Below are 288,358 nucleotides of genomic sequence, written 5' to 3'. Positions count from 1 at the left end.
CCTAAACAGGTTTGGAATCTTATACAAATTCAGATTAGCATGAAAACCAGACAAAAAGAAGGGATGGGCTAAATATTTTAAGATTTTCATCACTAGACTCTTGCCTGATGCTCATTTGCTCCACCCTGATTACTTTTAAGCCAAGGGTATGAAACTACAATTATTTTTCAGATTTCTAAGAAAAAAAATTGTGTACCATCATTATTTTAATAAGTAAGAATCCTTGCTTTTTCTAGGGATGAGTAAATTCAGACAGAATGATAATAATGTGTATTTTCATTCTCTTGAAGCATATTTTAGACAGGAACTTATCTGCCAATTAAAAAAATCTCTGGACTTCTACTTCTCACCAAAATAAGGTCAGTCAGTCAGTTCAGTCACTTAGTTGTGTCTGACTCTTCGCGATCCCATAGACTGTAACACGTCACACTTCCCTGTCCATCATCAACTCCCAGAGCCTGCTCAAACTTATGTCCATTGAGTTGGTGATGCCATCCAACCAGCTCATCCTCTGTCAACCCTTTCTCTTCCCACCTTCAATCTTTCCCAGCACCAGGGTGTTTTCCAGTGAGTCAGTTCTTTGCATCAGGTAGCCAGAGTATTGGAGTTTCAGCTTCAACATCAGTCCTTCCAATGAATAGTCAGGACTGATTTCCTTTAGGATGGTCCAAGGAACTCTCAAGAGTCTCCTCCAACACCAAAGTTCAAAAGCATCAATTCTTCAGCTCTCAGCTTGCTTTATAGTCCAACTCTCACATCCATACATGACCACAGGAAAAACCATAGCTTTGACTAGACAGACCTTTGTTGGCAAAGTAATGTCTCTGCTTTTTAATATGCTAAGTTGATCATAGCTTTTCTTCCAAGGAGCAAGCGTCTTTTAATTTCATGGCTGCTTTCCCTATTACCTGAAACAACCAAAAAATATGCAAAATATGTGAGAAAAAATTTACAAGACACTACACATCAGGCAAAGAAGAACACTGATCTCAGAGAGATGGGGGGGGGGGAAATGAGACATATAACTCCTCTGCCATATTAATTTGGGAGACTTTTGAGGTTGCAGAGCAGAGAGAAGGAACCCATACAGAAACCGGTAAACTACTTAGTATAAGAAGACAGTGGAAATTCTGGGGAGAGTAAGGCAGCTAGAACACACAGGAAACAGTATTTTAGAAAAAAGAGAGTCAGGGAGAGAGATCTCTAGGTTGGAAAGGGTCCATCTTGAGTATCCAGTTGAGTGAAAGTGAAAAAGTAAAAGTGTTAGTCACTCAGTCATGTCTGATTCTTTGCAACGCCATGGACTGACTATAGCCCAACAGGCTCCTCTGTCCATAGGATTTCCTAGCCAAGAATACTGGAGTAGGTTGCCATTTCCTTCTCTAAGGGATTTTCCCAACCCAGGGATCAAACCCAGTTCTCCTGTGTTGCTTGTCTTAATGGTGGGGAATAATTAGCCATAGGATCTAGACTATGTATCTCTAGTTAACTAAAGATAACTGTTCTAGTCTCACCTAACCAGTCTTAAAACCAGAACAATCATTTTTTCATGTAATTTAACTTTATTTTGAAATAAAGATCAACACTTGTGACAATGCAAAAACATTCAGCGCTCAACAGAGTAAAATTTGCAATGGTTAGCATTCAATAAAAAAAATACTAGGTAATGATAAAGTTGTAAGATATGATCTATAACGAGGGTTGATTAATCAAAGACAGCCCAGAACTGATATAGAGGTTAGACAGCAGATAAGAATATTAAGTAGGCATTATAAATACACTGCATGGATTCAAAAAGTTAGAAATATGGAAGGTCTAAAAAATTAAAACTCCTGAGATGAAAACCGCAATGTATAAGTCAAAAAATATACTGGCTAAGATTAATAGTAGATTAGACCTTAGATAATGCAGAAGAAAAGATAAGTGTATTTGATAGCACAGGAATAGAACAATCAAAGATGAAACACAGAGAGATGAAAGCATCAATGAATTACAGGAAAAATTCAAATGGATCTTTGGAAGGAATGATGCTAAAGCTGAAACTCCAGTACTTTGGCCACCTGATGTGAAGAGTTGACTCATTGGAAAAGACTCTGATGCTTGGAGGGATTGGGGACAGGAGGAGAAGGGGACAACAGAGGATGAGATGGCTGGATGGCATCACTGACTCGATGGACATGAGTCTGAGTGAACTCCGGCAGTTGGTGATGGACAGGGAGGCCTGGCGTGCTGCAATTCATGGGGTCACAAAGAGTCGGGCATGACTGAGCAACTGAACTGAACTGAACTGAATATGCATGTGATTTTCACTCTGGAAGGAGAGAATGGAGGGAGGCAAAAAAAAAAAAATAGAAAACTAATGAACACAGATTATTTTTTTAATTTGAAAATATCTATAAGTACAAATATCCAAGTAGCTCAATAAACCTCAAGCACAATAAATATGCAGAAAATTGTAATGAAACACATCACAATTAAATCACTAAAAACCAATGTGAGAAGTAGAAAATCTTAAATTTAATGAGGAGATATTAGTACAAAAAATAAAAATAAGGGTGAAAACATATGTCCTATTGTAAACAATAGAAATGAGAAGACAGTGAAGCAACAGTTTTAAAAAATAATGCTGAATAACGAAGCTGCCACTCAGAACCAAAGGGAAATCAATGAAAATTTTTATGAAAAGAAAAATAAACTAAATAAAACCTACATTTAATTCTTTGAGAAAATCAATGAAATTAATAAACCTCTAGCCTGAGATATCAGGAAAACAGGAAGAGGATACAAATTAGCAATACCAGTAATGAGAAAGGTGACATCAGTACAGGTTCCACAGATATTAATGGATAGGAAGAGACTATGGACAACTTTATGTCAGTAACTACAACAAATTAAATGAAAGGGACAAATTCCTTGAAGGACACAAACTACTTTATTCAGCTCACTTAAAGCTAACTCCAGAAGAAATGGATAATCTAAACTATATCTACTAGAAAAACTGAAATTTAGTTGAAAAAAAAAAAAAAGCTCTACACAAAGAAACTGCAAGAGTACATGGCTTCCCTGGTGCATCCTACAAAACAATTGAAGAGAAGGCATTATGTTAAGTGAAATAGGTTAGACAGAGAAAAATAAATTGTATGTGGAATCTAAAAAAGTTTAGAATTTATGTATTCTTAATATGTTTCATTTGGAGTGAAGCTAGACATATCAGAAAACTCAGCTAAACAGCAAAATTGTGCTCTATTTTATCAGAACAATAACTGGAATTTTAAAGAAAAAGCTTTAGAACCAGATACAGCCAACATGACTCTTAACTATGTGACTTTAGGGAAGTAATTTCTTCACTCTGTTTCAGTTTTCCCTTCTGTAAAACATGGATTAAAATCAAGCCTAACAAGATTGTTAGATAAATTGAGGAAATCAGAATTGAAAAAGACACATGTACCCAATGTTCATTGCAGCACTGCTTACAATAGCTAGGACATGATAGCAACCTAGATGTCTATCAGCAGATGACTAGATAACGAAGTTGTGGTACATATGCACAATGGAATATTACTCAGATACAAAAAGGAATGCATTTGAGGCAGTTCTTTTTTTTAATTAAAAAGAAACTAAATCTGTTCTAAATAAGGTGGATGAAACTAGAGCCTACTATACAGAGTAAGTCAGAAAGAGAAAGACAAATATCACATTTTAATGCACATATATGGAATCTAGAAAGATGGTACCAACAATCCTACATGCAGGGCAGCAAAGGAAACGCAGACATAAAGAAGAGACTTTTGGACTCAGTGGGAGAAGGAGAGAGTGGGATGATTTGAGAAAATAGCATTGAAACATATACATTAACATACATAAAATAGATAGCCAGTTTGATGTATGATGCAGGGCACCCAAAGCCAGTGCCCTGTGACAATCTGGAGGGATGGGAAGGGGAGGGATGTGGGAGGGGGTTCCTGGAGGAAGGAGACACATGTATGTCTATGGCTGATTGATGTTGATGTATGGCAAAAACCATCACAATATTGTAAATTTATTATTTGCCAATTAAAAAAAAGATATATAATGAGTATTTAGCACAGGATATGAATAGAGTTTACACATTGGTTCTTGTTAGTATATTGATGTATGTATCCTGGATCCATCTAAAACTCTCCAAAATCTATGGATGTACTTTGGGTCTCTGAGGTCTCACAGGAGATGCCAAGAATCTATTAGTGGAAATTAGATGTAAAGCTTACTCTTCCTTCCATCTTTGATGATACGGCCACATCCACTTGAGATATGAGTTGTTATGTTGATGGAAGGGAAGCAAATGCTGGGAATGAGTGAAATGTTGAAAAGAGAGAAGAGGCCCTGTGGGACTACAAAAGTATTTGTCAGAATGTAACCTTTTCAGCCAAGACCACAGATACCTCCAGTTTCATGATGTTTGCATGCATGAGAATATCAGCCCTAACTCTTTTTTCCACTCAAAACTTCCAGAAAATTGGAGTAGTAAAAAGAGGTGGACTTGAAACCCTCAGATTAGGTGTAAATTACTTTCTTTGCTTTCTCATCTGATTTTTTAAAAAAATTTCTCCAACTAAAGGAAGAAGGCCAACAAAAAGATTTTTATTGTTATTATCATTACCACTATTACTATTACAGGTTAGTTATTGATTATCACTATGAGTTAGACATGATGCTAGACAGTTTTGTTATCCCATTTATCTTCACAAAAATTAATCCCATAGAGTTGTTAGTCTATTCCTCATTTATAGATGAGAAAGCTGAGGCTTGGAGATATGAACTAGTTTGTCCAAAGACATACAGCTAGTAAATATCATATATGGGCTATGATCTCAATTTTCTGAGCATAGAGTTCATGTGTTCCTGCTATGGAATGCCTTCAAGCATTCTGTCTCTGAGGTTAAGATGGTTTAAAAATCAAGTTCTGAGAATCATATCTTGATTTTGATATTACTTATGTAATGTCAAACAAATTGATTAAACTCAAGTTTTCTCAACTGTCCTATTTATTCTACTGTTTTGTTACAAGGGAAAAATGCAATTCAGTTCTGTAAATTACACTTTTAAGAATTTACATATTACCTATAGTGTTGCTTCCTTACCATCACGATTATGATTTTATAGCCCAGATTAGTTAGTGTTCAGGTAACTTCAGAACAATTATTTTAGTAATTAAAGTAAGCATCATGTTGAATTTAAGTTAGAACTTAAAAATAATCATAGATTTTTAATGTTGCCTTAATTACCTAAAGAGAGATTCCAGTTTGATCACAAAGATCATAGAAATGCATAGAACAAGGTTTAAGACAGTCAATGCGTATCTTATCAAGAAAAAACAGGCAATCAATTTATTACCATTTATCACGTACACTAGCCTCCATGGCAGTTTGAAACTTCTCAACAACAAATCTTAACACATTATTGATCAGAGACACGTATTAATGCATCTTTGGTTACCCAAATGTTATTGACCAGAAATGTTTCAATATTCGCTTACATAACAAATCACTAGCCACAGGCATTAGTTCCTGCAAAAATCCCCCAGTTGGTAATGTGTTAACAAATACATAAAAGATATATCTTATTGTGATAAGAAGACATATGATATGTGTATATTGTAACTTTCCTTAAGCACAAAGAATCAGATTTTTAGAGTTCAGGTCATGTGACATTGATCAGATTGAGGTATCTGTAGAGAAATAGTAGGAGATGAAGTTACAAATGGATTTTAAGAACAGGTTGCAAGAATCATTAGTGCAAGTCTAAAGAATGTGTAATTTGCAGTGTGACATTGGGAAACCAATAAATATATCTAACTAAAAAAGGTACATGTTAGAAATCTGCAGTTAGATATACCAGCAATACATCAGAAAATTTCAAATAGGGGAGGAGACTGAAGGCAAGAACAGTCCAAGTAGCTATTTAAAGCTTTGAATTTAGATAATGGTGGCAGAGAGGAAACCAAAAAGAAATTAATTAAAAATGACAAATCATAGTCAACTTTGTTTGGTGAGGGTTGAGTTTGCAAAGGAAAATTTGAATTTCATAATCTGAAAGAATAGGCACATCAAAAGTAGAAGTTCAGCATTTATCTGAAAGTAAAGTCAGTTTTGAAGGAAATGTTTAAGCATGGAGTATGTGAGGTCATTAAAAGATAACAAGAATAATTAGCTGAACAAAGCTAGATAAATACAGAGCTGGAACCCAGGAGAAACTTTAGGATTAGGCTAATAGATTTGAGAATCATTTACCAAAAGATATATTTTCAAAGAATGAAAGTTGAAAGTAAAGATAAGAGAATTGAGTTAAAAATAACTTGTATTTCTATATAAGAAAGATGAATAAGCACATAACATAGAAAAGCAAAGGCCAGAGAAGTAACCAAAGAATGCCATACATATATAGATGCATATTAAATATATGTGTGCTTGTATACATGTCCAGTCACATCCAACTCTTTGTGACCCTGTGAACTGTAGCTCACCAGGCTCCTCTGTCCATGGGACTCTCCAAGCAAGAATACTGGAGTGGGTTGCCATTTGCTTCACCAGGGAATCTTCTAGACCTTGGAATCTAACCTGTGTCTCCTGCTTTAGAGGCAGATTCTTTACTACTGGGCCACCTTGGAAGTTCCACATTAAATATATATTGTATATTAAATATATACAATTTGAATGTATATATTTATGACTATTATATATATGAAGACCTAGAAAAATAGACTAAAAATGCAAATGGAGAGGTGGATAAGAATTGTACTCTTTGTCTTCAGACAAATAATTGGAATCAGAACTCTAAACCAAAAGGACAAAGATTAGCAGAAAATGTAAAGAAGAATATTTTAAATTATTAAAATAATTGATCATGAGAAAGTGGAGAAATAAATATTTGTTAATGGTCCATCATGTCTGGGTTTTGTTTTGGACCTTGGGCTACAGAATAGAAAACAGAATATTCATTAAAGGATGTTTCTTTCAAGAATAATTCCATGGACAACAGAACCATCCTATAAGTGACTCAGAAGAGATATTAATGGAGAAATTCGCTCAAGATAGATGAGCCAAGTTTTCATTACAGTTGAGGAATTTCCAAAACCCAATTACCACAGTCCATAAATATTTCATCCAAGTTGTTGGGTGTAGTTAAAACAATGAACTGAAGCAGCATAGACATCACACCTTACTGGTAGATTTTGAGGCAGAGTGATACCATGACAATATGCATGAAATGTGCATTTGATGCAAAAGTTAGATCAGAGTTCAAAGTCAGTCTCCACTACTTACAACCAGTTTTCATTTAATTCTTATTAAAATAAGAGAATTATGATAGAAAGTAGCTATAATTGTTTTATGATTATGACATTGAATGACATAGTCATAATGTCATAATGACATTCTATGAAATGGAACATCGAAATCAAGCTAAACTTAAAGCTTGAAAACAATGAACCAAAAGCAGATCATGTTATATAGAGGAGGACAGCAACTTTGCCTAAATTAAGTCATAATCTTCACATACGAATGTTTCCTATATGTCTTTGAACTGAGAGAGATGACCCAATGATATTCAACACACACTTTGGAGGTTTACCATTAAAGCTTAAGTACATCCAAGTGATGTAATAGAACAATTTCTATTCTAGGAGATCAAAAACATGTCATAAATTAAACAAGGCACTGTTGTTGCTTATAAGGTCAAAATAAATACATAAAAATTGACTATATAGCACTGGAGACTTAGCTCAAGCTACAGTTGAAGGAGGTTATCAAAGTCTGCTTGTCAGGAACAATGAATATCATTAAGATTTTGCTTCGTATAGTGGTTCATTTCATAAAAAGAAAATTTATATTCCTAGAATTCCACCTGAGTATTCAAAACTGGGAAAATTAACGCCTCACATCAAAAAGAAAAGAAACAATTCAAACTGGCAACCACAAAGCTGATGATGAAAGGTTTGCTTTCAAATTTGATCTCTGCCTGTGTACTCTGGCCTCACAAACATTACAGTAGCACCTCCTGGGTAAAATAAAGAAATGTGATTTAGAGTCCACACATTCTTTTCCCACTTAGATGCACATTCAGTTGCTCCTTGGAGGATATTATATGACATCGAGTGTTCATTGCTGCAATATAAATGGGAGAAAAGTGAAAGAGGGGAAGAGCAAACTAAAGCAAGAAATTTTATGTGTTTAAAGTTCAGGTTTAGCACCTCAGTAATTATAGTTTTAGCTCTGAACACAAATCTTCAGTGGTCTTGCTGAAACACGGCTCAAGGATTACACATAATATTAATCTTAAACTTTTAAAACATGTGTGCACATACACACACACACACACACACACACACACACACACACACACATACAGCTGACTTACCATGAATTACTTGCATAAAGACCAGAGAAAGCATTGGTATTTGAAATGCATATAGACACTAAATTCTAGAGAGTTAAGCTATGGCTATGTAAAATGAGAAATTTGAGATTAACACATACACACTACTACATATAAAATACATAAACAATAAGGGCACTATAGCACAGGGAACTGTACTCAATATCTTGTAGTAACTTATAATGGAAAAGAATATAAAAAGGATATGTATAGGTATAACTGTTATGTTACTGTATACATTGGAAACTAACACAACATTGTATAATAAATTTAACTATACTTTAATGAAGAAAAATAATATCACTATGTATCCAAAAAGAGACATTTATTTGCTATACTACCTATTCTTTAAGGGTTCCCTGGTGGCTTAGACGGTAAAGTGTCTGCCTACAATGTGGGAGACCCGGGTTTGATCCCTGGGTCGGGAAGATCCTCTGGAGAAGGAAATGGCAACCCACTCCAGTCCTCTTGCCTGGAAAATCCTATGGATGGATGAGCCTGGTAGACTACAGTCTATGGGGTGGCAAAGAGTCAGACACGACTGAGCGACTTCACTTTCACTTTCTACCTATTCTTTAAATTTCTGGTGTCCATAGACTAGAGAGGCATTTAAATTTAGTTACATATCAAATCCATTGAAAAATCCATGGATATTACAAAACATTTCATTGCCAACAATAGGCATTTATATCTCCAACTACTTTGTGGATGAGGAATTAGTCTTTGCTTCCCATTAATGCAGCCAGTGAAAAGACACATATGTCTTCTCCACGTGCAAAGTTTAGGAACAGAGTTTCACAGATTGGTGTGCAAAGCTAATGCTATAGACAGTTGGAGATGAGCAACTCCCTTTATAAAAAGATCATATTTTTACTAATCAAGTCATATACCTTGCTGAAGACTTTTATGATTTAATATAATCTGTTTGGGCAACTTCTTATGTAGTTAAGGTAGGGTATCGTTGGAAAAAACCTTGATGCTGTGAAAGATTGAGGGCAGAAGGGGAAGGGGGCAACAGAGGATGCAATGGTTAGATAGCATCACATACTCAATGGACATGAGTAAACTCCGAGAGATAGTGGAGGACAAGGAAGCCTGGTGTGCTGCAGTCCATGGGGTTGCAAAGAGTCAGACACAACTTATGACTAAACAACAACAAATCTTTGGTTGTACCTGGTCTGCAAGATTTCTCCCCAAAATGCTGGAAATGTAAATAAGTATTATTAATTTACAATGGGACATAAATACATATAGGATTAAAATGTATGACAACCTGTATTTTTTTCTAGGGCTACCATAGAAAAGTACCACAGCTGGATGGCTTAAACAATAGAAATTTACCATCTCACAGTTCTGGAGGCTAGAAGTCCAAGGTTGAATGAACTGTTGGCAGAATTGATTCTGTCTGAGGGCAGTAGCTGCAGGCATCTCCTGGTTTGTGTCTTTACATTATTTTCAGTCTGTACATATTCCTGTGTCCAAATTCCCTCTTCCTATGTGGACACCAGTCATATTGGATTAGGGGTTCACCCTACTCCAGTATGATCTCATCTGAACTAATTACATCTACAACAGTTTTATTTCCAAATAAAATTACATTCTGAATCCCTGGGGTTTAAAACTTCAATTTATCAATTTTGAGGGGGATACAATTCAACTCGCAATACAACCATAAACATGAAGTTAAAGAGTACTGAAAACTATGCAACATTTCTTATGACCCTATTCTTCTAGGTCGACAACAGTCATAATTTATACGTTCCTAGATTTACACGTTGCCTGTGGAAATTATTAAATTCACAGAGAGATTTGTACTGTAAAAAGAACAAGAGCAAGAGAAATCCTCAAAGACAAAAACAAGCTATCAAGATTTGTTAGACTAGCTTTTATTTAATGGCTCCCAAAGGCGTGTTAACAATTACTCACGAAAAGCCTTTAGCAGCACTTGGAATATCTGTGAGATAACTAATGGATGCGTAAACCTGGTTTTGGCTCAAACCTGTTCCAGACATGTTCATCACTTTTCAGCTCTCTATAGCACTAGCTAACTTCATTGCTGCTGTAAGGTTTAGCAAATACTAGTAACTACTAGAGTCTCTTGACTTGGATTTTTCTCACTACCACTATCCAAAAGATGTTGCTATTATACTTTCCCTACCTCCAATTAAGGCAATATGTCTTGGAGAGGTTCAATAACTCAGTCACAGACACATAGCTTGTTTGGCGGTACTCAAAACTCCTGAAATGCTTCAGATATTAGATATTACAATATTTTAGACAAAACTAGGAATATATACATTCTTTTGTAGCTATCTCTTGATTGAACAAAGTATGCAATCCAATGCTTACTTTTCCAGATTGCAATAGTCCATAAACCATCTTTCCAAGCATAAGAGGCAAAAAAAAATAGGGCAAGTTAATTCCCCAAAAGTGGTAAATTTCATTTTCCCTTTCAAAGTAAATGACTAAACAACCCAAATCTACATAATTCATGTGAGTGATAAAATCAGATTACATAAACTGCAGCTTAAAAAAGCTAGAATATCGAAAGATAATTCTTTTGAATGCCGAGGCTGGGTTGGTAGCTATGGTAGAGATTGCTTGCTAGTGCTTGCCCATAGCCAGCTGTCCTCTCCCTCTTAACCATTTCCCACTTTCAGGTATTAGATGAGACACTGTTACAAGTTTTAATCAAAAAGCTGGGGAGTAGAAATGGTTATATCACATCTGGGCTAAGATACACAAAGCTCATGCTTAACTCTCTGGAGCTCACATGCCCTAGAAGCTATTTTCCCCATCAGTCTGGACCCTGCATTACCATTTGAAAAGTGGCGCTAGTCTAACATCTATAAAGGACTTTGTGCGTGTCAGGCCACTGAACATCTGGGGTGTTTTCTGTCATCACTGTATGCGTCTGCATAGTCACTTCAGTCCTATGGACTGTAGCCCACCAGGCTCCTTAGTTTATGGGATTTTCCAGGCAAGAATACTGGAATGGGTTGCCACTTCCTCCTTCAGAGGCTCCTCCCCAGCTAGGGATCGAACCCATGTCTCCTGCGTCTCCTGTATTACAGACAGATTCTTTACTACTGAGCCACCAGAGGCATAGCATAATTTATTCTACCCCGACTAAAACAGACACACCAGCGTTTCATTTTATTTGTCATTGTTAAGCTCCCTTAAGATTTGTCAGAAAATTTGAATAATTCCACCTGGACAGTCACAGAGGTACAACACATAGGTGACTTAGAGAAATCAGATTGGCAGCACAAAAAAGGAAAACAGAAAAGGCCTGCTTGCATGGTATGAAATCCATTCTTTACTTCACAACAGCCTTAAACGTATGGGACAGATGGAAGAACAAAGTGCCATCAGAAAGTTGCCAGCTTTGACATTCCTGGGACAAAAATGCTTCCAGAAGGGCATAACTCCACAAGCCTTCAAAATCTGGAGGATTAATTCACTTCATCACCCTCATCAAACGTTAGGAATCACACAACATTCACTAGGATAAAAACTGATGGAGAAAACAGGGACTATGCTGATGCTTTGGTGCAAAGGAGGCATTTTATTTTAACTTTAGAATTTTGCACAAAACCATGAAAAAGAAATTTTTTGAATTTAAGAAACTGATAGTTGACTGATTCAGTTGTTCTAAAACTATTTATATAATCATCTATAAAGACTATAAAATTTCAGATATTATGATCTTGGACAGAATACATTTGTTACAAGCTGAATATTTGCTGAAATATTTGAACTGAATTCTCAACTAACATGGCAGGGTCTGGAGTTTTGACTGCCTTTGACTCTTAGTTATTCTGCTTAATAAGACTAGGACTTTGGACAAGTAAAATGTTTTGCGTCTTATAAAATGAGAAGTATTTCCACATTATATTGGGGTAAGGTTTAAAGGAGGCTTCTATATGACTATCCATTTACCACAGGGTTGGATGCATAAAATGTAAACAATGCTTTATAATGAGTAGTATTAGTGTAAAGAATGAACATAAATAAAATTAAAATGTCTTACAAATGATTTGTAATCTGCAATTTGAGCAGAAGTAGATATACTGTACTGGTGAACAGTTTAGGCTTTAGGGTTTGTCTGCTGCTGCTGCTAAGTCGCTTCAGTTGTGTCCGACTCTGTGCGACCCCATAGACGGCAGCCCACCAGGCTCCGCTGTCCCTGGGATTCTCCAGGCAAGAACACTGGAGTGGGTTGGTTACTGGGCTCAAACCTCTGTAATACAACTTTTCATCATTGGATGAAAAATTGAGTAAACTTGGATAAATTACTAACTTGCTCAATACTTCAGTTTTTTCCTTTGTAATACAGACCAACGTGGAGGAATATGAGAAATAAATGTGAAAACCACGAAAGAGCCTTTTATCACCAAATTACTATTTCCAAAAGTTGGCCTTTGTCCATACATCATTGATATTTAAATTGTTTCTATTAAAACTAAGTACAAAAATGTTTATTTGATATTATGTTATGCTAAGTTGCTTCAATCATGTCCGACTCTTTGCGACCCCATGGACTATAGCCCACCATGATCCTCTGTCCGTGGGATTCTCCAAGCAAGAATACTGGAGTGGGTTGTCATTCCCTTCTTCAGGGGAAATTCCCAATCCAGGTCCCCTACATTACAAGCAGATTCTTTACCATCTGAGCCACTAGGGCAGCCCGATAGTATGTTATAGTTATTCCCGAAGATAACTAAGATATAACATTTGATAATACATAAAACCAGTACTCAAAATAGTTTATTTAAAAATATTATGAAAAATTACTATATGCTTTAATACTTACAGATTGATTATAAAAAGAAAGTTAATACTTTCTATATAATAGCTGCAATATTTTTATGACTCTTAATTAAATATAATGAAATCTTACAGTAAAAGCCTTATTGAATACATTAAATGAAATGAAATAACAGTTAAAAATTTTTTTTGCATTGTTCAGCATTTCAGAAGGTTACAGATTGGTGTTAAGACAATACACACAGCTGAAATAAATGATATTTTATTTGGGTAAGAATTTTTTTTTTTTTAAGAGTAGAGTTTGAACCACAGAGCAGGGGTGAATGCAACACATCTTGCCATGATTTTTCTCTTTGTTTAGGCCAGATGCCGTTAAAGTAGAGAAAGAAGCTAGAAATCCCATTTCTAGTTGGCTGCTAATCTTTTTGACTAGGGAAAGACTCTCCAAGTGCCCAGGTAAATGTGTACATGCCACCTGTGTCCCTGCTGCTTCCGTTTAAGAAGATGTTCATACAAAAGAAAGGCAAATGTTTATAAACATAGAGTTGTCTTTGTTCAAGACCTCACTTGAGCATCTCTACACAGCCGCAGGAAGGAAGAAAGAAGCATCAGCAAAATGCAAGGGTTCCTAAATAAGCTCTTGTTTGCTGTGACCCCCAGAGTGGCTCTCCTCTATGCATCTTAAATAAAACAGTAGTTTCTTAAATTGTAGAAACCAATAAAAAAAATTAATGGACTTCTTAAAAGCCATTTCATAGCTGATTTGTTTAATGATAATGGGCCAAGAATAAGTATGCACATGCTAAGATCAAGGCTGCCCTGGCCTCTCATACTCATTGTCAGGGGTCCTGAGTGTCAGCTGTTTTTCCCAGAAGTCCACCCCAAGGGGTAACTGAGAGTCAGAAGCTGTCGTTAAACTGGTCCTCAGCCCTGCAGAGGACATAAGTGTTGACCTTTTTTTATTGGAGTATAACTGTTTTACAATGCAGTGTTAGTTTCTGCTGCACAACAGCATCAATCAGCTATATATACATATATACCCTCCCTCTGGATCTTATTTCCCTTAACACCCCATCCCACACCTTTAGGTCATCACAGAGCACCGAGCTGACTTTCCTGTGCTATACAGCAGCTTCCCACTAGCTATCTATTTTATACAGGATAGTATATATATTGGGCCTCCCTGGTGGCTCAGTTGGTAAAGAATCCGCCCGCAATGCGGGAGGACCTGGGTTCAATCCCTGATTTGGGAAGATCACCTAGAGAAGGGAAAGGCTACCCACTCCAGTATTCTGGCCTGAAGAAGCTCATGAACTCTATTTTACATATGGTAATGTAACTGTTCAGTTCAGTTCAGTTCAGTCTCTCAGTCATGTCTGACTCTTTGCAACCCCATGAATCACAGCACACCAGGCCTCCCTGTCCATCACCAACTCTCGGAGTTCATTCAGACTGACGTCCATCGAATCAGTGATGCCATCCAGCCATCTCATCCTCCGTTGTCCCCTTCTCCTCCTGCCCCTAATCCCTCCCAGCATCAGTCTTTTCCAATGAGTCAACTCTTCGTATGAGGTGGCGAAAGTACTGGAGTTTCAGCTTTAGCATCATTCCTTCCAAAGAACACTCAGGACCAATCTCCTTTAGAATGGACTGGTTGGATCTCCTTGCAGTCCAAGGGACTCTCAAGAGTCTTCTCCAACACCACACTTCAAAAGCATCAATTCTCTGGCACTCAGCTTTCTTCACAGTCCAACTTTCACATCCATACATGACCACTGGAAAAACCATAGCCTTGACTAGACGGACCTTTGTTGGCAAAGTAATGTTTCTGCTTTTTAATATGCTATCTAGGTTGGTCATAACTTTTCTTCCAAGGAGTAAGCATCTTTTAATTGGTAGTGTATACATAAACCATAAAGAAAGTTGAATGCTGAAGAACTGATGCTTTTGAATTGTGGCGTTGGAAAAAACTCTTGAGAGCACCTTGGATTGCAAGGAGATCCAACCAGTCCATCCTAAAGAACATCAGTTCTGAATATTCACTGGAGGGACTGATGTTAAAGCTGAAATTCCAATACTTTGGCCACCTGATGTGAAGAAATGACTCATCTGAAAAGACCCTGATGCTGGGAAAGAATGGCAGGAGGGGAAGGGGATAACAGAGAATGACATGGTTGGATGCCATGACCAACTCCATAGACATGAGTTTGGGCAAGCTTCAGAAGTTGGTGATGGACAGGGAAGCCTGGAGTGCTGCAGTCCATGGGGTATCAAAGAGCTGGACACGATTTAAAGTGAAAAGTGAATGTGGAAGTTGCTCAGTTGTGTCTGACTCTTTGCAACCCCATGGACTGTAGAGTCCACAGAATTCTCCAAACCAGAATACTGGAGTGGGTAGCCTTTCCCTTCTCCAGGGGATCTTCCCCACCCAGGGATCGAACCCAGGTCTCCCACAGTGCAGGCAGATTCTTTACCAGCTGAGCCACAACACTATATATATGACAATGCCACTTTCCCAATTTGTCCCATCCTGTGTCCACAAGTCTGTTTTCTACTTTTGCATCTCTGTTCTTGTCCTGCAAATTGGTTCAGTTCAGTCGCTTAGTCATGTCCAACACTTTGCAACCCCATGAATCGCAGCACGCCAGGCCTCCCTGTCTATCACCAACTCCCGGAGTTCACTCAAACTCATGTCCATCAAGTCAGTGATGCCATCCAGCCATCTCATCCTCTGTCAGCCCCTTCTCCTCCTGCCGCCAATCACTCCCAGCATCAGAGTCTTTTCCAGTGAGTCAAATCTTCACATGAGGTGGCCAAAGTATTGGAGTTTCAGCTTCAGCATCAGTCCTTCCAATGAATACCCAGGGCTGATCTCCTTTAGGATGGATTGGTTGGATCTCCTTGCAGTCCAATGGACTCTCAAGAGTCTTCTCCAACACAACAGTTCAAAAGCATCAATTCTTCGGCGCTCAGCTTTCTTCACAATCCAGCTCTCACATCCATACATGACCACTGGAAAAACCATAGCCTTGACTAGACGGACCTTGGTTGACAAAGTAATATCTCTGCTTTTCAATATGCTATCTAGGTTGGTTAGAGTATGCCATTTTTCTAGATTCCTTATATATGTGCTACTATATGTTTGTTTTTCTCTTTCTTTCTTCACTTTGTTTGACAGACTCTAGGTTTATCCACATCACCTCACCACCTGCAGTCAAGAGCAGGTCCACCCTAGGGACTAGCTATGCAAACCCATCTTCCTTAGCCTCCTTAACTCCATCTCCAGGAGTTACTAAGTCATCTCATATCTACATTTTACCCTTCCTCGTTAACTGCCAACACCACCCAGATCAGCCTAGTCAGTGGTGTGGCACTAACCCCTTCAAACATTTAGGCCTTTTTAAAGTTCAGTTCCAGAGGTGGAGGGCAGCTCTCACTTTCTTCTCCTTTTCTTCTGGCCTTTTCTTCCCCTTTTTCTTTTCTCCCTTATGTTTTCTCATGATTTTATCTTGCAGCTCATTATCTTCAGTCTCTCCTGTGTGTATTTTTATAGGTTCCAGCTTTAATCTGTTGCTCCATCTAACATCTCATCCTCTCTTTTCCATGAATTCCTCTCCCACAATGATCTTGTCCTCTACACATTGACAGTGACCAACTCTCATGGGTCACTCCCCAGTTCTTACCAATTCTAATAACTACAGTTCCTTTATTATCTTAGTTGCATGGTTCCCATTCACTGACCACTGATTTCTACCTCTCTATCTCATTTTCTATAATACACGGACTCAAAAATACTTAGAATGCACTGGGATCTCCAATCCACTGATACTACTGCTTTTTCACTATCGTTTGTCTTCATTTGTTGTCTATTCTTTTTATTCAGCTTAAATCCTATAGCTTAACATAACCATCACTTTCTTATATCCTGAATATCCTCCCCTTTCTCTTATTTACTTAGAAAAGCCAAAAACCTCATTAAACCCAATTATCTGCCTATTCTCACTCTACATGCATAGTTAGAAGAAACTCTCCCAACTGTGCTGACTGTTCTCACTGTAATTTCTTGTCTGTGAACCTCAAGGGCACATTTATTGCTGCAGACGCTCTCACTCTACGTCCTGAATCAATTCATGCTGTCACATGCTACTTCAGTAGTCTGCTTTCTCTTCCTCTCCCTGGGAGGATTATATCATTTCTTTTGCTTCTCTCCTCTCAAAGTAATTATAAAAATTAATATTAAAGTGAGAAAGGGTATTAAGTATAGAAAAAAATACGAGTCATATCAGAAATAAGCAAAAAGATTAATATTTAAAGATACTATTTACAAAAGCAACAATAGTTCAGTACATCTAAGAACAAAATAAATTTAATCATAAATTATCACCAGAGATCTAAAGTATTAAAACTTATGAATAAAACCTAGCTAAATGGAAAGATATACAAATAAGTTGGATATTTGTATAAGTGTATATGCTTATACAAATATTCAACATGTAAAGGCATCAGTTCTCTTTAAATAAATCAGTGGACTTAATGCAATTTCAATTAAAGCATCTCACATAAGGCATATATTTGTGTGGTGAGTATAGATCCCTCGGAGAAGGGAATGGCAACCAACTCCAGTATTCTTCCCCGGAGAGTTCATGGGGTCGCAAAGAATCTGACGCACGGAGCAGCTAACACTTTCACTTTCACATCATGCAATTTAATAAGCCAGTACTTTTATGATAAGATAGAGTCAAATCACAGTGAAAGAAGAGAGTGACTTGTTCTTCTGGATAATAACATTTTTTTTTGTAAGTCTCTGGTATTTGTGAGTAAATACAATTGGTACCTCATTCTATGATCAAAAGACAAATGAAGAAGTTAGGACAGAATAGAAAGTTCAGATATAGGCAACCATATCTTTGCAAGTGTGATTTCTGGCTGAGTTTACATTACAGATCATCTGAAAAAGAATGGACACAATTAAATAGTGAGGTGAACATTTGTTATCCACATGCACAAAAATACACAAAATTTGATGCCAGCTAACCAATATTTGAAAATATAAATACTTGAAACTATTAAAATTAATAGAATTATTTTTATCATGAGAGGAAGATTTCTTATAAGATACAAAATTACAAACCCCAAGGGAACTTTTGATAAAATCAAAACTGCATTAAAATGTTTTGCTGCTGCTGCTGCTAAGCCACTTCAGTCGTGTCCAACTCTGGGCGACCCCATAGACAGCAGCCTATCAATCTCCCCCGTCCCTGGGATTCTCCAGGCAAGAACTCTGGAGTGGGTTGCCATTTCCTTCTCCAATGCATGAAAGTGAAAAGTGAAACTGAAGTCGCTCAGTCGAGTCCAACTCTTAGCGACCCCATGGACTGCAACCCACCAGGCTCCTCCGTCCATGGGATTTTCCAGGCAAGAATACTGGAGTGGGGTGCCATTGCCTTCTCCCATTAAAATGTTATCTTCCCTATTAAATAAATTGCATTGGAAATTAAAGGCATGCTGTAAGTAAGAGGCCATCTGTAGCACAGGAATTATTACTTACAATATTTAAAGAATACTCACAAAGCAATAAGAAATTTAAAAAATGTGAATCAAGTTTATTTCATAAAAGAAGCATAACTGGTCAGAAAAGCACATGAAAATATCCTCCTCTGCAATGATGTCTATCAAAGTGTAAATTGATTCTCAACCTCATTGGTATTTATCAAAATGTAAATTAAAACCAAGATGAAGTACCATTTTCCCCAAACGTTTGGCAATTTTTAAAAATCAGCATAGCATGAATGGGCGAAGACATGACATGAATAGAAATCATTGCATAGAAAACAGTGTAACAATGTTTGGTAAACAGAAAACATGAATCTCAATGACTCAGGAATTCTATTCCTACAGTTCCTGAGTGACTACAATATCACTGTTTTCCCCTCTTCTTTTCCTAAAAATGCTGAAGTTGTCAAATCTTCAGCAAAGGTGAATGCTTTGCTTAGTCTCTGCTGTCAAGTCAGCAATTCACACCTGCTGTGAGAGAAGTACACACTTCCTCACTCACCTGTGATGGTAAGTTAGAGCAACACTGTTCATTCAGATCCTCATGACAGCACTTTTATTACTAATCCAGTTTTGCACTCCTTTTCAATGGCTGGCCAAGTCAGTGACAGAATCTCCTGGAGCTGAGACATGCAGGCACTACTGAGTTGATTAAAGAGTTTATCTTTCTCCCTGTCTTTCTCCCTTCCTTCCTTCTTTGGCCCCTTCCTTCCCTTAAAAATGGAATTATATCCTACATAATGACCACTGGTTGATAGAGAAGTTTCAGCAGACAGCCCATAACAATACATGATTAGTCATGTAAGAGTGAGCATTGATATATCTGGGCAGGTACAGCAGATGTCCTTAGGCATGACATGCAGTCTCAGCAGTCACATGGAACTACTCAGCTATTAGGTCATTTCAACACACACTGTGTGTGTTAATCACTTAGCCCAATACTTCTCTCCATGAATGTCACCTGTACTCCCAATGATATGTTTTTTATATCAAGCAAGATATTTTAAAATATTTTAAGATTATGGTCCGATGAATATCTGTTTGTTACTATTCCAGCTGCACAAAGCCTGAGTGTTTTCCAAAGACTCAAATTCCCCAGTATGATTAGTTTTGATTAATCTAATGATTTTTGGCTTTTGTTCAGTCGCTCAGTCTTGTCCAACTCTTTGTGACCCCAGTATGCCAGGCTTCCATGTCCTTTACTAGCTCCTGGAGTTTGCTTGAATTCATGTCTATTGAGTCAGTGATGCCATCTAACCATCTCATTCTCTGTCACCCCCTTCTCTTCTTGCCCTAATCTTTCCCAACACCTGGGTCTTTTCCAGTGATTTAATAGGTTATTAATAATACCTACTCATAACACTTCTTAATAACATGTATGTTTGGGAATTGTTCTAGGACTGTTAATGTTTGGATGTGTTGTTGTTTTCAGTAAAGAAAAGCAACTCATATAGATAAACAAGTTTCTTCTAAGTGAGATACGTATATTTGCATACCTCTGCTCACAAGTATAAGGAAGGCAAGTTTTAGTTATGATTGTGCTGTTTGTGAGTAAATTGCTACAACTAAGTATATTCCAGACATATTAGAGATAGGCACCATAAAACATACATATGCACCTCAAAACCACATACACACACCACACACCAAAGGTATTATGCAGGATACATCTATATTCATTTTACAGTAAAGTTCACCGAACTTGAGAAATCTATGAACTATTGCCCTTTTACTCTACAGAGGGGCAGCAATGTTATCTCAAAGAAATTGTTCACTTTGTGCTAAGGATTAAAGGATTTATATCTTGGGAAATTAAAGAATTTGTACCAAGTGGCATTTTAAGCCCTGTTCTTACCATGTGACTACCCAGTAACTAGACTGAGAACCAAAGTGTAATAGAATATCAAATCTTCCACAGACTGAGGGGACTTCATTAATGATGACTCAGAATCAAATGTGTTTGGTGAGTATCTATTATATGAAAAACTTTCTCTGACAATGCTATTAAGCAGAAAGTAAGTTTCATATTTAGTTAGTGAGATCCAGCAAAACAGAGTAAATTGAAAAAAAGTGAATAGTAAGATGTAACTTTGCTCTAAAGAAGGGAGGGTCAGCATTTAAATGAGAGGATCAGAATAGAGTTTATAAAGGAGAAAGCATATGAGCTGGAATCCAAGGATGGCTAGATTTGACTCAGGAAAGAGGGAAAAGAACAAGTCAAAGTTCTAAATAAATGAACCCATGTAAGTAAAGACATGGTGCATTCCAGGCATTGAATTATTATTTTGTGAATGATGAATGAAAGTAGAGAGCATTGTTTGTAGTACAATTACAACTATATCAGTTAAGATATTAAAATGTCTTCAGGCAAAAATTCCAGAGTGTCTCAGCAGTGCTAGTGTCTTCTGGCATCTGGTTTTTCCCATGCTCTAATCCACTTCCTTCAGCTTATAGACTGTGGCTTCCCTTGTTGTTTTCATGGTCATAAGATGCTGGTGTAACTCCAGACATCAGGTTCTCGTTATACAACAAAGCAGAAAGGCAAGGGGTAGGGGAGTCATTGCTTATACAGCTTTTTTTATCATAGAGAAAATTTATCCTCAAAATGTTCCACAGCAAAGTTTCTCTATATTTAACTGGCCAGAGTTGGGTTGCCCAACCACCTCAGACTAACCACTGGCAGAAGGAAAAGGAATCCACCATGATTCACGCCCTGGCGCTGCGTAAGGTGATTCCTGAAGATAGCTGGGGTTCTTTTAGTAAGGAGGAAGGGCTATTTAGTAGGAAGCAACAATTCATGCTGTCGTGCGTACTTATGGAATATGGTAGAGAAAACATATGACATAAATCTAGAAAAGATTTGAATGGGAGAATGAAAAATAGTGGCCACCCATCTAAGAAGCTGATTTTTAACGTGGTTGCCAATTGGAAGACTTTTAAATTGAAAGTTCTGTTGGCTCTTTCTTTATTTTTTAGTTTAGTTTCCTTTGGGTTTGGTTTCATTCTGTTAGTAGAACAATTACTCTAGCAGGAGTGTGTAAACTAGATCAAAACTGAGAGTCTGGTAGTAAAAGAAACTTAGGAGATTGTCAAATTACCAGCAATGAGCAGTGGGTCATGGAAACAGAAAACTGATTCAAACGGTATTTCAGAAGTTTGGGTGAAGAATGTGGAGATTCACTGAGTAAGAGACTAAGTATGGCTTCCCAGATGGCACTAGTGGTAAACACGCCACCTGCCAATGCAGGAGACGTAAGAGGCACAGTTTCCATCCCTGGGTGGGAAATAATCCCCTGGAGAAGGGCATGGCACGCACTCCAGTATTCTTGCCTGGAGAATACCATGGACAGAGGAGCCTGGCGGGCTACTGTCCATAGCGTGGCAAAGAGTTGGGCATGACTAAAGCACCTTAGCACCCAATCAAAAAGTGACCGTAAGCCTTCAAGGTCAGGTTTTCAAGAACATAGTGCATCTATCAATACAACAGAGTAGTCAAGAAGATGATTCCAAGAGGTAAATGATGAGAGCACCTTTTAGTGAACTGAAATAAGTTTAATCATCCTTTGGCTAGTTATTTAACCAAAGTTTCCACCATATACAATACCCAGCAACATGACATTAGATGCTTGAATTATCAATTGAGAGTAATTAAGCAATCTAGTAACCAGGCAGTAAATACTACTAAGGAAAATCTAGAAAAAAAATCTCAAGTTCATATTTATCTCTTTTTGTTTTATATGATAGATAATTTATGTTATATTGGATATTACTTATTGCTTTATATTATATTTATATATTAAATTATTACTAAAATATATTATGGTTAAGGAGTATTACATATAAAATATTGGGTTTATTAACATGTACTCTGTACTTTATTAGATATAAATTATGAGTTGCCTTAAGGAAGAAAAATATAAAAGTGAAATATTTATAGCAGCCACATCTTAACAATGAATTTGATAGTGTCTAATTTTAGCATTGCATGTATAAACCTGTTTTGAAATAAATATGAGAAAGGAGTAAATTAAGTACACTTTTGAAAAAATCATTAGATATAAATCTGATGTTGATAAAATAGCAGTTTTATATTTAAAATATAAAGAAATATATCAATATGTCAAGTTTTTTCATCACTTTCCTTGTGTGAATGTTTCTGCTAAAAATGTTATCGTTGTTGTTGTTCAGTTGCTAAGTCATTTCCTACTCTTTCATGACCCCATGGAGTACTGTAGCCAACAAGGCTGCTCTATCCGTGGGATTTCCCAGGCAAGAATACTGGAGTGGGCTTCCATTTCCTTCTCCAGGGGATCTTTCTGACCCAGGGATCAAACCCACATCTCCTGCATTTGCAGGCAGGTTCTTTACCGCTGAGCCACCAAGGAAACCCCAAAATGTTACTGCTGCTGCTGCTGTGTCACCTCAGTGGTGTCCAACTCTGTATAACCCCATAGATGGCAGCCCACCAGGCTCCCCCGTCCCTGGGATTCTCCAGGAAAGAACACTGGAGTGGGTTGCCATTTCCTTCTCCAATGCATGAAAGTGAAAAATGAAAGTGAAGTCGATCAGTCGCGGCCAACTCTTAGCGACCCCCTGGACTGCAGCCCACCAGGCTCCTCTGTCCATGGGATTTTCCAGGCAAGAATACTGGAGTGGGTCACCAGTGCCTTCTCTGCAAAATGTTACTACATACCATCAAATACACACAAATAGAAATTATATTAAAAATCACATAGAGAAGAAATTGAGAGAATGACTAAAATATAGATTAGTAGAGGAGATCATTCAAAAATGTAATAAACAATTATTATGCTAACTACTTTACATTATAAAAGGTTCTATTTTACACGAGTTGGTATGGGTGGTATTATTTAATCCCCCCAAGACTGCAAAGCTAGGGAATAGAAGAATGACCCCACAGACCATTCGTTTTTGTCATTTTGTGTATATATGCTGCGTGCGCATGCGCTTTTCCAATTTGCTTCATTACAATACACTATACATGTGTAGATATAATGACACTTGATATTCATCTATTAGAATACCAGTGGCCAATTAAGAAAAGCTGTTACGATAGGTAAAATTGCTCAAATAGCAAAAGCCCACAGAAGTCATATCTCAACTGAATTTTAAACCATTCTTAGCCACACGGAGGCCCAACATACCCATAGTGTTTGCCTTTATACCTTGAGCTACCATGATCATTTCAGGGTAACTATATTTTCTATGTTTTGTTTACTAAGCTATGTCCTTACATAACTATAGCATATAGATCTTATCTAAACCCATGTGTTTATATTTTTACATTCATTCTATGGTTAGTAGCTACTCAAGATAATCATTAATCAATAAATTGCAAATTTAATAATGTAAAATGTTTTGATCTTGCATATTATTCATGTACACATGGCTTTTATTTGGAGTTATTTCTATTATGAAAATAATATATTCCCAACTCCCAGGAAAATAGCAATGCTCATTAAATTGAACTGAACCACACCATCTATGTATAATGCCTTCCAAACACTACACCCCTGGTGGACCTCAATATCACTTGTTTTCAAACTGCATATGAAAGAATTGATTTTGACATTAACCTCTCACCTAAAACAAGCACAAATTTTATAGTAATTAACATGCAATTAATTGTGAGCCAATAGTCTATCTTCTTAAATAAAAATCCAAAATTTTTTCCATGAAAACTTTCTTTTCCTTTTTCGTCTGCTCTGACACTACTGAGGAATATGAGAGGCACTCAGGGAGTTCCATAATTGTATTAATTGAGTTTGTCTATGGTAGATCCTAAAAGAGTGATCAAAAGAAAGTAGAAATAAAATAATGTGTTTGAAACATCTATGCCCCCTTTTTCAGTATTTTGATATCCACTGCCATCACTACCCTAGACTTGTATGCAGCTCCCCTCTATCCTTATTACCTTAAATTTGCTATCTTTATCATGTAAACAGGCAGCAAGAGAAAACAGTTCCATTTTTAGGGTGCTAATGTTACTTCAGAAAATCATTCCCCTTACATTGTCCATCTCTGAAATGATGGTAGTCAAAATAATTTGAGAGAGGTCCAGATTTTCATACACATATTTGCAATATTGATAAGAATATTCAACAATAACATCTGATGTTGAAATAATGCAGGTTATTTGGGTATAAAATGTATGACATTTTCTCATTATGTGTTCTGTGCTAAGTCACTTCAGTCAGGTCCAACTCTCTGCAATCCTATTCACTTTAGACCCCAAGGCTCCTCTGTCCAATGGGATTCTCCAGGTAAGAATACTGGAGTGGGTTGCAGTGCCTTTTTCCAGGAGATCTTCTTGACCCAGGGATTGAACACATGTCTCTTATGTCTCCTGCACTGGCAGGCATATTCTTTACCACTAGCGCCACCTGGGAAGCCCTTTCTCATTATGTATGACTGACCTTTAACAGGGCCATTATACAACCTTGCTCCTTTATAAGCACTAAAGCTAGCTCCTTTAACAAATGCACGTGGGACCAACTAATGTTCTTGCATCCTCTGTATTCTGACTCCATCCTCAAGGCATTATTGATCTCCATTATATTTTAATTAAAGCATTTCTCTCTCCAAATTGAGAGCCTTGTATGATTTTTTTGAGTGCCTGGGCTGTCTTTTTATTTTTGAGGAGGTGAGACTATCTGATTTCCAGTTCAGTTCGTAAGCCCACCTAACCCAATTCTGCTTGGTAGTGGTAACCAGGAAAAAACAATCTGAGGTGCTATTTCTCAACACTTTATTGCCAACTGTTTAGAATATTAGAGCCAAGCACATTTAGATTTGGGACTTACTGTTGTCATTAAAGGGTGAATAAGAATCCATGTCTAGAGAAGAAGGAATAGACACTTAATATCCATCCCTGGTAATAAAGAATCCTACAAATTTTCTATGTAACAGAAGTGAGTCATTTACCCCTCATGGTGTTAGAAGTAGTCCCTGTTAAATTAATCAAAAATGAATTATCATGAGGCAACAAATGCCCCTTAACTTGAGGAAATAATGTCAGAGATCAGTTTAGGAAAATGTGCATTTTGATTGTTACTGTAATAAACTCCATAAATAGCAAGCTGGAAATAGAGTACTCCAGGAAAGTTTATCATTACAGCACAGAAGAGTTATGTACTTGGAAAAGTACGAGTAGGCAAGTATTTCTATTGAGACTTAGCTTTTAGATCCTGTAAAATGTCTTTCTCTATTTAGCACACTTTTCCTCACGTTATCTAGATCCTGCTTACCTGGGAAGGGGCAAGGACTGTAAAAGCACTCAGTTCACTTTCTAAACTTTACTCTAAATCCCTCACTTAGTAACTTTATCCTACAGTAGCTGTATTAGCAATTTTCAAAAAGATGAAGGAATAAAAAGATGTTATTTTTGGTAGATTAATAATTATTATTATGTATGCTTATTGATATTATTTTTGTGTGGATCTATTTAAGAAGCATCTCACAAAAAGATAATCTTGTCATATATACCTTTTAAAATTATTCAAGCAAGATTCAATTAGGATCAAAATAGCATATGGAATGTAATAAAATTCAGGCATACTCCAAAGTATCATATAATTTACTAAAACAAACAGCAGAATAAATGAAATTAAGTGGGTATTTATACAGTATATTGATAAAACATATGAATAAAATGTATGTTCTTATCCAGATCATGTGTATATATCAATGAACATAATCTTCCTCCAAAATGTTCAGTAAACTTGCATTGTCATACAAGGTCAGTGATCTCATTGAAAATAACAGACAGAAGTGGTAATCTGCCGATAAATGTATAACAACCAGTTAGCTGGGGGAAGATACCTGCTCTGAGATATTGGATGATTCCTATGGTGTAAATACTTCCACAGTGGCCAATTTCCAGCTAGCAATGTGATGGCATAAAATGTAGGGTTGGGAAGAGATATACAGTAGTTCATTACATCATATTTTTAATATACAGATGCAATAACTTCAAGATAATAAGTTCAGTTCAGTCACTCAGTCATGTCCAACTCTTTGCAACCCCATGGACTGCAGCACACCAGGCTTCCCTGTCCATCATCAACTTCCACAGCTTGCTCAAACTCATGTCCACCAAGTCGGTAATACCATCCAACCATCTGATTCTCTGTTGTTCCCTTCTCCTCCCACCTTCAATCTTTCCCAGCATCAGGGTCTTTTCAAATGAGTCAGTTTTTGAAATCAGGTTGCCAAAATGTTGGAGTTTCTGCTTCAGCATTAGTCCTCCCAGTGAATAGTCAGGACTGATTTCCTTTAGGATAGACTGGTTGGATCTCCTTGCAGTCCAAGGGACTCTGAAGAGTCTTCTCCAACACCACAGTTCAAAAGCATCAATTCTTTGGCGCTCAGCTTTCTTTATAGTCCAACTCTCACATCCAAAATGACTACTGGAAAAACCATAGCTTTGACTAGACGGACCTTTGTCAGCAAGGTAATATCTCTGCTTTTTATTTTTATTTTTAATATAAATTTATTTATTTTAATTGGAGGCTAATCACTTTACAATATTGTATTGGTTTTGCCATACATCAACATGAATCTGCTTTTTAATATGCTGTCTAGGTTGGTAAAGATAATAGATAACAGTAACAACATATATTAAAAACTTAAGCAATTGATGTTGAGTAGTTATCACTTTTGTTTTCCACGTAATTTAATTGCAAGGTATATAGTGTACTATTTAATAATGTCTGTGTTTAACAATAAGCACACAGAAATTCTTAAAATTTTAATAACTGGTTTTTGCAAGCCTATAAAAGCCAGCTCCAGCATACTACTAAGTAGAGCATATGTTTTCATCTTTTTTTGAATTCCTATATTTATCACAAAAATAATAGCAAAAATTCAGAAAGAAAAGGTATAAGGCAATACTACAAAAAAAAAAAAAAAGAAAAAGAAAAGAAAAAAACAAAAAACAGCAGGCAATGAATTAGACCTTTAGGGAAATTTGGGAAGATGGAAAAATCATGAAATTGACTAATAATAAACCATATTAATGGGTTTCCCTATTGGCTCAGGTGATAAAGAATCAGCCTGCAATGTAGGAGACCAGGTTTCAGATCCTGGGTCAGTAAGACTCCCTGGAGAAGGGAATGGCTACCCACTCCAGTGTTCTTGCCTGGAAAATTCCATAAACAGAGGAGCCCAGTGGGCTATCGTCCATTTGGGGTGACAAAGTGTCGGACATGACTGAGCAACCAACACTTTCACTTTCACAAACCATATTAAAAACACAAGTGGCCAGAATGTGAATGGGAAAAAAAGGCAACTCAAACAGGTAAATCAAGGGATCTGCAATTCACAGAACAGAAGGGCAGCTCTGTCCAAGAGGGAAAACTCAGAGTTTTATCCCTGAGAAAAAGGATGTCTACCTTCTTTTCATACTTCCCAGGTGGCACAGCCGTAAAGAATCCGCCTGCCAATGCAGGAGATGCAAGAGATGTGTGTTTGATCCCTGCAATGGAACCATCCTCTGGAGGAGGAAATAGCAACCTGCTCCAGTATTCTTGCCTGGAAAATTCCATGGACAGAGGACCCTGGTGGGCTACAGTCCATGGGTTTGCAAAAGAGCTGGACACAGCTAAGCACTCTCGCATGCACACACTCTTCTCATACATGGCATCCATGTCAAAGACTCCGTCCAACTAAGGCAAGTCTGCAGTGTCCCCCCTGAAATGGAGAGGCCTGTGGAGGAAAACAGGAAATGGAACTGCTCATCTGCTCAGGAAACTAACTAAAGATACATTAATTGTTTTTCACAAATAGGAATGTAGACATTAAAGCTAATAACACGAAAGCAAAAAAAGTAAGAGAAGCAGAATAATTAATCTCAAACTGTGGGAAAAAAGAACGGAGGAAAAAAATAATTTTAAAAATTTAAATCAGTGCCATTTTATTTGAATTCATAGTATAAAAACAAACTGCCATGAAAGAGGAAGGTTAAAAACTTAAGGAGTTTTTGGAAAGTATAAACTGAAGAAAAATGATGAAAAGGACTATGGGGTGAAATAGGGTAAAAATGATTACAGAGTGAAATTTTTATCTGAAATGTATCTTAGGAAATATTCCAAAATTTTGAGCAAAATCACTTAAAAGGTGAGAGGCACGAAAAATGTACCCATAAAGTTTAATTTCCATCTGGTTCCAAGTTTTTTAAAAAGAGACAAAGAAAATGGAAGGATGAAAGTGATCAAAGGAATGAATGACTAAAATTTTCCTTTGGGGAATAAAAACAGTACAACTTTTCATATTACAAGTCCTCAACTTTTCTTAACATGAGAAAAGATAAATGGATAAAATCCAGACCTGCCCCTAACACACTTTCACACTTTCTTTTTTTTTTAATGCTAAGGGGAAATCCTAAAAGTTCCCAAGAGAAAGATTGATATTATATAAAAGAATCAAGAATCGAACAGACATCACCATCATTGGGTATAATAATAGAAGAATGCATCAAGTGGTGAGCGCAGGTTATGTATTGAATCTAAAACTCCATATGTATTTGCATATCTAATTATGTAGGAAAATAGGTACCTTTTTCAAACATGTAGACAAAAATAAGACCCCACCAATTAGACATTCTTTCTAGGGAAAAATTATATTTAATCAGATATATACCAATAAACACTAAAAGTAAATCCAAGACATTAGAAAAAAATAGAATCCAAGAAACAGTAGAATTAACTGGGGTAAATCAAGTTTGAGTGGGAAATGATTACTCTGACGTGCAGCTCACTGGAACCCCATAGAATAGGGGCTTCCCTGATAGCTCAGTTGGTAAAGAATTCGCCTGCAATGCAAGACAACCTGATATGATTCCTGGGTCAGGAAGATCCACTGGTGAAGGGATAGGCTACCCACTCCAGTATTCTTGGGCTTCCCTTGTGGTTCAGCTGGCAAAGAATCTGCCTGCAATGCAGGAGACCTAGGTTTGATCCCTGGTTTGGAAAGATCCCCTGGAGAAGGGAACAGCTACCCACTCTAGTAAACTGTGTTTCAGATGTTCAAAAGGTCAAGCAGAGACATAGAATAGGAGAGAGTGGGAAATAAAACAGAGAATTCCCAAATAAAAGTGGGAACAAAAAAGTATATAAAAGATTAAGTTATTTCAAGTTATGAGTGCAACCACTAGACCAGCAACAGGTTTCATAGAAAACAATTTTTCCATAGAATTAGGTGAGGATATGTTTTCAGGATGATCCAAGTGCATTTCAATTATTATTCCCTTTTATTTCTATTATTATCACATTAGCTTCACCTCAGATCATCAGGCATTAGATCCCGGATTTTGGAGAACCGTGCATTAAACTAATAATAATTGGGAGAATGAACATGGAAGGGATCACTATTATGGCTCCTACACTCTTCTTACTTTATAATGAAATTTAAGAAGAGGTTAAGTAAACAACACTTGTTATTTTGTTTTGATTTTCTTACAGCAAATAATTGCATTTTTACTGCTTAGTTGGCTTTCTTGATTTTGTTTACATAAATGCTTATGGCCATATATTAGTATATCAAATACCACTTTTTACAAACTGCACCAAGGCATTTTGATGCATTGCAGCCCACTCAGAAGGATTCTGTTGGATACTTCATGTTGATGAAAACAGTTATGCTCCACATTTTCCAGACACTGAGCAAACTTCAAGGTAAACAAAAGCTCAAGATAGTTCCAATATTAGATGGAGCTACCATATTGCTTCCCTGGTGGCTCAGAGGTTAAAGCGCCTGCCTCCAATGCGGGAGACCTGGGTTCAATCCCTGGGTCGGGAAGACCCCCTGGAGAAGGAAATGGTAACCCACTCCGGTATTCTTGCCTGGAGAATCCCAAGGACGGAGAAGCCTAGTAGGCCACAGTCCATGGGGTCACAAAGAGTCGGACACGACTGAGCGACTTCATCTTCACCATATTGCTACTGTCTTGCTGATGATGTCATATCTACATTCTTGTAATGACATCTTTGGAAAGCAACGTTCTGCAAGGTCACTGTGATTAAAAAATCAAGAATTCCAGGAAAATCAACATGCAATAGAAAACAAGGGTGTTACTGCTTAGTTGTATAGTGCCCAGAAACAACCCACCTTCTATTAGCAAGTAATTGTGTTTATTTAGTAATAATGCAAGGAGATCCAATCAGTCCATCCTAAAGGAGATCAGTCCTAGGTGTTCATTGGAAGGACTGATGTTAGAGCTGAAACTCCGATACTTTGGCCACCTGATGCGAAGAGCTGACTCATCGGAAAAGACCTTGATGCTGGGAAAGATTGAGGGCGGGAGGAGAAGGGGACGGCAGAGGATGAGATGGTTGGATGGCATCACTGACTCAATGGACATGAGGTTGGGTAAACTCTGGGAGTTGGTGATGGACAGGGAGGCCTAGCGTGCTGCTGTTCATGGGGTTGCAAAGAGTCGGACACGACTGAGTGACTGAACTGACGTCGCCTTCTCCTCCTGCCCCAATACCTCCCAGCATCAGAGTCTTTTCCAATGAGTCAACTCTTTGCACGAGGTGGCCAAAGTACTGGAGCTTCAGCTTCAGCATCATTCCTTCAAAAGAAATCCCAGGACTGATCTCCTTCAGAATGGACTGGTTGGATCTCCTTGCAGTCCAAGGGACTCTCAAGAGTCTTCTCCAACACCACAGCTCAAAAGCATCAATTCTTTGGCGCTCAGCCTTCTTCACAGTCCAACTCTCACACCCATACATGACCACAGGAAAAACCATAGCCTTGACTAGAGGGACCTTAGTCGGCAAAGTAATGTCTCTGCTTTTGAATATGCTATCTAGGTTGGTTGAAACTTTTCTTCCAAAGAGTAAGCGTCTTTTAATTTCATGGCTGCAGTCACCATCTGCAGTGATTTTGGAGCCCCCCAAAATAAAGTCTGATACTGTTTCCACTGTTTCCCCATTTATTTCCCATGAAGTGATGGGACCGGATGCCATGATCTTCGTTTTCTGAAAAGCCAACTTTTTCACTCTCCTCTTTCACTTTCATCAAGAGGCTTTTAGCTCCTCTTCACTTTCTGCCATAAGGGTGGTGTCATCTGCATATCTGAGGTTATTGATGTTTCTCCCGGCAATCTTGATTCCAGCTTGTGTTTCTTCCAGTCCAGTGTTTCTCATGATGTACTCTGCATAGAAGTTAAATAAGCAGGGTGACAATAGACAGCCTTGATGTACTCCTTTTCCAATTTGGAACCAGTCTGTTGTTCCATGTCCAGTTCTAACTGTTGCTTCCTGACTTGCATACAGATTTCTCAAGAGGCAGGTTAGGTGGTCTGGTATTCCCATCTCTTTCAGAATTTTCCGCAGTTTCTTGTGATCCACACAGTCAAAGGCTTTGACATAGTCAATAAAGCAGAAATAGATGTTTTTCTGGAATTCTCTTGCTTTTTCCATGATCCAGCAGATGTTGGCAATGTGATCTCTGGTTCCTCTGCCTTTTCTAAAACCAGCTTGAACATCAGGGAGTTCACGGTTCACGTATTCCTGAGGCCTGGCTTGGAGAGTTTTCAGGATTACTTTACTAGCATGTGAGATGAGTGCAATTGTGCGTTAGTTTGAGCATTCTTTGACATTGCCTTTCTTTGGAATTGAAATGAAAACTGACTTTTTCCAGTCCTATGGCCACTGCTGAGTTTTCCAAATTTGCTGGCATATTGAGTGAAGCACTTTCACAGCATCATCTTTCAGAATTTGAAACAGCTCAACTGGAATTCCATCACCTCCACTAGCTTTGTTCATAGTGATGCTTTCTAAGGCCCACTTGACTTCACATTCCAAGATGTCTCGCTCTTAATTAGTGATCACATCATCATGATTATCTTGGTCGTGAAGATCTTTTTTGTACAGTTCTTCCGTGTATTCTTGCAGACAGAATGTGGTCCACTGGAGAAGGGAATGGTAAGCCACTTCAGTATTCTTGCCTTGAGCACCCCATGAACAGTATGAAAAGGCAAAATGATAGGATAGCAAAAGAGGAACCCCCCAGGTCATTAGGTGCCCAATATGCTACTGGAGATCAGTGGAGAAATAACTCCAGAAAGAATGAAGGGAAGGAGCCAAAGCAAAAACAATACCCAGATGTGGATGTGACTGGCGACAGAAGCAAGATCCAATGCTGCAAAGAGCAATATTTCATAGGAACCTTGAATATCAGGTCCATGAATCAAGGCAAACTGGAAGTGGTCAAACAAGAGATGGCAAGGGTGAATGTCGACATTCTAGGAATCAGCGAACTAGAATGGACTGGAATGGGTGAATTTAACTCAGATGACCATTATATCTACTACTGCGGGCAGGAATCCCTTAGAAGACATGGAGTAGCCATCATGGTCAACAAAAGAGTCCGAAATGCAGTACTTGGATGCAATCTCAAAAATGACAGAATGATCTCTGTTCATCTCCAAGGCAAACCATTCAATATCACAGTTATCCAAGTCTATGCTCCAACCAGTAACGCTGAAGAAACAGAAGTTGAACAGTTTTATAAAGACCTACAAGATCTTTTAGAACTAACACCCCAAAAAGATGTCCTTTTCATTATAGGGCACTGTAATGCAAAAGTAGGAGGTCAAGAAACACCTGGAGTAACAGGCAAATTTGGCCTTGGAATGTGGAATGAAGCAGGGCAAAGACTAATAGAGTTTTGCCAAGAAAATGCACCCTCTTCCAACAACACAAGAGAAGACTGTACACATGGACATCACCAAATGGTCAACATCAAAATCAGATTGATTATATTCTTTGCAGCCAAAGATGGAGAAGCTCTCTACAGTAAACAAAAACAAGACCAGGAGCTGACTGTGGCTCAGATCATGAACTCCTTATTGCCAAATTCAGACTTAAATTGAAGAAAGTAGGGAAAACCGCTAGACCATTCAGGTATGACCTAAATCAAATCCCTTATGATTATACAGTGGAAGTGAGAAATAGATTTAAGAGTCTAGATCTGATAGATAGAGTGCCTGATGAACTATGGAATGAGGTTCGTGACATTGTACAGGAGACAGGGATCAAGACCATCCCCATGGAAAAGAAATGCAAAAAGCAAAATGGCTGTCTGGGAGGGCTTACAAATAGCTGTGAAAAGAAGAAAGCAAAAAGCAAAGGAGAAAAGGAAAGAGATAAGCATCTGAATGCAGAGTTCCAAAGAATAGCAAGAAGAGATAAGAAAGCCTTTTTCAGCGATCAGTGCAAAGAAATAGAGGAAAAGAACAGAATGGGAAAGACTAGAGATCTCTTCAAGAAAATTAGAGATACCAAGGGAACATTTCATGCAAAGATGGGCTCGATAAAGGACAGAAATGGTATGGACCTAACAGAAGCAGAAGATATTAAGAAGAGGTGTCAAAAATATACAGAAGAACTGTACCAAACAAAAAAAAACAAGAATGTATAAATTATAGAATGTTTGAATGCATTTTTATTTCAAACACTAAGATGTTAGGAGAGAAATACTTATTAACTTCTTTGGACTTTATAAATCTAACTCTTATTTACTTCTTTTGTTTTGGGGGCACAATGGGAAAAATTACTGAGATAACAAAGAACATCATGAACTGAGGGGATTTGGGTAAAACTTTTTGTGTTCTATTGTTCTATTTAGAATAGATACCAACAATGACCTTCTGATAACACAGGGCACTCTGCTCAGTGTTATGTGGCAGCTTGGATGGGAGAAGGTTTGCAGGAAAATAGACACATGAATATGTGTTCACCTGAAAGTATCACAGCATTGTTAATTGGCTATACCCCAATACGAAAGGAAAAGCTAAAAAAATTAGACTTTTTGCATTCAAACCTATGGTATTCATATCACTTCTGACATGTGTCCTCCTAGGGTAGAGTCCTCCAGCTTTGGCTCTAGTGTCTTCCGATCATTTTCTAAACTTACATTTAGGGGTGCTCAGGTGTGGTAATGGGCTGTCTCTTTACCTTCATTATGAGGGTTCCCTTTGGTTGAGTTAGATCACACACTTTCACTTATCTTTGTTCATTCTTTTATTTTTCTGGAGGGTATCTCCAGCAATTTCCTAGGACAGATCTTTTATTTATAATAGTTCCAACATCTGGATGTGTAACATTTTTATCTCTCTGATAATGTGTAAGCCAGTTGTCACCCTCCCATCCTCTTTTCCTCTTATATAAATGCTATGAAGCTACAAATATATTTTAGATACTACAATTATAATTATATTTTTCTCTCATTGTTCATTTTCTTCAGAAGTGGTTTTCAAGGAAAGAACATGGTAGAGACATCTTTCTTCAAGAGATATTTAACTTTTATATTGAATACATGAACTTCTGTAGCATTTAAAAATTTTTTAATGGTGTGTCTATATTGCATTTAAATTGAACAATTAGTTTTTATAAAAGAAAAACTTAAACTGATTATTGGCAACCAAACAAAATTTAAAATTCAAAATCTCATGAACACTAGAATTATACATAATTTTGACAAAGATAGTAGAAACTCCTGAATGTATGATATTTCTCATACCTCACCTTCAGAATCACCTTCAGTGACCAGTGCAAGAAATAGAGGAAAACAATAGAAAGGGAAAGAATAGAGATCTTTTCAAGAAAGTTAGATACCTAGGGAACATTTCATGCAAAGTTGGGCTCAATAAAGGACAGAAACGGTATGGACCTAACAGAAGCAGAAGATATTAAGAAGAGGTGGCAAGAATACACAGAAAACTATACAAAAAAGAGCTTCACAACCCAGATCATCATGATGGTGTGATCACTCACCTAGAGCCAGACATCTTGGAATGTGAAGTCAAGTGGGCCTTAGGAAGCATCACTACAAACAAAGCTAGTGGAGGTGATGGAATTCCAGTAGAGCTATTTCAAATCCTCAAAGATGTTGCTGTGAAAGTGCTGCACTCAAAATGCCAGCAAATTTGGAAAACTCAGCAGTGGCCACAGGACTGGAAAAGGTCAGTTTTCATTCCAATCCCTAAGAAAGGCAAAGTCAAAGAATGCTCAAACTACCGCACAACTGCACTCATCTCACACTCTAGTAAAGTAATGCTCAAAATTTTCCAAGCCAGGCTTTAACAACACCTGAATTGTGAACTTCCAGATGTTCAATCTGGTTTTAGAAAAGGCAGAGGAACCAGAGATCAAATTGCTAACATCTGCTGGATCATTGAAAAACCAAGAGAGTTCCAGAAAAACATCTATTTCTGCTTTATTGACTATGCCAAAGCCTTTGACTGAGTGGATCACAAGAAACTGTGGAAAATTCTGAAAGAGATGGGAATACCAGACCACCTAACCTGCCTCTTGAGAAACCTGTTTGCAGGTCAGGAAGCAACAGTTAGAATTGGACATGGAACAACAGACAGGTTCCAAAGAGGAAAAGGAGTGCATCGAGACTGTCTATTGTCACCCTGCTTATTTAACTTATATGCAGAGTACATCATGGGAAATGCTGGGCTAGATGAAGCACAAGCTGGAATCAAGATTGCCAGGAGAAATATCAATAACCTCAGATATGCAGATGACACCACCCTCATGGCAGAAAGCAAAGAGGAGCTAAAGAACCTCTTGATGAAAATGAAAGAGGAGTGAAAAAGTTGGCTTAAAGCTCAACTTTCAGAAAACTAACATCATGGCATCCGGCCATCACTTCATGGCAAATAGATGGGGAAACAGTGACAGACTTTATATTTTGGGTTCCAAAATCACTGCAGATGGTGACTGTAGCCATGAAATTAAAAGACACTTACTCCTTGGAAAGAACGTTGTGACCAACCTAGATAGCATATTATAAAACAGAGACATTACTTTGCCAACAAAGGTCCATCTCATCAAGGCTATGGTGTTTCCAGTGGTCATGTATGGATTTGAGAGTGGGACTATAAAGAAAGCTGAGCACACAAGAATTGATGCTTTTGAACTGGGGTGTTGGAGAAGACTCTTGAGAGTCCCTTGGACTGTAAGGAGATCCAACCATTTCCTAGAGAAAATCAGTCCTGAATATTCATTGGAAGGACTGATGTTGAAGCTAAAATTCCAATACTTTGGACACCTGTTGCAAAGAGCTGACTCATTTGAAAAGACCCTGATGCTGGGAAAGATTGAAGGCAGGAGGAGAAGGGGATGAAAGAGGATGAGATGGTTGGATGGCATCACTGACTCAATGGACATGAGTTTGAGTAAACTCTGGGAGTTGGTGATGGACAGGGAGGCCTGGCGTGCTGTGGTTCATGGGGTTGCAAAGAGCCAGACACGACTGAGCGACTGAACTGAACTGAACACTGTCAGAAAGTCTCCCCTACCTAGTCTCTCTGTCTTACTGTCTGCTTATCCACCTCTTCCTATCTCTCTCACACCACTCCCCACCCCCACCCCCAACAATCACACACACTCCTCTATCTATTGTCAATCAACTGATCTACCTTCAACACACCCCTTCATGCTCAACCAGGGAGAAGAGACTGAGAGCTTAACCTTGGTTACATTGTTAGTGGGGGTGTAACCATACTGCAGCCCTTTTAAAACACAAGCAGTTCCTGAAAAAGCTATACATAGAGTTCCTATGTGACCTAGAAACTCTAATCCTAGTTACATATGCAAGAAAATTGACAGTGTATGTCCACACAGAAACTTTTATATGAATATTTATAGAGGCACTGGGCTTCCCAGGTGGTGCTAGTGGTAAAGAATCTGGCTGCCAATGCAGGAAACATAAGAGATGGGGGTTCGATCCCTGGGTCGGGAAGATCCCCTGGAAATGGAAATGAAACCCCATTCCAGCATTCTTGCCAGGAAAAACCTATGGACCAGGAGCCTGGCAGGCTATAGTCCATGGGGTTGCAAATAGTCGAACATGACTGAAAGTTTGAGCACATGGAGGTGTTATTCATAATAAATAGCCAAAAATAGAAACAAGTTAACAGGCCATCATAATATGATGACTAGAAAAAAATGCAACATGATAGATATTTCATGCAATCTATATGTATATAATTGTATATTGGAATATTATTTAACAGTTAAAAAGAACAAATGCTACAACAAGGATTAACTTTCAAGCATTTTGTTATTTTAAGTAAGTTAGACCACAAAAAATCAGTGTATGATTGCACAGTGGATGTGAAATCTCCAGAATAGACAAATCCATTGAAACAGAAATGATACTAATGGTTGCCAGGGAATGGAGGAGAAAAGAATAGAGGATGATTATCAGTTGTGTTTGATATTTCCTTTGGAGGTGAATACTATGTTCTGGAATTCACTGATTGAGAAAGGAGTATGACAAGACTGTCTGCTGTCATCCTGTTTGTTTAACCTATATGCTGAGCACATCATGAGAAATGTGGGGCTGGACGAGTTACAAACTGGGGGAAACATCAATAACCTCAGATATGTAGATGATATCACTGTAATGACAAAAAAGCAAAGAGGAGCTAAAGAGCTTCTTGTTGAGGGTGAAGCAGGAGAGTGAAATAGCCAGCTTAAAACTAAATAGTAAAAAACTAAGATCATGGCATCCAGCCTCATTCATTTAAGTTCAGCTCAGTCACTCAGTTGTGTCTGTCTCTTTGCAACCCCATGGACTGCATCACACCAGGCTTCCTGTCCATCACTCACTCCCAGAGCTTGCTCAAACTCATGTCCATCAAGTTGGTGATGCTGTTCAACCACCTCATCCTCTGCTGTCCCCTTCTCCTCCTGCCTTCAATCTTTCCCAGCATCAGGGTCTTTTCTAATGAGTCAGTTCTTTGCAACAGGTGCCCAAAGTATTGGAGTTTAAGCTTCAACATCAGTCATTCCAATGAATATCCAAGGCTGATTTCTTTTAGAATTGACTGACTAGATCTCCTTGCAATCCAAGGGACTCTCAAGAGTCTTCTCCAATACCACAGTTCAAAAGCATCAGTTCTTGTGTGCTCAGCTTTCTTTATAGTCCAACTCTCACATCCATACATGCCTACTGGAAAAACCATAGCTTTGACTAGATGAACCTTTGTTGGCAAAGTAATGTCTCTGCTTTTTAATATGCTGTCTAGGTTGGCCATAGTTTTCTTCCAAGGAGCAAGCATCTTTTAATTTCATGGCTACAGTCACCATCTACAATGATTTTGGAGCCCCCCAAAAATAAAGTCTGCACTGTTTCCCCATCTACTTACCATGAAGTGATGGGACCGGATGCCATGATCTTAGTTTTCTGAATGTTGAGCTTTAAGCCAACTTTTTCACTCCCCTCTTTTACTTTCATCATGAGGCTCTTTAGTTCCTCTTTACTTTCTGCCATAAGGGTGGTGTCATCTGCATATCTGAGGTGATTGATATTTCTCCCAGCAATCTTGATTTCAGCATGTGCTTCACTCAACCTAGCATTTCCCATGATTTACTCTGCATATAGGTTAAATAAGCAGGATGAGAATATACAGCCTTGACGTACTCCTTTTCCTATTTGGGACCAGTCTGTTGTTCCATGCACAGTTCTAATTGTTGCTTCTTACCTGCATACAGATTTCTAATTACCTCACAGCAAATAGAAAGGGACAAAGTGCAAGTAGCTTGACACTCTGTGATGATCTGGAGGGGTGGGATGGGGCATACGAGGGTGGCGTAAGAGGGAGGTGATATATGTGTAATTATGGCTGATTTGCACTGTTGTATGGTAGAAAACAACACAACATTGTAAAGCAATTTTCCTCCAATTAAAAATAAATAAAGATAATTTTTTAATTAAAAAAAATTTTATTTTCTGAAGGAAGACATTTTGTCCAGATGTTTTTGTTTCACCCAAGAGTGCTTTAGCATGTGTATTCAATTTTCCTGGTATTATATCCTGCCACATTTTCCTCTATTTTTAGGCATAAACAAAAAGAATACATTCATCCTTTCCTTAAGTTAATATAATAAAATATTAGATTCTGTTATTTGGGACAAGACTGATATATGGGTGTAAAACTCTATATATTCTTAACAACCAGACTAGAACGGAGTAACTTTTTATGTCAAGAGACAGAAAGTAAACTTTTAGGTTTTGCAGGCATATCACTTGCACACATCTCAACTCTGACTCTGTAGTGTGAAAAAGAGCTATAGACTATACTTACCAGCATTATCACATTTGTGTTCTAATAAAATTTAATCTATGACAATAGATCATAGTGAATTTGATCCATAGATCATAGTTTACTGATCTCTGCACTTGACAAAATTATTTGGAGAAAAATGAATAATTTGAGAAATTTATAATGATAGAAATGATCACATTTATAAGAGAAAGTAGTAATTGGTTTATATACATAATGTTTATTGGTATGTTTGATGTAGCATATCTTCTATTTGATTTCTATAACTTATAGATCTGAGAATTATTACTTAAACTTGTAATCATTTAAACTATTAATTTATTAGATCATGCCTTTTCTTAGCCTGTTTAAAGAGTCAGATGGTTTTTTCTTTTAACTGTGTTTTATTCTAATTTTTTTTTATTGACTTCATTACAAGAAGTATTCTTATGAGGGGTCTGTCAGCAGTGATTGTGACTTCCATTGGATCTCTGTATTCATGTTTTAATGATCCTGTGTGTAATCTTAGAACAACAGAAAATTGCACACAATGCCCACTTCAATCACCAACACTTCATCAGAAAGAAAATGTGTGTATATGTTCCAGTGGTGCAGCCAGAACAAGTGGGGGAGAGAAAACCTCAGTGGTGTTCATTTCTTATTTTTCCCTTTAAAATTCTCTGAGTTGGTGATTGAAAACAAAAATTAGGATGACAAGATGCTTTAGGAAGTCAGCAGCCATCACGTGTTTTGAAGACATTGTCTGGTCTACCAAGGTAATGATAAATAATGACTCTTCTACCAGGGGAGCAATATCATATACAGTTTAATGATCTTTCTTTGCTTGCCCTTTGTATGTCCTCACACAATTTGAAAAATGAATTTTGGTTGAAAATACATTCTGTGGATTCAAACAAAGACAAAGTCAGAAGAAATATAAATGGACTCTTGGAAGTTGAATCCAGCTTTATGCCTTAGACATTTCCAATGATTTATTTGCCCCTGTTCTCTTAAAGCTTTTAGGTCAGCAATAGAATTTGACCTCATACCAAAGAACATGGCTTTATGAAGCAAGATTATTAATCCTCCATTTGAACTTCAGGGAAGATGTTTTCTTCAGGATACTTAACATTTCCTTGAAATAACACAACTAAGAATGAGAGATAGCATAATATTTTTAAGCTAAATGAATTTCTGAAATCAATATAAAATGCCTAAGTGTATTTGAAGTCTGCTGGAGAACCTTCATTTTTTTTCTCTTTATACTGACCTCTTGAAAAATTATTGTTCTTTAGAAAAAAATTATTTAATATAGAATCCAACATTGTGCTTAATATTAAGACTCTATAACATGAAAATTATTTACTCCTTGGAAGGAAAGTTATGACCAACCTAGACAGAATATTAAAAAGCAGAGACATTACTTTGCCAACAAAGGTCCATCTTGTCAAGGCTATGATTTTTCCAGTAGTCAAGTATGGATGTGAGAATTGGACTATAAAGAAAGCTGAGCACACAAGAATTGATGCTTTTGAACTGTGGTGTTGGAGAAGACTCTTGAGAGTCCCTTGGACTGCAAGGAGATCCAACCAGTCCATCCTAGATTAAATCAGTCCTGACTATTCATTGGAAGGACTAATGTTGAAGCTGAAACTCCAATACTTTGGCCACCAGATGCAAAGAGCTGACTCATTTGAAAAGACCCTGATGCTGGGAAAGATTGAAGGCGAAAGGAGAAGGGGATGACAGAGGATGAGATGGTTGGATGGCATCACTGATTCAGTGAAAATGGGTTTGGGTGGACTGCAGGAGTTGGTGATGGATAAGGAGGCCTGGAGTGCTGCAGTCCAGGGGGATGCAGAGTCCGACACAACTGAGCAACTGAACTGAACTGATAACATGAAAATTAGAATATATATGCATAGATACGCAATATCTCAAAAGGCATATTTTAGTAAACCCAAATTGAACTCAAATATTCAAGTTAAGCTATAATTTTAGAAGTTATGTGTCAGTATATTCAACCTTTGTGAAAATACAGCCTTCTATATTCATTATAAAGTAGCTTCAGTTTTCCTTATACTTAAAGGAATTCCCTGGTTGACTAAAATCTAAGATTTTGTGTCAGACACCTTATGTCTGACAGTATCTTCTTTAATTTGACCTGCCTGCAAAATTCTTGGAAAACCAAGCCAGAGTTTCATCAGAATCATTGTTGAAGTTAAATAAATTTTAAAGAAGTCTGCCTAGGTTTATGTTATATTTATTCTTGCCCTAAGCCATAGTTTTCTATCTCTTGCTTTTTCTGTTTTTGAGAAACAATACATAGAAAAATGAGTTGAGTTATTAAGACTATAAAATAAATACTCACTAGATAATCTTGGCAAATTTGGAAGAAGGAGCTAGAGGTGGGAGAAAGGGAATATAATTTAACTTTTTCAATCTGAATTACAAATTTTATTTATTATTAAAAAGAAATGATAAAAACACAGGAAAACATTTTGGACAGATTATTGCAAAACTAAATATAGGTGGCTTGTGTTTTTAATTACATTTTTGTAACCTTATTTTGCAATATAAGCTTCACTCATACTAATGGCCATGCAAGATTGTAAAAATCAATATTACAATTCTGTTTCTTCTTAAATTTCATAGATTCATTTTTTCTTCATTTTTCTTCTTTTATAAATAATAGACAAATCAACAGGTTGTTTCATTCAGTTTTTCCTCTTTTTTAGATGTATTTCCTTTATAAAATTCTCAGTAATTTGAGTTAGAAAAGTGAACTTTTTGAACTTTTTTTACTAAGTTGAATTATAAAATTATGATAACTTACATTATTACTAGTATAGATTTACTAGTCATACATTTGGCAAGTATTATGTTCTAATATTTCTTTCTTTTTATTTTTGCACATTCAGTTTAAAATCATTCATGATTTTGCTTAATAAACATTTTCTGAGCACCACTTTGTCAGATATTGCTCAAAATTCAAAGAAACCAGATATAGGCAGATACAAAAAATTATTGCTTTCATAGAGCAAATTTTGACTCTGGAATATTTACCAACATACATTTTGTTTTTGATTTGTTTCTAAGAAAATGCAAAATATTTGTTTAGGCCAGAAACTCTTATAAATGTTTCATTTAGATTAAATAGTTTATTCTCTAGAATACCTTTGTAAGATGTAGTGGATAGATGGAAGGATAGATCCCCATTTTTTTCAGAGAATTAGAAAGCAAAGCAATGGCCAATATTTCTAAGATCACACAGCCAGAAAATGGTGCCAACAAGACTGAGACCAGGAAGACTGACTCCAGAGATTTCTTATCTAATGATCATCTTCTATGTCCCCTTCATGATTATCAGCAGAGACAGATACTCTCAATATATTTTGTCAATTGTCTTTACATACACCCTCATCTTTATTCAGACATTGATACTTCTTTCTAAATGTCTTAGAGCAATGAATATAACATTTAAAGGAATTTGTTAACAGTACTAACTTAAGAATCACACAGACCAGAGTTTGAGCTCAGTGCACCTTAAATCTTTGACATCATGGGCAAAATGCTCAGTCTTTCTAGCACATTCTTTCCCTATCTATAGGTATAATGCTAGGTTTGCCTGAAGAGTTGCTGTGAGGGTCAAGTAGGATAAGAGATGTGTGCTTCTAGCTCAGTGTCTAGCATATAGGGACTGTACACCACATTTGGTTTCTTAGTATATTGGGTCAGCCAGAATGCTCTTTTGAGCTTTTCCATAAGATGCAAAAACCCCAAACAACCAATAAATATCAAATGACCTCAAATACTTGATAGTAAAAGTTTTACTATAGAAAGCATAAGGTGGGAATCTTTGGCATAACACAGATATTGTGCCATCAGAGAGTGTGGAACTTTGGCCAGTCAGAGCCTAGCAAAGGATTCAGGCACATCAGTGGCAAGTTTTGTAAATTTCAAAACTGCATCAACAGAGGGAAACCTTATGCCCCTAAAATCTAGGACGGCTTTCTGGGTCATTGCTGTCTAGTTCCTCGCTTCTGATTGGACCACATCTGTGATGAACAAGTCATGAATTCATAACCTTTGATTATGTGTTTCAAGGTGTGCTCCCTACTCTTCCTTTAATAAGGAGCTCTGTCCATCAACATGGGCATTTATAGAGCATTTATGCTGCTTTGTTGAATTTGATGACAGTATTTAGAATGATACTATTTGCAGTACACCTACATAGCATTAATGTAGGTGTGACTTTAAGTGCTTATGACATAGCAATTTATAAGAATTTGAATTTAGGTATTTGATGAGGAGGTAAGTTCAATGGCATCTCAATTATTTTAGTGGTCATTTGATGATGATTGCTTGAAGAATCAACTTTTCCAAGTCTTAGTTTCCTCAAATACAAACTCTATATTTTCTTCTCCAAAGTCTTTTATGTACACATCTTCTCCTTCCATAGAGTAACCTTGAAGAAGCTTTTTGAATCTTCTCCGCATGTGTAGACTGCCTATCTCCTCAGGCACATTAACAGAGATAAGTGAATTTAAACTTCTAAATCTTATGCCACACTGCTTTCCCCCCGCCTCCTTATCTACAAAAAATGTACAACTAAAAGAAATGATTGGTACTGTATAGCACACGGAGCTCTACTCAATGTTATGTGCCAACCTGGATGGGAGGGAAATTTAGGAGAGAATGGATACATGTATATGGTATGGCTGAGTCCATTCGCTGTCCATCTGAAATTATGACAACAATGTTAACTGGTTATACCCTAATACAAAACAAAAAGTTTTAAAAAAATGATTGGGGTATGACAAACTCATTTTCAATTCATAGAGTACTGTGGGTACATTAAATTCAGTAAAATAAGAGAAGGAAGTTTGGAAGAGAGAGTAATCCTCTCTCACTGTCACCAAATGAATCATCATTTTGGTCTTCTTGGTAGCAAGATGTACAGGTTATGATTTCCTGACTGGGAGAGCTCTAAGACCAACGTCCTCTACTTTTACCTCGCATAGAGTAGATACCCAGAGTGAATGAACTGAAGCTAGTGTTTATACCTGAGTTTTACGGAAACTAAATTAATTTGGCTGAAAGGTGGAAGAGAGTGAGAGAGGAGCTGATAAATGTACATGGTAACATAACACAGATATCCAGGATTCTGGGCAGTTTCATAGCCGACTACCTTCACTTGAAACTTCAGAGCTATAGCAGCATAAATAAAATGGATCCTCGTATTTTAAATCAACCGCTCCTTAATAACCATTAGTGTCTTGCACAGGTTTTCTTTTCAAGATAACTAACCTGGTTAAGTGTTGGTGGCCATATGAAATTATTTAACACATTTATTCCTGTTTTTTTTTTTTTCTTTTGATCATACTGCATGGCATGAGGGATGTTAATTTCCCCATCAGGGATGGATCCAGTGACCCCTGCATTGGAATCATGGAATCTTAACCACTGAACCACCAGGGAAGTCCCTATTCCTATTTTAATCTGAGAAAACTGTGTCACATAGGGAAGCCAAATCACTTTCCCAAGCTTACAGAATCAATCAATGACCAGTGGTAGCCCCCCCAAAATGTGGATCTTTTCCATCTGCTGCCTCTTTCTATTTCCCTGTCCCATTTTCTCCCTTCTCTCTCTGAAATTAAAATCAAGAATGCTCTTTACATAGACTTGCACTGATACTTAGCAATTAATGGCAATGATAAGACTTCCCAAATCCCCCCCTTTTTTTTTTTTTTGTAGTGAGAATGATACAAATAAAATCTAAATGAATGAACACCATTTCAAATGCCTGGGCGTTTTAAGAATGATCTCACACAAATGCAAAGACCTAGGGCGCTGTAATTGAGCTGAGAGAATGACTGGGTTGCAGCTGTGTTTAAAAACAGTTCAACAGGGAATCTCAGAAATTAAAGGAACTCTGTTGTTGCAACAGATGCTAAAATGGATTCTAAAAACCCTGAACACATTTTTTAAGGAATAGATTTTTAAATTGAATTATAGTTGACTTATGATATATTAGTTTCAAATATAAAACACAGCAATTCCATATTTTTACAGATTATACTCCATACTTTGTCACCCCGCTTGTTTAACTTAAATGCAGAGTACATCATGTGAAATGCCAGGCTGGCTGAAGCACAAGCTGGAACCAAGATTGCCAGAAGAAATATCAATAACCTCAGATATCCAGATGACACCACCCTTCTGGCAGAAAGCAGAGAGGAACTAAAGAGCCTCTTGATGAAAGTGAAAGAACAAAGTGAAAAAGCTGGCTTAAAACTCAGAATTCAAGAAACAGATCATGGCATCTGATCACATCCTTCATGGCAAATAGATGAGGAAACAATGGAAACAGTAACAGACTTTATTTTGGGGGACTCCAAAATCACTGTGGATGATGACTGCAGCCATGAAATTCAAAGACGCTTGCTCCTTGGAAGAAAAGCTATGGCAAACCTAGACAGCGTATTTAAAAGCAAAGACATTACTTTGCCAACAAAGGTCTGTCTAGTCAAGGCTCTGGTTTTTCCAGTAGTCATGTAGGGATGTGAGCACTGAACTATAAAGAAGGCCAAGCACAGAAGAATTGATGCTTTTGAACCATGGTGTTGGAGAAGACTCTTGAGAGTCCCTTGAACTACAAGGAAATCAAACTAGTCAATCCAAATGAAATTAGTCCTGAATATTCGTTGCAAAGACTGATGCTAAAGTTGAAGCTCCAATGCTTCGACCACCTGATGCAAAAAGCCAGCTCATTAGAAAATACCCTGATGGAGGGAAAGATCGAATGCAGGAAGAGAAGGGGATGACAGAAGATGAGATGGTTGATCGTATCACCGACTCAATGGAGATGAGTTTGCACAAACTCCAGGAGATGAGGATGGATAGGAAAGCCTGGCATGCTGTAGTCCATGGGGTTGCAAAGAGTCAGACACAAATGAGTGACTGAACAACAACAACAAAAATACTCTGTACATGGGCTTCCCTGATAAAGCTGATAAAGAATCTGTCTGCAATGCAGAAGACTCTGGTTCAATTCTGGGGTCAGGAACATCCCTTGGAGAAAGGATGCTGCCCACTCCACTTTTCATGGGCTTCCCAGGTGGCTCAGATGGTAAAGAATCCACCTGCAATACAGGAGACCTAGGTTCAATCCTTGGGTTGGGAAGATCCCCTGGAGGATGGCATGGCAACCCACTCCAGTATTCTTGCCTGGAGAATCCCCATGGACAAAGGAGCCTCGTGGGGTACAGTCCATGGGGTCACAAAGAGTCAGACCCGACTGAGGGACTAAGCACACACATACTTCATACAGAGTTATTATAAAATATTAACTATATTCCCTGTGATGTACATTATATCCTTCTAAATTTTATTTTATGTGAGAACAATAGTGACTGAAACAAACTCTGGTCCTTGATCCAGAAGAAAGTCCAAAACCAGATTCCATATCCTCCTAATTCAAGGAGGTTCTTAAAAGTCTGTTTTTAATAACGCCTATGATTTTTAGTTCATAACTTCAACTAAAGATTATTAAACAGTTATGCCCACTGGAAGCAACGGGACAAAATTTTGTTCGAAATGCTAATAAATCTTCACTGAACCTGTCTCTGACACCATGGAATCACAGTTTTGTTCATTTCTTGTGTTATCTTACTGTTTATTTCTCCTGAGTTTCTTGTCAAATAGCTCTGATTTCTTTTTGGTGTCTAGCCAAAAACCAATGAACAATTTTATCCTTTAAAAATAAATAAATAAAGAGCCCTCAAAGAGCTAAAAGTAAAAGCAAAGGAGATAACGATGCTTGCAGGTTCCATATATTGAGAACGTCCTCATCTGTCTCTGATGCATGGGAAACAAGTGCTGGTTTTTGGGTTAACATCTTCAGTTTCTGAACTATATAGATGCGCTTAAAAGAGGAGGTGGAGTGTGCAGGACAGGGAGGGAAAGAGAACAGACTCTCATTTCCAGGGGACGGAAGAAGAGGATAGGTGGCAAAATGTGTTTCATTCATTCTCCATCTTTCATTAGGGACCTAAACTGCCAGTCTGAGAACGTCATTGCATAGAGATCCTTTAAAAATACTTCATGCATTTTTCACAATATTATTTCCTTTTATCAGCCAGTCTAAACAAGGAGTATGAGTGTGTGTGTATACATACATGTACACGTGTACATATATGTATGCATACATATAGATATTAATACTGTTTATCAGTATGTAATGTAGATGTATCTGCTGCTGCTAAGTCACTTCAGTCGTGTCTGACTCTGTGCGACCCCATAGATGGCAGCCCACCAGGCTCCCCCGTCCCTGGGATTCTCCAGGCAAGAACACTGGAGTGGGTTGCCATTTTCTTCTCCAATGCAGGAAAGTGAAAAGCGAAAGTGAAGTCGCCCAGTCATGTCAACCCTCAGTGACCCCATGGACTGCTGCCTTTCAGGCTCCTCCATCCACTGAATTTTCCAGGCAAGAGTACTGGAGTGGATCTACATTTAAGTTTTTATGCACACACAGATATATACACATATTTTAAACATACTCATCTTGAGTACCATTCTGATTCAAACATGTGTAAAATCACAAAATAGTAAATACACAGTCCCTCTCTTTATGAAGTTTATAGTCTGGCGAAAGGCAATAAAGAAATACTGCTGCTGCTGCTAAGTCACTTCAGTCGTGTCTGACTCTGTGCTACCCCATAGATGGCAGCCCACCAGGCTCCCCTGTCCCTGGGATTCTCCAGGCAAGAACACTGGAGTGGGTTCCCATTTTCTTCTCCAATGCAGGAAAGTGAAAAGTGAAAGTGAAATTGCTCAGTCATGTCCGACTCTTAGCAACCCCATGGACTGCAGGCTACCAGGCTCCTCCATCCATGGGATTTTCCAGACAAGAGTACTGGAGTGGGGAAAGAAATACTAAAATTTTATTAATGCATCTAAAAGAAGAAAAACAAAGACGGTTCAATTCTACTTAGTATCCAGTTAATCTACCACATAAATATGATGAAATATGTAGAAATCTATTGATTCTTTATTAATAATGTTTAAGCTATTGATCTATTACTAAAATAATTCAGATTTTTCTTTTTACAGAAATAAGTGAAATATTAATTTAATTATCAAAGACAAATTAATAGGTAAACTAAAAGAAACATGGACATTAGTGAAATATGGATGGCAGTGGTATCTGCAATCTTATAGAGTCTAAAATATCAGAAGAAATGTCAATGTATGTGGCTGCATGAAATCTTTACAGATCAAAAAAAAAGTAAAAAACTAAGAAAGGTATCTGTAGTTAAATGATAGGCCAAATACACATGTTTTAAAGGATACAGAGCTCAGGCAAGTAAATTAGAAACCCCAAGTATTTGAAATGTCTAACTGACAGAGAAATAAAAGGGAAATTTTTTTCCAAAAAGTAAAAAACAGTGAATACATATTAAACAGATTCAAACTCACTAATACTCTAAAGTGTACTTTAAAATGTAATATTATATTTTACATAGCTATACATTATTTAACATGTATAAATAATAGCTTGTAATGGTTAATAATAGTTGACAATGTTATGAGATAATGTTAATGTTTTTATATACTCAGCAAATACTAATAAAGACTGCATTCATTGGATAAAAGTATCCATGTTAATTCACAAATAAATGAGGAAAATTAGGAATGTTGGTTTATTAGCGAATCATGTAACAAGTCTAAAAAATAGAACAATGGACTTCAGGGAATAATCCAGTATTGGCAGAAGGATGAATTAGATAATTTAATATGTATTTTCCATGTCTGATTCACATGGTTATGTAAGCAATAAACTTATTTCTCTTATGGTTAGGCCAAGAACATGCCAGATAAAAATATGGTTCTTCGAAATACTGGGAGAATTTAATTTGAGAAAAAATTATATAAGACACATTGTAATCTGTATTGCGGAATGAATAAAACTGCTTTTTGAAAAATTTTCCAAGTCTACTATTAGCAGAAATTACATTTACAAAGCAAAGGTATCCAATGACTAGTAGTGAAGTTTGAAGGACTGAGTAACACGATAAAAGTAGAATTCACAATTGGCTCTAAAAGGTAATCCCCTCAATTTCTGCGGTCCTCTTATCAAAGTAGGTGACTGCAAGAAACTGAAGTGTCTCTCTAAATCTGGAAAAAAGAAAAAAACAAAACACCCGGCGCTAAGAAGAGGCATGAGACCTGGTAAACATTGCTCACAAACTGGAAGGTGATTTGGAGTGGCAGCTTGTTGTTAGGATAACAGCGAGTCTTTTTTTTTTTTTTCCCCATGATTATCTTCCTCTTAATTTTGGATGTACGGAAGAATTTAACAAGGGAAACTTCATAACTTTCCACTACAGAGAAAGGAGGGAGAGAGCGGAGGGGTAGTGAGAAAAGTAGAAACATATTAAAGGCAACATCTTTTTCTTGTTCATCTCTCTGGAGGAAAATGTCTTTAAAACTGAGACTTTAGGAAAATCTTTCTTAAAATTATATCTATGAGGGAGGTGGAGTGACGGCATGGAACAGGGGTTGGGGGCGCGGCTGCTAAGAGAAGTTTAAAGTCTGTACAACCGTATTTCATCTGCTCCCTCAGGCCCTAGTCCCGTTCAAAATGTTAATTTGAGTAATATCTCCGATCCCTCTGTTCCTCTCTCTTTATAAGCACACTTCCTCTGCTAGAACCCACTGCATGCAATCCTCAGCAAGGCTGGCAAATAGTCTCCTGGAAAAGACTGGTCCTGCCGGCAAACATGGGCCATCGGCTGTGCTCCAGCCTCCCTGGAGGAGTTAGGGCAATTCTGTAGCGTTGGGATTTCATGAGGCAACAGTTCAAGGAAGGAACAACTAACAAGGCTATTAAGTACCCCCCCCCTTTTTTTTTAAATTTTGGTGAAAGGGAAAGGTTCACATCTGGCCAAAAAGTAATTCAAAACATGAAACTCTAATATTTGTCTTATTCCGTCTTCTATAGTGCCTGCTGCATGGTGACCTCAGAAGAAAAAGGCAACGGCTGATTCCAACTCTTTGTGATTTTTGCCATGTAAATATGTATTTGAGCATCAAAGGAATGTTGAACAATATATATTATTAAGATTTAATGCATAGAGGAATTTTAATTTTCTTTTCTAATCTGTATCTGCCTTTGCTCACCATCCCACTTCAGGGAACTTGGAGATTTTATTTTAACTCAACTTTATGCATTTGAACTGTGGTGTTGGAAAAGACTCTTGAGAGTCCCTTGGACTGCAAGGACATCCAACCAGTCCATCTTAAAGGAAATCAGTCCAGAATATTCACTAGAAGGGCTGATGCTGAAGCTGAAACTCTAATACTTTGGCCACCTGATGTGAAGAAGTGACTCTGGAAAAGACCCTGATGCTGCGAAAGATTGAAGGCAGGAGGAGAAGGGGACGACAGAGGATGAGATGGTTGGATGGCATCACTGACTCAACGGACTTGAGATTGAGTAAACTCCAAGAGTTGGTGACGGACAAGGAGGCCTGGTGTGCTGCAGTCCATGGGATTGCAGAGTTGGACACAACTGAGTGACTGAACTGACTGTCAACTTTAACATATTCCAGTTCTATTTTGTATAATCGTGGGACAAACTTGCCTTTAATACTTTCAAAAATTAATGTGCCATCAGTTCAGTTCAGTTCAGTTCAGTCGCTCAGTCGTGTCCGACTCATTCCAACCCCATGAATCGCAGCACACTAGGCCTCCCTGTCCATCAACAGCTCCCGGAGTTCACTCAGACTCACGTCCACTGAGTCAGTGATGCCATCCAGCCATCTCATCCTCTGTCGTCCCCTTTTTCTCCTGCCCCCAATCACTCCTAGCATCAGAGTCTTTTCCAATGAGTCAACTCTTCACATGAGGTGGCCAAAGTATAGGAGTTTCAGCTTTAGCATCATTCTCTCCAAAGAAATCCCAGGGTTGATCTCCCTCAGAATGGACTGGTTGGACCTCCTTGCAGTCCAAAGGACTCTCAAGAGACTTCTCCAACACCACAGTTCAAAAGCATCAATTCTTCAGTGCTCAGCCTTCTTCACAGTCCAACTCTCACATCCATACATGACCACAGGAAAAACCATAGCCTTCACTAGATGGAACTTAGTCTCAAAGTAATGTCTCTGCTTTTGAATATGCTATCTAGGTTGGTCATAACTTTTCTTCCAAGGAGTAAGCGTCTTTTAATTTCATGGCTGCAGTCACCATCTGCAGTGATTTGGGAGCCCAAAAAAATAAAGTCTGACATGTTTCCACTGTTTCCCCATCTATTTGCCATGAAGTGATGGGACCGGATGCCATGATCTTCATTTTCTGAATGTTGAGCTTTAAGCCAACTTTTTCACTCTCCTCTTTCACTTTCATCAAGAGGCTTTTTAGTTCCTCTTCACTTTCTGCCATAAGGGTGGTGTCCTCTGCATATCTGAGGTTATTGATATTTCTCCCGGCAATCTTGATTCCAGCCTGTGCTTCTTCCAGCCCAGTGTTTCTCATGATGTACTCTGCATAGATGTTAAATAAGCAGGGTGACAATATACAGCCTTGACGTACTCCTTTTCCTATTTGGAACCAGTCCGTTGTTCCATGTCCAGTTCTAACTGTTGCTTCCTGACCTGCATACAGATTTCTCAAGAGGTAGGTCAGGTGGTCTGGTATTCCCATTTCTTTCAGAATTTCCCACAGTTTATTGTGATCCACACGGTAAGTACTGGAGCTTAATCTTACTACTGGGAAAGGCCTCTCCCTTCAGAAAGGGAACCCTTCAGAAACCCTTCCTTGTGGACTTCTGTTCTTGGTAAGGACACAAAGAAGAATCTGAAGTCTTACCCTTGGCAAAGCAAGTTTATTGAAGAAAGAACAGAAACAATACCTCAAGGGAGAGGGGAGCCAGGCCAAGAAAGGTGCTGGTGAGGGAATGATGAGGTCATGGGTCTTCATGACAAGGCTTTTAGATAGTCATTTAGGTGGGTGTGGACTGACAGTTTTGAGACAGTTGTAAGTTACATAAAAACAGACTCTACTGCCCATGTGTTTCCCATAATTCAGTCTGTTATAATCAAATGTATGTATAGAATATTTATGAACACTTATTAGAACTGGACATGGAACAACAGACTGGATCCAAATAGGAAAAGGAGTACATTGAGGATGTATATTGTCACCCTGCTTATTTAACTTCCTTGCAGAGTACATCATGAGAAACACTGGACTGGAAGAAACACAAGCTGGAATCAAGAGTGCTGGGAGAAACATAAATAACCTCAGATATGCAGATGACACCACCCTTAAGGCAGAAAGTGAAGAACTAAAGAGCTTCTTGATGAAAGTGAAAGAGGAGAGTGAAAAAGTTGGCTTAAAGCTCAACATTCAGAAAACGAAGATCATGGCATCCGGTCCCATCACTTCATGGCAAATAGATGAGGAAACAGTGTCAGACTTTTATTTTGGGGGCTCCAAAATCACTGTAGATGGTGACTGTAGCCATGAAATTAAAAGACGCTTACTCCTTGGAAGAAAAGTTATGACCAACCTAGATAGCATATTCAAAAGCAGAGACATTACTTTGCCAACAAAGGTCCGTCTAGTCAAGGCTATGGTTTTTCCAGTGGTCATTTATGGATGTGAGAGTTGGATTGTGAAGAAAGCTGAGCGCCGAAGAATTGATGCTTTTGAACTGTCGTGTTGGAGAAGACTCTTGAGAGTCCTTTGGACTGCAAGAAGATCCAACCAGTCCATTCTGAAGATCAGCAGTGCAGGCATACTTAGTAATACTATAATGATTTCTAGAAAACCCATTCAGAAATGTACACTTTGAACCCATTACTCTGTTTGCCTTTAAGAGGTGTAGCTTGAGATAGAAGATTTAATCAAAGCAAACTTTAGACTTTGAATACAAGGTGTTAATTTTGTTCTTGCTTTTTGCTTTGTTCAGTGCTGAGAAAATATTCTCTCGTTGTGTTCATCTGATTAAAACTGACACAATAAAGCTATTCAAAGATTTTTGTTCATTTTGATGGCATATGCAACTCAGAACTTGGTAATAAACTGTACGTGTTAGTCCCAGCAAGCTATAACATAGAAAGACCCATTCATCATGAATAGGAACAGTTGACAAACCTTTGGGAGCTAGCCAGGTAACCGAACAGTGTCCAGGGATGTCCCAGCTTCAGCTTCATTTTGGATTTATTCAGTTCTAGGCTGAGATGGCAGAAAGCCAAGGGGAATTAAAGAGCCTCTTGAGGAAGGTGAAAGAGGAGAGTGAAAAAGCTGGCTTAAAACTCAACATTCAAAAAACTAAGATCATGGCATCCAGTCTCATCACTTCATGGCAAATGGATGGGGAAACAATGGAAACAGTGACAGACTTTATTTTCTTGGGCTCCAAAATCACTGTGGATGGTGACTGCAGCCATGAAATTAAAAGACACTTGCTTCTTGGAAGAAAAGCAATGACAAACCTAGACAGTGTATTAAAAAGTAGATACATGACTTTGCCTTCAAAGATCTGTATAGCCAAAGCTATGGTTTTCCCGATAGTCAAGTATGGATATGAGAGCTGGACAATAAAAAAGACTGAATGATAAGAACTGATTCTTTCAAACTGTGATGGTGGAGAAGACTCTTGAGAGCCCCTTGAACAACAAGGAGATCAAACAGATCCATCCTAAAGGATATCAACTCTGAATATTCATTGGAAGGACTGGTACTGAAGTTGAAACTCCAATACTTTGGCCACCTGACACAAAGAGCCAACTCATTGGAAAAGACTCTGATACTGGGAAAGATTGAAGGCAGGAGGAGAAGGGGATGACAGAGAATGAGATGGTTGGATGATATCATCGACTCAACAGACATGAGTTTGAGCAAACTCCAGGAGATTGTGAAAGACAAGGTGGCTTGGCAGGGTACAGTCCATGGGGTCACAAATAGTTAGAAACAACTGAGAGGCTGAACAACAAGGTTGAGATGGCATTCATTCAGATGAAGTGTACAATGATGGGAGTCCAGGTGTCAATGAAAACTTCAGAGTTAGTCAGGAAGGCGACCATCTCTTCATAGCCATTGCATGCTAAGTCACTTCAGTTGTGCCCAACTCTTTGTGACTCCATGGATTGTAGCCCATCAGGCTCCTCTGTTCATAGCATTCTCTAGGAAAAAATACTGGAGTGGGCTGCCATGCCTTCCTCCAGGGGATCTTCCCAACCCAGGGATTGAACCCACATCTCTGGCATCTACTGCATTTGCAGGTGGAGTTCTTTACCACTAGCACCACCTGGGAAGCCCATTGCAGAGACCCAAGTCAGGGAGGAAGAGGAGCCATGTCAATGCAGAGATTCAAAGATTCTGAAAATGATGGCAGGACAACTCTGTATGAACTATGGACTAGTAGGCTAAACTAGAGTTGAAGGCTGAAGCTTAGTCCTGAAATCTAGGACCCAGGCTTACAGAGAAATGAAAAGTTGAGATCCATAGCCATCTCGGGCAGCTGAGAATTATCCCCAGGTGATTTGAATACCAGTGTCATCAGAACAAGGTGATCTGAGGAGCAAATTCAGCAGTGTGGCTTTAGTACTGGGCCAGACCATCACATATCTAAGTGGGTCATTTATTTTTGCCTCTAGTAAGACAGTGATCAGGACTTGAGTGTACAGCTCAAGAATCCCATAGACAAATCCAAGAGGTACTGGAGAAATAAGCAGAGACCAGAGAATCATACCTGGTCATGTCTGTATTGTTTTTAATTAAGGAAACGGTACATGTATACCACTTTAGAAAAGAAAAAATAAAAAGCAGATTTTCATCCTTCTGCTGCTCTGTCCTACTTCAGATGGGTGGTAACCTCTCATTCATTTTTGGATTTAAATCATGTTATGGGCTTCACAGGTGGCACAGTGGTAAGGAATCTGCCTGCCAATGCAGGAGGCACAAGAGATGTGGTTTAATCCCTGGATTGGGAAGATCCCCTGGAGGAAGAAATGGCAACCTGCTATAGTTGTCTTGCCTGGAAAATTCCATGGACAGAAGAGCCTGACCAGCTACCAATCTATGGGGTTGCAAAGAGTTGCACATGACTGAACACACACACTTCAATGAACTTTCAGTGGTTACTATACCTAATTCTAAATCATTCAGCTTTGTCTTGATTTGTTGGCATATAAACCCTGGGACACATAAACATTTTTTTGCTATGAAAAATGAGGAATTTAACTCAAGATAATCTTATTCAACTGTATGAGCTCTGTTAAGTTTAAATTATTCTGATTACTTTTTATAAGTATGTTTAATAATCTTGAATTACTACCTTTTTAAAAAAAATTTAATTTTGAGCATATTTAATGAGGTGGCACTAGTAAAGTAAGCTCAAATTCTCCAAGCTAGGCTTCAACAATACGTGAACTGTGAACTTCCAGATGTTCAAGCTGGTTTAAGAAAAGGCAGAGGAACCAGAGATCAAATTGCCAACATCTGCTGGATCATGGAAAAAGCAAGAGAGTTCCAGAAAAACATCTATTTTTGCTTTATTGACTACGCCAAAGCCTTTGACTGTGTGGATCACAAGAAACTGTGGAAAATTCTGAAAGAGATGGGAATACCAGACCACCTGACCTACCTCTTGAGAAATCTGTATGCAGGTCAGGAAGCAACAGTTAGAACTGGACATGGAACAACAGACTGTTCCAAATAGGAAAAGAAGTACATCAAGGCTGTCTATTGTCGCCCTGCTTATTTCACTTCTATGCAGAGTACATCATGAGAAACACTGGGCTGGGAGAAGCACAAGCTGGAATCAAGATTGCCGGGAGAAATATCAATAACCTCAGATATGCAGATGACACCACCCTTACGGCAGAAAGTGAAGAGGAACTAAAAAGCTTCTTGACGAAAGTGAAAGAGGAGAGTGAAAAGTTGGCTTAAAGCTCAACATTCAGAAAATGAAGATCATGGCATCTGGTCCCAACACTTCATGGGAAATAGATGGGGAAACAGTGGAAACAGTGTCAGACTTTATTTTGGGGGGCTCCAAAATCACTGCAGATGGTGACTGCAGCCATGAAATTAAAAGACGCTTACTCCTTGGAAGAAAAGTTATGACCAACCTAGATAGCATATTCAAAAGCAGAGACATTACTTTGCCGACAAAGGTCTGTCTAGTGAAGGCTATGGTTTTCCAGTGGTCATGTATGGATGTGAGAGTTGGACTGTGAAGAAAGCTGAGCGCTGAAGAATTGATGCTTTTGAACTGTGGTGTTGGAGAAGACTCTTGAGAGTCCCTTGGACTGCAAGGAGATCCAACCAGTCCATTCTGAAGGAGATCAGCCCTGGTATTTCTTTGGAGGGAATGATGCTGAAGCTGAAACTCCAGTACTTTGGCCACCTCATGCGAAGAGTTGACTCATTGGAAAAGACTCTGATGCTGGGAGGGATTGGGGGCAGGAGGAGAAGGGGACGACCGAGGATGAGATGGCTGGATAGCATCACGGACTCAATGGACATGAGTCTGAGTGAACTCCGGGAGCTGGTGATGGACAGGGAGGCCTGGGTGCTGCGATTCATGGGGTCGCAAAGAGTGGGACACGACTGAGCGACTGAACTGAACTGAATGAGGTGGCGCCAGTGGTAAAGAGCCGCCTGCCCATGCAGGAGACCTAAGATGCTTGGGTTCGATCCCTGATTCGGGAAGATTGACTGGAGGAGGTCACAGCAATCCACTCCCGTATTCTTGCCTGGAGCATCTCAAGGACAGAGAGCCTGGAGGGTTACAGTCCATAGGGGCACAAAGAGTTAGACACGACTGAAGCAGCTTAGCACAATGAGTCTCTATAATTTAAAATATATTAAACAGTATTAGTAACTACATAACAAACAAACCTCAATTCAAAAAGCTTAACTTCTCACCCACATCACAGCTCCTCATACATTCTCTTATTGAAAGTTCCAGGCTGATGGAGTAGTTGGCACTTGCTAGTTGGCCTGACGGAAGAAAGGGAGCTTTGGGAGAGTTTCCAATCAGTAATTAAAAGCTCTAGCCCAGATCATTCTTGTCACTTTTGCTCAAAACTCACAGTGCCCAAATTATCAAAAGTTAGAATTCATCTTTTTAACCTCTTCTAAGATCTCATAAAAACACATACTTACCTTTGTTGGGAATTTTCATTTGATTTTTACAACAAAAACAAAATGAGATCAAAATGAGATAAAGGTGGGATAAAGAGAGAAAGCACTGAAATAAGAGCCAGCAGACTTGATGTCAAGATGTTTCCTGTGTCTACCATGATGTAGCCATTTAGAAAGCCATTTGACTTCTTTGGGCTGCATTTCCTACAATTATCTGATCACAAAGATCCCTTTTTAAGTCCGTCATAAGAAATTTTTCTACACTTTCTAGACCCTAAATAAACTCATGGAATCTGTCTTACACAGGTGATGGCACAAAGTTCCCTACCTCAGCTTTGCAATACATTCCCTTCTTTGCTTTTTCATAGGACTTCTGAGGTCTCACACATTCTGGCTGGAAGCACTGTACTTGGCAAAATGTAGCGAAAGGGGATTGTAAGACTGCACCCAAACTAATGATCACTTTAGCTTGATCACTGAAAGCTAAAGGACTCTGAACTAAACAACTACCTCCTTTGACTAGAGAATGAGATACCTTCTGGGGTGGTGAAATTGCCTTAGTACAGTTCTTGGCACATGGTAAGTACTAGTTAAATATCAGTTTCCTTATTTCTGGACCATATGTGTCTTTGGCTAGAGTCTAATTATATGCCTGCTGTTAGCCAGGGTGAAACAGAGGCACCCAAAGTTTCAAACTGAAATTGACTTAAGCCAAGGCAAGAACAGAGAAGTTCTCTGGCTCTGATCCTGATCCTATGACTCTGTTTTTCACTAAGAGGTAAGTAGGGCTTGGTTTGAGATGGACAGGGGAACATGGGGGTGCCTTTCTCTCTAGTTTCAGTTCCCGAAACAGAAAAAATAAACTGCTCCCTTTAAGCCTCAGCATCAGCTCTATTTCACAACCATTCTTGTTTCTAGTGTGGAAGCCTAATTTGGCTGCTATTGATAAGAATACAATTGCTGTGTAAAGTGGAGGGGGGGAAATGTATAGCATTTTAACCAATGCACAGATATGTGTATTTCACACACACACACACACACACATCTTCAGTGTCTTTGTCTGCTCGGCCTGCCTCTCCTCTCCCAATTTGGTTTTCCTAATCCAAAAGAAAAAGTCAACATTATAAGAAAAGTATAACACCCTAAATGACCTTTTAGATATATTTACACTATTGATGGCTCAGACAGTATGGTAAAGAATCTGCCTGCGATGCAAAAGACCTGAGTGATTTATTTACACAAATGCACAAAATCATTTTCTCCCAAAAACTACTTTAAAATCCTTTCACATAAATATAAAAGTGTTTAGTTCCTTTTTAAAAATATATTTGCATTTTTAAACTAGAATTTTTATATTTCTGTCCCATATAGAAAGATGTGGGAAATTTCTGAAGATTCAATCCCATCATGAGCACAATCCTGCAACTCTAGAGGCTCTTCATAAGTATAGATAAATACTAGTCTCATTCACAAGCAATACTACTGGAATTGTGAAAGACAACATGGTCTTTTGGGCATTTCCTGTTTGATACAAACTAAAAGTGAAATAAAATGTCACACTGTTAACACTGACCATGGTTCTATATAAAACATGATGCTTCCTTCTCTTTGGTCGAATGGAATACATTCAGGGAACAGAGCTGAATTATTTTTCCATTTGAAAGTATTAAGTGCATAGAAAAATCCATTCAATGAAAGGAGGTATTAAACACTGGTCTTCCTTGATGGTTCAGTGGGTAAAAAATTCACCTGCAATGCAGGAGGCTTCCTGCCAATGCAGGAGACATAGGTTCGATCCATAAATTAGGAGGATCCTCCGGTTAGGAAGATCCCCTGGAGGAGGAAATAGCAAACCTCTCCTGGATTCTTGCCTGCGGTATCTCATGGACAGAAGAGCCTGGCAGGCCACCATGGGGTCAAAATGAGTTGGACAAGACTAAATAGCTAAATACACATACATCTATAACGTTAGGCCTAATGGCTACAAATCTAAACAAATGTTGTCTCTGGCAAAGGTCCCATTTCCCGTATATTAGCAGCTCTCCTGTTACACAAACAAGATGGAACTGGCCTGGGCCCAACCTGGCTCAACTCTATAGGTGCCAGTCATGTATGAAAGGCAATGCTCAGGTGGCACAAAACTGTAGATATAGAATCTGACCTCTGCAGCTTCTTCTTTTTGTACTGTATTCTAATCTCTGGAATTCTTTTTGGATGAACTATAGTCGTTACTCTTTTGAAATATTCTTAGATGTTTTATTTCTCAAGAATATCATCTAACTTGGTTCCTGTTGCTATATGCTGCATTTAGTCACTCGGGTGTGTCTAACTCTTTGCAAACCCCATGGGCTGTAGCCCACCAGGGTCCTCTGTCCATGGGGATTCTCCAGACAAGAATACTGGAGTGGGTTGCCATGCCCTCCTCCAGGGGACTTTCCCAAACCAGGGATTGAGCCTGGGTCTCCCTTATTGCAGATGGGTGCTCTACCATCTGAGCTACCAGGGAAGCCCCAAAATACTGCAATGGGTAGCCTATCACTTCTCCAGGGAATCTTCCCAACCCAGAAACCAAACCAGGGTCTCCTGCATTGCAGGCAGATTCTTTACCTGCTGAGCTACCAGGGAAACCTACCTTTGTGATATAGTAAATCTCTCATATTAACCCTTATGTGCACAGACTTTATACCGAGGCAGTGCTAACTAGTGCTTAGAAGACATGCTCTAGAGTCTGGCTACAGGTTCAAATCCAGCCTTTAACACCTCCTGGCTAGGTCATCATAAACAAGTTAATTAACTCATCTGTGTCTTGCTTTCCTTATTTGTGAAACAGGAATACGAGTATACCATCTCAAAACTTTGTAGTAGATAACATTTGTAAAGTGTTTGAAGATTGTCTGGCATATAGTAAACACTTAATACAAGTTAATTATTTTTAATTTGCAGGTATGGGAGTGGCAGAAAGAAAAGGAGGGAGGAATTGATTTTCCCTCTTCGGTTTCTGCTTTGTTTTTCAAGTATCCTCTACTTCCTGTGCAGAGATAGTGCCTTTAGAAAACAGTCCAGTGCAGAGGACTTACAAATTCTTAGATTATTATGTTCTGAATGACTCAGATCTAATATACAATGACTTATTCCCAAATTCTCTGTCTTACAAATGTACTTCAGAGACCCAGCCACTCTACACGTGTTTACACAAAAGAGATGCATGTCTTTTCAAACAGGAGATCTTTGCTGTCCCTGATAAGATATCAAGGGCTTAATAAATTCTTTCCATGGGGGATATTGCATCACGTGGCTGGCCATTCAGAAATGCTACAGTTTACCTCTATATTTTTACCATCACTAAGATTTCCCCCAGTTCCTTATGCATCATTTTAAATAACATTTGGCAATATAACTTTGGCAAAGGAACTTGCTCAAATCTTTTTTTTTTTTCTTTTTCCAAAACTGAAATAACATCCAATTATTTTTCCATATGCTCACAGGCTCCATTATTTCTTATTTTTTACTATATAGAAATGGACCAAAATTATTATGATTAAAGTGAATGAAACCGAAAAAGAAATGAAGAAGATAAACTTAGATTTCTTGATTATATCCCAGAAGACACTAGCAGGTTGTAGAATTTCTCTTGAATTCTCTTGTTTTAAACTGAAACGAAGTATTCAGCAACTATACAATTAAAAAAACTGAAAATTCAAAATTCCTTTAATAGAATAAAAAGGAAATTTAAAAAGGCCTGAATAATATAATCTCCTTATAAGATGACAACATTGTTAAATGTGCACATTTTTTTCCTTTGAATATTTTAGCCAGACCATCTGAACAAGTTGAGATTCTCTACTTTTAGTTGCATTACTAACTAAGCTCCTTCCCCACATCCCTTGGGGATAGACCTATAGGTTTCTTGGCTTACAGACTCTTAGCTGTTAAATTTTTTTAAATTAAAAAATAAATTGGGGTACATGTGTCTCTTTCAATTCTGGTTTCCTCGGTGTGTACGCCCAACAGTGGGATTGCTGGATCATATGGCAGTTCTATTTCCAGTTTTTTAAGGAATCTCCACACTGTTCTCCATGTACTAGTTTGCATTCCCACCAACAGTGTAGGAGGGTTCCCTTTTCTCCACACCCTCTCCAGCATTTATTGCTTGCAGACTTTTGGATCACAGCCATTCTGACTGGTGTGAAATGGTATCTCATTGTGGTCTTGATTTGCATTTCTCTGATAATGAGTGATGTTGAGCATCTTTTCATGTGTTTGTTAGCCATCCGTATGTCTTCTTTGGAGAAATGTCTATTTAGCTCTTTGGCCCATTGTTTGATTAGGTCGTTTATTTTTCTGGAATTGAGCTGCATAAGTTGCTTGTATATTTTTGAGATTAGCTGTTTGTCAGTTGCTTCATTTGCTATTATTTTCTCCCATTCAGAAGGCTGTCTTTTCACCTTGCTTATAGTTTCCTTTGTTGTGCAGAAGCTTTTAATTTTAATTAGATCCCATTTGTTTATTTTTACTTTTATTTCCAGTATTCTGGGAGGTGGATCATAGAGGATCCTGCTGTGATTTATGTCAGAGAGGGTTTTGCCTATGTTCTCCTCTAGGAACTTTATAGTTTCTGGTCTTACATTTAGATCTTTAATCCATTTTGAGTTTATTTTTGTGTGTGGTGTTAGAAATTGATCTAGTTTCATTCTTTTACAAGTGGTTGACCAGTTTTTCCAGCACCACTTGTTAAAGAGATTGTCTTTACTCCATTGTATATTCTTGGCACATGTACCCCAGTGTTCATCGCAGCACTGTTTATAATAGCCAGGGCATGGAAGCAACCTAGATGTCCATCAGCAGATGAATGGATAAGAAAGTTGTGGTACATATACACAATGGAGTATTACTCAGCCATTAAAAAGAATACATTTGAATTAGTTCTAATGAGGTGGATGAAACTGGAGCCTATTATACAGAGTGAAGTAAGCCAGAAAGAAAAACACCAGTACAGTATACTAACACATATATATGGAATTTAGAAAGATGGTAATGATAACCCTGTATGCGAGACAGCAAAAGAGACACAGATGTATAGAACAGACTTTTGGACTCTGAGGGAGAGGGAGAGGGTGGGATGATTTGGGAGAATGGCACTGAAACATGTATACTATTATGTAAGAAACAAATTGCCAGTCTATGTTCGATACAGGATACAGGATGCTTGGGGCTGGTGCACGGGGATGATCCAGAGAGATGATATGGGGTGGGAGGTGGGAGGGGGGTTCAGGACTGGGAGCTCATGTACACCCATGGTGGATTCATGTCAATGTATGGCAAAACCAATACAGTATTGTAAAGTAAAATAAAGTAAAAATTAAAATTAAAAAAAATAAATAAATAGCTCCAATCAGGCGATAAATGAAAGAAATGTACCACTTCAGAGAAATGGAATAGGAAAATACTAGATAACCATGTAAATCAAATAATTCCCAAGAGGATCCCATTCTGAGATACTGGAGAAATCTAAAATTTTATCCTTGATGATAATTTCTAATTTTTTTGGCCACACTGTTCTGCCAGGGAATCCCAGTTTCCTGACCAAGGATGGCAACCATGGCCCCTGTGGTGCAATGCAGAATCAACCAATGGTCCATCAAGGAACTCCTTTTAATGATAATTTTTGACATTTCAGATTACATGATGTTAGCTTTTATGATTTTCCAAGGCATCATCAGGCTCAGACATAAACTCAGGTGGGAAATTTCATTTTCAGCCAAGCTTTTCTTGGTATCTTTGAACTCAACTTTTTTTTTTTTTTCCCCCTGGAGTTTTACTTAAAAAAAAAAAAAAATTGTGTGAAGTGTATGTGTGCTGAGTTGTGTCCATCTCTGCAACCACATGGACTGTAGCCCACCAGATTCCTCTGTCCATGGGATTTTCCAGGCAAGAATCCTGGAACAGTTTGCCATTTCCTACTTCAGGGGATCTTCCCCACCCAGGGATTGAACCTGCTTCTCCTATGTCTCCAGCATGGGCGAGTGGCTTCTTTTCACTGAGTCACCTGGGAAGTCACTACTACATATATAATAGATAACCAACAAGGACCTACTTATAGCATAGGGAACCATACTCAATATCTTGTAATAGCTGTAATGGAAATAATTTTAAAAGGATATACATATTCATGAAAAGTGAAAGTGTTAGTCTCTCAGTGGGGACCCCATGACTGTGGCCTGCCAGGCTCTTCTGTCCATTGAATTTTCCAGGCAAGAATTCTGTAGTGGATAGCCATCCCCTTCTCCCAGGGATCTTCTCCACACAGGGACTGAACCTGGCATTTCTGCATTGCAAGCAGATTCTTTACTATCTGAGCAACAGGGAAGCCCCATATGTGTGTGTGTGTGTGTGTGTGTGTGTGTGTGTGTGTGTGTATGTAAAAAGATAAAAATAAATAAAAAATCATTCTAAAACAAAAAGTTGTGCTGTGGGTGACCTGGGCTTGTTAAGCACTCTCTCCTGTAGATGAGTCCACACCTCATTCCCTGAACTCTGTCCTCTGTCACCTGCTTCACAACTCGCTCCTTCTCATCTGGTTCCTCCCGGCTCTTCCCACCCTTCTACCCTCTGAAGCCTATTTATCTTCCATGCCCGCTTTAAAGTCTTCTGTTTCCGTTGTAAGGGTGGCACCCTGCATTGGTTACTCCCTTTCCAAACTTGCATTATCTTATATTTTATGTTTTCTCTCTACACCCATTTGTTTGATCTATGTGGACAAATTCATCTCAACAACCCAGTCGTTAATGGGTAGAGGTCAGGAAAATGTTCATTCTTTTCTTTTCTCTCTTCTTCAGAACACGGGGTGGGGAGATGGGTGGTGTTTTTTGTAATTTTAAGAAAGCTGTGGTACATATATACAATGGAGTATTACTCAGCCATTAAAAAGAATACATTTGAATCAGTTCTGTTGAGATGGATGAAACTGGAGCCGATTATACAGAGTGAAGTAAGCCAGAAAGAAAAACACCAATACAGTATACTAACACATATATATGGAATTTAGAAAGATGGCAATGATGACCCTGTATGCAAGACAGGGAAAGAGACACAGATGTGTATAGCGGACTTTGGGACTCAGAGGGAGAGGGAGAGGGTGGGATGATTTGGGAGAATGGCATTGAAACATGTATACTATCATGTAAGAATCGAATCACCAGTCTATGTCTGATGCAGGATACAGCATGCTTGGGGCTGGTGCATGGTGATGACCCAGAGGGATGTTGTGGGGAGGGAGGTGGGAGGGGGATTCATGTTGGGATCGCATGTACACCCGTGGTGGATTCAGGTCAATGTATGTTGAAACCAATATAGTATTGTAAAGTAAAATAAAGTAAAAAAAAAAAAAAAAAAAAGACACTACAGGGAAAAAAAAAAACAAAAAAACGAACTCGCTTATCTGCTGCCAGATCATTGATCTTAAGGTTTGTTTGTTTGTTTTTTGGGAGTCGTACAGGAAGATGAAAAAGCCCCATCATCATAAAGCACACACTGAAGTACACACTTCTGGGTATGCAAAGAAGGATAAGGTGATGAGATCATGCGAGACTGTCTGTGTTTGGATTCTTTGCTCCTGAAGAAGGAACAGCTGTTAGCGCGGTGGAGCTCTTCTTTGAGAAAGTCAAGGTGACCTCAGCTTGAACATCCTGACAGTTTGGTGGATGAAGTGTGGATGGGGAGAGGTCTACTGTCTCTCCCCCTCCTCAGGTCCTTTCTCTCCCTCTCTTCACCATTCACTACTAATAGTTTAAATATAATACCTACTTTATTAATTTTCATTTTCTAAGTTGGTATAAAAAAATCAGCTATTTCTCAATTTAAACCAGAAAAGTTATACTGGGCATGTCTTCATAGGATTGGAGAACTTGACTCACTGCTTCAAGTAATATATTTGCTCTTGAAACTTTCATCTTACGTTACTCTTTCTCTTCTGTGTGCTTTTGTATTTCCTTTTTATCTGGATTTTAAAATCTGGGTTATGTTCATTTTGCTTTTGTTTTCTACAGAGTTTTGAAACATACGTTTGACCACATTTTAGATTTAAAACTTAACGATCAGTTGAGTTTTAAAGATCATAAAGATTTTAAGATCATATCAGAGGCATGATCTGCTATTTTAGTGTCCTCTTTACTTAAGACTAAAATTTAATCCACATTGAATGTGAAAGTGTTAGTTGCTCAGTCATGTCTGACTCTTCGTGACCCCATGGCCTGGCTTCTCTGTCCATGGCATTCTCCAGGCAAGAATACTGAAGTGGGTTGCCATGCCCTGCTCCAGGGAATCTTCTGGGCCCAGGGATCGAATCTGGATCTCCCACACTGCAGGCAGGTTCTTTACTCACTGAGCCATCCGGGAAGTCCCTAACCCACCTTTCCTCCTCACAATTTTCCCCATCTATTCGCTCATCTCCTTCTTGGTCTTTTTGAATATAGAGAGAGTGTGATTTAACCCTAGCCACTGAATTCCTGGTCTGATATCATATGCCATTGTAATTTTTGACATGTGTGCACTTTTGTAAGTGACTGGGAATCCGCGATCAAAACTAGGTAAAGGCCACATTTCATCATGTTGGGTTTTTGAGAGTTTTGTTTTAGCTTCTCAACACCCTTGTGTACTAGAACAGATATTTTACAGAAAAGTAACTAACCTGCATCTAACAGACGTCAAGAGGAATATGTCCAGCCATAAAATATCTAAAACTAAGAATCCCAGATCTTGACACTCTGAGATCTCTATTTTTTAAACTGTCAGATTTCTTTTCTTAATTTATCTTTTAATTGGCATTTAATTGCTGTACAATGTTGTGTTAGTTTCTGCTGTACGAAAATGTGGATCAGCTATATATGTATGTGAAAGTGTTAGTTGCTCAGTTGTGTCAGACTCTTTGTGATCCCCATGAGAGGAGCCTGTGGGGCTCCTTTGTCCATGGAATTCTCCAGGCAAGAACACTGGAGTGGGTAACCGTTCCTTCTCCAGGGGATCTTCCTGACCCAGGGATCAAACCCAGGTCTCCCACACAGCAGGCAGATCCTTTACTATTTGAGCCACCAGGGAAGCTCTCTTTCTCTCTCTCTACATATATACACACACACACACACACACACACACACACACACGCACACACACACATATATACATATATCCCCTCCCTTTTAAGCCTCCTTCCCACCCCAGCCATCCTACCCTTCTAGATCATCACAGAGCACCAAGCTGAGCTTCCTTTTCTATACAGCAGTTTCCTGCTAGCTATCTATTTTACACATGAATGGCACCCCACTCCAGTACTCTTGCCTGGAAAATCCCATGGACAGAGGAGCCTGGTGGGGTGCAGTCCATGGGGTCGCTGAGAGTTGGACACGACTGAGTGACTTCACTTTCACTTTTCACTTTCATGCATTGGAGAAGAAAATGGCAACCCACTCCAGTGTTCTTGCCTGGAGACTCCCAGGGACGGGGGAGCCTGGTGGGCTGCCGTCTCTGGGGTCGCACAGAGTGGGACAGGACTGAAGCGACTCGGCAGCAGCGATGTACATATGTCAGTGCTACTCTCTCAGTTTGTCCCATCTCTCCCTCTGCTCCTGTGTCCACGTCTGTGACGCTATCACTGCCCTGCAAATAGGTTCATCAGTGTTATTTTTCTGGATTCCATATATATGCATTAATATAGGATATTTGTTCTTCTCTTTCTGACTTACTTCACTCTATGTTACAGACTCTAGGTTCATCCACATCGCTTTAAATGACCCAGTTTCACTCCTTTTTATGACTGAATAAAATCCCATTGTATATGTGTACCACATTCTCTTTATCCATTCATCGGTCAATGGACATTTAGGTTGCCTCCTTGAGCTGGCTGTTGTACATAGTGCTGCAATGAAAGTTGAGGTTCATGAATCTTTTTGAATTAGGTTTTCTCAGGCTATATGCAGAGTTGTTGAATCATTGGATCATAGGATATTTTTAGTTTTAGTTTTTAAAGAAACCTCCATAAAATCATGTCAGATATCTGATTTCTCCAATCAGAAATACCACCATCAGAATCCTTTTCTTCCTTATAATCATCCCAGATGAACTTAATAGCCAGATGAACTTAATAGTTCATCCCAGATGAACTGGATAGGCTTCCCTAGCAACTCAGATGGTAAAGAATTTGCCTGCAATGCAAGAGACACATGTTCGATCCCTGGGTTGGAAAGATCCCCTGGAGAAGGGAATGGTTACCCACTCCAGTGATTAGGTATGGGTTGCTAGCTTCCATAGTCTCCAGTAACTTCTGGGCTTCCTCATCAAATGCCTATGCACAGCTCTAGAACTCATAATTTACTTTTGAGAGAGCTCAAGACTTCAATTTTCTTTTTCTTTTTCAGCAGTAAGACTTTTTCTTCAAGTAAATTTTTATTTTAGGAAAACAAAATATGTGCTTATTTTTGTTTAGTCCTGGCTTATTAGAAAAACTTCTTATGAAATATTCCATTTTATAAATGCACTATACCTAAATGACATTTTAAAACCATTTTCAACCTTTTTTATTGAGGTAACATTTACATAAGATAATAACATCCCTCTTAAACAGATGAGTTTTGACAAAGATCAAAACAGTCTCACCATCACAACCAGGATATTACTCCAAAACGTAGTCAAGCACACCTTTCCTTTGATTCCTGCTCTTCCTTCTGTGCCACTCTAGATTAGTTTTACCTGTTCTGAAATTTCATAGAAATAGAATAACATAGTAGTATGCAGTTTAATCCCTGGCATGTTTTTGAGATTCATCTGGTTCTATATACACCATAGATTTGACTGAGTAACATTCCTCTTCATGGACATACCACATTTGTATAACAATCCACCTATCGATAAACACGAAGTTGTTTCCATTTGGGGGAGATAATAAAATTGTTGAACATTTGTATGCAAGACTTTGTATCTACATACATTTAATTAGATTAATGTGCATTATTGGGTTCTATGGTAACTCCATGTTTAACTTTAAAAGAAACTTGCTGAATTTATTCCAAAAGGGTTATGCCATTGTACAATCCCACTGGCAATAAATAAATACAAGCTTTACTTGTTCCACTTGCTCAAAAAGTTATCTTGCACTTAGTGATTTTTTTTTATTATGCTAACCATTCTGGTGGGTATGTAATCGCATCTCATTATGTTTTGATTTTCATTTTCTGATGATTAATTATTTTGTGTAATTTTCATATATTTATTGTCCATTTACATATCTTCCTCTGTGAAGCATATATTCAATTTTTTGTCCATTTTTATTCGACCAGCTGAGGTCTAATTAATTTAAGAATTCTTTAGATAGAGTTCTCTAGACACAACTTCTTTGTCAAATACATGGATTGTACACATTTTTCACCATCTATAGCTTGCTTTTTTACTTTTTAAATGGAGTCATTTAAGGAGCATTAATGTTGAGTTTTCCTGAAATCTGAGTTACCAAATTTCCTCTAGAGTCAGTACTTTTTAAATTTTAAAACATTATCTACTTCAAGATTGTGAAGTTTTCTTCTACATTTTTTATTACTTTTATCATTACATAAAAGACATAATTTTCTGCCAGTGTTTCTTTTATTGTATTTTTAGATTTTTTTGCATTTCTTTCCAATTGGTAAAGTTAGTATTTAGCAAATATTTTTAATGCAGCAAACATTTATAAATTTCAGACTATACATTTGTCATTTACATCCAATTGTCACACAAACATTTTACATGTGCTTGAAGCAGTAGACTTAAAGTCAGCAGTGATACACATCATAAGTAGTTATACTCTGTGATAATTATTTGCTAGATAATTTATAACTAGAAGTATGACTGACAGCAATTTTAATTAACCCAAGGCTGAAGTCTCAGGCCAAGTGAGGTGTGTTTGTATTTCAAAGGCCTAAGAGGTAATTTCAAGCTTTCTCTTAGGCAAATTTTTGTTCTCTCAGAGTCAGAATTCTGAAAACAGTATTTTATGAAGTCATATTCCTTAACTGAAGGTGCATAAAGAATCTATTCTGGAGTTTCAAAAGAGTTCCATCATTTTCTTCTTTTTTTTTTTTTTTAATGAAGACTATCATTGCCAAAGAATGTTTAAAACAAATCTTTCTTTTTTTTTTAAGTCATAGGTTCATAGCTAAAATTTTTCTAATGAATTGAACCTGAATTTCCAATTTTACAGACAACTACAGAGATACTGGCCACATAAATGGAACACAACATTCACACGCCATAATAAGAATTGCCACAAATCCTCTGATATGTTGATTGATAGGGAGTCCCATCAAAACACTTCCCCAACACAGATGGTCCTCAACAGCAGACAAACTTCATAACCAATTGGCAGAATGCCCAAATAGCACTTTGTGCTCAAAACAGAACTTTCCCCGGGTGCACACTGGTGGGCATACTCAGTCGTGGAGTTCTTCAGCTCATCCAGATGCATGCTTCTGTTCCAACAAGAAAAGGTCTAAGTTGGCAGGTAGGGCGGAGCAAGGGACAAACAGGGAGGATCGCTGAAACAAATAGTTTTGGTAGCTGCTAGAAACATCTCCCCAAATTCCCCTTTCAGAGCCAGCTACCCAGGAGCAGTGGGCTCCTTGCAACCGTCTCAGCAAGTTGTCATGGCTGGAAGCACTACTCCGGAAAGCCCCAGGGAGCCAGATGGCATGCAAGTGCAGCAACCCCCACGGGAGGAGCCAAAAAACTGTTGTTATAAGCGAGGTCAGTTGTTTGCTGCTCAAAAGCCAAAAAAGGGGCAAGATGGACAGAAAGGCAAACAACCAGAGCAGGTGGGGTGGGGGGAGGGGAGGATACAGATTTCTCTCCAGAGGTCAGCTCCTTCTGGCAACAATCAGTGAGCTGCAGAGAGGGGGCTCCATGCAGGAGCAGCACTCTCAGCTTTGACTTTTTTCAAGTCATCTTGAAATTAGTCATGCAGTGTTCTGATCAGTGTCATCTTGATTAAGTACAGCTCTAGTCTTTAGAAACAAGACAAGGTCAGTTTGTTCCCATGTCTTTGAGGCCTATTTTCAAAATGTTGGCAGCTTATATCACAGCTACAGTCTGGTCATCATGTAGTCAACTTTTTCCACCCAGTGGGGTTTCAGTATCAACCAGACAGCACACAGGATATGGCTCAGAATATTATCTATAGCCCTTGAAGAATTAAAGTTCCTTGACTTTGCTGAATGACTAAACTACTATTATTTTGTCTTGTCTGTCTGTTTCCCTTTGCTTCTGCATTTTCTCACTTCTCTGATTGAACTAATTCTTTGACTAAAGCTTTTCTACAGACGAAAAAGCAGAAAGAGGACATGGGAGAAAAAGACCATAGGGTCTGACTCTGTTTCACTACTGGCTATGAGGTCTTATGTAGTTATGTCTTTCCTGTTCAAATACAATAAAATTGCATTCTTTTATTCTATTCAGACTTAATTGATCAATATAAAGTGTGTTCTACCCATGTGAAATTTCGCATACCTCATAAGTATGCACATGTAGGATTTCCCCTCCCTCAGTGGTTGGGAGGAAAATGGACGTCCATAATTTTTAGTCAAATTCCCATTTGTCTTGTAGTCCTGCCTTGCTGAGATAACATCATTTCCTGACCCAAGTGCCTGGATACAAGTACTCTCAATCAATCCAGTCTGTGAAGGCTATCATTTTCATTAAACATTGCTTCAGGAATTTCTCTAGCTTTTCAGCTCCACCAATATTGTTTACTTATTGACTTCCAAAGTAAGAGTTTGCAGTCTCCCTCTCTCCACATGGACTGCTTAGTACCCAGTTGTTTTCTGGAAATCTCTATCTGTGGTGAATTGCCTGAGGAAGATGAGGTAATATGAGGAACCAAATTCCAGCTGTATGGAAACAAGAAAAAATCAAGGCAGAAGGGCAGCTGCTCACACTTTAAGCCCCTGAGAATAAACAATGACTGAAAGGTATACACCTTTTCCCAAAAATTCTCAGGCATCTTATGTTGCATGAAGCAAAGCTCTAGTAAAATTTTCTCAATCCAATTCTAAGTGTATAGATGTTTGTGTAGGAGGCTCAACAATGCATGCTCTGGAAATGTCATTAACTATTGTTGTTTGGCGATAATTGAATATCTGTTTCATGCAATTTGGATTCTTCATAAGTATTTCAGTGAGAGTTTAAAAGAACCATCATTGGGGTTACGCATCACACATCATTTAAAATCAGAATTTCCTTAAGCTATTTCTTCTCAGTCTTAAAATTCAAAGATGCTTTTTCTTTTCTCTTATCTTTGTATATTTTTATTTAAATGTAAGAAGGCTGAGCACCAAAGAATTGATGCTTTTGAACTGTAGTGTTGGAGAAGACTCTTGAGAGTCCCTTGGACTGCAAGGAGATCCAACAAGTCCATTCTGAAGATTAGCCCTGGGATTTCTTTGGAAGGAATGATGCTGAAGCTGAAACTCCAGTACTTTGACCACCTCATGCGAAGAGTTGATTCATTGGAAAGGACTCTGATGCTGGGAGGGATTGGGGGCAGGAGGAGAAGAGGACGACAGAGGATGAGATGGCTGGATGGCATCACTGACTCGAACTCGGGGAGTTGGTGATGGACAGGGAGGCCTGGCGTGCTGCGATTCATGGGGTCACAAAGAGTCGGACATGACTGAGTGACTAAACTGAACTGAACTGAACATTTTAATATTTTTTATCTTATATTTATCTCACATTTCTTAATTCTTTCAGTTTGAATCTCATATCTAGTTTTCACACTTTATTTAGATAATTTTAATTTTATCAAAATCTCATTTTTTGGATTCTACTTCTAGCTTAGAATAATTCTTTCTCTTTTATCTACAATTAAATATTACTTTTCAAGCAAAATATCACTCTTCATTTTTGAAGGTCACTACAAGTTCTAATTTCAATTTTTTTTCAGTGTAAAGGGAATCCATATTTTCTTTATTCCTTTTTTTTTTCTTTTATAGATGAGAGAAGCATCTGGAAACACAACTAAAATGTGTCCAAATAATTTATGTAAATACTTCAAAGATATCTAGCTTTGTTCCCACATCTTCTTAAGTCACTAGGGTGCACATGGTGACTTCCTTCCAAAGAGTATAGTATGAATAGGGGAAAATAATCATTTTGAAGTAGAGAAATATGACAAAATACCTCAGCCAGGTGATGAAGGTTAATCTCAACAGTGATAACTCATGTTGCTTTGCACTCTTGAAATATGATGGAAATAGCACTTTACTTCTTCCTCCCAATTTTCCATACTCTCAGTCTCATGGTGGAAAAACATCAGACAAATGCCATTAGAAAGACATTCTACAAAATATATAACCAGTACTCCTCAAAATTCTCAGTATCATCCGTGACTGTGAAACTGTCACAGACAAGAGGAGTCTGAAGAGACATGATACTAAATGTAATGTCTCCTGGATGGGATCCTGGAACAGAAAAAGAAAATTAGGTGAAACTAGGGAAGTCTTAATTTTAGTTAATAATAACATGTTGATTTTGGTTCATCAATTACAACAAATGAACTACGCTAATATTAATAATAGAAGAAACTGGATGTGGAGTATATGAGAACTCATGTTTGCAACTTTTCTGTAAATCTAAAACAGTGCAAAGTAAAAAGCATTTAAATAAAAGTATGTAGCATCTATTAAGTGAATAGACAGGAGTCTCATGATATTAAAAATGTATCTGTACACAAAGTAGTCTCCAAAAAAAATAACTGTCAATTGTTTCAATTCAATGAAACAAATATTTAGACTGTGAAATGAAAATATCTCCTGCCATGTCAATAAACAAGAAATGTCACAGTCATCAGCAATTTCTGGCCTCCAAATGTAAATGAGGGCTCCCAAAACTGTGATCCAGCAGATGCTGCCCATTCCCCAAAGGTGATTGCTGAGGAGCTGGGGGGATATAAGAAGCAGAGATGTTATGGGGAGGGAAGTGGGAGGGGGGTTCATGTTTGGGAACGCATGTACACCCGTGGTGGATTCATGTCAATGTATGGCAAAACCAATACAGTATTGTAAAGTAAAATAAAGTAAAAATAAAAATTAAAAATATAAAAAAAAGAAGCAGACATCTGCCACTCCTTATGGTGAACTAAGAGACAGGGTTTGGCCCCAGATAGCTGAGATGCATATGAAAGGAATGAATTCAGTGAACCCAGAGGCTTGCATCTTTCCCTAAATAGAATGCTAAATTCCTTAAATTGATACCTGATCTTTCTTAGAGCTAACTGAGGTGTCTCCTGGGCTGCTGTCCTCATTTTTCCCCCAGTAAAACTTAACTCCCAACCCTCAACCTGCGCATCAAAAGACCTGTCTGAGTGAACATGACACATACAGAACTCTGCTGTCTATGGGGGTTTCATAGCTAATGATAAACTATAGGCCAGTACTCTACGGCATTCTGAATTCCACCAGACAATCTGACTATATTTACACTTGTTACAGGCACATTACTAAATCTTTCTTGGTCACAGAAGTGTCTAGGAAGAAACTGAAAACTAAACAAAAGCTTTTAAAATATTTATAATATATCAAGCAGGTGAGAAAGCTAATGCTATCTACCCAGTCCCAGTTAACACCCTTGTTGTAGCCAGGCATTCTGGGAAGCAAACTCATTCAAAAGGACAATACAGATAGTGGAGTGCAGTTTATTACACCGGCGGGCCCAAGGCAGAGTCTCCTCTTAGCCAAGGACCCCGACCAGCATTTGTGAAAATCTTTTATACCCCATGTGTACGTGTCTGAACCCACCACTCCAAATTCCTTGAGACTTACATAAACCAAAGAAAATACAATCCCAATAACCCCATCATTCACATGCTATGTGCTCATGTGCTCAAACAGTTAGCCAATAATCAATAAACCCAAGGTTACACTCCAATAGATACAGAAAAATTTATGGCCTGTCTGGAGGAAGGGGTTATTAGTGCATGTTTTCTCTTAGGCGATGAGTAACCTAGATACGATCTTCAAGGTTCCCCTGTCTGGAGGGGGTCTTATCCTTCTGTTGTTTTCATAGGCACTAAACACAGAGTTCAGAGTCCATTGGAAAGGTGGCTGAGGATGTTCACCATGAACAAGCCTAAGGTGGAGTCAGGCCCTATGAATTCCTTCTTCACCCTCATTGAAACTGTGAAGTTTGATTCCTAGTCAGGGTTACTTTCTCCTGACCTATTCAAGTGTTAGTCGCACAGTTATGTCTGATTCTTTGCGACCCCATGGACTCTAGCCTTCCAAACTTCTCTGTCTATAGGCTTCTCTAGGCAAGAATACTGGAGTAGGTAGCCATTCCCTTCTCCAGGGGATCTTCCCAACCCAGGGATTGAACCTGGGTCTCCTGCATTGCAAGCAGATTCTTTACCATTTGAGCCACCAGGAAAGATATGACTTATGACAATTATGCTATAAGGATGCATAAAGCATTATTCATGATGATTTCTGTAATCTACTTCTCTCAACCCTTTGCTTATATTAACCTCTCTCTATGTTTATATGTTTGTTTATATTTAACTTTATAATCAATGCTAGACATTACTCTTTAAGACATTTAAAAAGTTGCAAAAGTTTTATAAATATTGTCCATTTTTTTCTGCCTGAATGTTTACAATTACATTTTACAATTTTCAGTTTGACCATTTTTCCTAAGCATTCACTGATGGTGGTTAATGGTTGCCCAAGTTAGAGGCAAAAAGTTTAATCTGCTCTCTGTAGATAAAAAATTAAATCAAATTGATTTTGTGACAGTTTTTTAAGTTAGTATTTAATATTTGACTAACATTTAATATATTGATATTAAATTAATGCATTCAATAATTTGATATTAAATTAACACATAAACTGGGAACCATTCTCTTAATAAATAGCATTTTTTCTATTGTTTTTGTAACCCTACATTTATTGCCAAAATTAGATTAGTTTATTGGACTTTAACTTAAAATGAAACATAATGCATATTTAACACTTTTGCATAGTTTATATAACTTATGATCCTTTGGAACACCTTAAAAATAGTAGCTGCAGAAACTCAGCCTGGACGAGAAATACCAATTAGCAAAGAGCTGTGAGAAAAGTTTATGATAAATCAAGAAAATATTTTGATTTCCAATCTAGATGGTTACACTTACATAAAAAATATTTTTTCTAGCAAAGGACTGGTTTTGCATATGCCCAATTTTATTAATATGTGCTTATGTTAACTCTTATATATAAAACCAGTCCATTGCTAGAAAAAATATTTTTTATGTAAGCGTAACCATAAAAATTGGAAATTGGGATTTCCGAAGAGTAGAAATCAAAGTATTTTCTTGATTCATCATAAACTTTCCTCATAGTTGTTTACAAACTAGTTTTTCTCCTCCAGGATGACATGAAAAATACTTTTTCTAGCAATGGGCTGGTTTTGCATATAAGAATTAACATAAGCATGTGAAAGTGTTAGTCACTCAGTCGTGTCCAACTCTTTGCAACGCCATGGACTGCAGCCCACTTGTCTCCTCTGTTCATGGAATTCTTCAGGCAAGAATACTGGAGTCAGTAGCCATTCCCTTCTCCAGGGAATCTTCCTGACCCAGGGATTTAACCTAGGTCTCCTCCTTTGAAGACAGATTCTTTACTATTGTAGCCACATGTTCCGGGAAAGAAACTCACTCAGAAGGACAATGCAGATAGTGGAGTGCAGTTTATCACACCAGCAGACCCAAGGCAGAGTCTCCTCTTAGCCAAGGATCCCCAACCAGTTTTTCTGAAAACCATATATACCCTAAGTGTACCTGTCCAAACCCACCTCCCCAAATTCCCTGAAATTAGTCTGAACAAAGGAAAAGAAAGATACAATCAAAGTTTACCTGTGATTCATATGCCTTAAGCCCAGGTAGTTAACAGCGGACAATTATCAATGGGCCTGTGGTCATACCACAATGAGCATAATAGAATTTATGATTCTATTCGGTTACACAGATAATTAGGGTATTCTTTTAGGTGATGGAGAGTCGAGGTATGAGCCCTAGGGTTCTTCCATCCAGGGGTTCTGGTTTTCCAGTTGTTATGTCATTTCTATAGATATTGGGCATATAGCTCAAAGTCTACAGTCCAGCCCAAGATGGAGTCCTGCTTTCAAGATGGAGCCTGTCCTGTCTGTTTCCTCCTTCACTATCTGAGCCATGAGGGAAGCATATATTAATAAAAATGGGCAGCACATATGATACTGAGTAAGTGTAAATTATCTATGAGACCAGTTTAACAGAAACAGGTGTTGTAATTCCTTGTTTTCTTAGTGGGAGTTGGACCTCATGACTATCAGCAGGGTACAATTAACATCAGGCTTCTAGCTACTTGGGAACATAAGAAACACTTAATATCTGAAACATTTTCTGGTGCTGAGTTCTTTCAGTTGTAAACTTCATAGGTATCTGACTCTATAGGATGAACAGAGATGCCTTAACGATGACCATCCAAGCTTAAGACTGAGAAAGTGACTACAAGTAAAACTGGAACTCAGCTCCCTTAGAAGTTCACAAACCCGCATGTGTATTGAGATTTGTGCAGCATCTTTCAAAAATTTAATTAAGTAAAGAAATATTACAGTAAAAGTGGGAAAACAGGCTAATAGGCCCATTTTTTCCCACCTTAATCAGGTGCAGATGTTGATACTGTTATGGATACAAGTTCCTCTTGGAGATAACAGGAAGAAGTACAGTTGTCCCATGATATCCACAAGCATTGGTTTTAGGACACGTGCTGATGCCAAAATCCTTGGATGCACGAGTCCCTTATTTTAAAAGGTGTAGGATAGTGGCCCTCCATAGTGGAAGGTTCTGCATCTCTGGACTGGCTGAATTCACCAGCCATTGAGTCCCGCTCCTAGGGGCTAACCATCTCTATGCTTCTAAGCCACAGTCTTTTTACTTAATTATTTGCATTGATTTTTGTTTTCTTCTTTTGGAAAGACACTATACAAAAGCTGGACTTTCTGGTAGCTCCGATGGAAAAGAATCTGCCTGCAACATGGGAGACCCAGGTTCAATCCCTGGGTCAGGAAGTTCTCCTCGAGAAGGGATGGCTACCCTCTCCAGTATTCTTGCCTGGAGAATCCCATGGAGAGAGGAGCCTGGTGGGCTACAGTTCACTGGGTCATAAAGAGTCAGACAGGACTGAAGAACTAACACTTTCACTTTCACACAAAAGCAGGGCTTCCCAGGTGGCACTAGTGGTAAAGAACCTACCTGCCAATACAGGGGACATAAGAGACACAGGTTGGATCCCTGGGCCAAGAGGATCTCCTGAAGGGCATGGCAACCTACTCCAGTATTCTTGCCTAGAGAATCCCATGGACAGAGAAGCCTGGCAGGCTACAGTTCATAGGCTCACAAGCCTGAGTGACTTAGCACACACATATAGAGAAGCATTTTCCAAGAGGTCTTTGTGTGTTAAACTTCTGATCCTTCATATGATTCCAGAATGCTCTTGTCACACACTTGCATTTAAATGTTACAGTTTTCTATTTTGCTATCAAGAAAGCTGATGTATATTCAATTCTTGTTCTTTTGCAAGTCACCTGCTCTTTCCCTCAAGAAGCTTTTAGGCATTTTTTTTTCTTTGTCTTCATTGTGCTTGAATCTTAAGATGTGTTTGTTTCTCTTACCTAACTTAATTGGTGTGAAATATTTTCAGTAAACATAATCTCAATAAGTTATCCCTCCAGGTTTGCTACTTTGCAGAGTGATTTTAATGCTCCTCCTTTCCAGAGGAAGAGCTTATTTTTCCATCCTTAAATCTAGGCTTGACCATATGATTTATTTCATTAATATAATATTAGCAGACTTGATGCAAGCTAAGCCTAGAGCAGCGCATGCGCATTTGGTCTTGCCCTGTTCAGGCTGCTTTGGGAATCCAGAGACTGGAGTTCAGGATGTGAAGGAAGCTGAGATAGCCCACTGGGAAGACCATGTGGAAGACAACCCAGGGGTCTTGGTTTACTGCCTGACATCTGCCAAAAATGTCCGTGAGGGCTTCCTGGGCTGAGTCTCAGCCAATCTGATGGTCAAGTGTAGGTCCACCAGGGAGCCCAGGAGAGTCCTGCAGTAAAACCACCATGGTAAATGTTTTGAGTGTCTTGGCTATTTTTTGCAAACGTCATTCAAGTCCTATGGAAAATGATGCATTTTTTACTTTTCCAGAAATTCCCATTAGACTCGTTTATGCATATCTCTATGTGAACTAGTTCTTTGTAACATTTATCACTATCTATATCTTTAAAATATGTTCCTTTATTTTACTGTTAGATGCTCCTGTAGAATATAAAGTCCATTTTTCTTGCTAATGGCTACATCCTCTGAGCCAAAACAAGTCTCTGATAAAGTAGATTCTCAACAACTGTGTTGAATTAATATTAAATTTCAATAAATATAGTAAGTAAATGAGATACAGCTGCATCTGGACTCTTTATTACTACTTTGAGTTGATTTTTTTGTCTTTTTTTTTTTTTAAACAAGTTTCAGGTCAGCACTGAGTATACATTGGCATTTACAATTGTTTAGTTTTTTTTTTTAATTTCTATTGCCATTATGTGAGATAAATATTATTTTCTCCTTTTGTAGATGAGGAAAATATGGCTCATAGTTTTAGGCATGCCCTAATGTCACACAATTAAAAATTCATGCAGTATTTTGATAGGAGATCTGTCTGACTCCAGAGCTTTCTCTCAACAGATCATTTTACTTTTATGAAAGCTTGAATTTAGTGTACTACAAACTTCACTGTTTTATATATCAATTTCCCTCTATTTCCTGGCATAGGAAGAATCAGGAAAAAGTTTTAGGAGAGTACCAATTGTAAAAATAGTGAAATAAATCAGACGGAGAAAGAACAAATGCTGTATGATATCACTTATATGTGGAATCTAAAAACTATGACAAACTGCTGAATATGACAAAAAGGAAGCAGAATCACAAGCATAGAGAAGAAAATATTGGTTACCAATGGGGAGAGAGGAGGGGAAGGGGCAATATAGGAGTGAGGAAGCAAGAAGTATAAACCACTGCATGTAAGATAGGCTATAAGGATATATTGTACAGTATGGGGAATATAGTTTTTGGAAATAACTGTAAATGGAAGGTAACTTTTAAAATTACATACATTAAAATAAATAAAATAAATAAAATAAAATAGCATATATTTTTAAATGGCATTGTGAGACAAAGAAAAATTACAGAAATATTTTCTGTCATAAGATTCAAGAAATTAAGATATTTGTTCAGTGTACTTAATTATTTGCTGCTTTTTTATGTAAAATATATATTCTTTTTATAAATGTGCATAGAATAAAACAGTGTCTTCCTCCTGGAATAAAATAGACTGTGGTGTCTCTGGCAGTTAATAAGGGTAGCACAATATCGAGAATTGTATTCTGTTACTGTGTTCAATATTCACACACACACACACACACACAGCTAAAAATAAAATAACATTTAACTAAACTTATGCTAAATCTTGATGATTTTTAGCACATAAAATTCTGACATCTTTCTTATCTTTTACTTTTTCTCTCTGAAGCCTAGATAGTCATTTACCCTCTTCACCCAGTCAACCCCATTTAATGAAAGCTATAAATACTGAAACCGTGACAAAAAGTGTCCCTCATTTTATTAGTGTGCTGTGATGTGGATTTCGGCTTTATAAATTCTCCCCCAACTTTTTTCCTTCATGATGAAATAATATTGTAATTCCAATAAAAATATATGTCATTATTATCACAACTATTAGGGCTTTGCCAATGTAGAGGTAAACAGGTTCCTCCTGAACATTTTCTAAATGTGTCCAGCTGTGTTTCTCAGAATAAGACCAGACAATGGCTAGACGGATAGACACATCAAAGCAGCGTCTTATACACAAAGAAGACTCCCTCCCTTAGCAGCCCCTAACAGAGAGCCTGTGAGAATGAGATCATACTGGCAAATTCTGTTTGCCTTGCTTTTTTCTTTGTTTTCTTAACCGGGAAAGTGCTTGTCCATGAAATGGTTTGGCAAGGTCTACTATTCCAGAGGCTTTCTTAAACTAATAGTCCCAGTTTCAAGCCTCAAGAGAAAGGCAGTTTTTATTTGAATGTACAGTATTCTTTATTGTGAATTATCAAATTAATTTTTTCAAGATTTCTAATGTTTTATTTTAATCCCTATTGCTGTTAAGGCCCGAGTATGATACTCTCCGGCTTCTCTGGTAGCTCAGCTGGTAAAGAATCTGTCTGCAATGCGGAAGACCCCAATTTGATTCCTGGGTTGGGCAGACCCCCTGGAAAATGGATAGGCTACCCACTCCAGTGTTCTTGGGCTTTCCTGGTGGCTCAGATGGTAAAGAATTCACCTGCAATGCAGGAGACCTGGGTTTGATCCCTGGGATAGGAAGATCCCCTGGAAGAGGGCATGGCAACCCACTCCAGTATTCTTGCCTGGAGAATCTCATGGATAGAGGAGTCTGCCAGGCTACAACGCATGGGTTTGCAGAGTTGGACATAACTGAGTAAATAAACACAGCACAGCTCATGATGCTATCAAGGAGAAGGGAATGGCAATCCACTCCAGTATTCTTGCCTTGGAGAATTTCATGGCCTGAGGAGCCTGGTGGGCAACAGCCCAGGGGATCACAAAGAGTCAGACACAACTGAGAGACTAACACAACACACACACACACACACACACATACACACACACACACACACACGATACTATCACTGAAGAACCTATGGAGTTGGTTATTTTTCGTCAAAAATAAATGATTATTTGGGATATAATGGGTCCCTCAGTTCTCTGAAAGGCTCTTACACAGCCTGATTTCATTTGGGAACACCCTGGAGAGACGACTCAGCAGTGGATTTGTTTTCCTAAGCACATTACCTGTTAGGATCTGTCAAACATGCTTGTTCTCCATACAAGCCCATTTGGAATGTTCACTTCCAAAATAACTGGACTGAAATTAGGGAAAAATGTTCCCATCCCATTTCGTCCTTTTTTCCTGATCCGACTCTCCCCGCAAAGTGACTAGGCTCTATGCCTAAGAAAATAGTAACACACTCACAAGCTGTAAAGGGTAAAGAAAATTACCACTCAAAATGCAACTCACTTGCCAACCACAATTCACTACTTGAACAACCAGCTACTGATTCATCTAATTTTATTCTCACATTCAGAAGAACATTTTTCAAAAGTCTGAAGTTTCTTGAGCAGGTCCTTCATAAACTTGTACTTGCCATTGGCAAATGAACCACAGTTGTTAGCCTACAGGGCTTTGTACATATTGGTCTTTTTTTCTGAAATACTCACTTTAATTCCCATGGTTGATTTCGGTTAGGTCTTCAACTTTCAACTTAGGTGACTCTTCCTCAGAAAACTTTCTCAGTAACCCTTCACTCCAGTTATTCCTGGTAGATGCCACCTAGTTGTTCTCAGGTGGTTGTTACACTAATATTTAGTATTATACTTGCATTTTAGTTGTTAATTCATTAGTCTCCCATTGTGAGCTCCTTGAGGATAAATGCTGGGTTTTACCCATATGATCAACCCTTAATACAGTGTGTAACACATTTTAAGGTCAATATATTTTTGCTGCATGAGTAACTTAACACAAGAATTATTAACACACTAGTTAATTAAGGCAGAAATTATTTATTCCAGATGACATATTCATTTTTGGCAGATTTTCCAATGTTAATTCTCTACCATCTACCTGACAGCAATTTTCCTTATGGTAGCAGAGAATTAAACCCTCCTACATTTTCAGTCATCATAACCTCTTCAAGGAAAGCGTTAAAACAATGTGGAGTCTACCCAGAGCCAAAGAAATGACTTCAGGGATGTGCATGTGACCTAATCAGATCTACAGAGAGTTTGCAGCACTTTAAGAGAAGGGAAGAGCCTCCTTTTTTTTAAAACAAAACTTATTGAAAGGGATCATTATTGTTCTGATGCATATGGTCAAAGAAAAGTAAATGCAATCTAGGGAGATACTGGTGACCATTGTGTGACAAAAACAGGGGAACATACCCAAAAATGGAATGCAAAAGGAGGAAGTAGTCAGGAAGTGGCGAGATTAACCAGGTCCTGCTCACAATCCTTGAGCCTTGGAAAAGATGTCCCTATTTTACATTTCCCTGGGCAATTCAGTCAGGAAAGTTGAAACTACTTTCTAACTGTTTGAATCATTTTCTGTTCCTGCAACTTAAATAGCTCTTTTTACTTTAGTAGCTTGATTTTTTTTTTCCATTCAAATCTTCAATTCGATTCACTTCAATTCAGTCACTCAGTCCTGTCCAACTCTTTGAGACCCCATGAACCGCAACACGCCAGGCCTCCCTGTCCATCACCAACTCCCAGAGTCCATCCAAACCCACGTCCATTTTGAGTCGGTGATGCCATCCAACCATCCCATCCTCTGTCGTCCCCTTCTCATCCTGCATTCAATCTTTCCCAGCACCAGGGTCTTTTCAAATGAGTCAGTTCTTCACTTCAGGTGGCCAAAGTATTGGAGTTTCAGCTTCAACATCAGTCCTTCCAAGGAACACCCAGGACTGATCTCCTTTAGGATGGACTGGTTGGATCTCCTTGCAGTCCAAGGGACTCTCAAGGGTCTTTTTCAACACCACAGCTCAAAAGCATCAATTCTTCGGCACTCAGCTTTCTTTGTAGTCCAAATTTCACATCCATACATGACCACTGGAAAAACCATAGCCTTGACTAGATGGACCTTTGTGGACAAAGTAATGTCTCTGCTTCTTAATATGCTGTCTATGTTGGTCATAACTTTTCTTCCAAGGAGTAAGTGTCTTTTAATTTCATGGCTGCAATCACCATCTGCAGTGATTTTGGAGCCCCAAAAAATAAATTCAGCCACTGATTCCCCATCTATTTGCCATGAAGTGATGGGACCAGATGTCATGATCTTAGTTTTCTGAATGTTGAGCTTTAAGCCAACTTTTTCACTCTCCTCTTTCACTTTCATCAAAAGGCTTTTTAGTTCCTCTTCACTTTCTGCCATAAGGTGGTATCTTCTGCTTATGTGAGGTTATTGATATTTCTCCCAGAAATCTTGATTCCAGCTTATGCTTCTTCCAGTCCAGCATTTCTCATGATGTACTCTGCATAGAAGTTAAATAAGCAGGGTGACAATAGACAGCCTTGATGTACCCCTTTTCCTATTTGGAATCAGTCTTTTGTTCCATGTCCACTTCTAACTGTTGCTTCCTGACCTGCATACAGATTTCTCAAGAGGCAGGTCAGGTGGTCTGGTATCCCCATCTCTTTCAGAATTTTCTACAGTTTATTGTGATCCACACAGTTGAAGGCTTTGGCATGATCAATAAAGCAGAAATAGACGTTTTTCTGGAACTCTCCTGCTTTTTCAATGATCCAGCAGATGTTGGCAATTTGATCTCTGGTTCCTCTGCCTTTTCTAAAACCAGCTTGAATATCTGGAAGTTCACGGTTCACATATTGCTGAAGCCTGGCTTGGAGAATTTTGAGTATTACTTTACTAGAGTGTGAGATGAGTGCAATTGTGCAGTAGTTTGAGCATTCTTTGGCATTGCCTTTCCTTGGGATTGGAATGAAAACTGATCTTTTCCAGTCCTGTGGCCACTGCTGAGTTTTCCAAATTTGCTGGCATTTTGAGTGCAGCACTTTCACAGCATCATCTTTCAGGATTTGAAAGAGCTCAACTGGAATTCCATCACCTCCACTAGCTTTGTTTGTAGTGATGCTTCCTAAGGCCCACGTGACTTCACATTCCAGGATGTATGGCTCTACGTGAGTGATCACACCATCGTGATTATCTTGGTTGTGAAAATCTTTTTTGTACAGTTCTTCTGTGTATTCTTGCCACCTCCTCTGAATATCCTCTGCTTCTGTTAGGTCCCTAGCATTTCTGTCCTTTATTGAGCCCATCTTTGCATGACATATTCCCTTGGTATCTCTAATTTCTAATCGTTTGAATCATTTTCTGTTCCTGCAACTTAAATAGCTCTTTTTACTTAAGTAGCTTGATTTTTTTTCCATCCAAGTCTTACTTTAACTCAATCTCTCATTTGAAAAAACATCTCATCACCTGCTATGGTTCTCCCATAATAGTTTAACAGTAGCAGAGTGGAAACAATATGGGTTTTTAATTCAGATAAGCAGACATTTTGTTTAAGCTTCATCTTTTATTATCTCTGGATACTGGGCAAGTCATTTTACCATTCTAGGGCCCTTTTTCCTCAACTGTACCTATCTTCGAAGTTGATGGAGAATTTAATCAGATAAACATTTAGCATTTCTAACTTCATGACTGATTTCAAAGGTCATAAAATAATCTAAATCTTTTGGTTTTCCCCTTGTTAGTTATCCTCACTAACTTGAATGGCTTCATGGGAATTCTGACATCTTGTTCTGCCATCTCAAACTTATCAAGCATCAGCACCTTCCTCATTCTACATCTACCGGTTACCATATTGGAAAACCCTGAAGTTATCACTCTTTAGAACAGCCCATCCTTTTCTGTCTCCCTTTCTCTTATGCCAACATCTTTGCCTCTGCTGTCACTCACATCTTCACGCCACAATTTCGCCTTCTTTATAAATGCTAATTCATCAACTTTCCCAAGTCTGCATCCACATTTATTGTTCTTGATCACGTGTCTTTGTTTAGTTCCTCTTACACTTTTTGAGTACCTACCATATGCCAACTTTAGAGAGACATGTAGCTGACTAAGACTTGAGTTCCTGCCCTCAGGATCCTTACCATTTAGAAACGCAGATAGGTTCTAAATTATTTACATTTAATGGACAGTCAAAAATGGAAGAGAGAGATGGGAGGATATAGGTGCACCCTGAAAAAGAAATCGTATGGAAGCAGGCAATCAAAATAAGAGGCAGTTGTAATGAAAGCTTCCCAGGTAGCACAGAGGTAAAGAATCCACCTGTCAATGCAGGAGACTTGGAGACTCAAGTTTGATCCCTGGGTAGGGAAGATCTTCTGGAGAAGGAAATGGAAACCCACTCCAAGATTCTTCCCTGGAGAATTCCATGGACAGAGGACCCTGGTGGGCTACTATCCATGGGGTGATAAACAGTCATACATGACTGAGTGACTAAACACACACAAACACAGGTGAGAGGTGACAGTGTTTGATTCCAGGTGTTGCCAGTGGAGGAAGTGAGAAACTGACAGAATTAATAATCTACTTTGCACGCCCTATTGGAAATTCTGCCTCATTTTGTTTCTTATAGCTCTCTTGCCCCTCATCACCAAGTAGGAGGATTTACCACCAGGTGCTTTATTCCCAAAATAAAACAAGTAGTCAGACTGTTGGAGAAGGCAATGGCACCCCACTTTAGTACTCTTGCCTGGAAAATCCCATGGACGGAGGAGCCTAGTAGGCTGCAGTCCATGGGGTCACGAAGAGTCGAACATGACTGAGTGACTTCACTTTCACTTTTCACTTTCATGCATTGGAGAAGGAAATGGCAACCCACTCCAGTATTCTTGCCTGGAAAATCCCAGAGACAGAGGAGCCTCGTGGGCTGCCATCTATGAGGTCGCACAGAGTTGGACATGACTGAAGCGACTTAGCAGCAGCAGCAGTCAGACTATGTTATCATTTTCTTTATTCCAACAGACTATTTGCCTGAAATACCTCTCTATTTTGACCAAATAATGTTTGTGCAATTTTCCATAAATTGCAAGGCTGATTTATAAGGATAAAAATCAGAAAGATCAAAGTCATAGGTATATGAGCAAAGGTAGTGTTTGAATTGTCCATTTATTTGTAATAACTGCTAAATGTTGCTACAACAGTTCTTTCAAACTGCTTTTATCAAACATTGTCACTCACAGTAAAAATGCTTAATGAACAGATTTAGCTTAAAAGCATGAAAAATATGCTTTTATATAAAACCAAAATTTGATTGCTATCATATTTTTAAAACATCCTGGAAGTTATTTAGTTTTCCAAGTGGCAGAGCTATGTTTTATCCTATATACAATGAAACAACATACAGAGATCGTTAATATTAAATTTAGAGAGCATGTATTTTACCAATTACATTTGAAATACATGTTCTCCTAAAACATAGACAAATATTATTAGGTGATGGCCTTCTTAATTAGATGCTTGTACTTTACCAAAATTATTAACTTTACTCAGATCCCACTATGTATCAGGCAAGGCAGGTAGAGTTAAAATAATAGGGCCCTTCTTGAGTAATGCTTACAGATTAAAACATAAAATATATTCTGAATTTAATTAATTACATAGAATCCAATGCTTTATAGAGCCGATAAATGGGAAACAATTTGCTTGGTTTTTATGACTTCCTAACTCCCACACTGAGTTAACAATTGAGCAATTTATTTTTCCATTTGAATTTCTTAAGTCATGATATTTCAGATAGGAACAAACAAGTACTGAGTGGTGAATGAGGACAGAACAATAGATTAGCTCTATTATGTCCTTCCACTTCTGCAAGGTTTTAAGTACTTAATGAATCATAAATTATCTGAGCATTATAATTATCCATTGTAAGAAAGATTGACTTTGCAAACTCTGTCTCTTAAGATGTAACTTATAAAGTTTAAGATGTAACTTAGCAAAGTCAACATCATTCATTCATTCATTTGTTAAAAAGAATTTAACTGGAAAAGAAATTCTTAAAGGAAGTGAGATGGTAAGCCTCCTTCAGGGAGATGGTTTTAAGCAGATACAACAACTAAAGCAAAGCAGTGGGGCTGAATGAAGTTCCCCTGGAGTGTTTGTAGAGGCTAAGGAGAGTAGCATGGCTTACAGAAGAGTCAGCAATGAGGACTAGAAAATGGTAGGGCAGAGATGTACCTGGAGAGGGGCTTTTTTTTTTTTTTTTTTTTTTGACCATGGGGAAAGACTAGGTTTATTTTGGGTAAATTAGAGAAACACAAAAGAGTTTTGAGCAGAATTACATGATTTGACCCATGTTTTAAATGTTTAAAGGATCTCTCTAATTGTTGTGTTGAGAAATGACTGAAGGGAAATGATACTGAAATCCAGTGAAAACTTCACTGCCATGATCCACAGGGAAATGGTGGCAGCCATCGATGGTGTGAGAGTGGTCATTTTCTCAAAACATTTGGAATATGTTTGGAGAGCATTTGCTGGATATGTGGATGTAGGGACTAAAAGTAAACTGAAAGAAAGAAATGATTTCAGTCATTTATACCAGCATCTTCCCAGTTCTCAAGCCTTCAGCCGTGGACTAGGAGTTACACCGTCAGCTCCTCTGGTTCTCCAGGTCTTTGGACTTAAATTGAATTATACAACAGACTTTTCTGGCTTTCCAGATTACAGACAGCAGGTTATCGAACTGTTTGGCCTCCGTAATTGGATGAGCCAGTTCCTTTAACATGAGAGAGAGAGAGACAGTTAGAGATACAGAGATAGAAAGAGAGACAGAGAGAGGTTCTGTTTCTCTAGAGGACCCTGGCAAATACAGTACCAAAAACCAATAAGTTCATCTTCACTTCATGAGAGAAGAGAGTGCAGGTGAAGAAGGTGACCTCTCAAGAGCAATAATGTTAAGAGGTCAGTCTGATTAGGTATCATCCAAAGGAACTGCAAAAAAGTGATCAGGGAGATGGATGGGAAACCAGGAGAGTATGATGTCATCATCATTACCATCCCTTTCAACATCATTGTCATCATATTCAATATTAATTGTGTATCTTGATTATTCATGAATTAAATCAACTAAGTACCTTATAAGGGAGGTATTATTGTAGTCTACCTAGCTGTTAAATGACTTCTCCAAGGTCAACACAGAAAAAGAATAGAAATGTCAAAATCTGAACACAGGTCATTTGACTCCAGAGTGCTTCATTGCTATAAGTGGCAATCACACCAAGAGAAAAAGTTTACAGGACAATGAGAGCAATAGCAGAAGCATGTCTGTCAATACGTTTTCACTAGTATTTATAATATTACACACTTGTGCTCAGTGGGTAAAGCGTCTGCCTCCCATGCAGGAGACCCGAGTTTGATCACTTGGTCAGGAAGATCCCCTGGAGAAGGAAAAGGCAACCCACTCCAGTACTCTTGCCTGGAAAATCCCATGGACTGAGAAGCCTGGTAGGCTACAGTCCGTGGGGTCGCAAAGAGTCAGACACGACTGAGCGACTTCACTTCACTTCAATCAATCACTAAAAGAACTTACAAGTCATGGTAATCAATGGATGCTCTTTTCCAGTGGTATTTCATGTTCATGCACACACTCTAAGCTGAGAAGAGAAAATGCTCATATTCTTATTCCAACAAGTCTGAGTGCCGTATTAAAGAGGTGATGTTATGTGGCCTTGTTCAAAACATGCTGAGGTTTGAATACAGAAACCCAGATCAGACTATTGCCATTGCCCCAAGGCAATCACCAATGAGAGCTTTAGCAAGTAATCTGATCTCTTGGAATCTACCTTGCTGAATCTGTAGAAGAGAAGTTTTACCAGAAGTTTAGCTCTAAAATTCTGTCTATAATTTTTATCTTCTCTTAAAAAATGACTATGCATTTTAAGCACTGAAAAATTTTATGCTATGGATAAAATATTTTTGTTGGGCCTCATAATGAAACATTTGACTATATGATAGTTTCTTCGTGGTTCCATATCAGATCAGGTTGCATATAAGAAACCCCATATACAAAATGATATATAATTTCTAAACAAACATAGAAAGAGTATAATAGGTGTTTGCACTGTTCTCTGTGCTTAGTCTCTTAGTCATGTCTGACCCTCTGCACCTCCATGGACTGTAGCCCACCAGGCTCCTCTGTCCATGGGGATTCTCTAGGCAAGAATACTAGAGTGGGCTGCCATGCCCTTCTCCAGCAGATCTTCCCAACCAAGGGATCAAACCCAGGTCTCCCACATTGCAGGTAGATTGTTTACCATCTGAGCCACCAGGGAAGCCCGACAGGTGTTTGCAATACTTTATTAAAATATACATTTTTTTCTAAATAAGGAAAACATCAGTGAAGATTTTTAAACTTCATAATCTCCTCAAAGCATCAAATACTTTAATATTATCATCGCAATAAATGAATGTTACTATCATCACCATCTCCCTATCATTAATACCTCTGGAACAGAATAAGAAACTCATATTTGGGGTTAAAAAACTAATAGGCTATGTTCCCACTGTTTAATAATATCTAATTAGATTGCTTTTTTGTTTCTAATTATGTTTGTGAAAACTTACCAAATACAATTTAAAGAAGGTCAGCTCTGTGTAAAACATCATTCTGGACTTATCCAGTTATTCATTTCATTATTATCAAGCCACATGTTTAAGTGCAGTTTATTAAAAACAGATCTTCACTTGCCATGGATAATATGAACTTTTGTAATTTAACCCAGAAATAAAATTATAGAGGCAAACTTCCCAGTTTCTGTAATTGTTCTGGGGGTCTCTAAGGATTTATTCAGTAGCTGCAACTCAGACATTTTTTATTAACTTCATACTGTTAAAAGAATTATTTAATTTATCTAAAACTAACAATCATTCACAAAAGAATTTAAAAATTCATACAGTAGGCAAATCCCTCCTCTCAAATAACAAGCAATATTCAAGGATATAAGCTAGAATGATCCCAGACCTTCTGGGTTATCCCAGGGACAGTTCAGAAAAGTTCATTCTCAGTGAACTCTCTCTTTCAGGCTGGGGTCACCCAGTCCAGTTTTTGAATAGCTAGCATTATATTCTGCTCACAAATCCCTTTCCCTGAAAAACGTGAAAAAAGTTTTCTGAAGTTTAGTCCATTTGTTTGCCAATCCATTGTTCTATCATAAAACTCTCTAAGATTTATAGCACTGCACATAACAGTATCTTATTTGAGTAAATGATTCATGTGCTGCACAGAAAGCTTGTGGCAGGCTTGAACTGGGATGGAACACAAGGAAGGGGGTATAGGCAAGAGGCATTAAGATTGGCAAACCCAACCAGGAGCTTTGCCACGGTGTTTGCTCGAACATGGGTCCCCAGATCCAGGCCACAGACCCCTACTGTTCTGTGGCCTGTTAGAAATCAGGCCACACAGCAGAAGGAGAGTGACAGGTTAGTGATCGAATTTGTATTTGTATTTGAATGAATTTGTATTTAACACAGTTCCCCATCGCTCACATTTCTGCCTGAGCTCAGGAAAATAAGCTCAGGGCTCCCACTGATTCTGCATTATGGTGAAGCTGTATAATTATTTCATTATATATGACAATGTAATAATAATAGAAATAAAGTGCACTGTGAATGTAATATATTTTAATCATCCTGAAACCATCCTCCACTCCGATTCATGGAAAAAATTGTCTTCCATGAAACCGGTCCCTGATGCCAAAATGGCTCAGGGCCAAAGTGCTAGAATTAACACACTAGTACACTTCATGTGTATATATAGGAATTGACTAGAATTTAAGGACACATATTGAGAAATGGTGGCCTAGAGGTGATAGGGAAAATGCTTGGAATCAAGAATCAGAATTATATCACCTAGGAATATAAAAGATGTGTATTATACAATGAACCCATTATTACCTATTTTATTGAAGGGTGAGTGCTAAGATGATGCTCCAGAATCTCATAAAACCTCTTTCCAGCTTCAACTTTCTTTATTTTTATTAATTTAGCTTGAGTTCAGTTCAGTTCAGTCGCTCAGTCGTGTCCGACTCTTTGCAACCCCATGAATCGCAGCACGCCAGGCCTCCCCTGTCCATCACCATCTGCCGGAGTTCACTCAGACTCACGTCCATCGAGTCCGTGATGCCATCCAGCCATCTCATCCTCGGTCGTCCCCTTCTCCTCCTGCCCTCAATCCCTCCCAGCATCAGAGTCTTTTCCAATGAGTCAATTCTTCGCATGAGGTGGCCAAAGTACTGGAGTTTCAGCTTTAGCATCATTCCTTCCAAAGAAATCCCAAGGCTGATCTCCTACAGAATGGACTGGTTGGATCTCCTTGCAGTTCAAGGGACTCTCAAGAGTCTTCTCCAACACCACAGTTTAAAAGCATCAATTCTTTGGCACTCAGCCTTCTTCACAGTCCAACTCTCACATCCATACATGACCACAGGAAACACCATAGCCTTGACTAGACAGACCTTAGTCGGCAAAGTAATATCTCTGCTTTTGAATATACTATCTAGGTTGGTCATAACTGTCCTTCCAAGGAGTAAGCGTCTTTTAATTTCATGGCTGCAATCACCATCTGCAGTGATTTTGGAGCCCCAGAAAATAAAGTCTGACACTATTTCCACTGTTTCTCCATCTATTTGCCATGAAGTGATGGGACCAGATGCCATGATCTTCATTTTCTGAATGTTGAGCTTTAAGCCAGCCTTTTCACACTCCTCTTTCACTTTCATCAAGAATTTAGATTACAGGTTACAAAATGGAAAAATTTTCTGCTGTCCTTCCACCCAAGAGAAATATTGAGAAATAGTGAAATTTCAGAAGAACGCAACATATGAGGAAAGGAAGAAATAGCAGTACCACCTTAAATACTTAATACATGTTTGAAATAAGCCATCAAAGATAGTGAACATTCAAAAAGAGAAATGCCAAAAGCATGATCTACAAAAGAAAAAAAATAAGTTGAACTTCTAAAAAAAAAAAAGGAATAAATTAACAGAAGTGAATAATATTGCTTATAAATAAAGATGCTAGAAATAGCAGGTATTTGTTGATCTAAAACCAGTTTAGATAGTTATAATTTTCATTCACAATATGAAAATTGTGTTTCTGAAGTTTACCCACATAGAAAAAATTAAAAATTCTACAAACTCTTTCATAGTGTATTATTGATCTCATTCCAGATTTAACACCTAAGTTTAGGTCAAATGTAATTTTAATGACGAAGACAGTTCATTGGTTAATGATTAAACAACACCTTGAGCATCTTTTCATCATCATTGGGATTCAGCAAAGTAAATAAATATAATATAGTCTTGATAATTATATCCAGGATTTTATGGAATTGAGGAAGCAGATCATAAAAAGAAATCCACAAAGATTTCTTTGAGAGAAGGAAGGAAAGAAAGAAGGAGAGGAAAGAAAACTCTGAGACCTCTGGGGGAGTTTGTCAAGATCGAGAACCCCTGGAATTTTACACTGTAATGAACAAAAGTTTCTAAGTGTAACATATATTTGCCAGTACTTAAAACAGCTATAAATCAATGATAGTCAGAATTTAACCTAAAATTATGGAGAATATATTCTATTGGTAGAATTTTCTTATTAATTTGCATAATTAATAGACTACAAACCAGTTTACATTACAGAGTTCAAGTTCGCTTTATATCATGTTATCACTAAAGTGTTAATAGAAGAAAAAAGGAGAAAGAGGCAATAAGGACTAGAGAGAAATACTCTTGACAAATTACATTGCACTAAACTCTTAGATTCATTAAGCAGAAACTCAGCAGATCTTTTTAAAATGGTTTTAGTAACTGTTGGTGTAACTGGTCTTGCAATATTGTCTTCCTAAAACAAATTCTTCCCTGGTGGTAAAGAATTTGCCTGCAATGCGGAAAACCCAGTTTCAATATCTGGGTTAAGAAGATCCCCAGCAGAAAGAAATAGCTACCTACTCCAGTATTCTTGCCTGAAGAATCCCATGGTCAAAGGAGCCTGGTGGGCTAGTCCATGAGGTCACAAATAGTTGGACATGACTGAGCGGCAAACACATACACACACACAAAAAGCAAGTTGTTGTGTGTGTGTGTATGTATGTTCTTAGTTACTCAGTCATGTCCGACTCTGCAAACTCATGGACTGTAGCCCATCAGGCTCCTCTATCCAAGGGATTTTCCAGGCAAGAATACTGGAGTGGGTTGCCATTTCCTTCTCCAGATCTTTCCCACCCAGGAATCAAACCTGAGCCCCCTGCATTGCAAGTGGATTCCTTACCACTGAGCCACTGGGGAGTCCCAAACCAAGCCCTAGATTCCATTTATTCACTCTAATCTACCTGCTGAGGGCTTCCCTGGTGACTCAGCTGGTCAAGAATCTGCCTGCAATGCATGAGACCTGGGTTCAGTCCCTGAATTGGGAAGATCCCCTGGAGAATGGAATGGCTACTCCCTGCAGAATTCTGGCCTGGAGAATTCCATGGACAGTATAGTCGCAAAGAGTCAGACACAGCTTGCCGGGAGCCAGTGTGAGGAATCCCGCCCGTGACAAGGTCATGAGGAAGGAAGCTGACATACGCAAGGCGTGCTCAGACTTCAGGGGACCCCTCTGGAAATTCCTAAGCATGTACCCCAATAAAAATCTGCCAGCTTTTGTGCTCTGCTTTTCCACTCTCCTGACATTTTCTGGAAAAAGTCAATTCAGGGCTTTAGTCTTCTGCATTTGAAAGAGTGTTTCAATCCAAAAAACCCTCTGATGGCTTTCTAGCCTGCCTGCAGGACTCCTACAGCTGCGCATGTGATTGTTTGAGGCCTCCTGACCGCAGGAGGCACAGGAAGCTTAAAATATCCTAGGAATGTAGGAGCTTCCGAGGAGTCAAAATCTTTTTAGGACTGATTAAATGTTTCATTTGTTGAGTCAATATTTGCTGCCAAATTTTCACATCCTTTAGTTGTAGATATAGTTAGAAAAACAAGTAGTAGACCTTGTGTTAGCAACATTAGATCTTTGAGTTAAGTACCTTCTTTGTTATATCCCACTGCACCTTTGTTCTATAGAGATGTAACTTTAATGCTAATGCTTTAAGGAGATGTAGATTAAAGAAAAAACACTTCAGGGGAAACAAGATTAACATTCATTAAGGAAGAGAGCCAAAAAGTGTTAACAAGCCTCTTGGCCAGAAGATAATGTAAATCACCTGAGACCTTTTGTATACCAAATGATGTATAGAAAGAGCCTGAGCTGCGAACGCTACATAATCTTGTGTTACCCATTGATCTCTGTGTTTTATCAAAAGTATAAAAGGCCTTCTGAACAATAAAGGATGGGGCCAGGGGCCGGGGGCCAGCTTCTGGGGCCAGCTCCAGGGGCCAGCTTCTTGGACCAGCTTCTCTAACTAGTCTCCCGGCCTGGTTTCTTGGGGCTCTGGCTCCCCCGTGTCTCTCTCTCTCTCTCTTTCTTCTTCTCTCTCTTTTCCTCTCTCTGCTCTTTACTTTAACTTCAGGTTGAATCTCCACCTGGAGCGCGGAGGCTCGCCAGGTCTACTTACTTGCCCCGGCTGTTAAGACCCGCGAGAAAGGGAGCTTAAGGCTAGGCACCCTTAGATATTCAAGCGGGCGCCAGTGGCCCAACGTAGATGGTGCAAATTCCTTGTCTGGAATTTTATTGGCCTTCCGCATAAACCAAGCTATTCAGCCCTCTTCCTCCACTTAATCTTCTTACTACACTATAGTTTCTTAATCTAATCTTACATTAATAAATAAACAAGTCTTTCCACGCCAACGCCGTCCACCCTTTGAATTCCCTGGATCCACTGGGGCTGGACCCCGGCAACAGCTGAGTGCCTTTCACTTTCAATCTGCTTATTGAGAATATTTGGAAAAACTAAATTAAAAACATTTACCTTACATCATCCCAACTCATGGCTTAACACATGCACACACATTCAGATTTTTGTAAAGGAAGGAGAACAGCCGATTGTTTCATATTAAAGGAAAGAAATCTTAAAATCCTAGGCCTCAAGGTCAAGGCAGGTGAAATCAAAATATGGAATTACAAACGTAGGAGCAGATATATACTTGGTATGAACACTGGGGACTCTAGCAGCTGGAGTACCCATACCTATTGGTGCAATCACTGCTCATTTCAGCCCACTCAGAATGCGCAACCAGTGCTGCCAGCCACTTATTGTTTAGGTTTGTTTTAGTTTTCCTTAAGAAGCAAGACATTTGACTTTCTAAGGGAAATGTCTCATTTTTGAATATTGGAGCAATTTTATTAAAAATACTATAAGAGCCAAACAAAATACTCTATAGGCCAAGTTCAACCCAACTGGTGATAATGCGTGACTTCTACTCTAAATAATAGAATTGAGGTATTTTGTGTTTGTATGTAGATATAAATAGTTGAAATCATAAAAAAGTGATTTTGGGTATAAAATTTGGAGAAAAAAGTCAAAATTAGATCCATATTACCAGCCTAATATTTTTACTACAAAGCAGTATAAATGATGGTCAGAACTTTAAAAAATGCTTTCCATCACTGTATACATCTTAGCCAAGTTTTTAATTCTTTATCTAAAAGACCCTGTTTAACCCATTACATTTTTAAGGTATTTTATTTAGCACAATCAGGCTTTTAAGACACTAATCTGTGTGTACCCACCACCTAGATTCATAAAACCTTAGCCTTTGCCACATTCTCCTCACTTTTTTAAAGGAAACAAAACATTATAGATACAGTATGTATCCTTTGAATAATCCCCCAACAACTATTCTCCTTTACTTCCCAGAAATACAACTATTCTGAAGTTGGTATTTGTCAGTTTCTTTTTATTGCATAGGTCTACATCCATAGACAATACATAGTAGTGTTTGTATTGATTTAAACTTCACTATATTCGTCTTGAGAACTTCTGTGTTAAGTCAATAGTTTATTTTGAGTTATGCCTATATTATACATGTAATCTTTAATTTTTTCTAGTTCTAGCCTTTATAACTGATACTTTAACCATTTAGTTTTGAGATAATTTGGACCTACAGAAGAGTGAAAAATAGTAGAGAAATTTCATATACACATTTTTTAGTTTTTTTCCTAATGTAACGATAGTGCAATTACCAAACCAAGATGTCAAATGCTGGTAAAATATTGACTAAAGACTTTATTTGAATTTCATCTATTTTTCCCTTAATGTCATTTTCTGTTTCTGGATTCAATCCAGGATCTCATAACGCATTTAGTTGCTGTGTCTCTTAGTCTCCTCCAATCTGTGACAATTCCTCAATTGTTCTTTTTTTTTTTTTTTTTTCTCATGACCTTCACAATTGTAACTTTTGATCAACTATTTTGGAGAATGGGTTCGCCTTTTGGTTCATCCAATGTTTTCTCATAATGAGGTTGAGATTCTGTGTTTCCAGTGAGAAAGTTGCAGAAATATTATTCTTTTCAGTGTAACATACTTATTACTGAAGAGGTTGACCTTGGTCACTTGATTAAGAGAGTTCAGCTCAGTTCAGTCGCTCAGTCATGTCCGACTCTTTGCAACCCCATGAATCACAGCACGCCAGGCCTCCCTGTCCATCACCATCTCCTGGAGTTCACTCAGACTCACGTCCATCGAGTCAGTGATGCCATCCAGCCATCTCATCCTCTGTCGTCCCCTTCTCCTCCTGCCCCCAATCCCTCCCAGCATCAGAGTCTTTTCCAATGAGTCAATTCTTCGCATGAGGTGGCCAAAGTACTGGAGTTTCAGCTTTAGCATCATTCCCTCCAAAGAAATCCCAGGGCTGATCTCCTTTAGAATGGACTGGTTGGATCTCCTTGCAGTCCAAGAGACGCTCAAGAGTCTTCTCCAACACCACAGTTCAAAAGCATCAATTCTTCAGCGCTCTGCATTCTTCACAGTCCAACTCTCACATCCATACATGGCCACAGGAAAAACCATAGCCTTGACTAGACGGACCTTAGTCGGCAAAGTAATATCTCTGCTTTTGAATATGCTATCTAGTTTGGTCATAACTTTTCTTCCAAGGAGTAAGCGTCTTTTAATTTCATGGCTGCAATCACCATCTGCAGTGATTTTGGAGCCCCCAAAAATAAAGTCTGACACTATTTCCACTGTTTTCCCATCTATTTGCCATGAAGTGATGGGACCAGATGCCATGATCTTCGTTTTCTGAATGTTGAGCTTTAAGCCAACTTTTTCACTCTCCTCTTTCACTTTCATCAAGAGGCTTTTAGTTCCTCTTCACTTTCTGCCATAAGGGTGGTGTCATCTGCATATCTGAGGTGACTGATATTTCTCCCGGCAATCTTGATTCCAGCTTGTGCTTCTTCCAGCCCAGCGTTTCTCATGATGTACTCTGCATAGAAGTTAAATAAGCAGGGTGACAATATACAGCCTTGACGTACTCCTTTTCCTATTTGGAACCAGTCTGTTGTTCCATGTCCAGTTCTAACTCTTGCTTCCTCACCTGCATACAGATTTCTCAAGAGGCAGGTCAGGTGGTCTGGTATTCCCATCTCTTTCAGAATTTTCCACAGTTAAGAGAGTGCTTCTCTGTACATTTACAAAGTTAACTTTGTAAATGATACATACCTTGGAGGAGATAATTTGAGATAATGTTATTATTTTGTTTTTCTCAAAATTTTGTCCACTGATTTTTAAACCAAATCAGATCATGCCTATAACAATTATTATTGTAGTGTTTGCCAATGGCAATTTCGTATATCTCTCATTACTTCTATATTTATTAATTTAGATTCTTGCATGAGGAGTAATCTCTTTAGTCCCATTTATCTTCTTATTCACCTATTTATTCATACCAATATAAATTAATGGATATTTATTTTATTCCATGGGTTGTGAGTTATAACACACACTCTTACTTTTCATCTTCTTGCTCAAATTTCCATCCATGTCCATTTGGAGCCTTTTTCCAGTTGGTTTCTGTATCCTTTTAACATCCTCCTATCCTTTCACACGGAGAAGGCAATGGCAACCCACTCCAGTGTTCTTGCCTGGAAAATCCCAGGGATGGGGGAGTCTGGTGGGCTGCCATCTATGGGGTCGCACAGAGTCGGACATGACTGAAGCGGCTTAGCAGGAGCAGTAGCAGCAACCTTTTACAAGGATTCAGTTCAGTTCAGTTCAGTCATTCACTCAGTCGTGTCCAACTCTGTGCGACCCCATGAATTGCAGCACGCCAGGCCTCCCTGTCCATCACCAGCTCCCGGAGAGAGTTCACTCAGACTCATGTCCATCGAGTCCGTGATGCCATCCAGCCATCTCATGCTCTGTCGTCCCCTTCTTCTCCTGCCCCCAACCCCTCCCAGCATCAAAGTCTTTTCCAATGAGTCAACTCTTCGCATGAGGTGGCCAAAGTACTGGAGCTTCAGCTTTAGCACCATTCCTTCCAAAGAAGACCCAGGACTGATCTCCTTCAGAATGGACTGGTTGGATCTCCTTGCAGTCCAAGGGACTCTCAAGAATCTTCTCCAACACCACAGTTCAAAACCATCAATTCTTTGCCTTTACTTGTCATCAAAAATATTCCAGACCCATCTTATATTTCCCCTGCCTCAGTCTTGGAATCAACCACTTCTCCAAGGAACCCTTGCAGTTTGTGTTTCTTTAATCAGACTATAGTACGTTGTATGTATTAAATGTGGTCCAGATTTCTCATGGTCAGATAAAGCAATTTCAACAAAGAAAGATGGAAGACTAGGATAAAACGTGTTCAATTGGAATCAAAATTAGTATTATGTATTCACATATCTATGGGCTTCCCCAGTGGTTGGTTCAGTGGTAAAGAATCCATTTGCACTGCAGAAGACACAGGAGACATGGGTTCAATCCCTAGGTCAGGAAGATCCTCTGGAGAAGGAAATGGCAACCTGTTCCAGCATTCTTGCCTAGGAAATCCAATGGACAGCAGAGCCTGGTGGGTTACAGTCCACTGGGTCTCAAAGAGTCAGACAACTGAGCGACTAAGCATATGTATTAAATATGCATGTATTTATTTCTATTTATTAGTATTATTCATTTTAGTAGGCAATCTGTTTCAATAATTCAATTTTATTAATTAAGAAAACAAGGCTTAGAGAAAAAAAAATAGGTTCCCAATCTCACAGAAATAAGTAAAGGACTATAATTGAATTCCAAGTCTGCATAATCCAAATCTGGAATGTTCTGCTCCAGGGCTCATACAGGAGACAAAACAACAAAATATATATCTATATTGATTCATGAAAATACACACCTATCATTATTTCTATATCTATGTGTCTGTGTATCTACAGATATATGTATATGTATATACAATAATGCATGCATGTGCACAGAGTTGCTTCAGTCATGTCCGATTCTTTGTGACCCTATGAGCTGTAGCCTGCCAGAATCCTCTGTTCATGGGATTCTGTAGGCAAGAATAGTGGGGAGGGTGGTCATGCCCTCCTCCAAGAAAACTTCCTGACCCAAGGATTGAACCTGTGTCTCCTGTGCCTTCTGCATTGCAAGTGGATTCTTTACCATTATATATATACATTATATATATATACATACATACATACATTGTATATATATACATTATATATACATTATATACATACATACATACATATATACATATATATATATATATCTCAGTACATACTACTAACTCTGATTACAATCTAATACAAGTTTTATCCTAGTCTTACATTTTTACTGAAGTTGCTTTACCTGACCATGAGAAATCTGGATAACCTCATGTAAAATATATTATTTGTCCAAACCTGGCAAACATGTGAATTTATTTCAATATTGTTAACCTATAACCATGTGAGACATAAAGATGATAACTATAGTGTAGTATTTAAGCTTTATTTTGTCTTTGTCTTAAAATACACAGACAAATTTTTATTTTGCAAAGTTACTACTAATTTCACTCTTTCCTATTCCCCTCGGTGTGTTTATATTATTCATTTCAGACACAGTTGTTTGTATTCAGTATGAAGCTCCATCTGTACACAGGTTAATTTTTTTTAATTTAATTTTTTTTAATTGAAGGATAATTGCTTTACAGAATTCTTTTGTTTTCTGTTAAACCTCAACATGAATCAGTTCAGCTCAGTCACTCAGTCATGTCTGACTCTTTGCGACCCCATGAATCGCAGCACACCAGGCCTCCCTGCCCATCACCAACTCCCGGAGTCCACTCAGACCCATGTCCATTGATTCAGTGACGGCATCCAATCTCTGTCATGCCCTTCTCCACCTGCCCTCAATCTTTCCCAGCATCAGGGTCTTTTAAAATGAGTCAGCTCTTCACATCAGGTGGCCAAAGTATTGGAGTTTCAGCTTCAACATCAGTCCTTCCAATGAACACCCAGGACTGATCTCCTTTAGGATGGACTGGTTGGATCTCCTTGCAGTCCAAGGGACTCTCAAGAGTCTTCTCCAACACCAGGTTCAAAAGCATCAATTCTTCGGTGCTCAGCTTTCTTTATAGTCCAACTCTCACATCCATACATGACCACTGGAAAACCATAGCCTTCACTAGAGAGACCTTAGTTGGCAAAGTAATGTCTCTGCTTTTCAATATCCTGTCTAGGTTGGTCATAACTTTCCTTCCAAGGAGTAAGTGTCTTTTAATTTCATGGCTGCAATTACCATCTGCAGTGATTTTGGAGCCCGGAAAAATGAAGTCAGTCACTGTTTCCACTGTTTCCCTATCTATTTCCCATGAAGTGATGGGACCTCTAGATGCCATGATCTTCGTTTTCTGAATGTTGAGCTTTAAGCCAACTTTTTCACTCTCCTCTTTCACTTTCATCAAGAGGCTCTTTAGTTCTTCTTCACTTTCTGCCATAAGGTGGTGTCATCTGCATATCTGAGGTTATTGATATTTCTCCCAGAAATCTTGATTCCAGCTTGTGTTTCCTCCAGCCCAGTGTTGCTCATGAATCAGCTGTAGGTAAACATATATTCCTCACTTTTGAACCTCCCTCCACTCTCCCTCCCCATCCTACCCCTCTAGGTTGATACATAGCCCCTCTTTGGGTTTCCTGAGACGTACAAAAAATTCCCATTGGCTATCTATTTTACATATGGTAATGTAAGTTTCCATGTTACTCTCTTCATACACCTCACCCTCTCCTCCCCGTGTCCATAAGTCTATTCTCTATGTCTGTTTCTCCATTCAGTTCAGTTCAGTCACTCAGTCATGTCTGACTCTTTGAGACCCCATGGAGTGCAGCACACCAGGCTTCCATGTCCATCACCAACTCCCAGAGTTTACTCAAACTCATGTCCAACGAGTGGGTGATACATTCCAACCATCTCATCCTCTGTCGTCCCCTTCTCCTCCTTTCTTCAATCTTTCCCAGCATAAGGGTCTTTTCAAATGAGTCAGTTCTTCACATCAGGTGGCCAAAGTTTCGTAGTTTCAGCTTCAGCATCAGTCCTGCCAATGAATATTCAGGACTAATTTCCTCCAGGATGGACTGGTTGGATCTCCTTGCTGTCCAAGGGACTCTCAGGAGTCTTCTCCAACACCACAGTTCAAAAGCATCAATATTTTAGCACTCAGATTTCTTTATAGTCCAAATCTCACACCCATACATGACTGCTGGAAAATCCATGGCTTTGGCTAGATGGACCTTTTTTGGTAAAGTTATGTCTCTGCTTTTAATATGCTGTCTAGGTTGGACACAGCTTTTCTTCCAAGGAGCAAGCATGTTTTAATTTCATGGCTGCAGTCACCATCTCCAGTGATTTTAGAGCCCCCCAAAATAACGTCTCTCACTCTTTCCATTGTTTCTCCATCTATTTGCCATGAAGTGATGGGACTTGGATGCCATGATCTTTATTTTTTGAATGTTGAGTTTTAAGCCAGCTTTTTCACTCTCCTCTTCCATTTTCATCAAGAAGCTCTTTAGTTCTTCTTCACTTTCTTCTGTAAGTGTGGTGTCATCTGTGTATCTTAGGTTATTGATATAATTCCTGCCAATCTTGATTCCAGCTTGTGCTTCTTCCAGCCCAGCGTTTCTCATGATGTACTCTGCATAGAAGTTAAATAAACAGGGTGGCAATATACAGCCTTGACATACTCCTTTTTCTATTTGGAACCAGGCTGTCGTTCCATGTCCAGTTCTAACTGTTGCTTCCTGACCTGCATATAGGTTTCTTGAGAAGCAGGTCAGGTGGTCTGGTATTCCCATCTCTTTCAGAATTTTCCACAGTTTGTTGTGATCCACACAGCCAAAGGCTTTGGCATAGTCAATAAAGCAGAAATAGATGTTTTCTGGAACTCTCTTGCTTTTTGGATGATCCAACAGATATTGGCAATTTGATCTGTGATTCTTCTGCCTTTTCTAAATCCAGCTTGAACATCTGGAAGTTCACCTTCACGTACTGTTGAAGCCTGGCTTGGAGAATTTGTTTCTCCATTGTTACCCTGCAAGTAAATTCTTCAGTAACATTTTTCTACATTCTGCATATATGTGTTAGAATACAATATTTATCTTTCTCTTTCTTTTTTAATTTTTATCTTTATTTTACTTTACAATACTGTATTGGTTTTGCCATACATTACATAATAGGCTCTAGGTTTATCCAACTCATTCAGTTCAGTTCAGTCACTCAGTCGTGTCCAACTCTTTGTGACCCCATGAATTGCAGCACGCCAGGCCTCCGTGTCCATCACCAACTCCCGGAGTTCACCCAGACTCACATCCATTGAGTCCGTGATGCCATCCAGCCATCTCATCCTCGGTCGTCCCCTTCTCCTCCTGCCCCCAATCCCTCCCAGCATCAGTGTCTTTTCCAATGAGTCAACTCTTCGCATGAGGTGGCCAAAGTACTGGAGTTTCAGCTTTAGCATCATTCCTTCCAAAGAAATCCCAGGACTGATCTCCTTCAGAATGGACTGATTGGATCTCCTTGCAGTACAAGGGACTCTCAAGAGCCTTCTCCAACACCACAGTTCAAACGCATCAATTCTTCAGTGCTCAGCCTTCTTCACAGTCCAACTCTCATGTTCATACATGACTACTGGAAAAACCATAGCCTTGACTAGATGGATCTTAGTCGGCAAAGTAATGTCTCTGCTTTTGAATATACTATCTAGGTTGGTCATAACTTTCCTTCCAAGGAGTAAGCGTCTTTTAATTTCATGGCTGCAATCACCATCTGCAGTGATTTTGGAGCCCCCCAAAATAAAGTCTGACACTGTTTCTACTGTTTCCCCATCTATTTGCCATGAAGTGATGGGACCAGAGGCCATGATCTTCGTTTTCTGAATGTTGAGCTTTAAGCCAGCCTTTTCGCTCTCCTCTTTCACTTTCATCAAGAGGCTTTTAGCTCCTCTTCACTTTCTGCCATAAGGGTGGTGTCATCTGCATATCTGAGGTGATTGATATTTCTCCCGGCAATCTTGATTCCAGCTTGTGCTTCTTCCAGTCCAGCGTTTCTCATGATGTACTCTGCATAGTAGTTAAATAAGCAGGGTGACAAGATACAGCCTTGTCGTACTCCTTTTCCTATTTGGAACCAGGCTGTTGTTCCATGTCCAGCTCTAACTGTTGCTTCCTGACCTGCATACAGATTTCTCAAGAGGGAGGTCAGGTGATCTGGTATTCCCATCTCTTTCAGAACTTTCCACAGTTTATTGTGATCCACACTTTAGAACTGAGTAAAATGCTTTCATTTTAATAGCTGAGTAATATTCCACTCTGTATATATACCACTACTTCTTTATCCATTCATCTGTCGATGGACATCTAGGTTACTTCCATGTTCTGGTTATTGTAAACAGTGCTGCGATGAACAATGTGATACATGTGTCTTTTTAAAGTTTGGTTTCCTCAGGGTATATGCCTAGGAGTGGGATTTCTGAGTCATATGGTGGTTTTATTCCTAGTTTTTTAAGGAATCTCCGTCTCATCTTCCACAGTGGCTGTATCAATTTACATTCCCACCAACAATGCAAGAGTGTTTCCTTTTGTCCACACTCTCTGCAGCATTTATTGTTTGCAGATGTTTTCATAATGGCCATTCTGTCCAGTGTGAGGTGATATCTCATTGTAGTTTTGATAAGTATTTCTCTAATAATGAGCAATGTTGAGCATTTTCCTGTGTTTATTACCCATCTGTATGTCTTTGGAGAAATGTCTGTTTAGGTCTTTTTCCCACTTTTTGATCAGGTTGTTTGTTTTTCTGGTTTTGAGTTGTATGAGTTGCCTGTATATTTTGGAAATTAATCCTTTGTCAGGTGTTTCATTTGCTGTTATTTTATCCCATTCTGAGGGTTGTCTTCACATCTTGCTTATAGTTTTCCCTTGCTGTGCAAAAGATTTTAAGTTTAGTCAGGTTCCACTTTTTTTTATTTCCATTACTCTGGGAGGTGGGTGATAGAGGATCTTGCTTTGATTTATGTCATCAACTATTCTGCCTATGTTTTCCTCTAAGAGTTTTATATTTTCTGGTCTTAAATTTAGGTCTTTAATCCATTTGAGTTTATCTTCGTGTGTGGTGTTAAGAAGTGTTCTAATTTCATTTTTTTGCATGTAGCTGTCCAGTTTTATCAGCATCATTTATTGAAGAGGCTGTCTTTGCTTCATTGTATATTCTTGCCTCCTTTGTCTAAAATAAGGTCCACATAGGTGTTTCTGGGCTTTGTATCTTGTTCCACTGGTCTATATTTCTGCTTTTGTGCCAGTATCATACTGTCTTGATTACTGTAGCTTTGTAGTATAACCTGAAGTCAAGAAGGTTGATTCCTCCAGCTCCATTTTTCTTGCTCAAGACTGCTTTGGCTATTTGGAATCTTTTTTGTTTTCATATGAATTATGAAATATTTTGTTCTAGTTCTGTGAAAAATGACGTTGGTAATTTGATAGGAATCACATTGAATCTGTAGATTGTGTTTGGGAGTATAGTCATTTTTACAATATTGATTCTTCCTACCCAGGAACATGGAATACCTCTCCATCTGTTTATGTCATCTTTGATTTCTTTCATCAGTGTCTTATAATTTTCTCTGTACCTTTTCTTTTGTCTCTTTAGGTAAGTTTATTCCTATGTATTTAATTCTTTGTGCTGCAATGGTGAATGGGATTGATTCCTTAATTTCTCTTTCTGATTTTTCACTGTTAATATATAGAAATGCAAGTGATTTCTGTGTATTGATTTTGTATCCTGCAACTTTGCTAAATTCACTGATTAGATTTAGTAATATACTGACAGTATCTTTAAGGTTTTCTATGTACAGTATCATGTCATCTGCAAACAGTGATCCAGCGGATGTTGGCAATTTGATCTCTGGTTCCTCTGCCTTTTCTAAAACCAGCTTGAATATCTGGAAGTTCACGGTTCACGTATTGCTGAAGCCTGGCTTGGAGAATTGTGAGCATTACTTTACTAGCGTGTGAGATGAGTGCAATTGTGCAGTAGTTTGAGCATTCTTTGGCATTGCCTTTCTTTGCGATTAGAATGAAAACTGACCTTTTCCAGTCCTGTGGCCACTGCTGAATTTCCAAATTTGCTGGCATATTGAGTGCAGCACTTTCACAGCATCATCTTTCAGGATTTGAAACAGCTCCACTGGAATTCCATCACCTCCACTAGCTTTGTTCGTGGTGATGCTTTCTAAGGCCCACGTGACTTCACATTCCAGGACGTCTGGCTCTAGGTGAATGATCACACCACTGTGATTATCTTGGTCTTGAAGATCTTTTTTGTACAGTTCTTCTGTGTATTCTTGCCACCTTTTCTTAATATCTTCTGCTTCTGTTAGGTCCATACCATTTCTGTCCTTTATCAAGCCCAAGGCACTATCAAAAGACCAAGGAGTGAGTGGTTCCCCAATTGTTGGAATAATCCTCACACTCGTTAGTGTATGAAATCATCCACCTCATAGAAACTAACCACACCACATTCCATGGCTGCCGCACTGACCCTCTGTGATGGCCCATACTCTGCGTAGTGCACTTCTCTCTTAATCTGAATCAATCTACTTGCTATTCATTGCTGTGTCTTTCAGTGAATTATTTCTTCAATGAAACATCAAGAACCTGAGCTTCATTAGGTCCTGAAATCAGGCACCATGGATTTTGGCCAGGTTCAAGTCCCCAGGACATGACTGAATGACTAAGCACAGAGTCGCTGACATGTGGATTCAAATCTCAATCTTAGGTAAATGGTTTCAAACACAACTTTCAGAAATGGAAAGATGATGACCTGCCCAATACTTTGTAAACAGCAGCATAAATGGAGAGAGGACCTGAAGGACAGGAGGAAAAAGCAGTGGGAAAAATGTGTCAAGGAACCCCTTTCATAACTTTCTGGAAAGATTGCTAAATGCCTGACCTGTGCCCACAATGTTCGTTGGCCTGATCCTTGGCACAGAGGAAGTTAAGGACCGAAGAACTCTCACCTGCTTGGGCAACAGCTAATAGGCACAGAGGATCGTGGAGCCTTTGGGACACACTGGAGAGTGGCCCCTGTCAGAGTCCCTCAGTTGCACCCACTGACTGCTGCTTGCCTCTTCACAGGGGTTTCAAGGAAACAAGATATGAGATATTGTAAAGGAATTAAGATTTTGTTAGCCATTTTGTCTTTCCAGCGATAGGGGTGAGAACCTCTTACCTTAACCAGAGGTCTTCTGGAATCTGAGACTGAGCCGCATGAGCTTTCTGCCAAGTTTTTATTGCTGTCCCAGTTTCCAGCATGCTGGGCTTCTTGTCACTTCCACTGTGCTCGGTTTCCGTCACGTTTAGCTTCCACAGAGTGTGCTTTCAGCATTTTGGGCTTCTGTTGTGCTTGGCCTCTGCCTTGTGGGGGCCTAGCCGAGGTTGCTTCAGCCAGTTACATCCAAGTCACGGCACCAGATATGTCAGGGGAGTGTGTCATTTCCTCGGTTCTGTCTTGCCACAGCAAAGATTTGAAACGGTGGACCAGTGTTACAGTTCAGTTACAGCTCAAGAGTTTTATTTGGCAAGCAAAAGGAAAGCACACCTTTGAGGCATGAGGGTGAACCGACCCCAAAGGAGAGCCCTCAGTCCATCTTGGCTTCCTCTTTTACACATTTGTCCCCTCCCCCTCTTGAGCCTGCCCTATGCAAACTGGTCTATCCAGGAGGGCTGTTTGTTTCACCTGAGGTTCTCACTCTGGTCCTCAGATTTTCTTTTGTTCCATTTTCGCAGGCTTTTTCCTTTGTCTTTTAGCCACTGCAGTTTTGGATTCCTTTTTCCTAGTCTAAATACCTAATAAAGAGAACACTGATAGTAGAAAAGGTTGTTTGAAAATGTTCTTTTTTGGCCAAGAAGTACAAGAGAAGGGATAAAGTACACATTATGGAAGTTATTGACTAACAATGATACAGCTTTACTGTAAATCTTACTTTCTCTATATACATCTATTCATACACAAAGTCATCTTTCTTTGTAATTCTAATGCAAACTCAGTGAAGCATTTTATAACATCTGCTAAATACATTTCAACTGAAATGCTTCTAAACTCCTGATTTGGGGATTTCCTTCCTTTTTTAGCAAGATTCTTGCCTTGGATTTGCCACTATCCTGAAATTTTGCCATGTATATAAGCCATGGGGACAAGAAGTTCAAAGAAATAGTTTCTTGATCATATGTAAAAGAAAACTCTCATGTCATATGTTTCAATGTTTTGTGATCTGAAAATAACATTATTGTTATTATATGTATTAATCTATATATGTATATATAGATTAATTACACAGGGTACTACAAAAATTATTAAAAGCAACATATTCCTTTTTTGAGAGTTTAAAATTATATAGGGCATCTTCGTCTAAAAGTAGTTTGATATATACATTATTTTCATGTAAAATCCATTAAATTACTTTCTATTTTCAGTGTTATAATGACTTGACTTAACATTTTAATCATATTACATTACATAGCTAGAAGTTACTTATGTAGAGAAGAAAAAATATATTAATATATCAAAGGCATATAACTAAAATTCTATCGTCCTTATGTTTTTTCTTTTAAATTTTCCTAATTATGCTTCAAATATAAGGCAAATAGCTCAGTATTTAAAAAATAAATTTTAATAATAAATTTTATCTTTAAACATACTGCTCCTAAGTTACAGTAGAACCAACCTTAAGATAGCTTTATCTTCCATTTTCTCCTAATTAAATAGTGATAGGTTAAAAATGACATTGAGCAGTCAATTTGAAGCAATTTAACCTAATTCCTCACTTTTCAGATAAGTTTTTCATAAAGTTCCATTTCATTTGCACTGACATTATCAATCAAACTTTCCTCATCTATGTTTGAATTTTCCCAGTGTTATTATCATTAGTGCTATTCCCTCAGTATAAAATTGTAAGCTGAAATAATATCATTTGGGATGCATTACAGAAAATTAACACTGTTGTTTGCCATTGATGGGTCTCTGGGGAGTCTCAGCAAACAGCATTTCTGTCTCCACTTGTTTCCACTCAAGTTCTAAACCAGCAGGGAAATAAGAAAATCAAGTAAAGTGCCTGGGGGCAAAAACTTCACGAATCATTAAAATCATATTGGAGAATGAGACTTATTTCCAAGGACAAATGGATTTCCTAATCTGGAGCACCGGAATTAACCGAATTTACTCTCTTAATTATAGCAGCACTGGCAGAATTGTAGTAATGATGGTACAGAGAGGGTTGCCCTGGGGGACAATGTCTGGGCTCCAGAAAAAAAGGGGAAAGGAAAGGGCTGAATTACATATGCCCAGTTAACACTACCAAACTCAGCAATCAGCTTGTCCTTCCACCACATCTCTTTGTCCTTCAACTCCCCTATCCCAGGGAAAGGGAGTCTGAAGATGGAGGGAAGACAGAATTCTCTTGCTAATAGCTCTGCATCCAGCGAAAGGAAACATCAGGAGAAAAGAAATCACTGCTTGGAGAAACAGACATAGAGAATAGACTTATGGACATGGGGAGAGGGGAGGAGAGGGTGAGATGTATGGAAAGAGTAACCTGGGAGCTTACACTACCATATGCAGACTAGATAGCCAATGGAATTTGCTGTGTGGCTTAGGAAACTCAAACAGGGGCTCTGTATCAACTAGAGGGGTGGGATGGGGAGGGAGATGGGAGGGAGGTGCAAAAGGGAGGGGATATATGTATACCTATGGCTGATTCAGGCTGAGGTTTGACAGAAAACAGCAAAATTCTGTAAAGCAATTATCTTTTAAATTTTTTTTTTTTTAAGAACAACAACAACCAAAAAAAAAAAACTCTTAGGAGAAAACATGGACAGTAAAAAAAAAAAAAAGACAAAGAAAGAAATTACTATTTCAGCTTTCTTTGTGCAATGTATTTTTAAATATGAAAATTGAAATTATGAGCAGTCAAAGAAGTAAACAAACCACTAACCTATATCTGGTAGGCCACAAAAAACATGAGGAAATATTTGGAAAAGTTCAAGATGATAAGGCAGTTCAAAGTGCTACTAATTGTGGTGGAACAGTAAATAGAAGTATAAGCTAAGAAAAGTTGACTTTTTATAGACAGGGACAAGCCTGGCATATTTGATAAGTAAAACATCTCATTTTTAAAGAGCTCCCTCTTCTATACAACAAAATTATTTTCAGTAATAAATAAATGATAATATGAACTAAATAATATCAATGGGAAGAAAATAAATGCAGACTTCAAAACTTTATTTTTATTTAACTTTGTATATCTATATTTATCTATATCATATATATGTATACATCTTTTATATATACATAAATCATTCCAGTAATAAAAGTAAAATTTAAAATTATAGTAAAAAGGGATTTTTTAAATTAAAATTTTAAATATATAAATTAAAATTTTAAAAATTTAAATTAAATTAAAAATTAAAGTAACAAAGGACTTTTTAATTCATGTATTTTTGACAGAGTAGGAAAAAACGTATATCTATATATTGAGCTGTCATAGTAATGACTAGTAACAATATTGTGATAATCAGTGATGTCATGAATATGGATTTTCTTTACACGTTCAATAGGCAATATATAAGCAGATTTTTGTCCATCTACATTCATTCACAGACGATGGAAAAAGCTTTTTATTAATGTTTATTTAATTAACTGATGAATCACCAGACACATAAACAGCTTAGAAAAGTGTTAAAAACCAGCTGGGTAGAAATTACTGAAAACCCCATTTTACACCGAATTTCAGAATCTACAGTGTTACTGAAGGCCTTATTTCATCAGGATTGGTTCTAGCAGCTTTCAAATGCCTTTGTACTTGAACAAGTTTTGCTAAAATGTCTTCACCAGAAAAACTCATCATAAATCTTGATTACATCTTGTAAAAACTTCCAAATTTTCTTCTCCTGTAAAAATCAGAGGAAAAGATTCAATGATGACAAACACTGACATTATTTGGTCCACTTTTTTAGGAAAAAACATTCTACTTTTGGTAAAAACAATGACTACATTCAACTTAGATGTCTTTATTTCTTCTGGCAGTGTAAGATTATCTTTTGTCATTTATAAGAGTTTTCTTTAGTATTTGTGTCCTTTTACTCTGCAAATACCAATTTCCTTATAGTTTATTGTTGTATGGCTAATATTCTTCAAAGATTTTGTCCATCATCAATCATTGGGGAATAATCTTAGATTTTTGTATTTCACTCTTGAAAGTTAATTGTTGCTTGCAAATATTTTTGTGGTTACAGAGAATGACACAATTAAAATAACTGTAGTTCTGTTTGTATTTACAATCAGTGTGCTATCACTGTTTACTTAAAATGCTTAAATATAAGAACGTGTAGTACCACAGGATTAGAGGTACTGACAGGACCCAAAGGTAGTTCAGATGGTTCCAAATCATTACGAACTTACTCAAAACTACTTTAAGCTTGAGTGTTGGGAGCCTTCTTTACAATTTCTTCCCAAAGTAGATATGCTATTAAAAGATAAAAAATCAAAACGCGCTCATTTCAACCTTCTAAATCTGAAGTTTATTATATATTACATACATAGAAATGAAACATTAAGCACAACAATTGTTTAAAATAAGGGTTAACAAACTGTTTCTTTTAAGAGCCAGATAGTAAAACTTTTAGGCTCTTTTGCAGGCCAAAAGCAAAACTGAGAATAGTTTGTAGGTAATTTGCAGGGTTGGTCTTTGTAAACCCATGGACTGTAGCCCGCCAGGCTCCTCTGTCCATGGAATTTTCCAGGCAAGAATGCTGGAATGAGTTGTCATTTCCTTCTTCAGGGGATCTTCTCAACCCGGGGATCAAACCCAGGTCTTCAGCATCTCCTGCGCTGGCTGGCTGATTCTTTACCACTGAGCCACCTGGAAAGCCTGGGTACTTATATAAAAGGAGAAAAAAAAAAAATTCACAATTGTTGGTCAACCAACATAACACAATATCATATTTTATATATATATATATATATATATATATATAAAATGATATTATGTTATATTCTGGATATGGCCCATAGGGCATAGTTTGGCAATCCCTCCCTATTTAGAGCTTAGGCAAACAAAAAATTGGGAGTAATGAATACTTTAATCATTGACATTATTTAGGATGGCAGGACAATGTAGTGTTTAAAAATATAGAGTCAGTTTCATTATTTTTTTAAAATTTATCTATAGAAAATGCTTCCTAGGTGGTACTACTGGTAAAGAACTTACCTGCCAATGCAGGAGATAAAAGAGATGCAAGTTCAATCCCTGGGTCGGGAAGATTCCATGGAGAAGTCCATGGCAAGCACTCCAGTGTTCTTGCTTGGAGAATTCCACAGACAGAGACTGGTGGGTTAGTCCATACTATTTCAAAAAGCTGGACATGACTGAAGCTACTTAGCACACACAGAAAATGCAATCCCTGTATTGTGTGCAGTTAAATTACTCCTATTGGGCTACCACTGGATATCAGTAAAATGACAATGAAAATTGACTCTTTTTAAAGCATTTAAGCCAGTTTCCTCTCTTTCTTTCTGTCCCTTGGTAGGTCCTTGTTTTGTTTCAATTAACAGAGTACATAGTAAACTACTAACAAAAGATGCAAAGCACACTGAAAAAGTCAGAAAAACCACAGCTTAGCAAGTGATAAGTTTCATGGATTTTTCTGCCTCTTATTAACATTCACTGAAAAAAAAAATCCTTATGCTGTGCTTAAATTCAATAAACTCAGAATGTGGATGCATGTCACTCTGAATATTCCATATCACTATACAAAAAGAATGGAAGTCGAATATTCAGTAGTAGAGAATATTCAGTAGAGAGAGCCTAGTTTCAGAAGTAATCTCTTTAAATTGTTTTAATATAGGACTTACTATGTGCTAAATCTGTTAGCCAAGTAACAGTTCTCTGCCTATTGTTTGCTGGCAATAATATGAGTGTAAAGTGCCCATGAGTCTCCAATAGAAAAAAAAAAATGTATAAAACTATGTATAGGGGACTTCCCTAGCAGTCCAGTGGCTAAGACTCTGCCTTCCAGTGCAGGGGTGCAGGTTCCGTCCCTGGTCAGAAAGCTAAGATCCCATTGGCCAAAAACAAAAAACCAAACAAACAAAAAAACACAGAAGCAATATTATAATTAATTCAATAAAAGGCTTTAAAAAAAGATCCACGTCAAAAAAAACCTTTTGAAAAAATCTATGGATAATATTTACAACCTGCAGTGAGTGATGAGAGAAAACACATGTCTTTTAAGTCTTTTTCCCTCTGACATTCTAGGATATTGTCAAATAATGTCAACTGGCAAATTTCAAAAAAGTATTTGATTATGAGCCATTTTTATTGTAACAAAGAGACAATGAGAGGAAACTAAAAGTAGATTAAATAACAGAAGTCTGACAGGTGAAACCAAGGAAACTTATTGGTCTACTTGCCTTTTGAATATATAAAAAAGCAAAGATGGCAAACATGCGCTTTAGGCCAAAGTATATGAATTGATTTATTTTGTATATTAACATCTAATATTGAAAGAGCTATGAGTAGAGGGTGAATGGCCCAGGAAACCACCTTTGCCAAGTTTCTCCTCCAAGTTAGCCTATGAAAATTCCTAATTATCTATTGTTTAGGAAGTTTCCTCACTGTGACTCCAGAATAATTCAGACATTGTATGAATATGTTCGGTAGAGACCTTAACAAACAACTTCCTATATGAAACTCAGGTTTGATGTAGTAACAGAGAAAATGTGACAGTGTTTAGATACCTCATAGGAGAGTATTTGCAGGATATAGAATATATTAAAATTGTATAAAATTATAAAATAATATTAGAATATTTTATATTAATAAATGAAACGTCAAATTACTTATATGTTAACCAAAACCAGAGTTGAGTCTTAAGACACCTCAAAATGTTTCACAAGTAGAAAATCTTTATAATTAATCTGCTGCAGGTTTTACACAGGTGAGTCAAGTCATACAAAAACATAATTCCGTATGATTCTAAGGTTCTAGTATATTTTAAAAAATATAACAAAGATTAAGAATCTTAGGGAATTGATCTCTGGCCTTTTGTCAAAATTGGAAATAACCGTAAACCAGAGGTGTAAAGCAGGCCACCTGCATTCGCTTTCTTGTCTGGGACATAAAAAATAGGGAAACACAAGCACATACATCCACTTACACAACGTTTCTGGCTGCTTTTAAGCTACTGCAGCAAATTCTGAGTTTTTGTAACAGAGATTGTGCAGCCAAAAAATCTAAAATATTTACTTTCCTGGCCCTCTATGGGAAAAGTTTGTTAACCCTTGACCTATACTAATAAATTCAACTTTTGAAAAAAGGAATATATACTACAAGGACATAAAAAATGAAGTGGAATATGTTACTTTAGAATTAGTCATCATTGTACTATAAGTATAGGACATTCGTGACACACGTGTTAACTACCAACATGATATTTGTTTCCTAATGGGAAAAGGAAACTGGAGTCTCTGAATCCATGTGCAGGTTGGGTACTCCCTTTTTATATTCTTAGATTCAGACTATTCTGTTTTCTTCTAAGAATCAACTTTCCCGATCAAAAAAATAATTAGTATGTCAAATCCAAGTCTCCATTCAACATAGTCCCTTCCCGGTAAAAGCAGAGATGGCTACACCACTGTTTTATGGTTTTCCATTTTATAAGATGTTGGAAATTTCTTAAATCTGAAGTTCCCTCTGTGTGGTGAATCATAATAATAATATGCTCTGAATAATCTGTTTGCTGCAATATAGCAGTGTGGTAGCCAGGGTCTAAACTGTTCCAAAGAGTTGAGAAAATATAACTCAAGTCTCAGAGTACCCAGAGGGACAGACATGTTAGCTGCAGCTGTCTTCAAAACAATTGAGAGATAATAATTTTGGTTTTATAAGGTAAGTAAATATGACTAATAAACTTTAGTGTCTTGCAAAAATCCTACTTTACACTCACAAGCCCCCTCATGGGGCACTAAGAAGTGACACCTTGCCAAACTCGTTGGATATTAACAAACCTTACTCATAACACAATTTTGCTATTTAGAACTCTTCTGGATCACACCAGAAAGACATTTCCCTTGGTTGAGAATTCAAATGCAATTTGTTTTCGTCCATGTGTGGGACTGGATTCAACCCAGGAACTAAAGTGACTGGGTTAAGAGGCAGATTACTTGGCTAGCTTTACATTTCATAGCTAGAAAATGATAGCAAATAACTGGAAAGCAAGGAGTGACTAAAGTAATGCCAAATCGATCAATTCCTTAGTTGGTGCCAAAGTTCATTGGGTCTAATAAATCAAAAACAACAACAAGTAGACCCCAAGGGAGAATACGACCTACTTTATTGGGTGGGGGTGGAAGTCATATTAATTTTTACCTGGCACTGGAAAATAACATAAATGAATATTATCTTTAAAGAAGAACTAAGAGTGGGTAAATTGAATTTTCTTTATTTACCTGTGTTTACCCATTGCCCATCAATTTAAAGCAGTGATGGCACTGGGCTTCAATAACTACATGCCCTTCTAAACTTAAATTTAGACTATGTTATCTTTTATCTCAACTTCTTTTTCCTTCCTCTGTTATTTAGTTTCAAGAGAAGCTTCATGAAAGACAAGCTATGAAGGTTGACAGAGCTATTATAATATAATGTATTATATTATAATATATATATAATGTAATATAATATATAATATAATGTCTGACTTTTTGTGACCCAGCGGACTGTAGCCTGCCAGGCTCCCCAGTTCACGGGATTCTCCAGGCAAGAATATTGGAGTGGGTTGCTATTTCCTTCTCCGGGGGTTCTTCCCAACCCAAGGATCAAACCCAGGTCTCCTGCATTGCAGGCAGACTTTTTACTGAGTCATCTGTGTGAGCCATCAAGGAAGCCCAATATAATGTATACTTATAATTATCAGTGACATAAATTTTATATACGTATATTTTGTCTCTCCTGAATTTACACTAACTTATTGTAGTGCAGCCATCTTTCAGTGGGAGGTCTGTTTCAGAAACTGCCATAATACCAAAATCCATGTATACTCAAGTCCCATAATCTGAACCTGCAAATTCTGCATCCACAGATTCAACCAAGCATAATAGTATACGATCTGAGGTTTGTTGAACCTGTAGTTGCAGAATGCATATGTGAGATAGCTCTGGAAGACGAATAGGATTTTGTACATGAAGACACCCCATTATTATAATCCCATTGTATTAAATTAGCAAAAATAAGACACAATTTTCTTTCTTTTTTTAATTGAAGTATAATTGGTTTACCATGTTGTGTTAATTTTAGGTGTACAACTCAGTGATTCAGTTATACATGCATGCTCAGTTGCTCAGTCACTCAGTCATGTCTGACTCTTTGCAACTCCATGGACTACAGCCCACTAGACTCCTCTGTCTATGGGATTTTCCAGGCAAGAATATTGGAGTGGGTTGTCATTTTCTACTCCAGGGGATATTTCTGACCCAGGGATCAAATCTGAGTCTCTTGATTCTCCTACATGATGGATTCTTTACCACTGTGCCTCTTGCTGCTACTGCTACTGCTGCTAACTCACTTCAGTCGTGTCCAACTCTGTGTGACCCCATAGATGCCTCTTATAGGTTATTAAAAGTATTGAGTAGAGTTCTCTCAATTAAGGATTAAGTCCTTCTTGTCACTAATGTGTCTTCTGGCCTAAAGTAGTGAGGTGTACCGGAGAAGGTGATGGCACCCCACTCCAGTACTCTTGCCTGGAAAATCCCATGGACAGAGGAGCCTGGTAGGCTGCAGTCCATGGGGTCGCAAAGAGTTGGACACGACTGAACAACTTCAGTTTCGCTTTTCACTTTCATATATTGGAGAAGGAAATGGCAACCCACTCCAGTGTTCTTGCCTGGAGAATCCCAGGGATGGGGGAGCCTGGTGGGCTGCCGTCTATGGGGTCACATAGAGTCAGACACGACTGAAGCGACTTAGCAGCAGCAACAGCAGCAGTGAGATATGCATTCATCCACAACAACAGAAAAGATGGACAAAAGTTAAGGTAGCCACCTCTATCTGATGGAAATGAAAGGGCAGAGTGACAGAGAATAAGCCAGCACAATCTTTTACTTCCTTGCACTTATATCTCTCTTCTATCTCGTTTTCCGATTAACTTTTCATGCAGGAATATAGGCTGCTCAGCCTTTCAGTTGAGAAGATCATGGTATCTGGTCCCATCACTTCATGACAAATAGATGGGGAAACAATGGAAACAGTGACAGACTTTATTTTCTTGCCCTCCAAAATCACTGAGGATGGTAACTGCAGCCATGAAATTAAAAGATGCTTGCTCCTTGGAAGAAAAGCTATAACAAACTTGGAGTATTAAAAAGCAGAGACATTATTTGCTGACAAAGGTCCATATAGTCAAAGTGATGGTTTTTCCAGTGGTCATGTATGGATGTGAAAGTTGGACCATGAAGAAGGCTGAGCGCCAAAGAATTGGTGCCTTTGAACTGTGGTGCTGAGAAGACTCTTGAGAGTCCCTTGACTGCAAGGAGATCAAAATCCGTCAATCCTAGAGGAAATCAACCCTGAATATTCACTGGAAGGACTGATGCTGAAGCTGAAGCTCCAATACTTTGGCCACCTGATGCAAAGAGCTGACTCTTTGGAAAAAAATCCTAATGCTGGGAAAGAGAAGGCAGGAGGAGAAGGGGACGACAGAGGATGAAATGGTTGGATGGCATCACTGACTCGATGGACATGAGTTTGAGCAAGCTCCAGGAGATGGTGAAGGACCAGGAAGCCTGATGTGCTGCAGTCCATGGGGTTGCAAACAGTCAGACAGGACTGAGAGGCTGAACAACAACAACAACCTCCCAGGACTTCTAGGTGTTGACTGCGGCCTGAACCAGCAGTAGTAATTGATCTTTCTTCAACCAGCTTATGGTGTTTCAGTCCTAACTGGCATTTGAGTAGAACTGAAGAAACCGAACTCATTTTCTTAGCTCCACTAAGCAATTAATCTTTGTTTCTTTTTAGATAAAGGATGGGAGGAGGGGGTTATTAACTGCCCTCTCGGTTTCCTTCCAGTTCCAACTTTCTGGGACTGTCTGTTTCAGAAAAGGGATGGGAAAAAAGACACAACACTGTTATCATTCTGCAGATTAGCTGAATTTTCTCTCGCCCTCTTATTTTAGTTTCTAATAAAAATGGAAATTATTGACTCTACCATGCCATTTAGGAAAAGTTACATAAAGTTGAAGCTCCACCAATGCACAGGAAAATAATGGAACTGAATTAAAACTATCCAGCCTCTATTTTTAAATAGAATGTTCTTTATTTTCTCAATCCCTGATTATTATTTTTTCCAACTTCAAAAAAAGAATAGGCAACATGTAAGTTCTGCAAAATATACCCTCTGAATAAGACGTGAATTCCCAGACTGAGTAAAGTCTCATAATAACTGAAAACTTAATGAACTTTCCATAAAGCATATATATATTGATATATTGATATGATATATCAATGATATATATGATATATTGATAAAAAGAATAATCATTAAAAATTATGAAACTATCTGAACCATTGCCGTTATAATAACATATATTTTACCTGGCCACCATACAGTCTACAGGTGTTTCTTGATTTATTTCCTTCCATTAAGATATATGGCGTTAGTGGTAAACAACCCATCTGTCAATGCAGGTTAGATGTAAGAAACGTGGGTTCGATCTCTGGGTTGGGAAGATCCCCTGGAGGAGCATGGCAATTATTCTTGCCTAGAGAATCTCATGGACAGAGGAGCCTGGCAGGCTACAGTACATAGAGTCACACAGAGTCAGATATGATTGAAGCAGCTTAGCAGTCACATTAAAATATAAAAGTTACTAACTCAGTATTTTATTTTTATATACAAATATAAGAAAAGTTTTTCTAGAAATGTGTTTAAATTATTTTTATTGATTTACAAACTGTTATCCACCACGCATTTTAACACCATGTGTTTTAACCCAAGGGCAGATTTTCCTTATTTCTCATTAAGTACAGCTGCCTCTTTCTTTAAAATAGTCAACATAGGAGTGATGTCATTTTCAACGTTAGTTGTTTCTAGTCAAAGATGAAGTAGCAACTCTCCATAGATAAGATGCCAGTGTGAAAATCCCAGAACTTGAAGGTAATGCTAAAGCACATTTCTGGGTATCAGGGACCAAGAAGGACCCCATAGGAAGAGTAACAGAAGCGGCTACACTCTGATGGTGTCACCCCTTCTTCAAAATGGCACAGCTGCTGCACCAAGAGGGCTTTTTCAGGCTTAGAGTTTCTCCAGTGTATATATATGGAGAAATGAGACCCCCCCCACCGCCCCCCACCCCACACACACACAAGATGGACATCTAGCTTCCTCAGCATAGTGAGATGTTTTGTGGGAGTCCTACTCTGGATCTCATCTCAGAGGGATCACTGGGAGAATCTTCAGAATTCAGCTTATGGGAATCAGATACAGAGAAGGGAGCTGGGGTACAGATGGAGGCACTATTTGACCAGAAAAAGAACAAAAGAGGTGAGGTTAGCTGAAGGAAGGAACTAAACATGAACAGGTATAAACAGAGATCAGAAAAATAATGGAACATATTAATAAAGCCAAGAGTTGGTTCTTTGAAAAGATTTTTAAAAAATGATGAAACTTTACCTAGAAGAATCAAGAAAAAAAGTGAAAAAACTCAATAATATTACAAATTGAAAAAGTAGATATTAAAAATAATATCACACAATGCAAAGAATCATGTGAATACTATGAACATTTATACACCAACAAATTGTACATCTAGAAGAAATAAATCTATTCCTAGAAATATACATCCTGCTGCTGCTGCTGCTGCTATGTCGCTTCAGTTGTGTCCGACTCTGTGCGACTTCAGAGACGGCAGCCCACCAGGGCTGAGATTCTCCAGGCAAGAACACTGGAGTGGGTTGCCATTTCCTTCTCCAACGCATGAAAGTGAAAAGTGAAAGTGAAGTTGCTCAGTCGTGTCCGACTCTTCGAGACCCCATGGATGCAGCCCACCAGGCTCCTCCGTCCATGGGATTTTCCAGGCAAGAGTACTGGAGTGGGTTGCCATTGCCTTCTCCAAAAACCAAGACTAAATCATGAAAGGTAGAAGAGATGTCAACCAGAAATGGTCTTTTCATAATCATGATACAAAGCCATATAATAGAAAGAGCACTGAATCTGGAGTTAGTTTTTTTTGGTGGGGTGGGGGGAGAGGTAATTTTACTTTAAAATTACCTCCAAGAACTAGAAAAGTCAGTTATATTGTTTGAATTTTAGTCTTATAAAAGACAGAGATAATATTTCTTTTATGGGCTTGCTGTGAGCATTAAATGAAATTAAAGCAGTTTGAGAACAAATACCACAAAACAACATAATTTGAGTCTTATATCCCATTGATTACTTAAAAGTAGTTACCTATTTCCAAGAATATAAGCAAAAGGGCAATTCATCTAAATAAAGAAAATAATAATAATGAGGCTAACCCAAATTTCTTCATAGCAACATACAATGCCCAAAGACAAGTAGGAATGCTTATGCTATGAGTGAAAATATTACAAGCAGCCACTCTGGCTGTTAGTCATAAAAGCAATGAATAGATATAGGCATACATACCTTGAAGATATTGTGCATTTGGCCCCAGACCACCAAAAATGATGAATACTGCAGTAAAAATGAGTCAGACAAATAATCTGTTTCCCTAAGGCATGTGAAAGTTATGTTTACGCTGTACTGAAGCGCATCATGCGTGCAATAGAATTTTGTCTAAAAAATAGATGGTGTTCTGGTGTGTTAGTCAGTTGTGTCTGACTGTGTGCGACCCTGTGGATGGTAGCCCACCAGGCTCCTCTGTCCATGTGATTTCCCAGGCAAGAATACTGGAGTGGGTTGCCATGCCCTTCTCCAGAGGATCTTCCTGACCCGACTATCAATCCCAGGTCTCCTACATTGCAAGCGGATGCTTTACCATCTAATTTATTGATGTAAAATACTAACTATCCTCTGAGCCTTTAGGAAGTCATAATCTTTTTGCTGGTGGAGGGTCTTGCCTCAGTGTTGATGGCTGCTGACTGATCAGGGTGAGGATGACTGAGGCAGTTTCTTAAAATATCAAAGGCTAAGTAACTTGGAGAATTCAACACCTAAGAATGTGTAAATTTTTTTTTTTAAGTTCTATGAAGTAATCAAGGTAATTAAGAGTCAAGGTAAATAAATGTGAGGGAAAAGTCATCATTCAATGTCTGGATAAACCATTGATCAGTTTGAACATGTAACTGTGGGAGTTACAATTATAAAAAGAATGTAAATTTTCAATATCTTAACAATGTAAAGCTGCCAAGTAATAGAAATTTACAAATCAAGCTACGAGTGACATAAACTTATGGTAATTTATTTTATATCATAAGTTAATCAGTTCAGTAAGAAAATTAAATATGGTGTTTAAAAAACATAATGATATAAACCTGTCAATAGCTTTCATTGACTTTTTCTAACCCTACAAGTACATTTTAAAAAATAATACAAATTTTAGTGAAAATATATTTATGAAAAAGTTCAATATTTCCTTGACTTTTACTCTGTGGGTTTTTCCTTCTGTAAAACTAAATTTAAAATATTTAACTTTAAAATAGCAAGATTAAATATTTCATTTTTATGGATTTTTTATTAAAAAATATTTCTACCTTAAAATCTTTTCTTATAAAGGCTACAAGCTAATTCCTCACTTTTTCAGCTTCATTTCCATTTAGGAATGGAATTGTTGCATAGTTCTGGTTCATGGGTCACAAATAGAAACCTGCTGGAGATGAGATTTGCCTGGAAAAGTGTTTGCTTCTTTGATACTAAAGGAGATGCACACCTCTGGCCGCATTCCCTTTTGTTCATGCCTTGAATAGATGCCGGGGTGTAAAATAGCCATTTTACCACCACAAGGCAAAAAAAGCACATACTAATAATAGCACAGCAAAAAGATACAGTTTTTACTTCATCACTGAAGCACTGTACCATCTCTAACTTGTTATGTGGGGTGTATTTACTTAAACCACTACTGATTTAGCTTTCAGTAACTCGCAGTTGAAAACAATCTTAATCAAAACCCTATCCATACATACAAAAAATTTGCATGCACGCATAGGGAAAAATGTAGTATGGTGCACCACTAATTATATATCGTATCTGGGTAATGAAATTCTGAATGTACTTTTCCCTTTTTGTACTTTGATGAATTGCTTGGCCTTTTTTCAAAATGAGACTATATCAATTTTTAAAAATAATCACTCTTCTAGTGTTTGAATGCTTTTGAGATTTGACAAGGTTATTAATGCAGAACATATACAATATTGTATATATTTCTTAATATTTTAGGAAAAATGATTTAGGATACAATATTTTAAAACAGCTATTTTATAGTGGAGAAAACCCTTGGATAAGTTCAGATTGACAAAAAAAAAAATATTCCTCATGATTAATTTAATTAAGTGAGCAAAACCAAGATTTGTTAGTTCTAAATTTGTCATGCACAATGCTAACTTTCTTTTATATAATCACTGTTGCTCAGTAGCAATGATCATTTTCAGCAACAACCTTAAACTGGTAACACAGAAATATGTTTCATTGACTTTATAACTTTTAAAATTAAAATTATTAGTATTGTTGCACTGAAATATTATGTTAGCTTCAGGTGTAAAACATACTGACTCAAATGTTTATAGATTATACTCCCTTTGTATTTATTATAAAATAATAGCAATACTCCTTATACTGTACAATATATCTTTGTATTATGTATTTATACATAAGAGTTTGTACTCCTATATTCCCTACCCTTTTCTTGCCCCTCCCCTATACCCTCTCCCCACTGGTAACCACTAATTTGTTTCTGTATCTGTGAATCTATTACATTTCTGTGTTACTCACTAATTTGATTTTTTAGATCCTGCATATGAGTGACAACATACAGCATCTGGCTTTCTCTGACTTTAAACATATATATATATATATTTATATTTATATTTATATTTATAACATAACATATAAGTATATATAAACTTTCTCTGATATAAATATAATATTTTCCAGGTCCATCCATTTTGTTGCAAATGGCAAAATTTCATTCTTTCATTGTGTGTGTATTTATTACATCTCATGTGTCCATTCATCTATTGATAGACACTTCGATTGCTTCCGTGCATTGGCTATTGTAAATAATGCTGCTATGGCATTGGTGTGCATGTATTTTTTCGTCAATGTTTTCTTCCCATATACGTCCAGCCATGGAATTGCTGGTTCATATGATTGTGCTATTTTTAGTTTTTTGAGAAACCTCTCTGCGGTTTTCCACAGAGGCTCCACCAATTTACATTCCCACAACCAGTGTACAAAGTTCTCTTTTCTCCACGTTATCACCAACATTTATTATTGCGGTCATTTTGGTGATAGCCATTCTGACAGGTGTTAGGTGATATTTTATCGTTCTTTTGATTTGCATTTCTCTAATAATTAGTGATGTTGAGCATCGTTTCAGGTTTGTGTCTGCTATCTTTGCAAAACTGTCTACTCAGGTCTTCTGCGCATTTGTCCATTTTTAATTGGATTTTTTATATTGAGTTATATGAGGTTTTCATAGATTTTGAAAATCCCTTACACATCATGAAATTTACAAGTATTTTTTCCCCATTCATTCAGCATTCTTTTCATTTTGTCAATGGTTTCCTTGGCTGTGCAAAACCTTTTAAATTTAATCAAGTCATATAAATATATGATTATTATTATTTTAAGTTGCTAATTTGTTTTTTCTTTCTTTTTCTCTGTGCATGTATGGCGCAGCACACAAGATCTTAGCTCCAACAAAGGATCAAACCTGTGTTTCCTGAAGTGGAAGCACAGTGTCCTAACCACCGACTGCCAAGGAAGTCCCAGTTGCTGAGCTGTCAATTTCAAACACAGTTTAACCACTCTGCGTTCTTAATTTCCTCCCCTCATGATTGGGCTTCCCTGGTAGCTCAGCTGGCAAAGAATCTGCCAGCAACACAGGAGACCCCAGTTCAGTTCCTGTGTCAGGAAGATCCCCTGGAGAAGGGATAGGCTACCCACTCCAGGATTCTTGGGCTTCCCTTGTGGCTCAGCTGGTAAAGAATCCACCTGCAATGCAGGAGATCTGGGTTTGATCCCTGGGTTGGAAAGATCCTCTGGAGAAGGGAAAGTCTACCCACTCCAGTATTCTGGCCTGGAGAATTCCACATACTGTAGTCCATGGAGTCACAAACAGTCAGACAAGACTGAATGACTTTCACTTTCATTTTCCTCACAGTTACTATATTTGACATTATGATTTATTAATATCGATTTTTTGTGTGTATCCCTCAACTGCTTAACAGATAATTTCTCTACTTTTGTCTTTTAACCTTTCTACTAGCTTTTTATGTGGTTAATTTCTTGCCTTTACTATATGTTTGCCTTTACCAATGAGCTTTTTTCTTTCATAATTTACACGTTTCTAATTATGGCCTTTTCTTTTTCTCTTAAAGTCCCTTTAACATTTCTTATAAAACTGTTTTGGTGGTACTTACCTCTTTTAGCTTTTTGCTCCTCTGCAAAATGTTTGGTCTCCCCATCGAAGCTGAATGAGAACCTTGCCAAATATTTTTGGTTTTAGGTTTTTTCTTTTCATCAATCTGAATATATCATGCCTTTTTGGCCAGCAGAGTTTCTGCTGAAAAGTCAGCTGATAGGCTTTTGGGAGTTCCCTTATATGTAACTTGTTGCTGTTTTTAATATTCTCTTTAATATTTGGCATTTTAACTACAATTTGTCTTGGTGTGGTCCTCCATGGGTTGACCTTGTTTGAGACCTTGTGCTTCTTATGCTTATATGTGTGTTTCCTTTCCCAGCTTAGGAAAGTTTTCAGCTATGAGTCTTCAAATATGTTCTCTGTCTCTTTTGCTCTTTCTTCTCCATCTGGGACCCCTGTAATGAAAATGTCAGTATGCTCGATGTTGTCTCAGAGGTCTGTCAAACTGCCCTTTCTTTTTATTCTTTTTTCTGCTGAGTTTTCATGATTCCTGTTACTCTGTCTTTCAGCTCAGTGATCCATCTGTGCCAATGAATCTACTTTTAACTCGATCTAGTATATATTTCATTTCACTGCTGCTTTCTTCATCTCTGTTTGGTTAATGTTTTCTTTCTGTTGAAAACTTTTAACTTCTGGGGTAGGCTGGAGACACCAGTGCCAGATACAGAGAAAGGAGCTGTGACCAGCCTTTGAGAAGTTGCAGAGCCAGCCACTCTGGCTGGTGACTGTAGCCAGGACCGTGACCGATCAGCCAAGCCGCCCAGGTGGAGTGGGAAGGGTAATCCTGACTTCTCATTCTGTTTCCCCATCCTTTCTCTGAGTCTTATGATCATTTTTATCACGATTGCCTTGAACTCTTTCTCAGGTGGATTGCCTATTTTCACTTCACCAACTTTTCTGGGGTTTTATCTTGTCCCTTCATTATGAACATGTTTCTCTGTCCCTTCATTTTCTCTATCAAGCTGTTTTAATTTCTGTGTATCTAGTAAGTTGTTTTTGTTTCTTGACCTTGGGGAAATGGGTTTTTTTTGTAGGATTCCCCTTATGCGTCACAGTGGCACCATCCTCTCTGGTCACCAGAGTGATATGCTCCAGGGGTGCCCCCTTTTTGGACTGCATGAACTTTTCAACTGTGGCGGGTTGACTACTGTGTGCAGTGTGGTAGGCATGGCTGGCTCTTGCTCTGTTTGGTTGCCAGGCCCTGCCTTGCACAGAAGCTGCCTGTCACTGATTGGTGGGGTAACTAGTTTCAGGTCTTTGGGGAGCCCCAGGGCTTGTGCTGTCTCACTGATGGGTGGAATTGGAGCCCAGGAGATCTCAGGGCTTGTGTCTGCCCAGGAATGGGTGAAGACAGGTCCTAGGGTTAATGGCTGGCTCACTGGTGGGCAGAGCTGTGTGCTGGACTTCAAGTGTCCAAAGGCTGTGTTGGCCAACTGATGGGTTGGGGCCCTGCCAGTTCCAGAGCTGGTTCTGGCCTTCTGGTCAGTGGGCTGGATCCTGTCATAACAGGTTGTGGGTCTATAGTTGTCCTGGGACTGGTGCCTGCCCACTGGTGGGTAGACCTGGGTCCCTGAGTCTCTGGCTACAGGCCTCTAGGCTTCCGAGGTCTAGTTCCCACATACTGGCATGTGATGTCAGTTCTTGAGCCCTCTGGTTGGTAAGGCCATGTCCAGGGGCAACTGTGGGCTCAGTGGTTTTAATGCAGCCTGTCTGCTGGTGGGGAAAGCTATGTGTCCATGCAATTATTTCCTTGGCCTGAGGTGTCCAAGCAGTGGTGTCTGCAGGCTGGTGGGTGGGGGCAGGGCTGGGTCCCAAGGTTAATAAGCTAGAGGTAGGACTCCAAAGAAGCTCTCCCTAGTACCAGTGTCCTCATGGTAGATCAAGCCCCCTGAAGTACCTTCTGCCAGTGCCTATGTCCCTAGCATGAGCTCCAGTTGCCTCTTGCCTCTTTAGGAAACCCTCTAAGATCAGGAAGTATGGCTGACCCCAGCTCCCTTCAAATTAAGGCTTTTGCCCTAGGTCTGGGATCTTGTTGGATTTTATGTGAGTTCTTCAAGAGGAGTCTCTGCTAGCCACAGCCCTCTGGCTCCCCTAGAAATAAACTGTATTGGCTTTCAAAGCCAAATGTTGTGAGGAGGTCATCTTATCAGTACAGGACTCCCAGACTGGGGAGCCAAATGTCAGCTCAAACCCCTTTGCCTCTTAGGAGAAACTGTGCCTTTATAATTATTCTCCTATTTGGGAATTCTACCTAGAGCTATGGGTCTTGACTATACTGTGACTCCACCCATCCTACCTTTTGTTTCCTTCTTTATAGCTTTACTTGTGCATGCCAAGTCATTTCAGGCATGTTTGACTCTTTGCGCCTCCATGGACTGTAGCCTACCAGGCTCCTCTGTGCATGGGATTCTCTAGGCATGAATACAGGAGATGGTTGCCACATCCTCCTCCAGGGGATCTTCCCAACCCAAGGAATGAACCTGCATCTCTTATGGCTCCTGCATTGACAAGTGGGTTCTTTACCACGAGCGCCACCTGGAAAGCCCATCTTTACTTGCAAAACACCTGTTATGGTAGCTTCTGGTCTTTTTCTTCAGTAATTGTTCTGTAAATAGTTGCAATTTTGGTGTGCCCATGGCAGCAAGTGAACTCAAGGTCTTTCTATTCTGTGATCTTGGGAACTTCTCCGACTTTCATATCCTAAGCTGTGCTTTGTAATCTGCTCACAGATACAAATGCTTTTGCACTATTTATGTGAATAGATATACTAAAACAAATTAATGGTGTAAAACACTCTAAAGACTTGCTTTAACCGTCTTAAAAGAATATTAAAAGAATGTTAGAAATTTCCATCTATTTAATAACAATTGACTATAAATTATCTGTATTTATGATGGAACTGCATCTTTTAATCAATAATATGTTTTTAATGTAGCTCCTGTTAACATAAAGGCAACCATGTTTTTCTGTAATTCAATAAAGAATTTCTCCACATTAGTCTACATTTTCAAATTTAGCTTTATAATAAGTGGCACATTATATTAAGACCTGAGCACTTTTAGGATCATATAATTCAATCAACTATAAACACTTGAGTATTTAATGCTGATTTGGGGTTTGGTTATTGCTTTTGCCTCATAATTTAATTTATGATATTCTATTTCATGTTTAAAAAGATAATGTAGTTTTATTATAGATGAAACATATTAGTGAAGTAGAAATAGCTCAGGAAGGAAGTCAGAATACTTAACTTCACCTGCTTTGAGTGAATTTATATTCTATAAGCATCAGTTAACATATCTATAAATTAGACCAAAGATTTCTTCTCTCTTGCAAGGATTGAATGAAGTAAAGCAGATTGGTTTTATTAGTACTATTGCCCAATTGTAGTAAAGGTTCCAAACTAAAATCAAGATATTTTAGACTACTCAAAATATGTGGGATTTTAATTTTTCCTTAAAATGTCGTTCCATGAGATTCTTGATCTGGTTTTGTTATTTTTTCCCACTATTTCAAAGTTGCTTCACTGGATTCTCTCCTGAATTTGATAAGGAACAGATACAAGAGTCTGTCAATAGGATTATAGAACAGAATAAAAGATGGATAGCACACATCTGGTTTAGCAGTGACCTCAAAGAAGAGAGAGTTTGAAGTCCACACATTATTCTTGCTTTATTCTTTGGTAATCCTTTCTTGTTTGGGGGTTTGGAAAAACATATGTGCAGAAACTTAATCAATTAGGGGGAAATTTTTGAGGCAAAACAGCTACTATGTGTATATGGAAAGAAAAAGTGGCAGCATTTTTTCCCCAGAAAAATAGAAAAGATGAATCAGGCATTTTTCTCTTATTATTCCTACTCACAGATGAACCAACAAAATGACCTTTTTATCTACAAAAGTAATCAGAAGGTCAGAATCAGCATTTATAAACAAAATTTACATATATATATTATATATGTAATATATATAATATATATATAATATATATTATATGGCTAGATTGCTCATTGTAGTTCTGTGAAGATAAGTAACCTGCATTTTAGAGCAAATGTATGATTGCATCATATCTTTGGCTGAACTAAGCAAAGCACAAAAGAAACCAATTATACCCCATGTTGTTAAATTACTTTAAATTTCTGCTTTTAATCCTTGTTGGTTAGACTCCCAATTAACTGTTCAAATTGCGGTGCTATAACTCTGTCAGAGCTCCTGGGGTCATTAAATATCTGTATAATACCTTACTAGCTAAAGACCTCTGTTTTCCTCTTCAAATGGATGACGTGTATGTTGGGTTGCAGAGGGGCACTGGAGAAAACTGAAGAGAAAGCAGCCTCATCGCAGGTACTATCCTGGCATATTTGCCTCCATATATACACCTTCTGCCCTTTCACTATAGCATTTTCTGAAATGAATGTTGATGAGTGATTACCAAATGAAGCTGACTGAGCCTCTTTAATATCCAGAGATATTTAATATGGAAGGGTGAAGGTAGAAGGCAAACTCTAGCAGGTAGTTGGAAAGCTCTGAGAATAAAAGACCTAAGGAGGCCTTGAACTTCATCTGGGAACTGTACCCTGGGAGCTATCCAAGGTACTAACCAGCTATAGCTTAAGCGTTGTTCCAATCCTGATAGCTTTGTCCTTGGAAAGCAAGGTCGGGGAAAGGGAGGAGAGAGAAGGGAGAGCTGTTATTCTCCTTACTATAAACTTAAAGCCTGCTATTGTTCCAAGTCATGTGCACCTGGGAAAATTATTTAACTCCTTTTAAGTCTGGATTTCTGCACCTGGAAATGAGTATGATAACAACCTATCTCATAATACCATAAAATATTGTAAGAATTTAATTGTATAACAAATGTAAAGTGATGAACACAGTATCTAGCACAGAATAGGCACTTTATAAATGCTAACTCACTGTTATTCATCCAAAATGTAACAAGTTTATATTGAACCAACTCCTAGAAATACCAAATATTGCATTTTTTACATGATCCCCAGATTTAATGTCTATCTCTCTTACTAGAATTTTATACTCCATAGAGACAGAAAGCATGATTGTTTTTATCCATTTCTTGCACAGTACCTGTCCAAAATAGGCTCTCAGTACATATGTGCTGAAAATTAATAAGTGAAGTGAGAAAACAGTGCAGTAGCCACGAAGGAAAGAGAGCGGGCTGCATCACTAAAGCCATTTGTAAAAGGAGGAAATGAACACAGTAGGCCAGCTTTATCCCCCAAATGGCCCTGCATTGGTTTCTACCTATGAGAAGCCCTTATTAGGCATCCTGGAAGTTTAAAGAAATATTATAAATAACTGGGACAATTTTCACAGGAAAATCTTTTGGGAACTAAGGTATTTTTCAGCTTTGTCTTACAGCCATCTAATCCTACAATTTTCTCTAAATTTATGGACGCACCCCAGCACCACAAAGGCACCACAGTATAAAAACAAGCCACGTACACCCTCCTGATGTTGATAGTTTTCATCCTGACCTCCAACTGTAACCTATTTTAAATTTGGAATCCAAATCTCTTTCTGGATTTTCTTGTATTCAGACTGCAAAAACCATCTCCCAATAGCTTGTGCTTCCTCATACTCAGGACACATCCATCATGCTTCTCCAGCTCTAATATCTATTTCCTCTTTTTGAAGTAATTTTGTTTATTTGTTTATTTTTGGCTGTGCTGGATTGTCATTGCTCCGCGGGCTTTTCCGTAGTTGCTGCGAGCAGGGGCTACTCTCCAGATGTGGTGCGCGGGCTTCCCCCTGTGCTGGCTTCCCTTGTTGCGGAGCACAGGCTCTGGGGCAGGGGCTTCCGTCCCTCAGAAGCTGCAGCACAGGGCTCCGTGGCTGCAGTTCTCCGGCTCTAGAGCCCAGGCTCAGCGGTGGTGGTGCACAGGGCTTTGCTGCTCTGCGGCACATAGGATCCTCCTGGATCTGGGATGGAACTCACATCGCCTGCATTGGCAGGCAGACTCTGTCACTGAGCCGGGGAAACAATCATTACCAGGGAAACCTCACTATTTTCTTTTTAAGACTACAATTTTATTTTTTTTTCTCCTGGTATTCCCCATAGATTCAATCTGGATAACCATGACAAATAGCCAGTCCTCCCTGGAAAAGACCTCAACTCTGGAGCCAAAAACAAGTTAACTCTCCAACTCTCATTCAAAATGAAATCAATAGAACTTTGGAAAATGAGTGCCTGAAAGAAGTTCAGTGTATAGATAATTTGACTTATGATCATTCCATCCTCATCAAACACCAAAACAACAAAGAAAGTTTGATGTGAATGGAATTCTTAAAACCTACTTTTCTGTATTTCCTAAAAGCTATGTGGATTTTGTGTAATTATATCAATCTCATTGTGTTCAAAATACTGTACTTTAAGAACAATAAAACTCATATTGAAAATCTAGGTCTACTTTTTCCTAATTAAAATGGTTCTTATTCTGTAGAATGAACCCCTACGTGAAGCAACAAAAGGATAATTACTGAACAATTAAACACATTGAATAAAGAATAATCAATATATTTGAAATGATGGACAGGATGATCTGCTGGATTTGACTCTTAGCAGGTTTTTTATGATTATGAGAGATGTACAGGGTGCATAAATGTCTATTTTTTTCTCTTTAATTTTTATTTGTTCTTCTTTTAGGATGTCAGCCAAAAGAGGCAATAGTTCATTTATGATCATCAAAGGTGACAATTCTGCTTGAAAATAAATATATACACACTCATAATTGCAGGCTGTTGACTCTGAAATCCTTCAGAGACCATATTCTTTCTTAATAATGACTATAAAATCTGCATAGGAGGCTACAGAATTCTCTTCATACATGAAATTGTTGCATAAGTATATTGATTTTCATTTTAGTAGCAGGGAAATTTCCACTGCTAGAGAAAGAATTTAAGTTTTTAACTTAAGCTTTTGAAAGTTGATTGGATTGGTTGTAGGGGTCAGTAAGAAGGGAAGTGTGGGTGCTGTAAGGTGCCATTAAAGCCATTAAGGATAATTTCCAAAGTCTTCATTCAAACTAGAATGAGTCATATTATAAAGATCACCATTATGAAAAATCATATTCATGTTCTGTGAGTTGCCTCTGCTTTTTAATGCCCTTTTAAAGCGAAATATAAATTAATGCTTTACAGGTTTATTTGGAAAACTCTGTCCTACTTATTGCCTTCACTGGGCTTTTAGTAAAAGTACCTTTATGAGACTCCATGTAATTACAAATATACCACCCTTCTCAAAAAAGATTTAATTGGCTTCCAGAGTATTGGGAATTTGAATATTGAATCAATGGTATGAACTAGGAGATAAGATATATTCAAAATCATCTTAAAGAGATAGAAGGGTTTTCAGGTATAAAGAAAGATCTTATGATAATAGAACTAATGTGAGTAGGATATTTTTAAGAATGTATGCATCTCTCAAAATTTAAGGATCAGCATAAAACAGAAAAAAATATCAACAGTGAAACAAAATTTTTAGTGATTCCTCTTGCTATGTAAAGAAGTAGCAGCCAGTTAATTAAATTCAATATTTTGTACTGTAAAGATGTCCATATCTCTTATGGGAATGAATAGTTTATCACAGTTTAATTTCATTAGCTATTTAAATCAGACAACTCTCATTCCACTTTCATGGTGTCTGAAAAATACAACTTCCTGAATAGAGATTTCTGAACAGAGATGATAGGCAGAACCCTATGTGAGTATCTAAGTTCATACTATGTTTTAAATCACTGTGAGTTAAAAAGTAGGCAACCTAAGATTGGTGCAAAAGTAATTGCAGCTCTGGACTGTGAATTTTAAATCATTATAATCTAGACTCAAATACAGCCTTATTAATCAAAATAGAAACCATTACAATCAACATATTTTTGCCAACAAGAAATGTTTGTTTATTCCTGTAGCATAAAACTCCATGCTTCAGCATCCAACAAGTTCTTGGAAAGCATTTTCTGCCTCCTGCTGACTGTGGAAGCATTTTCCCTGCAAAAAGTTATTAAGATGCTTGAAGAAATGGTAGCCAGTTGGCTTGAGTCAGATGAATATGGTGGATGAAGCAAAAATTCATAGCCCAATTCATTCAACCTTTGAAGCAGTGGTTGTGAGATACGAGGTCAGCACTTTCCTGGAGAAGTGGACTCTTTCTGTTAACCAATGCTAGCTGTAAGCATTGTAGTTTTGGGGGCATCTCATTGATTTGCTGTGCATAATTCTCAAATGTAATGGTTTTGTCAGGATTCAGAAAGCTGTAGTGGATCAGACCAGCACCACCACCAAACAGTGACCATAATCTTTTTTTAGTAAAAGTTTGGCTTTGGGAAGTGCCTTGGAGCTTCTTCTTGGTCCAACCACTAAACTGGTCATCACCAGTTGCATAAAATCCACTTTTTGTCAAAGTCACAATCCAACAGAGAAATTGTTCATTGGCATTGCATAGAGTAAGAGAAGACAACACTTCAAAATGACAAAATTTTTGATTTTGGGTCAGCTCCATGAAGCACCCACTTATCAAGCTTTTTCACCTTTCCAATCTGCTTCAAATGCCTAGTGACTATAGAACAGTTAGAGTTGAGTTCTTTGGCAACTTCCCATGGAGTTATAAGAGGATCTGATTTGATGATCCTCTCAAATGGTCACTGTCAACTTCCAATGGCTGCCCACTACACTTTTCATCTTCAAGGCTCTCATCTCCTTTACAAAACTTCTTGAACCACCACTGCACTGTACATTTATTAGCGGTTCCTGGGCCAAGTGTGCTGTTGTTGCTGAGTTGTCTCCATTGCTTTATGACCCATTTTGAACTCAAATAAGAAAATCACTTGAATTGCCTTTTGTTTAACATCATTTCCCTAGCTTAAAATACATAGCAAGTAATAAGGTCATTAGCAAAAACCATGAATGTGCATTAAAATTATGTATAACATAACCACATTTATTTAAGAATGTATTCCAATATCAAATGGCAAAGTTCAACAGTGCAAAACCACAATTACCTTTGCACCAACCTAAATCAGTCTCTCTTGGTGCTTGTTATTAAGAAGCCCTTAAAGGTAGATTCACTTTTAAGTTTTGGGTCCCCAAGTCATTGATAGTTGATGCAAAAGCAAGGCATAACATTTCAGTTACCCTTGCCATGGCATAAAACAACTAAGCTTTTCTTAGATGACATCTAACCTCATAATTGCCACTTAAACTGGGCAACAAGTGACATATAAGTGCCTTTTGAAGTAAATCATGGCCATTTTCCCAGATGTGACCTTAAGGAATAGAGATATGACCCTTGTTACAAATTTTACTGCTCTTAAATAAACCACTCTTCATGGCATAGAAACAGTGGAAACAGTGAGGGACTTTATTTTCTTAGGCTCCAAAATCACTGCAGATGGTGACTGCAGACATGAAATTAAGAGATCCTTGCTCACTGGAAGAAAAGCTATGACAAACCTAGACAGCATATTCAAAAGCAGAGACATTGCTTTGCCCACAAAGGTCCATCTAGTCAAAGACATGGTTTTTTCAATAGTCATGTATGGATGTGAGAGTTGGACCATAAAGAAGACTGAGCGCCAAAGGAATGATGTTTTTGAACTGCAGTGTTGGAGAAGACTCTTGAGAGTCCCTCGGACTGCAAGGAGATCAAACCAGTCAATCCTAAAGGAAATACATCCTGAATATCTATTGGAAGGACTGATGCTGAAGCTGAAGCTCCAATACTTTGGCCACCTGATGCAAAGAAGTGACTCGTTAGAAAAGACCCTGATCTGGGGAAAGATTGAAGTCAGGGGGAAAAGGGGACAATAGAGGACGAGATGTTTGGATAGCATCGCTTACTCCATGGATATGAGTTTGAGCAAGTTCCAGGAAATGGTGAAGGACAGGGAAGCCTGGCGTGCTGCAGTCCATGGGGTCACAAAGAGTCGGACACGACTGAGCGACTGAAGAACAACAACATGGCACAGAACAAAAATCATGTCATGCTCGAGGATTCTGTAAGTCAGGAATTGGCAGAGCACAGTAGGGATGGCTTATTTACTTTTTCTGGAGCATCCATTAGGAAGTTCCAAATAGCAGGGAGTAACTTGCATACCTGAGCCCTGAAGTTATGTGGGGGCATTTTCACTGGCATGTTGGATACTTGGGCTGAAATGATTCAAAGACTGAGACAACTCTAACTGTTAATCAGAGCACGTACATGTGACTTCTTCTTGTGACTTGGAATATCCAGAGTAGGGGTTTCCAGAGGAAACATCCTATAAGAAAGCAACCAGAGAATGACCGTTCAAAGAGAATCAAATAAAGTAGTGTGGTCTTTTATTATCTAGCCTCAGAAATCAGTTTCACTGCCACTAAATTCTAATATTACAAACTTATTTATAACAAATCTCTAAATTTAATCCAGAATTGTATATTTACTTTTCTCCATAGCACATATTTATATGTTATTATTTGCTTATTATCTATCCCTGGCACTAATATATAAAGTTTCATGAAGGAACAATTTTTTATTGTTAATATATTTATTCATTGAGATATTCACAACACTTAGCACCATCCTAGCACATAAAAAGCACTATAATCCTTATTGAATGATTTAACAAACAAATAAATGTTCATACTTCCCTAGATAGATTAAAATAAGCAGGATCATTTATAAAGCACAGATACAGTGAATTTTCAAAGTTGGATGCTATAATACTGTGCTTGCAATCTGTGATTATCATAAAATCTTTCATGCTACACTATGATATATTGAATAAATGGATTGCATGGTCAAGTATGCTTGGGAAACACTTAACGCTAGTTAACTCCTGAAAAATCACTCCGCTCTTTAGCACATTAAAGTCTCAGAAATCTCATCATTAAAAAAAAAAAAAAGCTTACTTTAAAAAAGTTTTAAGTTTATTGTTAATTGGAGGGTAATTACTTTACAATATTGTATTGGTTTTTGCCATATATCAACATGAGTCAGCCATAGGCAAATGTATGCCCCCTTCTTCTTGGACCTTCTTTTCAACTCCCAGCCCAACCCACCCCTCTAGGTTGTCACAGAGCATCAGATTTGAACTCCCTGCATCATACAGCAAATTCCCACTGGCTGTCTAATTTTACATATGGTAACATATATGTTTCAATGCTTCTCTCTCAATTTGTCCCACTTTGTCCTTTCCCCCCCAACCCTGGGGTCATAAAATGGTACTGATGAACCTACCCTCAGGGGAGCAATGGCGATGTAGACATAGAGAACAGATTTGTGGATATGGACAGAAAAAGCTTAATTTTTCTCTACTTACTTACTCAACTTATTACATAACACTGTCGGAGAGGTAGTAGATTCCCATGGCTCTAGCTTTCCGCTGAACACATTTGACTCCAACCTCATCAGTAAAGAATCCGCCTGTAATGCAGGAGACCCCAGTCCAATTCCTGGGTCAGGAAGACCCGCTGGAGAAGGGATAGACTACCCACTCCAGTGGGCTTCCCTTGTGGCTCAGCTGGTAAAGAATCCACCTGCAACGTGAGAGACCTGGGTTCGATCCCTGGGTTGGGAAGATCCCCTGGAGAAGGGAATGGCTACCCACTCCAGTATTCTGGCCTGGAAAATTCCACGGACTGAATAGTCCTTGGGGTCACAAAGAGTCAGACATGACTGAGCGACTTTCACAGCACTGTTAGAGTTGACTTTTGGATACCCAGGATAGTATACCTAGGCGCCAGAAGATCTAAAGGTGAGGACCCACTCTCTGGAGATGTTGTGACATGGTGACAGAATTCAAGATAGTTGCCTAAGGTCACAAGGAGGCTTACTGGACTCTGAGAACCAAAGCCTAGGTCTCCTTCCTATTAGTGGAATCTTTCTTTTACAGCACAGTGGCCTTTACAGATGCATAGACACAACTCTGCCTTGTGTTTATCATGGACAGATGGTTATTCTCTTTTGAAAGCACTTTGAGAGATAGCATTTGTAATCTCCCTCAGTAGCCTGTCCCTTTATTTATCAAGTCAGACACAGATTGCAATAGGGTGGGATTCCATTCCAGAGGGAAAACATTTTCTTTGTCTGATTTAAAACCTTCCATTAAAAAATAATTTATAATAATTCACAAGTACAGTTTGCACTTGTGCCTTGGCCAATAGGGTGGTGGAGCTTGGAGTTGTGTCTCCAGCATGCACTCAGTCCTTGGCACCAGGCCCCAGTTTAATGACAGTCTGAGTCCTCACACTCACAGGCCCCGCCCAGCAAGGCTGCCAAGCATTTGTCATAGTCATGCACATCAGTCAGTCACAGGAACGGAATGTGAAATGGTCCAGAGTGCCGCAGACCCCGAGGCAGAGGGTTTTCCAGCTCCAAAATGCTGAACACTTAAAATACAACCTCTGTAGTGTTTACCAAATTAGTAAAATATGTATTTAAATATGCAGATCCTCTCTTCAATTCCTAAAAGATTTTCATCCTTCCATTCATTTAGAGATATAACTTCATTTATATGTTTGTGGGTGTATATATAAAACTTTCCTCTAAGGAGATATTTACCCATTTGTCACGTTATGATAATAAGCAGAATCTTAGGAGGCTGCAGGTAAAATATTAGGCAAGAAAGAGCATAGACTTTGCATTCCCACAGGTGTAGTTTAATATCAATATTGGCTTCATCAGTTGCTATGGAAAACCTTTAAAAGTTTACTCAACACAGCCAAGTTTCCCAAATTTGAAAAACAGGGACAGTAAGTACAGCTCCACTCTACTTTTATAAGAACTAAAGAAGAAAACATATCTGAAAATAACTGAGAAAATGCCTGGAACATTGTTGGCTTTTAATATATATTCTTTGCTGTTTCATATTAAATTAGAATGGTATTTTAAGTCTACTGGGGTACTTAATAGTTAAAGGAATCTCAGGATGATGGAAATGGGAAGTTTTTCTTCAATGGATATGCTATTTCAGTTTTGCAAAAAGTTCCAATCATCTGTTACACAATAATGTGAATATAGTTAATTATTGAACTATATACTCAAATACAGTTTAAATGGGAGAGGACATCAGCAAGATGGTAAAATATGAGGTCCTCTGCTCATACTCCCCCTCAGAAACAATAATTTGACAACCACCCATGGACAAAAGTGCCTTTGGGGGAGTTCTGGAATTCAGGTAGGAGAGTCTGAAGCACTGATGGGACCCAAGACAAAAAGGGCTGTTTCAAAAGGTAGGCCTATGCCCAGGCAGCAAGCTTGCTGACGCTGATCACAGATACAGTCCTAGAACAACCCTGTCCCCATGTGGAATTGACTACAGCTTCTTTTGGCCACCAAACTGCCACCAGCACCATCTGCCAAGAAAATCAGAAAGTCATGCCTGCTTTGGGCAACAGGTCCATTGGTCTTGGTTCTGGCTGTGGACCGTAAGGGTCCTATAAACCTGCTCCAAGTCCACTTAGCCACCAGTCCTTTCCATCCATGTCCCAAGGTAAGCACTTCAACTTCAGTTCTGTAGATTCTGAAATGTCCATCTAACTCAGTTCCAGCCTCTCTCAGCCATGCACCATAAACACTCATTCCCTTCCAAGACTCACCAAGCCCACAGACCATGGTCCAACGGTGGATCTTTAAGTGGTCCTGTAAACAAACTCCAACCCCTCACAGCTAAATTTAGGGCCAGTCTTAACCACACAGGGACCTGCTGGGAGTCATGCCTGACTATGCCTATGGAGGTAGAGTTGCCAACATCACCCCAACTGTAGATCCTGAAGCAGCCCTGTGACCCAGTCCCAGCCTCACTTGGCCATATTCCTGGGCAAGACATGCCCAACCAAAAACCTAGTCGAAGGCACACCTCTCTATGCCCCTAGAGACAGAATGCAAACATTTACCTGAGCCATAGACCATGAAGCAGCCTTGGGACTTGGTTCTCACCCCTCTCAACTGTAGTCAAAAGTCTGAGACCTGCCAGTGATCTATCAAGAGCCATCCTAGGGACACCGAAAGAGCCATACTCATCTGCACGCCTGGTAACAGACCCATCCACTGACCTCACTTTGGGCCCAGTAGCAGCCATGTGACCCAGCTCCAACTGTGATCCTGAAGAAAATATCATAATCCCAGATATCCAACCGAAGATATGTACATGCTGAAATCAATCTGTAAAAACTAGAATAGGTGTTTGCTTCCTTAAAAGCACAGACATCAGCACAAAGCTACATGGAACACCAAGAGTCAGGTAAACATGGCACCAATGAAAGAAACTGATAAAGCTCCAGTAACCAACCCCAAACAAGTGGAGGCTAATGCATTACCTAAAACAGAATCCAAAATGACAAGCTTAAAGAATCTCAACAAAACGAAAGAGAACACAGATAGAGAGCTAAATGAACCCAGGAAAACTTCAAGGACAGAAGAAGAAGTTTAATAAAAAATAAAAATTAAAAAAACGTAACAAAGAACCAAGCATGAATCCTGGAGGTGAAGAATGTAATACAAGACTGAAAAATTTATATAGAGAGTTCAACAGCAGCCTCAGTCAAGTAGAAGAAATGATTAGCTGATTCAAAGACAGTTCAGTTCAGTCATTCAGTCATGTCCAACTCTTTGTGACCCCATGGACTGCAACACACCAGGCTTCCCTGTCCATCATCTACTCCCAGAGCTTACTCCAACTCATGTCCATGGAGTCGGTGATGCCATCCAACCATCTCATCCTCCGTCACCCCCTTCTCCTCCTGCCTTCAATCTTTCCCAGTATCAGGGTCTTTTCCAATGAGTCAGTTTTTCGCATCAGGTGGCCAAAGTATTGTAGTTTCAGCTTCAGCATCAGTCCTTCCAATGAATATTCAGGACTGATTTCCTTTCGGATTGACTGGTTTGATCTCCTTGCAGTCCAAGGGACTCTCAAGAATCTTCTCCAACACCACAGGTCAAAAGAATCAATTCTTCTGCAGTCAGATTTCATTATTGTCCAGCTCTCACATCCATACGTGACTACTGAAAAAACCATAGCTTTCACTAGCTGGACCTTTATTGGCAAAGTAATGTCTCTGCTTTTTAATATGCTGTCTAGGTTGATTATAGCTTTTCTTCCAAGGAGCAAGTGTCTTTTGATTTCATGGCTGCAATCACCATCTGCAGTGATTTTGAAACCCCAGAAAATAAATTACTCACTGTTTCCATTCAAAAACAGGTCATTTGAAATTAGTCAGCTGGGAGAACAAAAAGAAAACAAAATAAGAAAGAGTGAAGAAAAAAAAAAATGGGACCTATGGGACTCCATCAAGCATTATGGGAGTCCAAGAAGAGAGAGAAAAAATAGCGACTGAAAACTTCCCCAATCATGGGAAGGATATAAGCATTAAGATACATGAAGCTCAAAGGACCCAACACAAGATCAATGCAAAGAAGATTACCCTTAGAAACATTATAACTTAATTCTTAAAATTCCAATAGAAAATTTTGAAAGCAGGAAGAGCAAAGAGCTTTATCACATAGAAAGTTATCAGTGTACTTCTCAGAATAAAGCTTGCAGTCCAGGAGGGAGTGACATGATATAGCCAAAGTGCTCAAAGGAAGAAAATAATATTATATCCAGTAGAGCTATACTCTCAAGAAACAAAAACAGGGTGTCTATCATCACTAGACATGCCTTATAAAAATTTTTAAAAGTTTTTCAAATTGAAATGGGAAGACATTAATAACATAAAAATATGAAAGTATAAAACTCCTAGTAAAGATAAATATATAGTCAAACAGAATATTCTAATACTATAATTGCAGTACATAAATCGCTTTTAACACTAGTATAAAAATTAAAAGATAAAAGCTTTTAGAATTACTATAGCTACAGTGATATGCTAATGGATAAACAATATACGAAGATGTAGAATAGGACATCAGTGGCATAAAATGTGGGGAAAGGAGTATAAGTGTAGAGTTTTTGCAAGCAATTGAAGTTAAGTTGCTATCAACTCACTATAGACTTATGAATTGTTTTAGGTAAACTTATGGCAACCATGGAGAAGGAAATGTCAACCCACTCTAGCATTCTTGCCTAGAGAATCCCAGGGATGGGGGAGCCTGGTAGGCTGCTGTCTATGGGGTCGCACAGAGTCAGACACAACTGAAGCGACTTAGCAGCAGCATGACAACCGTAAAAAAATGAAATCTCTACTAGGTACAAAAAGATAAAAGAGTGAGGAATCAAAATAGATTACTACAAAAAATAACAAATCACAAAGTAAGTAAACAAGATAGAAAAAAGAGACGAACTACAAAACAGAAAGAAAAAATTAGCAAAATGAGAAAGGTCCTTCACTAACATAAAATTAGTTTAAATGTAAATGAATTAAATTTTCCAATCAAAAAGCATAGAATGAATGAATAGATTAAAAAAACAAAATCCGATGCTGTGCTATCTCCAAAAGACTCACTTTAGATTTAAGGACATACATGGGTTGAAAGTGAAGGGATATAAAATGATATTCCATGTAATTAGCAAATGAAAGACAGTGAGGATGGCTAAACTTATATCAGATAAAACACTTTCTCTCAAAATCAGTAAAGAGAGAATGTTACTGTATAATTATAAAATATCAATTCAACAAGAGAATATAACCATTATAAATATATATGTACCCAACATTGGAAAATCTAAATATTTAAAACAAACATTCACAGAACTGAAGGGAGGAATTGACAACAATACTATAATGGTAGGGTACTTCAATACCCCACTTTCAACAATAGATAGATCATCCACAGAGAAAATCAATAAGGCAACAATGGACTTTAACAACACTATAAACTGAAAAACCCTAAAAGACAAATAGAGACATTCCATTCAACAGTAGCAGAATGCACATTGTTTTCAAGTGCACACACACAAAAATATCCATGATAAATCACATCTTGGGTTACAAAACAAGTCAACAAATAAGTCTTAAATTTAAGAAAATTTAAATCATATCAAATATATTTTCTCACCACAGTGGTATGAAATTAGAAATTAGTAATAGAAGATAAACTGGAAAATTCACAAATGTGAGGATATTAAACAACACATTACTAAATAACCAATGGGTCAAAGAAGGATGGAAAAGAAAAGAATATATCTTGCAATAAACAACAATGAAAAATAACATACGAAAACTTGTGGGATACAGCAAAGCAATTAAAAAAAAAAGTTTGTAGTGATACTTGCCTACATTAAGATTCCAAAATAAACTATATAACTTTACACTTTATAGAACTTGAATAAAAGGAACAAACTAAGCCCAAAATCAGCAGAGAAAGTGCTAAAGGCTTGAGCAAAAATAAATAAAATAAAATCTAGAGAGATAACAGGAAATATGAACAAAACTAAGAGTTGATATTTTTGAAAACATAAACAAAATTGACATAACTTTAGGCAGACCAAGCAAGGAAAAAAGAGAAGAGGCTAAAAAAACATTTTACAAATGAAAGATGAGACATACCCAATACTACAGAAACACAAAGGCTCATAAGAAACTGCTATCAATTATATATTGGCACATTGGATAATATTTAATAAATGGATAATTTTCTAGAAACATTAAACCTATCAAGACTGAATAATGAAGAAACAGAAGATCTGAACAGACCAGTAACAAGTAAGGAGACTTAAGTAGTAAAGAAATAACCTCAACAAAGAAAATCCTAGAACCAGATGGTTTCATGGGTAAATTTTAAATTCTACCAAATATTTAAAGAAGAATTATGCCAACTCTTCTCAAACTCTCAAAAGCTTGAAGAGAAAGAAGCACTTTCAAATTTATTTATGAGAGCAGCATCAGCCCTACACTAAAGCCAGACAAAAACCCAATCAGAAAAGAAAACCACAGTCCGAAAGAAATAGTAGCAAACTTAATTGAATAGCACATTAAAATAAACATACACCATCATCAAGTTAGATTTAAGGAGGGTTCAAAATACACAAATCATCATGAAATGATGTATTAAAAGAATTATGAACAAAACCACAGAATTATCTCAATAGATTGAGAAATAGCAATTGACAAAATTGAATACCCATTAGTTTAAAAAAAGAAAGGCTCAGCACATAAGTAAACGAAGCATCAAAGAAATGTACCTCAACATAATGAAGTCCATGTACTATAAGTCCACAGGTAACATCATACTCAGTGGTGAATAGCTCAAAGTTTTACCTCCAAGATCAGAAACAAAACAGGGATGCTTAATCTCAGTACATTTATTCAACATACTAATAGAAGTCCTGTCCAGAAAAATCATGCAAAGAAAAGAAAAAGAAAAGATATCTGAGTAGGAAAGGATAAAGTAAAATTGTTTCTGTATTGCAGATGACAAGATTTTATTTATAGAAAACCCTAAATAAGCCATTAAAAAAAAAAACTGTTAGAACTAATAAACAAATTCAATGGCAGAATACAAAATCTATGTACAAAATCAGTTGCATTTCTATACACTAGTAGCAAATTATCCGAAAACAAATTTAGGAAAAAATCCCATTTACAACAGCATCAGAAAGAAATAAAATACTCAGGAGTAAATTTAACCAAGGAAGTGAAAAATCCATACACTGAAAGACATAAAACTATAAAACACTGGTGTAAGAAATTGAAGAAGACATAAATAAATGACAATATATGCTATTTTCATTAATTTGAAGAATCAGCATTCTTAAATATTCATACTACCAATGTGATCAACATTTTCAATGCAATCTCTATCAAAATTCTAATGTCATTTTTCAGAAAATTAAAAAAAATTATAAATTCATGTGTATCCACAAAATTCCTTAATAGCCAAAGTAATCTTGAGAAAGGAGAACAAAGCTGGAGGTATCACATTCCTGATTTTGGACTATATTACAAAGTTATATTAAAAACAGTATTGCACTGGCCTAAAAACAGACACAGAGACCAGTAGAACAGAATAGAGAGCCTCAAAATAAACCCACACATGTATGGTAAACTAATATCTGACTAGAGTGTGGAGAATACACAATGGAGAAAGGATTGCCTCTTCAATAAACAGTCTTGGGGAAACACTATGTGAAAGAATGAAATTGGACCCTTTCTTACAGCATACACAAAAACTTACTCAAAATGAATTAAAGACAGTGTAAGACCTGAAACCATAAAACTTAGGTTTTGGTGGGACTACTCAAACTAAAAAGCTTCTTACAACAGAGGAAACAATCAATAAAAGTAAAAGGCACCTTATGAAACGAGACAATAGATATATCTGATAAGTGGTTAGTATCCAAAATGTACAAGGTACTCATAAACGTCAATAGCCAAAACCTAAATTACCCAATTCTAAAATGGGCAAAGGACCAGAACAGAAAGATTTTCCAAAGAAGACATATAAATGGTCAACAAGTATACGAAAAGGTGCTCAGTGTCATTAATGATTGGAAAAATGCAAATAAAAACCACAGTGAAACATTATTTCACATCAGTAAGGATAGTTGATAAAAAAAAGACAAGGTCACAAATTTTTACAAAGCTGTGAAGAAAAGGGAAATCTTTTGTATTGTCAGTGGGGATGTAGATCGGTACAGCCAGTATGGAAATCAGTATGAAAATCCCTCAAAAAAGTAGAACTATTACATGATTCAGCAATCCAACTTTTGGGTATGTATCCAAAAGAAATTAAATCATTATCTTGAAGATAGCTGCATTCATATGTTCATTGCAGCCTATATATATATATACATATATATACACACATACACACACACACACACACACACACACACACACACACACATATATATATGGGGCATCCCTGGTGGCTCAGTGGTAAAGAATCTGCCTGCCAGTGCAGGAGACGTGGATGTGATCCCCGAGTTTGATCCCTGGGTTGGGAAGATCCCCTAGAGAAGGAAATGGCAACCCACTCCAGTATGCTTGCCTGAGAAATCCATGGACAGAGGAGTCCGGCAGGCTACAGTCCACAGAGGTCACATGAGTTGGATATGATTTAGCGAATGAACAAGAATAATACACAACTATGTGTGTGTGTGTGTTTGTGCATGTGTGCATGCTCAGTCACTTCAGTTGCGTTCTACTCTTTGCAATCCTGTGGACTGTAGCCCACCAGGCTCCTCTTCCATGGGATTTTCCAGGCAAGCATACTGGAGTGGGTTGCTGTGACCTCCTCCAGGGGATCGTCCCGATCCAGGGATTGAACACACATCTGCTGCATCGCAGGCAGATTCTTCACCGCTGAGGCACTGGGGAAGCCCTGTGCGTATGTATATATGTATATAATTGGAATATTGTGGTTTAGTCGCTAAGTCAAATCCAACTCTTTTGCCACACCATGGACTGTAGCCAGCCCAGCTCATCTGTCAATGGGATTTTCCAAGCAAGAACACTGGAGTGGATTCCCATTTCCTTTTCTAGGGAATCTTCCCAACCCAGGGATCAAACCCATGTCTCCCATATTAGCAGGCAGATTCTTTACCACTGAGCCACCAGGGAAACCCTTATTCAGCCACAGAAAGAAGAAAAGCTTGCTATCTGTGATGACATAGATGAATCTGGAGGACATTATGCTAAGCCAGTCATAGAAAGACAAATGCTGTATGATCACACGTATATGGAATCTAAAGAATTTAAACTCATAGAACCAGGGTATTACACAGTGGTTGCCAGGCATTGGGAGGTGAAAGAAATAAGAATATTGGTCAAGGGGTACAGACTTTCATTTATACGATGAATAAGTTCTGGGGACCTAATTACACCTTGATAATTATAGTTTACAGTACTCTGTTGTACACTTGAAATTTATTAGAAGAGTAGATCTTATATGTTCTCACTCAAAAAAAAAGAAGAAAAAGAGAAATTGGAAGCTGTGTGACATAATAAATATGCCCAAACTTGGAAAACAACAGTTAACATAATTTTATGTTATATGTTTTTGTGCCACAATTTGTTAATTTAAAAAAGAGGAAAACATTAGAAAACTCCCAGTTGAGGTACATTCTACATAATACCTGACCATTACTCCTCGAAACTCTTAAGGTCATGAAAATCTGAGAAACTGTAACATCAAAAGGGAGCCTAAGAAGACATGAGAACTAGACGGAACATATCAGTAGCACCCAATCCAGGGTGGGGCATGGGGGTTACGCTAAATCTATGAGAATCTTAATAACCTATCAGTTCAGTTCAGTCGCTCAGTTGTATCCAACTCTTTGCAACCCCATGGACTGCAGCACGCCAGGCTTCCCTGTCCATCACCAACTCCCAGAGCCTGCTCGCTCATGTCCATTGAGCTGGTAATGCCATCCAACCATCCCATCCTCTGTCATCTCCTTCTTCTCCTGCCTTCACATCTTTCCCAGCATCAGGGCCTTTTCCAAGGAGTCAGTTCTTCACATCAGGTGGCCAAAGAATAAGCTATAGACATTAATTAATAATGAAGTGTCAATATCAGCTGATTAATTATGACAGGGGTACCATACTCATAAATATTAATAATAGAAAGGGTATGGAGGATATATGGGAACTCTCTGTGCTATCCTCCCAATTCTTCTGTAAATCTAAAACTGTCCTAAAACTAAAGTTTGTTTTTAGAGAAAGGTTTTAAAAGATTGGTGTTCCCCATCCTGAACCCCCCTCCCTCTTCCTTCCCTGTACCATCCCTCTGGTTCATCTAAGTGCAGTTGCGGCAGAATCATGTTGATATATGGTAAAACCAATACAATATTGTAAAGTAATTAACTTCCAATTAAAATAAATAAATTTATATTTTTAAAAAAATAAATAAATAAAAATAAAAGATTGGTGTTGATCCTTTTGTAAAGCAAGTGAAAGTCAAGTCACTCAGCTCTATCAGACTCTGCGACCCCATGGACTGTAGCCTGCCAGGCTCCTCCATCCATAGAATTTTCCAGGCAAGAGTACTGGAGGGGGGTGCCATTTCCTTCTTCAGGAGATCTTCCCAATGGAACCCAGGTCTCCCGCATTGCAGGCAGACGCTTTAGCCTCTGAGCCACCAGAGAAGCCCTTTGTAAAGCAAGGCAGCATTTTAATATGAATAAATACCTATGCATTTACTTGTTCTGAAATGTCAGATTTTAGCATGTTCATCTTTTAAAAAGGAGAACACCTTATATTATGTTAATATTTCTTCTCTATCATTTGTACATAAAATCTAAAAACTAAATAGACTGATTTATGAACTTTTAAACTACAAAAGGGCTGCCGTATTCTTTATCTCTTCATAAAGTTACAGCACTTATACTTCAGAGTTAATACTAGGGAAATCATAAATGTATAACTGAGGAAAGAAGCACATAATTAAGTGTCTATGTACTAAAACTTTGGGCAAAAGTAGGCCAATAGAATAGTAGGCCAGGTACAGCTAGGAAGGGATACATAGTGATATATACTTATGACAGAAAATCTTTAGGATGGGCTAATTGATAAAATTACAAACTTTAAAAAAACGTTAAAATGTTTTACTGCTCCATGACCTGTCAATTCCACCCTATAGTATCCACAGAAATGGGTACATATGCTTACCAAAAGTCATTACTAGAATATTCATAGCAACATTCTACATAACAGCACCAACAGAATATGCTACCCAAGGGTTCACCAACTGAAGCGTTAAAAGGAATTGTGATATGTTTATACAATGGAATATGGTATAGCCATGATAATATTAATAAATGATCTATGACTAAGAGCAATATTGAGGAATCTCACAAGCATAACACTGAGCCAAACAAACCAGACATGAAAGAATACATATTATATGATTCATTTCACATAAAGTAGAGCAACACAGATACCTTATTTATTATCTAGAGAGAAGGGGGAGTTAAGGAGACTTCTGGGTGCTTGCAAGAGTCTCTTCCTTGATATAGGCATGTTTGGTTTGTCAACGCTGATGAGTTGTACACTGAAAATGTGTAGTTTCCTGGTGATACTTCATATTCTAATTAAAAATTCCAAGGAATTCTCTGGTGGTCCACTGGTTAAGACTTTGCCTTCCAATCCTGGGGGTGCTGGTTTGATCTCTGGTTGGGGAGCTAAGATCCCACATACTTTGTGGCAAAAAAAAAACAAAAACAAAAACAAAAAAAAAACAGAAGCAATATGGTAAGAAATTCAATAAAAACTTTAAAAATGGTTCACATCAATAAAAAAATTTAATTTCAAAAATTTTACTTGAAATTAGTTTGGCCTTGAACCCCGTCTTTAAAAATTTGCATAATATCAAGCAAACTATACTGTATATGTCTCAGTACATCAGATGACAAAAGTTTCAGAGTTTAGCTTGTAAGGGTTCAAGATCCTGTAGAAGAAGATACCATATGCTTTAGATTATTTCCATAAACTCCTAAATCAAAAGATTAATTCAACCAATTAATTAGATCAATGAATGAGAAAGAAAACTGTGAAACTGGTCTGTTGACTGAGCTGAACATATTTGTTCCAGATCCCTCATCCCCTGAACACTCTTTGGAAGCACTGCCGCTGAAGCTGAAGCCCCAGTACTTGGCCATCTGATGAGAAAAGCTCGCTCATTGGAAAAGACCCTGATGCTGGAAAAGATTAAAAGCAGAAGGAGAAAAGGGCAACAGAGGATGAAATGGGTGGATGGAATCACTGATTCAATGGACATGAACTTGGGTAAACTCCAGGAGATGGTGAGAAACAGGGAAGTCTGGAGTGCTGCAGTCCATGGGGTCACTAAGAGTTAGATACAACTTGGCAACTGAGAGACAACAACACACTCCTCATGTGATCCCATTTCTGCTTATTCATCACTATTATCTAAGGATCCTCAAGATAGACTCCAGACTCCTTGGTCATCAAGCCAATGAGAATCACATTGAGAGACCATCTTCCAAGTAATCAGCAGGGTCTAGAGTTTAGCTGAAATCCCCATAACTGAATCCCTAAAATCCAACATTTGTTTGTGTTTCATCCATCTGTACAAATTCTTTATATTTGGGTTTTGCCACTCTTCCTAGTTTGTGTTCCAAATACCTCTGGTTACCAGCATCCTGAACCCTAGCCAGTTTGGCCAGAATCCTAAAAGCCTAGCCCACTCTCTCTGCTTTGGGAGTCAGGTCCTGTCCTAGTCCTATCGGATATTGGCTGTGGTTTATTTAAAACTATTTGAGTCCCCTTTGAACCCAAGAGAGTTCCACCAGCCTAATTATAAGAGTATCATTTGCTGCTAAGTATGCACTCACCAGGCAGTGTCTTTTATGCTGTATCTTTGCTTGCTGACCTCCCTTTTTGAACATCAGCCCTAAACCAGGCCATTTTTCAGAATGATTTATTCCCCTTTTCCTGATATGCCATCGTGTTCCAGGAGCCATAGGCAAAGGCCCTGCAAAATATGGTATCGTGAATAAAGCTCCTAGTCACTGCCTTCTTGGCTACAGAGTCAATCAAATAAAAATGTACCAGTTTACATTATTTTGATTCTTAGTAACCTAAAGGCATGGAAAATTCTCTAAATAAAAAGGCATTTAGGCCTGGCAAAGCCTGGAAAGGGCAGACAATGATTGCAGTTCTACATTTCAACTCATTTTCCATAAACATGTATAATCATTACAAGGTTAAAATTGAAGTTCACTTGTGCTTCAAACTATAGAAATCACTTTATATCAAATGTCAACCAAATCTGCAAGCTATTTTCATGTAAGAAAGAAAAACATACTTTGACATTTCACACCAAAAATATGCTTTCTGGGCACGTTTGAATCAAAATAAAATTATTCACCTTAACAATTCAATCTAAAAGTAAAGTAGGATAGTTACATAACCTAATTTGAAAAGACTATAAAATTTTAAAGCAAAATTTTAAATGGCAGAATTCCTAAAAGATATATCAAAGGGAGTACCTGGAATCACAATTACCTTTCAAATGACTTTATTACAATAAAGTCAAGTTTAACAATTTGACTAGACTATTTCCCTGGAATAATCATTTTTCACTGTTTTGTGGCTGCCCAGTTACTCAGATCTCCTTATACCGTGTGTTCACCAGCTCCTGTTGATCTGAAGTCTCTACTGCACCATGGTCTACGTGGCCTGACAATCTGAAAGGTGAGCAAATCCACTTATCATGAGATGATAAAAGACACTCATGACAGGTTAGGCAAGATAATAGTCCATAAAGAGGTTGATGCAGGAACAGATAAAGATTTACAAGTTGGGAAAGACTCCAGATAATTTCAAAATGAATACATGACCAATGATTAAGAGAACCAAGCTACTCCAAGGCTACTTCTGGGTATAAGTAGCTGTGCTGCTAGATTGCTTCAGTCGTGTCTGACTCTGTGCGACCCCATAGACGGCAGCCCACCAGGCTGCCCCGTCCCTGGGATTCTCCAGGCAAGAACACTGGAGTGGGTTGCCATTTCCTTCTCCAATGCATCAAAGTGAAAAGTGAAAGTGAAGTCGCTCAGTCGTGTCAGACTCTTAGCGACCGCATGGACTGCAGCCTACCAGGTTCCTCCATCCATGGGATTTTCCAGGCAAGAGTACTGGAGTGGGGTGCCATTGCCTTCTTCAATAAGTAACTGTAAGATTGAATATATAGTTGCATTTCTAAAACTTGGTAACTGAACATAGACAATAGATTTAGGCACAATGATGTGCTGTCAGCAAGTTTTATAATTATAGGATAACTTTGACAAGTTATTGTCCTAGTCAGGCTGCTATAAAGTGAAAAGTAAAGTAGTGTCAGTCACCCAGTTGTGTCTGACTCTTTGCAACTCCATGAACTGTAGCCCACCAGGCTTCTCTGTCCATGGGATTCTCCAGGCAAGAATACTGGAGTGAATAGCCATTCCCTTCACCAGGGAATCTTTCTGACCCACAGATCAAACCCGAGTCTCCTGCATTGCAGGCAGATTCTTTACTGTCTAAGCCGTCTGGGAAGCCCAGGATACCAAAGATGGCTTTAACAACAACTTTAAGTTTTCTTTTATTGAAGTATAGTTGATTTACAATGCTGTATTAGATTCAGATACAGAGCAAAGTGATCCAGTGATTTATATATCACTGAATATATACTGGGCTGGAGAAGCACAAGCTAGAATCAAGACTGCTGGGAGAAATATCAATAACCTCAGATATGCAGAGGACACCGCCCTTATGGCAGAAAGTGAAGAGGAACTAAAAAGCCTCTTGATGAAAGTGAAAGAGGAGAGTGGAAAAGTTGGCTTAAAGTTCAACATTCAGAAAACTAAGATTATGGCATCTGGTCCCATCACTTCATGGGAAATAGATAGGGAAACAGTGGAAATAGTGTCAGACTTTATTTTGGGGGGCTCCAAAATCACTGCAGATGGTGACTGCAGCCATGAAATTAAAAGACGCTTACTCCTTGGAAGAAAAGTTATGACCAACCTAGATAGCATATTCAAAAGCAGAGACATTACTTTGCCAACAAAGTTCTGTTTAGTCAATGCTGTGGTTTTTCCTGTGGTCATGTATGGATGTGAGAGTTGGACTGCGAAGAAAGCTGAGCGCAGAAGAATTGATGCTTTTGAACTGTGGTGTTGGAGAAGACTCTTGAGAGTCTCTTGGACTGCAAGGAGATCCAACCAGTCCATTCTAAAGGAGACCAGCCCTGGGATTTCTTTGGAAGGAATGCTAAAGCTGAAACTCCAATACTTTGGCCACCTTATGCGAAGAGTTGACTCATTGGAAAAGACTCTGATGCTGGGAGGGATTGGGGGCAGGAGGAAAAGAGGACGACTGTGGATGAGATGGCTGGATGGCATCACTGACTCGATGGACGTGAGTCTTAGTGAACTCCGGGAGTTGGTGACGGACAGGGAGGCCTGGTGTGCTGCAATTCATGGGGTCACAAAGAGTCGGATATGACTGAGCGACTGAACTGAACTGAACTGAATATATATATAATATCCTATATTTTGTTATAAATCATATGGGGAAAGAATCTACATATAAATAATGCATATCTATATATTCTATTTTTAAGATTCTTTTGTAATATAGGTTATTACAGAATATTGAGTGTAGTTCCCTAGACTATACAGCAGGTCCCTGCTGTTTATCTGTTTTATATATGTCCTGTGCTGTGCTTAGTTACTTCAGTTCTCTCCAGGTTCCTCTCTCCATGGGATTGTCCTAGCAAGAATACTGGAGTGAGTTGGCATGTCCTCCTCCAGGCAGCCTTCCTGACTCAGGGATCAAACCTGTGTCTGCTGCATTGCAGGTGGATTCTTCACCACTGAGCCCCCAGGAAAGCCCATATTTTATATAGAGTAGTTGGCACCCCACTCCAGCACTCTTGCCTGGAAAATCCCATGGATGGAGAAGCCTGGTGGGCTGCGGTCCATGGGGTCGCGAAGAGTCGGATACGACTGAGCGACTTCACTTTCGCCTTTTGCTTTCATGCATTGGAGAAGGAAATGGCAACCCACTCCAGTGTTCTTGCCTGGCGAATCCCAGAAACGGAGGAGCCTGGTGGGCTGCCCTCTATGGGGTCACACAAAGTCAGACACGACTGAAGTGACTTAGCAGCAGCAGTGTGTATATAGGAGAAGGCAATGGCACCCCACTCCAGTACTCGTGCCTGGCAAATATCATGGACAGTGGACCCCGGTAGGCTGCAGTCCATGGGGTCACACAGAGTCAGACACCACTGAAGCGACTTAGCAGCAGCAGCAGTGTGTACATATGTTCCTCCCAAATTCTAATGTATTCCTCCCCACCCTCATCTTTCCCCTTTGGTAACCATAAGTTTGTTTTCTATGCCTGTAAGTCTTAAACAGCAATGTTTATTTCTCACAGTTCTGGAGACTGGGAAATTCAACATCAAGGCACTGGTCTAAGGTCTGGTTGAGAGTTCTCTTCCTGGTTTGCAAATGACTGGCTTCTCATTGTGTCCTCACATGGCAGAGAGAGACAGAGAGACAAAGGATGCAAGTTCTCCCCTGTCCCTTTTCATGAGAGCACTAATTCCCTTCGTGAGGGCTCCTCTCTCGGGACCTAATTACCTACCAAAGGCCCCACCTCCTGTCATCCCGTGGGAATTAAATTTTTCAAAATATAAATTTTGAAGAGACACAAACACTCCATCCATAACAGATCTCTTTCCCAGAGCATAAAATTGGAGAAAAGAAAATTTCCCAGTGCAGCGAACATAATCTCTCTTGACAAAAATTTAGAGAAAACTGTATGACTCTGTCAAAATTGCAAATATTTACTGTGAGCACACGGGACAATATGTATCTTGACCATTCTGTTTAACAGAAAAACTTAATAAGAGGTTCTGCTCTAAACTCTTTTTGTCAAAATTTGCTACTAACCAATCTTAATGATGGTTTGGATTAATTTTAAAATATAAGACATAAATTTTCTTCATAATTTTTCTAAATTTTCATCTTACAAATGGACCCTAAACTGAGTTTATCAGGAGAAAGAGGAGAGGGTAAAAATTATTTCTCACCACCAGAAAAAAATTTATTTTCAGGTCTATGGACAAATACTGTTTCCCTTGCTTTCAGTTATCTCTAATTACCAGTTGTAAAATAGATCAAAGACAGGTCTCCATACAATCAGACAATCCCATGAGTTTCCAGCATGGCATTAAAAAGATATCTGGTGCTCTCTTTTCTTATTCCAAAGTTAAATTATCCCTTACATGGATAACCAAGAGAATATGGCATTCTGGAATTCAAGAAAAAAAAATATTCCAATACAAAGTGAATACAGGGAAATAAGGACATAGAGGTATCTTTTGATTTGGTGACATGGAAGTCATGAAACAACAATTCCAGAGGGGAATGCAGATGGAAACCAGACCATTGGAAAGTGAATGAGAAGTTGAGAAGTCGAGACTGGAAGTGTAAACAAAGTCTTGGAAGGTTGTGTTTTTTGTTATTGTTTTTTGCTTGTTGATCCTCCTAAAGCAAACCCTGAAATGTGGTGGAATCTGGAAGCAGACTTGCAATGAAATTAATTTTTTGCTTTTTTGATCATACAGAAAGATCCTGGATTATGTTTGTATTTCTGAATGCTTTAAGAACATCCAAAATGAGGGAGCAACTACTAAAGTAGGAGAGGAAAATAAATATAAGTTAAAACTGCCTGTGAAAGCAAAATTTGTAAGAGTTGGTGTAGGAGGGTATATACAACAGGAATCGAGTCAAGTATAGTACAAAATGGATAGTATGTGGAATCTACTGCCCCCGACGCACACACTGGTAAAAGAATCCCCCTGCTATATAATTTTAATTCTAAGATTCTTTTCCAACATTTGATCCAATTACCAAGTATCCTAAGAGCCAGTTCTTCCATTACTGGGACATTCCATTCCTACACCACCCTCCCTCCATGTCTTAAGCCCTGCATTTTATCTTCCTTTCCATTTCTAGCATCAAGATTGCAATCAAATTCTTGTTCTAGAGCCATCTACCAATTGCCAGCCCTTTGTCTGCTTAAATAAATGTCAAATCTCTTTGATTCACTTTAAACTTCTGACTCATGGTGATCATTTCCTGTTTGTCCTTTACCTCTCGAAGGATATCCCACATTCAAATTTTTCTCGGCCCCAAAGTCTTCATGACTCCCTGCACAGAATCACTGGCCTCTGATGCTGCTCCTGTGTTGCTGTCCATGTTGGGTACGTAATCTTCCTAAAGGTCACAGTTGATTCTGTCCTGAGATTTCTTTACCAGATGATTGTGGCAAGCAGTTTAAATGCAAGAATTGAGAAGGTCTTATATTCTAACTAAACTATAGAGGCTCAGGGACAGTGGTGGGCTTCCCAAGTCACTAAGTGGGTAAAGAATCCACCTTGCAATGCAGGAGATGCAGGTCTGATCTCTGGTCAGCAAGATACCCTGGAGGAGGGCATGGTAACCCACTCCAGTGTTCTTGTCTGGAGAATTCCATGGACAGAGGAGCCTGGTGGGCTACAGTCTATAGTGTTGCAAAGAATCAGACACAGCTGAAGCAACTGAGCACACACTCAGGGACAGTATTATCAAATTACAGAACACAGTCAACGTGTGTCTTTCTTCCTTAGAAAATTTACACAGGAAAAAGAAAAGGCCTTATGTTTTATTTAATCTCACAAACATGGTTTTAGAGACATCATGTTTATCAAATGTTAGACTGGGTATATGAGCGAGAACCTTGCTAGGCATTTCTAGATATTATTAAGTTTTGAAACAATTGGTAGCAAATGTTTTCTTCCTGTCTCTGAAGACAGCGGTCCTAACAATTTTTAGAAGCAATTGATATAAATGACACAGTATAGCATCTTGCCAAATCATCAAAAATAGCCAATTTTTATATAAACTGCCTTTTCTCATTCACAAAGAAATTCATATATATATATATGAGAAGGAAATGGCAACCCACTCCAGTGTTCTTGCCTGGAGAATCCCATGGACAGAGGAGCCTGGCAGGCTACAGTTCATTGGGTCACAAGAGTTGGACACGACTTAGTGACTAAATCACTATGTATATATATATATCCTATGATTACCATGAACTTAGTATTCAGCTTCTTAAAATTCTATATAAAATTTTGAATGTCTAATTTTAGACAATTGAATGCATAATTTTAAAAATCATAATTCTAGTTGATGAGTTTGAACTAGACAATATAAACAACTGGGGTATATCATATATATTCTAAATCCTTACTTACATAAGTCAGTATATTCTGTACAGAAGAAAAAAGGTCATTGGTTAATTTTGTGATTTGGCTCACTGAAATTTTAAGAGCTTCTGATGCATTTTATCTTTCCAAAAGTTATTTACCTTTCCCCATGGCAACAATAAGCCAATGTTATAAAGTCTGTATTAAAGTATTATTATTCCTAGGATAGGTTAGATGAATAAATAAAGAAAATGTGATACATATACACAATGGAATACTACTCAGGCATAAAAAGGAATGAAATTGGGTCATTTGGAGAGATGTAGATGGACCTATAGTCGGTCACACAGAATGAAGTAAGTAAGCAAAACAAATATTGTATATTAAGGCATACACATGGAGTCTTAAAAAATGGTACAGATGAACTTGTTTGTGGGGTGGAAACAGAGATGAAGATGTCGACAGCAGTCATGCGGACATGGGGTGGGAGCAGGGAGCGGGATGAATTGGGAAATCGAGATTGACATACATGTACTGCCATGAGTGAACTAGGTAGCTGGTGGGAACCTGCTGTATAGTATAGGGAGCTCAGCTCAGTGCTCTGGAGGGACCTAGGTAGATGGGAGGGTAGGCACACACTGATAGGGGTGGGAGAAAGGTCCAAGAGGGAGATGATACACGCATATTTCTAGCTCACTCACTTCGTCGTATAGCAGAAACTAACACAGCATTGCAAAGCAATTATTTTCCAATTATTTTTCTAAAAAAGAACATTTAAAGCTTGTTTTGAACACGACCACCATGGTGGAGATCTCAGGCCATAAATTATCTTTGACCTTCATCTTTATGTTTGAAATAAAGATAAGAAGTCATTCCCCATAGGATGAAGGGATTAAATATTTATAAATAGTCCAGTGACTGGCATACACTAGATGGTGGATAAATGTTGGTTCCTTCTCTTATTCAAATTGAGGAAACGGATGCAAAGAAGATGCAATACAGTGCTCAGCATCTAGAAAACAATTAACTAAAGAAAAAGTATCCAAATCAAGTTCCTTTGTTTTCACTTAAAATGTCAACAGATTAATCACTGGAGCATGAGAAGCCTAGCCAAGCAGCGAGTTATGGTTTCTAAATGTTAGCACAGTTAGTTACACACAATAAGAACAGCTCCTTGCTAAGAACCTCAGCCCACCCTTAACCCCAGTTAGCCCTCCAGAAATAGAAACTATCTGAGGATCAGACATAGATGGATTGATGCTTGTCCGCACAGTGGTGGAAAACTGAATGATTTCTGTGATGGTAGGTCAGTAGCGCCATCTATGTGTGAGAAGGATAACATGCTTCCTGGTGATCTTTTTCATTATAATGACTGGGTGTTTGGTAATAGAGAAAGGAAACAGAGCTGTGGTCTACTGCTCAGGTTCTGAGCCATCCAGCTTTTGTGGAGGCCCTGATGGGACTTTTTAACTTCAATTTTCTAAACCAGTTGTTTATGTTAGAGATAAGAATAATTAGATTAAGCAGGTAGATCAAGTTGTTGAAAAGACCTGCAGCATGCTGAATTAACATTTTAATGAATTAAAGAACAAAAATCTTCGGACATTGGTTGGTATCTAGATATTCATGCTTTACCTAAACATATTAGTAAACATGCTTGCATAAAAACTCAGTATTTCTAAATATTTTCAACCTCTAGAAAAGAGCTTTAATATCCATTATCTTTTGAGCCTAACCAAAGCAAGGAATGATGAAAAAAGACTAATCCATATACTTCCTGCTGCTGCTAAGTTGCTTCAGTCGTGTCCGACTCTGTGCGACCCCATAGACAGAAGCCCACCAGGCTCCCCCGTCCCTGGGATTCTCCAGGCAAGAACACTGGAGTGGGTTGCCATTTCCTTCTCCAATGCATGAATGTGAAAAGTGAAAGGGAATTCACTCAGTTGTGTTCAACTCTTAGCGACCCCATGGACTGCAGCCCACCTGGCTCCTCTGCCCATGGGATATTCCAGGCGAGAGTACTGGAGTGGGGTGCCATTGCCTTCTCCAATATACTTTCTACTTTGTGTGAAAACAAAACTTCTAATTATACTTATTTTAAATTAAAATAGAGCAAAAATACTAAGATGCCTATGCAGTTACAGAATTTAATAATTCATATTGTTCACAATTAAATTACATTTACCATTTTCTGCTAGGAAAATAAGTAAATTTTAGGATTTTCTGAAAATTATCTATTTTAATTTGATCTCAATAACAAAAAAAATTTTTAAGAAAGAAGTATATTTCAGGAAATAAATACATGCATTGAAAATTTGTGTTAAATTTATCTCATTTGATCATTTTCAAGCATTAATTTTTAGTATGAACACAATAAAAAAGTGTTCACCTTAAACATCCTAGTTTGTAACACACTGATGTCTCAGAGAGAAACACTTACTCCACTAAATTTAAGACTGAAATAGTTTGAGAATCCATAATTAGCCAATTGGGAAGGAGAAAGGAAAGAAATCACCTCCAGGAGGTGGGGTTTTACATTCAATCCCCCTACTTTATAATTTCCTTCAGTTAGCACACATCATAAGTCGTTTGACATTTCCTTGAACATCTGGTAAAACCTGAGGTCTTCCCAATGTCGTATCAGTAGAAATGATGCAATATATTTAATTGAGCAATATATATTGAATAATATATTGAAATTGCCAGAATTTAAAGAAAAGAAAAAAATGATCATTTAAAAACTTTGAGCAAAGATTTTTGTGTTCCTTTAAACAACATGTTTAAAGCATCACTACAAACAAAGCTAGTGGAGGTGATGGAATTCCAGTTGAGCTATTTCAAATCCTGAAAGATGATGCTGTGAAAGTGCTGCACTCAATATGTCAGCAAATTTGGAAAACTCAGCAGTTGCCACAGGACTGGAAAAGGTCAGTTTTCATTCCAATCGCAAAGAAAGGCAATGCCAAAGAATGGTCAAACTACCGCACGATTGCACTCATCTCACATGCTAGTAAAGTAATGCTCAAAATTCTCCAAGACAGGCTTCAGCAATACGTGAACCGTGAACTTCCTGATGTTCAAGCTGGTTTTAGAAAAGGCAGAGGAACCAGAGATCAAATTGCCAACATTCTCTGGATCATCAAAAAAGCAAGAGAGTTCCAGAAAAACATCTACTTCTGCTTTATGGACTATGCCAACACCTTTGACTGTGTGGATCACAACAAACTGTGGAAAATTCTGAAAGAGATGGGAATACCAGACCACCTGACCTGCCTCTTGAGAAATCTGTATGCGGGCCAGGAAGCAACAGTTAGAACAGGACATGGAACAACAGACTGGTTCCAAATAGGAAAAGGAGTACGTCAAGGCTGTATATTGTCACCCTGCTTATTTAACTCATATACAGAGTACATCATGAGAAATACTGGGCTGGAAGAAGCACAAGCTGGAATCAAGATTACCGGGAGAAATATCAATAACCTCAGATATGCAGATGACACCACCCTTATGGCAGAAAGCGAAGAGGAACTAAAAAGCCTCTTGATGAAAGTGAAAGAGGAGATTGAAAAGGTTGGCTTAAAGCTCAACATTCAGAAAATGAAGATCATGACATCTGGTCCCATCACTTCCATGGGAAATAGATAGGGAAACAGTGGGAACAGTGTCAGACTTTATTTTCTGGGGCTCCAAAATCACTGCAGATGGTGGCTGCAGCCATGAAATTAAAAGATGCTTACTCCTTGGAAGAAAAGTTATGACCAACCTAGATAGCATATTCAAAAGCAGAGACATTACTTTGCTGACTAAGGTCCGTCTAGTCAAGGCTATGGTTTTTCCAGTGGTCATGTATGGATGTGAGAGTTGGACTGTGAAGAGGGCTGAGCACCAAAGAATTGATGCTTTTGAACTGTGGTGTTGGAGAAGACTCTTGAGAGTCCCTTGTACTGTAAGGAGATCCAACCAGTCCATTCTGAAGGAGATCAGCCCTGGGATTTCTTTGGAAGGAATGATGCTAAAGCTGAAACTCCAATACTTTGGCCACCTCATGTGAAGAGCTGACTCATTGGAAAAGAGTCTGATGCTGGGAGGGATTGGTGGCAGGAGGAGAAGGGGACGACAGAGGATGAGATGGCTGGATGGCATCACTGACTCGATGGATGTGAGTTTGAGTGAACTCCTGGAGTTGGTTTTGGACAGGGAGGCCTGGCGTGCTGCGATTCTTGGGGTCACAAAGAGTCAGACATGACTGAGCGACTGAACTGAACTGAACTGAACTGAAACAACACATGGGTCTCCCATGACAAAACCTTTCTTAGCTTGCAGTTGGAATGATAATTTTGTTTTCTTTTTTTCACCAGTGCATTTAAATAGAAAAGATTGGAGGGTGAAAAATGGTAGGGGGAAGAGACTAGCAATTATTCAGTTTCTACTCTTTTTCAGGCACTTTACACATAGTATCTCATTTAATCCTCCCAGCAGTCTTTTAAGAAAGTATTAACATTTCCATTTTACATGTGAAGAGACTGGTTCAAGAGGGCTTTAGTGGCTTACAGTTAGTAAATTGCAGTCTCAAGATCTGCCTTCCAGTTTCCTTAACTCAAATATGTATGTTCAGGGAATTCCCTGGTGGTCCAGTAGTTAAGACTCTGTACTTCCCCTGCAGGGGACACTGGTTCGATCCCTGGTCCGGAAGCTAAAGATCCCGAATGCCACGTGATGTGGCCGAAAAATAAAATAAAAATAAAAAAATATGTATGCTCACTCTATTACCCTACACAGCATACCTATAAGAGCAAAAATTAATATTAAAACACCCACACTAGTTTTAAGAGCCAGCACAAAAGTGTAAATTATGTATCATTCTTTTTTAAAAAGTGAAAGTGAAGTCGCTTAGTCGTGTCGGACTCTTTGCGATCCCGTGGACTGTAGCCCACCAGGCTCCTTCCTCCATGGCATTCTCCAGGCAAAAGTACTGGAGTGGGTTGCCATTTCCTTCTCCAGGGGATCTTCCTGATGCAGGGATCGAACCCAGGTCTCCTGCATTCCAGGCAGACGCTTTAACCTCTGAGCCACCAGGGGAAGCGGAGTTCAAATAACAGTAAGAATTAACCTGTTAAATTAAAACAATAGTTTTCCTTGGGAGGTGGAAACTAGAAGGGAGCACAATGTCTTCTGAGGGATAGATAATATATTGTTTTTATTCTATGTTTTAATTATATACGTGTTTGTGATATTTCACCAAGTTGTACACTTGTGCTTTCCATACCTTCTCCTTGAAAAAAAATTAAATACTCATTTTTCAGTTGGATATCTATTTCATGACATTTAGGCTTGAATTGATTCCAACCAAATGCTTCTCTTTAGCTTATACAAAGTCCAAACGTCTTGGATTTGAAGAGCTAGGCAGAATATCTTTCCAAAATGATTTTCATCAGAAGCATCTATATTTCTTTTTCTGATCTCATTGAATCCACAGAGGTCAGAGGTAAATACTTAAAGATAAAAATGTGAACAATTTATATACCGCCAGTCACTTCAAAGGTAACTCAGATCAAGAACTGGCTCCTGTCTTGAAGATGATGTGGTTTTTGTTGTTGTTGTTGTTTTTTTTTTTCTCTTGCTATATCAGGCTGCTTGGCCTAAGCATACCTAGAATATACACTATAGTACTGACTTGTGTTTTTATATTTAATACAAATGCTGTAACAAGAAGAAAGCATTTGCAATAAATTTAACTCCAGAAATGTCCCTGTTCATTACTTACTGCTGGACTAGATTGGTCCTATAACCTAAAGTCTTTGCATGAGTAGCAGTTTTTCAAAGAGTATTTATAACCTCGATATTGAAAGGAAATAAGGAAGAAAGGAGGGAAGGAAGGAAACAAGAAAAGTTTAAAGTGATTTCTAATTTTAGAGATGAATTCTGAAGTTTCTTGATATGTTATGGAATTTTCTTCTGTCCATATTTTAGAGATAACCCTTATAAAATTACAAATTTACAAGTCAGAAAATACTATGAAGTGTTTTACAAATATTTCAATAAGACAATTTGAGAACGATTTTACTCTTGGCCAAAAGGTCAAGAAGGGATGAGAATGATTTTTTTTAAAGTAGGTAGCATTACCAAATGTTACCAGAAATATTTCACTTGAATCCTAACCAAGCTTTTACACCTTATTTCTGGGCTATGTGAAAGAGAGGACAGAGATGAACAAAGTAAATGGCACTCCTTTCACTGAACAATCAGAACAAATAAAAAGGTAGGCTATTTCACAGGACAACTGATTCACTCCACTCAACAATTTCAGGATCATAAGTAAATGTATCCCTGGAGAGTCCAAGAGATTGAGGGGACACTATCCATATGTTGTATAGCACTGGATAGTATCCTGATTTGCAAAGAACTTTACTGGTGGCTAAGAGGGTAAAGAATCCGCCTGCAATGTGGGAGACCTGGGTTCAGTCCCTGGGTCAGGAAGATCCCCTGAAGAAGGGAATGGTTGCCCACTCCAGTATTCTGGCCTGGAGAATTCCATAGACAGAGGAGCCTGGTGGGCTACAGTCCTTAGGGTCACAAAGAGCTGGACATGACTGAGAGAACTTCTCTTCACTTCTGTTAAGAACATTTAAGAGACCAACCAGGGGATAGTATGATGCCTGCCAATAACTAGCCAGTGATATGAAAGGCAATGGAAATCATCATATTTTTTATCAACTTTTGTGTATATTAGAGTTCCTTGCACTTTTTTCTTTTTTTTTTTTTTTTCCCAGTACCTGTGCCCTGGACTCTGCCCCAGACCAACTAAATCAGATTTGTGGAGTGGTGTGGGGAAGACTAAAGCAGTTGAAGGATTTTTAAACCACCCCTAGGTGATTCTAATATGCAGCCAAATTTGGAAACTACTAATTGGCAGAGTACTTTTCAAAGTTAGAAGAAGTTGGTAAGACTTTGGGTTGAATTTCAAGGTAACTTGTTTTACTTCCAGCAAGAGGTATTCAGGATAAGTGTAATATTTCAGTTATGATGACTGAGAATCAGTGAAACCTGGGGGTGTAAAGACGGAGATTTGCTTTTTTTCATTTAAAATTCTCTGTATCTGAAATTGACTCTCAAGACCCTGTTTTAGTTGGTAGCAAAAATGTTGAATTAACTAATCAATACCATCTAGAGACTTTCAGGTAAATTCAGTTCCACCCAGTGGTTTGAAAAGCCAGCTCAAAGTTATTTTCCTGATCACCTTGCTGAGCATGTGCACTACATAAACTTTTCTCCCTCCTCTAGTCCTGCCCCTACTGGTCATTTTCAAATAGAGGGAAGGGTGGGGAAGAGCCCCTTAAGAAACTGAGGATGCATTCATTGCGAGGATATCATAGCTGACTATGCTGTCCCCTCCCAAGTCTACTTCAGGTCCGGCTTCTAGAATACTTATAGTCAGTTTTCTCAGTGGGGGTGATACTTAATGCTTGGTCTATCATGTGGCACATTGGTTTCTGCATGAGTGTCCATCTAGCCTCTATACTGATTCTTAGTATGAGTAATTTCCCGAAGCCCAGCTCTGAATCAGGTAGACCCTAGCTGGGGGTGGTGCATACCTCAGACCTCTTAAAGGATCAATCTTTCCCAACCACTTACGCCTCTGCTTCCCTGATGCCCCAGTGGTGAAGAAGCCACCTGCAATGCAGGAGCCACAGGAGACAGATTCAATCCCTGGGCCAGGAAGATCCCCTGGAGGAGGAAATGGCAACCCACTCCAGGATTCTTGCCTGGAAAATTCCATGGACAGAGGAGCCTGGAGGGCTACAGTCCATGGGTTTGCAAATAGTCAGACACGACCTAGTACATGGCACACCTACACCTGCAGGGGTGAAACATTTTAACATTTCTGATCTGCATGCCAGGCAAGGTGCTTGCTTGCGTTCCCTTCCACTACCCTTTCATTGGGCCATTCTGTTACTTCTTTTGTTTCCTTCAAGCCTTCATGGTAAAGTCGCTCAGTCATGTCTGACTCTTTGCGACCCCGTGGGCTGTAGCCTACCAGGCTCCTCTGTCCATGGGATTTTCCAGGCAAGAGTACTGGAGTGGATTGCCATTTCCTTCTCCAGGGGATCTTCCCAACCCAGGGATCGAACCCGGGTCTCCCACATTGTAGACAGACGCTTAACCGTCTGAGCCACTGACAGATTTTCATATATTGGAAATCTAGGCAAAAGAAGGTATGGCACATATCTACTCCCTTGAACTGCCCCCAAAATTAATTTATGGGAAAAATATAATTGTTCTTTTCTGCTTCAGAATTATCTGGGTAACAGAAAACCTCATTGTCTTCACTTCAGTTTGTTGACCCTTCCCTGACCACTCAGCCTCCTCCAAAAAGCAAAAAACAACACTGAGGTAGGTAGGGTAACCACTGTCCCAGTTTGCCCAGGACTCAGTTTTACTACTGAAATCCCAGTCTCAGGCAAACTGGAATGTTTGACCACAACCCAGGGCACAGATCTGAGAGGATCAGCCAACCTATCAGATTTTCTTACTTTAATATTATTTTGAAATCTTCTCCACCCATCATACAGTAACATTTTCCTCTCAGAAGTCAACAATATTTCAGATTTGAATTCTTGATGAATCTCCTGTCAAATGGAAACAGCATATCTCTATCTTGAACTGTGGGAGGGGTTGTTGCAGAAGACCTTATATACTATATGACTTCTCAAAGTAGTCGTCTATCACAGATCAATACTTCATATTTTATGCTGAGTATATTTTGATGGGCTTCTCAGATGGCTTGGTGGTAAAGCATCTAGCTGCCACTGAAGGAGACACAGGAGACACTGGTTTGATCCCTGTATTGGGAAGATCCCCTGCAGAAGGAAATGGTTATCCACTCCAGTATTCTTGCCTGGGAAATTCCATGGACAGAGGAACCTGGCAGGCTTCAGTCCATGGGATCTCAGAGAGCTGGACGTGACTTAGCAACTGAGTATACTTTGATAGCCTTCCAAATAACATAATAATCTTCAGAAATAATGAATCTGGTATGGATTATGAAAGAAGACATAGGCTATGGCTAGCAAAGTGACTTTTTGAGAATGAATAAATGTATATTAATGCAGGTTTACAATAAAATTGTGCATATATGTAATATAAGGATTCTATAATGGAGGTATATCTTAAAGTCCATAATGTCTCAAAGCTAAGAAATTCCTTATTATTGTTATTGATCTAGTAAAAGCAGTGTGGAAAAGGGACCATCCGTCCACAAAGTTCCTCAGTCACTTTCAGGACATGAACAAACAGACCAAACAAGAACAGAAGAATGAGAATCCAGATAAACATGAATGACCTTTCAGCTGTCACTGAGTACACAAGGTTATGAGCTTAGAGAAATTAACTAGAAAGGTGGACGCAGATCCTGCAAATGGAAGGCAACTCAGAGTCAGGTGGTATGAAAAGCACTGGTTTCAGAAGTATTGTGTGTGTTATGAAACCAGTCCTGATTCTAAAGGTAAATTCTGCCTTTAATTTATGCAGAGGCAGGAATGTCAAAACACAGGGAATAGCGGTGAAAAGGCAGGTAAGCTGACACCTTGCTAATAAACCGTTGCTCTGAAGAGATTTTCAATGTTCAGAGAAGACTAATGCAATGGAAATGTACCACGCTGCCAATATCAGTATGAAGATCTCCCATTATAATTGTATTTATTTGAATGTTTATTATGCTTTAGTAAATTAAATTAACAGTATTCTGATTTACACACCGCTTATTCTCTATGCAATATCAGAATTTTTAGAAAAACAAATTCTTATCTTTTTATTGCAGTGTGCTTTTCAAAAACTTCACAACTGTTTGTGCCACTTTAGCTAAGGTTTTATTATGAAATAGATTGATCGGGGGTAAGTACTTCAGAATAAATGTCAGGATGTAACATAAGAAATGCTTTATTTGCTAATAATTAATGTTTGTCATTTTAGACAAGATAAATACTAATATATATGAGCCAAAAGATATAAACAAAGTCCACAGAAGAAATTACAAGGAAATACAACATGTACCTTGGATTCAGTACAGATGGCATTTTCATCTTACTGATTCACAAAGATTAAAGAAAACTGAACTTCCTTGTCAGTGATTTTTTTTCTTTGTTGGGAAAACTTCTATCATAAAAAGGCAGGGCTTTATTTTATTTATTCTTCTTAATAATTTTTCAAGAGTTCAGTACAGATTGAAAAAAAACCCCTCACCTCCATCCACACTTGAAATCTTTATTAATAGCGTGTGAGTTAAAATGTTCTTAATGAGGGGGGAAAACCATAATTATTGAGAAAATTATTAAGAAAATGATATGATTCTAATACCTTAGAAACTATGGAGAGAGAAAATTTCATCTCAATTCTTTCTCTAGTAACAGTGTTCAGCCTAGGTGCATGGAAGATGTCCAATAAAATATTTGCTTATTTAATTTGTTTATGCTATCTTAGAGAGGTGTCACAGCACAATAAGGCTAAATCATGTGTTTCATTACACCTCTGATACAATGTGAATGCTTATACTTCAAATTCTACTTATATCCTTTAAATTATATGGGCTCAGGATGGACTAAAATCCCATAATTTGATTCTCATAAAGATATTTTTTTTTCTTTTCCCTGTTGTCACTTAATCCAGCTCCTTAATCCAGACAATATAAAACTTGCTGTTACATATTCTTTGTTCTATGTTAGAATTTCTCTCCTGTGTCACTTAGGCTTACAAAATTTCTCAAGTAAATTACTATGAACAATGAAAACCATGTTTTAAAATTAAAGCTTAAACTAATTTGAAAAGTGATACCAAATGTCAGCATACAAAAGGCTGGACATGTAAAGACTATGGAAGTAGGATCCTTCACAAAAAGGCAATAAAAATTCCCTAAAATGTTAGAAGACTTTTGTACAATTAGATCTATAATACTGGAAAGAATTTTGCCCTCATCCCCATATGGTATGTGTTGAGAGACGTTTGCTTCTCTTAAAAAAATAGGATATATTTTCCCATTTTTATCATGAGACTGAAATTAGAAAAAAACCTAAAGTCTGTCTATATCAATTGCTTTCTCAAAGTTATTTTCAAGTCTTTATTGGGTTGAACACTAAACTTGTGACCTTAAAGTCCTTAAACTACCGATATATAAAAATAATCCCAGGTGGGATTATGGAATCAACAAGGCTGCCCTAGATATCATTTGGGGAAACAAGCCTTCACCGTTTAAAATGATAGTTTTTCTTGTGCTCGTACATAACAGATCAGAATATCAGCAAGTCAAGTTGCTGACTATTTCCATTAAGTTTTGTAGATATAACAGTCTCTTGAATTTTACCTTATTGCATGTAGTAAAGTCCTGAAGGGAAAAAAAAGGAATTCACATTTTCAAAATTGTTTCTCTCATTTAAACAACACCCACATGGCAGCAGCGAGTCACGAAGTCTTTCACAAAATGCTACCTGATGTTCTTTAAAATACCTAGCAGTGTTGAACATTCATTTTGGTTAACCATTATAGTCATTTTTTACATTTTTGTATCCTTTTCCAAAGGGGGAGAAATGTGGCCCTTATATAAACCTAATGCCAAGAAAAATGTAAGCTAGTATTCATTAAAATACCCAGTCTTTGCCAAAGCTAAATTCTGCTCAGAATTGTGAGGGCAACGCCTGTTCACAATGCCTTTGATGCCACAGCAAATTGTTTCAACCATCTTCATGCTATTTAAAGTGTGAAGAAAATACAGACAATCTTCTGGAATGCATTCATTACCTTGAAAGTACTTGACATGCTGGCCGTGCCCAAATGAATATGATTACAGCTTTTGTGGTACAAAACACTTTTACCTCATTACAGTCTCAAGACAACTTACGTTATAATCTCATTTTCACTTACAGTTGCTCCCAAAACTCTCCATTGAGAAACTTTCATACTATAAACACAGACTTAAATTTACCCTTTATATTTTTTAAAAATGGGGAAAAAAATCTCTCCACTCTGCCCCCAAAAGTTCTTAAGAATATCAGAGATTAGTTATAAGATTTGAAGATTCCAAACTACCATGGGCATTTCAATGATTAGAATCACACGTACAGAGCACAAGCAGGAGCAAAAACCAAAGAAATTCTGAGTTAATCTGTGTTAATTAACATCTGAGTTCTTAGAATGAAATTTGAAATTCATGTGTGAAAGATATTTTAATTATATACAAATGATCTATGCCCTCCTTGTACCATATTACTTGGTACAAATCATGAAGCTGATTTTCTTGCCAGAGTAAATGTTCATTAGTAAAGAGAGAACATTCATGATTTAGTAAACTTAAAATGTAAATATTGTAAAAATTTAGAAATATAATACTTACATTAATGGCATTCAAAACTGATTGTAGAGAACCAAGGGGAAAAGGGGGCTGGGATAATTTGGGAAGTTGGGATTGACATATATACACTATTGGTACTATGTATAAAATAGGTAAAGAATCTGCCTGACAAGCAGAAGTCCCAGGTACAATCCCTGGGTCATAAAGATCCCCTGGAGAAGGAAATGGCAACCCCTTCCAGTATTCTTGCCTGGGAAATCCCATGCACAGAGGAGCCTGGTCCTACAGTCCACGGGGTCGCCAAGAGTCAAACGTGGCTTAGCCACTAAACAACAGCAACATAAAATAGGTAACTAAAAAGAACACACTGGATAGCACAGGGACCTCTACTCAGTGCTCTGTGGTGACTAAACGGGCAGGAAATCCAAGAAAGAGGGGACATATGTATACATATAGCAGATTCACTTTGCTGTACAGGGGAAAATAATACAACATTTAAAGCAACTATATTTCAATAAAAAGTTTTAGGATAACTGAGCCATGACTCAAAAATGAGTTTAGAAGATTTCCTATTAATATAAAAATGTATTACCTTTCCCCATCCTACAGTGATGCTGTCTTCTTCCAGGTAATGAATCTCTTCATATCCTACCAGATAATCCAAGATTTTCATTGTGACCCTGCCCTGGTTCTAACATGCCTGCCCTTACTCAACACCCAGCTGACCTTTCAATGACTTCACTTGTGCTGTGCATCAGCCCAAATTACCTTTCCTCTGCTCTACACATCCCCCAGCAGCCTGTGAACTTAGACTCTTCTTACAGACCTAACTAGAGCATTACTATCTTCTTTCAAGCCTTTCCGCACACCCAGAGAAGGATCCACCACTTTCTCATCTGGGCCATTTAGCATTACAACTATAACATTTCACCACACGGATCAGTTTACAGATTCCATCCATCGGCAAGCCCCAGCAATCCTACTTCTTTTTTTAAAATTTATTTTTAATCAGAGGATAGCGGCTTTACCGGAGAAGACAATGGCAACCCACTCCAGTACTCTTGCCTGGAAAATCCCGTGGATGGAGGACCCTGGTAGGCTGCAGTCCATGGGGTTATTTAGAGTCGGACACGACTGAGTGACTTCCCTTTCACTTTTCACTTTCATGCATTGGAGAAGGAAATGGCAACCCACTCCAGTGTTCTTGCCTGGAGAATCCAGGGACGGGGGAGCCTGGTGGGCTGCCATCTATGGGGTCGCACAGAGTCGACACGACTGAAGTGACTTAGCAGCAGCAGCAGCAGCAGTGGCTTTACAATGTTGTGTTGGCTTCTGCCATTCATCAACATGTATCATCCATAAGCATAGCTATGTCCCCTCCCTCTGGTACCTCCCTCGCACCTTCCACCCCAACCCACCCCTCCAGGCAGTCACAGACACTGGGTTTGAGCTCCCGGAGCCACACAGCAAGTTCCCGCAGGCCATCTGTTCTGTATATGGTAATGCATGTGTTTCCATGCTACTCTCTCTAGTCGTCCCGCTCTCTCCTTTAGCCACTACGCCCACAAGTTTGTTCTCTATGTCTGTGTCTTCATTGTGCTGCGCTGCGCTTGTCACTCAGTCATGTCTGACTCTTTGCGACCCCATGGATTTTAGCCACCACCCCCCCAGGGTCCTCTGTCCGTGAGGATTCTCCAGGCAAGAATACTGCAATGGGTTTCCATGCCCTCCTCCAGGGGATCTTCCCAACCCAGGGATTGAACCCAGGTCTCCCACATTAGTGGAAGATTCTTTACCATCTAAGCCACTAGATTCCATACACATGCATTAATATACAATATTTGTTTTCCTCTTTCTGACTTACTCTACACCATATAGGTATAGGCTCTAGGCTCAACCATGTCATTAGAACTGACTCAAAGGCATTTCTTTTTATGGCTGAGTAATATTTCATTGTATATATAGTGATTATACTTCTGACATCTATCTCAAATTACCACCGCTCAACCCAACCCATGGCATCATTTCTGGTCTTGTTGATCACAATACTCTCCTAACTTACCTCTTTCTTTTGCCCTGCACCTTCCACTCCTTTCCAACTCTATGCAGCCTCTAGAGTAGTGTTTTTTTTTTTAATGTCATCAGATCACCAACCTGCTTTAAGTCCTTGAATATGTTCCTACAGCTTTAAGAATCATACCTAAAGTCCTCATGGCCTGAAAAGATGTGTGAGATCTGCTCCTCCTGCCTCTCCAACCTCAGATCAGATCACTCCCAACCCCAAAGCCTCATCATTCTCCAACAACAACACTGGAACTCTGCTCTTCAAACATTCTGAACTCCTCTGTGTTCATTTCTAACTCTGAGCTCACACATGGCATTCCCACTGTCATTCCCCAGGTCTGCCTTGATATCACCCTCAGAAAAGTCCTTTATCACACTGTGTAAACTGGTCCCTCCTTCAACTGCTCATTACCCCAGTTTCCCATGTATACTGATTACTGTGTTAATTTGTTTACTTGCTCACACTTTGCGCTCATTCCTAGAACATATGGGCTTTGCGAGTGCAAAACTTTTGCCTGATTGGCTATCCTCAGTTTCAGCTCCCTGTCTGACCTGCCGCAGATGCTCATTAAATTGTTGTTGTTCAGTCTCCAAGTCATGTCTTTATGACCCCTTTATGGACTGCATCCTGCCAGTCTTCCCTGCCCTTCACCATCTCCCAGAGTTTGCTCAAACTCACGTCCACTGAATCAGTGATGCCATCCAACCATCTCATCCTCTGTTGCTCCCTTCTCTTCTCACCCTCAATCTTTCCTGCATTAGGCTCTTTTCCAATGAGTTGGCTCTTCACATCAAGTGGCCAAAGTATTGGAGTTTCAGCTTCAGCATCAATCCTTCCAATGAATATTCAGGACTGATTTCCTTTAGGATTGACTGGCTTGATTTCCTTGCAGTCCAAGGGACTCTCAAGAGTCTTCTCCAACACCACAGCTCATTAAAATGACTTAGGTTTCTTGCCCTATTACACTATAAACTTTTTGAAAGCAAGCATCACACCTTATTTGTCTTTGTCTTATTAGTCTTTCTAGGTCCAGAATCCAGAAAAGTGGTTGGGATAAGATAAATGGTCCATAAATGATTATGGAATAAATAAATTAAAGAATATATTTTAAAACTTGATTAGCATCTTTAGAGACACAAAGTGCACAAATTGAACCTTTAAACGGCATCTAGACCTTTGAAGGTATTCAATAAACGTTTGCTAAGTGAAGGAATGAACATAATACACACTTAGATAACCTCCTCCTCTCGCTGCACTGGTACCTTAAAACATTCACAATATACCAGGACATTAAGAATTTCTTATCTAAAGATAAGTCAGAACATGTCAGGACTTGAAGCTTTAGTCTTGTGCAAATAGTGAGAATCTCTCAGTCAAAGCCAACGTTTTTCAGGTGTTCCCATTCTCTCTTCCCAATTAGAGCAAAATCAGAAAACATCTGGAACTTTATACAACTATGCTGTATAATTTCAGAAAATGTTAGTCAAAAAGTCTGGCCTTGAAAACAGTTTTAAAATAAAACAGGCTAATTTGGTAAGCACTGTTGCTGAAAAGTGCATAGTCTTTAATCATAAAAGCTTTTAAATTGTTTCAACTGTCATTCAGAACAATGAAAAGAATCTCTTTGAATCAAGCTGTTGATAAGCTCATAGTCTGAAAGTGAAGTTTGAGGCTTGGAGGAGTGTGAAGGCAGGAAAAATCATTTTTTATAGTTTATTTTTTAATGTAAAACATGTGTTTGGATTAAAAGCAATCATCCTTTCGTGCTTATATTTTGGCAAAGAATCTTATGTAGCAATCACGAGATTAGGACCATAAGCGATAGACTTAATAAAAGATCAGTCCATAAAAAAATTAGAAAAACAACTGCAATTAAAATTTAATATTTTCCCATTAACCTTGATCCTACCTGGAAACACACTTTTTCTGTGCTCATTTCACGGGAAAAATAGCCACTCATTTTCTTCTTTTTGATTCTGCTTTCAAATGCCTGTATACACCTTAATTAGGGGTTAGGAGAAGAAACAAATAATAGACTACCCAAGATCTATGTGAACAAAATAACTTTTAAAAAACATAAAACTTCTATGTGGTACCTATATACAGTGGAATATTGAGTATAAAGTGAGTAAGTGTTAGTTGCTCAGTGTGATACTCAGCCGAGGTAATGCCATGTGTAGCAACATAGATAGATCTAGAGATTATCATATTGAATGCAGTAAGTCAGACAGAGAAGGACAAATATCATATGATGCCACTTATATGTGGAATCTAAAATTTTTAAAAAGTGATACCAATGAACTTATTTAGAAAACAGAAACAGGCCCGCAGACTTCAAAAACAAACTTAAGGTTACCAAAGGGGAAACATGGGTGGTGGGAGGGGGATAAATTAGGACTTAGGGATCAACATATACACACTGCTATGCATAAAATAGATAATCGTCTAGGACCTACAGTAGAGCACAGGGAACTCTCCTCAATATTCTGTAATAACCTATATGGGAAAAGAATCTGAAAAACAATTCATTTCAGTTCAAAAAATTAGACATATATAAATGTGCAATTGATTCACTTTACTGTACACTTGAAATTAACACCCCATTATAAATAAACTATACTTCAAAACAAAATAAAAGTTAAATTAAAAATATAAATATAAATCTTCTAAGAAGTCAGAAAAGACTACCACGATGTTGTTTTGTGAAACTCTGGGAGTTCCACAGGTGATTAAATTTTGTGTTGCATATTTGAGTCCTCTCATTGGCACCTTGTAATTGTATTGCTCTTCGCACTGGAACCGCCATATTTTGAATACTTAATATGAACCAAGCACTTGACATCTGTCATCATTAATCTTACTCCAGACAGTCACATTAGACATTATTTGCCTTTTGTCCATGAGGAAATGAGGCAATTGCCAGCCAGGATTTAGTACCCTCAGACTCTCCACAGAATTCTCCAAGCCTCCAACATGGACAGGCTCTCTGCTAGTGGTTCTCAGATCAGCAAGAGACTAAGACCTTGTTAGAACTGCAAAATCTTAGTCCTCCAATGGAACCTACTGAATCAGAAATCCGGGGTTGGAAGGTAGAAGTTGGGCATCTGTGTTTTCAGAAGCCCTTCAGATGATTTTGCTGAAGCTTGAGTTTAATGGGAACTCTAGTGTTGACATATACACACTACCATGTGTAGTGATAGATAGCTAGCGGGAAGCTGCCATACAGCACAGGAAGCTCCCTCAGTGCTCTGACGACCCAGACGGGGAGGGGGCAGGCAGGGAGGCTCAACAGGTCGGGATATATGTGTTCTTATAGCTGATTCACGAGCTGTACAGCAGAAACTAACACAGCATTGTAGAGCAACCATCAGTTCAGTTCAGTCGCTCAGTCATGTCTGACTCTTTGTGACCCCATGAATTGCAGCACGCCAAGCCTCCTTGTCCAGGACCAACTCCCAGAATCCACCCAAACTCATGTCCATCGAGTCAGTGATGCCACCCAGCCATCTCATCTTCTGTCGTCCCCTTCTACTCCTGCCCCCAATCCCTCCCAGCATCAGAGTCTTTTCCGACGAGTCAACTCTTCGCATGAGGTGGCCAAAGTACTGGAGTTTCAACTTCAGCATCAGTCCTTCCGATGAACACTCAGGACTAATCTCCTTTAGGATGGACTGGTTGGATCTCCTTGCAGTCCAAGGGACTCTCAGGGTCTTCTCCAACACCACAGTTCCAAAGCATCAATTCTTCAGCACTCAGCTTTCTTCACAGTTCAACTCTCACATCCATACATGACCACAGGAATAACCATAGCCTTGACTAGGCGGACCTTTGTTGGCAAAATAATGTCTCTGCTTTTGAATATGCTATCTAGGTTGGTCATAACTTTCCTTCCAAGCAGTGAGTGTCTTTTAATTTCTTGGCTGCAATCACCATCTGCAGTGATTTTGGAGCCCCCAAAAATAAAGTCTGACACTGCTTCCACTGTTTTCCCATCGATTTGCCATGAAGTGATGGGACCGGATGCCATGATCTTCATTTTCTGAATATTGAGCTTCATGCCAACTTTTTCACTCTCCTCTTTCACTTTCATCAAGAGGCTTTTAGTTCCTCTTCGCTTTCTGCCATAAGGGTGTGTGTCATCTGCATATCTGAGGTTATTGATATTTCTCCTGGCAATCTTGACTCTAGCTTGTGTTTCTTCCAGCCCAGCGTTTCTCATGATGTACTCTGCATATAAGTTAAATAAGCAGGGTGACAATATACAGCCTTGATGTACTCCTTTTCCTATTTGGAACCAGCCTGTTGTTCCATGTCCAGGTCTAACTGCTGCTTCCTGAACTGCATATAGGTTTCTCAAGAGGCAGGTCAGGTAGTCTGGTATTCTCATCTCTTTCAGAATTTTCCACAGTTTATTGTGGTCCACCAGATGGTCAACACCGAAATCAAATTGATTATATTCTTTGCAGCCAAAGATGGAGAAGCTCTATACAGTCAGCAAAAACAAGACCAGGAGCTGACTGTGGCTCAGATCATGAACTCCTTATTGCCAAATTCAGTCTTAAATTGAAGAAAGTAGGGAAACCACTAGACCATTCAGGTATCACCTGAATCAAATTCCTTATGATTATACAGTGGAAGTGAGAAATAGATTTAATGGACTAGAACTGATAGAGTGCCTGATGAACTATGGACAGAGGTTCATGACATTGTACAGGAGATAAGGATCAAGACCATCCTCATGGAAAAGAAATGCAAAAAAGCAAAATGGCTGTCTGGAGAGGCCTTACAAATAGCTATGAAAAGAAGAGAAGCAAAAAGCAAAGGAGAAAAGGAAAGATATAAGCATCTGAATGCAGAGTTCCAAAGAATAACAAGGAGAGACAAGAAAGCCTTCCTCAGTGATCAATGCAAAGAAATAGAGGAAAACAACAGAATGGGAAAGACTAGAGATCTCTTCAAGAAAATTAGAGATACCAAGGGAACATTTCATGCAAAGATGGGCCCCATAAGACAGAAATGGTATGGACCTAGCAGAAGCAGAAGATATTAAGAAGAGGTGGCAAGAATACACAGAAGAACTGTACAAAAAGATCTTCATGACCTGGATAATCACGATGGTGTGATCACTTATCTAGAGCCAGACATCCTGGAATGTGAAATCAAGTGGGCCTTAGGAAGCATCACTACAAACAAAGCTAGTGGAGGTGATGGAATTCCAGTGGAGCTATTTCAAATCCTGAAAGATGATGCTGTGAAAGTGCTGCACTCAATATGCCAGCAAATTTGGAAAACTCAGCAGTGGCCGCAGGACTGGAAAAGGTCAGTTTTTATTCCAATCCTAAAGAAAGGCAATCCCAAAGAATGCTCAAACTACCGCACAATTGCACTCATCTCATGTGCTAGTAAAGTAATGCTCAAAATTCTCCAAGCCAGGCTTCAGCAATACGTGAACTGTGAACTTCCAGATGTTCAAGCTGGATTTAGAAAAGGCAGAGGAACCAGAGATCAAATTGCCAACATCCGCTGGATCATGGAAAAAGCAAGAGAGTTCCAGAAAAACATCTATTTCTGCTTTATTGACTATGCCAAAGCCTTTGCGTGTGTGGATCACAATAAACTGTGGAAAATTCTGAAAGAGATGGGAATACCAGACCACTGACCTGCCTCTTGAGAAAGCAAATATATTCCAATTTAAAAAATTAAATGACTGCTCTAGTTGAAATCGTTTGCTTTGAAATGTAACTTCAAGGCCAGCCTCTGACTGTTTGCATGTGAGCATCGCTTCTCCTAAGTCGTATGCGTAGAAGACCCCCAGCTCTTCCACTCTCTGGTCTGTTGACCTCATTGCTTGTCCTTTCCTCCACACTCCCTGAGTCTTGATCTGCATCACTTCTCTTCCCCTCTTTCTCTCCCTGAATTTCTCTTTTCTTTCAGTTTTCTCCTGCCACTCCTGCAACTGCCTTTGTGATATCCCAGCCCTGCGATCACCCAACTACTCCTCTTGGTCTTTTTCTTTCAGAAGACTTCCCACTCTGAGTGTAACCATTAGAAGACTACAGAGGGTCTACAAGTTTCATCAGAGAATGACCAAAAAAAAAAAAAAAATCTTTCCATGAGAGCCTGCTTTGCCATGGCAGACCCAGTCTCGCTATATGCACAGTGTGCTGACTTCCACTGTTATCTTCCTGGGGCCTTGAGAGCTGACTTGGGCCAGAAATAGTTAAACTCAATGCTAGGTTGGGCCCAGGTTCAAAAATAGGACACAAATATTATGGCTTACCCAGATATTTTAATCAGTAATTTATCATCTTATAAAACTAACATCAGCTGTGCAACTATGCTTACTCTTTAGACAGAAAAATCATGAATAATCTCAAGATTATATCATCTTTGTAACTATAAAAATAGGCCCTTTCCAGATAAATAACAATGGAGGAAAATGCAGTTTTAGATTGTTAATCCAACAGCAAAATTTCTAAAGTAGTTGAGTTATCCATCAAATCACATACTGAGGCACTTAATTAACATTTAAAATAAATTAAAAAACAAAATGATGAATAATCAGTTGGCTATCTCTTTAATTAGGTATACTACTTTCTGGAAGCCATAATAATTGTTGAAATACTATGCAAAATGGACTGATTATCAGAAAAAAATGTATGTAATAGTTTCCTAATTTATCAAATACAAATTTAAAGTAAGAAAAATAACTAATCATATGAAGCTGAAGAAAGATCCTTATTGATCTTCCTGGGTTCCTAGGACATGTGTGCTCAAATATTCAGTGGAATGCTGTGACAATGTGAGGCTATTCATACATTCAACTGTTTGATTCACATTAAAATTACAGAATGTGATGAAACATAATTGACCTCCCATAACTGCTGTGAGAAGAAAAATTATTAATGACAAAAAATCCTAAGTCAAAGAATCTTTACTGATTATATCACAATTTAGTAGGAATGAGTAAAAGATAAATGGATGTTCTCTACTCCCTCATAACTATATCAGAAAAGAAAAGGCATAATCCACCATGTGCTGTGTTGTTCTTAGTTGCTCAGTTGTGTCTGATTCTTTGCAACCCCATGGACTGTAACCAGCCAGGCTCCTCTGCCCTTGGGAATTCTCCAGGCAAGAATCCTGGAGTGGGCTGCCTTGCCCTCCCCCAGGGGATCTTCCCAACCCAGGAATCGAACCCAGGTCTCCCACACTGTGGGCAGATTCCTTATCATCTGAGCCACTAGGGAAGCCCAATCCACCGTGTACCTCACATTATTTTTTTCTTGCAAAAACTATCTTAAAACACTGGGAGCAACCATGAATAGAGAATGAATAAAGATGTGATCTATATACATAATGGAATACTATTCAGCCATAAAAAATAAAAATTTGCCATTTCCAGCAACATAGGTGATTCTACAGGTTATTATGCTAGGAGAAATAAGCCAGACAAGGACAAATACTGTATATTATCTCTTATACGTTGAATCTAAAAAATAAAACAAACAAATGAATATAACAAAACAGAAACAGACTCACAGATATAGAGAACACACTAATGGTTACCAGAGAGGAAAGGGAAGAAGGAAAGGACAAGAAAGGGTTAAGGGGTTAAGCGGTACAAGCTACTAAGAATAAAATAAATAAATTACAAGGATATATTGCACAGAATAGAAAATATAGCCAACATTTTAAAACAACTTTAAGGGAATATAATCTTTAAAAAAATACTGATTCACTATATTGCATTGCTGCTGCTGCTGCTGCTAAGTCGCGTCAGTCATGTCCGACTCTGTGCAACCCCATAGACGGCAGCCCACCAGGCTCCCCAGTCCCTGGGATTCTCCAGGGAACACTGGAGTGGGTTGCCATTTCCTTCTCCAATGTATGAAAGTGAAAAGTGAAAGCGAAGTTTCTCAGTCGTGTCCGACTCTTTAACAACCCCGTGGACTGTAGCCTACCAGGCTCCTCCATCCATGGGATTCTCCAGGCAAGAGTACTGGAGTGGGTTGCCCTTGCCTCCTCCACTATATTGCACACCGGAAGCTAATACAATCTTGTAAATCAACTATATTTCAATTAAAACATGGGGCCAAATTTTAAGGGGTACTCTTATAAATGTATGAAGTCTGATAAATCTCTACTTCGCTTCAGGGTAAGAACAATGGTATCCTGCCATGGTCTAGTTTCGCTGTACTTATTGTCAGCATATGATGAAATCTCTGAAGCAGAAAAAAGTACTGGGAATTTCCAAATATTTCCACAGTATTTCATGAAATACTAGATCTTGGATGTCAGGGCTAACTCTGGGTCATCAATCTATCAAATAATTAATTTCTCAGGCAATTAGTACCAAGAATAATACTGATGCCTAGTTTTTAAATAATCCCTAGAGAATACAGGGATGGAATACAGAAAAACAGTTCACTGTTAAGTACTGACAAACCAAAAGAGCATTTAAAAAAAAGCCATCAAGTTTTGTTTTCAGTGTGAACCACAGAGATTGCTAGAGAAATTTCAACTTCCAGAATTTTTTTGCAGGAAGTTCCTCTACTTTTTACGTCCAAATATGTACAGCTGCTTAGAATTTTTGATCTAAAAAAAAAAAATCTATGCATAAATTTTAATGAAATGAATTATCAGCATTCTATCAGCTGAAGATTTCATTTTAATAAATCATTTTAAAAATTACTGTGAAACCAAAATATACATATGCTATTGATCTTTATATGACATAATTATATTTAGTCAAATAAAATAAACATAACATGAAATGTGCTAAATAGTTTGTTGCCATCCAAAGAACTGGCAAATTAAACACTGTGTTTAAATGATTTATCTAGATAAGATAGAACTATTACCAGATTAATAACTCCACAAAAAAATGTTTCTTTTAACCTATATGTATATTTGCTTCTTTGCTTATTTTATTGTGATATGTTGTTGTTTTATAGAAATATCTGTAGTGCTATCCTGTTATCCAAACATAATCATAATGACAATGAGACACACTAAAATTCACCCAAAACAGAACATGACTATTATTTGCATTATTTAAAGCAACCCATTTACAGACTATATGAGAACATGTGTGACTTAACAAGTCAACAGATGTTTGGAGAAAGAGCATGTAGTATTTTTTGGAAATAATAAAATAAAATGGAGAATAACCAAGAGTTACACTTTAGCTATCAATTTTTGCTTCTGAAAAAAAAAATTATTTCAGAAAAATCTGTTAAATAACTCATGTTCCTTAGCAGCTAATAAAACAAATAATATGTAAGCTCCATCAGCACAGAAATCATTGTCTGCTTTTTCACTAATATATTCCAAACACTGATATATTCCAAACTGCTTTTTATATAATAAGTACTCAATAAATATTTATTAAATAAGGCATGACAAAATATCCAAATTTCTTTCTTTAATGAATTCTGACCCTGTTGATTCCTGAAAACAATAGCTTTGACTTCAGGTTTTCAACAATGTGCCATCCTATTTTGCTACTTTGATAAACATAATATAGAATATAACCATGCTCATATATAGATCATATTTTCAAAGTACTATCATATCTCAAAACTCGCCCTTTTAATATTTACAAAGCTCTCTGAAGAAGAAAGAATTTAGTTGTAAGAAAAAATCATTTTTATTCCCAGCATATATTCATCAATGTCAAATGAACTTGAACTAGGAGCCTTTTAAGCCTCAAACCCTGCAGAAAGGGAACCTGAGTCACAAGGGGAGAAATTGCCTTAAAATTGAACAAGCATTTCAAGTCAGTCTTTTAGGTTATCAGGATTAAAAGCAGGAATCGCTGTTCCAGATGGGACAGGCCAATACTTGGAATGATAAATTTCAAATTTGAGAGTAAATACAGTTCTTGGAGATCATTACCCCAAGATTTCGTCATACAGATAGGAAAAATTAAAGTCCAAGAAGATAAATTAATAGCCTAACATATATCTAACAGTGAAACTAAATTCGAACTCCAGATTTGTTTCCAGTTCCATTTTTACTTCATCCGTACAAGAAACATTAGAAATGGAAAAACGTATTTTTTATAACATCCATCTTGGAAAAAATTATCAAAGCCTGAGATAATCTATTGCAATAATGCCAAAGTTTGCACAGACACTGCACTCTATGAACTGAAATGGTGAGCATTGCCCATACTTACACAATAGCTGCCTGCATACCCTTGACAGTATCCACTCTGCATTATTTTCCACATCTCACCCTCAATAGGTGCTGTATGTGCCCCCCACCTCTGCCACCCCCGCCTTACTTCTTTTCATGTCTTATACTATTTCACATGTTGTGAGAAGCTTATTTGTGCTATAACAACCGAAACCCAGCTCAGCGCAAGAATAGCAGCCCATATTTCTGCTGTGGACCTGGAATCTGCCAACTGGCTGGCTTCATAAGCTGCAGGAGAAAGGAGATTGAAGCCATGTGTCAAGTCATCTCCTCCAGAAACAGCTCAAATATAAGCCCTGTTGTTAACAGGAAGACTGGCTCAGAAGCACAAAGTCAGCAGTATCACGTGCAATCATAAAACAAGGCGATGGTAAGCGGTGAGTCGTGCACTGAGCAAGAGTAACCTACTTGGGCAAACAGTTGTTTTTAAAATGAGTCATCGGTCCTCCCTACCGGACTTCAAGGGGATGATATCACACCGATGCCGACTAAAATGAGCAAAATATGTCCAAGTAATTCCATTCGTGTCATCCCTTGAAAATTTCACTGCCCAGAGAAAACTCTGACACAAGTGAGATCTGGGTACATTCTCTGCGGGTCTTCCAGATCTTTTCTGTGGTTTGTCATTGCTGCAGAACGCCGACCACACACAAGGCTAGTTCTTCCAACACCACCCCAGAAATGCCCAAAGAACTTGAGCATTGTCCCTAAGAATTGGACCCAAAATACTTCACCCAAAATAGATGCCTATTCCTACTTGTAGAATGCTTTTTGGGTGGCTGGAAGGTTGTGGTAACTCCTAACCTCAAGAAACTTTCTATTTTAGGAGTCATTATAGTTTGGTTTAAAAGCATTTTCATTTAACTTGAAACTGAAGAGATTTATGGGGAACTACTTGGTCTGTGACAATCACGAAAAAGGATTAAATTTTGCTTTTGGATACTTTGCATTGTTGCAAGTTAGAGTGACTTTCATCTTAGGTTACTTTTCGCTTTTTAAAGTTGTTTTATTCAAAAGGTCAAAATATAATCTAAAAGTGATTTTGCAAAGTATTTTTGTCTCTAAGTTTTAAATATACATTTCTAGTTCTTTTACACACAGGACATCAAATGTTACTTAAAGAGCAATTTTTATGCCACACAATTTTTTTCTAGCATTATAGAGATTCTTTAAAATACAGCTTTAAAAACTGGAGGACATTTTTGTTTTTTGAAACAACATTAGGTGAACCAAAATTTAGATCAACCCTACAAATGCAGAAATTTTAGATGGTCTCCCAGTTATGAAGAAATGAAGTTCGTTCCTGCTAATATGCTTTCATTTTTTTAAGCAATAAACAAATGGTTTTAATAGGATTTCCCCTCCAACCACTAAAGTTGAAGTTTAAGGGCACGCAACACTAATCCATAATTTCATTTAAATTGTTGTTTTTTCAATAGTATAATTTTTAATTTCTTTATTTTTATTTTTTTAATTATGAAAGTATAGCACATTTATAGGAAATTTGGAAAATACAGAATAAGGTTATATACAGTTTCAGTAAACAGCATGGTTTTTAATTTCAAAGGCAATGCATGATACTGTTATCTTGCTACACAGATAATCACTCTCAACATTTTGTTTCATATTCCAGCTTTTCTGTAAATATTTATCTATTTTTAATTTAACTTTTATATTTTAATAAATATTTTTCCAGATTTTAAATTCTGGATTTTCCCTATTATAAAACAACAGCATAGTAGAGAGACCTAAAGACTACTTGGTTTTTCAGTCTTACAGATACTCTGTCATTTCCACTACCTTGTTTATTATTCAGTCAAGTTTATATCTCTACTGCTTTGCTTAAAATATCCTTTTCCTAAAAACTGTTATTTTACCTATTTCTCTTCTTATCTGAGTGTTTTTCAAATGCTTCAAAATCTTTTACCTAGTCTTTCTGAAATTGTAGACTGTTTGCCTCCATTCCTGATGACATTTTCTCAATCTCTTTTTACTAATTTCTCTCCCAATGTGGCCTTTTGATCTCAGTAGTCTCAGGCAGTATCTTGACGCCTCTTTTCAATATTGTCCTCCCTTTAATGATCCTGCCACCCCTCATGTCTTGGAGGTATCATTAAAAGAAGGAAAACGTATAGGTATTATTTTTCAGAAAATTGTAAAAATTCTGTGGGCTTAATATTTCATAACTTTTAAAAATTTAATATTGTGAACCATTTCCTAAGTCATTTACTATTTAATATCTTGAAGTCTAGATTAAATTCTATTATATGAAAATATATCATTATTTGACTAATCTGCTGTTAATGGACATTAAGGAGTTTTTAACATTTATCCTAAACCATGCTGCTATGAACATCTTTATACAAACATCTTTTTATACTTTTTGATTATGCTCTTAATTTAATTTTTAAATGGGTATTTCTAGGTCACTGGCATTTTTTAATATTCTTAATTAATTTGGCCCAAATGCCCTCCAAAAGTGAAAAAGTGACAGTGAAGTCACTCAGTAGTGTCTGACTCTTTGCTACTTCATGGACAATACAGTCCATGGAATTCTCCAGGCCAGAATACTGAAGTGGGTAGCCTTTCCCTTCTTGAGGGTATCTTCCCAACCCTGGGATCAAGCCCAGATCTCCCACATGGCAGGAGGATTCTTTCCTCTGCTATTTCCTTTCTCTACTCTTTAACTAAATTAGACATTAATATTTTATATTACTGTGATGAGGAATAGATAGTTATATGGAACACTATTCTTTCCATGAGTCATGACAGTTGCCCTTCTGGTTACAAAAATCTATTGAGTGAAACTTTGATTCCAGTCACACAGGCTAGCTGGCACCTAATCTCATGATATCTCCTTTTATCTTAATAGTGGCTACATTCTTCATTAAGGAGGGTTTTTAATGTTTTTTGAAATAAAAATCCTGGTTGTCACAATTCAGATACTTTCTAGAAGGATTCTTTTTAAAATTCCTGTTTACCAAAAAATAAACTCAAAATGGATTAAAGACTTAAATCTAAGGCCAGAAACTATTAAGCTCTTAGAGGAAACCATAGGCAGCATACTCTTTGACATAAATTGCAGCAAGATTCTCTCTGAACCACCTCCTAGATTAATGGAAATAAAAACAAAAATAAATAAATTGGACCTAATAAAACATAAAAGCTTTGCACAGCAAAGGAAACTATAAACAAGATGAAAAGATAATCCTCAGAATGGGAGAAAATAATTGCAAAGGAAGAAACTGACAAAGGATTAATCTCCAAAATATATAAGCAGCCCATACAGCTCAATATCAGAAAAATAAACAGCCCAATCAAAAATAGGGCAGGAAAGCTAGACAAACATTTCTCCAAAGAGAATATACAGATGGCCCATAGATACGTGAAAAAATGTTTGAAATCGCTCATTATTAGAGAAATGCAAATCAAAACTACAATGAGTTATTATCTCACACCAGTCAGAATGGCTATCATAAAAAAATCTACCAACAATAAATGTTGGAGAGGATGTGGAGAAAAGGAAACCCTCCCGCAGTGTTGGTGGGAATGTAAACTGATACAGCCATTATGGAGATATTTTCAAACTGTGGTGCTGCAGAAGACTTTTAAGAGTTCCTTGGAGGGCAACAAGATCAAACAAGTCATTCTTTTTTTTTTTTATGTTCGTGATTACATATTTTTAAAAATTTTTTTAAATTTATTTTAATTGGAGGCTAATTACTTTACAATATTGTAGTGGTTTTTGCTATATGTTCACATGAGTTAGCCATGGGTGTACATGTGTTCCCCATCCTGACCCTCCCTCCCACTTCCTTCCCCATTCCATCCCTCAGGGTCATCCCAGTGAACCAGCCCTGAGCACCCTGTCTCATGCATTGAACCTGGACTGGCGATCTATTTCACATATGGTAATATACATATTTCAATGCTATTCTCTTAAATTGTCCCACCCTCACCTTCTCCCACAGAGTCCAAAAGTCTGTTCTTTATATCTGTGTCTCTTTGCTGTCTCGCATATAGGGTCATCATTACCATCTTTCTAAATTCCATATATATGCATTAATACACTGTATTGGTGTTTTTCTTTCTGACTTACTTCAGTCTGTATAATAGGCTCCAGTTTCATCCACCTCATTAAAACTGATTCAAATGTAATCTTTTTAATGGCTGAGTAATATTCCATTGTGTATATGTAATATATGTATACCACTGCTTTCTTATCCATCCATCTGCTGATGGACATCTAGGTTGCTTCCATGTCCTGGCTATTGTAAACAGTGCTGTGATGAACATTAGGGTACACATGTCTCTTTCCACTCTGGTTTCTTCAGTGTGTATGCCCAGCAGTGGGATTGCTGGGGTGTATGGCAGTTTTATTTCCAGTTTTTTAAGGAATCTCCACACTGTTCTCCATAGTGGTTGTCCTAGTGTGCATTCCCACCAACAGTGTAAGAGGGCTCCCTTTTCTCTGCACCCTCTCCAACATTTATTGTTTGTAGACTTTGCTAGCAGCCATTCTGACTGGTATGAGATGGTACCTCATTGTGGTTTTGATTTGCATTTCTCTGATAATGAGTGATGTTGAGCATCTTTCCATATGTTTGTTAGCCATCTGTATGTCTTCTTTGGAGAAATGTCTGTTTAGTTCTTTGGCACATTTTTTGATTGGGTCACTTATTTTTCTGGAATTGAGCTGCAGGAGTTGCTTGTATATTTTTTTTTAATTTTATTTTATTTTATTTTTTTAAATTTTAAAATCTTTAATTCTTACATGCATTCCCAAACATGAAGCCCCTCCCACCTCCCTCCCCATAACATCTTTCTGGGTCATCCCCATGCACCAGCCCCAAGCATGCTGCATCCTGCGTCAGACATAGACTGGCGATTCAATTCACATGATAGTATACATGTTAGAATGGCATTCTCCCAAATCATCCCACCTCTCCCTCTGAGTCCAAAAGTCCGTTATACACATCTGTGTCTCTTTCCCTGTCTTGCATACAGGGTCGTCATTGCCATCTTCCTAAATTCCATATATATGTGTTAGTATACTGTATTGGTGTTTTTCTTTCTGGCTTACTTCACTCTGTATAATCGGCTCCAGTTTCATCCATCTCAACAGAACTGATTCAAATGAATTCTTTTAACGGCTGAGTAATACTCCATTGTGTATATGTACCACAGCTTTCTTATCCATTCATCTGCTGATGGACATCTAGGTTGTTTCCATGTCCTGGCTATTATAAACAGTGCTGCGATGAACATTGGGGTACATGTGTCTCTTTCAATTCTGGTTTCTCGGTGTATGCCCAGAAGTGGGATTGCTGGGTCATAAGGTAGTTCTATTTGCAATTTTTAAGGAATCTCCACTGTTCTCCATAGTGGCTGTACTAGTTTGCATTCCCACCCTCGCCAGCATTTATTGCTTGCAGATTTTGGATCGCAGCCATTCTGACTGGTGTGAAGTGGTACCTCATTGTGGTTTTGATTTGCATTTCTCTAATAATGAGTGATGTTGAGCATCTTTTCATGTGTTTGTTAGCCATCCGTATGTCTTCTTTGGAGAAATGTCTATTTAGTTCTTTGGCCCATTTTTGATTGGGTCGTTTATTTTCTGGAGTTGAGCTGCATAAGTTGCTTGTATATTTTTGAGATTAGTTGTTTGTCAGTTGCTTCATTTGCTATTATTTTCTCCCATTCAGAAGGCTGTCTTTTCACCTTGCTTATATTTTCCTTTGTTGTGCAGAAGCTTTTAATTTTAATTAGATCCCATTTGTTTATTTTTGCTTTTATTTCCAGCATTCTGGGAGGTGGATCATAGAGGATCCTGCTGTGATTTATGTCTGGAATTGAGCTGCAGGAGTTGCTTGTATATTTTTGAGATTCATTCATTAGTTGTTCCATTTGCTATCATTTTCTCCTATTCTGAAGGCTGTTTTTTCACGTTGCTTACAGTTTCTTTCATTGTGCAAAAGCTTTTAAGATTAATTAGGTTCCGTTTGTTTATTTTTGCTTTTATTTCCAATATTCTGGGAGGTGGGTAATAGAGGATCCTGCTATGATTTATGTCAGAGAGTGTTTTGCCTATGTTTTCCTCTAGGAGTTTTATAGTTTCTGGTCTTACATTTAGATCTTTAATCCATTTTGAGTTTATTTTTGTGTATGGTGTTAGAAAATGTTCTTTTACAAGTGGTTGACCAGTTTTCACAGCACCGCTTGTTAAAGAGATTGTCTTTAATCCATTGTATATTCTTACCTCCTTTGTCAAAGATAAGGTGTCCATAGGTGTGTGGATTTATCTCTAGGCTTTCTATTTTGTTCCCTTGATCTATGTTTCTGTCTTTGTGCCAGTACCATACTGTCTTGATGACTGTGGCTTTGTAGTAGAGCCTGAAGTCAGACAGGTTGATTCCTCCAGTTCCATTTTTCTTTCTCAGGATTGTTTAGGTTATTTGAGATTTCTTGTATTTCCATACAAATTGTGAAATTATTTGTTCTAGTTCTCTGAAAAATACCATTGGTAGCTTGATAGGGGTTGCATTGAATTTATAGATTGCTTTGGGTAGTTTACTCATTTTCACTATATTGATTCTGAATATTCTTTGGAAAAACTGATGCTGAACTGAAACTCCAATACTTTGGCTACCTGATGGCAAAGAGCTGACTCACTGAAAAAGACCCTGGTGCTGGGAAAGATTGAGGGCAGGAGGAGAAGATGGCAACAGAGGATGAGATGGTTGGATGGCACCACTGGCTCAATGGACATGAACTTGGGGAAACTCCAGGAGATGGTAAGGGACAGAGAAGCCTGGCCTGCTGCAGTCCATGGGGTCACAATGAGTAGGACATGATTTGGCAATTGAACAACAGCAAATCCCTTAAGGAAAAAAAAAAAAAACTAGGAATGAATCTACTACATGACCAAGCAATCCAACAATACCGTGCATATACCCTGAGAAAGCAACAATTCTAAAAGATACATGTACCCCAGTGTGCCTTGCAGCAATATTTACAATAGTCGGGACATAGAAGCAACCTAGATGTCTATCAACAGATGAACAAATAAAGAAGATGTGGTACATACATACAATGTAATATTACTCAGCCATAAAAAGGAATGAATTTGAGTCAGCAGTAGCAAGGTGGATGAACCTAGAGCATCTTATGGAGAGTAAGTCAGAAAAAGAAAACAAATATCATATATTAATGCAGAAATATGGAACCTAGAAAAAATGCTAGAGATTAATCTATTTACAGGGAGGGAATGGAGACACAGATGTCAAGAACAGGTTTGTGGACACAGAGGGGGAGATGAGAGTGGGACAAATTGAGAAAGTAACATTGACATATATACAGTATGACATATATACAGTATGTGTGAAATAGTGGGAACTTGCTGTATAATACAAGGGCCCTAACCTGGTGCTCTGTGATGACCTAGAGAGGTGGGATGGGGTGAGGGGAGGGAGGCTCCAGAAGGAGGGGATATATTTCAATCCCTGGATTGGGAAGATCCTCTAGAGAAGGGAATGGCAATCCACTCCAGTATTCTTCCCTGGAGAATTCCATGGACAGGGAAGCCTGGCAGGCTACAGTTCATGAGGTTGCAAAGAGTTAGACATGACTGAGCAACTAACACACACATATAAATATACATATGTGTGTGTGTATATATATATATATATATATATATATATATATATATAATTATGATTGATTCATGTTGTCGTATGGCAGAAACCAACACAATATTTGTAAAGCAATTTTCCTCCAATTAAAAAAATTTTTAAGGAAATGAAAAGGAAAACTCTGTGTATTTCAGTTGATGTAGAAAAAGGATAAAGGCTGGTAAGCAGTGGGGGATGAACAGGAAGAATATATCAAGCCAACTCTTGTGGACCGTGCTCCTCCAACTGTTAAGAAAGAGAGGGTGGGGTTCTTCTTTGAAGCAGTTCCAGTCAAATACTCAAAAATGTGCCATAAGGCGAAACCTTGGGAGTGGGACCAGTGTTGAATAAGTTACCTGATAATCAATCATCTTCAACTTGATGTCCTACTGGTTTTAAAGTGGCCCTGCCTCTTGATTTTCCCATCACACTCAATGACATAGCCAGTGTCTTACATGCATAGAATGAAAATCTGGTGTCATCCTTGAATCTGTACTCTCTCAATTTCTATATCCAAAATACTTCTTACCTGTTTCTTCTTTTCCATTCTTCTTACAATCACTCTAGATCAGAATCTCTTTGCTTTTTCTTATTGAGGATACTCAAGGAACAAGGGAGACTTGGAATTGGACCAAAGAGAGGCATGTGAACCAGGACTCTGAGACCCAACTCTGCTTCAACCTGATGCACCTGTTAGGGTTGTGGGTATGGTTGTCAGATTGAGCAAATAAGAATAGAGGATACTCAGTTATACTTAAATTTCACAACAACAATAAATAATATTTTAGTGTAAATATGCATCAACAATTGCATGAGGCATACTTCTATTAAAAATGTTTCTGTTATTTATCTTAAATTTAACTTGAACTGCGTGCATGCTTAGTCACTCAGTGTTACCCTTTGGATTGTAGCCCACCAGGCTCCTCTACCCATGGGATTGTCCAAGCAAGAATACTGGAGTGTGTTGCTGTGTCTTTCTCCAAGGGATCTTCTGGACCCAGGGATCGAACCCACATCTCCTGTGTCTCCTGCATTGCAGCTGGATTATTTTGCCCACTCAGCTATGAACTGAGCATCTTGTATTTTACCTGACAGTCCTAATCACAGGTTGCAGAAAGCAGGAAAGAGGTGGTATCTGAGTAAAGGTTCAAGGTACCTCAACTGTGTCTTATCATGTCTAATAAATGGCCACATGTCTTGCAACCTAAAACTCCATGGGATATAGATAAATATTTGAATGTTTGAAACCAGGCTCGAAGGTCTGTAGAAAATTCATATCACTTTATCTGCTTAATGTGGAATGGTAAGAATTAGACTTTACTTTCAAAACCAGGGTAGGCTCAAGTCAAAAATAAGAGTCTTAGAACATAGAGTCTAAAATACTTTATAATATGAAGTTCATGTATCATATATACAAAAAGATAAATATATATGTTGATATATATTGTCATTGTTACATACTTTATATAAGCACATGAATATACACACATAGAAATAGTAAAAGAATAGCAGAAAAAACATTGATATATTAACTAGTTATTTCTGGGTTCGCATCTTGGAATGCAAAGTCAAGTGGGGCTTATGAAGCATCACAATGAACAAATCTAGCGGAGGTGATGGAATTCCAGTTGAGCTATTTCGAATCCTAAAAGATGGTGCTGTGGAAGTGCTCCACTCAATATACCAGCAAATTGGGAACACTCAGCTGTGGCCACAGGACTAGAAAAGGTCAGTTTTCATTTCAATCCCAAAGAAAGGCAATGCCAAAGAATGCTCAAACTACTGCACAATTGCACTCATTTCACACACTAGCAAAGTAATGCTCAAAATTCTCCAAGCCAGGCTTCAACAGTACATGAACCATGAACTTCCAGATGTTCAAGCTGGCTTTAGAAAAGGCAGAGGAACCAGAGATCAAATTGTCAACATCTGCTGGATCATTGAAAAAGCAAGAGTTCCAGAAAAACATCTATTTCGGCTTTATTGACTATGCCAAAGCCTTTGACTCTGTGGATCACAACAAACTGTGGAAAATTCTTCAACAGATAGAAATACCTGACCACCTTACCCGACTCCTGAGAAATCTGTATGCAGGTCAGGAAGCAGCAGTTAGAACTGGAAATGGAACAACAGACTGGTTCCAAATAGGAAAAGGAGTATGTTAAGGCTGTATATTGTCACCCTGCTTATTTAACTTATATTCAGAGTACATCATGGGAAATGCCATGATGGATGATGCACAAGCTGGCATCAAGATTGCCAGGAGAAATATCAATAACCTCAGATATGCAGATGACACCACCCTTATGGAGGAATGCAAAGGAGAACTAAGGAGCCTCTTGATGAAAGTGAAAGAGAAGAGTGAAAAGGCTGTCTTAAAACTCAACATTCAAAAAACTAAGATCATGGCATCCAGTCCCATCACTTCATGGCAAATTGATGGGGAAACAGTCAAAACAGTGAGAGACTTTATTTTGGGGGCTCAAAATCACTGCAGATGGTGACTGCAGCCATGAAATTAAAAGATGCTTGCTCCTTGGAAGAAAAGTTATGACCAACCTAGACAACATATTAGAAAGCAGAGACATTACTTTGCCATAAAGGTCCATCTAGTCAAAGCTATGGTTTTTCCAGTAGAAATTTTCGATACGAGAGTTGGACTATAAAGAAAGCTGAGCACTGAAGAATTGATGGTGAATTGAACTGTGGTGTTAGAGAAGATTCTTGAGGGTCCCTTGGACTACAAGGAGATCAAACAAGTCAATCCTAAAGGAAATCAGTCCTGACTATTCATTGGAAGGACTGATGTTGCAGTTGAAACTCCAATACTTTGGTCACCTGATGCAAAAAACTGACTCATTGGAAAATACCTGGATGCTTGGAAAGATTGAAGGCAGAAGGAAAAGGAGACGACAGAGGATGAGATGGTTTGATGGCATCACCGACTCGATGGACATGAGTTTGAGCAAGCTCTGGGAGTTGGTGATGGACAGGGAAACCTGGTGCGCTGCAGTCTTTGGGGCTGCAAAGAGTCAAATATGACTGGGCTACTGAACTGAACTGAGCTGAACTGAATTTCTGGGTGGTGGGATCATGAAAGTGTATGTGTGAGGGCTCAGTCATGTCTGATACTTTTGCCACATCATGGACTGTAGCCCACCATGCTTCTCTATCCATGGGATATTCCAGGCAAGAATACTGGAGTGGGTTGCCATTTTCTTCTCTAGGGGGTCTTCCTGACCCAGGAACTGAAGCCATATCTCTTGCTTCTCCTGCAATGGCAAGCAGATTCTTTACCATTGCGCCATGTGGGAAGGTGGGATCATGACTGAATAATTTAAATATGTGGCATTTTTCAAATTTCCTCTACAGTCTTCAAAGAAGAGTTTTCTAATATTGCTCAGTTTCAATGTGGAATTATTTTTCAAATATACAGCATGACTTTTTAAAAACCCCATTTCCCCAAATATTCTCAAATAACCAACATGTCTCCTAACGTCTTTCTTTTCCCACCCACATTTCAAAGTCTCCTCAAATCTGCTGTATTAGTCAAAACATATTCTATTCCAAGTCTTGGATAACAAAGTAACTTATATCATAACTGAAAAGTCCAAGAATGGTTTTGACTTTAAGCATAGCGGAGAGGGCAATGGCAGCCCACTCTGGTACTCTTGCCTGAAAAATCCCATGGATGGAGGAGCCTGGTAGGCTGCAGTCCATGGGGTCAGGAAGAGTCGGACACGACTGAGTGAATTCACTTTCACTTTTCACTTTCATGCATTGGAGAAGGCAATGGCAACCCACTCCAGTGTTCTTGCTTGGAGAATCCCAAGTATGGCGGAGCCTGTTGGGCTGCCGTCTATGGGGTTGCACAGAGTCGGACATGACTGAAGCGACTTAGCAGCAGCAGTAGCAGCGTATTTTCAAACTAAATTTTTTGGATGCCCTAAAGGGTGGACTTTTGAGCAAAAACTGTTATTCATGGTGAACCTTGGTATACTACATTAATATTCTCTCTTTTAAACTTAATTCAAAACACTACTTCTTAATCTTTCAGTTCAATTTATAAATGATATTATTCCATGTATCAGTTGAACCTCTTTTAATAATCATTGGCTTCCCTGGTGGCTCAGATGGTAAAGCGTCTGCCTGCAATGCGGGAGACCCGGGTTCGATTCCTGGGTCGGGAAGATCCCCTGGAGAAGGAAATGGCAAATCATTCCAGCACTCTTGCCCAGAAAATCCCATGGATGGAGGAGCCTGATAGGCTACAGTCTATGGGGTCACAAAGAGTCAGACACGACTGAGTGACTTCACTTCACTTCACTTCACAGAGATTTTACAATGTAATTACTTATATACATTCCCTTCAATATTTTGAAATTGTAGTTAATAATGTAATATCTTTGATTCCCTTTTAAAGGACACCCAGATGATTAGAGAAGCCTCCGTATGCACTTCAGTAATTATCATAAATAAATATTAGCTTCAAGATTTCCTATATGGTCAAATCTTACAATGTTGTAAAACTTCAACTAATTATCAGACATTTAAGCAAATTACTCAGTCCATTACTCAGTTATGCATTTGCTGCTGTTCTAGGATAAAAATCTCCATAAGTTTTTTTTTAAAGCTTAAGCTGCTAAAATCTGGACAAATTTTGGGGGGAAAAATAGCTAAGATGACAAATAGCCTGCAATGCAGGAGATCCAGGTTTAATCCATGGGTCAGGAAGATCCCCTGAAGGAGGAAATGGCAACCCATTCCAGTATTCTTGCCTGGAGAATTCCATGAACAGAGGAACCAGACAGGCTATGGTCCATGGGGTCGCAAAGAGTCAGATACGACTGAGCAACTAACACTTTCACCTTTTACTTTTCAAATGGCTGAAATCTGCACAAATTATATTTCACCACAAAAATCTGCATTCCTATAGATTTGAGCGCTTCACCCCTCCATGCTCAATTCTCAGAGCTAGAATTTCACTCCTCCTTGGAGTTAAAGACATTTATCCCCTACGAGGCAACCACCTTCTCAGCTGGTGAGGCTGAGGTGACTTGAAGACCAGGGGGTTCCTCTGGGGTGTGAAATCTGGAATTGGAGTTATCCAAGATCATGACCCTAAAAACTAAGTTAAACTTATTTCTGTGATTAGTGTGTCATGGTATCTGCTTAGAAGTCCCTAGAGTCCATATCTTTGGGTTAAATCTTATCATTTCTTAACTCTCCCAGCTTATCCCAGAAAATTAGTGTTTCAGATAAACTATTATTTCTCTGAGCGAACAATGAATGTATGTGTGCTAAATCTCTTCAGTCATGTTCGACTCTGCGTGTATGTGAACACACACACACACACACACACACTTCCTTAAATATATGATGGTTTTGCATTATTTAGCTCTCTAGAAGTATCTATATGTTTCTCTCGCAATTCTAATACTGGATGCCACATATCAAGGGCACAACCCCAGGAGGCACCAGAGACCATAATGTGAGCCAGACCTTCTGAAACTGTGCACCTTTCAAAGATATTAAAGCTTTTTCATGGAACCATGACATTCTTTTAATTGGAAGAAATCCTGTATTACTTTATATCATTCTTATCAGCTGGTTTACCACCATTAAACATATTAAAATCTACTGATTAAATTGTCGTGTATCTTAACCTTCAGTGACAGCTTCTAAGGTTATTCTAAGGATAATCACAGAGAAAATTAAAAATCCAGGAGACGTCAGTCTTCACCCATGCCTTGATCCAGCACAATAAGAGCTCTTTTCATCTCTCAGTTCTCAATTCTGGTTTTCCTCTCTTTCTCCTTTCTATATTGTCCTTTGTTCTACCAGTGTCTTTCTTCTCTTTCCCAAAGAAATTTCCAATCCTCTTTGATTTCTTTCACTTTTTAAAATTCTATTTATTACTCTAGGTTACATAACACCTCATCTGAAGGTTCTTAAGTAACCCAGAACTTGCCAAATTTTATATTGAGAAAATATTGATGCTATAATTTTTGAGGAACACAAATATCTTTCTTCTAAACCATCTTTAAAAGCCTGTCCATAAGAAGAAATTGGATCAAAAACCAACAATAGAAAGTAATAGCAGACATTTTAGTACAATTTTCTGTTTTCATTTATGTTTAGAGGGCTGTCTTTAAAACCCTAGGCTTTGTTGACTTATAGTTGGACAACTTTAGCCTTGTTTCATATGAAATCACTATTTTCTCTGAGCTACTAAAGCATATTAATTTCTTTCCTGTAGATGATAAGAAGTCTAAGTGGCAGTCAGGTACCATGATTTAGATGCATCTTTATATTTTCCCCAAGACCTGGCACAGGTCCCATCATATGCTAGGCATGTGTTTAATCTGTAAAAACTGTAATAAAAACAGATACTATGCTAATCAAATTCAACAATGACCTGGAAACAAGGGAATCACGTATTTTGATTAATTGACTGAAATAAGATGCAAAGAGGGTCTCAGTTCAGTTCAGTTCAGTCGCTTAGTCATGTCCGACTCTGTGCGACCCCATGAATCGCAGCACGCCAGGCCTCCCTGTCCATCACCAACTCCCGGAGTTCACTCAGACTCATGTCTGTTGAGTCGGTGATACCATCCAACCATCTCATCCTCTGTCGTCCCCTTCTCCTCCTGCCCCCAATCCCTCCCAGCATCAGAGTCTTTTCCAATGAGTCAACTCTTCGCATGAGGTGGCCAAAGTACTGGAGTTTCAGCTTTAGCATCATTCCGTCCAAAGAACACCAAGGACTGATCTCCTTTAGAATGGACTGGATCTCCTTGCAGTCCAGGGGACTCTCAAGAGTCTTCTCCAACACCACAGTTCAAAAGCATCAATTCTTCGGTGCTCAGCTTCCTTCACAGTCCAAATCTCACATCCATACATGACCACTGGAAAAACCATAGCCTTGACTAGACGGACCTTTGTTGGCAAAGTAATGTCTCTGCTTTTGAATATGCTATCCAGGTTGGTCATAACTTTCCTTCCAAGGAGTAAGCGTCTTTTAATTTCATGGCTGCAGGAGGTTACAGTAAAATGAAAGGGAAATCTAACAAAACAGTAGGTAACAGAATGAAGTGCTTTCATTTAGGAAATACTGAGAAAGTATGACAAGACGTGTCCAGAAATCAAAATTAGAACTAAGTCAGGAAAGAAGAAAAACTTTTACTCACTGCAAGAAACAATACCCTAGTAAATATTTAAGGATTGATCAGCACAACTTACTCTCGGATTGTTCACACTGAGAACATTCCCTCAATTTTTCCCCAGCCCTGGTTCCCACTCCAGACCTTCTGAACTCAGTCTAAAGTTGAAAATGACAGATTTTAGGTGGAACACTGTATTCTAAGCAATTTTCTACCATGGATCAGCTTTTCAATTGAAAACAGAAGAAAAGAGATTACTTAAATAATAATTTGTACAGCATCTCTTACATTAACACTATTTTACAAGCATCGTTTTATTTGATCTTCACAGTAACCTTTTGAAGTATTCAATGGAGACATTATCATTCTCATTTTTGTTCTTCATTTTGTTTTCTCATATTGTTCTTCATTTTTAGATGAAAAGTTTGAAATTCAGAGAGAACACGATCTGCCTAAAGGCAGAGTAAGACAGAGCCAAGGTCAAAACCAAAAGTGACAATAAAGTTGGTATTAGATTCCGAATATGGATGTTTCTTAATAGCAAGGGAGTAAAAATATATGCCTTCTTGTGGAAATACAGATGGAACTCATTGACAGAAACACAGAGAGAAGCTGCCCAGGAAAATATCAGTCTTTTCCTAGCTCCAAAAATGACCTTGAGTGAATTCTTTATCTTTTAAATGCCCCTTCTTGCCTTCTTGTCTGTCCATAAAACATAACTATTATATAACTAATAAAAACTAGTAGTTAAAAGCTAGAAATAAGTTGATAAAGGGATTAATGAAGAAACTAAAAGCCCAAAATGTGCCTTCTTGAATATTCATGCTTTTTCTAGAGAGAAGTTTTTCATATAATATATAATAGTGTTTTATATATTATATAATAATGATACATGTAATAGTCCTTGCAACAAATCTAGCCCTATGAATAACTCCATTAAACTAAAAGGATATTTTGCTATAGTAATAGTAATCTGTCAACATATAAACAGCTACCATTAAATTCTAGAGAATTTCAGTGTGTAATTTGAGGGCACGGTTTGGCTCATATGGCTGGGTTGTCCTACCACAAGCGTGACCAGACCATAGGAACTGAGAAACACATTTATCAAAAGTAAAATGTTCAATGACTCCTTTTACTATGTACAAATACACTGTGTACTTATCATGCTTATGTGGTTGTAACTGAACATTGAGTCTCCTGGTTTTCACAAAAAAAGTCTTCATTCATATACCAAGGACATTTTTCAGGTGATGTGAGAGATTTCCCCAAGCTAAGTAAATGGAAACTATATAGAACCCATGGAAATAGTAGAGCATGAGTGATAAAAATTTCACTATTTCTATGGAACCAGAGGGAAAGTTACAAAATTGTTATGTAGCAGACGAGAGCTATATGGCTCACAGGTGAATTCATCTTCACTTTTATTTACCATCATTTGTGAGCCTATGATTCAAAATGTGAACTCCAGCCAGGGTAGGTGGGGTTGACTCATTTCTTGCCTTTAATGTTAGGTGTCAGGTGTGAGGGAATTGCTTTTCCAATGTCTACACAAACTTCATCATGGCTCACTGTACTTTTCCCTCATATCATTTAGCATGGCTTGAACTTTGGGTTTGTGTGATGATTTTGTTGAATCTTATACCTCCCATCCCCAGCCAGATCTTATGAGGCAGGGACTGTGTGTTTGATTTCTATATCATTGCATTCTAGAACCTAGCAGAGGTGGGAAATGGATGGATGACCCGAAGACAGAGGTGTGACTTTTTTCGGTGCACTGGATGCAATAATGGTTCATTTAAGATGGTACACTCATCACTGGAAGAAGTAATGGCCAAACCCTCAGGAAAAAATGGATATATATATATATATATATATATATATATACACGTAAGTATATAATATGAAAGTATGTGTGTGTGTGTATATATATATGCTTGTAATGTCATGGGACTTTAGCACTCCTAGCCATAATTCTCTAACCTTCTTATTCTCTTTGCTACATTTTTGTTTTAAATATTTTACACTCACCAGTAATGTCTATTCCTGAAAATCTAAATTGTCTGTGTGAAAGGTGATGTTGAGGACACTAGAAACTACAGTGATGCTCATGGAAGAGTAATTTAGGACTTCATGGGAATAAAAAAATGAATGGGTCAACAGTGCTGTGGCTAGAGGAAGACCAGGGTGGAGTTTTAGAAAAGAACTGAAGCACTGTGTAGGGAATAAAAAGAACCCCACTATAAACTGTCCCTAAAATTGACAGATGCAGCCTCTGGTCTACACCCTCCTCTCATAAAGTACATGGAACACTGAAGGAAATCTTCTGGCTTCTGTGGATCTCAGTCCAAAAACAACTGCAAGAGGGCATGTTATATTTATAGAAAGAGACACCCTGTCACGTTAACCCAAGTTGTTTCCTTAAAGTTTTGAAAACCTCAACATTATAGACAATGAGTCCTCCTTCTAGGGTGGACTTTTCTACTTGTTCTCAATACACAAACAAGAGTTTTAAAAATAACAGGTTCATACTCAAAGGTACACAGGGGTAGTCACCCCATGCTCATATTCACAGCTTCTCCACCCTATATTTTTCTTTTCCTTTTTTGACCTTTCCCATTTAGAGGAACTCCCAACTATATCAGAATCAGAGTAGTTCAAGATCTGGACTTGCATGAGTCCATGAAGACATTCCTATCATGAAGCTCACAGCCCATTTCTTCTACTCTTATATCATTTTTTTAAATTCCTCTCTATTTTCTGCATTTTGCATTTCTTCAGTAATATATGAGTTGCAGTCAGTGGAAAAAAATCAAAGTAAAAATATACTTACTCTGCTTAAGAAACGGATACATAGGGAGCAAACATATGGATACCAATGTGGAAAAGGGAGACTGGGATGAACTGAGAGATTGGGATTGACATATATACACTATTGATATGCGGTACAAAATAGATAACTAAAGATAACTTACTGTATAGTGCAGGGAACTCTACTCAATACTCTGTGATGACTTAAACAGGAAAGAAATTCAAAAAAGAAAGGATATAGGTATACATATGTGATGTTGGAGAAGACTTTTAAGAGTCCCTGGGACTGCAAGGAGATCAAATGAGTCAATCCTAAAAGAAATCAACCCTGAATATTCATTGGAAGGACTGATACTGAAGCTCCCATGCTTGGACCACCTGATGCAAAGCACCAACTCATGGGAAAAGACTCTGATGCTAGGAAAGATTGAAGGCACAAGGAGAAGAGGGCGACAGAGGATAAGATGGCTAGATAACATCACTGCCTCAATGGACATGAATTTGAGCAAACTCTGGGAGATAGTGGAGGACAAAGGAGCCTGGTGGGCTACAGTCCATGGGGTCACGAAGAGTTGGACATGACTTAGCGACTGAACAGTGACTGAACAACAATGAGAAGCTTCAACATTGTAAAGCAATGTACACTTTTGCAGAAGCATAATGTATACATCACAGTCTGTCTGACGAGCAGCATTATGACAGATCTGACAAAAATTAATTTAAATAAATATATATATATATATATATATATTTACTCTGCATAATGGCAAACTGTCTTGATAGGGCTCCTAATGCAAATGCTCCTCAAACATTCTCTCTCTCATATACCATACCTGACATTCCACCTTTATCTTTGTTTTTCTATGTTGATGGTACACCTCCACTGTGGATCCAGTTCTTGCTCTAGGATTAATATTTTGAACAGATTTTCTAAAGCTGAACTCCCACTTCAGTCTCTCATCAGGAATTCAGATCTTGTTTTTGTTTGTTCATGCTTGTAGCCATGAAATTGAAAGTGAAGTCGCTCAGTTGTGTCCGAGTCTTTGCAACCCCATGGACGGTAGACTACCAGGCTCCTCAGTCCATGGAATTTTCCAGGCAAGAGTACTGGAGTGGGTTGCTATTTCCTTCTCCAGGAGATCTTCCCAATCCAGGGATTGAACCCAGGTCTCCTGCTCTGCAAGCATACGCTTTACCATCTGAGCCACCAGGGAAGTCCAAGTTGAATCCAATTCCATCAAGTCCCAAATTCCAGGAATCCCTGGATAAGGTATACATCACAAGGCCCTTTACTTCCCCAACAGGGCTATTCATGACTGCAGGGCCTGGGAGGGGTCCTAAAATGCTAAGGAAGCCTCTAAAAGTTTAAGGTTGGAAAGTTGGAAACAACACACAAATAAAAGAAAAAAGAAATTAAAAATTGATTTTTAAGGTTGTCACTAGGTAAACCGTAGAATTTGCTCAGAGGTGTCTTTGAAATGACAAGGTTTTAAATTGATATTTTTAGCTGTATAGCATGGGGAACTCTACTAAATGCTCTATGGTGACCTAAATGGGAAGGATATTCAAAAACGATGGGATATATACAAACATAGAGCTGATTCACTTTGCTGAACAGCAGAAACTAACACAACATTGTAATGCAAGTATTCTCCAATAAAAACTAATTAAAAAAATCATTCAGAGACAATGTGATACTTTATATATATATATAAACTTCAAACTTTGTGTGGACCAAAGAAAGCAATCTGAATTGACTTATCTCCTATTCTCATATGTGCTCTGATGACAAATAAACTTATGGCCTCATGTGCTCATAAATTCAATCAGATACGGAGCTTAAGAATAAATTCAGGTAAATGGGAAGACCTCCTAAGACTACTTGTGTTTCTCCACCTAAACTATTTTTAGTGAATAATCCTAACACCTGCCTATCCAGAACAAGCATCAGCACTTTTTTTGACATTCCCTTGAGTTGATTATTTTCTGAAACTCAAAATATAAATACATGGCCCAGAACCAATAGCGCACCAAACCACTAACCACTATTGACATATTCCCAAAAGATGCATACTGGAGAGCCCTGAAAGAGCCAAAAAACAGAACAGTGTTTAGGTTTTCCTAGAAGTTGGAAACTCATGGTACATCATGACATGGGAGGTTGGGCAAAGGAAGAAGATAAGGGTCTTGGGCTATAGAAATAAGGAGAGAGAGAAAGAAGAATAAGAACAGGAAAAAGAAGGAGGAGGAGAAGAAAAAGAAGAGGGAGAGGAAGAAGAAGGAGAAGAAGAAAGGGGAGGCAGGAAGGGAGGAGGAGGAAGAGAAAAGAACATTAGAACATTCCACCTAGCTAAGGCAGCTTCAGGAGGAAGAGTGAAGATCTGTGACCATCACGTAATCTGTGCTTCCCTCTTCATTCATGGGGGACGCATCAGGCATGAAAGCATCATGAGCAGCCTGAATATAAGGACTTCATTGCACAGTGAGGGTACTTGAACTCAGCCGCAAAAATCAGGGTCACGGATGTCAATGTTTGGTGGAATCTGCCAGCTGATCTTTCGAGAGCTGAAGTGCTTTGCTCAGTGACATGGAATGTGAATGTGACTGTTTTGAGGCTAGAACTCAGGTCTTCTGACTCCTACTTCTGAAGCTATTAAGCAATACATCTCCATAAGCAGACACGAACTTGAGAAGCCTTGATCCTGTGACCCTCCACACTGGATACTGAAGGTAACATCTCTCTCATTCCCAAAGTCAGTATCTTTCACTGTAAGTTAACAACAAAACAAAAATCAAAAAGAGTCTGTGGGATTTGCCATAGGGAAGATACAGATCTAGGGTATAGAATGTAAAAACTTAAATGAATATTTTTTAAAGGCACCATGTAACCTGATGAGATTTAACCTATTCATTATTTTGCCTTGATCATCTGGAACTCCTCTGAAAAGCTCCAAAATACACCACACTTGAGCAATTTACAATGGCATGGATTAGTCATAATCAGACTTACATAAAGAAGAAGATTAAAGGGAAGTAAAAGAGTTACTGTTTAATTGAACTGTACTTTTACATATTGGGGAAATTTAAATTAAAAAGCATGAACCATAAAAAAAAAAAGAAGCATGAACCATGACCATACAATTCCCTTGTTTACTTTAAGATGAAATTATATCAGCGGGAAAGGAATCATGATATCAGTCATTTATTGATTTAGTTCCTCATATGTTTTGTGCATTATTTGAAAAATAAAATATATTTCAATATATTATAAATATATTTAATTTTATTTACTAAAATAAAATATTTTTAGTCTAATGTATGCATTAGACTACTGCTAATAATTTTAAGTAATGAATAAGTTATTAATTTAAGCTTGCTATTTATGTCTGCAGAAACATGAAGGAAAAGCATACACTTTCTAAGTAAAGTAACAGGAATAAAGACAAACTTTTGTAGAAGTTTTCATTCCCTACTCCCATTTTGATTTATATTCCAGTGGTTTATGATCAAAGTTGAGGTATAACAACAACAGGTTTTTAGTGTTAATTACCTGATGCTATCTTACCATGTTGGTTTTTTTTACCCTTCAAGTGCTAAGTTCTTGAAACTATAGGTGAATCAGAAGAAGGGCAAACAGGAAAAGTCCTGGAATACAGCAAGTATAATAAGGAGAAGGGACATATCAACTCATAACAAGATATTCAGCAAAGGCTGCTAGATCATCACCACCATCACCACGGCACTTCCGGACCTTGCATCACTTGTTAACAGTTCAAAATGGAGATAACATTATCACAATATCACTTTATCTAAGAACCACCCCCAAATCTCTTGAGGGCTGAAACAGCAAATTTTGCCAGCTTAGTCCACTTCTAACACAGAAAGAAAAGGAATTAACAAATAGTTCAAATGGTAATTGCTATTTGAAAAAGTATGACATGAACATACTAGATGTTCATCAGTGTTGACTCCTATTGTTCTAGAGGCATGGAGAACAGCTAAAAAACTTCTGGGAAATCAGAGGGACAGAAAAATACTTTACACCATACCTCTCAAATGGCAAGAACTAAAATGAGATTTGAAAAAAAAAATCAATACTGTTTTCTGCAAGTGTCTTAACTAAACAGAGGCCTGCATCACTCTTACAAAATACACAGCAGCACATTCTCGTACCAGAGTCTCTGGAGGATGGGCCTGTCAGGAGTCACATATTGAAACAATTTGTTCATGGTTGTTTAGTTGTAGATTTCATATTTTTACCCAGAAAAAGCTTAACAGTATTTCCATGTTACAGAATATGTTGGGTATAATTTACAGTCTGGCATATGCTATATCCTATTCATGATGAAAGAGAATTTGTCAGATGCTTCTAAAACATGTTATTTGCCAGATTATATTCCCTTTCTTATTTTATGAAACCCAATCACCTAAGACAGAAATCTGGAAGTCATTCTATCTTCTTGCCTCTCTCCCATCATCCATTTCACATAGATCATAAAAGCCTGCCTATTTTCCCCCAAAACATCTCTAAAATCCCTCTTCTTTTCTCCATTCTCACTGCTCAGAATTACATCAGTTTCTCCTTTGGATCATTTAAGAGCCTTCTAAGCTTTCATCCCTCTCTTCTTCTCCCATCCTATCCACCCTATACATTCTAACCCAGTAGAATATCTCTAGAGCTTGAATGTAATTTTTACTCCTTTCAAGAATAAGAGCTCTGCCTGACTCAGCTTTCCTTACAGCCTCTCCACCCTGTATGCACACGTCTATTGAAATTTATGCCATCCATTGACTGTACCCTATTCTCTCACAGTTTGCTATTATTTTTTAATGCCTTTGCCTCTTTTATTCACCTTTACCTTTCAACTCTTGCTTATCCTTCAAGATTCTCTCCTCTATAAAATCTCTTTTGTTCTCCTTTTTCCTGAATTCACTTTCTTCCTCATGTTCTCCAAACCTCTATATGTCTCTACTATAGCATTTAAATCCTTTCCCCTGGGAACTTGTGAAGGCAGGGTCCCATGGTCCAACAAATGCAACACAGAACAGACAATAAGTGGTTGCAAAATTGAGCTGAATAAACCAAGTCAAATATTTATCAAGACGGTTCTTAAGTAGCATCTACTAAATGAAGAAAGATAAACAGAAAACTAATAAAATGACTAAGACTGCAAGCAACTGAGTTTATCTTCACTAATACATTATAAGTGAACTGTATTCCAATATAAAAAATTTTAAAACATAAAAAAGGAGGAAAAAGTAAAACTGAAAGTTTATCTTCAAACTATTTTGACAGCCATGAACTAAGTAATCTGAACTACACACAACACAAACTTATACAGTATGTCTATACAATACAAATATAATAAATAAGATCCCTTTAATGCCAACTTGTCTAACTTGCTGAAAGTTCTTCTGAAATACTGTTGTTCTCTAGTAACATATGACCCAAATCTTGAACTTAAATTTATACAGGGTAGTAACAGTTATTGAAAGCCTGAGCGTTTTCTTCTCCTGTGAGAGCCTGGGGTAAAAGGAGCCAAAAAGACCTCAAATGCAAGTCCTGAAGTTTAAGCCCAGGTGCACTATTCCACAGGAAAGCTACAGTCAACTCCCTAGCTCCAGATAATCCCTTTATCCAAGGTTTCCTGAATTCTTTAAAACTATCCATTAAATGCCTTAAGACCATTCCTTTAAAATATTTCCAAGAGGAATGCTTTCCAGACCTGATCCATGATAAACGTAAGTAGAAGAGCAGATTTATTTCTTTTTCATTAATTTTGTACTCAGGATGTTGAATGTCTTTTTAGTATTTTTTCCTTATATACTGAATACACATAACAGACTTGGAGACATTTCAAAGTTTTAAACTTTTAAATATCTAAACTATTTGGCCCCATTTCTTCAACTTCCCTTCTTCACTAAAATCCATTGAGATTCTGGTTTCATTCTTTGTTTCAGGGGATGAAACTCGTGAAAATAGCTCGCTTGTTTATATACACTATTGTACTAAACACTCTGAAAAGTTCTTTGCAGCCTGAATAGCTCCAAAATATTCTTTAATATAATTGTTTGTAAAATTATTTTTGAGACATAATTTATAATAATACATAAGCTTCAGATGAGCAACATAGTGGTTCATAATTTTAAAAAATATTGGCTATATTCCCTATGTTGAACAACATGTCCTTGCAGTTTATTTATTTTGTACATAGTAATTTGACTCTCTCAATCCCATACCCCTATCTTGTCCCTTCTGCTTCCCTTACCCTACTGGCAACCACTACTTGTTCTCTATATCTGAGTCTATTTTTGTTTTGTTATATTCACTAGTTTGCTTTATTTTTTAGATTCTACATATAGGTGATATCACACAGTATTTGTCTTTCTTTGATTTATTTCACTAAGCATAATACGCTTCAAGTCCATCCATATTATTGCAAATGACAAAATCCCATTCTCTTTTGTGGCTGTATATATGTATGTATTCCCATCATATATACATACCATATCTTCTTTATCTAGTCACCTGCTGATAGACACTTAGGTTGCTTCCATACCTTGGTTATTGTAAACAGCCCTGTGATAAATATCAGGGTGTATGTATCCTTTCAAACCATGGTTTTCTCTAGATATATGCCAAGGAGTGGGATTGCTGGATCATATGGTATTTATCTTTAGTTTTTTGAGGATCCTTCATATTGTTTTCCGCAGTTGCTGAGCCAATTTATACTCCCATCAATAGTGCACAAGGATTCCTTTTCCTCCACATGCTCTCCAACACTTATCATTTGTATTTCTTTTGATGATGGCCATTCTGACAGGTGTGAGGTGACATCTCATTGTGGCTTTGATTTGCATTTCCCTGATGATTAGCGATGTTGACCATCTTTCCGTGTGACTTTTGGCCATCTGCATTTACTCCAGAAAAATATCTATTCAGATTTTCTGCCCATTGTGGGATTTTTTTTTTTTTTTGCTTCTTTTCTATTTATTGAAGCACAGCTGATTTGCCGTGTTTCAAGTATACAGTGTTTCCAGTGATTCAGTTATACATATGCATATCCTTTTTCATATTCTTTTCCATTATGGGTTATTAGAAGATACTGAAAGTTCCCCATGCTATACAGCAGAACTTTGTTGTTTATCTTGTATACATTAATAAGAGGGTATATCTGTTAATCTCAAATTCCTCACTTATCCCTCTGCTCCTTTCCCTTTTGGTAGCCAAAAGTTTATTTCCTACATCTGTGAGTTCTCTCTCTGTTTTGTAAATAAGTCTGTGTCTTATTTTAGGTTCCACATATAAGTGATATCATATGATATTTGTCTTTCTCTGTCTGACTTCATTCAGTATGATAATTTCTACAATCATCCATGTTGCTGCAAATGGCATTACTTCATTCTTTTTACAACTGAGTACTATTCCACATCTTCTTTATCTATTTATCTGTCAATGGACATTTAGGTTGTTGTTTATATATTTGGGTCATTAACCTCATAATGGTCAAATCATTTGAAAATATTTCCTCCCATTCAATAGGTTGCTTTCTCATTTTGACAATGATTTCCTTTGCTGTGCAGAAGATTTTGTTTAGTTAGGTCCCATGTGTTTATTTTTGCTTCTGTTTCTTTTGCCATAGGAAACAGATTTTTAAAATGCTACAATTACACAATGGAGTATTACTCAGCCGTTAAAAAGAATTCATTTGAATCAGTTCTGATGAGATGGATGAAACTGGAGCCAATTATACAGAGTGAAGTAAGCCAGAAAGAAAAACACCAATACAGTATACTAACACATATATATGGAATTTAGAAAGATGGCAATGACGACCCTGTATGCAAGACAGCAAAAAAGACACAGATGTGTATAACGGACTTTTGGATTCAGAGGGAGAAGGAGAGGGTGGGATGATTTGGGAGAATGTCATTCTAACATGTATACTATCATGTAAGAATTGAATCGCCAGTCTATGTCTGATGCAGGATATAGCATGCTTGGGGCTGGTGCATGGGGATGACCCAGAGAGATGTTATGGGGAGGGAGGTGGGAGGGGGTTCATGTTTGGGAACGCATGTAAGAATTAAAGATTTTAAAATTTTTTTAAAAAATTATATAAATAAATAAAAAATAAAATGCTACAATTTATGCCAAAGTGTGTTCTAACTTCGTTTTCTTCTGGTAGTTTTATGGTTTCTGGTCTTAAATTTAGATCTTTACTCCATGCGAATTCATTTTTATATATGGTGTGAGAAAATGTTACAGTTTCATCCTTTGACATGTTGCTGTTCTGTTTTCCAGCATAACTTATTGAAAAGTCTGTCTTTTATCCATTCTTCATTCTTGCTATTTTGTCATAGATTAATCGACCACAACCCCATGGGTTTAATTCTGGGCTCTCTATTCTGTTTCATGAATCTGTGTCTGGTTTTCTGCAGTATCAAGTGTTTTGATAACTGTAGCTTTGCAGCATAGTCTGAGGTCAGGAAGTGTGATACTTCCAGCTCTGTTCTTCTTCCTCAAGATTTTTTGGTTACTCTAAGTGTTTTGTGTTTCCATACAGATATTAAAATGATTTGTTCCAGTTCTGTGAAAAATTTCATTGGTATTTTGATAAGAATTGCATTGAATCTGTAAAATGCTTTGTGTAGTATGGTCATTTTAACAACATTAAACTTTCCAATTCATGAGCATGGCATTTCTTTCCATCTGTTTGTGTTGTCTTCAATTTATTTCATCAGTGTCTTATAGTTTTCCAAGTACAGGTTTTTCCCTTAGGTAGAATTATTTCTAGATATTTATTCTTTCTGATGTGATTATAAATGAAATTATTTCCTTACCTTCTTATAGTTTATTGTTAGTGTATAGACATGCAGCAGATTTCTATAGATTTTCTATTCTGCAACTTTACCAAATTCATTGTTCTAATAGTTTTCTGGTGGCATTTTTAGGATCTTCTGTAGATAGTACTATGTCATTTCCAAACAGTGACAAGGGCATCCTACTCTTGTTCTTGACCTTAGAGACATTTTTTCAGTGTTTTACTGTTAATTATGATGCCAGCTGTAGGCTAATCACCTAGGGCTTTTATTATCTTGATATATGTTCCCTCTATACCTACCTTGTTTTTTTAAAATCATAATACATATTGAGTTTTTTCAAAAGCTTTTTTTGCATCTATTGAGATGATCACTTGGTTTTCATTCTACAACTTGTTAATGTGGTGTATCATATTGATCGATTTGTGAATCTTGAGCTATCTTTGTACTGCTGGGACAAATTCTACTTGATCATAGTTATAATCCTTTCAATGTATTGTTGACTTGGTTTACTAATATTTTGTTGAGGATTATTTGCATCTATGTCCATTAGTGATGTGTGTGTGTGTGTGTGTGTGTGTGTGTGTGTGCGCGCGCGCACATGCTCAGTCATAGCCAACCCTTTGGACTGTAGCCTGCCAGGCTCCTTTGTCCCTTGGATTTTTCAGGCAAGAAACCTGGAGTAGGTTGACATTTCCTCCTCCAGGGAATCTTCTCAACCCAAGGATCAAACCTGTGTCCCCTGCATCTCCTGTATTACAGGCAGATTCTTTACCTGTTGAGTCACTGGGGAAGCCCATGTCTGTCAGTGATATTGGCCTGGAATTTTCTTTTTTGTGTGATATCCTCATCGGATTTTGGTATCAGGGTAATTCTGAACTCAATGAATATGGATCTGTTCCTTCCTCTGCAATTTTTTTGTAATAGTTTAAGAAGGATAGGTATTAATTAAATAGTATGCCTAAAGACTTTTTCATTTATTCATTTAATAAGTTGATACTGGTTAAGGTTGCTTCCTTTGCTGATCATTAATTCTCTGAGAATGTAATGATTCATCCCCAAAAGCATGCCCATTCACACAAAAATCTCACATATAATTAATTTCAAGGGTTTCAAGGACCCTCTGGAGTTTGACCCCACTGTGTCTAGAACTGTTTATCAAAGTTTTAACATCAGTGTTCCACTTACTGGATTTTGGCACTTCTGCAGAAAAATCCACAACAATCCAGAAAAATTAAAATATCTAATTTGAAATTATTGTTATTAACTGTTTCGTATCTGCGAAAATATTACAAAGCCTTTGGTGTCTCTGTCAGATAGTTTTGCATAATTGGGTAGAAGTATAACCAGGAAAATAGAACAGTACTTTACTGAAGGTTATTTTTAAAGCGCCATTAGTTGATAAGCGGATGACTATTTCCTGCTCAAATGCTGGAATGTTGACTGTCTTAACTTGAAATAGATACAGATTCCTTATCTACTCTCTGGTTGTATTTGGCACTGGAAAACCATTACTTCATATTCTGTAAAAATATTTGGATGTGGTTCCAAATTATGATCAGGCATATGACCTCAATTTATCTTTTAGATGAATGAAGAAATTTATCAATCTGTGGCACATGCTTGTAGCAGAAGCTATAATATTAACCTAATATGCCCACCAATTATTCCCTCACATTTCCCATTTCCCCCACAATTAAGTAGAACCATGTGTCTCATTCTGGCCAATAAGATGAAAGTGATATTTATGCATCTTATTCCCAAGCTGAGGCAGTGAGAAGCTGTGTGTGCATATCCAGGTTTTTTTCTTTTCCACTGTAGTGATTGGAAACTGAGGTAGCTGGAGGACAGTAGAAACGCTGTCAGATTTCATTCCGCTCCTCTGGGCTTTGTGAGGCAGAGCCCTGGCTGTCCCACAACGGTCAGGGTGAGAGTAAGAAATAAGTCTTTACGATCTTCAGCCCCTGGAGTTTCAAGGAAATTGTACACTACAACATAAGCCCTAACTTAGTCTAACAGTGGTATAATAGTAGCTCCTGGAACATTTGCACTCAAGTCCTGTCCATTTTAGTGTCCTGATATCCTCAGCTTTTGTTGAACGTATCATGCCTTGTATGTGACCACTAGAAACCTTGGACATGCTCCTATCAGCTCTAGTGTCATTTTTAAATATTTTAATTCATTTTCCTCACTTCAAAAATATTTTGTGCCTTTTCCCCTCCATCAACAGGATAGTTCAATATCAAAAGCAGAGTCATCTTGTATTTGCAACATTATACTACATGCTTAGAAAACACATGGTCGCATGACCAGAGTCTGACTAGATTAACAATTTTCATGTTTTCTTTTAATTTTTTTTTACGCCCTGAAGCAGGATCTGGAGTAAAATTGCTGTCATTGATATTTAAATAATGTATGGATCGGTGCCTAGTTTTTGCAGCATAAGCACTGTGACAAGCAGTCCACCAAAACATTTTCTTCCCTTCCTGTGCGCCATATTTGAGACTGGCAATGGCTGGCCATCTAGGCCTTGTGTTTCTCAGTCTCCTTGGAATTAAGTATCGCCATATCACTGAGCACCAATGACTGGGAAACGCATGGAAGTATGAATGCTGTCTATAGTAGTAGCCCATGAAATTCTCCAATATGTTACTTCTCTATGCTTTTCTCTGTTACTGGGAGACTAGCACGAAGGATACCCTGAGAGTGGCCTTTGAGAGTGCAGAGACTCTGTTAATCTTGGTCTCTGAGAAGAACTATATAAAACAAGTATGTCCCAATAGTCACCCATCCAATATTCCCAGCATTGCTAGTAGAACAAGAAAAATCTATTAGAACTTTTGATACTTAAATACTATGCATATTTGGGTCTTGTTTGAGAAGTTACCCTTTTCTAGCATCATTTGTTGAATATATAAATCACAGATTATATATAATATATAAATCATGGATAATATATAAATCAATGGATAATAACTATCTTATACTTTTTCAGGGCTTCCCAGGTGGCACTAGTGGTAAAAAAAAAAAAAAAAAAAAGAAAGAAAGAAAAAAAAGAATAAAAGAAAAAAAAAAAAACCTGCCTGCCAATGCAGGAGACATAAGAGACATAGGGTCCAATCCCTGGGTCAGGAAGATCCCCTAGAGAAGAGTGTGGCAACCCAGTCCAGTATTCTTATCTGGAGAATCCCATGGACAGAGAAGTCTGGCTGGCTACAGCCAATGGGGTCACAAAGAGTCAAACATGACTGACATGACTTAGTGCACACACACACTTTTTCAAGTGTGTACTAAAAGCATAACATATATATTACACTAATTTTTATTTCTATTTTTAAAATATTTTAATAGCACTGAAAATGTAAATATTTAGCGATAACTCTAACAAAAAAAATTAGACTGAAGTCTAGGTATGAATATGCATTCTGCAACTTGAATTTTTCTCTGAATCTTTGTGAAATTCATCCATATTAATATGTGTAGCTCTAGTTCATTTTTTTAATTGTTATTAGTACTTCATTGCTCCAGCATACCACAACTCACTTAACTATTTTCTGATTGACAGGCATGCCGATTGTATTCATATTTTTACTACACCAACACTGCTATAAACAGTCCTTATGTACATATATTGGAGTTTTTCTAAGGTATATATGAATACCCAAGAATGGAGTTGTTCTAAGTTAACTATTAAATATTGCAAGATTGCCCTCCAAAGTGGTTATACCGATTTGCTTTCCAACCAGGAGAGTATAAAAGTTGCAATTTCCCCACATCTTTGCCAATACTTGGATCATCAAACCCTAAACATTAGTCAGCTTCAAAGATGTGAAATGGTATTGCATTGAAGTTTTAATCTGCATTCCCTTATTAGTACTGAAATGGGAAAAGACTAATAGAATTTTGCCAAGAACATGCACTCGTCATAGCAAACACCCTCTTCCAACAACACAAGAAAAGACTCTACACATGGACATCACCAAATGGTCAACAACGAAATCAGATTGATTATATTCTTTGCAGTCAAAGATGGAGAAGCTCTATACAGTCAACAAAAACAAGACCAGGAGCTGACTGTGGCTCAGATCATGAAATCCTTATTGCCAAATTCAGACTTACATTGAAGAAAGTATGGAAAACTGTTAAACCATTCAGGTACAACCTAAATCAAATCTCTTATGATTATACAATGGAAGTGAAAAATAGATTTAAGGGCCTAGATCTGATAGATAGAGTGCCTGATGAACTATGGAATGAGGTTCATGACATTGTACAGGAGACAAGGATCAAGACCATCCCCATGGAAAAAAAAATGCAAAAAAAGCAAAATGGCTGTCTGAGAAGGCCTTACAAATAGCTGTGAAAAGAAGAGAAGTGAAAAGCAAAGGAGAAAAAGAAAGATATAAGCATCTGAAAGCAGAGTTCCAAAGAATAGCACGAAGAGATAAGAAAGCCTTCTTCAGTGATCAATGCAAAGAAATAGAGGAAAACAATAGAATGGGAAAGACTAGAGATCTCTTCAAGAAAATAAGAAATACCAATGGAACATTTCATGTAATTATGGGCTCGATAAAGGACAGCAATGGTATAGACCTAACAGAAGCAGAAGATATTAAGAGGAGGTGGCAAGAATACACAGAAGAACTGTACAAAAAAGATCTTCACAACCCAGATAATCACGATGGTATGATCACTCACCTAGAGCCAGACATCCTGGAATGTGAAGTCAAGTGGGCCTTAGAAAGCATCACTACAAACAAAGCTATTGGAGGTGATAGAATTCCAGTGGAGCTATTTCAAATTCAGAAAGATGATGCTGTGAAAGTGCTGCACTCAATATGTCAGAAAATTTGGAACACTCAGCAGTGGCCACAGGACTGGAAAAGGTCAGTTTTCATTACAATCCCAAAGAAAGGCAATGCAAAGAATGCTCAAACTACCGCATAATTACACTTATCTCACGATCACTGCAAACTAGTACAGCCAAGCCAGGCTTCAGCAATACGTGAACCGTGAAATTCCAGATGTTCAAGCTGGTTTTAGAAAAGGCAGAGGACCCAGAGATCAAATTGCCAACATCTGCTGGCTCGTGGAAAAAGCAAGAGAGTTCCAGAAAAACATCTATTCTGCTTTATTGACTATGCCAAAGCCTTTGACTATGTGGATCACAATAAACTGTGGAAAATTCTAAAAGAGATGGGAATACCAGACCACCTAACCTGCCTCTTGAGAAATCCGTATGCAGGTCAGGAAACAACAGTTAGAACTGGACGTGGAACAACAGGCTGGTTCCAAATAGGAAAAGGAGTACATCAAGGCTGTATATTGTCACCCTGCTTATTTAACTTCTATGCAGAGTACATCATGAGAAATGCTGGACTGGAAGAAACACAAGCTGGAATCAAGATTGCCGGAAGAAATATCAATAACCTCAGATATGCAGAGGACACCACCCTTATGGCAGAAAGTGAAGAGGAGCTAAAAGCCTCTTGATGAAAGTGAAAGAGGAGAATGAAAAAGTTGGCTTTAAAGCTCAACATTCAGAAAACGAAGATCATGGCATCCAGTCCCATCACTTCATGGGAAATAGATGGGGAAACAGTGGAAACAGTGTCAGACTTTATTTTGGGGGGCTCCAAAATCACTGCAGATGGTGATTGCAGCCATGAGATTAAAAGACGCTTACTCCTTGGAAGAAAAGTTATGACCAACCTAGAGAGCATATTCAAAAGCAGAGATATTACTTTGCCGAGTAAGGTCCATCTAGTCAAGGCTATGGTTTTTCCTGTGGTCATGTATGGATGTGAGAGTTGGACTGTGACGAAGGCTGAACAGTGAAGAATTGATGCTTTTGAAGTGTGGTGTTGGAGAAGACTCTTGAGAGTCCCTTGGACTGCAAGGAGATCCAACCAGTCCGTTCTGAAGGAGATCAGTCCTGGGTGTTCTTTGGAAGGAATGATGCTAAAGCTGAAACTCCAATACTTTGGCCACCTCATGCAAAGAGTTGAGTCATTGGAAAAGACTCTGATGCTGGGAGGGATTGAGGGCAGGAGGAGAAGGAGATGACAGAGGATGAGATGGCTGGATGGCCTCACTGACTCAATGGCCGTGAGTCTGAGTGAACTCCGGGAGCTGATGATGGACAGGGAGGACTGGCGTGCTGCGATTCATGGGATCGCAAAAAGTCAGACACAACTGAGCAACTGTACTGCCTGAACTGTGTATCTTTTCATATGTGCATTAACTATTTTGATTTCCTTTCCTGAGAATTGCTTATTCATATATTTGCACATTTTCCTAATAGGTTCATTTTATTTATTTTGATGGGTAAGTGTTCTTTGCTAATGTTTCAGAATATTTTCTCATAGCATGAGTTTTCAGTGATGATTTAATAAAAAAAAATTATGGCAAGTACCACTTTCTCATATAGGCACCCACCTATCCCAGAACCATTTCATATTCAGCACATCACCCATGCTTGTTTACTATGCTCTCACTAGTATTCTGTTGTTATTGTTGGCCCCAATAATTTTCTAAATTGTAGCATGTAGAATATTATTTCCATTTTAGTGATAATGATGATGATGCCTTAATAGTACTTAGCGGTAAGTACTATTTGTTGTTTTTAGTCACTAAGTCATGTCCGATTCTTGTGACCCCATGGACAGTAGCCCGCCAGGCTCCTCTGCTCATGGGATTCTCTAGGCAACAATATTGGAGTGGATTGCTACTTCCTTCTTCAGGGGATCTTTCTGACCCAGAGATCGAACCAGTGTGTCTCCAGCATTGGCAGATGGATTCTTTAACACCTAAGCCACCCAGAGAAGCCCAAGTATTATTTAGGGCACTAGAAATATAAAGATGAGCAGGACATGGTTTCTCATTTGGACTTGCTTACAATCTAGCTCAACAGTTCTTAAATCTCTTTCTGTACATAATTCCTCTTAGAAATGTTAGTGACTTTTATGTAAACAGGAGGCTTCCTTGCTGGCTCAGATGGTAAAGAATCTGCCTGCAAGGCGGGAGACCTGGGTTCAAACCCTGGGTTGGGAAGATCCCCTGGAGAAGGGAATGGGCACCCACTCCAGTATTCTTGCCTGGAGAATCCCCATGGACAGAGGAGCTTGGCAGACTGCAGTCCATGGGGTCTCCAAGAGTCAGACATGACTGAGTAACAAATAAACATAGGGAGCTATTAAGTAAGCATATCAGCTCTGGAGTCAGACACCGGATTCTACCCCACTTGAATCTATGACATTGGAAAAGCTATTTTACCCCTCTATTTTTCTGTCTCTTTATTTGTAAAATGCAGATAAAATGTTTCCCCTTAGTTTACAGATAAATCAAATAATGAATTTAAAATGCTTATCACAGAGCTCGACACACGGAAAAGGCTCAACAAAAGTAGCCCTTTTATTGCTATGATTGTTATTCCCTTTAAGCTCCATCTTAAAGACTCAGCATATACAATAGCATAGAATAGTCTCTGAGAAATTGCACAGTAAATCAAATCAAACCCAACTAGAACAAAAATTCTAAAAATTCTGTTTATCAGGAATTTTCTAATTACCTGGCTACATATAGGTATAGTTATGGAAAAACTATATATACTCATTTAATTAAAGGGGAAGACTTTATTTTTCTTATCATCACTCTTAATAACATTCAACAGAACAATTTTCTACTCACAAAAAGTTTGGTTGTACCAGTCGATTCACATGTAGAAGGGTACCTGCTCAACACAGAAGCAGTCCTCTTAGAAGAGAAAGCCTCCTAAGCCAACTGTATCTTGGAAAACCCCACTCTTCTTGAGATAAGTTAGTCATTTAGTGACAGTTTTGTTAACAAACTATATCATATTATGTCTGCTTCATCAAAGATCTGTTTCTTCCTTCACAGATTGAACCTTTTTGGATGTGTTGTCCCAGGCTGAACCCAGTCTGAACTTGCCAAAGGTACTCAGATTTGAATTTCTGATGAAATTCATCTAATCAGACCACTGTTCCTCCCTGGTGAGAGTTGCTAGAATGCCTCACTGCTCAAGGCCTTTTGGAAGAAGATTTCATGATGTGTGTCTCCAGCTTACTTTTTAATTTTCTCTTGCAAATTTCCTGGAAAATCAGCAAAAAATTTTTTTACTAAAAATAGTAATATATGTAAGTCTAACATAGTAACAAGCCCAGAATAGACAAAAAAACGACCATTTCTTTTCTCTTTTTTGACTTTTCTCCCTTCATATATCACGTTAATGATCACTCCAAGGTAGTTTCAAATTCCTACAATCTTGTGATGCAACTTTCATGAGTGAGGAGCTACTTCTTATGGATGAACAACAAAAGTGGTTTCTTGAGGTGGAATCTAAAAGATTGTTGACATGAAAATAAAGGATTTAGAATAGTGCATAAACTTAGCTAACAAAGCAGTAGTGGGATTTGAGAGGATTGACTCAATTTTTGAAAGTTCTACTGTGGGTAAAATGCTATCAAACTACATTGCATGGTAAAGAGAAATCATTCATGAAAGGACGAGTCAATAGATGCAACAAACTTCATTCTTGTCTTGTTTAAAAATTGCCACAGTCACCCCAACCTTCCACAACTCCTGCTCTGATTTGTGCAATAGAACAATTTTCTACTAACAAAAATTTTGGTTGTACCAGTCCATTCACATGTAGAAGGGTACCTGCCCAACATAGAAGCAATCCTGGCTTCAACCATCTCTTCCCAAGAAGATGAAATCTGAAGAAAGAAAAAGAATTAAACTCTACTTGTTCATTGTGTGACTTTGGGGAAACTACTGCGATTAAGTAAGCCTCAGTAATTTTATCTGAAAAATAATAGTACCAGTGTTACAAATTACCGTGAGAGTAAAATTATATCATGCTCAAAAATGTTTATATTGTATAGTAAAAATACTACATAGTAAAAATGCCATATAGTAAAAAAATGCTATATAATAAAAATTTGAAATATTTAGAAATAATAGTAATTATTTCAGTAGTAATCACTATTTTAAATAACCACAGGCTAACAAGTAGTATCTTATGGATACACCACCAACATTTTTAGAAAGATTGTTTTCAACACTAAAAATAGATGAAAATAACAATATCTAGGTTTCCCTGGTGGCTCTGATGGTAAAGACTCTGCTTGCAAAGCAGGAGCCCTGGGTTCCATCCCTAGATCAGGAAGACCCCCTGGATGAGGCTACCCCATCCAATATTCTTACCTGGATAATTCCATGAACAAAGGAGCCTGGTGGGCTACAACCCATGGGGTTGCAAAGAGTCAGACACAACTGAGCGACTAACACACACACATAACAATATCTATTGTTTAGAAAGTGGTTGATAAATATGAAGTTGTCATTTCTGAATGTCAAAAATGGCCAAATAGCAATTTACATGGTTCAATCTAAATATTTACATCATTGTTTGGGGATCTTTTTTAAACACTAAAAACATTTTGTATTGGGGTACAGCCAATTAACAATGTTGTGATAGTTTCACATGAGTAGCACATGAACTCAGCCTTACATGTATATGCTGTTCTTCTCAATAGGAATACTAAGATTTATCAATATTTGTATGAATCTTGGGAAAGGGCTAGTTAATGCATACTAGTAAGGGCTTCCCTGGTGGTTCAGATGGTACAGAATCCACCTGCAATGTGGGACACCTGAGTTCGATCCCCAGTGTGGGAAGACCCCCTGGAGGAGGGCATGGCAACCCACTCCAGTATTCTTGCCTGGAGAATCCCATGGACAGAGGAGCCTGGTGGGCTACAGTCCATGGGGTCACAAAGAGTCAAACATGACTGAGTGACTAAGCACACACACACAGCCTACCACAAATATTTTCTGACAAAAAAAAAAAGAAAATACTATTTTCAAAAGAGGGCAGAGATATTCTTGTACTAAATTTTCTTCAGACTTTAGGGACAAGAGTTACAAATTATTTCACTTCAGTGTGACCAAAGTTATAAATCACTTGTGACAAGATAATGTTTAAAAAGAGCTTGCATTTTCTTTGTAAATATGGATTCTATTGGCAAAGTCACTTCTTGAAAAGAAAATTAGAGACAGCCTAAACTTAGAGAAATTGCCTTACGATTTTCCTGTGATCAAGTAACTAAAGGAAATTGCTGTCCCCTCACTGTTCTGAGCCCAACAAGTTCACCTATTTTTGTGATTTCAAGTGTAAAAAAGGAAGTTCCACATAAAACTCTTCAAGATAGAGATAGGAATGAGATTCTGAGAGACGTATATTTAATTACATAAACTTGTTCTATGATATACAATCAATGGCACATTTCCAGAAATGCAAAAGGCCTCTTAGCCACAAAGTCAAAAATCACTCATGTATGTTAATTCAGTTGAATCCTTAGTAAGCTTCAACACATCAACCTAAAACTTAAGCTTTTCTATTATAACGGAGTGAAACATTTTGAGGTACATATAACCTTTTGATGAACTGATAATCATTTGAGAGAAAGTATTGTGCTAAAAGACCTCAGGATTATGCTTTAATCCCTCTTGGTACCAGTTTAAGAAATGCCACTTTCCCTGTACTCATTTCAACATGTATCCAGTGTAAAGTTTCAAACCTATTGCTTTATTTGGAGAAAGTGACTTTATAGCAATCAAAACCGTATTTCATCAGGCAGAATTTTCAGAGATGGCGAAGTTGGTGGTGATGCTGAAATCTAGCATGGTTCACCCCATCATTCACAGCAGCACTATTCCTAATAGCCAAGACATGGAAACAACCTAAATGCCCATCGACAGATGAATGGATAAGGAGATGTGGTACATATATGATTCTGTATGCATATATTTGTATATACATATATTCACGTACACACGGGCTTCCCTGGTAGCTCAGTGTTGAAGAATTCACTTACCAATGCAGGAGACTTGGGTTCGATGCCTGGGGCGGAAAGATTCACCTGGAGAAAGAAATGGCAACACACTCCAATGGCACTTCTTGCCCAGAGAATCCCATGGACAGAGGAGCCTGGCGGGCTACAGTCCATGGGGTCACAAAGAGTGGGACACAATTTAACGACTAAACAACAGCTGCTGCTGCTGCTAAGTCACTTCAGTCGTGTCCCACCCTGTGCGACCTCATAGACGGCAGCCCACCAGGCTCCCCCGTCCCTGGGATTCTCCCAGGATCACCATTTCCTTCTCCAATGCATGAAAGTGAAAAGTGAAAGTGAAGTTACTCAGTTGTGTCCGACTCTTCGCGACCCCATGGGCTGCAGCCCACCAGGCTCCTCCGCCTATGGGATTTTCCAAGCAAGAGTGCTAGAGTGGGTTGCCATTCCCTTCTCCATAAACAACAGCAAATATGCATATATACATTATATACCTAAAATGCCATTTGGAGCAACATGGCTGGACCTAGAGATTATCATACTAAGTGAAGTAAGTCAAACAAGACAAATATCATATGATATCACTTATATATGGAATCTAAAATATGAAACAGATGAACTCATTTACAAAACAGAAACGGACAGAGAGGTGGGGTGAGGGAGAGATAGACTGGGAGTTTGGGATCAGTAGATGCTAACATTGGAGAAGGCAATGGCACCCCACTCCAGTACTCCTGCCTGGAGAACCCCGGGGACGGGGGAGCCTGGTGGGCTGCTGTCTATGGGGTTACACAGAGTTGGACTCGCCCCAAGTGACTTAGCAGCAGCAGCAGCAGATGCTAACATATATAAAATGTTAGTATATGCAAAACAGGTAAACAACATGGTCCTACCGTAATAAATCATAATGGAAAATAATATGAAAAGAATATGTGTGTGTGTGTGTTTATATAACTGACTCATTTTGCTTTCAGCAGAAACTAACACATTTTAAAATCAATTATATTTCTATAAAATAAAATTTTTAAAATTCTTGTATGTGGAGTGATACCTATGAAAAAAGGCAGAGTAAGAAACTCCAAATTCTACCACACCATACACAAAAATAAACTAAAAATGGATTAAAGATCTAAATGTAAGACCAGAAATTATAAAACTCCTGGAGGAAAACATAGGCAAAACACTCTCTGACATAAATCACAGCAAGATCCTCTATGACCCAACTCTAGAGTGATGGAAATAGAAGCAAATGTAAACAAATGGGACCTAATTAAACTTAAAAGCCTTTGCACAACTAAGGAAACTGTAAGCAACGTGAAAAGACAGCCTTCAGAATGGGAAAAAAAATAATAGCAAACGAAGCAACTGACAAAGAATTAATCTCAAAAATATACAAGCAGCTCCTACAGCTCAACTCCAGAAAAATAAGTGACCCAATCAATAGATGGGCAAAAGAACTAAACAGACATTTCTCCAAAGAAGACATACAGATGGCTAACAAACACATGAAAAGATGCTCAACATCACTCATTACCAGAGAAATGCAAATCAAAACCACAATGAGGTACCATCTCATGCCGGTCAGAATGGCTGCTATCAAAAAGTCTACAAACAATAAATGCCGGAGAGGGTGCAGAGAAAAGGGAACCCTCTTACACAGTTGATGGGAATGCACACTAGGACAGCCACTATGGAGAATAGTGTGGAGATTCCTTAAAAATAAAAGGAAATAGAACTGCCATATGATGCAGTGATCCCACTGCTGGGCATGCACACCGAGGAAACCAGAATTGAAAGAGACACATGTACTCCAGTGTTCATCTCAGCACTGTTGACGTTCATCAGCAGACGAATGAATAAGAAAGCAGTGGTACATATACACAATGGAATATTACTCAGCTATTTAAAAAATTCCTTTGAATCAGTTCTAATGAGGTGGATGAAACTGGAGCCTATTATACAGAGTGAAGTAAGTCAGAAAGAAAAGCACCAATACAGTATATTAATGCATATATATGGAATTTAGAAAGATGGTAATGATGACCCTATATGCAAGACAGCAAAAGAGACACAGATGTATAGAACAGTCTTTTGGACTCTGTGGGAGAAGGTGAGGGTGGGATGATTTGAGAGAATAGCACTGAAACATGTATATTACCATATGTGAAATAGATGGCCAGTCCAGGTTCGATGCATGAGACAGGGTGCTCAGGGCTGATGCACTGGGATGACCCTGAGGGATGGGATGGGGATCGAGGGGGGAGAAAAGTGTCCTCCTCTCAAGATAGGGGACACCCATGGTTGATTCATGTGAATGTATGGCAAAAACCACTACAATACTGTAAAGTAATTAGCCTCCAATTAAAATAAATAAATTAATTTACAAAAATAAAGCAAATTCTACTACTCTGTAAAACCAATGACAAAAAGGGCAAAACTGTCAAGATCAACTTATTTGGAACTTTGGAAATTAACTAAAGACTTGTAGCAGCATGGGCAACACTTATTCAAGAAAAACAGCTGATTTTCAGTAAGAATAGTAAATTTTGTGGCATTTTAACTTACCCCACTCTCATTTTCCTCACCTCAGCTCAGTGGTAGACTTAAAAATAACAGTCTGCATTCCTGTTCCCAGAGGGAAAAGAATAAGCCTCATTCACAGAGAATTACAATTATTTTTCACCTGTCTGATGGCTCCCTGGAGGGACAGCCCAAAACATTTGCCTTTACTTTGCCTAATTTGAAACTGACTCAGTGCTAAAGTTGCTTCCTGGGGGATGTTTTTCAAGAAATGTTTGTAGGCTGATATCTTGGCTGCTGCTGTCTGAGGCAACCGGCAAGAGCTGGAACTATTGTAGACCCTTGTAGACTAGCCAAGGAGCTTGAAAATTCAGGCTGAGGAGTGAGACGTACAAGGGGACTTTGCAAAACTCCAATATACCGTTGGGAATATAGAAGACTGTACCCATGATTGGACCTCAAGAAAGACCTGGAGAGTCTATGGAAGCAGGAAAATCAAACACTGAAACCCAGGACAAAAAGAGAATCTTGAAAGCAGCAAGAGAGTAGTGACTCATAACATACAAAGAATGCCTAATAAGATTAACGTTTGATTTCTCATCAGAAAACAGAGAGACCAAATGGCAATGAGGTTACATATTTGAAATACTAAAAGATAAAGAAATGCCAAATAATTTTATATCTGGCAAGACTATTCTTCAACAATGAAAGCTAAATTAAGACATTCCCCAATAAACAGAGTTTTGTCAAAAGAACACACTGGTCATAGAAACACCCTCTTCCAATAACCCAAGAGGAGATTCTACACATGGACATCATTAGATGGTCAATATAAAAATCAGATTGATTATATTCTTTGTAGCCAAAGATAGAGAAGTTCTGACCAGTCAGCAAATACAAGACCTGGAGTTGACAGTGGCTCAGACCGTCAGCTCCTTATTATAAAATTCAGACCTAAATTGAAGAAAGTAAGGAAAATCACCAGGCCATTCAGGTATGAACTAAATTAAATCTCTTGTGAATTATATAGTGAAGGCGATGAATAGATTCAAGGGATCAGATCTGGTAGACAGAGTGCCTGAAGAACAATGGACAGAGGTTCATAACATTGTATAAAGGCGGTGACCAAAACCAGCCCAAAGAAAAAGAAATACAAGAAGGCAAAGCGGCTGTCTGAGGAGGTCTTACAAATAGCTGAGAAAAGAAGAGAAGCAAAGGGCAAAGGAGAAAGAGAAAGGTATACCTATATGTATGCAGAGTTCTAGAGAATAGCAAGGAGAGATAAGAAAGCCTTCTTAAGTGAATGATGCAAATAAATAGAGGAAAACAATAGAATGGGAAAGACTAGAGATCTTTTCAAGAAAATTGGACATACCAAGGGAACATTTTAGGCAAGGATGGACACAATAAAAGACAGAAACCGCGAGGACCTTACAGAAGCAGAAGAGATTAAGAAGAGGTGGCAAGAGAAGAGTTATATGAAAAAAATCTTAATGACCCGGATAGTCACGATGCTATTGTCACTCACATACAGCCAGAAATCCTGGAGTGTGAGGTCAACTGGGTCTTAGGAAGCATTACTACAAACAAAGCTAGTGGAGGTGATGGAATTCCTGCTGAGCTGTTGAAAATCCTAAAAGATGTTGCTGTTAAAGTGCTGCACTCAATATGTCAACAAATTTGGAAAACTCAGTAATGGCCACAGGACTGGAAAAGGTCAGATTTCATTCCAATCTCAAAAGGCAATGCCAAAGAACATTCAAACTTCCAGACAATTGCACTCATTTCACATGCTAGCAAGGTCATGCTCAAAATCCTTCAACAGTACATGAACCAAGAATGTCCAGATGTACAAATTGGATTTAGAAAAGATAGAGGAACCAGGGATCAAATTGCCAACATCCATTGGATCATTGAAAAAGCAAGATAATTCTATGAAAAACATCTACTTCTTCTTCTTTGACTATGCTAAAGACTATTACTGTGTGGATCACAGTAAACTATGGAAAATTCTTCAAGATATGGGAATAACAGACCACCTTACCTGTCTCCTGAGAGACCTGTATGCAGGTCAAGAAGCAACAGTTAGAAACTTACATGGAACAACTGACTGGTTCAAAATTCAGAAAGGAGTACAACAAAGCTATATATTGTCACCCTATTTATTTAACTTATATTCAGAGTACACCAGGCAAAATGATGGTCTGGCTGAATTACAAGCTGGAATCAAGATTGTTGAGAGAAATATCAACACCCTTGGATATGCAAATGACACCATTCTAATGGTGGAAAGCAGAAGAACTAAAGAGCCTTTTGATGAGGGTAAAAGAGGAGAGCAAAAAAGTTGGCCTGAAATTCAACATTCAAATATGTAAGATCACGGCATCCAGTCCCATCACTTCATGGCAAATAGATGGGGGAAAAATGAAAATAGCAGTAGATTTTGTTTTCTGAAGCCTGCTGTGCTGCAGCCCATGGGGTCACAGAGTCAGACATGATTTAGTAACTAAACGACGACAGAGAAACAAGAATTGTGAGAAACATTGCTGGCATATCTGCCCTACGAGAGATTCCAAAGCAGTCTTTCAGGCTTAATGAAAGAACAGTAACTCAACCTCGGATGAAGAGAAATAAAGAATACTAGGAAAGGTAATTATACAGGTAAAGCTAAAACACTGTATAAAGGTATATTTTGTTTTTAACTCCTTCCTATCTGGTTTTAAAAAGAAATGCATAAAGCAACAATTTTAAATTAAGATTGATTGTCATGCAATGTATAAAGATATAATGTGCAACAATAACAGCATAAAAGTCGAGGGACAAGTTATACAGAAACAAAATTTTTTACTATTGAAATTAATCTGGTATTAAGTTGAACTTTATTGTTACAAATTTCATAAATGTTAACTGTAATCCCCAGAACAACCAGAAAGAAATCAACCAAAAAGAAAAGTAAAAGAGATGAGAAATTTAAAAGGTACAATACGAAAAATCCATATAACACAAAGTAAGGCAATAGTGGAGAAACCAAGGAACAAAACAGGTCAAACAAATTGAAAAAAAATCTAGTGTATGAGCATGGGAGTGAATGAAGAATCATACAGAGAAAATAATTATTGGAAATGAAAGTCAAGGAATGAACATTTGGGGGATATTAGAGTATTTAACCCCAGGAGAATTAAAGTAGCAGAAAAAAAAATAATAATAAGTGTTAAGGAGAAGGTAAAGGCCCAGGAGCAAAACTCTCCACTGGGAGAGGAGAAGTGAAACCAACAGGGAGGGAGAGAAAATGTTCTAGTCCCTAAGGTTAGGGAGGACAGGCTCCAGAGTTATGGTTAGTGGCAGTAAAAAGAAGTTGCTAGCCTGTGAGAAGAGAGAGGAAAGAAATAAGATGCTCAGAAAGCAGCCAGAAAGCATAGTCTTCTGGGTTGGACAGGCTGGGTCTCAACTAAAGCTAGTAGGTGACAGAAATAGTCACACACACACACACACACACACACACACACACCTGATTTGTCTATTTTCTTCCTCTTCTAGCACTATTCCTATAATGTTTCCTTCTCAATATGCAACAGTATTAGGACTTGGGTTCTCTAGGTAATACCATTAAGTACTGCATGAGAAGAAGGCGATGGCAGCCCACTCCAGTTCTCTTGCCTGGAGAATCCCATGGATGGAGGAGCCTGGTGGACTGCAGTCCATGGGGTCGCCAAGAATCAGACATGACTGAGCGACCTCACTTTCACTTTTCACTTTCATGCATTGGAGAAGGAAATGGCAACCCACACCAGTGCCCTTGCCTGGAGAATCCCATGGATGGAGGAGCCTGGTGGGCTGCCGTCTATGGGGTCGCACAGAGTCGGACACGACTGAAGCGACTTAGCAGCAGCAGCAGCAGAGAAGAAACACAAAGGCAATGAAATAGAATAGTGTTCTAAGTAGCAAAACTAAATTAAAAAGTAGCTCTGTTTTCAATCAAACAAAATAACCTCAGGCATACCTATATTAAGATACCAGATACTGTAGTAAAAACAAAGCTACTTGGCAAAGAGTAGATATTCCATATTCAAAAACAATCACATTACTTCTGGTTGAAAAAGGAAATCAACAGCAAAATAGTTTGATAGGCTGAGTAATCATGCAGAGAAAACTGCAGTTGAATAAGCAAAGGCATTCACTAAAGATGCTAATAATGATATATTACTGTTCACTTTCAAGAAGCTAATCTGTTGAAACGAGCTTACAAGGCTAAATTTGCACAAGAGAAAATAGAGGGATATTCCAATGAAACGTCTCTGTTGCACTATTGGAGTGCATTCAAATGTTGTGTGCTTCAGTTCTTGTTCCTGGCAGCTCCTACACATAAATAACATCAAATCAGAACGGAGTTTTATTTATTTTCCCAGTGAATTATTCAAATTACAAAACAATCTCCATATCCTAATGTGTTCTATTCACAGTTTGAAACAACCACCTTCTGTTCATTTTCTGAATTTTATTACCCTAGTGCACAGTTAAAATCATAAGCTAGGCAAATGACATTTAGTATATATGTAATCTTGGCTTCGTTTATTAACTTTCCTGTAACTCAATTTCCTCGTAGAAAATAATACAGTTGTCCCTCCGTGTCAGCAAATTCCATACCCATAGAAATGGAAAGTCCACTGGCCATTTTTCATCAGGGACTTGAGGATATGTGGATTTTGGTATCTGCAAACGTGTTGAAACCAGCTTCCTCCCATACCAAGAGATAACTGTGTATCTCACAACAGTCTAGTAAAACTTCTAATCCTAACACATATACAATATTTTGCAAAGGGCTCAGACATGTAAGCATCAAATGTTAGCTGATATGGTTTAATAGATAAATCTTTTTACTTATTTTCTATTTTTAGTTTAAAAATGTTAATGCATGTAGCTGAAAGCACATTTTTTAATACTCTTTCTGTATCTAGACTGTATCCCCCAAAGCAACACTCTAGGCCAATGACAAAAGCTCAAGACATAATGAAGCTAACTTGTGTAATTTTGTAATAGAGAATGTCACCAATTTTGGTCCCGTGCAAAATGTAATTGTAAAGGACACAATTTATTGGCTTGTATGACACTGAGCAGTTTTGTATTTACTCAGCAATGTTATCCTAGTATTTCTTTCTTAACCTGTCTACCAACATTTATCTCAAATGCTCTTTGAACTGATCATAGCATCTTACTAGTTCACTCTTCGATTAATGAGTTGAGTAATGCAATATATTTGACATGCTTTCATTTCATTGTTATATGAGAGACATCCTTTTTAAAAGTTACACTTTACCACAACTAATCCTAATTGCTTAACTGTCTTCTCTTGTGGTTATTCAGTGTATATAAAAATTATTCTAGTGCTATTCCTTAATTTATTAGATTTAGGTCACTGAGGACAGATTTCTTTATCTAAGGACTTCCTATTGTGGTTGATGAGGATTCAATCTCTGTAGACCTGCAATTTTTAATATATTCTTTTTTTAATTATTTATTTTAATTGGAGGCTAATTACATTACAATATTGTAGTGGGTTTTGCCATACATTGACGTGAATCAGCCATGGGTGTACATGTGTCCCCATCCTGAACCCCCCACCTCCCTCCCCATCCCATCCCTCAGGGGTGTCCCGGTGCACTGGCTTTGAGAGCCCCATTTCATGCATTCAACTTGGACTGGTGATGATAATATACATGTTTCAATGCTATTGTCTCAAATCATCACATCCTTGGCTTCTCCCACAGAGTCCAAAAGTCTGTTCTTTATATCTGTGTCTCTTTTGCTGTCTCGCATATAGAGTCATCGTTACCATCTTTCTAAATTCCATATATAGGCATTAATAAACTGTATTGGTGTTTTTCTTTCTGACATGCTTCACTCTGTATAATATTCTTGATGTTATAATATTTTATTTCCCTTCTGACTTACTGTTATAACATTTAAGTAATAAAATAATTTTATTGTTCAGTTTAAAACAGTGTTATTTAATCATTCTAGAAGATGAGGCTATTAATAACATGTCTTATCTTTCAAAATTTTATTCCTTTCTATCTGTCTTAATATTTTCTGATTATCTTTAATAAACAGCAGTTTGAATAGGATGCATATAAGTTGATTGTGTGTGTGTGTGTGTGCGTGCTCTAATGCCTTTAATTATTGGAGATTAAATTCTCAGTTATGATCTCTTTATATATTTTCTGCTGCCCCAACACAGTTATTGGACTTCATTACTAGACAGTTTGATATTGTTTCACATCCCATGAATGTCCTGTCTTTTTTTTTTTAGTGTATTTTCTCTTTGTGTTTTCATTTCAATAATTTCTGTTGACCTGTCAAGTTCTCCAATTTTTTTTCCTTTTCTATACTGAATTTAATAAATATGTCACTAGAATTTTTCCTTTCTGATATTCTGTGTTTTGAAATTTCTATTACTTCTTTAGAGTTTTTATAGTTTCCATTTCTCTGCCAAAATTCTCCATCTGTTTATGAATTGGTTTATCCTTTTCCACTAGATACTTAACATCAGTTCAGTTCAGGTCAGTCACTCAGTCGTGTCCAAATCTTTGCAGCCCCATGAATCGCAGCACGCCAGGCCTCCCTGTTCATCACCAATTCCCGGAGTTCACTCAAACTCACGTCCATCGAGTCAGTGATGCCATCCAGCCATCTCATCCTCTCTCGTCCCCTTTTCCTCCTGCCCCCAATCCTTTCCAGCATCAGAGTCTTTTCCAATAAGTCAACTCTTCGCATGAGGTGGCCAAAGTACTGGAGCTTCAGCTTCAGCATCATTCTTTCCAAAGAACACCAAGGACTGATCTCCTTTAGGATGGACTGGTTGGATCTCCTTGCAATCCAAGGGACTCGCAAGAGTCTTCTCCAACACCACAGTTCAAAAGCATCAATTCTTCGGTGCTCAGCTTTCTTCACAGTCCAACTCTCACATCCATACATGACCACTGGAAAAACCATAGCCTTGACTAGACGGACCTTTGTTAGCAAAGTAGTATCTCTGCTTTTGAATATGCTATCAAGGTTGGTCATAACTTTCCTTCCAATGAGTAAGAGTCTTTTAATTTCATGGCTGCAGTCACCATCTGCAGTGATTTTGGAGCCCCCAAAAATAAAGTCTGACACTGTTTCCACTGTTTCTCCATCTATTTTCCATGAAGTGATGGGGCCAGATGCCATGATCTTCGTTTTCTGAATGTTGAGCTTTAAGCCAACTTTTTCACTCTCCTCTTTCACTTTCATCAAAAGGCTTTTTAGTTCCTCTTCACTTTCTGCCATAAGGGTGGCATCCTCTGCATATCTGAGGTGATTGATATTTCTGCCGGCAATCTTGATTCCAGCTTGTGCTTCTTCCAGCCCAGTGTTTCTCATGATGTACTCTGCATACAAGTTAAATAAGCAGGATGACAATATACAGCCTTGATGTACTCCTTTTCCTATTTGGAACCAGTCTGTTGTTCCATGTCCAGTTCTAACTGTTACTTCCTGACCTGCATACAGATTTCTCAAGAGACAGGTCAGGTGGTCTGGTATTCCCATCTCTTTCAGAATCTTCCACAGTTTATTATGATCCACACAGTCAAAGGCTTTGGCATAGTCAATAAAGCAGAAATAGATGTTTTCTGGAACTCTCTTGCTTTTTCGATAAGCCAGCGGATATTGGCAACTTGATTTCTGGTTCCTCTGCCTTTTCTAAAACCAGCTTGAACATCTGGAAGTTCATGGTTCACATATTGCTGAAGGCTGGCTTGGAGAATTTTGAGCATTACTTTACTAGCGATCAGTGCAAAGAAACAGAGGAAAACAACAGAATGGGAAAGACTAGAGATCTCTTCAAGAAAATTAGAGATACCAAGGGAACATTTCATGCAAAGATGGGCTCCATAAAGGACAGAAATGGTCTGGACCTAACAGAAGCAGAAGCTATTAAGAGGTGGCAAGAATACACAGAAGAACTGTACAAAAAGATCTTCACAAACAACATAATCATGATGGTGTGATCAACCACCTAGAGCCAGACATCCTGGAGTGTGAAGTCAAGTGGGCCTTAGAAAGCATCACTATGAACAAAGCTTGTGGAAGTGATGGAATTCCAGTAGAGCTATTTCAAATTCTGAAAGATGATGATGTGAAAGTGCTGCACTCAAATTGCCAGCACATTTGGAAAATTCAGCAGTGGCCACAGGACTGCAAAAGGTCAGTTTTCATTCCAATCCCAAGGAAAGGCAATGCCAAAGAATGCTCAAACTATTGCACAGTTGTACTCATCTCACATGCTAGTAAAGTAATGTTCACATGCAGTTATTTTAAATTCCATAAGAGTTCATAAACCTGGGTAATTTCTGTGTCTATTTCTGTTGTTTATTTCTTGAAAATTTGTTGAATTATTTTTTCTCATGTTTTTCAGTGTGTCAATTGTTTTTTTTTTTTTTTAATTGAATGCAGTTTTTAGTTCATTGTGTTAAGAAAAGTAGAGACCAAGTTAAGTAATATTTATGCATGGACATGTCTCTTCCTCTATGTTCCTCTGTAGCAAATCTACTACCTATACTCTTAAAATGTGAGCTTATTGATACCTACTATCATATGTACAAGTAAAATTTAATTTGCAGAATTACTTGTTTCATACTTAGAACTACTTTATTTCTCTAGAAACATCACTCATGCTGCTATTGCTATCTTTTTTTTTTTTGACATGTGTTGAATTGCTGCTGCTGCTGCTGCTGCTGCTGCTGAGTCGCATCAGTCGTGTCCGATTCTTTGCGACCCCATAGACGGCAACCCAACAGGGTCCTCTGTCCCTGGGAATCTCCAGGCAAGAACACTGGAGTGGGTTGCCATTTCCTTCTCCAATGCATGAAAATGAAAAGTAAAAATGAAGTCACTCAGTCGTGTCTGACTCTTAGCAACCCCATGGACTACAGCCTACCAGGCTCCTCCATCCATGGGATTCTCCAGGCAAGAGTACTGGAGTGGGGTGCCATTGCCTTCTCCAGGGTTGAATTGCTAGAATCCATTAAATATTTCATTTGCTTAAGTTACTCTATATAAATTTAAATCAATTTTTATTTCCAAGAGAAAATAAGTCGTCAACAAGATGCTCTTAATCAACATTTCCAGACACTACACAGAAGTGCTCATCAAGTATAGTTTCATTCCAGTATAACCTCATCTTGTACATAAGTGAATAGTTCTGAGAAGATTAAGTAAATGAAGTCAATCTGGCAATGTTCTTCTCTGCCAATAAGTCAATAAGTCATGAAAAATAGTCCAACATTTCTTTTCAAAATACTCTACTATCTATTCTTGGAACAAATATAAATCACTTACAGAAGATTTAAGGTATCTATGTTAAAGAGGAAAAAAACTCAAAGATAGAGATTTTGAACCATTTGGAAATTGATTAGGACATGGAACAATTTGCTTTAGCTTTGTAGTCATTGACACCCCAAAATTATGTAAATAGAAACTATAAAAACATCTCAGACTCATGTGATTTTCATTCCACAGCACTAAAATGTTAGAAAATAAAAACTAAATTGAATCAGCTTTCTAGAAAAAGTATCTGCATAAATGTAAACTAAACAAAACAATATATTTTCCAGATAAAATATACACCACTCAGCTGATTTTCAGATAAACAACAAATAATGTTTTAGTACACACATGACCCCAAATTACAAGCACCACTCATTTTGCATGAAAAAATGATTGGAATGAAACTAGATAGATAGATAGATGGAAGAAGAATTATAGTAAGACAGATTTGAGTTCTGTCTTTTACCTAACAACAAACACTTAAGTGCATCCTTCAGCTTCTCTGAAGTTCAATTTCCACAACCGTAAAGTTAGAATAATAATATGTTGCAAATATTTTTGTGAGAATTTAAGGAAGACTTGGACATCAATTCTGTAATGAATATTATAACTGAACTCATGTCAGAGAAAACATGGAGAAATTTTTATTGATGCTTATTTCTTCCTACTTTATTATCTTTATATTGAGACTATATCATACTCAAGGATGCTCAATGAATGAAACTAGACAAGGCTACATACTATAGAACATTCAACTGACCTGGACTTTCTATTGACCTATATGTTAAATGAAGTGTTGTGCCTTATACATAATTAATGCTCAATAATAAACAATAATATTATATAGTTACCTTAAAATGCATGTGTTTATGACAGACAGATTGAGTTAATTTCAAATCCTTCTCACTAAAATAATGATGCAAACTGTAAGGCAAGAGGATGCAAAATGTTACAGCCATTCTGAAAACCAGTTTGGAAGAATCTCATAAACTTAGACATTTACTGAAACAATGGCAACAATAAACTCTCTAATATACAAGTAAATGGATGGGAAAAGATATACCATGCAAAAATTCACCAAATAAAAACTGTTGTGATTATATTAGTATCAGAAAAAGTAGATTTTAGATCAAGGAATAATTCAGAAATAAAGATGAATTTCCTAGTGATAAAGAGACTGATTTAACAAGAAAGTATAAAAGATCTGAATATGGATACAACTAATAAAACAGTCTCAAAGTGCACGGAGGAAGAACAGACAGAACTGAGAGGAGAACCGGAAAAGTTGGATATAACTGGGGAAAAAAAAAAAAAAAACAGCATTTATGTTTCTAGGAACATGAAGGCAAAGAAATAGGCAGGAATAAAAGTTTTGTATGATATTATCAATCATCTTATGACTGAAATTTATATAACACTTCCCCAACAAATAGCAGACTACACATTTTATATAAAGCATATATTTTCCAGGATGAAATATATGTCATAAAGCAAATCTCAGCAACATTGAAGGGATTAAAGCTATGCAAACAACATTCTTTGACCATAAGGTAATTAGATTAGAAATCGGCAACAGAAAACCATCTGGAAATCTTTAAATACTTGAAAATTAAAGAAATAATTATAAATACCCAGTGAATCAAAAAACAAATCAAAGACCAAATCAGAAAGTATCTTAAACTGACTGATTATGAACATTAAACTTTTCAAATTTTTTTGACTGAATATAAAGCTGCCTTTATGCACAATTTATAACATTAAATGCTTATTCAGGAAAAGTAGAAAGGTCTAACATCAAAGATTGATAAGCTTAATAAATTTAAAGCAGATGAGATCCAAAGTAAGTAATAACAGAAAGAAAAGAGCAACTATTAATAAAATTTTTTAAATGAAAATAAGAATTTAATGTCTATTATTGAAAGTGATCAATAAAATTGATTTATCTATATCTAAACTTAGAGATAGAAATAGAGATGGTATTAGAAATATAAGAGAGAGAGCATAAAAATCACCAATATCACACATGAAAACTGAAACTTACTAAAAGAAAATTTGATTATATAAATCTATAGACTTCATAAACATTATACTAAAAATTAAAAGAAAGTTATATTGATGAACTTATATAGAAACATGCCTAGCAAAACATCACCAAATTAAATTAGCAATACATAGGAAATAATACATCATTGCAAACTATAGTTACTTGGCAAATAAAGGAAATAACAATGTGTATTCTAAGGACAGCACTGTACAAAAACAGATCTTCTCAACCAAGATAATCACGATGGTGTGATCACTCAACTAGAGCCAGACATCCTGGAATGTGAAGTCAAATGGGCCTTAGGAAGCATCATTACGAACAAAGCTAGTGGAGCTGATGGAATTCCAGGTGAGTTATTTCAAATTCTGAAAGATGATGCTGTGGAAGTGCTGCACTCAATACGTCAGAAAATTTGGAACACTCAGCAGTGGCCACAGGACTGGAAAAGATCAGTTTTCATTCCAATCCCAAAGAAAGGCAATGCCAAAGAATGCTCAAACTACCGCACAATTGCACTCATCTCACACGCTAGTAAAGTAATGCTCAAAATTCTCCAAGCCAGGCTTCAGCAATATGTGAACCATGAACTTCCAGATGTTCAAGCTGGTTTTAGAAAAGGCAGAGGAACCAGAAATCAAGTTGCCAACATCTGCTGGCTCATGGAAAAAGCAAGAGAGTTCCAGAAAAACATCTATTTCTGCTTTATTGACTATGCCAAAGCCTTTGACTGTGTGGATCACAATAAACTGTGGAAGATTCTGAAAGAGATGGGAATACCAGACCACCTGACCTGCCTCTTGAGAAACCTACATGCAGGTCAGGAAGCAACAGTTAGAACTGGACATGGAACAGACTGGTTCCAAATAGGGAAAGGAGTACATCAAGGTGTATATTGTCACCCTGCTTACTTAACTTGTATGCAGAGTACATCATGAGAAACACTGGGCTGGAAGAAGCACAAGCTGGAATCAAGATTGCTGGGAGAAATATCAATCACCTCAGATATGCAGAGGATGCCACCCTTATGGCAGAAAGTGAAGAAGAACTAAAGAACCTCTTGATGAAAGTGAAAGAGGAGAGTGAAAAAGCTGGCTTAAAGCTCAACATTCAGAAAACGAAGATCATGGCATCTGGCCCCATCACTTCACGGGAAATAGATGGAGAAACAGTGGAAACAGTGTCAGACTTTATTTGGGGGGGCTCCCAAATCACTGCAGATGGTGATTGTAGCCATTGATTTTAAAAGATGCTTACTCCTTGGAAGGACAGTTATGACCAACCTAGATAACATATTAAAAAGCAGAGATATTACTTTGCTAACAAAGGTCCATCTAGTCAAGGCTATGGTTTTTCCAGTGGTCATGTATGGATGTGAGAGTTTGACTGTGAAAAAAGCTGAGCACTGAAGAATTGATGCTTTTGAAGTGTGGTGTTGGAGAAGACTCTTGCGAGTCCCTTGGACTGCAAGGAGATCCAACCAGTCCATCCTAATGGGGATCAGTCCTTGGTGTTCTTTGGAAGGAATGATGCTGAAGCTAAAACTCCAGTACTTTGGCCACCTCATGCGAAGAGTTGACTTATTGGAAAAGACTCTGATGCTAGGAGGGATTGGGGGCAGGTGGAGAAGGGGACAGAGGATGAGATGGCTGGATGGCATCACTGACTCGATGGATGTGAGTCTGAGTGAACTCCGGGAGTTAGTGATGGACAGGGAGGCTTGGCGTTCTGTGATTCATGGGGTCACAAAGAGTCGGACACGACTGAGCAACTGAACTGAACTGAACTAAGGACAGAAGTAAAACTATTGATTTTCATAAGATGTGATTATATGTATAAAAAAATGTAAAGAATATACAACAAAAAGCTGCTAGTACTAATGTGAATTTATGAAGAAAACAGAATACAAGTTCAATGTGCACAACAATAATTATTTTTCTATACACTAGAAATAAACAATTGGAAAGTAAAATAAAAACTGGTATTTTACAATAGTATCAAAAATACCTAAAATACTTAGACATTACTTAATAAAAATTGTGCAAATTTCCACACAAACTAAAAACATTTTTGAAGGCTATTATAGAAGTATTAAATAAATGAAGCCATAGGCTAGGATTACAAATTGAAAAAGTTCATATTATTACATTGTCAATTTCATCTAATTTCATCTGTAGATTCCAATCTCAAACAAAATCCAAGCAAGTATTATAAAAATTCACAAGCTGAGTTTAATATTCATAGGCAAGTACAAAACACCTAAATACCTGAAACAACTTTGAAATATAACAAAATTGAAAGTTTTATAATTACTCGATAAATCTGCAGAAGCCAAGACAGTGTGGTACTAGCATACTGATAGATATATAGGTCAATGAGATAGAATTGAAAGTAAAAATAAACAGACATACACACACAAGATCAGCTTATTTTCAACAAAGGAATTAAGTTAATTTAAAGGAAGAGGATAATCTTTGCAATAAATGGTGATGGAAAAACTATAATCTGTCCAAATGAAAAAAGGGAATGGCAACACTTACTTCTCACATTGCACAAAATCTCACATGGACTCAGTCATATTCTTAATCCTAAAGCTAAAATTATAACCAGAGGAGAAAATAATCTTTGCAATATTTGGGGAGACAGAGACTTCTTAGACAAGACACCAAAAATTCTAACAATAAAATAACAAAACTCATAAGGACTTTTTGAAAATTAAAATCGCCTGTTCTTGGAAATAAAAGAGCAAACCCTAAACCTGGAGAACATATTTGGTATCCAGAGTATAAGAAGTTTAAAATTTATGAATAAGACAAAAAAAGAAATAAAGAACCCATTTCAACAGCTATTTCATAAACAAAAAGATATGAATGCTAAATATGTATTATTTAGCATTGAGAAAAGATTCTCAATATTATTTATCATCAGGGAAACAGAAATTTAAATCATAATGAAATACCATTACACACATCAGAAAAGCTAAAATTAAACAGACTAATAAGTGTTGACAAGAATGTGGGAAAATAAGACTTTTCATGCATTGCTAGTGTAATATAAAATGGTATTACCACTTTGGAAAACCACTGCTGGGAGTTTCCATAAACTACCTCATGATAGTCCTTCCTTGGCATCCTTTTTGTGATCAAACAGTCTGCAGGGATTTTGAACTGACTCGAGCCCCTGCCCCAAGCTCAGGCCCTAGATAACAGCTCAGAGAAACACAAGTTCCCGATGTGACTCCACCAGTGGTTGCTCTAACCAGTCTCCCCCCAACTCTCAGGGACTTTCCCTTGTGCACTTTTAAATAAGACCCTCAAAAAGCTAAGAAAATCCCAGGTCTTCTTAGTTTGAATTGATCTATCTAATCTTAGCCCAGAATCCCCAGAGCACTCCATCAAGGTACCCTAATATAGGCATGTGCCCCAGGTCCTGCCTGGTTCTCTGCCTACACCCTGGCTTGACCTCCCCATGTGACCAAGAGGTGCGCCCTGTTCTTGCTCCAGGTGAGTAATACAGCTCTCTATTTCAATTTCCTTGTGGTTTCTTATTGAACCCGCTTATATCCTACTGCCTGGGACTCTCCCTAACAAATGTTAATCTAACAAAGTCACAACAACCTTGTATAAGATTTTTTTTTTATTATGTGAAGTATTATGATACATCTCTCAGCTATAGTCTTCTTAGGAATTACTCAAAAGAAACGAAGACAAACATCCACCCAAAGACTTGTACTTAAATGTCCAAGGCAACGTTATGCATCAAATAATGACCCTCAGAGGGCTTCCCTCATGGCTCATCAGTAAAGAATCTGTCTGCAGCCCCCAACTGGGAACTTCCCAAATGTCCAGCAAGACATGAATGGAATGCATGTTTGCAGTAGACAAAATACAGGGCTAATTGTGCACACAGCCTTGATGTGCCCTAAAGGCAGCCTCATCAAGAAACAGCAGAGAAGGCAATGGCTCCCCACTCCAGTACTCTTGCCTGGAAAATCCGACGGACAGAGGAGCCTGGCAGGCTGCCGTCTATGGGATCGACTTCACTTTCACTTTTCACTTTCATGCTTTGGAGAAGGAAATAGCAACCTACTCCAGTGCTCTTGCCTGGAGAACCTCAGGGATGGGGGAGCCTGGTGGGCTGCAGTCTATGGGGTCGCACAGAGTCGGACACAACTGAAGCGACTTAGCAGCAGCAGCAGCAGCAAGAAACAGCAAATTTATTGACTGAAACTGAGGGAACAAAAGTTTCACCACTTGCTAATAAAGATTGGGAGCTACATAAAGGCACTTATCAGGCCAAATAGTCTGAGGCTCATTGTAGTTGTTTAGTCACTAAGTCATGTCCGATTCTTTTACAACCCCCTGGACTGTAGCCCTCCTAGTCGCCTCTGTCCGTGGGATTTCCCAGGCAAGAAAACAGGAGTGGATTGCCCTTTCTTTCTTCAGGGGATGGATCTTCCCAACCCAGGGATCAAACCCTTATCTCCTGCATTGCAGGCAGATTCTTTACTGATGAGTCATGTGGGAAGCCCTCTGAGGCTCATTATTTGATCTCAAATGCAAGTTCCCATGGGAATTTCTAAATAGGAAAAGGAGTACGTCAAGGCTGTATATTGTCACCCTGCTTATTTAACTTGTATGCAGAGTACATCACGAGAAATGCTGGGCTGGAGGAAGAACAAGCTGGAATCAAGATTGCCAGGAGAAATATCAATAACCTCAGATATGCAGAGGACACCAATAAGGCAGAAAGTGAAGAGGAACTAAAAGCCTCTTGATGAAAGTGAAAGAGGAGAGTGAAAAAGTTGGTTTAAAGCTCAACATTCAGAAAACGAAGATCATGGCATCAGATCCTATCACTTCATGGGAAATAGATGGGGAAACAGTGGAAACAGTGTCAGACTTTATTTGGGGGCTCCAAAATCACTGCAGATGGTGACTGCAGCCATGAAATTAAAAGACGCTTACTCCTTGGAAGAAAAGTTATGACCAACCTTGACAGCATATTCAAAAGCAGAGATATTACTTTGCCAACTAAGGTCCATTTAGTCAAGGCTGTGGTTTTTCCAGTGGTCATGTATGGATGTGAGAGTTGGACTGTGAAGAAGGCTGAGCAGTGAAGAATTGATGCTTTTGAACTGTGGTGTTGGAGAAGACTCTTGAGAGTCCCTTGGACTGCAAGGAGATCCAACCAGTCCATTCTAAAGGAGATCAGTCCTGGGATTTCTGTGGAAGGAATGATGCTAAAGCTGAAGCTCCAGTACTTTGGCCACCTCATGTGAAGAGTTGACCCTTTGGAAAAGATTCTGATGCTGGGAGGAATTTGGGGCAGGAGGAAAAGGGGACGAGAGAGGATGAGATGGCTGGATGGCATCACCAACTCTATGGACGTGAGTTTGAGTGCACTCTGGGAGAAGGTGATGAACAGGGAGGCCTGGCGTGCTGTGGTTCATGGGGTCGCAAAGAGTTGGACACAACTTAGCGGCTGAACTGAACTGAACTGAACTGAGACCAAATTATAGCTATAACCAATAAAGAAGAAAATGCCGTGAATTATGATTAATAACAGTTTATGTGAAGGCAATTTTGCTGATGGCAAGAAAAATCCACGGATGTCCAGAAAGAGTAAAAGAAAGTGACCCAATCTAGTGTACATCTCTATGAAGATTTGACCATCATGAACCTGATCATGGAAATTCACACCTTTTTCTGTTAATTCTCAAGAGTCTCTGTTTAGCATAAGTGTCCATAAATATGCCATGATATCACAAAAAGTCCAAAAAAAATGTGCTTTGAGTCTCATTAAGGTATCATGTACAGAAAAAAAAAGTTTACTCATTTGAACTCTAAATATGATTAATTCTTTCCTCAGGAAATACTTGCATACTTTTCACCTATTCAGGTCAACTTTTTTTTTTTTTTTTGGCTTCAACCTGTAGCATGTGGAATCTTAATTCTCCAACCACGGACTGAACCTGTGCTCCTTGTATTGGGAGCTGGGAGTCTTAACCGCTGGTCCACAAGGGAAGTCCATATTTTCACATATTCAGAACAGTTACTATAGCATACATTTTCTAAAACTACTTATTTTACAAATCGATTTTCACAAAAAGGAGAGTAATTGCTGGGGAATTTCCATGTCCCCAGAAATGATACATAAAAGAAGAGAATCCAAGTCAATTGAATTATTTTCGCTTCTCTGAATTATAGTCAGATTTAGTTTCAGGATGGGTTTGGTCCTGGTGAATCAGACGGTAAAGAGTCTGCCTGCAATGCAGGAAACACAGGAGACGCAGGTTTGATCCCTCGGACAGAAAGATCCCCTGGAGGAGGACATGGCCATCTGTTCCAATATTCCTGCCTGGAACATCTCATAGACAAAGGAGCCTCTCAGGCTGGTTCATGGAATCTCAAAAGAGTCAGGCACAACCAAGGGACTGAGCGCTCATCACACAGTCTCAGTCTAGTCCCCAGAGTCATGATAAACTGGTTCATCTAACATCAACCTACTAAATAATTTCTCTACTAAAATAAGCTTGGCAGGCATAACCCATTGTGATGAAGACAGGAAAGGCTGATTCAGAAGTAGGTGGTAGGAATGATGAGCACAGTCAGGCAACACTGGCAGCCCCTTTGCCCTTTTAGTCGTAATGATGAATGAAGGCGGGAACTAAAAATAACTGCACCACAGACGGCAAGAGGCACAGCAACAGCACCTGATTATCCGCAACGCTTTTTGTGGATGCTAACCTGTACATGGCAGAAAGAGAAAACTCATTAAACTAAAACGAGACAGTGTTCAGGAAAATCTAGAGTAGCATAATAAGCAGGGATGACTTGCCCCTAGCTACTGGCTAAGATTTTAAATTCCAGGAGCTTAGGAAACCCAGCCAAAGGATGTAGTCTTTCTTCAGTGTCTGTGACGGGATCGTGCAGCTGCTCCAAACACAGCACACACCACATGACCAACGTGTAGAATCCCCTCTTGGCAACATACCATAGCGTGAAATGTTACAACTTTGACACAGCAGCCAAGAAAAATATGAAATGAAATGAAATGTATAAAAACAAGCTCATGCAAGCCTGAGAACAGATTTTGAAAAAATTAAACTCTTAGTCCATAACCTACTCAGGCCAAGAAAGAGTCAAACCATTTGAAGTTGCTTTCGTTGTGACCACAGTTTCAATGACAGTCCTACTCACCAAGTTATCTGCTGTTGCACCCTCTGTCCTACACTCTTCTGCTCTTATTTGGCCAGAGATATGGGTACTATATTGTCAGGATGATCTTGTGCTTTAGGGGGAATAAAAGAAAGATATTAATGGCATTTTTTCTTTATGATCAAAGAAATCTTGTATATTCAAAGAACAATGGAAATAAATGCCACTATTACTTGAGGATCTATTACTAGTTATCTAAGTGCTGAATGTTATGAGCATAGTTGTACATCGGTGTGCAGTTGGACATGTCAGTACCCAGCCAAAGTGCAAGTGGGGACTGAAATCTGCCCACAGGCTGAAGAGATTCCTTCTTCTAATTTGCAGGTCCAGAGAGGGTGCCTATTTGCAACTTGTCTGTTGAAGGGGATTCTGGTGGTAGCATGGCTGGAAGAAGGACCTCGGTCCTTGTCTCCTTTGAAGAAAGAATTCAACAAAGAGACTAAGATTGTGAGCACCATTGACATTTATACACTACCCCATGTAAAACAGACAGCTAGTGGGAAGCTGCTATATAGCACAGGGAGGCAGCCAAGCATTCTGTGACAACCTAGAGGGGTGGGATCAGGGTCAGGGGGAAGGGAGATTAAAGACGGAGGGAATATGTGTATGCATGCATGCTAAGTTGCTTCAGTTGGGTCTGACTCTGGAATCCTATGCACTGTAGCTCGCCAGGCTCCTCTGTCTATGGGATTCTCCAGGCAAGAATACTGAAGTGAGCTGCCATCCTCCTCCAGGGGATCTTCCAACCCAGGTGTCAAACCCTGGTCTCCTACATCTCCTGCATTTGCAGATGGGTTCTTTACCACTAGAGCCACCTGGGAAGCCAGATATAAGTATACTTATGGCTGCTTTGCATTATTGTATGGCAGAAACCAACACAGCACTTAAAGCAATTATCTTCCACTTAAAAGGTTTTCTAAAAGATTGTGAAATAGAGACAGTGTTCATTAGAAGCAAAGTACACGTGGGAGAGCACACAAGCAAGCTTGGAGCGAGTAGGGCACAATAGCAGCAGCTTCAGTTGTTTTTATGGGGGCAGTTTTCCATTTTCCAGACTGTCTCAGGCCAGTCATCTGAGGACCTCGTCTCTGCATGCATCAGCCTGGGAAATTCCCTTGACCACAAGAATCGGAAAGTTATGGTCGCTTTGGCTTTCACCTAATAAGGGCCCAGTGCTCTTGCCAGCATCTCAGTGTGTCAGTGGGAGACCAACTGCAGCTGCTTAGCCTGAGGCCTTTCTGTCTCCTCCCTACAAGTGCGTGTCTTTTATTAAGTCACACACACATAGTGGTGCGCAAACAAGGATCCTAAATGTGAAAAGGAACTAATCAACCATAAAAACAACAACAATTTTGACAGGTTTATAAGGGTCAGGGAGATTTAAAAGGGAACTGAAAGTGAAGAGTACAGTTTTCACAAAAGGTCCAGAAGGCTGGACCATGAACAAAGAGCAGAGTTGGGTATCTGGAGAGAAGGCTGCACGTAAGTATCACAGGACATTGGTGCTGGATGGGGGATCCCAAGGGCTACATCATTCATTCAGATTTGCATGAGATTAGAGCTGTGCTCAACAACTAAGATACGTGTTCCTATTCATATACTTTTATTGGTACAGGAAACACTTTAAACTTTTTAAGAAAAAAATATCCCCCCAAAAGAAGAATTTTTAACACTTAACTGAAAATATATTTTTGCTCTGAATTTTGCCTCCTAATAGTACAACAATTCAGGGTTTTAGAAAAATTAAAATTGTCAACGAAGAGAATAGTTTGACTAGTTGCTTGGGGGGGAAAGTACAGATTCCATTGAACATGGGAAGTGAGGTGTCAGTCACGTCCGACTCTTTGTGACCCCATGGACAAAGAGAAGCTTATCAGGCTCCTCTGTCCACAGAATTCTCCAAGCAAGAGTTCTAGAGTGGGTCGCTATTCCCTTCTCCAGTGGATATTCATGAGCCAAGGATTAAACGCGGGTCTCCTGCATTTCAGGCAGACTGTTTACCAACAGCCACCAGGGAAGCCCCTTGTTTAAAAAATAAAAAAGATTAAGTAAGATAATCAGGAAGATGGAGAAAAAGACTTTAAAAATATAAGACATGAAGATTTGCAATGTACCCATGTATTAATAAGTGATTTTTAATGTGAGGAAAAATGCATCTTTTTTTTTCTTTGCATAGATGTAGCAGTTTAGAATAGATCTTAAATAACAAATCTCACACCAAAGACAAGGATTGCTGCATTTCTTTTAATATTCAAAGCTATGCTGATCACACCAATTCAGTTCATCCATATATGAGGCACCTAATTAATTTTCTTCCATGCCTTTCATCCTTTTAACAACTACCAACTCCCATTCGTTTCAGCATCATCATTTTCTGCTTGCCCTTCCACTGTATTTCTTCCTCCCTAATGTCCTAACTCACTTCATAACAACCGACCTGTTAAAATCCAACCTAGTACAATGTCTTTATTATACTCAAATATGTGTAGAAATGAGGTCAACTATTTCTGTGCTCACTGGATTCCATTTTCACAAATCTACACATCAAAGTCCTAACATGTTGCCAGATTGGAACAGATCCAAAGGAAGCAACCAGGATGGAAAACAATATAACTGAGTCCTCGTGAGGAACAGAAGGGTTCCTCCAGGGCCACACATATGCTGCTGCTTTCTCTACGTGGAACACCATGCTCTCATGACGGGTTCCCCTTGGCAGGCCTTCCTACCAGGCATTCTCTAACTTGGTGCCATCCCCTCTGCAGAGGCTGACCTGACCTCTCACTTGGGGGCTCTCTCAGCAGTCTATTTCACTGTTTAACATTTACCACGACTCCTTGGTGGGAGAAGATCATGCCTACCCCTCTCATCCACAATTACAACATGGTAGAAAAGGGAGGGAGGGAGAGAAGGAGGAAGAAAGGAAAGCGGGGGAAGGAGAAGAGGAAAGGAGAGAAAAAGAAAATGAAGAAAAAAGTAAAAATGTTAATTCTGAAGAAGAGGAGCTCTTAAAACTAATAGCTCTACTGAGACATTTGAAGAACTGTCACGTAAAAAAAGAGAAGCCTCATTCTACATGGTTTAGAAAAGAGTTTACCAATGATAAGAAAATCCAGAGAGGCAGTTTTTGACTCACACTCTAAGAACAAACTTTGTAAAAGTATATCAATAGTTGTCTGAAATAGGATAAAGTACTATGTTCCTTGTCTCTGAGAGTGTCCATATACAGCCTAGAAAATTACTTTCAAGAGATGCTGGTGTGAGACTTATATAGTAGACAATGACTGGACCAGACTGACATTGAAGATACTTTCAAGCTTGGATTATTATTTTTTTAATTTAAAGTTATTTATGTTTTTTAATTGAAGGATAATCGCTTTACAATATTGCATTGGTTTCTGCCATATATCAACATGAATCAGTCATAGGGATACATGTGTCCCTCCGTCCTGAACCTCCCTCCCTCCTCCCACCCTACCCCGCCTGTCTAGGTTGTCACAGAGCACAAGATTTGAGCTGCCTGCATCACACAGCAAATTTCCGCTGGCCTTCCCATTTTTCACTTGGTAATGTATATATTTCAGGGCTACTCTCTCCATTTGTCCCACACTTTCCTCTCATCCCACCCTCTTCTTTTCCCGCTGTGTCCACAAATCTGGTCTCTATGTCTGCGTTTCCACTGCCGCCCTGAGGACAAGTTTGGATTATATTCTTTTGTTGAACTTCAACATCTTTACGTGAGGTAATACATTGATTAAGGCTATATATTCTCGCTCTCTTTTTAAGTCACTGAGCCTTGCATGAAGGGTAATATTTTCAACAAATATTTATTTTCCAAATCTGCATTGGTCTTCTGGAAAAACAAAACACATTTCATGAAATCCTTATGGTAAGTTATCACATTACACAGATTGGCATCTGAAAATAGTTTTAAAAAGTACAAGGCAATGAGACATACCACAAGCAAATATTTTAGTGCCTACTGTACACGAGAGGAAGAATTTGAAAATATATAAGCCATATTTCACAGAAAAGTGTTTGTGATGCGTAAACAAAAGCTGAGTAGACTACATGAAATAATTATAATTTCTAAATATAATCATTACACATTTATATCATATTTTAGCTTGCTACATGTGGCTATATCTAGGTTGTTTTGTCTCAATCAAAAGTTGTCTGACTTTTGGCTAATCTTTGGAAACTGGCAAAACTTAAAGTGAATTCTTTCATTATTTATTAAGCCCATGTGAATTTCAAAGATTGTTTACAAGCACAGTCTGATTCATTTAGAAGTTTTCTAGTGATGGATTTGTTTACAAAAGTGTGTTAATGCCTAGAAAATGTACTCCACTGAGCAAATTTTTCATATGAAATTTTCCATCAAATGGAACACAAGTTCTGAACTTGTCCTAAGGACTTGGATTCTAATATCTGTTTGGCCAGCTTTCCTTAAAGATTAGCCATTTCCTGAGCACTGTCTCCATGCTAGGGATTTTAATGTGTACCAAGGAAGCCCTGGATGAATTCAATCCTGAAGAGATTTCTTTTTCAATTGAGGGAAGACTAATTAGCAACTGGACTGGGCTTCATGTAGCCCCATGTGAACTAGATATCTGATGTCCCACAGATGGTCTTACTTCAGACTAAATAGCTTAGATTTTAGGAAAAGAATCTGACATTCAACTACTGTGGGTAAGCATTGTTGACACCATGGGTCCAAACTGGAGTTTTATCCCTAAAAATTGATTATGAGAATCTAGCATTTTCTATAGATCTTGAAACCATGCCTTTTATCCTGAGTGCCAAATAGTTCAAAATTGTGAGCATACTTCATTAAAAATTACCTAAAGACATGGATCTATGAATAACTGCTAATTCCTGCAAGCTTCTGAACATGAACACAAAGGATGCTTAAAACTACATTTAATTATTATGTAGAAAAAGAAGGTAGTGCATAATTTTAAGAATAAATAAAACAAATGTTGAGAAGCTTTAAAAAACATTTTCCATGAAAATGCTATGTTAAATTTATGATTCAACTTTCAATAGAAGCCATCTTTAACACTTTTTGTTCTAATTTGAGGGGAGTTAATTCAATCAAATACCATGGTCCAGAATATTTTTGACCACTTCCCTCTCCCCATCCAAACTTTTTAAATACATTCAGTTCAGTTCAGTTCAGTCACTCAGTCGTGCCCGACTCTTTGCAACCCCATGAATTGCAGCACGCCAGGCCTCCCTGTCCATCACCAACTCCCGGAGTTCACTCAAACTCACGTCCATCGAGTCAGTGATGGCATCCAGCCATCTCATCCTCTGTCATCCCCTTCTCCTCCTGCCCCCAATCCCTCCCAGCATCAGAGTCTTTTCCAATGAGTCAACTCTTCACATGAGGTGGCCAAAGTACGGGAGTTTCAGCTTTAGCATCATTCCTGCCAAAGAACACCCAGGACCAATCTCCTTTAGAATGGACTGGTTGGATCTCCTTGCAGTCCAAGGGACTCTCAAGAGTCTTCTCCAACACGACAGTTCAAAAGCATCAATTCTTTGGCACTAAATACATTAGTGGTATCTTATTCAATTCTGGAACACATGTCAGCTGCAATGCTCTGACTGTTACACTACACTCTGTATCAGACTCAGAGCAAATGACTTCCCTGTTGGTCCAGTGGCTAAGACTCTACACTTCCAGTGCAGGGAGCCCAGGTTTGATCCCCGGCCAGGGAACTAGATCCTACATGCCCCAACTAAGAGTTTGCATGCCATAAGTGAAAGATCCCACATGCTGCAACTAAGACATGGTACAGCCAAAAAACAATCAAATAAACTTAGCTAAATAATATGCTGCATGAAAGGAGTCATTAGATATAGCAGTCATCAATTTGACTACGTACAAATCTTGGTAGACAGAGATGAGGGCCAGGAAGTTGAAGACATTTAAAAGTCAAGAGATGATATAATTCTTAATAATATGATTTTGAAATGAATTTATAATTTTGAACTTTTCAGTTTCAAGGATTCTTTTTTAACTTCCTTAACCACTGAGTTTCTAGCTTCCATATATCTTTTCTGTCCTTTTTCTCGAGATTTTGTTTTTCAAATGCCATGGAATTCTCCTGGGAACATAACCTTTATAACATGAGTCATGTTTTAGAATCAGATCTAATTCAGTGACCATGGGATCAGAACCATTCTTTTATTTGTCATGGAACATAATAGCACTGATCACATTTTAGAACAAAACAGAAAAGTAAATAAATACTTCTCCAACTTTCAATTACATACAACTTAATTCTGGACGGTCGACTTTGTTTTTCAGTAGAAACTGTACAATGGCATGGCCATCCTTCTGCTGCATTGATATCTCTTCTAATTTGCTAAGGAGCAGTGTTGATGGCAGGGGCTGAAATCCAGGAAGCAGGATATAAGCCACAGCTACTATCATCTTCCTTTGAGGAAGCCTGGCATTCTAGGGATAAGGAAGATGTCTGAGCCAAGGTTGGACTCTTTACTAGATTTACTTCCGTCCCCATAAACGTCTCATCTTTGTGCATATTACCCTGACTCTGCACACTCTCCTCCTTTTCTTATCTCCACCAGACAGTAAGTTTCTTAAAGACCTAACATTGTCTTCTTTTTCTTCTGAGTGTCCCTCAAGTTGCCATCAGCATGCTTTGTACATAAGCACTTACTGAATTCTTCTTGGATTATAAAGTTTGTGCTAATGAAAAGGAAAGCATAAACTATTACTATCAAAGAAATAAAATAAACTTTTTCAAAGCCTACTAGATTTTAACAGGATTCCTATTAAAAAGTAAGGTGTTTGTACTTAAACTCCTATGATGCCATGTGCACAGTAAGCCCACTCAGTGTTGAACTTTCCGCTGGTGAGACAAGGCCTGTGCAGGGGCGTTAAAACAAGTGAGGAGAGAAGCACTTTGAACACATCAATTAAAAATTACTCCTCAGAAAATCTATAAGATGAATCTATTTTTATTTCACTGTAGGTGGCAGATATTGTAGGATGTTGAGCAAAAGCTATTCCCCTCCTCCTGTTCCACTGGTCATCCCCTCTCCCTGCCTGATCATTTGAAAGTGCCAGCTGTTCAGGTTACCAGCTTCACCTGCCAGGAGATGAGACTTCAGAGGATTCCACTAAGAGGCTCTCAGTGATAACGTTCACTCTGATAGAAAGAGCAAGACCTGTGAGGACTTTTCTCTCACCCAGTGTCCCTTTCCCTTGCCTTTCTGTGGGTCCTGTAGGGGCAGGTATCTTGCAACCATGAAAAAACAAGCAGAGAATGAAAGGCAGCAACCAGAGCCTGGCGAAGAGTTTAGACTGAAGGAGGCTGGCCTCCTAATGCTGGCCTTCTGAAGCGAGACAGTGCAAAACCCCATTTTTTAAGACACATTCATCCAAGGGTTCTGTCCTGCTTGTGAGGTGCTCTGCTATAATATGTATCAGATATTATATGATTATAAATATTATAAATAATTATAATCATAAAAGGAATTATAATTATAAATAACTGTTGTAAAATATACTATTCATAAAATATTATTTTAAAGTATAATTTAAAATAATTATAAAATATACATCACTTCATTTTGTTCTTTTCTTTTTTAAATTTTTATTTTATTATGGAGTATAGTTGATTTACAATGTCGTATTAGTTTCAAATGTCCTGCAAAGAGATTCAGTTGTACATACACATATATTTATTCTTTTTCAGATTCTTTTCCCATATAGGTTATTACAAAGTATTCAGTAGAGTTCCCTGTGCTATACAGTAGGTCCTTGTCCATTATCTATTTTATATATAGTAGTGCGTATATCGGAGAAGGCGATGGCACCCCACTCCAGTACTCTTGCCTGGAAAATCCCATGGACTGAGGAGCCTGGTAGGCTGCAGTCCATGGGGTCGCGAAGAGTCAGACACGACTGAGTGACTTCACTTTCACTTGTCACTTTCATGCATTGGAGAAGGAAATGGCAACCCACTCCAGTGTTCTTGCCTGGAGAATCCCAGAAACGGGGAAGCCTGGTGGGCTGCCGTCTAGGGGGTCGCACAGAGTCAGATGCGGCTGAAGCGACTTAGCAGCAGCAGCAGCAGCAGCAGCAGCAGTACATATAATTAATCCCAACCTGCTAATTTATCCCTTCCCTTCACCTTTTCCCTTTAGTAATCATATGTTTGTTTTCTAAGTCCATGAATCTTTTCCTGTTTTGCAAATAAGTTCTTTGCACAAGTTTTTTTTTCAGATTATACATATAAGTGATAGATGTAGCACAAATACACAGAGGAATATGACTCGGCCATAAAAATGAATCAATAATGCCATTTGCAGCCCAACACGGATGAATCTAGAGATTATTGTACTGAGAGAAGTAAACCAGACAGACAGACAAGTACCACTTTGTTCTCAAAAGAGCCCTATGAGGAGGTGTCTGCAGTTTGTTTTAATGAACAAGGAAACCAGTGTGCGGGGGGTGCAGCTCCACCCCCAAGGCCATCCTAGATGCCAAGGTTGGGGTTCAAAGCCACAGCTACCTGAGACCAGGCTGTTTCTCAATTTCAAAAGGAAGGCATGCACAAGCGACTAGGTCAATGCAATCCAGCTTTACTTTACTTTACTTTACTTTACTTTACTTTAACGAAATGGAAGAAGAGAGCAAATCTTCTCCAATGCATGAAAGTGACAAGTGAAAGTGAAGTCGCTCAGTCATGTCTGACTCTTGGCGACCCCATGGACTGCAGCCTACCAGGCTCCTCCATCCAAAGGTCTTCGGGGATGCCTAACAAATCAGGATTCATCATGATGAAAAGTTTTCTTATTTCACACTCTATAAAGTGGGCAGATAACATAATCCCCAAGAGACTCAAGTCTGAGACAATGCATTTGTAGTACTCAATAATGGCATCTGTATAGGAGGCACTTAATAAATATCCATGTGTGAATGAGTAAGTGAATGAATGCTATTAGGGCGAGTTAGGAAGTACACACGTGAGGATCAGCTCAAATTAATTCTCTGAGTACCCATGGGAGGCTCAGGTAGCCTGTAGTATGTGAACTGTATGTTTAATAAAGGAAAGGAGACAAGGAGAGAAACAGAGGGAGGCAAGAAAGAAAGAGCCTAAGGGAAAGCACTATCATAATTTAAAGGCGGCCATATGTGAATGCTGAAGCTGGTCCAGCTCCCTCTCATCACTCTCATCGATTTTTAGGATCCCAGTTACCACATAGACAGTACTTCGGTCCTACCTTCTCTGACAGTGGCTTTCCTGATCTTGGCTTCTGATCTCCTTGATCTCCAAAGGCTGGAGACATAGCCCTACAACTAGGCCTCTTTGATGCCATTTGCTTCCATGTGAGTTTCCACAGATGGCTACTATTTGGTCACGGACCTGTCTGCTCAGCCTTATATAAATTTTCTGATGGTTGAATCTGTATTCATGACTTTAGTGCAATATACTCCTGTCCTTTTTACCTTTATCCTTTGATTTCTTTCTTCTGAGAGTTGTTTCTGCACCTATGTCCCAACATGTCCTTAGGTATTCTATCTCATTCCCATTTGTGAAGGTCTGAATGTCCATCCCCCCAAAATTCACATGTTGGAGTCCTAATGCCTAATATAGTGCTATTGGAAGGTGAGGCCTTTGGGGATGATTAGATCATGAAGGTGGAGCCCTCATAAAATGTTCAGACTACTATATACATATCTGGTGGCTCAGACGGTAAAGAACCTGCCTGCAATGCAGGAGACAAGGGTTTGATTCCTGGGTCAAGAAGATCTCTTGGAGAAGGGAATGGCTACCCACTGCAATATTTTTGCCTGGAGAATCCCATGGGCAGAGGAGCCCGGCAGGCTGCAGCCCATGGGGAATCAAAGTGTTGGACACAACTGAGCAACTAACACTTCACTTCATACCGATAACTAAGAAGGACCTACTGTACAACACAGGGAGCTATACTCAATAGCATGCAATAACCTAACCTATAATGGAAAAGAACCTGAAAAAGAACACACACACGCACACACACACACACACACACACATACATTTGTGTGCGTGTGTGCTCAGTTGTGTCCAACTCTTTGCAGCCCCATGGCCTGTAGCCTGCCGGGCTCCTCTGCCCATGGAATTTTCCAGGCAAAAATGCTGGAGTGTGGTGCCATGTCCTCCTCCAAGAGATCTTCCTGACCCAGGGATTGAACCCACATCTCTGGCATCTCCTGCACTGGCAGGTGGATTCTTTACCACTAGCGCCACCTAGGAAGCCCATACGCACGTATATAACTGACTCACCTGCTGTACACATAAAACTAACACAGCACTGTAAGTCAACTATATTTCCAAAACAATTATTTTAAAAGAGAGGGAGAGAGACCCCACTGAATTCCCTAGCCCCTCCACAATGTAAGGATACAGTGAATCCTTCTGCACCTAGGAAAGGGCTTTTATCTAATCATGCAGATATCCTGATCTTGAACTTGCAGCCTCTAGAACTGTGAAAAGTAAATTTATGCCATTTATAAGCCACTCTGTCTGTGGTATTTTCTTATAGCAGGCTGAATTGATGAAGACATCATTTATTCTCGTTCAAGGTGTAGTGTGAACCTTAGGTATGCTTAGCTAAAACACTCTAAGGCAGTGGTTCTCAGGGCTGTGGTCCCAGAAACAGCAGAATTAGCATCACCTGGAAACTGGTTAGAATTGCATATTCTTAAGCTCTACCCCAGACACCCCAAACCTACTAAATCATGGGAATAGGGCCCAGGATTCTGTGTTTTAACAAATCTTCCAACAGATTCTCATGAGTTCTAAAGCTTGAGGACCACAGATGACACTGACAGATATTTATTTTGAAAAAAAAAAAAAAACAACACGTTTGTCACTATCTTTTTGGTTCAGAAACTATGAGAAACACTTTTATTAAATCACTGCAAAAGATATATAATAGACTGAGTTCCTGGGTTTAGTTTGGACTTGAAAGCAAAGCCTGAGATGAAAATGAAAATGCAGGTAGTTTTTCTAGGAAGTAAGGCCAGGAAGTAGGAATTGAGAAGAACTGAGGTCACTGTCATTGGCAGCAGAAATTCAGCTTTGCCAGGGCCTCTCAATAGAGGGTTGGAAAGAAACACCATAAACAAAATGACCTACAGATTCGGTGAAAGTATTTGCAAATGATGCATCCAGCAAGAGCTTAATTTCCAAAATGTACAAATAGCTCATACAAATCAACACAATCAAAAAAACAAACAACACAAGCAAAAAATGAGCAGAAGACTTAAGCAGATATTTCTCCAAAGAAGACATAAAGATGGCCAATAGGCACATGAAAAGATGTTCAACATTGCTAATGCAACAGTGTCTAATACAGTGTGTTAGTAGCTCAGTTAGTAGCTCAGTCCAACTCTTTTGAAACCCCATGGACTGTAGCCTGTCAGGCTTCTCTGTCCATGGAATTCTCGAGGCAAGAATACTGGAGTGGGTTGCCATGTCCTTCTCCAGAGAATCTGCCTGACCCACATATCGAGCCCAAGTCTCCTGCATCGTAGGCAGATTCTTTACCATCTGAGCCACCAGGGAAGCTAATTCTTAGAGAAATGCAAATCAAAACTACAATGAAGTATCACTTCAAACCAATCAGAATGCCCATCATTAAGAAGTCTGCAAATAACAAATGCTAGAGAAAAGACAAACTTCCTGTACTATTGGAAGGAATGTAAACTGGTTCAGCCACTCTGGAAAACAGGATGGAAGTTCCTCAAAAAAAAAACTGAAACAGAATTGCCATATGATCCAGCAATCCTAGATATTAATATATCTGGACAAAACTATAATTTGAAAAGATACATATACCCCTATGTTCATAGCAGCACTACTCACAATAGCCAAGACATGGAAGCAACCTAAATGCCCATCAATAGGTGGTATATAATATGTGAAATAAATGTGCTTATCTACGAACCAGAAAACAGATGCACTGATATACAGAATAGACATGTGGTTGCCAAGAGGGTATCAGGGTAGGGGAGGGATGGATTGGGACTTTGGGATTAACAGATACAAACTACTCTGTGTACATATAACTGAATCACTTTGCTGTACACCAGAAACTAACAGAACATTGTAAATCAACAACACTTCAGTAAAACAATTTTTAAAAAAACAGTATTTCATCCAAAGTCTAGAATTGTGGAAACTCTTCTACAGATTCCTGTCCCCCAGTCATTTATAGTTTTCCCAAGGACTACTAATGCCTTGTATTATGACTGTACCTGTATGGACCTGAGGTTGACAGCTTTGATTGGAGGAAGTCCTGAGGCAGAAAGGTGGAATGAAGCTTGGGAAGCCCCTGAGGCAGGACCCGTGCTGTACAGACATGCCCAGCACAGCTAGGACTCTGAATCCATGTGGGCTGAGAGGCTGGAACAAAGCAGGGCATCAAATACTTCTGCTATTATTTCTGTCATGAAATTACCCCAAAGTGTTTTTAAGGCTGCAAAAGGGCAGGTCTTAGTAAATAGGAGAGAAAAGATTGATACGTTGCTTTTCTTGTTTGTTTTTAACTCATAGTAGTTTGATTTTTACTTTAGTTATATTTGACATGACTGATGAGAGGTACACCTCATGAACAATTAATATTTCCTACATGAGCCATGTTTTATAATCAACCACAGTTATCTGATACATGTTTCTTAAATCTTGATAATCAAACAAACTTAGATGGGAGTCAAGGTTTGAGAACCTGGCTTGGATAATGGTGGATAGTCACAAAACATGAGTAATAAGTCTACTGATTAAAATATTTTTTTACTACATCAAAAATTTCAAGTATTTTCCACTACTGTATATAAAATAGATAAACAAGGATCTACTGTAGAGTATAGGGGACTATCTTTAATATCTTATAATGACCTACACTTGTAAAGAATGTGAAAAAGAAAAGATATTTCTCTTTCCTATGATTAAAAAAAAAAGAATTCAGTGACAGAGTAATTATGTTCAGTCATGTAGTCAGTAATTCAGTTCTTCTGCATCTTCACCTCCACACTGTACACTAAACATCAGAGCCTGTTTAAACATCATAACCCTGTAGTGTTATTTTCCCCTTCTGCCACAGAGAAAGAACCTCTAATTTTTACCAGTCACTTGACTTATCAGCATGAAGTCTGCTAATTTCAGCTTCCCTTGCAGCTAGATATGGCCATGTGATTAAATCTGACAATGAGATGCAAAGGAATATCACATGGCAGTTTTTGGCAACCTTTCCTAAAATCCAGCCTCAACCTGCCCTTTGCTTCCTGTTTCTTCCTCCCCACCTTCCTGCTGGCTGATAAATCTGTGATGCTTAATTAGCAGCCATTCAATACTCTAGATGATCTGGGGCAGGGGTCAGCAAACTGCAGCCCTGGAGACAAATTCAATCAGGTGTCTGTTTTTATACAGTAACAAGCAAAGAATGAATTTTACATTTTTAGATGTTGGAAAAATTCAAAGAAGAATAGTGTTTCATAATACATGAAAATCTTTTGAAATTCAAATGTTAGCATTCATTTTTTAAAAAAGTATTGGAATACAACCATATTCATAAGTTTACTTACTATTTACGGCTGCTTTCACACGACAATGGCAGCATTGAGTTGTTACAATAGAGACCTTATGAGCCACAAGCCTAAATATATTTGTATCTGGCCCTTTATAGAAAAATGTTGTTGACTCCTTACTCTTGGCAATGAAGGACATGCCAAGGAGAGTAATAAGACAGAAAATAGAAGGAGCATGGGTCCTCCAGGACTTCATGGAGTGAAACCACCATGCAATCCTGGATCAGGTACCTCTAGACTCTCTTGTGATAGTGAAACAAACACCTATATTTTTAAGCCACTGTTCCATAATTTAGTAGACTCAGTAAAAGTGAAGTTGCTTAGTCATGTCCGACTCTTTGTGACCCCACAGACTGTAGCCTACTAGGCTCCTCCATCCATGGGATTTTCCAGGCAAGAGTGCTGGAGTGGATTGCCATTTCCTTCTCCAGGGGATCTTCCCAACCCTGGAATTAAACCTGGGTCTCCCGCATTGCAGGCAGATGCTTTACCATCTGAGCCACCAGGGAAGCCAAACCCTTCTTGAATCCTACTTGCTATGCATCTCTATAGATCCTCCCACAAAAGACAGAGGATTCTTCCCCAATCCTTACCTTTGGTCTTCATCAACATTAACATCAAAGACTTGAAATGTATTTGTGCAGTCAAGCTTGCCCTACTGTGCTTGTTATTGCCATGAGGAGAAACTGGCCTCTTAACCTGCAGGTCCCTGACTAATTGGGCTTCCTCATGACTCAGCCATAAAGAATCCATCTGCCAATAGCAAAGATGTGGGTTCAATCCCTGGGTAAGGAAGAATACCCCAGAGAAGGAAATAGCAAACCACTCTAGCATGCTTGCCTGGGAAATCTCCTGGATAGAGGAGCCTGGTGGGCTACAGTCCATGGGGTTGCAGAGTCAGACATGGCTGAGCAACTAACACTTTCACTTTCTTTTCAGGAGAAATCATCCTTTGCTATCTGGTAAGCTAAATGCACCACCAAATGTTGCCTCTGAAAGCAGAGAGTCAATCCCCACTTTTTTAAGAGCAAACTTGGTAGCACCCAGGTATACCTCAAACTAGTGGTGTCCTGGTAAACATTTAACAACTAACCTACCTCCTCATTCCCCACCATTTATAGCAGTTAGAGATTTCCATAGTGTAAATATCACCAGGAATGATTTCATACTACCAAACTAAAGGGTCCCTGATCACGGTTGGAAAGAACGTGCATAATGGACTATCATACTTGGTTAGCATACTGCTGCTTTCAAACCCACTGCGTAAAGAGACTATTCATATCTAGAAAGAGTCAAAGGAATGAGTGCAGGCAATTTAACTTTGTTTTGGATGCCAGAGGCAGAAATTCGCCTGACTGGTTACAAATTTGCAGATAAAAATGCTTTAAAACCTACACAATGAATATCATTGTATTGCAAAGTACAAGTGTTACGATGGGGAACTCCTTGGCAGTCCAGTGGTTGGGACTCTGTGCTTACACTGCAGGGGACCCAGGCTCAATCCCTAGTTAAGGAATTAATCTTGCAAGGTGCATGATGTAGCCAAAAAAAAAGACAGGAGAAATGTTTGGGGCCAGGGATGAGCCAAAGGATAGTCTAGGTTACTGCAAAAAGGCTTCCAAAGTCATATTTTTTAAGACCCATGAGGACTGTATACACACACACACACACACACACACACACACACACACACACACACACAAAATATATACTAGACTGAATAAGATATTTTCAAGTTCTGCTCCTCTGTGACTCAAAAACTGAGTAACTAGACTCTGTGTTTGAAGACTGTGTATAAAACAATTATTCAGGAATCTTCAAAATTAATTCTGTTCATGTAGTCTTTATCATGATTCTATGAAAAAATATTATCTTCTCTGTAACAAAACAAACTCTTAAGTGACAAAATTCTACTGATGTCTGCATTCCCTGTTATCCTTAATTAACCTAATATAATAAGCCAAATGTCTGCTTTGAATTTCAAGTGTTTTATTTTTTTTGAAGATTCTATATTCTTTGTGAACAAAGGTGCCCTGCTTGAAAATGTTAATCTCCAAAGCAGTATTAGTTACTAAGCTACCAGCTCTATTTCCATGGTTTTTAAAAAATACCTCAGACAGAGATTTGGAATGAAGATTTCCAAAATCTGGGACCAATCAAGAAATCACTCCCTAAAAATCTTGTTAGCTCCATTAAGAGTTTCCATCTAAAAAAACGAGTTTTACTTTAGAACAATGCCAAATCCTCTGAATTAATTTTCCATTTTCCCTTTTCACTGTTCCAGGACTTCTTTTCATATATGCCTCTGTTTTTTCCAGCATGGCAGATGTTTAAACATTTTAATGAGGAAATTCAAGTCCTTAAGTTAATTCAGAAGGACAGGATTATACCAATCTATTTTGGCCAGTAAATTATCAGTTTAAATCACCAAGAAACCAGAATCCATATTATTATTTTAAAAAATCATCAAAATACACCAGAGACTGTCTAAACATTTCATAACTTGGGGGGAATTTGCTGTTGCCAGTTTTCAGAATCGATATAAATGTACGGAATTTTGCCAGTGAATACAATTTTGAATGGTCTGCTGTCCAAATCTTATCAAACTCCATGTGAAGGAGAGTGATACTTATGGCATATGGTTTGAGGCACAGGCACAGGCAGGCACCTATCCCTCTAAATCAAGACCTTCCCCATTGTGTTCTAGAATTCTATGGTTGGGTTTCAAGCACAAGGGCAGGCCGGGGTGGTGGATTTCAGACTCACTCCCATGTAAATCAAGGGAGTTTGGTTTTATACATTGACATTCTACTAAAGATTTCACTTGAAAAGAGAGCAGGGATTCTGATACTTTAAAACTAATGAAATCCAGTGCTGTTATAATGCTAGACTTTATACTTAAAACATTCCCGTGCATCATAAATCTGTACCACGCTGATTTCAGGATAGTAATGATCTTGATTCCGTTATTAAGGAACACACCAAGAAACAAGGTTATGAAACCTTCATATAATTACTGAGATTAGTCACTGAGGTCTCTGTTCACTGCACATGTCATGACAATCTCTGTCATATGTCAAGTAGCAACATCTGAAAAAAATTGTTTTAGATTTAAGTCATAGCCGAGCTTCCCCTTATAACTGGAGAAAATACTTCTAACTATATATACCTTTTTACTTCTACTTCACAGAAACTTAGAACCAAATGTGTGTCCCAGAGACAACCAGTTTGTATAAATAACTTTGTATAAATTACTTAATTTAACTTTGTATAAATGACCAGTTTGTGTAAATGACTTAATGTTCCGGTTTCTATTCTGATTGTCATATATTAATTTATATTTTCACCAGGCTGCATGTTTTATTTTATTTTTTTTACAATTTTGTTAAGTGTTATGCTATTTAAATATAGCTTGATAGCATATAATAGAGATCTGAAATATAAGAGCTGGATATAAGGGCTCTTTTTCTCTCCTGTGAAAGGCTCTAGATTGTCCAGGGACTCAGACTCCCGCTATCTTGTTGCTCCCTCAAACAACAGTGTGGTCCTCATTTGCACGGTCCATGACGGTCTACCTCCCATTCATGCAGCAAGATGAAGGCAGGACCGGAAGAGCGGCTCAGTCTGTCTTTTCAAGGACAATGCCAGGAAGTTGCACCCATGACATTGGCCATATCTAGTCACACAAACAATTTTTATAACCCTCTTCATCTGTAGGTTTCATTGACATAAAAAGAAAGCAGAGAATAGATACTGGAAGAAGAAAAGAAACATCCATTTTCATATTTTAACCTAAGTCACTGATTCTCGAACACTAGCAGGCACCAGATTCACCAGGAGCTTGAAACACAAATGCCTGGGCAATCAACACTGGCTTTCTAAACTAGGATTTCAAGGCAAGAGGCCTGGTAATCTGCATAGTTAACAAACGTTTCAGATGATTTTGATCACCAGATACATTTGAGAAACTGAAGAGTAAATTATCTTCCTTGTTTTCAATAAAATATCTGTGCTGAACTACGTAACTCAGGTATATTGTTATTCCTTTAAGTCATGTTGGAGGGGAAAAAATAACATAATAAATAATACTCCCACCCCCAGGCTGATCTGCAAGAACCAACACACATCCTTCAAAGGGTCTCTTTTCCTTAGTTTATTTTTTTTTTGTATACATGACTGCCTTTTCCTCCTAAATTAGGCTTTTTCATTCAGTCCTTCTTGAGTCCACTTCTTTTCTTCCTAAAAGCAGCCTCATAGTAACTTCAACATTACCCTTGCCTGTATGTGGTATCATTGCAACATGACAACTTCAGTTTTGGAGGCAAGGATAAATTGCCCAAGATGATAAATAAAGTGGTGGTATCATGGAAGTCTCAAAGTGGAAGTCCATACGAAGCATGGTTGTAGTAACTGGAGAGAAGAGGAAAGAACAAAAAGCCCAGGCTAGATGGACAGCAGTCACGGAAGGCCAAAGGGGAACCAAGGCTTTTTGCAGCTCACAAGGCTACACCAAAACCCTGATCAGACACCTACGGGGAAAAATCAATATATTCCTCTTAACTGCTTCTAACATCATTTTCCTGCTATTGTCAGGGTGGCTCAGAGACTGCCATCTCCCTAAAAAGCCTCTGCGTCAGCTCCCCACGGTGCTGACCAGGTCATCATCAGAATAGATCATCTTTCTTGTCTGTGTTCTTAAGCCAGACCATTCAGAGAAGTCAAAGGAAAAGTTCCCACTGGCTCTTCGGAGCCTCCCAAATCCTGTGGGTTATACACAAGCAGATGTCATGGCCAGAGCAAACAGTGCTCCCTCCCAGTGCCCCCTTAGCCAGTTCCCGATTTGCTTCAGTAAGTTTGTACTTAATCACATTGATTGTGTTTAAAACGCCACAGTATTCTAAAGTAAGTTTACTTACATTTGGAAATTATGTCTGATTTCTAACTTTACAAAGAAATCATGAGAAATCTGAATACTATTACAGAGATACATTTAATGTCACATTTTTATGCTCACACACTCCAGAAAGATCAACTTATCCTTCTAACATCAGACAAGAAACCATGCAATGCACTCTCAAAACCACACTTCCCAGGAGGTTAACAGTATAAAGGCTGATATGTATAGCATGTGTGGGGTTAAAGCTGTGTTACCAAACAAGTGACAAAGAAAAAAGATTCCCATTCTAGGTGTCCTAATAGACCTTAGCATAAAAAAGAGTCATGAAAGAGGAAAATTTTCTGAAAAATAGCCTTTTTAACCAATATAGACAGAAATGGTAAAAAGGATTTGGGAGCTGACGCCCAGGGAAGTACATTCAAAATGCTGTCCCTTGTATTAAAAAACAATGATATTAGACTTGAGTCATTTCTTTATGTGAAATTGTAGCACTGAAGAAGGTGATACTTTGTATATAAATATATGTGTAAGGTGACATTTGTATACAACTGAAATTAGTTTGTGATACACAATTTAAAAACACACAGGTCTTTTAGCAGTAAAGCTTCATCTCATTTTCCACTGTGAATTTGACATACAAGATACTCACTAGAGCTAAAATAATTTAAAAATATTTTAACATTAGATCTGCTCTTTCTGCAACAAGGGGGACTCTGTGCTGCCCTAGGAGAAGAGTGCTGTTTCTGTGCTGATCATACAGGAATAGTTAGAAAATCTATGGCCAAAGTAAAAGAAGGACCAGCCCAACGTAAACGAGAACATGAGGCTCAACAGGGATGGTTTGAATCTTGGTTTCAACAATCCCCTTGGCTGACTACCTTAATCTCCACCTTGCTAGGACCCCTGCTAGTACTTTTACTAATGCTTACCTTCGGCCCATGTATTATCAATAGACTTGTAGCCTTTGTAAAGGAACGCATAAATACAGTACAGCTGTTTGTGCTTCGACAACAATATCAAACTGTGTCTCAGGACCGAGAGGAAGATTCCTCTATATGATCTAAGGACAGGGGGGAATGTTAGGGACCAAACGACGGGCTCTAGGACCTGAGTCATGTTTACCAGAAAGAGACAGGATATGCGCTCATCCTGCCTGGCCAATCATGTAACGCCAGCTGCTTCTGTAACTGAGACAAAGAACTGCCTGTATATAAGCCGCCATACTCCTTTGTTCGGGGCTCTTGTCAGATTCCCTTGTGTGGGATGAGACTTGGGCCCTAGCGCGCTAGAAATAAACAAACTCCCTTCTTGCGTTTGCAAAAAATATATATATATATATTTTACCATTACTGTTTCTCCAGAAATATACAACGATTTTTAAATATTAGGGATGAGTTAAAAGCATCATATTTTTAAGATGATATAATTATTTAACAAAAATTCCATATAATCAGCATAAAATTATTAGACAATAAGAAACTTGATTAAGTGATTGGATATCAAAAAAAATGAACAAAATAAAGAATTTTGCCCATCACTATTTAGAATATTGAGTATGAAATACTAATCTAAATACAAAGAAAATACAAAACAATTATATAAAACACCTGGGAACAAAAAACATTAATTTTAAGGAATCGATAAAAATAAAAGTCTAATACTTTACTGATGATGTAAAAAAGATTTCAATAAGTATTGAACCAAAGTATGTCGATAATTTGAACATTCAGTGTTGTAAAAGTATTGATTCTCTGTGTACTGGTTTTATAATATATATATATACTCCAGTAAAAGTCAAAATGGAACTTTTGGCTTATACTGAATCGATTCTGAAGTTTCTTAGGAAAAAGACAATATAAAGAAAAAAAATACCGTATTGGTTTAGCCATACATTGACATGAATCTGCCATGGGTGTACAAGTAATTAGCCTTCAATTAAAATAAATAAATTTATATTTTAAAAAAAGAAAGAAAAAAATAGGTGGAAATGAGCAGGGAAATGTTAATTAGCACTTTAAAAGATTATTTAAAGTATAGTATAAAATCAAAATATTATTATGTACTATGGTCTAATATACAATGAAATAAAGGAGATGCTAAAAATATAATCAAATATAAAAGCACATATTCAATAAACATTATAATAAAGAAAAAAACTGGTGGAAGATAACTGATTTTAATATAGAAAAAAGTTGTCTTCATATTACTTGTGTTTTTTAGTGATGCCAGGTGCTATGGGGTTTTTTTTATTCCAAGGTATAACTGACATACAATACTGTATAAATTTGAGGTTTCCCAAGGAGATCCAACCAGTCCATTCTAAAGGAGATCAGCCCTGGGTGTTCTTTGGAAGGACTGATGCTAAAGCTGAAACTCCAGTACTTTGGCCACCTCATGCGAAGAGTTGACTCATTGGAAAAGACTCTGATGCTGGGAGGGATTGGGGGCAGGAGGAGAAGGGGACGACAGAGGATGAAATGGCTGGATGGCATCACCGACTCGATGGATGTGAGTTTGAGTGAACTCCGGGAGTTGGTGATGGACAGGTGGGCCTGGCGTGCTGCGATTCATGGGGTCGCAAAGAGTCAGACACAACTGAGCGACTGAGCTGCCTGACTGGCTGACTGAAGTGGCACTAGCGGTGAGGAACCTGCCTGCCAATTCAGGAGATTTAAGAGGTGCTGGTTTGATTCCTGGGTCAGGAAGACCCCCTGGAGGAGAGCGTGGCAACCCACTCCAGTATTCTTGCCTGGAGAATCCCATGGACAGAAGAGCCTGGAGGGCTACAGTCCGTGGAGTTGCAAAGAGTTGGACACAGCTGAAGTGACTCAGCACGCAGGCACACACTGTATAAGTTTAAGGTGTGTAGCATAATGATTTGACTTGTATACGTCACGAAATAAGTTTAGTGAACATCCATCAGCCCACATAGATACAAATATTAATAGAAAAAACATTTTTTTCCTGTGATGAGGAATTTTAGGCTTTACTTTCATAACAAATTTTTTATATAATATAAAGCTGTGTTAATTATATTTATCATGTTGTACATTACATCCCTCGTACTAATTGATCTTATAACTGGAAGTTTGTACCCTTTGACTGCCTTCATCCAATTCCCACATGCCAACCCCTGCTCTGATACCACAGATCTCATTTCTTTTTCTATGAATTTGGATGATTGTTTTTAAAGCATGATTGTCCAACAACACTCAGTTAGTTGCTATTATACAACAAGAGATCAATATTTCTATACATTTCAAAGCAATTGCTATGATAAGCCTAGTTATGATATGTCACCACAGAAAGATTATTACACAATTATTATGACATAGTTATTACACTCTATATTCCCCACACTTGCCTCATTGACTGAGCTGCTACGTCTCACTCATTTCTCCAGCACCTGCGCTGGAATTTTCACCATTTACCACCCTGGTTCTCAGACGTTCAGATTTGGACTGACTCACACAATCAGCCTGCCAACTTTCCTGGTGGTTTTGCTTCCCTGAAGAACTTTGGTTCATACAACACCTATAAATCAATCTAAACACTGGAGGAGATGCATAGACCCCTGTGCTCCTAATTTAACCAAGGAAGTTAAAAAATGGTTATTAACCTTAAGCAAAGAATCCAGCCATTTAGCACCACTTAAAAATAAATATCTAAATAGGCAGCTGGGTTTTCCACTTGAAAATTGTTGGTTGATATCATTTAGGCACAAGCTGACCTGGAAGTTCAGAATGTGTCCAGGTACCACTGACCATCTGACTAGATCCACATATGAAACAAAACAGTCCAACAGCTAACATTTTCGTCATCACTCTGTTGTGCCTAAAGAAATAACATAAATCATTTCAAATCAGAGTTCTCAGCAGGACTCTGCTACCAACAGGCGAGCCAAGGGAGGTGCTGACTGAGTAAACAACTCAGCAACAAACTGGAAAATGAGAAAGCAAATTGCTGGATCTTGGAAAGAGCACAAGAATAACGCCCATAGGATCAAGCGGAACGTTTGCACGTCATCAGCTCTGGGACTGCGGGAGATACACGCTTTGTGCTACAGCCATACATCGTCTCTCCTGCCCTAGATGATGCTTATGCTAAAGAGTGAGAAACGCTATAAATTCTATCGTCTGCGTAACTCCACTTCCCCCGTCCTCATTCAGGAGATTTACTTTTTACCTACTTTCTGCCATTACCTTCTCATCCTTCTCCCTTCCACATTCTATCACATCCCTAATCTAGAGGTCTCCAAAGTGAGGCCCAGGTAGCCCATGGAGGATGGGGTGAATCTCCTAGAGTACTAGGAGAAATATAAAATCTTCTCTTTATATTTACTTTTTACCCGCCCCCTAAATTTAATGAAAATAAAATTAAAATGATACAATACTTTATATATAATAGGAAGATAATATTAGTCTTTTTCTAAAAAAAAAAAAAAAAGCTGTGAGAACTGATTAATCAGTCCTGAATAATCATTGGAGGGACTGATGCTGAAGCTGAAACTCCAATAATTTGGCTACCTGATGCGAAGAACTGATTTATTTGAAAAGACCCTGATGCTGGGAAAGATTGAAGGTGGAAGGAGAAGGGGACGACAGAGGATGAAATGGTTGGATGGCATCACCGACTCAATGGACATGAGTTTGAGTAAACTCCAGGAGTTGGTGAGGGACAGGGAGGCCTGGAGTGCTGCAGTCCATGGGGTTGCAAAGAGTGGGACACGACTGAGCGACTGAACTGAACTGAACTAAGATTATCTATAATTATGAATAGGTAGGGCTTCCCTGGTAGCTCAGCTGGTAAAGAATCCATCTGCCATGGAGGAGACCCTGGTTCTATTCCTGGGTTGGGAAGATCCACTGGAGAAGAAATAGGCTACCCATTTCAGTATTCTTGGGCTTCCCTGGTGGCACAGACAATAAAGAATCCACATGCAATACAGGAGACCTGGGTTAGATCCCTGGGTTGGGAAGATCCCCTGGAGGAGGGCATGGCAACCCACTCCAGTATCCTTGCTTGGAGAATCCCCATGGACAGAGGGTTTGCAAAGAGTCAGACATGACTAAATAACTAAGCAGAGCACAGCACAGCAAATGAAAAGGTAAGCAATGCTAGTACCAGACACCACCTTTGCCAGCTGTTTGCTCTGATGTGGTCATTCTCCTTTGGGAATAGAGGGTACTTATGAGCAGAGAAGTTGACCAGTGATGGTCCCTTCAGCATACTGATTTGCAAAGTACTTAAAGTAGGATTTTGGTGATATTCCGATTTTTTTAAGATTTTTTTTATGTGGATCAATTTTAAAGCCTTTATTGAATTTTTAGCAATATTGCTCCTGCTTTATGTTTTGGTTTTTTGGCCCTAAGTCATGAGGGGTCTTAGCTCCCTGACCAGGGATCAAACCCACAGCCCTTGGATTACAAGATATTAACCACAGGGCCATCAGGGCAGTCTCATGATGACATTCAGTTTTAATCAAATTGTTTATCACGAAGAGCAGTAAAAAGATTTCCACATCAAAAATAAATAAAAAGGAAATTAAGCAGTAAACTGAAGAGAGCACTAAACTGTCAAATGCCAGGACCAGAGATGAAAATTAGAACATCAGTATATGTAAGCAGCCACATTCTGAGATAGAAACATTTAGAACTAAACAATGGTAGCGTGATTATACAATTTTCCCACAGATAGTAATACCAAAAACTATAAAAACTTTCACCACACATTTAAAAATTCAAGATGAGTCTCACTTACTCATAAGAATTTTTATAAATAGTATCAGTGGGTACAGAGCTATTTTATTAAAACTTTTAAATCCTACAACTTCCAATTAGCTTGTAACAACTACCCAATACTGGGAAATATGGAAATTTCCTAGTCAAATTTTAATACAAAACTTTTCTTAATTGGAAGACAGAATTTAAAATTGAATGAATATGAAAATTGAATAAATATAACAACTATGACAGCAGTGGAATTAAAGCATCAAGAGAAACTAAGACGAGCACTTCATATCAGCTCTGTGACAAAGTACAAACTGCAGAGTTGTTGGGTTTTATTTAAGAAATATACTCAATCACACTGATCTCAATATAAATACACATAAATTGTATATATTAGCAAAACTATATGACTATCTTAATTTTATATTAAGCAAAAATATTTTACTGTTAGTAATAAGATTTTAAAGAATTTAAAATGTAATCTTTTTATTTCTCTCGTATAATTTGTAATATACATAATTTTAGTACTATAATATAGTAATATAATTTACAAACAGTAAATATCTAGTGGGCTCATGAGCAATCAAAAAAGCCAGAAAAATGAACACTGTTCCAGTCTTTAATTCTCACAGCTGCTAAAGTTATTCTCTTAATACATAACTGAACCATGCCTTGTACTTCTTTAAAAATCTGTTAATGGCTCCCTATGGCCTAATGAACAAAATGCAAACTTCTTATCAAAATATACAAGCGACCAGGTCAAACGTTTTCAGCCTAATATCTATTTGGCCTTTCTCATTCTCTCAGACATGATTAATTCCCCATATTTCTATAGCTCTTCACCTGTGACTCCAGCAACGAGCTCATTTTACTCTGCAGTATTAGAAGAAGTCTGTATGGAGTAGTGAATAGAACACAGGACAGAGTCAGGAAGCCTCTGGTTGCACACAGTTCTACTATTGCCAGACCATGAGACCCTGACTTGGCATTTTATCCGACATTCAGTTCCTCCTCTGTAAAAATGGGGTAATAAGAGATTGCTAGCAATAATATACACATATTTTCTAATTCTTATTTTTATAGCTCTCTAAAGGGATTGTGGATACCAATTAATTACGTGGGACAATAATTTTCAAGAAATGTAAATATAACCAACTCACAACACTTGTAACTTCATTTAATCATCTTTCATTATTTACAAATTGTGTTGCCATTTAAGGATTAAAGCATTTGATTCTATTTCCTGTTTCTGATAAGTTTATTTTAGGATTAACAGAAGTTTTACCAGTTTGGTTTTCTAGAACTTTTACCACTCCTCACCACATATCCAGAAAAAAAAGGGGGTTGGAGGTTTTTTGTTTTTTTTTTTTACTTTATTTTACTTTACAATACTGTATTGCTTTTGCCATACATTGACATGAAACCAACCATGTAGAAGTCTCAATCTACTGTAGGATTCTCTCTAACACTCCTCGACAAACAGCAGAAATCACGCTAGATGAAAGTAATCTTAGACCATTGCTAGGAAATTTAGCTAACAAAGCAGTTAAAATTAGTGTAATTAAATATTTTAAAATATATGACCATGTAGCCTGGCGGATGAAGTGAGGTTTTGGGAAATGCTTAGCTCCTTTACTGATGCAAAGCACTAAAGATTCCACCTGTGGCCTAGGTTCATTGGTAACGCTTTGAACCTCTGGCAACTAAAAAGAGCAATGAAAGAGAGTTGTTTCTGATTTAAATCATTGCGGCTTTTCTCTACACTCCATAAACTAAGAGGAGAAACCAATTTAACCACTTCACTCTTCCCAAACGCATCCATATATTAGAAATGAGGGGAAAGACACAACAAGAACATGTATGACTTAAAGAACAAATAAAACCTCAGACTTTTGGCTGGGCTCACGTTGATGACTAGAAAATGTTTATGGCATGCCACGAAAGCCCCTATTTATATATATTTATGTATGAAACAAATGAGCGTGCTTAGCCACTCAGTCGTGTCTGACTCTTTGCAACCCCATAGACTGTAGCCCGCCAGGCTGCTCTGTCATGCAGTGCGATCCATATTTTGAGTAGGATAAAATATGAACATATGTCTGTAAATGTTACAGAATCATTTGCATAGGTGTATTGCATGGATGCGTTTTGCAGAAAAATGTCACAGGAATTCATACATGAGTGGGGTGGATAGAAAGAGAAAAGCAGTAACTCAGTTCCTATAGAACACTGAATGGTTTTAATCCCCCCAGTGGAATCCAAGCCAGGAATATACTGAAATCCTCTGGCTAAAAACATTCTTAATAAAATTATTTACTTTGAAATTCTTTCTTGTTCCTAAAAAATGCTACAATACTCTACAAAGCCCACCATGAAACTTGACTAGCATCCTTCAGATTTAAAGGCCTTCATCTTCATTTATTCATCTAGCAGAACAAACACAAATCCTGAAACTCATGGATTTTGGAAACAGAGAAAAAAGATGTGGAGAAAGGAAAGTAGATAATAAGATTTTGCTATCATTTACAGACTTCAACTTTCACTTCAGTAAATAGATAGAAGAATCTTTGATTACAGATTGAAGATAGACCCTTTGCTATTGGTCTTCCCTGGTGGCTTAGCTATAAAGAATCTATGTGTCAACACAAGAGTCACAGTTTCTATTCCTGGGTCAGGAAGATCCCCTGGAGAAGGGAATAGCTACCCACTTAAGTATTCTTGCCTGGAGAATTCCATGGACAGAGGAACCTGGCAGGCTACAGTCTATGAGATCACAAAGAGTCAGACATGACTGAGCACACAGCGTGTGCACGCACACACACACACACACACATTTATACATGTATATAGAGAGAGATTTATTAATTTCCTAATGCTGCTGTAACAAATAGCCCCAAACTTGGCAACTTAATAACACAACTTTATTCTGGAGGTCAGAAATCCAAAACGTGTCTTACTGAGCTAAAGTCAAGGTATTAGATGGGTTATATTCCTTCTGTGTGTTCTAGAGGAGAATTAATTTCCTTGTTTTCTCCAAACAAGGCTTTCAAAAGCCATTTGAATTTCTTGGCTGGTGGCCTCTTCAACATCTTAAAAGTCAGCAGCAAAGCATCTTCAAATGTTTCTCTTACTCTGAGTCTCCTGCATCCCTCTTGGAAGATAAGGACCCCTGTGATTACAGTGAGCACACTTGGATGATCCAGAATACTGTTCCCATCTCATAATCCATACATTAATCACATCTGTAAATTACCTTTTCTGATATGAGGCAGCATATTCTTAGGTTTTGGAAATTAAGAGTTTAAGGTGTGGCTATAATTGAGATGGGAGCATTATTCTCCCCATCACAGATATACACATATATTTTTTTTCTAGAGATACATTAAAACTGGTAATACTAGATTCATCTGGGGAGAAAGGCTATAGCTCTGGTGATTTAAGATAGGAAAGATATTTGCTGTGTGTCATTTTGCCCTTTGACTCTTTTCCTGGTGCGTGCATAATTTTAAAGCATTCTGTTTAAAAGATCCCCATTTGGCCAATGTTTTAAGAAGCTGTATTTGTACCTGTCAAAATGCTCAAAAAGTTATAATTTAAAAAAAAATTACTTTCATACAAAGCAGACCCTTAAGAGATGGCTATTAACTTTAAATACTCCTTAAATTCTGAATATTTTATAGTCTTTGTCTCCATTTATTTAAAGATGACCACGGTCTGCTTTAATCCGTAATGGACATTTAGAAGATCTAGGCACAAGCTTAAAAATAATCACCCTGAGGTTAGGATGTACTTCTGAAGAAGTACCTCCCACTAAATTATTTACGGCTTAATTAATTCCAATGAGTATTATGTTCTTGGAAACATGACAAAGGAAAAGCTGAGTAGTAACACAAAGAAGTTTATTACAGTCTGATGGGCAGGGAGGCCTGGCGTGCTGCAGTCCATGGGGTTGCAAAGAGTCAGACACGACTGAGTGACTGAACTGAACTGAACTGACCTGACCCCACATATTACCGCCACTCTCAGATATGCAAAGTGGTAGGTGCTATGGTTGAGAGAGCAGAAATGTGTTCTCACTGGTGGTGAAGACAATGAAGTGTTGCTAACAGCTAAACTCTGGTTATGAAGATGGATGGAGTATGTGGAAGCAGTCAGGGTGGCTGAGGAGAGAACTTTCAGGGTCAAGATTATAGGGAGAAGAGTCAGAACCATGAGCTGTAGTGGATGGACCATCGGCAATACAGACAGGGCATGTGCATACGTGTGAGTTGCTAAGTCTTAGTAGAAAAATAACCAGAAGTCACGTATTTTATTCAGTTTCCTTTAATTCTTCAATTCAGTTTAGTCACTCATTCGTGTCCGATTCTTTGCAACCCCATGGACTGAAGCACGCCAGGCCTCCCTGTCCCTCACCAACTCCAGGAGCTTGCTCAGACTCATATCCATTGAATCAGTGATGCCATCCAACCATCTCATCCTGTCATCTCCTTCTCCTCCTACCTTCAATCTTTCCCAGCATCAAGGTGTTTTCCAAGGAGTCAGTTCTTTGCATCAGGTGGCCAAAGTATTGGAGTTTCAGCTTCAGCATCAGTCCTTCCAATGAATATTCAAGACTGATTTCCTTTAGGATGGACTGGTTGGATCTCCTTGCAGTCCAAGGGACTCTCGAGACTTCTCCAATACCACACTTCAAAAGCATCAGTTCTTTGGTGCTCAGCTTTCTTTATGGTCCAACTCTCAAATCCATACATGACTACTGGGAAAACCATAGCTTTGACTAGACAGACCTTTGTTGGCAAAATAATGTCTTTGTTGGCAAAATAATGTCTTTTTTTAATATGATGTCTAGATTGGTCATAGCTTTTCTTCCAAGGAGCAAACATCTTTTAATTTCATGGCTACAGTCACCATCTGCAGTGATTTTGGAACCCAAAAAAATAAAGTCTCTCACTTTTTCCATTGTTTCCCCATCTATTTGCCATGAAGTGATGGGACTGGATGCCATGATCTTAGTTTTCTGAACGTTGAGCTTTAAACCAACTTTTTCACTCTTCTCTTTCACTTTCATCCAGAGGCTCTTTAGTTCTTCTTAGCTTTCTGCCTTTAATTCTTAGTACCTTTATTTTTTATAACGGCTGAGGAATTGCCAAATCTTGTTTCTTTTGCTTTACTCCATTTCCCTAGATGTTGGATGATGCAGTGAAAACATCCATTTTAAAGGTTGTTCTATTTTTGGTTTTGATCATTAATGTTCTACACAGCATGTCTCAGGAAGCATAAAATGAGATGTTCAGATTCTAATTTGCATGAATGAATTAATGAGGGAGCCAGAAAAAGGTGGTAGCTTAGATACCAGATTCAGGAATGAAGAATGTCACATCTCAGTGGAAGATTGATATCTCAGCTGCAATTGCTCCTGTTAACTTCATTCTTAAATCTTATTCAAATATTTCCCATGCTCTAGAAAAGATAAAAATTCATTCATGGATTTAAATAAAGCTTGGATGTATGCCAATTTTGTATTCTAATGTGAAGATAAGAAATATTGTTCAGATTTTTAAAAAATCATCCAACATTTTTGAGATTTTATAAATAGTACTTAAATAGTACTATTTAAATCTAAGCATTCATTTGCATAAATCTAAGCATTCAATTGAAAGTACTTTTATTTTGTTTCTTCCTATAAATTATATATGGGAAGATGGGCATATCTTAGTGGCATACGGTTATTTTTCATTCATACATTCTTTTCCCACTTATTAATTCAGTCTATAAGGGATTCTACTTTAGAGAAGAAAATGGAAAATAATATTTTGAGCACACATTAGGTGCTAGTACTATGCTCTGCTATGAAATACTCATGAAAGCTTGATGAAGTTAGTGTCATCAATTTAAAAATGAACAGTAAAAAACAAGGGAATTTACTTGAGAGTGCTCAGCTGGTGATTTAAACCCAATCTAAAGAATTTCAAGTCCTCTCACACCACATCCAAACACCATACAATCATCCCCATAATATTTTTCATTTGGAACTAGAAGTATGTCTACCAAGAATCATTTTATATATTCAAGATAAAAACACACACCCATGCACCTACACAGATAGTCAAGAATTTTCTGCTATATTAGAATTTTAGATCTTAATCATCTTTAAAATTTTTATTAATAAAGAGAAGAGGAACATCAAAAAAGTTGGCCTAAAGCTCAACATCCAGAAAACAAAGATCATGGCATCCGGTCCCATCACTTCATGGGAAATAGATGGGGAAACAGTGGAAACAGTGTCAGACTTTATTTTGGGGGGCTCCAGAATCACTGCAGATGGTGACTGCAGCCATGAAATTAAAAGACGCTTACTCCTTGGAAGAAAAGTTATGACCAACCTAGATACTATATTCAAAAGCAGAGACATTACTTTGCCGACTAAGGTCCATCTAGTCAAGGCTATGGTTTTTCCTGTGGTCGTGTATGGATGTGAGAGTTGGACTGTGAAGAAGGCTGACCACCGAAGAATTGATGCTTTTGAAGTGTGGTGTTGGAGAAGACTCTTGAGAGTCCCTTGGACTGCAAGGAGATCCAACCAGTCCATTCTGAAGGAGATCAACCCTGGGATTTCTTTGGAAGGAATGATGCTAACGCTGAAACTCCAGTACTTTGGCCACCTCATGCAAAGAGTTGAGTCACTGGAAGAGTCTGATGCTAGGAGGGATTGAGGGCAGGAGGAGAAGGGGACGACAGAGGACGAGATGGCTGGATGGCATCACGGACTCGATGGACGTGAGTCTGAGTGAACTCCAGGAGATGGTGATGGACAGGGAGACCTGGCGTGCTGCATTTCCTGGGGTCACAAAGAGTCAGACACGACTGAGCGACTGAACTGAACTGAACTGAATGATAATTCCATCTTGATATCACTTTAAAACATTAAAATAATCACCATGATTTAAATTATACCTAGAGTGAGCATTATAGTATCCAACAATCTAACAAGGGACTGAAATTTAACAGCAGATGGCTGAGGTTGAAAAGTTCAGTGAGCTGATGTATTTTCTAGAGGTTCCTGGTTGAAGGCAAAGAAGTTGCTGACTTCCACCAGAATAAAACCGCTGTCAGACAAGACCCTCTTATCTCTACAGAGGCCATTCAGGCTTATTCCTTTTATCCATGTGGGTGATTCTGAGCCAAACAAGAACCACCCAAGCGGCACTTTCCTTAAGGAGTGAGCAAGTAGCATTGTAAGTTGATCCCTAGACTACCGAAAACTTGTTTCAATTAATGGTTCCTTGCTATTTCTATTATGTTTGGATTATTAGCTTTTACTACTCCCTTTCGTATTGGTTTCCTATAGCCTTTGAGAAGGCTTGCACTAAAAGCCTGCTGAGAGAGGCAGGCTGGGAAAACCACAAGCATTTCCCACAATCACTACACCCAGAGAGCAGGGAGAATCTTCCAGCTGAGATCTGAGCTGAAGGGCCTAATGCCTGCTGGCAAACAGGCTTCAGTGTTTACCCTTTCTCATCCCTTCTCTCCTGGCCCCAACCATGCAGTGACATTCCAAAAGTGTTGCATCATACTCTTCAATTCTAAATCGATCTTCATAAATCTCTTTCACAGCTTCATCTACTTTCATCGGCAATTTGGGACTGCCCTTTCAAAACCTCTTGACACAGTTCTTTCTCATCGCTGGCCTCATGGTGCAGCTGTCACCATCAATGAGATGAAATCCAGTGAACCTCTGAATGCCAGCCCTTCTGTCCAGTTCTGGTGTCAGTAGAGGTAGACACTCATCTACCCAGTACATATTCTCTGAGGGCAGGCAAAGGAAACCATTTCCAAGCAGTGTTTACGAGTTGCATGTGAAAGTGATATGCATGCCATTATTTGAGCTATATTTTTGTTCAAGCAAGCTTTCCATGAAAACTATGGTCACCATTACATTTGGAAGAGATGGTCAACATGTAAGTAATCACGCTGCACGTGCATGCGTGCTAAGTCGCTTCAGTCACATCTGACTCTTTGCGAGTAGCCTGCCAGGCTCCTCTGTCCATAGGATTCTCCAGACAAGAATACTGGAATGGGTTGCTACACCCTTCTCCAGGGGATCTTCTGGATCTTGCTGCGTCTCTTATGTCCCTTGCATTGGCAGGCAGGTTTTTTTTTTATATGTTTTTTCACCACGAGTCCCACCTAGAAAGCCCAAGTAATCACACCAAACAGTGTGTAAATAACAGTAGTAAGAACTTGAGCAAACTTATCTTCCAAGCATTATCTAATAATTAGGTAGGGGCTGGGTAATCACTGCAGATGGTGACTGCAGCCATGAAATTAAAAGACACTTACTCCTTGGAAGAAAAGCTATGACCAACCTAGATAGCTTATTCAAAAGCAGAGACATTACTTTGCCGACTAAGGTCCATCTAGTCAAGGCTATGGTTTTTCCTGTGGTCATGTATGGATGTGAGAGTTGGACTGTGAAGAAGGATGAGCACCAAGGAATTGATGCTTTTGAAGTGTGGTGTTGGAGAAGACTCTTGAGAGTCCCTTGGACTGCAAGGAGATCCAACCAGTCCATTCTGAAGGAGATCAACCCTGAGATTTCTTTGGAAGGAATGATGCTAAAGCTGAAACTCCAGTACTTTGGCCACCTCATGCGAAGAGTTGACTCATTGGAAAAGACACTGATTCTGGGAGGGATTGGGGGCAGGAGGAGAAGGGGATGACAGAAGATGAGATGGCTGGATGGCATCACTGACTCGATGGACATAAGTTTGGGTAAATTCCGGGAGTTGGTGATGGACAGGGAGGCCTGGTGTGCTGCAATTCATGGGGTCTCAAAGAGTTGGACACGACTGAGCAACTGAAATGAACGAACTGAACTGAATGACTCAAAGCTAACATTAAAAAAATTATACTCTAGGAAACAAAGTGAGGACTTACGATACTACTGTATCATTAATGAAATGGAACAAACATCTATTGAATCCATATTAAACAGATTTTCATAAATAACCCTAACAGATGGGGCTTCCCAGTTTCAAAGGAGGTGAAAAATTTTCCAATGGTCTTATAAAGCATTAGTGGCAAATCTCTAACACATAGCTCTAACAAGATTCCCTAAGGAAGGAAAAGGCTACCCACTCCAGTATTATGGCTTGGAGAAGTCCATGGACTATATAGTCCACAGGGTTGCTAAGAGTCAGACATGACTGAGCGACTTTCACTTTACTTCACTTCTAACAAGATTAAAACTACATGCTCTTTTAAAACTATGGCAAACCTAGACAAAGTATTAAAAAGCAGAGACATCATTTTGCCAATAGAAGTTTATATAGTCAAAGCTATAGTTTTTCCAGTAGTCACATATAGATGTGAGAGTTGGACCATAAAGAAGGCTGAGCACCAAAGAATTGATGCTTTCCAAAGTGGTAATGGAGAAGACTCTTGAGATTCCCTTGAACTGCAAGGAGATCAAACAAGTCAATCCTAACAGAAATTAACCCTGATTATTTATTGGAATTGTCACCCTGCTTATTTAACTTATATGCAGAGTACATCATGAGAAATGCTGGGCTGGAAGAAACACAAGCTAGAATCAAGATTGCCAGGAGAAATATCAATAACTTCAGATATGCAGATGACACCACCCTTGAAAGTGCAGAGGAACTAAAAAGCCTCTTGATCAAAGTGAAAGAGGAGAGTGAAAAAGTTGTCTTAAAGCTCAACATTCAGAAAACTAAGATCATGGCATCCGGTCCCATTAGTTCATGGGAAATAGATGGGAAACAGTGGAAACAGTGTCAGACTTTATTTTTGGGGAGGCTTCAAAATCACTGCAGATGGTATTGCAGCCATGAAATTAAAGGACTCTTACTCCTTGGAAGGACAGTTATGACCAACCTAGATAGCATATTCAAAAGCAGAGACATTACTTTGCCAACAAAGGTCTGTCTAGTCAAGTCTATGGTTTTTCCAGTGGTCATGAATGGATGTGAGAGTTGGACTATAAAGAAAGCTGAGTGCCAAAAAATTGATGCTTTTGAACTGTGGTGTTGAAGAAGACTCTTGAGAGTCCCTTGGACTGCAAGGAGATCCAACCAGTCCATTCTGAAGGAGATCAGTCCTTGGTGTTCTTTGGAAGGAATGATGCTAAAGCCGAAACTCCAATATGCTGGCTACCTCATGCGAAGAGCTGACTCATTGAAAAAGACTCTGATGCTGGGAGGGACTGGGGGCAGGAGGAGAAGGGGATGACAGAGGATGAGATGGCTGGATGGCATCACGGACTCGATGAACGTGAGTTTGAGTGAACTCCGGGAATTGGTGATGGACAGGGAGGCCTGGTGTGCTGCAATTCATGGGGTCGCAAAGAGTCAGACACGACTGAGCGACTGAACTGAACTGAACTGATTTATTGGATGGGCTGATGCTGAAGCTTAAGCTCCAATAGTTGACCATCTGATGTGAAAAGCTGATTCATTGGGAAAACCCTGATGCTGGGTAAATCGAAGACAAAAAGAGAAGTGAATGTTGAGGATGAGATGGTGAGATAGTGTCACCAACTCAATGAATATGAACTGAGCAAACTCCAGGAGGTCGTTAAGGACAGGGAAGCCTGGCATGCTGCAGCACATGAAATTGCAAAGAGCTGGACATGACTTAGCAACTGAATAACAAGATGCTCTTTTTTTGAGTGCCTTCAGCCATCCTGCTAACACTGTTTCCTCAAATTTTAAGTGCTTTACACTCTGCAAGTGAAAATAAACAAGCTCCACAAAGTGGCAGGCAAAGCTTTTCTTTAGTTGTCCCCTCTTTCTTCTGGTATGCCTCTGGCCACTGTCACCACACCTCCATGCCCTACTTTTGCCTTCCTGAGGTCTATTTATGTTATCAGCACAATGACTCTTTTAGATATGGTCTCTTCAGTTTATTATTAGAGTTCAAGATCAATTTTACCTTCCCAGAACCTTAGCACATTAAAAACTTGCTCAAGCTAAGTGAGAGTTTAATGGTGGATATTTTATATGCCACAGCCATCTAAGTGGACAATTTGCTTTCAGAAAGCCTTCTAGAGAAGGGCTGGAGCTATTCTAGCTTCTTCTTCACAAATATGTGATGCTTAGTCACTGATGCTTGTGTCCAACTCTCTGCAATCCCATGGACTGTAGCCTGCCAGGCTCCTCTGTCCATGGGATTCTCCGGGCAAGAATACTGGAATGGATTGCCATTTCCTTCTCCAGGGTATTTTCCCAACCCAGGGATCAAACCCATGTCTCTTAAGGCTCTTGCATTGGCAGGTAGGTTCTTTACCGCTACTGTCACCTGGGAAGCCCTTTCTTCACAAATACAGGCACCCTGAATACAAAAACGAGGGGAACAGGACCTGAGTTAGTGAGTTTCACAGCCTACCATTTTCCAAAGTCATTTCTGGGTCATAGTCATGTTGGAAGCTAAGTGATTATTTTACTTATCTACTCATCTTTAGAGAGGCAAGATGGAGTTAAACATATTTGGGGTTAAATCTCAGCTTTAGCTTTTATCAGCCAGGTTATTAAAATAGTCATTAGTTTTCTATCTGTCTGTCTCTCTCTATCCCCATCTCTCTATCTCCACCACTTTCTCTTTTTCTGAAACTCTATTTTGCTTTCATCTGTAGAAAGACGATAAGACCACCTACCTTGTGTTGAAGCTTAAGCAAGTTCAGATATATAAAGTTTCTAGTACCTGATCCATAGAAGATGTTTTAAAATGGCCACTCTTCATATCTGAGTTTGCATACAAATATTCTGACCACTCACTGACAAAATGTAGCATATTGTCTTATTTTCACGATGCCTATCCTACACATTGGAGGACATTTATTTTATTTTTTTATGATTTCTCCAACACCAAATTTATAATGATGATCATTAATAGAAACCCGTTAGATTTATAAAGCACCTTCACCCTAAGAATCTCTCTTTAGAGATTGTCTTATTTATCCTCATGTATCCCTAGGGATCAGGAGGAGGCATTACTATCATTTTTACATTATGGATGGACATGATCAAAAGGTTTTCATCTTAGTATCTGTTTTTAGGTGAAACTGTGTTAGTACCACATAAAGGGATTCCACGAGTTCATCAAGTATTGTTGAGTGACTTTTATATGCCAAAATAACCATGTGATGCTGACATATTATCCCATGTTACAGATGAAGAAATAAAGTCTCAGAAAGGTTAAGCAACTTGCTTATCAGTATATACAGATAATTGAATAAAATGTGGTCCCTGATCTCATGAAGAAGACAAGTCTTTGTTGAGCATTTGCTATGTGCCAGGTGCTATGCCAAGAAAACTACAGGAGTTCTTTTGTACATTCATTTAACAGCCCTACAAGTTTGTTATACTTTAGTGATCTATGATTATTATCTTCATTTAGCAAGTGAGGCACAGAGAGGGTAAGGACCTTGCCCAAAGCTGCACAGCTGCTAAGTGGCTGACATTGAAGGGGAAAAGAGCAGAATGGAGCCAGGTTGACTGAGTAGGATTCTAGCTCCAACACTCTGTGTGAGTTGCTTAACTTCTGAGCAAGTTGCTTAACCTTTCTATGTTCCAGCTTCCTCACCTGGAAAATGAGAATATTAAGTATCAACTTGATAGGGTTGTTATGAGGATCAAATACAAGTGTATATATATATGTATATATACATATATATACATATATGTATATATACATATATATATACACATATGTATATATATATATATATGTATATATATATATATAGTTTATAATTCTGCCTTGCATGTGTTAACTGTAAGTATCTGGGATTCAAACCTAAGAACTCTGATTCTAGAACTCTTATATTATTATGCTCCAAAAAGAATTCTTCCAGGGAAAGAAGCAGGAACACTTGAGCTGACTTTCCAAAGAATACACAGTCAAAAGCTTGGTTCTAGGAGTCTAGTTCTAATTCAGTCAATGGAGAGCTGCCTGTAAAGACTCAGATGTCAGGTGGCAGAGTAGCTTTTTCCATTTTACTTTTTTCAACTTGGACTGGATAATATTTGACTGACAATGTTGTGTTACTTTTGGGTGTACCACAAAGTGATTCAGTTATTGTTGTTTAGTTGCTCAGCCACGTCTGACTCTTTGTGACCCCATGGACTGTAGCCCTCCGGGCTCCTCTGTCCATGAGATTTCCCAGGTAAGAATACTCGAGCGGGTTGCCATTTCCTTCTCCTGGGGATCTTGTCTTTTTAAAAATTTTTAGAATTTGGACTTTGGGATCTGAGTATCTGTATTTCCTCTGTCCAGGTTATTTAGTTCCTTAGATACATGAAAATTCTGCCATCCATGACTGTTTTCATCTACCCTCTAGTTATTCAAAGATTTTTTTTTCCCTTGAGATTCTAAAATTGTGCTTAACTATGTGTTGACAAAATGATAGTAATCCCCTCATTGCAAACAAACAAATAAATAAACCCCAGAAACTGCTGCATTATCTTCACAGAAAATAATTATTTAAAGATTTTTTTCCCTTGAGATTCCAAAATTGTGCTTAACTATGTGCTGACAAAATGATAGCAATCCCCTCATTGCAAACAAACAAATAAATAAACCCCAGAAACTGCTGCATTATCTTCACAGAAAATAATAGAACAACTTAAATATGTAAGCCTTAAGCTTTGTTGAAGGCATTCATTTTAAATGATTAGTTTAGCTTTAGGAATGAGTACTAATTTTTTTTTTTCAACTCACCATGATAATTTAACTTTGGATGCAGAAGTGGAAAGTAAAAAGAGGTCTGGGAGAGAAGAAAATGTAGGACTGTAAAGGGGGATTAATAGTATTGGCAATCAAAATGATTTTGGCAGTCACAGAATCAATGAAGGAACATCCTCCTATCTAAGCAAATATCCTCTAACTGAAAACTGCTTGGGTATTTGCAGATCATATTTAAGCCATCATGGATTTCAAAACTGAAGACCTTAAAAACAGAATAATTGTTCAACTGCTATTATTTTAGTGTGAGATTTTACATATGAACTATAATGGAAAATTCATGTTTGATTATAATATAATTAAAAATGCTAGGCGATATCTATGCCCTTTGACATAAGACACGGCAAAAATGCAAGAGCAACTATCAGCACATGCCCATCAGTGTTCAGTTCAGTTCAGTCGCTCAGTCATATCTGACTCTTTGTGACCCCATGGATGGCAGCACACCAGGCTTCCCTGTTCATCATCAACTTTCAGAGTTTACTCAAACTCACGTCTATTGAGTCGGTGATGCCATCCAACCATCTCATCCTCTGTCGTCCCCTTCTCCTCCCACCTTCAATCTTTCCCAGAATCGGGCTTTTCCAAGGAGTCAGTTCTTCATATCAGGTGGCCAAAGTACTGGAGTTTCAGCTTCGGCATCAATCCTTCCAATGAATATTCAGGACTAATTTCCTTTAGGATGGACTGGTTTGATCTCCTTGCAGTCCAAGGGACTCTCAAGAGTCTTTTCCAACACCACAGTTCAAAAGCATCAATTCTTCAGCGCTCAGCTTTCTTTATGGTCCAACTCTCACATCCATACATGACTACTGGAAAAACTATAGCTTTGACTACATGGACCTTTGACAGCAAAGTAATGTCTTTGCTTTTTAATATGCTGTCTAGGTTGGTCATAGCTTTTCTTCCAAAGAGCAAGTGTCTTAATTTCATGGCTATAGGCACCATCTGCAATGGTTTTGGAGCCCAGAAATGTCTCTCATTGTTTCCATTGTTTCCCCAGCTATTTGCCATGAAGTGATGGGACTGGATGCCTTGATCTTAGTTTTCTGAATGTTGAGTTTTAAGCCAACTTTTTCACTCTCTTCTTTCACTTTTATCAAGAGACTCTTTAGTTCCTCTTCACTTTTTGCCATAAAGGTGGTAGCATCTGCATATCTGAAGTTATTGATATTTCTCCTGGCAATCTTGATTCCAGCTTGTGGCTCCTTCAGCCCAGTGTTTCTCATGATGTACTCTGCGTATTAGTTAAATAAGCAGGGGGACAATATACAGCCTTTCCTGATTTGGAACCAGTCTGTTGTTCCATGTCCAGTTCTAACTGTTGCTTCCTGACCTGCATACAGATTTCTCAGGAGGCAGGTAAGGTGGTCTGGTATTCCCCTCTCTTTCAGAATTTTCCACAGTTTGTTGTGATCCACATAATCAAAGGCCTTGGTATAGTCAATAAAGCAGCAGTAGATGTTTTTCTGGAACTCTTTTGATTTTTCAATGATCCAGTGGATGTTGGCAATTTGATCTCTGGTTCCTCTGCCTTTTCTAAATCCAGTTTGAATATCTGGAAGTTTACGGTTCATGTATTATTGAAGCCTGGCTTGGAGAATTTTGAGTATTACTTTGCTAGCATGTGAGATGAATGCAATTGCCCATCAATATGGAAACAGCCAATAAGGTATCATAGGAGATGAACTGCAAATATACCCCTCAGGACATTCATTTGCCATTTTTCTGATCTCTAATAAAGAGAATAACCAATCAAAGCCTTTAAGTTTTTCTGGGTGAGGGACTTCCCTTTTAGCCCAGTGGTTAGCAATCAGCCTTGCAAATTCAGGGGACATGAGTTCCATCCCTGGTTAGGGAACTGAGATCCCACATGCCATGGAGCAATGAAGCCCATGGGCTGCAACCACTTAACCCAAGCATCACAGCTGGAGAGTCTATGCTCATGCACTGCAACAAAAGATCTCACGTGATGCAACAAATTTCCCACGTGCCACAAGCAAGGTCCAACACAGCCAAATAAATAAATTTTTTTAAAAAAAACAGTAGTAACAAGAAAAGAAGAGGATTCCCTGGTAAAGAATCCACCTGCCAATGCAGGAGATGTGGATTTGATCCCTGAGTTGGGAAGATCCTCTAAAGAAGGAAATGGTAACCCACTCCAGTACCCTTGCCTGCAAAATTCCATGGGCAAAGGAGCCTGGTGGGCTGCAGTCCATGGGGTCACAAAAGAGTTGGATATGACTTAGCAACTAAACAACAACAGCAAGAAAATAAATTGACAGAAATAATTATAAAAAATTGAGTTGTCAAAAAAAAACCCTTTTTTTCTAAGTGAGTTTCATACATTAGGGAAGTGGAAAAAAATTATCCCTCTGCATGATAACTAGCAAACAACCCTTCCTAATGTTAACGGAGGCTAATGGGCTAATTAGACTTCCCTGGTGGTTCAGACGGTAAAACATCTGCCTACGATGCAGGAGACTCGGGTTCGATCCCTGGGTGGGGAAGATCCTCTGGAGAAGGAAATGGCAACCCACTCTAGTACTCTTGCCTGGAAAATCCCATGAGAAGAGCCTGGTAGACTACAGTCCACGGGGTCGCAAAGAGTCGAACACAGCTGAGCGACTTGACTTTAATGGGCCAGGACCTAACAAAAGCATTCAAGTACATGAGAAAAGACAAGGAAAAGCAGAATCCTTGGGCTCACTACTCAAGCTCACAGAACGATTTAGCAGAACTTCTCACAACGTTCTAGGTCGCACCAGGACGCACCTACAGAGAAAATGACATCGTGAAATTCCACACCACATCTGGAAGTGCTAGATCCTCACAGCTGGATTTCAGGAGTTAGAACCACGTTCTAGAAGACGTTGATGTTTCTGGTTGCTGATACCTTTCTCCCTCGTAATCCAAGAGCAGACAAAGTGAACTAAGCGGGGGCACCTTTGAGGGTACATAGGCCAAAGGAAGATCAATTAAGCCCTTAGTTTAAAAACTAAAAACCTGCACTGGCCTCTCATAAGTGGGTTGTGATGACCTCACAGCAGAGAGTGTGCTATTGCCAGAAACATCTGCCAAGATAATGTTGCCAGAGCCTTCAATTGCCTCATTTACCAACCTTCACAAGACTTCACCTTGGCAAATTTGGGTTAACCAGAGTTGGCATCAAGAATTAGCTGTAGGATAATCTGTAAAGCATGTGAAATTTGACTGCAAATATGCTCAACTGCCTTTCCATCATTATCTTTTACTTCTGTATTCCACACCCTCCTGCCGAGCTTTTATGAGCCTTCTCTTTCCCTTTCCATGTACCCAAGAAAATGCTAATTGTCCCTGGTTTCAATCAGTAAGCAATGGAGTACATTGGTTTAATCAGCAACCTGTTTCTAAGCACTTATGTTCTGAGCCCATAGGAAACAACAGGAATACAATACTGTTAAGACCTTCCATCTACCCTAAATGACTTTTACAGTTACTTTGGAGAAGAAGGTTGCTCATGAAACAATTAATGAGCAACAGTGTACAGTAAAATGTTAATGTCATTCATGTCCCAGGCGCAAAAGGGCTTAGAGAAGCAAGATATTGGTATGAGATTGTAAAGTGAGATAATTTTTAACAGAGGTAAGACTACAGTTGAACTTGGAAGTATGAGGAAAATCACATGATATGTGAAGAATTGTCAGTGGGAAACAATTAAATCATGACACGAATAGACTAGAAGCTAGTGGATTTGATACTATTTTTGCCTGAGCAAAAAATGTGGCTTTATATTGAAGTTTCGTTTCTTCAACTCACATTGATACTAAATGCTAGCACAATATTTTGGAGGTGAGAGGTCTTGGAAATCTTTGAACTCATGCCTTGTTAAGGTTTATCCAACTTTCTTGCACATGCAAACAAGCCTGAGGAGCTTTGAAAACAGAGTCAACTTTTGAAAATGTCTGGGCCCCACAGAAGGCAATGTGTCATTTTAGGATCAGATGTGTATCTAATCCTATTTGTTTTTGTTGCTTTACCAGGAGACAGTGCTTTCTCTCTTAAACCAGTGCATGCTCACCCACACACTCACACCACACACATAGACATATACACACACCCATGTTTTATTAAAGATCATGTCCTAAAGTATCTGGACAGGGTGAAAAAAAACCTTTGAATAACATGACATTTCATTTGCAAAAATATTAATGCCTTGCTATGTACTAGCCATATTTGCATGCATGCTAAGTGGCTTCAGTCATGCCCAACTCTTTGCGACCCTATGGACTATAGCCCACCAGGTTCCTCTTGGGGATTCTCCAGGCAAGAATACTGGAATGGGCTGCATCCTCTCCTCCAGTGGATCTTCCCGACCCAGAGATCAAATCCAAGTCCCCTGTGTTTCCTTCATTGCTGGTGGATTCTTTACCGCTGAGTCACTGGGGAAGCCCCACTAGCCATGTTTATATGAGGCTAAAATAATGAGCTGAAAGGTGAAAATTGGAGTCAAAATATTTGTTGGCAGCAGTGGGGAAAAAAATGAAAAATGTAGTTGTTTCCTGCATTCAGAATCACTCCAGAGGCTGGCTTATTTTTAAAGCTAAATTCGATCAACCAGGTATTTGCACGAAAATTCTTTCCCTATAGAATTACAGGACCAAAGGACAGTTTTCTTATGGGGAACTTGGTGAAATGCAGAGGCCAGTGCTGCAGGCCTGAGAGTCTACAGATTTCACAAGCTCCCAGATGGTATCTATGCAGCTGGTTCATGGGCCATACTTTCAGCAAGGCTGGAGAATATGGAGCATGGGTTTATTTTCTTTCTTATTTATTTATTTAGCTGTTCTGGATCTTAGTTGCAGCATGCAAACCCTGAACTGCAGTATGTGGGATCTATCCTGACCAGGGATCAAACCCAGGTCCCCTGCATTGGGACCACTGAGTCTTAGCCACTGGACCACTAGGGAAGTCCATGAAGCATGCTTTTCGATCTTTTACATTGATGCTCACTTTGCAAGTTGTTTATATTTCAGCTCAGATAGGTTTGTAATTACACAGTCACAATAATGAGTGTTGTTATTGCTCAGTTGCCAATTCATGTCCAGCTCTTTGCAATCCCATGGACTACAGCATATCAGGCTTCTCTGTCCTTTCACTATGTCTCAGAGTTTGCTCATATTCATGTCCATTGAGTCTGCGATGCTATCTAACCATCTTATGCTCTGCTGCCCTTTTCTTTTGCTTTCAATCTTTCCCAGCATCAGGGTCTTTTCCAATGAGTTGGCTCTTCATATCAGGTGACCAGCGTACTGGAGCTTCAGCTTCAGCATCAGTCCTTTCAATGAATATTCAGGGTTGATTTCCTTTAGAATTGACTGGTCTGATGTCCTTGCAGTTCAAGGGACTCTCAAGAGTCTTTTCCAGCACCACAACTTCAAAAGCATCAATTCTTTGGCTCTCAGCCTTCTTTATGGTCCAGTAATGAGTATGCTTTGTCAAAGTACACTTCCTTCAAAACATTTCTACTGCATTGAGGAACCTGGGATTAGAACAATTCTAGACTTTTCCTTCCCATCATGACCCTTTCTCAATTTTATTTTCCCTTAATCCAGGATGTTGTTTCACCACTATTTTCAGCATGTGAAATTTTACTCCTGATTTAACTTCTCCTACACAGTTGTAAGGCCAAGCCTGTGGATGCTGTTACCTAAGATTTAGTAACTGGTTGAAACCAGTATCATCTGTAGAGCCTCCAGGGTTCCAGGAGTTACTTCTCTGGCCTTCTGAGCTACTTGTACAAATTTGTATAGCTATGTATAAAAGCTTCATTTTAAAGAAAAAAAAAAATCTTAGTGTGTGAGGAATGCAGAGAGATCCCCTAAGTAAATAATAGCCAAAAGGAGATGCCCCAAAGGTACCTTGAGGCCCAATTCAATATCACTCACCAGCTGAACCTCCAGAAAGTACTAAAATGAATGTTATGAAATATTTCATTCTTGTCTCCCACTAACTCCATTTAATGTAAGCTCTGTGAAGCCAGAAACATTCTTGTTTGTGACTTTTTCTCAGCACCGAAAACACAGCTGGGTATATCGTTGGCGATATATAAGGGTTGATTGAATGAATAAATGGAAAGCAAAATTAATAACTCAATGCCTTCACCCTGCTAAAATTTCTTTCATGCTAGTAACTCTTATGCCTTTCTCTGTATGACTGCATTTAAATTCAATTCTTCCAATAAAATCTACTGTAATGGAGTCAGCTTGTATTCCTTTAAACAGTGAAAATCAGTGGTGACCTCTCTTCATTTCTAGCAGGCAAAGCAAAAATTGAAACATAATCTAGAGTCTGTTTTTCCTTGAATATCTCAGCACAATGCCCTGAGCCAAACACACAGATGAATTTCCCTAACATTTCTTAATTAACTTGTAAAAGTATAAAAGCAACTTAAGCAAGTTTAATTTATCATGGAATTCAAGAGTCACACATATCTAACACTGAGCACAATTGCTTCACCTACACTTTCTCTGCACTCTCCTACTTGGTATGATTGGGGTTTTGTACTAAACTTTTTTTCTTTTTGCCACAACTCCAACGCAACAATGAACCCATTTTCTCTTTAAGGAGTTGGGTTTTGTTTTTTGTTTGCTTGTTTGTCACTCCTTATGTTTAGTTAGCAGAAATAAAAATGTGGAAAGACATAGAATATTTTGGCCAGGGGCCGTGTCTGACCCAGAAGAAAGCGGAAATGAAACCTACAGAACTGTGTAAACACTATTTTCCCCCCAACTTAGTATCTCCTTTGCTATTAATAGTATGAGGTGATGTCAATAAAAGCAGCAAAATGTCTTGGTCCAGAACATGAATTATGATATCAGACAGATTTGGAACTCTTTTGGTTCAACCCACTGACCAGTTTTGTTTCTTTGGGTTACTCCTGTGTCCTCTCTTCCCCAGCTCAGCTGCAACACATTTTAACATGAGAAAGACAGGAGCCCCACATTAGGCTGCTATTGTGAAAATCAATATGATGGTACCTAGAAACACTAAGCTTCATGCCAGGCATGTGATGGTGGTAAGCAGTCAATAAACATGAGCTTATGTTAGTAGTATCAGTAATAATATAACAAATAGTTCTATTAAACAAAAGGACAAACCAGCATGTCAGTCACCAAGTATTAAACCACACATCAAACTGGAAAGCAATTACATGTGATGCTAGCATGATTTGTTAGCATAAAGCTCCAGTATGAAAATCATTATTGTCTTATTTAAAAGAAAAAATGACTTGCTTGAAAATACTGGCTCCGATAAGTTTTCTGAGAAGAAATGGAGTAGCCATCATAGTTAAAAAAGAGTCCAAAATGCAGTGCTTGGATGCAATCTCGAAAACGACAGAATGACCTCTGTTCGTTTCCAAGGCAAACCATTCAATATCAAGGTAATCCAAGTCTATGCCAAGACCAGTAATGCTGAAGAAGCTGAAGATGAACAGTTCTATGAAGACCTACAAGACCTTCTAGAGCTAACACCCAAAAAAGATGTCCTTTTCATTATAGGGGACTGGAATGAAAAAGTAGGAAGTCAAGAAACACCTGGAGTAACAGGCAAATTTGGCCATGGAATGTGGAATGAAGCGGGGCAAAGACTAATAGAGTTTTGCCAAGAGAATGCACTGGTCATAGCAAACACCCTCTTCCAACAACACAAGAGAAGACTCTACACATGGACATCACCAGGTGGTCAACGCTGAAATCAGATTGATTATATTTGTTGCAGCCAGAAATGGAGAAGCTCTATAAAGTCAGCAAACAAGACCAGGAGCTGACTGTGGCTCAGATTATGAACTTCTTATTATCACATTCAGACTGAATTGAAGACAGTAGAGAAAACCACTAGACCATTCAGGTATGACCTAAATCAAATCCCTTATGATTATGTAGTGGAAGTGAGAACTAGATTTAAGGGACTAGATCTGATAGACAGAGTGCCTGATGAACTATGAATGGAGGTTCGTGACATTGTACAGGAGACAGGAATCAAGACCACGCCCATGGAAAAGAAATGAAAAAAGCAAAATGGCTGTCTGAAGAGGACTTACAAATAGCTGGGAAAAGAAGGGAAGCAAAAAAAGAAAAGGAAAGATAAACCATTTGAATGCAGAGTTCCAAAGAATAGCAAGGAGAGATAAGAAAGCCTTCCTCAGCGATCAATGCAAAGAAACAGAGGAAAACAATAGAATGGGAAAGACGAGAAATCTCTTCAAGAAAATTAGAGATACCAAGGAAAAATTTCATGCAAAGATAGGCTCGAAAAAGGACAGAAATGGTAGGGACCTAACAGAAGCAGAAGATACTAAGAAGAGATGGCAAAATAAACAGAAGAACTGTACAAAAAAGATCTTCACGACACAGATAATCACGATGGTGTGATCACTCACCTAGAGCCAGAGATCCTGGAATGTGAAGTCAAGTGGGCCTTAGGAGGCATCGCTACAAACAAAGCTAGTGGAGGTGATGGAATTCCAGTTGAGCTATTTCAAATCCTGAAAGATGATGCTGTGAAAGAGCTGCACTCAATATGCCAGCAAATTTGGAAAACTCAGAATTGGCCACAAGACTGGAAAAAGTCAGTTTTCATTTCAATCCCAAAGAAAGGCAATGCCAAAGAATGCTCAAACTACCGCACAATTGCACTCATCTCACACACTAGTAAATTAATGCTCAAAATTCTCCAAGCCAGGCTTCAGCAATACATGAACTATGAACTTCCAGATGTTCAAACTGGTTTTAGAAAAGGCAGAGGAACCAGAAATCAAGTTGCCAACATCTGCTGGATCATGGAAAAAGCAAGAGAGTTCCAGAAAAACATCTATTTCTGCTTTATTGACTATGCCAAAGCCTTTGACTGTGTGGATCACAAGAAACTGTGGAAAATTCTGAAAGAGATGAGAATACCAGACCACCTGACATGCCTCTGGAGAAACCTATATGCGGGTCAGGAAGCAACAGTTAGAACTGGACATGGAACAACAGACTTGTTCCAAATAGGAAAAGGAGTACATCAAGGCTGTATATTGTCACCCTGCTTATTTAACATCTATGCAGAGTACATCATGAGAAACACTGGGCTGGAGGAAGCACAAGCTGGAATCAAGATTGCCAGGAGAAACATCAATACCCTCATATATGCAGATGACACCACCCTTAGGGCAGAAAGTGAAGAAGGACTAAAGAGCTTGATGATAGTGAAAGAGGAGAGTGAAAAAGTTGGCTTAAAGTTCAACATTCAGAAAACGAAGATCATGGCATCCGGTCCCATCACTTCATGGCAAATAGATGGGGAAATAGTAGCTGACTTTACTGTTGGGGGCTCCAAAATCATTGCAGATGATGATTGCAACCATGAAATTAAAAGACCCTTACTCCTTGGAAGGAAAGTTATGACCAACCTAGACAGCATATTTAAAAGCAGAGACATTTCTTTGAAAACAAAGCTCCATCTGGTCAAGGCTATGGTTTTTCCAGTGGTCATGTATGGATGTGAGAGATGGACTATAAAGAAAGCTGAGCGCCGAAGAATTGATGCTTTTGAACTGTGGTGTTGGAGAAGACTCTTGTGAGTCCCTTGGACTGCAAGGAGATCCAACCAGTCCATCCTAAAGGAGATCAGTCCTGGGTGTTCATTGGAAGACCGATGTTGAAGCTGAAACTTCAATACTTTGGCCACCTTATGCGAAGAGCTGACGCACTTGAAAAGACCCTCATGCTGGGAAAGATTGAGGGCAGGAGGAGAAGGGGATGACAAAGGACAAGATGATTGGGTGGCATCACCAACTCGATGGACATGGGTTTCAGTGGATTCCGGGAGTTGGTGATGGACAGGGAAGCCTGGCGTGCTGCGGTTGATGGGGTGACAAAAAGTTGGACACTCCTGATCGGCTGTACTGACTGAACTGATAAATTTTAAAATCACAGTTCCAATTTCAAGGAAGAGTGCATCTTGACAGAGGCACTTACAGTCTGTTCACAATGTTGACATCTAACTGTTCATGTTTCTTTCGCGCTCAAAATGTTGAGTCTTCAGAACCACCAAGCTCAGTGAGAGCTTGGTCCATTTCCTAAGGCAACAATTCACTAGATTTGGGTTCAGTTCAGTTTAGTTCAGTCGCTCAGTTGTGTCCGACTCTTTGAAACCCCATGAATCGCAGCACGCCAGGCCTCCCTGTCCATCACCATCTCCGGGAGTTCACTCAGACTCATGTCCATTGAGTCCATGATGCCATCCAGCCATCTCATCCTCTGTTGTCCCCTTCTCCTCCTGCCGCCAATCCCTCCCAGCATCAGAGTCTTTTCCAATGAGTCAACTCTTCACATGAGGTGGCCAAAGTACTGGAGCTTCAGCTTTAACATCATTCCTTCCAAAGAAATCCCAGAGTTGATCTCCTTCAGAATGGACTCGTTGGATTTCCTTGCAGTCCAAGGGACTCAAGAACCACAGTTCAAAAACATCAGTTCTTCGGCGCTCAGCCTTCTTCACTGTCCAAATCTCACATCCATACATGACCACAGGAAAAACCATAGCCTTGACTAGATGGACCTTAGTCGGCAAAGTAATGTCTCTGCTTTTGAATATGCTATCTAGGTTGGTCATAACTTTTCTTCCAAGGAGTAAGCGTCTTTTAATTTCATGGCTGCAGTCACCATCTGCAGTGATTTTGGAGCCCAGAAAAATAAAGTCTGACACTGTTTCCACTGTTTCCCCATCTATTTCCCATGAAGTGATGGGACCGGATGCCATGATCTTCATTTTCTGAATGTTGAGCTTTAAGCCAACTTTTTCACTCTCCTTTTTCACTTTCATCAGGAGGCTTTTAGCTCCTCTTCACTTTCTGCCATAAGGGTGATGTCATCTGCATATATGAAGATATTGATATTTCCCCCGGTGATCTTGATTCCAGCTTGTGTTTCTTCCAGTCCAGTGTTTCTCATGATGTGCTCTGCATAGAAGTTAAATAAGCAGGGTGACAATATACAGCCTTGATGTACTCCTTTTCCTATTTGGAACCAGTCTGTTGTTCCATGTCTAGTTCTAACTGTTGCTTCCTGAGCTGCATACAGATTTCTCAAGAAGCAGGTTAGGTGGTCTGGTATTCCCATCTCTTTCAGAATTGTCCACAGTTTCTTGTGATCCACACAGTCAAAGGCATTGGCATAGTCAATAAAGCAGAAATAGATGTTTCTCTGGAACTCTCTTGCTTTTTCCATGAGCCAGCGGATGTTGGCAATTTGATCTCTGATTCCTCTGTCTTTTCTAAAACCAGCTTGAACATCAGGGAGTTCATGGTTCTCGTATTGCTGAAGCCTGGCTTGGAGAATTTTGAGCATTACTTTACTAGCATCTGAGATGTATGCAATTGTGCGGTAGTTTGAGCATTCTTTGGCATTGCCTTTCTTTGGGATTGGAATGAAAACTGACCTTTTCCAGTCCTGTGGCCACTGCTGAGTTTTCCAAATTTGCTGGCATATTGAGTGCAGCACTTTCACAGCATCATCTTTCAGGATTTGAAACGGTTCAACTGGATTTCCATCACCTCCACTAGCTTTGTTCGTAGTGATGCTTTCTAAGGCCCACTTGACTTCACTTTCCAAGATGTCTGGCTCTAGATAGTGATCACATCATCATGATTATCTGGGTCATGAAAATCTTTTTTGTACGGTTCTTCCATGTATTCTTGCCACCTCTTCTTAATATCTTCTGCTTCTGTTAGGTCCCTACCATTTCTGTCCTTTTTTGAGCCTATCTTTGCTTGAAATATTCTCCTGGCATCCCTAATTTTCTCAAAGAGATCTCTAGTCTTTCCCATCCTGTTGTTTCCCTCTATTTCTTTGCACTGATCGCTGAGGAAGGCTTTCTTATCTCTTCTTGCTA

Source organism: Ovis aries, chromosome 8 (genome assembly GCF_016772045.2).
Source record: "Ovis aries strain OAR_USU_Benz2616 breed Rambouillet chromosome 8, ARS-UI_Ramb_v3.0, whole genome shotgun sequence".
Taxonomy (NCBI): domain Eukaryota; kingdom Metazoa; phylum Chordata; class Mammalia; order Artiodactyla; family Bovidae; genus Ovis; species Ovis aries.
This window is presented reverse-complemented; position numbering follows the sequence as displayed.